Below are 243793 nucleotides of genomic sequence, written 5' to 3'. Positions count from 1 at the left end.
GAATATTTCAGGAACAAACTACTGTTAGCCTTACAGATTGAGATCACGTAGTGCCTTCTGCCAGAGAATAGTGTTCACCAGTATATTACTTTTGAAAACGGCTACATACCGCGGATACAAGCCTGTATCAAGCCTCCCCATGTATCAATGCTCCCTAGTCTCCCCTAAGGTTCAAGGAGTTAAGGTCAAGGAAAAAGATATTATAATCAGTACCCTGCTGTACTTGAAGTTTGTATCCTCACCCTATCTTGACTAAAAAAACCTCCTGCATTTTTACCGCATCCTCAGTGAACACACTGTACTTATTCCAAGACTTCTTGCAATTGTTTCGAGTTTGTTTAATCAACAACCGCAAATTTTCACATTTTCTTTCACCGTCTCGGTTTTCTCGCCTCATCAGTTTCCGAGATTCGTAGATGTCGAGTTTCTTGAACCTACCGGAATCGACGAAAAAAAAAGTTGGGTCTGCGTTGAAGTGAATTCATTATGCACCAACCTATGAAATAACTGTCACGGCCGATTGAATACATACAATCATTTTTGCTCCAATGATTCCTGTTTTTAAGAAATATAGCGGCTTGTGACGAAGGAATAAACTCTCTTTTCGTTAGATTTCGTCCGTGTCACTTTTTGGTGGGATTGGTCTGTATAAAATGTAAACGCTCTGGAGCGCTGGTGATTTTTGACGTTATATTTGTGATCGAAACATGTTTCCTAGAAAAATATTACCGAAGGTTAGTATTTGTTCGATTGGTTTTCGAAAAACTATTCTAAAATATCAGTTCACCTTTGCCCACCTGAAGATGTCACTGTGGTCGCGAAACACGTCTGGTTTAATAATGCATATTGGCGAAATCATATAATTCAGTTTCCTAAGATCGAGTAGATCGGAAATGATATTTTTTTCCGTGAAAGATTGAGAAACATTGTGTTTAACACATCATCTGATTGAATTAGTTTTTCTGGGAATTACAGTGGCTGCTCGTGGGGATTTCAACCGAGGAGGCTAAAATCTTAATCTCTTTGCTTCTGAAATTTTCCATTAACCCCTCTAGATAATACGAAGTAGAGTAAAATATCTTTTCGTTTGGTACCAATTAATTCAGTGTGAATTACCCATCTGAAGATGTTACTGTGATAGTAGCGAAACACGTGCCTCATGTTAGTGTGATCCAGCTTTCGGTTAAATTATTGATTCTCTTCAAACAATGGCCATATCAACTCAATATGTTATCATTCTTATTTTCGTTTCACTAACCAACTGCCTACTCTTTCTCATCTATTGATTTCTAATAAATTCTGACCATAACCTTAAAATCAGCAGCCATTTTGGAGCAACCCGTTTTAGCACTTTTGTTTTTTCAGATACACTTTCTCTGTGTGTTAGCTCTCGTCAGGTCTCAGAATTATGAATACAGTTCGGATGAGGGGGACACTGAAAGTGATATCGAAGGTGACAGCCATCCTGACTATTCCAAATACTATTCTGTGACACCCAAAGACGCAGGTATTGCTCTGGCACCCTTCGTTCAACCTCCACAATTCGGTTTTGGGTTCGGACCGTTCGAAGCAGGTGAGAAATACAACTGAACCAATCCACCAATGCCAGAAATTCAACAAATGTATTTTTTTTTCAGCGTTTGGGGCGTCAAGTCAAGAAAAACAGAAGTTGACCCCCACGCAAGCTTTCGCGCCAGTCCAAGTGAAACCTGTGTCAGAACAACCAGATGGTTTCTCCGATTTCTTCAACAAACATCTCTTTGGCGGCGTCAATCAACCCGCCGACTATTTTGAGCAGTCTCAAACTCGTCAGAAGGAAGAGAGTCGTGAAGAACCCTCAGAGGATATTTCAGAAGACAATGAGGAGGAGAGCGAAGAAGTAGAAGAAAAATCTGATGAGTACAACCAGTCTGGACCACGCTACATCTCCCAAGATGTATCAGCGAAAATACCTCATCAAGTAGAAACAGTGAAAGTAGAAGCAGGAGGTCTCAATCTGATACCTACCCCCTCCAAGGGAGACTTGAGGGATTACAAGGACCATTACAAGTATCTCCCCAACATTCAACAGCCAAGTCCACCCCAGATCTATCCACTAGCAGCTGGATATCAGAACATCCCTCAACAACCAACCATACCCACCATAACACCCTATCAAAAATATAGTTTCCAACCAGTGGCAGACTACCAAAACAGACACCTTGATAACCCGAATTCCGAATCGAATATAAAACCTAACTATAGACCGAAATTCGCAAGATTCAACCCGTACACCCCACAAGAATCTAAGATTGTTCCTAGAGCAGCTGAACGGAAAAACTGCAGGAAATTGAAGAGAGATTCCGGCAGCGAAAAAATCGGTGATCTCACTTGTTACGTCTGCGAAAACGAAGAAACAAATTCGAAAGTTACGGAATGCTCTTACCAATCTGAACCTGCCAGCACAGACCTCCATAAGGGAAGCTCAGAAAGGTACTCTGTACCAGCCAAAAAACCGGATGGATTCAGATACAGGAGGGACACATCTGATGAGGACTCTGACCCTTACGAATACGTTAAAAACAGATCTCTACGCGCAGAAAACGAGAAGGAAGAGGGAGATCAGTATGAATACGAAGGCTACGATGCTTCTCAACCCGAGAAGAGCTACTCTGAAGTACAATCCGAGGAGATATTGAAAGACCCGAAGAAATGTACCAACGTGGAAAGAGACGGGATGTCTTGTAGGGTGTGCAAGGACCCTGCCTCTGGCGGTAATTATGAATCCTGCTCTTTTAGTAGTGCTCCAGAACCTGAGAAATACGCCTACGTATCTGAGAAAAACTACAATAGCAACGATGATCCAGACTATGCTCCTAAAGGTGATGAATCGAAGAATATACCAAAAAATACTAAAGCTAACGATGATGAATCTTCAGAAGATGACACAACGCCTAAGAAAGGAAAAAAGCACTCCAAAAAGAGTGAATATAAACGGCCTAAAGGTTCAAAATCCGAGTACTCAAATGATGAACATCCGAAGAACTTCGAAAGAAATAACTACAGAGACTATTCCAAGTCCAAGGGAGAGAAATCTTCTTACCCCAAATACGCAGCTGAAACTCGTCAACAATCTGACCAGGCTGAAAACGAAAAGGAAGAAGATGACACCAAATCCAACAGCGAATCATCTGAAGATGCATCCCCTTATAAGGACATAGGAGAATACAAGTTCAAATATTTCCCTGAGTTTTCCAGCGAAGAATCTAGAATCAAGGAAGAACCACTAGATTACGCTGGTACAAATAAGAAAGAAGTGGAGGATGTACTAGCGGATTTCAAGAAGAAGGATAGGTCTCAATGCAAACAGGTCAAAAAGAACGGCATGACGTGTTTCTTGTGTATCGACGAGAACAAGGTTAAAAACGAGGAATGTATGTTCATTTCCGAATCAAGACCAAGAGGAACTTATGCTAAATACACGAAAACAGATGAGGTAGGAGATTCTTCCGAAATTAAACCTGTTTTAAAAAAAATCGCAATTACCAGAACGAAGCGATCTGGGAGGAAAGACAACGAGATTAACGTGGCAGATAGCAGCAAGATTGAGAGGGTGGTAGCAGCGCCTGAAACAAACCAGAAAGTACCTGAAGATGCAGAGTTGAAAGCAAGCGCGTCAGCTCAAGATGCACAAAGAATTGAGGAGAAAGATGACGAGCCAAAACTGGAAACTCCTCAAGAGTTTGACACCACTGATGAGGGTGGAGCATATAGTGCAGAGACCAAGCCAGTGTACAGCAAAACGCTGGGTATGACCTTGCCCAAGTATATGTTGGACAAATCAGAGTTTGAAAAAGAGTTTGATGCCATTTTGGAGCATCATTGAGATTTCATGTTGTTTCTGTTATTGTTAAGTGTTGTTGATTTTTCAGTTATATTTCGTTTTTGAATGTTTGTTCCACTGATTTTTGTACAAATTGAATTGTTTTCGAATAAAATGTTTCTTTTGATGTTTGTGTTCGGATTTGAATTTAAAATGCACCCATCAGGGTGTTTCAAAATACGTTTTAATATGGAAAGAGGTAAATTCTTTGGCCTATTAGAACAAGTTTAATTTAGGGTTCATTGATATGTAAAATAATTTCGGAGTTATACAAGTTGAAAATACTGATAGAAGGTAATTCTCTAGAGAGATCGACAGAAAAAACCTTGTCATTTGCAACTCATTCACTGCTTCGTGCTAATATCTTCTCTACAGGATGTCCCAATGAAGAGTAGCCACCAGTGATGTATTTCATAGTTTAATGATTAGCAAAATTAAATGGAATATGTTCTTCAATGTTCTTAGGGGGGCACATTTTGTCTTATTCGAAGACTAAAAAACGCAACACCTTACGAAGGGGTGCCACAACCCCAAGAGTTTGAATAGAGAATAGGGGTCAGGTGACACAGCTCATTTTGACAGCAAAAATATCTTACTCGACTCTAAAGTCAGACCTGTTTGATATGAAAACAGGTATTCCATATATCAGAAAGATTGTGAATGAAAAAGGGTAAGACAGAGACAACCTGTCTCTGAGGAATGATGAGGATGACAAAGAATTTCCTACTATTGGGAGACCCAAACAGTTGGTGACATTTGAGGACTTTATTTTTAGAAAAGAACTGATACAACAGCCATAAATATGAGCCAGTTGTTTTCTCGATTCTTAATTTTAGTGAAATTTTTGTTAAAAGTTTAAAGGTGAAGTTCCACTTGCCTTAGAACTAACTCTCTTTAAGTATTTTGATTTCTATTATTCCAATATTATTTTTGTTGAAGAACTCAATATTCTGGTAAACATTGTGATAAAATACGTATTTACTGAGACTTTCACGGAGAATGTACAGGGTGGGCAAAATTGGTGATACCTGCATTACAACTTTTTCAACCCAAAGGGATAGAGGAAAATGCATGGCACATTACGGTCTTCTTTTTTCGAGAAACTAATAATGGCATCAACTGCATTACTCTGTCTTCTTTTGTTTTCGAGTTATGGGTCAAAATTTAAATTTCAACTTTGGTCATTATCTCCGTTTCTGTTTGATCTAGGATGTTGAAATGAAAACATTATACAGACACTTTTTTGATAGCAATCCAGTGGCGTACTATGATTTTTTCCAACAGGTATATTTGCTGAGCTATAACATAAAGATGTAAGTTTTCTTATGACAACAGTAGTTTAAAATGACTTAGAAAGGCTAAGGGCGATGTATGATATTTTACTAAAACGGCAAAAAAATGGGGTTCCTTCTAAGTGATTTTAAACTAAGAAAAAACACAACTTTATGTTATAGCTCAGCAAATAAACCTGTAGGAACAAATAATAGTACGCCTCTGGATTGCTATCAAAAAAGTGTCTGTATAATGTCTTAATTTCAACATCCTAGCACAAACAGAAACGGAGATAATGACCAAAGTTGAAATCGCCCAAATTAAGCCAATAATTTTGGCTTATAGCTCAGAAACAAAAGAAGATAGAGGAATGCAGTTGATGGTATTATTAGTTTCTCAAAAAAAGACGACATGAATGGTACATTCATTTTCCTCTATCTCGTTGGGTTAAAAAGTTGTAGTTCAGGTTTCACCAATTTTGCCCACCCTGTACAATATAGCGCTCAATCAAAACCAAAAAATGTTTTGACAAGACTAATAACCTAAAATTTTCCTGAGAAATAAGTCAAATTTCCTTGGCCAACCGAGTGCTTTTATGAAAGTGAATGGAGTATACTGATCTGAGGAAAGGAAATTCAAAGACCTTTAAAATGAGGTGTAACTCAACCCATGTTGCTTGTTTCAATTATTGGGGTTTTAGCACCCCAAGGAGGTTGCATATTTTTAGGAATTTTGAATACCGCATTTGGTCTCCAACTAGATGAACGACGTTTATATCGCTAATCGTTATAATAAAATTAGGGAACTATCAAGGATGCTTTAGCGATATATATCTATATATCTATATATATATCGTTGCATAAAATCCAATTTAAAAAAAAAACAAATGAAGGTATGATGTTTTTCAATAAAAAGCTGTTTTCGAGATAAAAGTGAACTAACAACCTGCTCGTATTATGGTAATTTTATTCCAATGCCTCTCGCATTTTCATATTTCAATTTCCGGTTAAAACTCACCTCCACAGATGCATTCGAAGCATCCAATTGAAAGTTACCCAAAATTCAAACGCAATTTTATCTGGAATTTTGGTGGTTTCACAATATCAAGTCGCTTCTAGTGTTTTCTACGACTTGATTAAAATCAGGTTATGCAAGGAAAATATGCGAAGGTTCTAAATCAATAGGCATGAATAAATAGTCAATAATTAATTTATTTCTCTAAATATAAACGATCTACAACTATGAGTGAATGTGACAGGGAGGTTTTTGGGCAAGAAGGGCCTGATTTCTGAGGGCCTATCACATTTTACAATACAATACTTATAATACCATGACGACTTTGATAAGGTTGCCATCTCTTTGGTGATACTATTACACATTTCACAAAATAAAATAAATAATTTCATATCAGGGCATTTTCAGGAATTTTCATTCCGATCAACAGTCAACCAAAAACTTCGTTTAGTCTTCAGTATGAATTAAACGCACGATTTTTCTTAGATAGAAATTCAACATAGGAAAACTTATCGGGAAATTGCACAAAAACATTTTCAAGATATTTCCCCTAATAAAAATTTAACATTGTGCATTTAATTCATGATGTATTATATTCAGAGAACACAAAAATATATGAGTACGTTCTTCTCTGACTAGTTACGGAGTTATTTATTACATCTGTACAACAATCATAATTTGTAAGGAATATTTATCAATTTGTACATTATTATTCATTGCAAATTATGTTAATGATATGACAAGAAAGTGCACATGTTTTAACATAAAACTTAATTCTTTGGTGTGTTTCAGTTGAAAGTATAAAATATATTAAAGTTATATAAAATTTGTTCTATATAATACAGTTCAGTATAAACAATGAGGGGTTCTTCGCTTTTCAGAATCAAGATAAACATTGCCGATAAAATCGGAACCTGCTCAATTGCAGTTCCCTCGATTCTGAAAGCGAAATTGTTCATTATGGTGAAACAAATTATTCATTCCGTCATGTCAGTTAACTTTCGTTGCAAACCCACTAAATTTACATTCACTTCGGTCCATCCTGGGAGGATTTCGGGTTTTCTGGACATCCTTACATCAGATTCAGCTCGTTCGAGAACATTTCGGTCTTCAGACAGGCGCTGCCGCTATCTGTCGGCGAATTGGCGGAGGCCAGGGAGTTCGCGCGGGTCGCCGCTAGAGGGCTCCGGCTACTCTGCTCCGCGTTCAGGGAACCGTTCAGGGCTCCCGAAGCAGGGTTTTGGGAATGGAGGTCGTTGTTCGTATAAAAATATGCCGAGTCTGGAAAAAAATACAGATTTGAAGACACGGAAACGACGAACGTTCTCTACAGAGTGTGCATGTTTTCGACTTTCAAAATAGTGATCTGCTTCGATTTATTTCCACATTCGAGATTACAATACTCACTGTTTACTTACTGAGTAACCCGCTGGTGGTGCTGCCGTAGCCGTAGGTGCCATACGTAGGGCCATACTGGCTGTACGAGGGGGAGTACGCATAATCGCCGCCGGGAACTACAGGAGTACTTGCTGTAAAGAAAAAGAAAAATTAGATGCGATTTTAATGACGAAAGTGAGAAGATTTCAAAATTGTTCAGAACGCTTTGTTTTAGACCATACCACCAGGTGCTATGGACAATTGTGAGGAAATTCAATGAAATTAACAATTGAATCAATGTTTTCACTATGCTAGAAGAAACACATACAATGCTCAAAAATTGGAGTCGATACTTGAGAAAAACAAGCGTACTTAAAAGAACGTGGACTCGATAACGTAAAAGTGGGGATGGAAGAGCAAGAGCTACAACCGTCGCACAAGATCGGCTACTGCACGACGAAATCCCTTCTTCATAGCATTCCGAATTAATAACTCATTCCAGCAAGCTACTGTTGCATACAAATTGTCAATAAAGTTTTTTGAATTCCTTTCTCGTTTTTTAAATTTTTTACTGAATAACCACTGGTATATCTATGGGAGATGATTCCCCAACATAGGGGCTCTGTAGCATTCCTCGAACAACTGAAGAACAGAAGAATCATCACTTGTAAGACTGGACCTGGTGGAAAGACCCTCCCAGTCAAAAGCAAGATTTGGCTGTTATTAATTTACTACTGAAGGCATTTCTAACGACGAGGGTGATCCTCCAGCAAGATCAGCAGAAGGTTTTTGACGCAGAGATGATATTCCTCCCAGTGCAATTGAAGGACAAGTTATGTACCTACAATTATTTATTTTTTTCTTCATTCATCATCAAGTTTTCGAATAAGTTTTGATGAAAGCTTTATTATTCACTTTTTTCCTCGTTTTCTGCTCTGTTTCTTTGTTTCAGATATTATTTCGAAATGGAAAGAAGATAAAGAAACTTTTATATCAATGGAAAAGAAGCCCTTCAGTATCAAAAGCTTATTCTGTAAAAAAATTTGTCATCACTACACTATTCACTGGGTTTTTTTACTGAGGTTTTTCCCTAAGCTCTTGTATCATACTCCAAATTGTATGATACCCCATTACACTAACCTTTGCTAAAACCCATACATATGCTATATTGTTTGATAACCAAAAATGTATTGCTTACATTCAAAATAATATATACTGTATACTGTTGGGTAGTTTTTGGTCAAATAATCTGGAATAGGTTGCATAGACATACACGTGACACATTTCCGAGCTCTTTTTCAGAGAAACACAGAATGATGAAAACCGTAGCCTCCTATGATTCTTCGTTTTAGAGTTATTAGCAAAAAATAAAATTTTGACGATTTCGAAAAGTTCTCATAACTTTTTTGTCTTCGAAGTTACAGATCTGAAACTTGAACCTTCTTAGGCACTTTTATATGTAGAATCTGTTGACAAAAAAATTCTTTTCAATTCAAAAACAACAAATTCAATAAAAGTTTGCCTTTAAAAAAACGAAAGTTCGCCTAATGATTCGAAAAGAAAGAATATTTTGATCTCGTCGGTGGATTCTACATGAAAAGTGCCCGTAAAAGGTTCAAGTTTTAGATCTGTAACTACAAAGATGAAAAAGTTATGAGAACTTTTCGAAATCGTCAAAATATAATTTTTTACTAATAACTCAAAAACGAAGAATCGTAGGAGGCTACGGTTTTCACCATTCTTTGTTTCTCTTAAAAAGAGCTAGAAAATATGTCGTCTCTTTTCTTCTAGCTCTTATGGTTCCCGAGATCCCCTCAGTAAACAACGAATTTTGCCCACCCTGTATAATGAAAATATGCCATTTTGGAGTTGTGGCTGTGGCCCTTCAAATCCCTACCAGGAAGTGCAGTGTAACTATTTACCACGAAGAGAAATAATCAAATAATGCTCGCTTTACATTGCTCGCATAATGAGGCCAAGAATTAATTATTCTCCTCAGTGAAAGTGATACGGATATTCACTTAAACGCCCGCTACCTCAAGATAGACTTCAAAAAACCGTAACTAACAAAAATAATAATGCTAGTGCTACTTTCTTCGATTCAGTACCAGCGGAATAGTGAAAAAAACCAGAAACCCGTTTTGCCGTAGAAAATTAAAAATAATAAAATAAACAGTGAACCTTAAAGATTCGTAGATATACATCGCTCTGTAAAAAAATAAGAAAAAACAAACCTGTCGTATATCCGAAGCTAGGCAACATGGAATAGTGTTGTGTGGAATTGTTGTTAGATGGCTGTAGAACTGTTAATCCTGCGGGGTCAGGTGACCCCGCGTGCGACGCTGGCTGGCTGCCTGGGGGGTCTGGGGGCGGCAAAGCCAGTGGCAGCCCAGGGGAGGCGCCGTCAACCATCCCTATCACACCACTGTACGGCGAACTAGTCTCTGCTACATCATGCCAAACAACACAAAGTTAGCAAAACTCAAAAACATTCCAAAAGCATAAACTTAACTATAAAGAGCCGAAATTTGATCGAGTAATCCAATTTTACAGGAAAAAATATGGCAGGAATGAAATTTAATTCGTAATGAAATTTAAAGGCATTGAAGCAAATAGCAAGAACGGTTAAATAACTAAATAACATGCTACATGCAAGAGGAAAACAGGTAAAGAAAAAATAAAGTGGAAATAAAGAAAAAGTTTAAGTAATCATTAAAGGTTATTGTGATACCAATAAACGAAATGAAACACATAACACCTGCTAACAAAAAATAAGTATGTAGTTGTTTAAATTATTGTAATTCGATACAAAAAAAATGGACTTAGTTTTACAACAGGATCTATTTAAATTTGACCATAATGCAAAATTTGAAGCGATTTCCTTCAAATTGATTGCACTGCAATTCCCTCAATCGATGATCATGATTCATACGAATCTAATTCTCGATTTTTCCGTAGAATATGTATAAATCCTATGTCCTAGTCAAGGCGTTGAATTCCAAACCGCAACACCGATAATATAAGGCCAATTATAACGAAGGTAATGGCCACACTCGTTCAACTATTGTACTGATGCCATGGGAAGGAAACATGTAAATTTCTAACACAGAATAGGATGGATCAATTAGCCGAGTCAATGTCAAATGATGCAATGAGAAATTGAAAAACACACAATAACTTCCCAGAGACATGCAAGAACAAAACTACCAACTAACAAGCCGTATGAGTGTCATGTAAATGCGCAGATATCTTTTATGGTCCATTCTATACATAACTTTGTTGTGTGTTTATTTTATAGCCATATTGAATTACACCTTCCAGATTGAATTCAGAATATTCAGGTTGAGGTAGTGCAGTTTGCTCCATAGGGAGAATAGAAAATTTCATTCTGGTTAAGGCGTGGAATGTCCATTTTTGTAGACCCAAATGGTGCAGTTGGAAGTCAGATAAAAAGAGAAGTTGAGAAATGAATAATGATTCTGTCCACAACTTTCTAGTTAGATTTCTCAATACAAGGAAAATGAATAGGTTAAATGGAAATGAATGAATTTGAAAAACTGATATAGATACTGCATTTTCTTCAAATCTGCAACAGTTCAGTCATACAAAACAACAAATATAGAAAAAAAAATCATGCATTTAATCTACATACACATAAGTCATGCGTCGTGCAATAAAGAGCTAATTCAATGTACAGTGGTGAAGGTAGGGTTAGTTGAAATAAAATGAGTCACCTATCAAGATTTTCAGGGTCGACCAAAGAAGAAGAAGAATCAAGTAGGCACCTGAGCAACCAAAACGAAACATTCGCCATGATTTTGATGAAGTATCTTCTTTTTTTAGTCGCTCTTTTTTTACTGGTACCTACCTGAATTATAGGGTGATAAGGGGTGTTCTGTAAGTCTACCCGTCTCTATTTTCATTTCGTGCAGTGCGATTGGGGTTAGGGGCGTAAGTGAACCGGTACCTATAGATCCAAAATGTTCATGCTTTACCATAGGAAGATTTAAGTGCCTTATGTAGAGTATTTCGAGTTATAAAACTATCAGCTTTATGCAGAGAACAGGGTCGATTTCAGATTTGAAGCTCCCCATATCATCATGAGTGATTGGGAAAATGTCTGAATTATCAAGATTCAGTAAAAGTATTTTCCCATGAAAATAACGACGACAAAATTTCAAATCGTTGCCACAAACAGAAGGAAATTTCTAATTGAAGATTTTTGGAATCTCAGATTCATCACTTTCCAGATACCAATGATTTTTTGATGATATACAGGCTGTCCCTGAATTGATGCAACAAAATTTGGTTCCAGATTTTCGAGTCTTATTTTTGATTTTTGCAAGAAGACACCATCTTCCGAAGTTAGAGACCCCTGAATTTATTGTTAATCATAATCACACTTTAAGATTTCTCTCAAAAGAGTTTCAAATAAAACTTTCCTCTTTTTAAGAAGAGGATCTCCCAAAATTATTTAGAACTATACAAAGTGTTTCGTTTTTTCTGCACAGCTATCAACTTCGTTATTTTAAATGAAACACCCTATATATTTTTACATTTTTGAATTCCTTGTTAAATTTGAATATGAGTTTGATAACACAACTATGTCCGAATTCTCAACGGTTTTCGATAAATTTGACTTTTTATCAATATTTTGACAGTTTGAGGTACTTACATGAAGGACTATAGCTCCGTCCCTATTCCATGTACATGTAATTGATTCAAATTTGGACTGTACCTAGTCAGTAAAGGAAACACTAAATTTTTTTTGCAAATAACCATAATATATACAGGGTCCACGAAAACGTTCATCCATTATCAAAACAGAAATTCATCAAAATTTCATTTTTTATAAATGGCAACCCATTTTTTTTTCTGTTCATTATTTGAACATGTCTTGTTCGATTTCAGTTGTTTTAAATGATGAACAGAAAAAATATGGGTTGCCATTAAAAAAAAATGAATATTTTGATGAATTTCTGTTTTCATAATGGATCTACGTATTCGTGGACCCTGTATATAATATGGATGTATATAATATCCTTTGTAAATACAAAGGATATCTTTAGTGTATCATTTATTGAATAGACACAGTCCAAATTTGAATCAATTACATAGAATAGGGACGGAGCTATAGTCCTTTATGTAAGTACTTCAAACTGTCAAAATATTAATAAAAAGTCAAATTTCTCGAAAACCGTTGAGAATTCAGACATAGTTGTTTCATCAAACTCATACTCAAATTTAACAAGGAATTCGAAAATGTAAAAATATATAGGGTGTTCCATTTAAAATAACGAAGTTGATAGCTGTGCAGAAGAAACGGAACACTTTGTATAGTTCTAAATAATTTTAGGAGATGCTCTACTTAAAAAGGAGAAAGTTTTATTTGAAAGTCTTCTTTGTAATGTTTATAGAATTAGAGTAATCGACCCCATGGCACGGGTACCTTGTATAAGAGAGAATCCGTGACCAAATGTTACTTCTCTGATTTCGGGACACCTGTATTATGATTACGAGATTCAAAATATGGAATCGATCCTCTTCGAAACTTCGAGTGGCCAATAGAATGCGTTAGGTAGGTAGATAGATACTCGAAAGACCCTGTATATCGCGAAATTTGTTTGAACTCGAAATAACATGAAGACCTTAGTTTTTCAATACAAAAAGTGAAAATGAAAACATGAAGTCCTTAGAATAGTTAGAATTGTTTGAAAAAGTCCCTTAAATCATTAAATATTTCATGGTGAAAAAAACAGGATGAGTTATCCTATCATATTTAATATGTTCTATATTTCAAAAGCTACAGAAAAATTAAACTTTCCAAAATAAACTGCTTCTTTCTGTTTAAATAGTTAGGATCAGAATATTGTAGAGATGTTGAATGTTGATTATTTGTATAACATTTCAGCCCATTCTAGTTACTTCAGGGTTGGAAAATAAAACCATTTCGGATTAAACCAGTGGAAAACTCACCTAGTGTTCCTGCCAAGGACGGCGCGTAAAGGTTCTGTGGGGAGGACTGGCTAATTGTATTGATGGATTCGTAAAGGTCAGAGGCGGAGGTCGGTGTGAATCCAGCGTGGGCGTCGTAGTATGCCTGGCCAGAACCAGGCGCACCGCCAGAGCCAAGTTCCGAAAGCAGCTTGTGCTCGTCCTTTATGTTCCACTTGCTGGACCAGAGCTGAAAAGAACAAAAAACTCATAGAGAAAATCGAAATGCAGAAACGACCCAGTACTATACAGGGTGAGTCTTTGACTCGTACAAATATTTTTTCAGTACATTCTTAAGGTCAAAAGAAACACTTTTTTCCTTTACCATTTTTTCTGAATCAACTCGGTTTAGAAGATACAGGCTGTTGAAAACCCATAAAAAATGTTCTTTCAGTTCTATCTATTAAAAACTCAGAAATTTTTTGCTTGAAATCCCAACTCCAAGAGTCTACTAAACCAAAGATATTGAGTTTGATTGTAACATTTTACTAAAATTCTTCGAAAAATCAGATATTGTCCCTGATGGTCCAAATATGTGAGCTGTTTTGTATTCCTAATTTGAGAGATGCTAAATCGATGAGATGTTCAATTTGAAGGCAACTCTTGTTAAAATTAACGTGAAAGTCAAATATCACCACGTATTTCATGTTTGGCTCTCGTGATGCAGAATCGACCATCAAACATCCAACGTTGCTAATGGGTTTTAATTACGATCTATAAACATCAAATTACCACAAAAAAAGCAATACTCACATTGGAATAGAGCTGGTCGCCATTATATTGCGTTCTCTGTCTTTTCAGGTCATCATCCGGATGTCCGTTCAAATCTCTGTTTTCATCTGTAATGAAATAAAAAATAGATCAGATAATGTTATGCAGAATAATCGCATAATGTTGGTTGGACAATGGGGGGCATGTTTATGCGCACACTGTAGAGATTTTGATTCCCGAAATCAGGATTTTAATCTTGGTATAATGTCTCATTTTTTGAAATATTTTTCTCTGACTTTTCATGCAATAATCCGACTGAGTCCCACTCAATTGGTTGAATCGATATGTAAAAGATTGAGTGAAAAATGTTGAAAAGGATGTATATAAACTGTGTGAACGGAGTGTAGATGCATCTCTGCAATAATATCAGAGTTGTAGGAGACTTTCACCTTCATGTGCCTCAGTCCAACATATCATGAAGGTGGACTTCGCGTATATAGAAATTACGAGATACTATCTTAAGTATGGGCTTCAAATTATGTCCTATTTTTGCGGAAAGATAGCAATCTACTCCGCTTTCTAAAGCTTGAAACGCTGTTGTTCCTTCAAAAAGCGTCGTATAATAGATACGACATTCTCCAACTGGGAATTTTTCTGGAGAAAAGGTCGCACAGATTTCAGATAACACATGCAAAACAGTTGCGAAATTGTTATTTGATATATTGGAGAAAAAATTCTATTTTGTTTTATTATTTCTTCCGAGCCATTTCCTTTCAATTCATTACGCCGAAATTCCGATTTTATTTTGAGATTCAACCCATAGAACTATAAATATAGATATAGAAAATATAGTTATTATGTGGTTTTACCCATAGACTCCATGTCTATGGTTTTATCCGATATCTCCCGAAAATCACAGAGAACGAAAGAGTATTTCAAAGTGGGAGAGGCAAGGGGGGAAAATCAATCTATCAATCTATGCAAAACGACAGACGAATAACCGGAGGATAAGCACCTACTACTCTCGATTCGTAAAAAATATCGGAAATAAGAAAGAAAAGCTACAGAAATTCGATGTCAGTTGACATGACATGACTGACAGAAGTGAGGTTAGCATCGATCACAGACAGGGATGGGTACGACCGATTCAAGTTATCGATAGCGGAGAATAGTGTTTTTGGCCTTGAGTGTTTATGAAATTCAATTCATTATGTTAGGTATCAGTCGATAAAAACTGAAACTAGGGAGCTGAATTGAGATTTCAATGATTTATCTTCAGTATTTTTTGACAATGTGCTCATGTTAAACAATTCCATAGTACAATGGGAATATTTAATGTTTGAGCACCGAGAATTTCTATTATATCATTACATAACCTATCCTAAATATGAGCAAAAACCTCTTCTTATTTGAATACGGGGACACTCCTTCCGAGCGACTATAGAAAATGGGTCGTCAGAAGAAAGTTTCGATTTCCGGCCGAAAAACCATAGAGTTCGACGTCGTTTCCATAGAAATGGCCGTAACCGAAACCGTTGAATGCGATCTCATTAGCCGAACAATGCCGGGAAAGAAACGATTCAATAAAAGGTAATCTCCGTACGGATCGGAAATGTCTATCGGTGCGGATTAAACGATCAATGATCTTGCGTTTTCGACCGACTGCGACATCCTGTTTGTGCCCGCGGATCAAATCGACCCGGCCCGTTACTTTGTTATTGCATTGCGGCGGCCCGATTTTCGGAAAAAAAGGAATGACAATCGTGCTTGGACGGAGTCGGGAGTGACGGCCGTTTCAGAGAAGAAAAATCGCGGACGAATTTTCTATGGTCGGAGTGGAACGTAGACTGTCAATCCTTGATTGGAGGTTAAGGTATTTGTTATTGTCCGAAGATGTCACTTATTCGATATGAATAAGGTGTCTAAAACACTGGTGTGTGCACTTGTCACTTTTTGCAAGCATCAACATTTCAGAAAATCGGGGATATGGGATCAGTTTCGTGGCGGCGACACCATGTCATTTGCTTCGTTCTGTCCTTGTTCTACCAAAGGAAGTCCAATGATACTCTCTCGTTTTATTTTGTTTTGCTTGATATCGAATGTCGATGAACGAGTGAAAAAAATGAACTGGCCCATTTTGTCAGCTGTTAAGGATTATTTGTGATTTAGAGTTAAATTTTCGTTGTAAAAACAAATCTGTCAATATTTCAACACTATCGAATAAGGGTTCGAATGAGGATTTACTGTTCTTCTTCAAGATAATTTCCTTTTGACAACTTGAATTCGTGAGGGGGATAACTCAATATGATTTCAATAAAACACAGTTGATTGGTCAAATATCCAATAGATTCAGTTGACGGAAAGGAAATTTTCACTATATCTACTCAGGAAGAATATTTGAAGTAACAGACTCGAATAGATTTATGTATTTCTGATTCTCAATACATGCTCACAATTCACATTACGTATTTCCAATACAGTTTCTTTGAAATATTGCTGAAGTTTCCATAAAACTTAGCTATATCGGTCCCGAATGTTCGTTCTTCGTTCTGATTTGGTTCTGCTTCAAATTCCAACAACACCGAATTCTTAGCTGTAGCTCTTGATTGTCCATATGGAAAACTGAACTTACTGAACGACATGTTGAATAAATGAATGTTCTACACCCCTTTCTCGAAACTAATACATTTTCACACACCAATAATCGCTTATAAATACAACATATTCGTACGTCGTAGGAAATTATTTTCAAATATCAAATGACAATGCTCTGTCAAATTCTAAACAGCGCTACCTACAGTGGAAAAAACGAAACTTATCCCATATCCCCACGAAATTAAAAACAAAATCGAATCAGTGAATACACCAGAGTTTTAGACATCTTAGATATGAAGCATAGATTAATGTTAATAATCTATCGTATGACGTTCCTTTGAAATAGAAGTGGATATTTGAAAGAAAACTTACTTTTTGTGGTTGAATAAAATTTTCAGTATTGCTGTACAGATTCCCTTTATACAGAGTGAGTCTTCGACTCATTCAAATATTTTAACAGTAGATTGTTGAGGTCAACACTTTTTTCCGTGCCATTTTTTCCGATAAAAAGATATAGCCATTTTAAGTTTTTGAGCTGTCCCACCCCTGGAAAACCAGATTTACCTTACGAACATAGACATATAAACATATCTCTATGTCTATGCTTACGAATAACAAGCTACATCTGTGACCAAATTTTTCAAATGTCACTGAAACTTTTTAATTTTTGTACATCAGATTACTCGAAAACGGCGCATTACACGAGAAAATATGAAGAATACTTTTATTTTACAGAAGGTTCAAATATTCATTAGATGGCGTCCAACTTAGTTTTAAGAGTTGGGTTCTTTGAGTTTTTTGTATTTTTATGGTACGTAATGGTCATAATGGGAAAACTGGAAGACTTGGGTGATATCTTGTATTCGGAAAAGATTAATCAAATAAATGCAAAGCTATATTTCGAAATTCATTCCATTCGATAAAACTGTTTGTGAGATAGAACTAAAAATAACATTTTTTATGGGGTTTTTCAACAGCCTGTATCTCTTAAACCGTGCCGATTCGGAAAAAATGGTAAGGGAAAAAAGTGTTTCTTTTGACCCCAAGAGTCCACTTTTGAGTCAAAGACTCTCCCTGTAAATTATTACATACATATAACGGTCGATGAACCGAAGTATAGAATGAGGTTGAGTTCTCCCTTCAGCACGGTCCTCATCAGATTTTTTTAACGTCATGGTCGAAAAGCCGAAACCGCCCAATAGGAGAATAGTCCAGGATGCAAATCCCCCCCTCGAACGTCCGTGAAACCTAAAGACAATAAAGTGACTCCCCATTTCAACCCTTACGAATCCCAAGGAACAGCCAGTCCCCGTTCTGACGTCCTTAAGATTAGGCAGACAACGGACCAGTCGAGACAAGGGACAACTTCTCGTCCGATTCCGGTTAGCTGGAATATCCGGTCAGACCTAACTCACTCTAATCTTACCCGCTTCCGGACCTCTCTCCATTTATCAAGAAATTCTCCTAGGATAATAAGAAAATGTAAGGAAACGCTAGGAGCTGAGGGTTATAATTCAGTCGTGAATTTCCGTGAAGGCGTATGGAGAAAAGACGTCTGTGGTGTGGGTGGGTTCTTTCTAAGGCATAATCACCTGTCGATGAGTAATTTCCATGCATTCTTATACAGGGTGTGTTTGAAGGTGAGGCTTTTTTTCAACAGAAGGTAGAACTGGTAAAAATGAAGTGTTTCACCAAAAATCACCTAAAAAAAACTTTCAAAATGACAAAGTTGAACAAAAATTTAAAATGATTACTGAAATAGATCCTAATACGACCCTAGACCGTTTATTAGCTGAATTATGGTAGAGCAGTAGGAAAAACTTATCTCCTGATTCGACCATGTGGTTTCGTTTAGGATATTGGCTCGTTCGATATTTACGTGGTAATTAAAATAGAAACTTAGGATTGCCGAATTGTTCTCAATATTTTTTAGTACCTTAGACGATTTTATGAAATGGCTCATTTCGATACCAACTGACAGAAGATACTTAAGGCACAAGTGTAAAAAATAAAATAATACTTCAAAATCTCACCAATAAAATTCGTCTAAATTATTCACGAATTTTTTCATAATTGGCATCACAATCTTCTTGTTCTAACATTCCAACAATCATCGTAAAAATAATATGAAATGGGGAAACATCATAGCACTTTTTCAACATAACTAACATAAGCACTTTCAAGAAACTGCCTCGATTTCTACATTTTTTTTTTCACCCTAAATTGCACGATACAACAATTATGATTCTCTCAAAAGTGTCCCGATGCATCTAATCCGATGAACTTGGTACTGAACCATTCATTGTCCAGCCGTATGTTTATGTTTTGTTTCGATTTTGTGATGCCGGTGTCACTTTCCACAGTCCCGTACTTGAAATTCAATGAAATTTTGTCGAACTTCTAGGGGTTGTATCTCAGCCATGTTGAATATTTTATATAGACAATTTTTGGTTGAAGGACTTATTTTGATGAGCTTTACCTTCAGTCAAAAAAAAAGCCCCACCTTTGAGGACACCCTGTATATATAACTATTCAAATAGTAAAGATTCAGAGAGTGAGTAAAAAGCAACGTATATAATACGAAATTCAAATCTTTGGTGTTCACTCTTGTATCACACGTCGAATTGTATAGTACCCCCTTACACTAACCTCTGTATATGTATATGCTATATTGTTTTATAACTATAAAATAAATGTAGGTATTATTTTTTTCGAGTCGGCCCTGATAAACAGATATAGCAATTTTAAGTTTTCATAATGAACTGTGCAAATCCTGGCAAAACAAAATTCCCTTCAAAATATTATAACAAGATGAATCTTTGACATTACACATCTATGGGTCTTTCAAAAAGTGTTGTATTTAGTCAAAATACCCAATTTTCCGAATTTCACAGATACTTTTTGCTTTCTGAACATCAAATGTCTTGAAAACGGCGTATTACACGAGAAAATATAAAGAATATATTATTTTACAAAACGTTCAAATATTCATTGGATAGCGTCCAACATAGTTTCAAGAGTTGGGTTCTTTGAATTTTTGGTATTTTTATGGTACGTAATGGTTGTAATGAGAAAACTGGAAGGCGTAGTTGATATTTTAAAAAAAAAGATTCATCAAATAAATGAACAACTATATTCCGAAATTCATTAGATTCGATAAAACCGTTTGTGAGAGAACTAAAAATAAAATTTTTTCATGGTTTTTCAAGAGCCTGTTTCTTTTAAACCAAGCCGATTCGAAAAAAAATGGTATAGGAAAAAAGAGTTTCTTTCGACCTCAAGAATCTACTGTTGAAATATTTGTACTTCAGATACTCACCCTATATGCAGGGCGAGTCTTTGATTCGGAAATGTCATAAAGATATAGATACGCAATAAAAGGTTGAATGGATTATTTTCGAATCTGGTAACTCTTGTAGGAAAAGCAATAAACAACGACAATACCTAAATGATGAATATTTTTTGTTTGTAAGCTTAGTTCGTCAAAATTATCTAAAATGAGATAGAAATCAAGAAAAGAATATTCAATATTTATCACCAAGGAAATTGCTGTGACTCATTTATTGTATTATAAATAGTACTTCGTGTACAAAATAGAAAGAAAAAAGTGAATTTATGCTTGTTTTTTCAATATAGTAGCTAATTGCCAAGGTCAAAATGGTATATTTATGCTTGGAAAAATTTTGGTGCCAGATTTCCCAAGATGGCATAGATGATTATGAAAAATGACTATATCTTTTTACATATTGTAATCTTCTATCCGCTGATAGGCTCAATATTTTTCTGATGAAACCCAATCCCGCGACAGTCCAACTGGAAATAATGACGATAAATAACCCCCCGATGCGTAATGCGAAATTGTCAAAATGTAAATTTATAAATCTCACGGTATATGCGCGCGGGGACATGGGGGGTTACACCACCCCACGAGGATGCTCACCATGCGTGAAGGCCCATATTATAATGGCAACGTGTTCACAAGTTGTACGGTAGCTATTAGAAGATCTTCTGGTATTGGATGTCGTCCAGCATGAAAAAACAGCAGATGAGAACATAATAGAGGTTTTCGTTTTATTCGCGAGCTTTGTCACCCGAGTAGGTGCTGTCTAGGGTATCAAATATAAAGGAGATGATGGAGTCATCGTTTTTAATTAGGGTGTTCCAGATGAAGTTGATTGGAATGAACTGATGAGTCAAATCCGTTAGATTTTGATGAAACTCTGGAGATTCAAATTTGGCGCCATTTTTATAAATCATATTGACAGTGTGTCAAACTATTGAGAAGATTTGACGTAAGAGTTTTCGTTGTGTCAAACCTAATTGAAGTTGAGAAATAATTGAAAGATTCTGAATCAAATTTGTTTTTCTACAAGATATTCACTGTCATTGGTACCTATGGTCCCTCTGAGATCATTAAACTTGTCGTTCAACCAGGAATCACGTGAAAAATGAAAGATAATCGCCCTAAGAGGCCTTCGCGAAGCCTTCCACCATACATCAACGACCTTCTGTTACTCCAACCACTCGAGGATCAACATCGTCTTCAGCGCGGTAAAAATGTCAAGTACCAACCTGACGAACGCGCCTCATGGTGAGTAATCAGGAAGTTGCCCCGGCCGATACACGTTGCTGAATAACTCAAAGACTGTCAGTTTTAATAACCATAATATCGTATAAATGACAGGCAGAGTGACACGGATGCGATTCCGATTCGGAATGCCATAACTCATAGACAATCCATTCGAGATTCTGCACGTCTGATGGCTGGACGTACGTAGAGTGGTTCCGCTTGGAGCGAGCACCTGGAGCCGTATGAAAAATCGACGGAGGTACAGTGCTGGATGAGAAAGGAGCAAAGATTCTATCAACCCTATTCAATTAGCTGAGAATTTTTCATTTTTGACACGTCTCACTGATCCTCTATGTCGCTAACCTTAGACATTTGAGGTTAGGACCAAAGAAAACACTGTGATCTGAACCTAAATAAAAAATTATGGACATACGCGACATGAAGATGAGCTTTAGGTATCGGAAATTTTCCAATTCATTTGTGCGACTGAAATAATTCATTCGACTGGGTAATGTTCAAGGTGATCATGGCGGAATTACCAAACGGTTCCTTTTTTTAATAATTTCACGATACGGAAATGCCTGTTATAATATTTATGATGAGGTAATTTATTCGGGTTAGGCTGTTTGATGTACGAAACTTCAAGGGCGCAGGATAGATACTGGGCTCTGTTTAGCATATTATCATCAGATATGGTAATTTGGCCTTCAGTGGAAATGTGGAAATTTTCAAGATCACCTTTGACGTGAAATTCGGTTATGTCTGTTTACTATCTTTTTTCTACCAAGAGAAAAATTCTCTATGCGTTATTTTGGGTAAAATTAATTAATGTTTTCTGTTCAGTTTTAGTTTTAATGAATTCTGCCATTAGTCAACAGCAATGCCCATTTTGAATTCAGTACTTCTGTTCTAAATTATCAGAAAGCAACGTTTACTTTTGATCGGATAAGTGTCAATCAACATCTGTTATCTGTGATCAACATTTGACAACAGATAAATGAGCAGCCAGGAAGTGAAAATTGGCAGGAATGGACGAGTTCAGGAACGTTTGCCAACCTTGTAAATAATAGAAAAAACTCTTTCAATGGAAATGTATTTTTTTTTAAATTATATTTGTGCCTTTCGGTTGCTTTCATCATTTTACAATCCTTGGAATGTCCCTGGCTCTCAAATCAAAGTGATATAAAAGAAAATTTATATTGAATTTTCAAGATGAGTTTTGACATTATTCAGGCGTTTTTTTTGGTGTTTCTTGCATTATATTTATGGTTTCATCCATAGACTAATAATTTATTTATTATCAGACTATGGTTTCATCACAGAACACATTAGTAGTTGAGGCGTTCTGTGAGAGAACCATAGTCTGATACATAGACATATAGACCTGGAGTCTCTATGTCTATGGTCTGATAATAAATAAATTATTAGTCTATAGATGAAACCATAAATATAATGCACGAAACACGACAAAAACGCCTGAATAATGTCAAAACTCACCTAGAAAATTCAATATAAATTTTCTTTTATATCACTTGGATTTGAGAGCCGGGGACATTCCAAGGAAAGTAAAATGATAAAAGCAACCGAAAGGCACAAATATAATTAAAAAAAATACGTTTCCATTGAAAGAGTTTTTTCTAGTATTTACAAGGTTGACAAACGTTCCTGAACTCGTCCATTCAATCGACATAATGTCTATGTCACTGAATAATATCTGCTTAGCTGTTTTCTGTGAGACCACGAACGCCATAACGCGATTACTTCATGAAATGGTTAACAATGAGGAAAAATATGAATTATTTTAATCCATTCAAGTATTTGTGAACTGTGAATATATCTCACACAAATAAAAAATGAAATGGTATAATAGTTCAAAAGTTGTGGGGAAACACTCTTTCTGTGGAAATTTTCATAGAAGAAAAGTTATCTACTTCTGTGATCATGACATCTTAACATTAGATGACAGAACTGAAATATCTTGAACGAACGTCATTTTCAAGATCTGAACAAAATGATCAGAAATAGGTGTTGATTTTGCTGCTATGTTTCACACATTTATGGACAAATCAATTTTTCTCGTACTGAACATATTCGGTGCCATAAAAAGCTAGGAAACTTTAGGGTCAGTTGGCTTTTCATTTAAAAGCCTGGTGTGTAATAGAACCACCGATTTCAAAATTGCTTGAGCATCTGCGCCTCAATCCTGGAATAAGTAACCGTGATTTTTCAACCGCAGCTTGGACAATCGAGCCACCAGCAATCAATCGCTAAATATTCCATAAAGATGTTAATCCGTGCGATTCCCACCCTCTCCGGGTCCTCAAATAGAGATATTAATGCGAAAAACGCAGGGGTGTAATTTAATGGCCACTTGGCAGTTCTAACGTTTTCACGTACGGCAAATAAAATTGAATCGGCTTTTAAGGGACCAGAAATGGGCAACGGCAGCATCACAATGGCCCGACTGACTCCGCCGCTACACTACAACGGCAGTCGATTTATTCCGAATGCACCCTCTGCCCCAACTCCCTTCAGACCAGTCAATATAATCGCAATAACAACGTCCTGCCGGGCAATCGCCCAGATGAATCGAGGAGGGGACAGCATCCCCTCTGGGGTCGATCAGCGGGGAGGAAACCCTACGATGGCAACCACCAACTTTTTCGAAATTTGATGCAGTCGAAAAGCTCGAAAACGGCTCAAGAATAGCGATGTTGAAAGATGTCATGAGGTGACAGCTGTCACGACGTGACAGCTGTCACTTTTCACTTCAGAAGCTAATTCGAGACTTTTCGCAAAACCTCCTACCCATCTGTTGCGAGATCCTCAGAAAACTTCTAGATTAACAATGTGTCTTTCCTGTATATTTTCTGGAAACCAATAATTAAACAGAAGCGACGCGCAAATCTCGAAAGAATCAATTGTTTATCTCGTCAGTAATCTGATTATTTCTCGGCGGATGTCTATCATCATATTAACCCCTGCCACTTGAAAAATCACCTTTTCATTCCCTACCCTGTCATGTAATATGCCTCTCGAAAATTCAAAGGGATTGTCACCTATACAAAACTCTTTATTGTCGATGGGGAGTGGGAATCAAGTCCAATATTTGGTTGTACGGTAGGATTACCCGATAGCTTTAGGCGAATTAGGGTTGTAGTAAACATCAGGGACAGAAAGATCATCATCCAAATGTCACCGGCTATAACGACAGTCGATCCCTCTGTTTGTTTCATGAAGTTTGCAAGCCTAATAATAATTTGACTGATTCTTGAGTTAATTTATGTTTCTTCAGAGCTAGGTATTTGGTTATGAGGGATTAAATACGTTAAGAAGTACTTCCTGGTCAACGTTTCGCTAATTTAAATTCAAAAAAATATTTCCGATTCGTATTCCAATCAGTGGTTTCGTTATGAAACAATTTTGACAGCTGTCATATTGGGGACTGTCGATTTTTGACAGCTGACATCTGAAAACTATGCCTTTAATGAAAGTGCAATTCGTCAATGCATCGAAACTTGTGGGCAACCATTATTATTTCTCGATCTCGTTTTGTGTTTAATTCACGAAATATTCTTGTAATTCGAAAGTAATCCGCATTGTGGGAAAAGGATGTCGAGTTTGTTGTGCATGAAAATCATAACAATTATCGAAAGAACTTGATTAAAATAAACCCATTCCGTGATTTAGATTCGCTTCCGGTCATTACCAAACCAATTTACTACGCAGCTTACCGGTTTCGGCGAGGACAACAATAACTTCACGAAAACAGTGGCGTACGCGATCGGTTTCCAGGGGATCGATATCAGTTTGAGCGACGTATATCCAAAGATCACCCCATAGTCGACGAATAGTAATGCTATAACAACAGTTGATTCCTCTTTTGTGGGAATACTGGTGGAAATTAAATATAAGACTGGGCACATAACCTTTTGTTGAGCCCATAAACCCGAAGGAATCTTGCTGAAAGAAGAAAAAGAAAGGACATAGGGGGAAAATCATAGAATCGATACCTACATAATACAGAGTTCAGTGCACACATTTCTATAGGCGATCGCCATCGAAGCCATCAAAGAAATCGTACTACTTTTCAGAGGAATATGAATCAAGTTCAGTCCCAGAACTTCATAATAATCGTTTCTCAAATTCCACGTGATCTTACGCCTGTCAGAACGGTGTTACGCCGCTGTGCATAGAGACAAAGAACCGAATCATAGAGCACGGCGGCATCCGTTGGTAGAGCTAGTGGCGGCCGGACATGGCTCTCTCGATTAACTCAACACCGGCTATTTAATTTAGCCCGCCATTCTACTCGGTCCGTGTTTCCATGTTGCGGCCATACAAACCGGCAGCTTAATGAGAAAACCTCACTGTTTTGGCGACCAGAGACGGACGGCGGGAGTCGTTTCTTTCAATGACAAACGTCAAAAACATCGGTCATAGAAAATTATCAGAATGAATAGGTACGTGTTGCCAACCCAAGTTTTGTGACTTACCATCACCGAAGAAAGGAATTTTTGAGATGAATTTATAAAGATAAGATTGGCGTTATTTTTAAATATTGGTATATTGCGCCTAAACATTTCCCTACAGACTGATTGGCTTTGAGCTGGAAGAGATAACATAGATAAAAGATAAAACACAAGAAACACCAGGTTCCGACATAACCTAACCGAAACTAATGGACGAGCTTATTATGATTTCGTCACAGAACACAACTAAGGTATCCTGTGGTAGTATCTAAGATTATTCAAACACTGAATGTGAAGTTGGAATGTTTTTAACATAGACATAGAGACTCTCTATGACACATATAGTAGTTCTGTGACGATATCATAGATGTTGTGCACAAAACACAGAATAAATCCCACATTATATCAAAATACTTTGAGAACAATATGAATTTTCTATCCTATCATTTGGATTCGATAGTCGGCAAAATTGCTATGATTGCAAAATGATTGAAGCAACTGAAAAGCACAAATATAATTTGAAAATAACGATTCGATTGTAAGATTTTTTAATGCAGAAAGCCTTAAAAAACGAGGTTGCCAAGCTTTTTTTAAAATCCCCCTTTTCAAATTTGACAGATGTCAAGAGATCTATGGTCAAGAGAATATTGACGTAAGCCATATTTTCGCGATTAAGACGCGTGAAGCGTCTTTAAGCGGTGCTATTCGAGCGAATAAGTCATGACGTCAGTCTTTAAGACGCTTTAAGCGGAACCTGGCGGTCTGTGGAGAGCGCCTGTGTCATAGAGTCATCTTGTCTCTGGCCTGTGTCGTCTTAAGCGGAAAGAGAATATGTTGTTTATATCGATTTTGATTTGAATTCCTACTAGGGAAGAGTGCTATTATTGCCAATAATGCAGTTTCTGCATTATCATTTAGAATAAATAAATATTTTTCAAATAATAGCCAAAGAACAGAAATTGAAAAATTCACAATTCGATTCGCTGTCTAATGACAACTACAGATGACTCAACCATCAGCGATATTCTATTTTTGCGACAACAAAATTAATGACGTCACGCTTAAAGACGCTTTAAGACATCGATTAAGACGCTTGATCGCCAAAATATGGCTGTAGTGAAAGTACTGTTGAGTGACACACAGAGTATTATCTGTTCACTCTATTGAATGGCCATCATAAAACTGCAGAGAAAAAAAAACAGTCCGTATCTGCGCCAAATCCCAGCGAATGGGAAGAGATCAATTAAAATAGTGGCACGAGCTAGATGTTATTTACTTGGTCATTCCGAAACAATATGCCATTGTCTCCCGACAAGAATTTCAATGCGACGCAATAATTAAAATTAATAGAGAAATCCCATTCGGATTGATTATGTCGCCTGGACCCCTTTTGTGTTCGTCGATGAATGCGCATTCACTGCGGCAGCCATCATATATCTATTGATTGGCCAATACGTATTTATTGATCATTTTTTATGTTGCGACCAGATTCGCGATATTCAATGCCAATAATCAATTCCTGATGAGTTTTCCATTATGTCATTAGCGGATTGCGGACTATATCGGACTGTTGGCAGCATTGAGGTTGGATTCAGAGCACAGAAAGGGTTTAGGTATCTACAAAAATCAATTTACCTCTATTTTTTCGATTTAAACATGAGGGACTAAAATAGGTATTTCGATGATGTTGAATATAGACTTTAGTTCACCGATTTCAAACACATATTGATTCGGTGCATAAAGCGGAACAAATTAATTCATAATTCTATGACAAATTATGGTAGTTCAAAAATTTGTGCATAGAAATAATATTTTTCATACTGTGCCTCACTAAAGAGTAAAATGATATGTAAATCAATCTGTGGTTGCTGTCACGAAAACGATACCGTTGTTGTTGGTGAAGAGGCATCTTTATCACAATGAAATGTTCTTCAATATCTCGAAAAGCCTGTCTATTATATATATTATATATCTCTGTAAACGATAACTAAATTCCGTCTTCATTCTCCATCGCTTTTTGCTGCCTTTCCGAGTCCTGCCCGACGTCGCTCCTGAAGTAAATGAAATCATAGAATCTAATAACCAATTAATCAATGATGTCACATTGGATGAGCGATTGCTAATCACCGAGCAGACATCCATTGTAATGAGAAGCTGACACGGTTCCACTGAACCGTGTCAGCTTCTTCAGTGATTCTGTGCGATGACGACAGGCTGATCGCCCTCCTTCGGCCGGTATTGTGCTAATGGTGCCTTTGGATCATTTGATTGATATCCAGACAACTTGAATGACTGGGCGAGACCCAAGTTTGCGATACTTTTCGGCCGTTTTAGAATTCGGACGCGCCGCAAAATGGCGAATGCGCCGGTTTAAATTAGCGGATGCAATTTTGACAGGATAACTGCCCCTCAAGGTTCTTCAACCATTTCGAAGTAAGGCCCTTTCGTGTACAATGGAACCACAATGCTGAGATTATATATCGAAAAGTACGTTTCATTCTAAAGTGTGAGTAAAATAAACGAACAAAATTCATATCTTCGGTATTCCTTATTCGGATTCCACAACTTCAATCGGAACATGAGACGAGGTATACAGGGTGTGCCTTTGACTCGTACAAATATTTTAACAGTAGATTCTTGAGGTCAAAAGAAACACTTTTTTCCTTTAGCGTTTTTGCCGAATCGGCTCGGTTTAAAAGATAGATGTTGTTGAAAAACCATGAAAAAAATGTTAGATATTTTTAGTTCTATCTCACAAACGGTTTCATCAAATAAAATGAGTTTCAGAATATGTTTTTTCATTTATTTGATGAATCTTTTTCGAATACAAGATATCACCCACGTCTTCCAGTTTTCTCGTTATGATCATAACGTATCATAAGAATACAAAAAATTCAAAGAACTTAACTTTGACACTAAGTTGGATGCTATCTAATGAATATTTGAACGTTTTGTGGAATGAAAGTATTCTGTATATTTTCTCGTTCAATGCACCGTTTTCGAGTAATTTGATGTTGAAAAATTTAAGAGTATCTGTGAAATTTGAAAATTGGGTACTTTGGCTGAATACAACTCTGTTTGAAGGATGTGTAGTGTCACAGATTTAGCTAGTTATTCTGAAGGTAATTTTGTTTTTCCAGGGGTGGCACATTTCATTATGAAAACTTAAAATGACTATATCTTTTTATTAGGGCCGAATCGGAAAAAGTGGTATATGAAAAAAGTGTTTCCTTTGACATCAAGAATCTTAATACTTGTTAGAGTCAAATACTCACCCTGTGTAGTCCATCCACTTTTATGAAAGCAGTCGGTTGGGCTTGGAAATTTGACTCATTCCACTCTGTATGGGAAATGGTTGGTTCTGACCATAGACTAATTGAGTTTATCTAGGATTACGACGTTTGTCAAAACATTTTTGCATTTTAAATCAGCCCTATGTTTTCCGTTATACATAAAGGTCTCAGTTTAGTAATAACGTATTTCTCAAAATGTGAGTTTACTCCGGAAGATAAATGAATTCGAAAAGGTATATACTTTGGCTGAATGCAACTCTGTAAAAGATCCACAGAATGAATTATTGAAACATAACATATTACAGATATGTAGTGTCATAGATTTAGCTTGTTAATCTGAAGGGAATTTTGTTGTCAATATAGTGTTCTGTGTTTGTCAACTTGATGATTAATTTCTAGTTTTATAACCAAAAGCCACTTTAAGCTTAAAGCTTCCTCTACTGTCATTTTACGTCCAGTTTCATAATCAAATTAAAATCACTTTAAACTTAAACCTTCCTTTATATACTTTCATTTACAGTTACAGTTACAGTAGGGTTACAGGAAGCTTTAAAATTGAAAGGACTTTAGGTTTGATTATGAAACCGACCGTTATTCAATTATTTGAAGATGAAAAGTTATATGGGTTTTGTCTGAATCTGGTAACTCTTGAACGTAATGAAATAAACAACTATTATAAATGATTATTGACATTGGAGAATAATAATATCACAGCTTATTTCGGTGGTTGCAAGCAGAATTAGTTATAAATGTCGAAAATGAAATAGAAATCAAGAGAAGGATATTCACTATTTATCACCAACGAAATTGCGATAGGTAACTGCTCTTTTGTTTTATAAATACTACTTCATTCACCAATTGGAATGGAAAAGGTGTGCTTAATACTAGATAGCTGATTTCCAAGGTTAAAATGGTATATCTAAAGCTTAGAAAAACTTCAGTGTCAGGTTTCCAGAGCGGCATAGCTCATAATGATAATTTAAAATGGCTGAATTTTCTTAACCTGGAAGATGAAGAAAAAATAGTAAATACAAGGTAATTATTGACACATAATATGTAGAAAAGACTCAGGATTTGTCAAATGATTGTGGCAACGTTGTTTTGACATTAACAACAAGACATTTCATATATCGATTGAAATTTATTCTGGGAGGATTCTGCATCTCTTCATAAACTTTTTAGGGTTTTCACTCCCAATCTCTGAAACAAAATCAATTAAAAATGAAATCAACGATTTGCTCCTGCGTAAATACTTGCACTAATTTGTCAGGAGCAAATTAACTAGAAAAAATTGTTGTCTGACAATGAACTCAAAATAAATAACGTTGAAATTATAATTCAATTGACAATTAATGTAAAACAAAAGCCACAATTCAGAAGATTTTCAAAAATAGATTTTTTCGTCTGATGAAGGAGTCTGATATAGACTCCGAAACGTTACAACTTAGAATTATAATTTCAACGTTATTTATTTTGAGTTCATTGTCAGGCAACAATTTTTTCTAGTTAATTTGCTCCTGACAAATTAGTGCAAGAATTTATGCAGGAGCAAATCGTTGATTTCATTTTTAATTGATTTTGTTTCAGAGATTGGGATTGAAAACCCTAAAAAGTTTATGACGACATTTCATGTGTGCCAACTTTACCTTTACTCCGTTCTAGCAGCAGAAACTTAAGAAAATATTTCCAAGGCCAACCGACTGCTTTTATCGAAGTGAAGGGAATATATGTATTACTGGAACAATCGCAAAGTTAAACAGGACCAAAACCACCCTGAGACCGAACATACCCACACACCCTTACCGCCACGGCGGAACGTGGCAAAAACGCCGACGAAAAGGAAAAAATAATCAGTAGCGCCTACTCGAGTGACGCGAAATTCGCATCGCCGTGAAACGACCGTCCCCCCCGGCCACCCCCGGGAGGCCCGTTGCCCCACGGCCGCCATGACCAATCAGCACCCGCGACGGATTATAAAGACATCATACGCGTTGCTACGCGACCGTGGCTCCCTAGCATTTACCGCCGAAAACCACTTCCATATTCCTTGTCTTCCAGGCCGTGAAGGAGAGGCTTTGTTTAAGGACAATCGTTCCGATCGTTTGTGTACAAGTTGTAGTCGGGACTCGAATTTCTGATCCCGGTTGTCGATCTGGTAATCCGCGTCTTGTATGTACGTCGATCGGTGTACAAGGTTTTGTGGTCGATGTTGGGCAACTTGGGAAATTCCTTCTACAGGATTTGAGGCTTCAAGGGCCATTGACACAGAGCACAGAACCTGAATGGGTCGGATTGAAGTCACGCTGAGGGGCAGACATACCATCTATGACATTTATGATCACAAAATTTCAAACTGTCAATCTTCTTTATCCATATCATAGATACAAAGACATGGACTGTGCCTTCCCTTTCTATCTATGCATGAAATACGGTCAAAAAAGTGACAGAGAGAAACTGAAGATCGGGCATGCAGTTGTCTTTTTCTAGAATTTTGATTGGTCACCTCTATGTGAACAAAAAAGAGACAGGTAAATGCCTGACGATAATTTCTCTCTTTCTATAAAAAAGCCAATTTCATGCTGACATTGCTCAGTCCATGTCTCTACGTCTATGGTCGGATTAAAGTCACGCTGAGGGGCAGACATACCATCTATGACATTTATGATCACAAAATTTCAAACTGTCAATCTATGTAAATAAAAATGAATCTATGGATATTATTTAAGCACATCACATTCAAACGATTGCACCAAATTGGATAATTCTTATTTTGCTGTGATCGTTATTGCAGGACGAGGTTCATCCAACGGAATGGCTTCCTTTTGTCTCCGATGCATCCAGCAATCATAGAGTATATTTTATGAGTATTTTGACGGAATTTTGAGAATTGCGAGAACTGATTCTTAACACATATTTGACCAGCCTGGAAGGTTGAAAATAATAATGGAGCCCTGTTTTGTGTTGTCATGGCTTGACGTGAAAACGGCTGAACCGATTTTATTCATTATTTCTTTGAAACCTTCCTCATACATTAGAAAAAGTTTCAACGGAAGAAAAGTTCGGAAAAATTGCCTGGTAAACTGGGAGAATCAAGAAAACTAGTAATTCAAATTTCGCGCGCAAGTGTATATTGGCTAGTCTACTATCCACGGAAAACTGATTGACACTTGCTGACGATTGACAGTTCTCAATGTTCAGTATTTTGGTAATCAGTTAATTGATCCAGGTTAGTCCGTCAAAAAGCCTTCAAACAGATATCAGCCTGGAGGATGAAACTCTAGAACAGGTCGAGCAGTTCAAATACTTGGGAAGCTTCATAAATACTAGGGTTAACCTAGACACGGAAATACAAAACCGTATCAATTCGGCATCACGAGCATTCTGGAAGCTGAAGGACAGAGTGTTTCAAAATCACGACCTCAATCTGAAGACCTAGACAGCTGTTTACAAAGCAGTCGTCTTCCCAACGCTTCTTTACGGAAGCGAAAGCTGGACGCCCTACAGGCGACATGTTAAACAGCTCGAACAAACGCAACGTCATCTGAGACAAATAATGCACATCAGATGGTTCCACAAAGTTTCAAATGCAGAAGTCTTGCAGCGCGCGAGTTGTGTAACAATTGAGACTCAAATAACGAGGCCCGACTCAGATGGAGAGGCCATATTTTGAGATGCAAGACACAAGACTCCCCAAAATAGCTCTGTAGGGCGTATTCACAAAGGGAGCTCGGAAACCAGAAGGCTAGTTCAAGGATATACTGCATCAATCCCTAAAATCAGTCAATGCCAATCATAACTGGGAACAACTAGCGTTAGACAGATCACAGTGGAGGTCTTTGGTCCACAGTTATAATGGAAACTCGAGAAGAATACAGCGGCGGCCAGATCTGGTTGGTGACTATCCATGCCCGGAGTGTAGAAGGATCTGTAAGTCATGGTTGGGTCTCTTCAGTGACAGGAGGGCACACAGTCGCAAGTAGCCCTAAGTAATTATAACTTTGATCGCACCGATAGGAGATAGTTTTGTTTGTCTTTTTGTAGATTTATTCTTGGATACAGCAGCAATGAATGAGTAGTGTGAGTCTGAGCGATAAATGATACTGATCACCAAGTTCGGCTTGTGGAAGTGTATGGTGATAATCCTATCCAACTAAGAAATCATTTAGGTTAGGAATGCTTTCGACGTTTCAAGAATCGTAAAGTGTCTAGACAGCCAAGAAAAATTTCAAAAAAAGAATTAGAGGAATTTTTTCGTTTTTCGAGAGTGAATTCGAAAATTGCCTAAGAAATTGTAAAAAGTATCAGACAGCGATGGAGAAAACTCTGAATATTGAATAATGATGTTCATTCATTCTGTTCAGATATAAATCCATTTTTGACGCCTCATTCAACGTTCCCAAAAAAGACATCATTTACGAAGAGAATCATCGGACGACCTGCACGTAAACAGGGGCGAAAACATCACCCCAAAAACCACTTCCATATTCCGTGTCCTTTCCGTAGCACGGCTTATCCAGTTTGGAGAAGTCGGGTGCATATGCTCGGTATGCTTTTGCATAATGTGTTATACGCCCTGGAGGCACAGAGGCAGCTTTTCTCGCTAATATTATTAGATTTCCTTCATTTTGCTTTCTCGAGTAGGGGGAGAATGAGTGAGGGATGATGATGTTGTGGTTAATATTCTCCGCTACAATTTCAGACTCGTCTATGTCGAATTTGGAGGAGAAAAGAGCAGGATATACGAAGTCTTGTGAGATATGTCTCCATTTTTTGTGAGAGTAATCATACGTCATGTCTGAGTGTCTGTCTGGTTTATGGATATCGTTTGATGAACGAGCTCGTTTTTGAAGCAATGCAAATCTAGTGTAGGTACAAAAAAAATATAGAAAGTGTAGGTATACATACATATGATGTCACAACTATATCTAGAAAATTTTTCCTTCGTATTTTGCCAAGGTTCTGATTTCTGATATTATATCTAGGTAAGAAAACTTACCGTGGTCCTCTATCCTCTTCCTCTTGATGCTGTTGCCGTTGGGGTCGTGCTGGAGTCCCAAAATCCCGTTAATACTGTACGCCCCTGATCTGGGCTCAGGTAATTGTGTACTAGGCGCATGCGCGATCACAGACACTGGTCCTCCCGACGATCCAACCGACGAGCCGCCGCTGGTCGCCACCTGGTGCGCGTGTTTGGCCTTTTCCGCCGCTTTGTTCCTTACAATCCTGCAAAAGAAAATTTCAATAGTGTTGGCATCATGATGAAAATGATGGTAGCTTGCTAGACTTCGCCTGGAAAAATGCACATCAACCTTCTGCCTAAAATGAGGGTAATTACACGAAATGACTTGAGCTAAGTATCTGATCGAGTTTTCCATTAGAAAATATGATTCTGGTCTCTTCTGACAGAGCCACTGACTTCTAACCACGAGACATTTCGAGTTATTCAAACTACTGCCAGATTATGAGAAGACAATCTTCAAAATGCATGTCAACATAAAGGTCTAACACTCATATATTTCAGGATATAGGTTGATATGTACAAGATTTCAACTTGGTGTTACATTTTTGGAGACACCTGGAAGGGTGATATCCCAATAAATGAGTTTAAAGAAGCACCCAAAAGATGGAAATGGATGAAGTGATTGTAAATGTCTCACTCAGAGCTGACCGTTAGAAATTCAGACAAAATTGAACGTCTACTATCTACACATTTCAGTACATCTTCTAACTATCTCCTTAACATGATTGACCAAATTTATCCCACAGGTTGAAAATTGTAAGGGGTTTGCATCGCACTGCAACCTAAAGATCTATTGTGCCTATCAGAGCTGTTTTAATGAGTTTTAATGAGCTCCAGTATCTGGAATGGCTTAAAGGGTTTACAAGTTTCTCTTTCATTCTGTCACCAGGTGTTCTGGAGTTTCTTAAACCTCACCCCATAATCTGCACTGGCCAGTTTCTGCAGACCCATTCTTCTCCAGTTGGGAGATGCAGCATATGCTTGCAAAGATCCAGATACTTTTTGAAATGATCCAGTCTCCGAATATTCGACCAGAGTGTTTCATTTCGTCGTTTTTCCTTCTTCCGAAACTCTTTCTTGTGAAAAGGATTTCTTTCTCCTTTTTCAGCAAGTGTATTGACGTCAAGGACTGGAAATTCAGAATAGAGACACCTTGCTATTCTTGCCTATGTCGTTGATGATCTATTGGGCAATCCTATACCATCTTAACAACCTCACTGTCAGAATTTATCGTTATATCAAATTTTTGATAGTGTCTTTCTAGGTTCATTTCTGCACATGTTTCGGTTGCAAATATTTCTGCCTGGGCAGAGTCCTAGCAATAGGGAGCTTTTTATATAGCTGCATCTCATGTTACATCCTGAGCAGCCCCTTTGTGTCCAGGTTCAGTGTGTTGACTCAAAAACTTTCATTCACATCTTTCAAAACCATTTCCAGGAAAAGATTCAAAATATATCCTTAGTAGCAAGATGCAATCGTTAAAAATGCCCCAACGAATCGATCGCCATTAAAAAAAATAAAATAAGAAACGATCCTTACATAATCAACACTGGCGCAAACAAAGCGTCCCATAATCGAAACCACACTCGTGACTAATTTCAAAATCTCCTTGATTCCTTCCGCGTTCGACCCTTCACCGAAATATATTGCAGGATTATTTTAATACTTGGCGAACGAAGTGTTAGGCCACAACACGTGACTGTATGTCGGAGCGACGGACGTCTGGGCACGCGACCTGCGCTCGCATCACTTTAGGAACACCCCATATAGAGCGATTTTTAATATACATCGTCGGCGGTCGAAATTGAGCCACTCATCCGATATAAATCAAGTGTCAGACAATTATTTCCATTTATTTATGTTTTCAATTCGAAAATGAGATTGAGAGGGGTGGCGCGAGGGTCTTTTTAGGGGGTGGATTGTTTCGATGGGGATTTTAAGTGCGCCTAATTCGTTACGCGTCTTCTTGGTTATGGATACGTTCGATGGAAACGTTTGCAGGAAGATGATGGATTCTTGATACGTTTGTGAGATCTAAAAATAACATTTTTTTTATGATTTTTCAACAGCCTGTATCTTTTAAACCGAGCCGATTCAGAAAAAATTGTAAAGGAGAAAAGTGTTCCGTTTAACCCCAAGAATCTACTGCTGAAATATTTGTTCGAGTCAAAGACTCACCCTGTATACTCCATTCAAGAAATATATTGGAATCTCTGGCGTCTATGTAAAATCGAATTTTAAGTTGGTAATTGTCCATTGAGTAAGATTTTGACTTGAGGAACTCAGATTGGTATTACACTGATTCATAGACCATAGACCAATGAAATAAAGGATGTGTCTTTGACTTGTACATATATTTCAACAGTAGATTCTTCAGGTCAGAAGAACCACTTTTTTCCTTTTTTCAGATTCGGCCTAAATAAAAAGAAAACACAGACGAGAGTGTTCATTTTTGTCTCAAAATTAAAGATACCTGACAGAACGATTACTCGTCGTTTCTAGGAAAAACCGTTCAAAAAAATCGAATAATCCATTCATTGTCACACTCCACCATCGCAATGCCCTCCTAGTCAAATCGCAAGGGTGTGTCCGAGTTGCATAAATCAGACACGCAAAATTGCCTCTACGGTACCCTTGATATGCACAATTGAGTTCATCATTTTCTGCTTTACAAAATTTAAATGATGTTATTGTTGTCACGTATATGGGTGCTGTATTATTTTCGACGTTCAAACAGTCGTTAAAAGTCAACTAGGGGAGTATCTATTGTGAGACTCGCCGTGTATGGTAGCTTTTACCTTCAGATGAATCTCCCAGGTAACATATACTGACGAGTGGCTTCTATAGATCTATAGATGCATGGATATGAGAGGGGAGGTGCGTCTAGAGTGTGAATTGTCTTCTGTGATGAATATTGTAGGTACAGAAATGAGTTTCTCGTGAGATTTTCAATTTTTATGATGAAACTTTGGGATCGATCGAGGTTGTTGAAATATCTTTCTATTAATTTTCATTTCCTAACGTTATAAGTTAGCTTGATTAACTCTTTTTCTTTGTACGGGTGACTGACGCTTCAGTTGCTGTATTTTTTGTTAATATCTCACGTAAAATGATGATGGCTCTTCAATTCCAACAATCTAGTTCATCTTTCCGGTAAAAAAATGATTTCTGACATTTATTGAAATGACATCTGACATTTAAGGAAATGACAGCTGACATTTAATGAAATGACAGCTGACATTTAATGAAATGACAGCCGACATCTCATGAGTTGACAACTGACAAGCTTCCTAACCTACAAACCTTTCCATCCAAGTTTCCCGAATTGAGATCGACATATACCTTTCTTCTTCTTCAATTGCTTCTCGCAGCTACACGATAAACCGCATCGAATGCGACCGCGCAATCGCGTTTTTTCTTCTCGCGTCCACTTCCTCAAACGATAAACACAAATCAACGGAACCGGCGGCAAAAAGCGCCTTGGCAATCCTGTTCTTTCCCATCGAGGGTGCCGGGTATTGTTGCTCGGGATCTCGGCCGCACCGAGAGTCCCGTCTGGCTAAATTACCTCGAACCGCAAACTCCGAGCGAGACGTAAAGTGGGGCCCGAAAAAAGGTTCTGCCATTTAGTCAATAATAAGTGAGATAATGACATTTGCGAGTCTGTACGACCGCGAGATATGGATCGAGAGCGGTGGTAAAAACGCGGCAGACTGTTCTTTTCGATTCCGCTGAGAAACGACAGGCAAGTTTACGCGCAATTGTCTCGAAGTTCACTAAGGGTTGCTTCCAGAGGGTGAAATACCTTTTGAACAATGTTTTTTTTGGGAAATACGTATCGAACTTTCTTTGACAGACACTACATAATTATTGGTACATATTCTATGACCCTCAGGAGGTCTGAAGCTCTGAAGCAAAATATCTGGGAGTTCTTCAAGGTAGTAAACACCTCTGGAGTTGCCTACTGTGATATGGTGCTCATTCATTCATTGTCATATCCCGTTACCGAGAATAAACCTACAAAAAGGTTGAAAAAAAGAAAAAAAATCGGTGCTATCAAACCCTAATTTCTTAGGGCTACTTGCGACTGTGTGCTCTCTTGTGACTAAAGAGACCCAACCGTTCTACAGATCCATCCACATTCTTGGCATGGACAGTCACCAACCAAATCTGGCCGCCGATGTATTCTTCTCGAGCCTCCATTATAACTGAGGACCAAAGACCTCCACTGTGACCTGTCTAATGCTAGTTGTTCCCAGTTATGATTGGCATTAACTGATTTTAGGGATTGATCTAGTATATCCTTGAACCTCTTATAATGTGGTTTGTCTCTCTTATAATGGCCTCCTGGTTTCCGAGGTCCCTCTGTGAATTCGCCATACAGAGTTACTTTGGGGAGTAATGTGTCTTGCATCCTCAGAATGTGTCCGCTCCATCTGAGTCTGCTATGAAAGCGTTGAGGGCCTTGATGGGTTGCTGAAATTTGGCAGATAAAAGTGGAATGTCACCGAAAACACTGTGTTGGATGTATGTCATGATTGTGAGACCCATTGGGCAATTATCTGGCATGACAAAACAAGAACAGTACGATGAAAACCCTCGATTCAATGCAGATGGTAGCTGGAGCTAAAGAACGAGCCCAACTAGGGTACTGAAGATCAACACAGATCTCAAACCTCTTCATGTGGTGTTAACGGGTTTTCTAATAAGAGGTTTCATTTTGATACTTAAAAGAGAGCATTTTTCAAGGCAAATCTATGGATGTTTATTTAATTGTAAAGAGGCAGGTATGCCATTAAAAATAGAAAACGAAATCAGCCAAATGGCCTCCACAGCTTCACTTGCAGCACCATATCCTTTCCATGAAATTTTCCATGACCAATAAGCACATTTGCGGCTGTATGTCCTCGATAACTTCACGAATTCCATCTTTAAGGTCTTGAATCTATTGTGGAGCATTGGCGAAGACCCTATCTTTCCCGTAGCCCCAAAGAAAAAGTCTAATGGTGTTAAATCACAAGATTTCGTTGGCCAATTGTGATCACCTCTTCGAGAAATAACATGGTCAGGAACTTTTCTTGCAAAATTGCGATGGTTTCGCTGCTTGTGTGGCACGTAGCGCCGTCTTGTTGAAAATCAACATCGTCTACATCAATATCTTCCAATTCTGGCCATGAAAAATCATTAATCATAGCTTGGTAGCGCAATCCATTCACCGTAACAGTTGCACCAGCCTCATTTTCGAATAAGTAAGGTCCAATCATACAGCCAGCCCAAAAACCACAACAAACAGTGATACGTTGAGGATAGAGAGGCTCTTCAACAATCATTCTTGGATTTTCCGAGTCCCAAATTCGAAAATTCTGCTTATTAACGTAGCCTCCAAGGTGAAAATGGGCCTTATCACTGAAGATGATTTTTACTACAGCAGTAATATTCTCAGTTGTTCTTGAGCGACGCACACGATTACGATTCCTCACATCACTAACAGCTCCCAACAGCTCAAATTTTTCCACCAGTTTCCCTATTGAAGGTGCTCCACGACATCCCAGAAGTGCTTTAGTTTTGCGAACCGTCCCTGCAAAATTTTCACCATTTTTGTTGTTAATTTTGATTATTTCAATGCGTTGTTGACGCGTGTATCGTTCCATCTTCAGTAATGGCTTACCTTTCACTTGTCAAATGTCGCAAAATGACAGCTTCAAAAGTGACAGGTGCCCAAATTGCAGGCCATTCAAAATGAAACGTCTTATTCTTTATAAGACCCTCACTAATGAGAATTTGGTGGACAAGAATCGTATATTTTGAGTTAAATCTGCGCATCAACAGTTCCAAATCTAAAAAACAACCTCCACTACCACCAAACGAGCTTTCGGGAAAACGTAATCTTTATGAAGGAAACCGCAATCAAGGACACCTCGTTAAATCCTTATAAATTTCCCGGAATTATAACTGCCCAATCCACCGGGAATGAATGGTCCCAAAAAAAAACTGGAAAGATAAATAATAACTCCAAAGCTGGGGAGTAGGAAAGGCGGAAAGGGGAGGTATGGTGCTTAGGCGGAAGCGGACATGACGCCATGCTGAGTAGAAATAGCGGAAGACTACTCCAAACAATGGCGATGTTTTTGTGTAGTCGCAATTAAAGGGACGTCGGAGATTCTGGGAGCTTGTGTTTTTGTCCCATAAATCGGGGACTACGTTTATGTTGTCCTGCTGTTGGACCCTTGATTAGTGCGGATACATAAGCTTCAGATTCTCCTGGCAGAAAAATAACCTTATGCTTATGCTTCTTTGAAAATTCGGACTTACTAAGGGTAGTCATCAAGAGGCGAGTAGACCTTTTTTGTATCTATTTTTTGTTACCAGATTATTCAGCCGCTTTTCCTTGATATCATACAAAAATTGACCAGCAATCTATATCTATAATCTATCTAAAGGGTTTTCCAATGAGACGTTTCATTCTTAATAGCCCACTATTTGGGCAGCTGTCATTTTTTGACATTTGACAAGTAAAAAATGAGCCATTACTAAAAATGGAACGGTACAAGCTTCAACAACGCATTGGAATTGTTAAAATCCATTACAAAAATGGTGAAAATTTTGCAGTCACGGTTCGTAAAACTAAAGCACTTTTGGGACGTCGTGAAGCACCTTCTCGGCCGGCAATAGAGAAACTGGTGGAAAAATTTGAGCTGTTGGGAGAAGTTAGTGATGTGAGAAATCGTAACGTTTGTGTCGCTCAAGAACAACAGAGAATATTACTGCTGTAGCTCGTAGTGTTGACGAAAACCCAGGTTTGTCGATTCCTCGTCGATCTTTGGAATTAGGCTAATGTGCTTATTGGTCATAAAAATTTTCATGAAGTAGATATGGTGCTACAAAGATAGCCGTGACGGCCATTTGACTATTTGGCTACTCCACACAAACTTCGAGAACTCTGACGGCTTTTGCCCTTACTCTGAGGAGAAAGCTACTTCAACAATCTGATCCTAACGTACTAGATTCAATTATACATAAATTTCGGTCCCATCATTTCGGAATGAAACGGAACCCTACAAAAATCCAATATCCGAGTCCCATATTCCTTTCCAGGAAACGTCCTTCCTGATTCGTATGTGGGACCCCATGCGGACCCATTGAAATCCTTCGAGTAGGTATCGCATAAACATTTTAATGAAGTATGCCACTCCTGACAATTCACAAAGTCGCATTTAATAGACATAACATAGAGTGGCTGCCATTGTCCGGAAAACACCAAAAGGCAAAGACGTTCGAGCAGCTGCCCCGGGCAGACGAAGAGGGCAGATAGGGCTCCATACGTGACCGACAGGGACGGCGATAGGTCGTAGTAGCAAAATATTTGCCGCATTGAAGTGTCAACTATTGTTCGTCGTGTATTGTGTTGCTGTTAGATTTGTTAGAGGCCCAAGCCGTATGAAACTGTTCCCTGGGATTATTTAAAGCTGGTGTAGTCTGATGATTGGACCTATGTTCCGTTGTTGGTTTAGGGTTTGATATAAATATGTTCCTAAAGGAATACACCGTAATCCTGTTAAGTGGTGGTGTAGAGGAGGAATTAATTCTTCTATTCGGAACGGTTCGTTTTTTTGGTTCATTACCGAATGAACGGCCTCTGAATGCCTGCGATTTTTCACGCTTGGCATTTATTGTACACACTTTCTACAGGTACCTAGTAATTACAAGGAATTAACGGACATAATGTAATATTGAATACTTCCAATTAAATGTACAATTCTAGGAATGTTCTTGATAGGATGTTCTTATCCTTATCTGTCGAAGGGAATTCATTTTTTTGTATGATCTAAGCCAGTCTAAGCTCTTCCATTTTGATGTTGAATATAACAACAACTCAAAGCGCCTCATGTGTATGATAGAAAATCGTTTTGACAAGTACTTTCCTTGCAGCAACCTCATTTATAATGTTATCCAGCACTTCTGGGTTAGCTACAGCTTGGAAGATTTCTAAAAAACAAAAATTGATAGACATCTTCGAAGAGCTCTAGTTCACAAGCTCAAGAATTTTTTACGATTTCTCATTTCCTGATCCTTTCATAGGTTCCTATTCACATCTTCATATTTGGATGCCTGAAACTTCAGTTTGGTGGTGGTTCTTTTGAAGAATTGGTGAACAATGACCAAAGTAAACCTTTCATATTGAAACTGTGGAATTTTCATAACATTTGTCCTATATAAGCTCATTGCAAACCAAGTCGAGTGCTAGGTAAACTCATCAAAACAACAGAAGTGCGGATTGCCCAATATCTATTCGATTTGTAGATAATGACTGTGCACTAGGTTGGTTTCCGTGATATGAAAATAATTGCAGCCATAAGTCATGTCTGATTCTAAATCCATAGGTACGAGTTTGGCCTCAGTACCATTGGTTTCCAGTTGAATGGAATTCTAGGTTCTTTTTTGTTATACATACTTATGATATTCTTCCTTCGATTTCAATGCATTCAATCCTCGAATTGACATGACAATCAAATCAACTCCTCGTCCATAACAATATTAATAATCAATTTTCTAAAGAGATTGAGGGCACCAATTTAAACAACAATTGAGACTTTGCAGACGTTTGGTCTATACAGGGTGACATATTTGACAGTAGATTCTTGAGGTTAAAAGAAACAATTTTGTTCTTTACCATTTTTTTTCCGAATCGGCTCGGTTTTATCGAATGAAACTAATTTCGAAATATAGTTTTTCATTTATTTCATGAATCTTTTTCGAACACAAGATATCACCCAGCCTTGACAACTCTTGAAACTTAGACGCTATCTAATGAATATTTGAATGTTTTGTAAAATGAAAGTATTCTTCATATTTTCTCGAACAATGCGCCGTTTTCGAGTAATTTGATGTTCAAAAATTGAAAACTATCTGTGAAATTCGAAAAATTGGGTACTGCAACTTCGTTTAAAAAATCCATAAATGTGTAGTGGTATAGTTCTAGCTTGCAATGGGAAATTCTCCTCAATTTGGGTTATCACAGCATATGCAAATTTAAACTGAATTATTATGAGTTTCATTCATGAATTTTTCAAATGCACCGCGGAAACTATTCAAAATCATTCTTCAAATATGTGGTTTTAAAATTCAAGTTGCTTCGTTTCTAGTTCACAATTTGGCAACAGCGCCTACTAAAAAATAAAAAAAACAATGGGTTGTTTATAAAATACCAGCTGTTTATTTACAGTCCTCATAAGGCGCCTACTCACTGGTGAACCCCAACAGCAAACGGCCATAAAAATCCCATAAAATTTTACGACCTTCCTCGTTCGTCGCAGACTTCATAGACAGCCATCTTTGTCTATCTCATCAAGATAGTGTATTTGTTGTCCTTCATTATCAACGCATATTTCAGTCGATGTTGCCAACTTGTGCAATAGAAACGAAATTTTAAATACCCATTTTTATTTTTCATTTTTAAGTACTTAAAATTATTTTTTTGGTAAACGGTTGAAATGGTTATCTCAAAATGTGACGTTTCAACGATATTTCATAAAAAATACATCATTTTCGTCAAAAGGAGTATTCCCTATTTTCAAGGAAATTTTATTTCTCCGGGGGTGGCATAGTTTATTATTAAAACTTAAAATGTCTCTTCATAAGGCCGAATCGGAAAGATGGTCTGGGAAAAAAGTGTTTCTTTTGAACTCAAGAATCTACGGTTAAAATATTTGTACGAGTCAAAGACTCAGCTTGTATATTTAAACTGTATCAGGAACAATATTCTTTTCGAATTTTATTACTCTCTATATCGGTTAAAATCGATCAAATGCAAATTCCAAAAGTCACTGATTCAGTATTATTATTATTATATTATTTTATCTTATAAATTCAAAATAGAGGAACTACCGAGCATATGAGCATATTATTTTTAATTTTCTGATCAATTTTTAATGTGATGATTTCAATTCTGTATATTGAAATAAGCTTTTGCTCATATTATTATTGATATTAGGTACTTCATTTAAAGCAGCCAACTGAGAATCATTCAGAATCAAGAAATTTCGTTGGTATAAAATTAATGCAATATAGAAAAGTCCTTCACATTTTTTATTTCATTTGTTGCACTGATGGAAACTAGAATATGATCAATTCTGTTGAGAAATTGTTCGTCTTAGTTTTTCTGATTGGAATGAACACTTTCTCATTGTAGAACTGGAGCACACGGTATTCCTTCGTCAAGCGCGGAGATATCTGGTTGAGATGTGTAACACTGCACTGCACAAATGAGGGACAATAATAACCAGTCTATAGTTTGTGTTTATATGTTTCAACCTCTCTAGGAATTCCTGCGTTGATTCATGACTAGCTCGTGTTAATGGAACAATAATTCTGAATTTTCGTCTCCATTTGTAGACTTGCTCATTTTAATTTTAGTTTATAATGAAGAGTTGCTCATTTTAATTATTCTTGTTTTGTATATTTCATTTCTTCTGTAATAGTGAGCACTACATTTTGAATTTGTTCTTATAATGAGTACTTATTTAAATAATTTGAATGAGCAATTACTCATTTCAATTTTACGACAAACGGATAACAAAAGAGGGTGGTTTCAGTTGACGATCTCCCATTTTCGCGAAACCGAACAGAAAATGGCGCCCACAACCCCACCCCGAAACACACCGTCGCAAGAACATCAAACACACGTCGATCCGCAACACTCAAAAGCCAACCCCGCTCAAAGGTACCCTGATCAAAGGCGGCGGCGTATAATTAGAATAACCGTATTTACTTTGCGGCGAGCGTGTAGTCCCATCCGCAAATATAATTTGCGGAATAATTATGCCGGCATAGAGAAAGCCGCAGCTAAGTGGCCGTACAGGCCATCCGGCCGGGCGTTTCGGCGACGCCCGGCGTCGCTCCCGAACGCGAGGAACGAGCTGGGCGGCTGGGCTCTCCGCCGACGGATTAGAGTGCCACAAAGCTCGGGCCGCCGAAATCTAATTTGCAATGAGACTTATTAGTTAAATGGGGGCGTTGAATTTGCCCATTAAGCGACTTCTATCGGTATCATTTTTAGTGAGGGTTAGAGCGAGGATTCGCGGGTGAATAATTGAAGGCGGCACACGGGGGATTTCGACGGGGAATTGTTCGACACGGAGTTGGCGGAGTGCTTTACTTTGGGTGCTCTTGGAGGGCCATTTGTTGCCGCCAACCAAAAACCATTCGAAAAATGAACAAGTACCCATTATAACACAAAAATTACAAAGCAAATGCTCATTATAACAAGAAAATTAAAAAAAATCAATTGATCATTATAACAAGAGAAAGAATCAAGATCTCATTATGCCTCAAAATAAAAATGAGCAAGTAACAAATTTAAAATGAGCTTGTGTTCAGTAAGACAATAAGAATTGAAATGAACAAGTGCTCATTATAAAATAGATTACTATATGAGTGCCTGTTATAACAAGAAAATCGATATAAATATAAGCATGTACTCAATATAAGAAGAGAAAGGAGCAAGATCTCCTCATGCCTCAAACTGAAAATGAGCAAGTGAATATTATAATTACGATTTCAAAATGAGCTAGTGTTTAATAAGACAATAAGAATTGAAACGAACCATTGCTCATTATAACATAAATACCCTAAATACCCATTATAACAAAAGAAAGGAGCAAGATCTCATCATGCCCCAAACTGAAAATGAGCAAGTGATCATTATAAATACGAATTTAAAATGAGCTAGTGTTCATTAAGACAATAGGAATTGAAATATTGAAATGAACAAGAGCTCATTATAACATAAATTACGATATGAGTACTCATTATGACAATAAAATTTAAATGAGCATGTGCTCATTATAACAAGAGAATTAAGCAAGATCTCTTTATACCTAGAACTGAAAATCAGGAAGTTATCATAATAAGTACGAATTTGAAATGAACTAGTGTTCATTCAAACAATAAGAAATAAAGTGACCAAGTACTCATTGTAACATAAATTACAATCTAGGTGCTCATTATAACAAGAAAATCGATATGAGCATGTACTCATTATAAGAAGAGAAAGGAGCAAGATCTCCTCATGCCTCGAACTGAAAATGAGCAAGTGAATATTATAATTACGATTTCAAAATGAGCTAGTGTTTAATAAGACAATAAGAATTGAAACGAATCATTGCTCATTATAACATAAATACCCTAAATACCCATTATAACAAAAGAAAGGAGCAAGATCTCATCATGCCCCAAACTGAAAATGAGCAAGTGATCATTATAAATACGAATTTAAAATGAGCTAGTGTTCATTAAGACAATAGGAATTGAAATATTGAAATGAACAAGAGCTCATTATAACATAAATTTCAATATGAGTACTCATTATGAAAATAAAATTTAAATGAGCATGTGCTCATTATAACAAGAGAATGAAGCAAGATCTCTTTATACCTAGAACTGAAAATCAGGAAGTTATCATAATAAGTACGAATTTGAAATGAACTAGTGTTCATTTAAACAATAAGAAATAAAGTGAACAAGTACTCATTATAACATAAATTACAATCTAGGTGCTCATTATAACAAGAAAATCGATATGAGCATGTACTCATTATAACAAGAGAAAGAAGCAAGATCTCATTATGCCTCAAAGTGAAAATGAGCAGGTGATCATTATAAATACGAATTCAAAATGAGCTAGTGTTCAGTGAGACAATAAGAATGAACCATTGCTCATTATAACATAAATTATAATATAAATGCCCATTATAACGAAAGAAAGGAGCAAGATCACATTATGCCTCAAACTGAAAATGAGCAAGTGATCATTATAAATACGAATTTAAAATGAGCTAGGGTTCATTAGGACAATAGGAATTGAAATGTTGAAATGAACAAGAGGTCATTATAACATAAAAATCAATATGGGTGCTCATTATGACAATAAAATTTAAATGAGCATGTGCTCATTATATCAAGAGAATGAAGCAAGATCTCTTTATACCTAGAACTGAAAATCAGGAAGTTATCATAATAAGTACGAATTTGAAATGAACTAGTGTTCATTTAAACAATAAGAAATAAAGTGAACAAGTACTCATTATAACATAAATTACAATCTAGGTGCTCATTATAACAAGGAAATCGATATGAGCATGTACTCATTATAAGAAGAGAATGAAGCAAGATCTCATTATGTCTCAAAGTGAAAATGAGCAAGTGATCATTATAAATACGAATTCAAAATGAGCTAGTGTTCAGTGAGACAATGAGAATTGAAACGAACCATTGCTCATTATAACATAAATTATAATATAAATGCCCATTATAACGAAAGAAAGGAGCAAGATCACATTATGCCTCAAACTGAAAATGAGCAAGTGATCATTATAAATACGAATTTAAAATGAGCTAGGGTTCATTAGGACAATAGGAATTGAAATGTTGAAATGAACAAGAGGTCATTATAACATAAAAATCAATATGAGTGCTCATTATGACAATAAAATTTAAATGAGCATGTGCTCATTATAACAAGAGAATGAAGCAAGATCTCTTTATACCTAGAACTGAAAATCAGGAAGTTATCATAATAAGTACGAATTTGAAATGAACTAGTGTTCATTTAAACAATAAGAAATAAAGTGAACAAGTACTCATTATAACTAAATTACAATCTAGGTGCTCATTATAACAAGAAAATCGATATGAGCATGTACTCATTATAACAAGAGAATGAAGCAAGATCTCATTATGCCTCAAAGTGAAAATGAGCAGGTGATCATTATAAATACGAATTCAAAATGAGCTAGTGTTCAGTGAGACAATAAGAATTGAAACGAACCATTGCTCATTATAACATAAATTATAATATAAATGCCCATTATAACGAAAGAAAGGAGCAAGATCACATTATGCCTCAAACTGAAAATGAGCAAGTGATCATTATAAATATAATTTAAAAGGAGCTAGGGTTCATTAGGACAATAGGAATTGAAATGTTGGAATGAACAAGAGGTCATTATAACATAAAAATCAATATGAGTGGTCATTATGACAATAAAATTTAAATGAGCATGTGCTCATTATATCAAGAGAATGAAACAAGATCTCTTTATACGTAGAACTGAAAATCAGGAAGTTATCATAATAAATACGAATTTGAAATGAACTAGTGTTCATTGTTCATTTAAACAATAGGAAATAAAGTGAACAAGTACTCATCATAACATGAATTACAATCTAAGTGCTCATTATAACAAGAGAAAGGAGAAAATGATCATTATAACAAGAGAAAGGAGGAAGCTCTCATTATGCCGCAAACTAAAAATGAGAAATTTAAAATGAACGAGTGTTCATCATAACAATAATTATCAGAATGAACAAGTGATCATTAGAGAGAAAGAAGCATGTACCCATTATACTTCAAACTAAAAATGAGAAATTTAAAATGAACTAGTGTTCATTATAACAATAAGAAATAAAATGTTCATTGTAAAATGCTCATTGTAACAAGAAAATAAATTATCATGTGCTCATTATAACAAGAGAAAGAAGTACCTAAGTGCTCGTTATATCATGAAATCAAAATAAACCTGTGTTCATTGTCACCTTCGTCAAAGGTGATAAGCATGTGTATACTGCCTCGAAAAAAGGAACAATCGTCAGTTTGGGTCTGTAAGCATGAGTCGGATTCAACAAAGGTTCGGCAGCTTTATGAACAAGGCATTTTCCTACTGTACTTCTGAAAGATAGACGTACTTGTAATTTAGAATGAAAAACTATACTTTGTTGACCCTAAGAACTACTCAAACTACAGCTTCAGCATATGAGTATTTGAATGAAATTTGAACATTAAATTTCTCGAGAATGGTGCATCATACGAGAAAATATGAAGAAGACTTATTTTACAAAACGTTCAAATGTTCATTAAAAAGAGTCTACCTTAGTTTTAAGAGTTGGTTTCCTTGAATTTTTGGTATTCTTATGGTACGTCATGGTCATAATGATGAAACAGGAAGAAGTGGGTGATATCTTATGTTCGAAAAAGACTCATCAAATAAATGAAAAACTATATACCGAAATTCATTTCATTCGATAAATCCGTTTGTGAGAACTAAAAATGACATTTTTTTTATAGCTTTTTAACAACCTGTATCTTTTAAACCGAGCCGAGTCGGAAAAAATGGTAAGGGAAAAAAGTGTTTTCTTTGACCTCAAGAATCTATTGTTAAAATATTTGTACGAGTCAAAGACTAAACCTGTATTTAGGATTGATCAAAATTACGACAAAACCAAAATGCTTAATGCCTAAGGCTCTCTTTCACTCGACTCAGCTCTGTTTCGTAGTACCAGGACTGACAGGGACGTACTTCCAACAGAGCCGTAATGGGAAAAAATTAAAGAAATCCTTCGAAATGGAAAACCCGCTGTTGGGGTGAACGTAGGTAGGTATATATCGCAAATTCGAGCCGTCTGATCTCGGATAGGGCCGGGAATCGAGCCACCCCTTCCCTGCCTTCCCCGACGTAAAAGTCAAGTGTGCGGGAGTGAGGAGAAACTCCAATAAACCCGTTATTGCTCCCGTTCGGTAAGATGGCCGCTCGTAAAGGGGGCGCATAAAGTGCACCGATGTCGGTCGGCGGCGCGGGCCCTATAGGGCCCGGAGCCATAATCCGGAGCTCAATGAACGGGCCCTTAATGCGCCGTTCGCTCTACTGCGCCGAGCTTTCAAGCATCGCGTCCGACGCCGTCCCTTTGTAGCCCACCGCAACGACTCTTCTGATAATAACCCACTACTACGGTTTCTCGGCTCTTGTTTATGCCCTTTTTGTCCGCAGTTTTTTCATGCGATTGCCCCAATTCCTCCCCTGCCTCTGCGCCCTCGCCCCCTCGGCGCGATACGGAGGGAACAAGAAATTTTCCGCTTGCCTCTGTCGCGGCGGATCGGAAATCTGGACTGTTTGGGGATTTTTCGATATGCATAACGATTCTCTCCATTTAACCCTTTTATTCTTCAATATCGCCCTTCAAAGGACGAAAAACTGTCTGTTACAGTCGAGCCTGCAAATTGATAGCCGAGGCGTAGCCGTGGATATCAAGCAGGTGAGACAATATAGACAGTTTTTCCCGTCGACCTCACATACCTTTATGAAAGTAAAAAGTTACCCTTCTTATGGCCTCATCTAGGTGTCCTTAATTGCCAATGGAGGAGTTCCCTACATGTTGGCCAACCTAGAAAGAGGTCTAAAAGGTCTACCAACGGGGAATGATTGCTTTCTAACGAAACCTACTTCATTCTTTCCGCAATGATCAAATATATTTATGAAATTCTACTGAGCTTTCTAGAGTTTACTGTTAAAGAGAAAAAAAGATTTTCATAACTTCGATGGCTGATTGGTTGAAATTTATGTTGGCATTACTACTTCTTGTGACAATTGACATATTTCATTGGCAAATGTCATTTTTACTGATATATATAATATTAATATTGTCAATGTGCTGTATAGCTTACAAAATACAAGAAAACAAGAATGCGTTCAAGCAAAGATTGTGCACATAACCAAAACTTTGCCCATAACCTAACAGATTACTTTTTCCTTCTTGACATTTGCCAACGAAACATGTCAATTGTCACAAGAAGTAGTAATACCAACATAATTGTCAACCAATCAGCAATTGAGGTTATGAAAATCTTTTTTTCTCTTTAACAGTAAACTCTAGAAAGTAGGTTTCGTTAGGAAGCAATCATTCCCCGTTGGTAGACCTTTTAGACCTTTTTCTAGGTTGGCCAACATGTAGGGAACTCCTCCATTCCCTGAGCTCTAGTGAAGTGTTACCATTATCCATATCGCTATCACTATCCCTTCTTGATTATAACATTATAACACTAACATCCAGACTACCTACCTAAATCACTGGTGAAATGTAGCCGATTTCGTAAAGAGTTAATTTGACAACATCAAATGACAGTTATTGTCACAGGCACTTATGTCTTCATCAAATTCTGTATTCACAAAATTGATTCTATCGCTCCAGGATCTAATATATTGCCTAGTGACGAAGAGCCGGACGAAAAGTGAATCAGGACGAAAAGTACTCGCCTTAAAAAATAGTCCACTGTTGGTTCGGAAATTAGTACGTAAAATGTCATTTTTTGTTCAGGTCGACGAAAAACGTTTTTTTCGTGCTTGTTCAAATCCATAACTAGACCTGTCACATATTCAGGTATTATCTACGGCCATTAGTTTATTGAGTGTTCCTTCAAAATTTTAGAGAGCCTGATTGAATCGACTCTAGAAGATGCTTTCCAAAATTGTGTCAAGTGGGTTTCAGGATAAGTAGAAATTGTTGTGATCAGGTTCTTAGCTTCACCACTTTCAATGAAGAAGGTTTCAATGATAAGCTAAAAACAGGAACATCACTTGACGATTTATCTGCAGCATATGACACAGTAAAAAACGTGTCAGATGGAAGGTTTCGTATTTTTTTTATGATAATAGTGTTATTTTCAAAACTTTGAATGACAGTCTTCCACAAGGATCAGTTCCAGCACCTCTTCTATTCAATTTATACCTGTGTGATATCCCTACTACTTCTTCTGACAATACGCTGATGAGATCCCTCACATTCCGCTATTCTGATTTAAGATTTACAGAGGATAATCTATCTACAGATAGATATAGAAATTTTGAGGAATTACTTTTTCGAATGGCGTTTGCGTTCTAACAATAATCATTTTAAAAGATTGAAAATTGAGAGTTGTTTTCGGTAATTTTTTTTTTGGGACATTACTTCGATCCAAAATATCTAGAAATTAAGCTTTATTCCTCGCTGAATTTCAAAGCGAATTTGAAACTAGGAATAAATCTTGCACAAACTAGCTGGTACTTTATGGGGTGCTGATGCAACTACTCTTCGAACGGCAGCCCTAGCTTTGGTTTTTTCGACTGCTGAATATTGTTGCCCCGTTTGGATTAAAAGTGCTCATGTGCAAAAAATTTATGCAGAGCTAAATCTTCCTATGAAAATTACTACTGGAACTATCAGATCTTCACCTATTCAATGGTTATCAGTTCTTTCAAGCATTGTACCGCCCCATATTCGTAGACAGAAAGCAGTTAAATTCTTGAAATCAATTTCACTCCTTTCCCATTTCATTTCTAATTCTGTCCTATATTCCACAAGATACGATTCCAAGACTGTCGCGTAAACCCTTAAGGTCCAACTCTTTCCTTAATTCGAATGTAAGGGACAAAGACATTTGGCAGTCTGAATGGAATATGTGCACTATTTTCAACTATAAGAAGTAGTTAGTGATCCCTTGTATAGCTGATTTTGTAAACAGTTTCATCTCTTACAATCCATCACACTCACCAGAGGAAAGGGTTTTTTACTAGGGTTTTTTCCCTAAGCTCTTGCTGGTATCATACACAAAATTGTATAGTACACCCTTCAAAATCCAGAATCTGAGGCTGTGACGCAACCATAAATGAATAACAGGAAGAATAAACTGTCAAATAATGTCAAAACTTTCCTTGAAAACACAATATAAATTTTCTCTCATCACTTGGATTTGATGGCCCTTTACAATTCCAAATGATAAACGCAACAGAAGAGAACAAATAGAATTCCAACAGAATACGTTTCCATATCATAAGAATTTTTTCTAATATGTATTTATATTATACAAGGTTGACAAGCTTTTCAGTACTCGTTTATTATCTGTGAACCGTCGACATAAGTACCCCGGGTTTCTTCTTTTTTCTGTGTCCTGATCATCTTCCCTGTTCAAAAGAAACACAGAAATATCAACTATCAAAATTATCTAGCTTTTTTTTATGAATATCGCTGACTGTCTGTCATATTTCCAGCTTTCTGCATAGACAAACACTAGCGTTGTCCATAGACAAACCATAGCATTGTGTGCGTTGAGTATTTCATATTTTATGGTTGTGTGACACCAGTTTTCGCAGAAATTCGCAGTCGTTCCAGCGACGAGGCGGTGTCCGAGGGCGAAAGACGTCGGTCTTGCGGAGGGACGCCGAAGACGACGCGTTACGGTGGCGCGGGCGACACGGAGAGAAGAAGGAAAATCAATAAGGGAAGAAAGTCGGTTCCGGAACGGTTGGCTGACTCTCAGATTCGTGAAATCGAGCTCGAACCGATATCCGCTCCGCTCGGCGTAGCCGGAAAACGCGGGGACTTTTTACTCCGGGATTTGCATAAAACGATCCCGAATCTATCTGTCGAACCTGTGCGCCAACTTTGAATACTCCCTTTTTTTATCTAGGATTCACTTTCCATTTTCTTCCCTTTTTCCGAGGCGAATGATTAACTGCGACGACAGACCTGACGGTTTTCCGGGGAAAATCTCGGCCTGCCGGCGGGAAATGGCGTTGGCTTCGAAAACAGTGATTTCCGAGGAAATAAGAGGATTACTATTCTGTGGACTGTATACCGTGGTCTGTAGGGACACAGAATAACCGATCATTATAGTCATTTCTATTCCGTGGTTGAAGTTATCGAAGGGTCATAGATATAACTTCAAATTTCCACTTTTTCACGACGAACGATTTCAAAAACTCGTTTAATTTTGTATATACATACACGACACACCCTCTTGTTGCGCCTTTCGGTTGATTTAATCATTAAACAATCTTTTAGAAGTATTTTTCAAATAAAATTTAAGTTCTTGTCAAAGAACACCATAGTAATCAAACTGTTCTGTGATAAAACCACAAAATTAATACATAAATCACGAAAAAATTCCTTGAGAGTGTCAAAGTTCTTCTTCTTTTTCTTCTGGATGTTATCTGATGCATTGCGGACAAGTTTTTAAAATGAGTGTTAGAACTTAATATTAACCTTCTCAGTTTTTTAGTGGAAGAAAATGGCATTTACTATTCTCACTTTTTTTTATATTCTTTTCTGCAGATGTCAGACAATCCTTTCACTTTTGGAATTCTATGAAAAAACTTCGATAAGTGTGATTTCTCACAAACATTTTTTCTTTGTTGGATTTTATGAATTCCTGAAGCTCAAATTGATCGAATCAGTTTGATTTTCTGTGTTTTAATTTGGCGCTTAACAACATTTTCATCCTAGCTTAAATTTGTCATCAAGCTGTAGCATAATTTTGGAGACAAATCAGTATTTTCGGAAAAAAATTCAGATACCAGTAGATTTTTGCTCAATCAGAAACACTAAAATAGTCAGAACCTTTGCTGATTTGCTACACAAGCACATGTAAATTTGAAGCGAATCAACAAAAAGTTTGAAGTTAAATTACTTGAAAACCAGTTGGGCTAGACTTGAATGATGAAAAATATTGTACCTAACTCAAGTGGAAAGTGCCTTTTCTACACTGCGGAAAAGTATCACTTTCCACACTAACTTATACGTTTCCTTTTCAAATTTTCATTCTAGATTTTTGCACCCAATTTCAAGGAGTTACTCTAAGTAGTTGAGTGAATTAAATGTTCATTATTCTTCAATCAAACGTAATGAATATCCCACAAACGTCTGTTTATAACTAGTTTGAATAAAAAAATCGATTTCTCAATAGCGTCCGACTAGCACTGCAATCGGATTGACAAAGCTGCGTCATAAAGTGCAATCCTTTATCCGGATAAAACACCCCCAAAACACCTCCCCAAAACAAGCGCGAATAAATGACCGACAATCCATTAATTTAATCGCAACAGCAACAGACAGAGGGCACTCAGCATAATCCATTCGAAACAATCGAAGAGCAATCATGACCACCCCTGATCGGGGGTGAGATAGCAGCTCCCACAGGGGCGCTATTTGACACATCTAGATTTGACTGGTCCATCCCCCATGCGAATAGGACGCCGTTCTTCTATTGATAAAATAACAGATGTCTCTTAGTTTAATGGGCCCGATGTTGAAACCGCTAATTTGAAAAATTTATACTTACACGACCAAGTGGAGCTTGATTTACCGTCTGTTTTCTGCTGAGCGCAATACGGTAAAGGAACTACAGGGTTTTCAAATAAGGGGTTTCTTTTTTATATCAAAAAAACGAGTATTTTTTAAGAGAAATCAATGGATGTTCATTTCTTTGTAAAGAGATATCAGCTAAGTGGCCGCCACGGCTACGCTTGTAGTACCATATTCTTTCTATGAAATGGAGAAGGTGCTTCACGACCGACGTCCCAAAAAGTTCTTTAGTTTTGCGAACTGTGACTGCAAAATTTTCACCATTCTGTAATGAATTTTAACAATTTCAATACGTTGTTGAAGCGTGTAACTTTCCATTCTTAAAAATGGCGTAATTTTTACTTGTCAAATGTCAAAAATGACAGCTCAAAAAGTGATAGATGTCCAAATAGCAAGCTATTCAAAATGAAACGTCTTATGGAAAACCCTTTACTACAGTGTTGTCGAATTGATAACAACGGATACTTTCGTTCAAAAAAATGGCACAGTTCGTCATTCTCAGTGTTCATCGCTTTGACAACTGTAAAATATGCGATTAATGATCTGATTAACAAAAACACTTATTCCATCGGGCGCCTTCCTCCAATATGTCGTCTGCTAGCCGATTTAACGTAATCATCACATTTCACTTAACGCGCAAGGGTGTAGGACCATCTGAAAATACCGTATGTCACTTCTACTACGGGCTGAAAAGAAGCGACCAACTGGTATAATCGGGATCCTGAGGGAACAACGGGAAAGACCGAATTAATGCCAGTCCGATGGTAGCTACATAATTGCTCATTTAATTTGGGTACCTACCCTTTGTCCTTTTCTCCAAATCTATTCTATTTGGCCGGTCCCTGAGGAGAGGTAATACGGCGAAATCGACCTTTGCCAGATTGAATTGGACCGGGGTTATGATGAAGAGTTTTGGCACGAAAGAAAACGTTGTGTAATGACGGTTCTGTGGGCCGAGTTTTTTACATTGGTTCATAATTCGTCCATAGCAGGTTATCGACGTTTTCTCTTCCACGAGACGACAGAAAAGTAGATATTGTAGAAAAACTGATCGTTCCTGACGAATAAATTCATAGAAATTCTCTTCAATAAATTCATTATTAGTGAGTGCTCTGTTTTCTATGTCACTTCGTTGACGTTCCTTTTTAAAAGAAGGAACACAGACAGGGATTACGAAATTTCATTGAATTTTTCATTTGTTGCAGAAGATTACTCTCAAAAGTCTTTTTAATTAATGTCAATCCGTTGGAAAACTATTCAATGTCCACATTTTTGACCTCGTCGTTTCAAAATCGAATTAATGTTGGTTTAACACGAATCAGATTCCATAGCAAAACGTATATTATACCTATGGGCAAAACCTGTACGCGAACCGAGGTATATAAATACACACGGTATACGCTATCATAATAGGTGTCAGTGATTGTGCTCTTCCAGAACCAGCCAATTAATTGGACATTATTGAGGCATATTTATGATGCATATTTCAAATAAATGGAAATTAATCAATTAATATACGTGAATTTATAACAAGGAATACGATACAGAAATATATATACTTGTCACAGCGTTCATGAACGCGTCTGTGATATTTTACCAAAAACTGAATTATACAGGGTGAGTCTTTGATTCGTAGAGATATTTCAACAGAAGATTCTTGGGGTCAAAAGAATCACTTTTTTCCATTACCGTTTTTTTCCGAATCAGCTCGGTTTAAAAGATACAGGCTGTTGGAAAATCATAAAATTTTTTATTTTTAGCTCTATTTTAAAAGCGGTTTTATCGAATGAAATGAATTTCGGAATATAGTGTAGATTCTTGAGGTCTTTTTTTCCTTTACCGTTTTTTCCCAATCAGCTCGGTTTAAAAGATACAGGCTGTTGAATAACCATGAAAAATTTTTGTTTTTAGTTCTATCTCACAAAGGAATGAATATATATTATAATTATAAAGGGAACCTTCATAAATATTTAGTAAGGTTACGATGAAAATTTGGCGTTTGGTAAGAAAAAGGCGTCAGTGACATGCAATGCAGTGACATCGGATAACCTTGTGTGGGGAGAGACAAACTTCGTTGTGTTGAAAATTACAATAATGAAGTCATCAAAAATTAACCATTTCGAAGTTGATTTTTCTTGATGAATTCTATCAACCATAGAAGCAGCCTCCTACGAGTTCTACGATTGGTGATTTCAATAATATCCCGCATGAAAACCACCGGCTGAATTAACAGTGTCGCGCGTAAACAAACTGAGCGTGGTATAAATGAAAAGATTTATATTCAAGAGTAACGTGCTATATAAACATGGGATAATCGATGCAAATCTGGGAAAATGTATCGTCCAATATTTTCTAATAGACCTGTATCGTATATTAGGCCGTGTATAGGTGAACAGTGCTTCCGTTTGAAGTAAGCCGATAATGGAATAGCGATTGCACTAATTGTTTGAGCCGGGCAAAAAAGACGAACAGGTTGATCACAAGTTTCTTCATAGGAATTATTATCCATAATTCAGATCAGTTTTTGATGAATAGCGACCGGCTAATTTGTCTGGCGGCAATTTTCCTTTGATGTCCAGGGATTTTATACGCAGAGCCGACTTTTCTTTTTTGGTAATTTCAGCACTTTTTCGTTTCCTGGAAATATGTACAGTTATACTCACCTATTTATTGATGAGACACTAGGTACATTATCTTGGGAGCAGATGCCTTCTGCTAACAGTCTATCTCTGATTTCCCATGCGAACATGGTCGGATTTTCTCTCTTATAATTTGCTATTGCGTCTACTACTGGTGGTGTTGCTACTTTTGGTTTTGAGCCTCCTATTACTCCCGCTTTGAAGCTACCCGTTTCATAATACCTGGAAAAAATTGAATAATGTAGACTCATATACAATTTGCCAAGTAATTTTTATCAAATATTTAGTAAGCTGCAACATGGAGCTCCCAGGAAGTATTTTTGGACATTTTATATTCGAAATTCTGTAAGGTGTTTGTTGATATAAAATAGATATATCTGTACGATTGTAATATAAACTATATGTTTGTAGGAGAACTACTTTGAAACTTATTCTTATTTGAAGGGGGAAATGAAGGTCAACTTTTGACTTTTCGTAGATGTAAATGTGATACATATTCTGAAAGAGGCAACTCTTCTAGTAATAAGTCTGAAAATTTCATCCATGTCGGCGCAACCGTTCGGTCTTGAACAATTTTCAACTGAACCCATCTTTTTCAGGATTTTTCGAAGGTCAGCTTCTGAGTAGCTTTTCTTCCAGGATAATTATCGTAGATCTTAATGTGATACATATTCTGAAAGAGCAACTATTCTAGTAATAAATTTGGATATTTCATCCATCTCGGCGCAACCGTTCGGTCTTGACGAATTTTTAACTGAACCCATCTTTTTCGGGATTTTTCGATGGTCAGCTTTCGAGTCTTTTATCTCTGAATAAAAGTAACCGTAGATAGAAATGTGATATATATTCTGAAAGAGCAACTCTTGTAGTGATAAATCTGAGAATTTCATCCATCTCGGCGCAACCGTTCGGTCTTGACGAATTTTTAACTGAACCCACATTTTCATGATTTTTCGAAGGTCAGCTTTCGAGTCGTTTATCTCTCAATAAAAGTAACCCTAGATGGAAATGTGATACATATTCTGAAACAGTAACTCTTGTAGTAATAAATCTGAGAATTTCATCCATCTAGGTGCAACCGTTTGGTATTGACGAATTTTTAATTAAACCCATCTTTTTCAGGATTTTTCGAAGGTCAGCTTTCGAGTCGTTTATCTCTCAATAAAAGTAACCGTAGATGGAAATGTGATACATATTCTGAAAGAGCAACTTCTCTACTTATAAATCTGAGAATTTCATCGAGCTAGTTGTAATGGCGGTTTCAGGAGTGATGTTGATGTGGGGGCATAATTTTATATTTGAAATTCCGATTATTTGTGCTATGTAGCTTGATTATTAGCATTCGTCCCAGATAGATTAGGCTTCGTAACAGAACAAAGCCAAATTAACCCCTGTCAAGCCTCAAAAACCGTACGGATCATTCGATTAAAAACCGCAGCCCTCAACTTAATCTCATAATCTCTCTCATTCGCACTAATACAACTTTGATCCAGTGACGCAATACCAGATTTCGTCATGCCAGGCCCACATCATTCCCTGAATCGAATTACGCCGAAAATAATTCAGTTATAGCCCTGCATTAGCGCAAATAACGGGGACTTTATTGAGAGACTGTATGCGACAGGGGTGGCAAAGGGGTTTGAAGATATCCCCGGGGACTCTTGCACTTTCAAACGCACCCTGGTTGATCTTTTTGCGTCCCTTTTTCCAATCAAATCACAACGGCAGGACATGTAGATTGGAAGGAGTGTAATGGGCCTACGGAAGGACTCAGGATTTGACCTTTCATCGGTGTGATTCATAGGACCGACCTTTGAATCATTCGTAGGTCCAGGTGGTTTTAGCTAGCTCGAAATGAGCTGCAACTAACCGTAAGTTATATTGGAAAGAAAACACCCTGTATCTATCAGCATAACTCGACAGTTTCGGGCATATTGATTAAGAGAAAACCCAATGGATTTTTATCTCCCTATGTGTGAAAAATCACCTCCTATTGCAGGGAGAATCTTGTATATTTGAATTCTTCTCCAAATAACACACAAAATAATTTTTCAGGGGAAAATATACTCCATTCACATTTATTTTAGCAGTCGGTTGGCCATGAAATGATTTTCTCAAGTTTTTGTAACTAGAACGGAGTAAGATTGGCACTCATGAAATGTCGTTAATGTCATAACGCCGTTGCCACAACTAATATCAATTTTCATTACGAAAATGCCGAAAGTGATTGAAAAAAGAGACGGGGTTGGAAGTGCTACTTAGAATTCAGATACGCTCATTCAAATAGTTATACCCTAATATTCTGAAATCCACAATACGTCAGACGGTAGCGAACATATTCAATGTAACAGAATTTATATAATGGTCATCTGAATCTAAACGACTTATATTTCAACTGAATATTTCTACAATCAGAAAGATTGTGAATGAAGAGGGTGAGAAAGAATTTCCTTCTATTGGGAGATCCAAAACAGTGGTGGCATTTGAGAATTTTATGTTTGAGTGAATTAATGCGAAAAGTTTACTACAGGATTTTCGATGAATGTCATCGTAGTATAAGTTCCCGAAAATTTAGTTTTCCATTTTTCCTTTGACTTGTCCTATACATTGTAAATGTCTTAAGGTACCAAAAAATACCTAATTATTATTATTATTTCAATGTATTAAGATGAACAGCAACAAATACTAGCCAGTTGTCCTGTTAATTGTTTATTCATGTGAAATTTTTGTTCAAAGGTGAAGTTTCAAGTCAAGACTTGAAACTTCCTTTAATTCCTTTCACTTATATTGATGCAAGATGATTTTTGTTGAAGAATTTAACATTCTTGTAATTATCTGTTAATTCCTTCAGGAGATACCCATTCCCAACCACTGCATCATATGCATTTAATCTTCGGGTTAATATTTTTGAAGTCTACAACTGATGTAACGTATTCAAACTTTAGCCAAAGAAAATAACGAACATTAGATAACTCTCCTCAAGCTAGTGCATATAAGGATATTATACTGATCTCTTGTATTTTCCATGCAAATAACTGGATTTGATATACCTTCAATCAGTTTGTATATACTTCAATTATGTTCGTCACATATTTTCCGAAAAAATTCGAAACTTACGTAGAACGGGCAACATAGCGTTGATTTAAAACCCAAAAATGTTTTGACAAGCTTCATAATCCCACATTTTCGTACTATACAGAGTGAAATGTGTCAAATTTCCATGGCCAACCTAGTGCTAAAATAAAAGTGAATGGAGTATACACGCCTTCGGAACGCTCGATGAACACAAAAAACATTTTAATATCCGATAATATGACTTCCCATTAAACTTATTCGTAATCTATCGATTCTCATTGTGTCGCAAGCATAATGAAACGTTACCCACGAAAATCCATCACACAAATGAAACGACTCTTCCTGAATCAACATCGATTGCGGGGCTGTAAATAGCAAAAAAATAACATATAATCAAAACCACTCAGACTTATTGAGTTGAATACAATTTTGCCCGGACACGTGCCGTCGAGAAAAAACATCAGAAGTGCATATTACAACCCCCGTACTGGCTCCATAACTCGATATTGTGTTGACAACTTATGACATTTAGGGTGACATTCAGAAAAGGGGAAACGTTGACTGTTGTTTAAGTTCTATGGACAGTTTCGGGGTCGGCACTTATTGAAGCGAAGTGAACTCCTATATGGGTACTCGATGAAAATGGGATTAATGATGAAGTGGTCGAGAAACAGGAGAGAGATGTAGAAACTGGAGGATCGATTGTTTTGTGTTCTTCAACGACCTCTTCCTTCATCAATTGATAATTGACTATAACATAGCCAAATGCTATGTTAACGTTAACAGAAAAGGTTTTTTTACTTATTATAGATCTCTGTCAATCTTTGTAGTTGGGGAGCCAACGATGCTAAAACAGGATTCACTCGAGCGTCGTGAAGACCTAGTGGATTTTGAAGATTAGATGGTAGAAACAAAAAAAAGATTCTATAATGTATGCACTTTCAGCGGTGGGGAAAGCGTCTGTAGGTTTTCAAAGATGTAAGAAAATATCGTCAGGTGTACATACTCGAGCGTGTCAGATTAAGATACTGCATATGCCCTACGTGTCTCTGATAATAAATTCATGTTAATCTGACAGTTTGCGTGGTGGGGCTGGCTGTACGGAAGAGTTGAAAATGGTAAAAAAAAAAAATTTTCGGACTAGTCACATTTTTAGAGCATATGTTTATTGGACCCAAAGGGAGCTACTTTTCAAGAGACTGACACAAGGTCACAGCGGTCCTTTGAAAATGCAAAAAAAATCGTTAAATATACATACTCGATCTTGTAAGATTTTCATACAGATGGTTAATCTCGGTGTTGCGGACGTGTTGACCCAATAATCTGACACTAATCAGGGGTGGTTTTCTTAATCTGACAGTTTGAAGATGACAACATGGCATTTTTTTTAAATATCTCCCTTCCTGTACCTCTAATCGTTTCTGTATTCATCATGAAAGTTGTAGATAATAAAATTCTATACAACTTTTGTCTGAAGCAATTTTTAATACCTTCATCCGTTTTCGAGCTAGAGGGTGATAAGAACGAGGAGCTTAGCCACACATGCGAAAGGCCAAGGTCAATGTAGAAACCCAGTCTAATGTTCATTCATCGCCATATATCTCAAAAACGTTCAAACGTAGAAAAAATTGCTTCGGACAAAATTTGTAGATAATTTTATGCTCTACAACTTTTATAATGAATGCGAAAACAATTTGAAGCCAAGGAGAGGAGATAATTCGAAAAAACTAATTTTTGTGACCTCAATGGCCAATTTTTATTGTTTCAGCTTGCTGAAACTGTCAGATTATATTTTTTCCGTTATTCTTGAATCATTAGATTCAATATTAGGATCAAACTGAAAGAATTGTTCAGTTATAAAAAAGGAACCTAAAAGAGATGACGCGAAAGAAGTGGCTGTTTTATATCATGTGAACTCAGAACTTGTCCATAATGTACCTGGTAAATCGCGTACGTTTGTAATTGACAATTGTTGCTAAATAATCCAGTTTTCAGTGACCAAACCATAAAATCCCTCAAGAATTTAAAGCTTCGGCTTAGAGAATCCACACACACATCGAATGACACATTGAATGGCCACCAAGGTAACCTAATACGAATCAACTGGACTATTTGTTATAGGTTTAGATAAATTTGAGGTTTGTGCTCTCCAGACGTAATAACTGGATGATTTTTGAACGACAATAACTAATTTTTAGTTTAGAGCCTCCATTTTAATTTGACATTTGTCTTAGTTTAGTCTTTTAGTGGGTTCCAAGGTAGTTTATGGAGGTTTTGAAGAAGCTTCCAATTGACAGTTTGATTCTGGAATTATCCTGCAGGATGTTTTGTTCGTTTTCGTTGAGACAATGATAACAGTAGAAATTTTTTAATTGCTCTTATGGTTTTCGTTGCTCCTCTTGTTATATCATATTCGTCAGATGTTCGAAACAAATAATCTCATAATTACAAATATGTCCATCCCTTGACTAGAGCACAAAACAAAGCGAGCCCAAACCAACCCCGCAAACCACAGAAGATAAGTCACGCAGCAGGAGGCCTTGTTCATGACTTCTCCCAAATTGAATTCATGCGCCAACTTGGCTTTTATCATTTTTATATCCCTACAACATAATTGCGGGCATAAGCCACTCACCCTCCCGCGCGGGGATGATAAATGCCCGGCCGCATGCGGTCTTCGGACGCACAGAATAAAGTTCTTCTTTTTTTCGGGAAGCGGGCACTAAAAAACGGGAAAACATTACCAGCAGGTTATGTGATCGTGTTAGCTTCGCCCGATGACTATCCCGGAAGCTGGGGGGGAACGCCGGCTTTCGCAGGGGTTGCGCCGGGGGGTTGAACAGGGCGCCCCATCGAGAGAGGACGATGTAGATCTGTATAAACTATTGCGTGGATTTGATGAGATTGTCGGAAGTGCTGTGAAATTCGGATATAAAGAAAGAGAGAGAGAGAGAGGGTGTGTGGTGCATTGGATTTTACTGATAGGGAGGTTTTGAGGGGGTGCGGCAGGTTTGAGCTTGGCGATGTTATATGTTTTCAAGGATAGGAGATCAATTTTCGGTTTATCATCTCCAACGATGATACTGCAGGAGCGATTCTCGTAATAAAAGATTCCGACGAACAAATACAGGGTGATTCAACGCCTATAAGACGTTTATGGAGAACTACATTGCAATTTCGACAATGAATTCTCCCACTGAAATATTTTCAGGCCTCTGCAACTTCCCCTATTATCAGAAAAAGAATAATACTTTCTTATTTCAAATGGCTGATATGGGGTTGACGAAGGAAACACAATGAAATAGGCAAGAACAACAAGATCTCTTCAGTCTGGGTTCCAGGTCTCCCTGGAAACGAGGAAGCCAAAACACTAGCCAGAAAGAGAGCACAAATGCCACCTACTGGCACAAAGCCTTTCTTTGGTGTAGGAAAACGCACCTATAGGCTAACCTGGATACGGAAATACACAACTGTATCAATTCGGCATCACTGGCATTCTGGAAGCTAAAGGACAGAGCGTTTCAAAATCACGACCTCAATCTGAAGACCTAGACAGCTGTTTACAAAGCAGTCGTCTTCCCAACGCTTCTTTACGGAAGCGAAAGCTGAACGCCCTACAGGCGACATATCTAACGGCTTTAACAAACGCAACAACGTCATGTAAGACAAATAATGCACATCAGATGGTTCCACAAAGTTTCGAATGCAGAAGTCTTGCAGCGCGCGAGTTGTATAACAATTGAGACTCAAGTAACGAGGATCGGACTCAGATGGAGCGGCCACATTCTGAGGATGCAAGACACAAGACTCCCCAAAATAGCTCTGTATGACGAATTAACAGAGGGAGCTCAGAAACCAGCAGGCCAGCATAAGTGGTTTAAGGATATACTGCATCAACTCCTAAAATCAGTTAATGCCAATCATAACTGGGAACAACTAGCGTCAGATAGATCACAGTCGAGGTCTTTGGTCTACAGTTATAATGGAGGCTCGAGAAGAATACAGCGGCGGCCAGATCCGGTCGGTGACTATCCATGCCCGGAGTGTGGAAGGATCTGTAGGTCACGGTTGGGTCTCTTCAGTCACAGGAGGGCACACAGTCGTAAGAAGCCCTAAGAAATTATAAGCTTGATTACACTGATAGTTTTGTTTTTGTGTCTGTGTGACTTGAAACCCCAAAAAGGAACAAAAATCTATATTCCGTCAAATGTTTTTGACATTTCATGAAGGAACATCGAACTTCAGTTTCTCTTTGTCATTGTCAGACTAATCAAGAGCAGTTGAAAATTACTGTTTGCCTTTATTTCAAGTTTATCCTCTGAATGTTTCTATTTAAGGCGCATGGTTTATTGTACGTAAAATCGACTGAAATAAAAAATCATGCGTCTCTTCCTGAAGATCTTCAATGTCTTCCAACGACAAGATCTGGCAGGTCCCCAAAACTCCCAATAAGAAACGATATTGGAGTTCTGAAAAACGACACACAACATATTCTCCTACTAACCGAGAGCCGCCTTCGGTCACGTGGCCATTAATCAATTTTACAAGATCGATTATCACCATTCTGTCGCAATTAATTTTTCCACTGTTTGCGTTCGACCATACAACCGGCTCAGATGTCAAGCGGACCTGGTCTTCTATGATTTATAAACCGCGCAGGCTATTGATATAGAAAGCTGCCTCAAGAAAATGATTTGTCAATTGCGGCCGGATTCGCCTCACATATTAATCATTATCACTTCAGTATAGGAAGTGATCTACCTAAAACAGACCATAGAATTCACCCGACGTTGACAAATGATAATTAAACTTGTCAAAATGACATTGACGTTCACCAGCATTTCTATGATTCAAATGTCGTTTTATCGGAAATTCCGGAGAGGAAGGACATCAAACTTGCCGCCAAGTCACGAGTAGATTCGTCCTTGTCAGCTTCTGGCTAGCCGAACGGAATGCCAGGACTTTCGGGTGTGAAACCATAATTTATCGTAGCGTTTATGACTGAAATTTCTTGCACACTTCTTCCACCTCAGCGCGTTTGTCCCACGTGTCATTCACAGATCAAGGCGGCTGTAGAGTAGTAAATTTTACACATTCTGTGCTGCATACTGCGAACATGTGTGCGTTCCGCGTATAATAGGTGGTATTGAGGTGTATTTTCGGTGAGAATGTATCTCCCGACAAGCCGCAAGGAGGTAAATGGGTGCCATCATAACTCTGCGATTTGTTCCGATGGTTTTGGTCGTAAATCAACGGATATGGATTGGTTGCATCCCACTCTAGTGAGAGAAAGAGCAGAAGCTTCTTCAAGGGATGTCTCATCATTGATTTCGAAGATTGAATCACTATAATCAAAATTTGATAAGGCTTAAAGTTCGCACATTGGTTTCTGAATATCCCTTCTCAACTTAAAGAAGTTTGAAAAAATATCTCACCGGCAAACTTTTCATCTCCATTTTCACACTTCATCAGTATTGAAGAGGAGACGAATATACCATGAAACAGTTAGTAAAAGTAGCACAAAAATCAGACAACTTAAGACAGTTTATCCCTCGAAGAATTATTCTGAATTTTAATGAGCAGGTATCTGTGGAGCAACGGAAGCTATTTCATTTACAAGGGCAACACTTTGGCAACAATAGTTTCAAAATAATATTGCAGCAGTTAGATATCTAAAAATAAAATCAATTACTGTAACTGCATTACCGTTTCAATTTCATACTTCCATGATTTCATTTGGATTGGAGTCAAAGAACATCTCTTTACTGAGGAATTTGCAATATTCATCTTTGAAAATAAATATCACTTAATTTATAGGAAAAATTCTATGATATGATCACCACAACAATAATTCATCAGATTAGGCTGGTCATTCGCAAATGATGGACATATTTGCAAGAATCTGATGGACCCAATTATAACATGTATTATTTCTTATAAATGCTGATAAAGTTGTCCAAACGAATAAACCAAATCGAATCATTTTGTTACAGTTGAGACTTTGACTCGTATAAATATTTTAAAAGTAGATTCTTTGGATCAAAATAAACACTTTTTTCCTATACAATTTTTTCTGATTCGGCCCTGATAAAAATTTATAGCCATTTTAAGTTTTCATAATGAGCTGTGCCACCTCTGGAAAAACAAAATTACCTTCAGAATAATTAGCTAAATCTGTGACACTACATATCTGTGGATCTTTTAAACAGAGTTGTATCCAGACAAAGTGTCCAATTTTTCAAATTTCACGGATACTTTTCAATTTTTGAACATCAAATAACTGAAAAAATGATAAAGGAAAAAAGTCTTTCTTTTGACTTCAAGAATCTATTGTTTTGATATTTTTACGAGTCAAAGACTCACTCTATATATTTGAACGATTTTCCAAAATTATAGTTTCAGTAAATATGAAGCTCTTCAATGAAAGAGACAATATGTAAAAATGAAAATTGACCACTTACCTAGAGAGAATTTTTGATACGCAGCCGTGAGAAACTCGAAGCTGTCTTGAAATATCACAGGGTCGGACTCCATTGTGAGCCAGTTCGACTATCCTTTGTCTAACTACGTCTGGAAGGGGCCTTCCGTTCACAAAAACACCTCCTAATTGATTAACACCACCGTGACCTGTAAGAAAACAAGATCGGTCAAACGAAACTCCATCGATGAAACGGACCATACTGAATTTATCAAAGACAATCCAGAAGATCTTAATCGGTCAGTTATGAGGATGTAATCAAGAACTGCTGAAGTCATTGTTTAAAATTGATCCGGAATTTGATATCGGTATAGTTGAAAAGGTAAGAGAGCATTTTGATCGCTAGAACTTGTGGTTATTGCATATTTGATTGCTTGTATAAAATCGACCACCCAGTCTAACCTACTCTAACATACTTTGATCATGAAAATATTTTATTTATCAATATTTAAGAAAAAAGTAGAGCTATTGGAAACCTTTACTACTCCTGCTTATTTCTGTTTAAATTATTATGCGAATGTGTGAACTTTTAAGGGGTGATTCATAGCCAAAAATACTGTATTTTATGTAGGTATTTGTTTTTAGCAGCCCTTTGCTTAGATGCATGCATAATTCGAAGATAATTCCAGCCTATACTACTCAAGCTACGTACCTGTAACGGTGTAAACCGTTTCTTTTAGCGATAAATTACAAGAGACATATACACTGCGCAAAAAAAATTAACGCATATTATGGAAATCTCAAATTTATTCTACAACTGAAGGTGTTCTCAATGATAATTATTTTTATCAGAATTATGCATGCATATGTTATTCACTTTCAACGGTTTTCTTCAATACAGATATTTTTTCCCAGCAGGAATAAAAAAAGATGACATAATCAGATTTTGAATGATTGGCTCCATTTCAAAATCAGTTGTTCTCGATCAATTCTAGTGATCAATAGTTTTTCTTTCGTTTGATTTTCTACACTCGATCGCTATGCAACGCGAAACACGCAATTTGACCCAAGAGGAATGTGCCCAAGCGGTAGTTTTGCAAGAAGAATGGTGGACATACACAAGAATTGCAGAAAGGTTTGGAGTTTCCCATACAAGTGGTCCAGAATGTTGCAGCGATTCAGGGAGACAGGTATGAATGTCCGAAGACCAGGACAGGGTAGACCACAGGTAACAACTGCCATTCAAGAACGTTACTTGAGAATTTCTTCGTTGAGACAACGGTTTACAATCGCCCGCCTCCTTCAAATTCAGCTTGATCAGACTCATGAGGTGCAAATTAGCACTCAGACAATAAGAAATCGCCTCAGAGAATATGATTTAAGGCCTCGTGTCGCGGCAAGAGGCCCAGCTCTTACCCCAGCCCATCGAAGGGCGCGTTTGGATTTTGCGAGAGAGCATATCCATTGGGAAGAGGCCGATTGGGAAAGAGTTCTCTTCAAAGATGAGTCTAGATTCTGCCTCTACCATTGTGATCGACGTTCCCTTGTATACAGACGTCCACATAAAAGATATGCTCAGTGCAATTTCCTGAATATGGGGTGGAATATTTTTGACCGCTAGCACAGACCTAGTGGTCGTTGATAATGGAGCTATGAATGCTGATAAGTATATAAGGAACATTCTTGAAGAGCATGTAGTGCCATTTGCCCCATACATTGGTGAAAATTTCATTTTTATGGACAATAATGCCAGACCCCATCCTGCGCGCATCGTTCAGGATTACCTTGAAGAGGTTGAAGTCTCTCGAATGGAATGGCCAGCAAGAAGTCCAGATCTCAATCTGATTGAGCAGGTTTGGAACAACCTCAATAGAAGGCTGAGAAGTTCAGAAAATCATCCAGCTACTCTTAAAGACTTAGGAATCCAACTCGGAGAAATCTGGGAAGGATTAGAGCAGAACATTTTAAGATCACTCATTTTGAGTATGAACCGTCGTTGCCGAGCTGTAATTAACGCAAGGGGTGGAAATACCAAGTATTAAACCACTTATCAGCATTTCAGTATTTTGAAAATTGTTCATTTCTTTTCTTTCACATAAGATTCGGTGAAATCCTGAATTTTTCTTCCATTTAATGTGTCTTGTTTCGTTCAAAACCTTCCCGAGAGAACATAAAAAATGAGTTATAAAGTAAAGGTAGAGTTAACTTTCATTAAAATTGAGATTTTCAGAATGTGCGGTAATTTTTTTGCGCAGTGTATATGAATAAGGGAAAAGTTTCTTGTGTAACAAATTTTATAAGTGACTTTTTCTACCCCTCGTAATTATAGAGGAACATCACTTAAATATTGGTTGCCTTCTGCCTCTTATAGAATGTCTGCTCAATTTTATTACTATCTACTAGTTTTCAACATATTCGAAAACGCAAAAATTTTTTAGCATTTCCAGGAGGAAATAACACTGAGCTACTTCTTCCTTAGACAGGACCCCAAATTCATGAATTCAGGATAAAATTTCAGTTGAGCATCTCGTAGTTTTCAGGAGAGCTTTCAACACTTGGGAATTTTTTCTGTGTTTGAACCTTTTCGAAGTTTTTGATCGACTCCATTATTGCAGTACCAGCTGAATGATCACAAACAACGAAGTGGTAATTATCAAACCGAGTTAACAACATTTGAGCGTTTTATAGGATGAATTGAATACCGTGAGATGCATGTTAAGTACGCTTATATATCATCGCAGATTGCGTGCCTCGTAGAACATTCATTTACAAAGTTCCGTTTCAATCTGCTATAATATGCACATGGTATCAAAAGATAGATCGCTATCACAGCAAGACGACATACTTCTGGCTTGAAAAGCACCACACTTTATCCTTGTTGAAACTGAAAGTAGGCAGCAATTTTCTTATCCAGCATTTTTCTCATTTTCATAGCGCTGGAACTTTCGTGCTCCCGGCGAGGCTATATCCTAGAAATTCCAGGTCAGGTTTTATATCGAATAAGGTGCCCAATAAATCAGGGTTATTGTTGGTACCACTCGAGATTTGTTACACTTTTGAGGTTCATGGGTTCCGTAGGAAAGTGCATTACGTATGCATGGCAGTAAAAGCTGATTGTGTGTGGGTGATTTTCTAACTTTATACGGTTGGTACCTGGTATATTATTGATTAATGTAGGATATGACGGCCATTTCCAGTTGTGATTAGCGTGGTTACATTGGAGAGGTTATTATCGATGAATGCGATGAATTTACGACGCAAAAATTATGGAAGAAATTTGAAACTTTCCTCTTTTTACTGCTGTCAAAATCTCATGTTGTTTGTGAACTTTCTGAAGGAAAGATGTCCCTATATACTGTGGAAAACTATTACATAGTATTTTAATTATACGTTAGTCGAACTTTCAGACTTCGAGTACTATACAACGAGTGAGGTCTATAGTGGCTCAAAAACAAGCTATACAGGGTGAGTCTTTGACTCGTATACATATTTTAACTGTAGATTCTTGAGGTCAAAAGAAACACTTTTTTCCTTTACCATTTTTTCCGATTCGACTCGGTTTAAAAGATACAGGCTGTTGAAGAACCATAAAAAAATGTTATTTTTAGTTCTATCTCACAAACGCTTTTGTCGAATGAAATGAATTTCGAACTAAGGTTTTCCATTTATTTGATGAATCTTTTTTGGACACAAGATATCACCCACGTCTTCCAGTTTTCTCATTATGACCATTACGTAAAAATATCAAAAATTCAAAGAACCCAACTCTTGAAACTAAGTTGGACGTCATCTAATGAATATTTGAACGTTTTGCAATTTAAAAGTATTCTTCATATTTTCGCGTATAATGCGCCGTTTTCGAGTAATTTGATGTTCAAAAATAAAAAATATCTGTGAAATTTGAAAAATTGGGTACTTTGGCTGAATATAACTCTGTTTAGAAGATCCACAGATCTGTAGTGTCACAGATTAAGCTTGTTATTCTGAAGGTTATTTTGTTTTTCCAGGGGTGGCACAGCTCATTTTGAAAACTTAAGATGGCTATATCTTTTTATCAGGTCCGAATCGGAAAAAATGGTATAGAAAAAAGTGTTTCTTTTGACCTCAAGAATCTACTGTTTAAATATTTGTATGAGAGGAGATCTTTCCTCTTCATAGAGAGAAGTATAGACAGTCAATTTCACTGCATCTATTTGTGCTGATTCAATGAAGGAAAACAATGGTGAAACAACCCATATTCAGGTCAAGTTGCAAAAGATAATTTTCAAATAAAATTTTAAGAATGAAATGTGTCTTAATGCTTTATGTTTCGGGTGCTTATCTCCCCTGTATCGGATCCAAAATATCCATTGCGGTATTCGACCTGTGCACAATCAAAACAAGGTACTGAGAGGAAGTTGACCTAACTGCTGGTACAGTTAGTCTCATTTAATTAAGCAGTAGGTACTGACCGAACAATCTCGGACATCGGGCTTAATGACAATCATCATGAAGTACCGCCAACGGTCCAACTAAAAATGTCATTAGGGACAGAATATCGTGAGAGGAAAAAATTTGTCATTCATTATACGAGGTCCGGACGTTATGAAATCTGTTTTCTTGGTCGAGCGGGCCACCAGAAAAAATTATGATTATGATTAGAGCTTTCAATCGAGTTTAAGAAATATCGATTTAATGAGTTTATGTGAAAAAAGCTGTTGGAGTGTGAGAAAGTGTAGTGTAGAATTTGAAATTTCATCAGATTCCCATGCCTTAGGGCCCGATTTCATAAGCATAAAGCACCATATCTGCGATTTCTTCTTGTCCTACACATTATGAATGTCTTGAGGAATCAATAAATATATATTATATTAAAGTATTGAAACATGAACAGCCATAATTCCTTAGAGAGATACCCATTCCCTACCACTGCTTCAGATGCACTTCATCTTTGAGTTGATTTTTCTTATTTAATCACTGTTGTGAAGTCTTCAACCCTTAGCCAAAGGTAATAACCAACACTAACTCTTCTCAAGCGACTGCATATTATATGTCAATAATTCAATTTTCTCCCATAGAAAAAATAAATATATATTTAAAAATTGATCTCTCGTTCTTTGCATGCAAATAACTACCTATACTCCATTCACATTTATTTAAGCAGTCGGTTGGCCATGAAACAATTTTCTCAAGTTTTTGTAACTAGAACGGAGTAAGGTTGGCACTCATGAGAAGTCGTTGATGTCATATAACGCCGTTGCCACAACTAATATCCATTAATATTACAAAAATGTCGAAAAGTGATTGAAAAAGAGAAAAGACAGGGTTTCAGGAAGTGCTTTTTGAAATTCAGGTCCGCTCATTCAAATACATAGTTATACCCGACTTATAGATATTTCAGCTGAATATTTCCACAGTTATAAGGATTGTGAATGAAGAGGATGACAAAGAATTTCCTTCTATTGGGAGACCCAAAAAAATGGTGGCATTTGAGAATTTTATGTTTGAGTGAATTAATGCGAAAAGTTCAATACAGGATTTTCGATGAATGTCATCGTAGAATAAGTTCCCGAAAATTGATTTTTCTATTTTTCATTCGACTTGTCCTATACATTGTAAATGTCTTAAGGTACCAATAAAAACCTAATTATTATTATTTTATTATATCAATGCATTAAGATGAACAGCCATAAATACGCGCCAGTTGTCCTGCTAATTGTTTATTCATATGAAATTTTTGTTCAAAGGTGAAGTTCATCTTAACTGAAACTTCCTTCAATTCCTTTTATGTACTTATATTGATGCAAGATGATTTTTGTTGAAGAATTTAACATTTTTGTAATTATCTGTTAATTCCTTCGGGAGATACCCATTGCCAACCACTGCAACATATGCATTTCATCTTCGGGTTAATATTTTTGAAGTCTACAACTGATGTAACGTATTCAAACTTTAGCCAAAGAAGATAACGAACATTAACTCTCCTCAAGCTAGTGCATATTATGATATTATACTGATCTCTTGTATTTTCCATGCAAATAACTGGATTTGGTATGCCTTTAATCAGTTTGTATAAACTTCAATTATGTTCGTCACATATTTTCCGAAGAGATTCGACATTGTGATGAAATACGTAATAACAAAAACTTTCACGTAGAACGGGCAACTAGCGTTGATTTAAAACCGAAAAATGTTTTGACAAGCGTCATAACCCCAGATTTTCGTACTATACAGAGTGAAATGTGTCAAATTTCCATGGCCAACCGACTGCTAAAATAAAAGTAAATGAAGTATATACAGCGTTGAATATCAAATTCCCATGGCCAACCGCGTGCTTTTACTTTTGAAACGTCTTTTCGCAAAAGTGATGAAAACTGCACTGTATAAAAGGTCCGAGGCGTTTTTTCAAGTATAGCAGTAGAATTACACAACCTTCTCCACTTGACCGATTTTATGTTAAACCTAAACTCGATAAAGAACGCTTACATCAAAACGTTTCATCAAAACGCAGTGACAACAAAAACACGTGCATATAAGAGGCTTCACAATATCTTGGCGTTAGGATTTCGATGACAATCATGATAAATCCCAAAATTAATCGTGTAACGATGATGAAATCGTCTAATCATCGTATATATTTTCATACTCTTTCCCATCCCCTTGTTTTCGCACTCTGTTCAGCACGTTCTTCGGCTCTTGAAGTGGTAAATAATCAGATAAGCAGATAAGTATCACAACATGTGTTCGATGATTTGGGGAGGGAATGGAGACACCGATAAAGTGATGAATTAGAACAGAAGTGTAGGGGTAGCTGCGTTATTAGGCGATTGTATATCAATTGTGCAGGCCCAAATTGGCTTATATATCAATAAAGATTAGAGTGTTGGTTCGAGATGAGGACTGGAGAGCACTGGTAGAATCCTATGGGACCTGCAACTGGATTCCGTGAGATCGACAAGGAGATAAGAAAATTTGCTCTATAGCTTTATCGATTCCCCGTTCTCGAGGATAAATCACCAATTTCTCATTCGAATCTAAGATTTGGATCAAGAAAATAAGCAACGATTCATTCGATGAAAACACTCGTCAGTGTGAAGTGGAGACCATCACCTCTATGAGAGAAAAAAGAAATTAAAAATATATTTTGCTAGTGTTCTCTACTATACTCCATTCACTTTTATTTTAGCACTCGGTTGGCCATAGAAATTTGAAATATTTCACTCAGTATAGTACGGAAATGTGGGGGTTATGAAGCTTGTCAAAACATTTTTGGGTTTTAAATCAACGCTATGTTGCCCGTTCTACGTAAAAGTTTCTGTTACGTGTTTCATCATAATGTCGAATCTCTTCTGAAAATATGTGACTAACATAATTGAAGTTTATACAAACTGATTGAAGGCATACCAAATCCAGTTATTTGCATGGAGAATACAAGAGATCAGTATAATATCATAATATGCACTAGCTTGAGGAGAGATAATGTTCGTTATCTTCTTTGGCTGAAGTTTGAATACGTTACATCAGTTGTAGATTTCAAAAATATTAACCCGAAGATGAAATGCATATGATGCAGTGGTAGGGAATGGGTATCTCCCGAAGGAATTAACAGATAATTACAAGAATGTTAAATTCTTCCCATCTTGCATCAATATAATAAAAGAAAGTTTCAAGTCAAGACGAACTTCACCTTTGAACAAAAATTTCACTTGAATAAACAAAACAGGACAACTGGCGCGTATTTGTGGCTGTTCATCTTAATACATTGATATAAAAATAATAACTACGTATGTATTGGTACCTTAGGACATTTACAATGTATAGGACAAGTCAAATGAAAAATAGAAAAATCAATTTTCGGGAACTCATTCTACGATGACATTAATCGAAAATCCTGTAGTAAACTTTTCGCATAAATTCACTCAAACATAAAATTCTCAAATGCCACCCACCACTTTTTTGGGTCTCCCAACAGAAGGAAATTCTTTGTCATCCTCTTCATTCACAATCTTTCTGATTGTGGAAATATTCAGCTGAAATATAGCCGTTTAGATTCAGATGAAACATTATATAAATTCTCTAACATTGAATATGCTCGCTACCGTCTGACGTATTGTGGATTTTAGAATATCAGGGTATAAATATTTGAATGAGCGGATCTGAATTCTAAATAGCACTTCCTGAAACCCTGTCTCTTTTTTCACTTTCGGCATTTTCGTAATAAAATTGATATTAGTTGTGGCAACGGCGTTATGACATTAACGACGTTTTCAGTGCCAACCTTACTCCGTTCTAGTTACAAAAACTTGAGAAAATTATTTCATGGCCAACCGACTGCTAAAATAAATGTGAATAGAGTATACTAGTATTGAAAAGGCTAACTCTTAAATATTTTTCACAAGAAATTTTTTCTCTGCTATTATACCATTGAATTGAAAAATTTCCGATATATAAACCTTAATATACACTTATCTCCGTAGGACGACCACACAACCTGAAATATTAGCATGTCATTAACTGTCTATAATATACTATAATGCTTGGTCCTTATGATATTCCTGTCGTAAAATGATGCAGTACCCATAAGTCGAAAGTTTTCAAGCCTTATTTCAATATCCCGGCATGGTTGTCATAAGAACAACGATAAATTCCTCTGATAATAGAATTGCTGTCGAAAATAATCAAACAGATAACTGTTAACTTCTTATACAAATAGCTTCACCTTCATTGCATCCTCTGCAAAATTCCTGTTCTTCATCAATCTTCGCTCAATCACGACTTGTGGTACCTAGTTGCCACAAAAGTTCCGCGTTTATACAGCTACCAGTAATTTATGAACTAATGATCTTTCAATATTCAGAATTCCTACCTATTTGCACAGACTCATTCAGTTAGTCATTCGCTCGTCGTTCAACCTAGAAAATTCACCACAAATCTAGGTAATAAGGGAGGCAGTGGTGAAAATACTGTTAGATCGGTCCGAAATGTTTGATGAAGATTGGTAATTTAACCGTTAGAACAATTCGATAGAAATTGCATAAGGGGATTGATGAAATAATGTAACAATTCGAATACCAGCTAGAGTGATTGATTTTAAATGTTTCCCACTGCCACTGTGTAGGAAAATAGGTAAAAATTTCATGTAAAAACACACTACAGTATCAAACGAAAAAACAACTTAAAAATTGCTGCAAAATTCAGATATGAAAACAATTTAAACATTTGTAACATATGGGCAAAATAAGGGGTATGACATATGACTTTCCACAGACTCAAAATTAGGTGTAAAATAATCTGTTTTGTTCATTTTACAAGGTATACTCCATTCACTTTTATTTTAGCACTCGGTCGGCCATGGAAATTTGACACATTTCACTCTGTATAGTACGAAAATGTGGGGTTATGAAGCTTGTCAATACATTTTTGGGTTTTAAATCAACGCTATGTTGCCCGATCTACGTAAAAGTTTCTGTTACGTGTTTCATCACAATGTCGAATCTCTTCTGAAAATATGTGACGAACATAATTGAAGTTTATACAAAATGATTGAAGGCATACCAAATCCAGTTATTTGCATGGAAAATACAAGAGATCAGTATAATATCATAATATGCACTAGCTTGAGGAGAGTTAATGTTCGTTATCTTCTTTGGCTAAAGTTTGAATACGTTACATGAGTTGTAGATTTCACTAAGAAGTTACAAGTCTGTTCGAATTTTTTTTTTTTTTTTTTTTCTTCTTCTTTTTGTAGATTCATTCCCGGTAACGGGATACAGCAATGAATGAATGAGATTTCAAAAATATTATCCCGAAGATTAAATGCATATGTTGCAGTGGTTGGGAATGGGTATCTCCCGAAGGAATTAACAGATAATTACAAGAATGTTAAATTTTTCAACAAAAATCATCTTGCATCAATATAAGTAAAAGGAAAATGAAGTTTCAGGTCAAGATGAACTTCACCTTTGAACAAAAATTTCACATGAATAAACTGTTAACAGGACAACTGGCGCGTATTTGTGGCCGTTCATCTTAATACGTTGATATAATAATAATAATTAGGTATATTGGTAGACATGTACAATGTATAGGACAAGTCAAATGAAAAATAGAAGAATCAATTTTCGGGAACTTATTCTACGATGACATTCATCGAAAATCTTGTAGTAAACTTTTCGCATCAATTCACTAAAACATAAAATTCTCAAATGCCACCACTTTTTTGAGTCTCCCAATAGAAGGAAATTCTTTGTCATCCTCTTCATTCACAATCTTTCTGATTATGGAACTGATTGATATGAGTTTTGTCAACGGCGTTATGACATTAACGACATTTCATGAGTGCCAACCTCACTCCGTTCTAGTTACAAAAACTTGAGAAAATTATTTCATGCCCAACCCACTGCTAAAATAAATGTGAATGTAGTATATTTAAGAATTCAAAAATTTTGATATGTATTCTACCAAAGATGCGTCCCAAATGTTTAGAATAAGGAAAAATATTCAAGCTGCATAAATATTAAAAAAATAATATCACTCCGAGTCTTATTTCACGTGGTGGAAAGGGTTAAACCAATTTCATCACGGAATTTTCAATAAACCATTAAAAAAAACACTTTGGTAATAGCCGAGCTAAAATCCTCTCATTTCAGGAATGATGAAAATTGTATTAAATTCTATTTTCTATTATGTCCATCGAGATACATAATTTCCACGTTTGTTGAACCATTTGGTCGCGCATAGGACTTTTTTTATGAACTAATTCACAATTACATATTAAGATTTCGGAAACAAACATGATTTTTATTGAAATATCTTAGAAACTATGTGTTGGTGAAGCTTTTTATATAATGACATCTTGACTTAAAAATAAATTCACCACTTCATAATATTGCTTAAGAGTAACTGTGATATTTTCAAATGAATCTATCAAATTAATAGAAGGAAGATTGATTTAGAATCATGAAAGTCCTGATACATTTTCATAATTATTCGAAAGATTTGTGAAAATAAACGTGCTCTGTTTTTGATTTTTCTTATTTGAATTTCTAGTCTTTTCTTTTATTTGTTTTGGGTGTAAATGGAAATGGATTTCTTATATGCTGATAAAACATTTTCGGTAATTTATTTGTTGTTTTCACGAAGAAAATACGAAATATAAATGTAAAAACTAATAAAATCTACTGTTTTCTTCTTGAAATAGCTATCATTCTGGTTTAATCACTTGTCCTTTTGAATCAATCATGAAGATTGTTGTTGTAGATGATTCTTCTATCTACTTGAGATCTGCGAGAGGCGAAGTTTGTTTTCATTGAAATATCGTTGAAATCACAAAGTGACAACAAAAGGACGAAGATGAAATAATAAAGATTACTCTCATAATAAGTGAAACAGAGGTGACCAACAGCTTGTTAATAATAGTTCCAGACGAAAAGCAGTGTTCGTTATCATTTTTGGTATATAGCTCCCTACAACTAGGAGGGCGCCAAATTCACTGGATATTCTGGCATAAAACTGATCCTTACATGTGTAATATTCCATCATATTCTGATTGTATCTATAGGCCGTGGTCAAGTCCATTGCTGTTCTCGTTCTCAAAGAAAGCAAAGACGCCGCGAACGTTGATGAATCCAGCTTGACTGAAACTCGGACCGCACTTATACAGAGTGTCTCACAAAACTCTCCCAAACATAACACCGAGTCACACCATGGCGCACTTCATCTCACGTTCGAAACCCGTCGAAAATTTCCGAAAACCAGGTGACTCAGTTTATGGTCGCGGCGATCGCCTTATCTGCGTGGGCGAAGACGTACCAATAGGGCCGAAACGTTTAATTGGCGGTTAGGAAGACTGGATGACTAGATTGAGCTTTCGTCGAGCGACGGGATGGATCGAGCCAGTTTCTCCTGACGCGAGCGCGGTACAATCAGGGACTAGGCTGGATAGAGAGAGAGTCCTTTCCGAGATCGTAGGGCGGGGTTTGGATTTGTCATTCTGGGATGTCATAAAGTTATGCTGGCATACCTAAAGGGTAACCAATCCGAAGGTGTACCGGCGTTTCCCTTTCCACATTATCTGCCATGTCACCTAAGATATGGTTGAATTTACATATATTGGATTACGTTTCTGTTACTTCCACCGCTGCATTCTTTGTCGGTCACGGTGGGTATCGTATGTACGGGCATTTGATTCAGGCTGTGATTCTCGTTTTACCATGTCATTGAGGAAAAATTTCGGAAAGGGGGGCGGATTTGCGTCTTCCTGCAAATCCGGTAGGGGGTATCGCCGTGGGGTTTCGCCTCAAAAGGGAGAATTTAGAGATATTAGATTTCATGAGGTATTTGTAAGGAAGAACGAAGGTAGCTTAACAAAATTTCTGAGAAAAAAAATGCAGAGAAAAGTTTGATATAAAAAAAAATTAATTCAATTCAATCATTTCAGAACAAATTCCAATTAAAACCTCCTTTTGATCCATCAGTATCATCTATTTAAAAGCTGACAAAATTCATCCAAATCGATTTGCGGAATATTGCTTTCGTCATTAGCATAGAAGCTTTCAAACTCTCCCATTGGGTAATCCCTTGGTGAATGAGCTACAATTGACCAATGCAAGGCTCGAGACATGTGACGAAATCCATAAACTGACCGCGGTAGTTTTAAAACGGTTCCTCACCGTTTTTATCAATATCGATACTTACTCAAAAAGTTGTGTGCTGCTTCAAATTTGGAGCAAATAAAGTTTCGAAATGAAAATCTGTTTATCCAGGATCTATGCATAAAGTGAAAAAAGTGATCATTATCTATGACTCGAGTATTATTATATTCATAAATGATTAGTGATTAATGACCCATTATTCACTGATTGTCTATCAATTATCCATTAATCACTAGTTATTTATGAGCCGTTATTAACTTGAATATCAAACTTCAAGTTCGCGCCACAGACGAAGGCACTGAGCATACCAATATTGCTTTATAGTAATACTGAAATGTAAGAAGTGAGTGAATTTGGAAATAATCTTTACACTATAGTGTATAAAGTAAAGTATTCTACTAGCATATTATGTTCACATCAGGGAATTAGTCTAGCCATTTTTCAGTTTTTCGAGATTTTGGTTTTTATCATTTTTTAAAATTATATTTGTACCTTTCGGTTGCTTTCATCATTTTACAATCCTTGGAATGCCCCAGGCTCTGAAATTCAAGTGATAAAAAGAAAATTTATATTGAATATAAATGAATATTGAAGGTTAGTTTTGACATAACTGAGGCGTTTTTTTCGTGTTTCGAGCATTATATTTATGGTTTCATCCATAGACTCATAATTTATTCATTATTAGACTATGATATGATCACAGAACACATTAGTAGTTGAGGCGTTCTGTGATGTAACCACAGTCTAATAATAAATAAATTATTAGTCTATGGATGAAACCATAAATATTATGCAAGAAACACGAAAAAAACGCCGGAATAATGTCAAAACAAACCTTCAAAATTCAATATAAATTTTCTTCTATATCACTTGGATTTGAGAGCCGGGGACATTCCAAGGGTTGTAAAATGACGAAAGCAACCGAAAGGCACAAATATAATTGAAAAAAAAAAACGTTTCCATTGTAAGAGTGTTGTCTATTATTTACAAGGTTGGCAAACGTTCCTGAACTCGTCCATTGAAGTATCGTAGGATGAATAATCTAGTTTTCAAGAAGAATCAAGCTGAAAAATATTGTTTCGGATATGTTCACCCTTAATGTTGTCAATAATGTATACTGAAGTCTTTCGTTGTGCTTATAAAATGTAATACCTGAGCTTTCCGTGTTTCTCCGCGTAGGCACCCCCTAGACGTCTCGCAGATCTGTCGGGTACACGTCGGAGGGTGGCTGGGGAGCATTAGGGGTGGTTTTTGGGGCGCAGGCGTCCCTTGGCCACCCCCCGTTCGAGCTATTGGCCGATCGGGGATTAGTCAACGCCTGCGTTGGCGAAGTTTATCGAAAGAGGGAATGCAGAGATGAACTGTGTCCCCTTTGGACAGCTTCCCAGGTCCAGGCTGCTGCTCGGATTTGGCTTATGCGGGAGCGCGCCGTATAAATTTCAGATTCGATTCATGAGAGTTGTTCGGTGGAGTTTGGAAACTTTTCGACGAAGTTTGCGATTCGGGTTTTTTTACCTTTAGGTCGTAGAAATTGATCGGAATGAATGCGGGGACTATTTTTTTCTTGAGAGCTTTCGAATGGGAAGTCCCATGAGAGACTATCATCAGTCTATTCATCTTTAATTATTACCTAACAGAACTTCATCAGCCATGGTATGATCTAGGAACTCATTTTGTTCAATCGGTGCGTCAATTCTTAGATGAAAGAAGAAGAAGGGGACATATTGAGGCCACCTAAGTTACCTGATTTGGCTCCACTAGACTTTTTTCTATGGGGTCACCTGAAATCCAAGATTAACGCTACTCAACCTGAGCCACTGGATGATTTGCGAATATGCGAACTCGGATCCTTAATGAATACCGTCAAATTACACCAGGAAACTTGAGTAATGTTTTCAGCAAAACATAATATACAGGGTGTATTTGAAGGTGAGGCTTTTTTTCAACAGAAGATAGATGTGGTGAAAATGAAGCGTTTCACCAAAAATGACTTATAGGTACAAAACTTCCAAAATGACGAAGTTGAAAAAAAATTAAAAATAATTTCTGAAATAGATCCTAATACGACCCTAAAACGTTTGTTAGCTGAATTATGGCAAAGCAGTGAGAAAAAAATCATCTCCTGATTCGACCATGTGATTTCGTTTAGGATATTGGCTCGTTCGATATTTACGTGGTAATGAAAATGGAAACTTAGGATTGCCGAATTGTTCTCATTATTTTTTAGTAACTTACACGATTTTATGAAATGGCTAATTTCGATACCAACTGACAGAAGAGACTTAGGACACAAGTGTAAAAAATAGAATAAAACTTCAAAATCTCACCTATAAAATTCGTCTAAATTATTCACGAATTTTTTCACAATGGGCATCACAATCTTCTTGTTCGAACATTCCAACAATCGTCGTAAAAATGGGATGAAATGGGGAAACATCATAGCACTTTTTCAACATAACTATTATAACATAAGCACTTTCAAGAAACTGCCTCGATTTTTTACATTTTATTCTCACCCTAAATTGCAGGATACAACAATTATGATTCTCTCAAAAGTGACCTGATGCATCTAATCTGATGAACTTGGTACTGAACCATTCATTGTCCAGCCATATGTTTATTTTTGTTTCGTTTTTGCGCTGCCTGAGTCACCTTAAACAGTCCCATACTTGAAATTCAACGAAATTTTGTCGAACTTCTAGGGGTTGAACAGGAAAATCTCGTTCCAATTAATAATTACAGTTGGGAAATATCGGTCCAAGGAACAAACACAAGAAACTATTCTTTCACGACGTTTCGGCACTTTATTGTGCCTTCTTCAGGCTAAAAAATGGAAAAATTATGTTATAAACAGTGACATAGATAATATAAAAATATGATGGCATAATATTCATATAAATTACTAAAATTATCGATCTAATACATTACAAATACAGAATAGAATATAAAAAAATATAAAAACACCGAAAACAACATTAAACATCAAAGCAGACTGAGCAAGACAACTGTATAGCAAGACAGGCCAAGGAAAAAAGGAAAAATACTCACTGTCAGAATATTAAAAAAAAATTTCAATATTTTCATGTACAGAAAATCGTCATAAAAATGAAAATAAAACGGGAAAACGAGTTCTACCGGATCTAGGCATCGATGTATGTTTGCTTTTTGGGTCATGACACATCAAACGCAGAATTCAAATGAATGGAAGAAAAACGATCTACAAACACAACGGAAACACGAGAGACAACATGACACTTGCACAGTGGCGTAACGAAACGACCAAATATGCTTTAAGGAGATGATTTATATAAAAAAGTTCCCAAACACAGTTAATGCACGTACGGACGTTAGTACGTTGAGTGTGGCATATTCCAACTTGATTCCAAAATGTTGAAAGCCCAGTTAAATATTTGGTCGTTTCGTTACGCCACTGTGCAAGTGTCATGTTGTCTCTCGTGTTTCCGTTGTGTTTGTAGATCGTTTTTCTTCCATTCATTTGAATTCTGCGTTTGATGTGTCATGACCCAAAAAGCAAACATACATCGATGCCTAGATCCGGTAGAACTCGTTTTCCCGTTTTATTTTCATTTTTATGACGATTTTCTGTACATGAAAATATTGAAATTTTTTTTTTAATATTCTGACAGTGAGTATTTTTCCTTTTTTCCTTGGCCTGTCTTGCTATACAGTTGTCTTGCTCAGTCTGCTTTGATGTTTAATGTTGTTTTCGGTGTTTTTATATTTTTTATATTCTATTCTGTATTTGTAATGTATTAGATCGATAATTTTAGTAATTTATATGAATATTATGCCATCATATTTTTATATTATCTATGTCACTGTTTATAACATAATTTTCCATTTTTTAGCCTGAAGAAGGCACAATAAAGTGCCGAAACGTCGTGAAAGAATAGTTTCTTGTGTTTGTTCCTTGGACCGATATTTCCCAACTGTAATTCTAGGGGTTGTATCTCAGTCTTCTGGGATATTTTATAAAGACAATTTTTGGTTAGACTACTTATTTTGATGAGTTTTATCTGCTGTCAAAAAAACATCTTTGAAAACACCCTGTATTACTGCATGGAAGTGAATTTCCAGTATTTAATAAACTAATCACAAAAGTAAGTACTCTTTCACTATTGTACCTGTCATTTCGTTATCGATCGAAATTTTGAAACGAAATTTCAGGATCAGATAGCACTCTATAAAATCTTCAACATGAGGTATCGCAACACCCCTCATCCCTATTCAAAATCAAGGGGTTGTGCTCACCCCCATTAGGGGGTTGCAGTTACGAGGATGCAAAGAACAGAAAAGTTGTTTCCCTTGGAATCAGAAATTGACAGGTCCGAGCGATTTTCAACATTTTCATTTTAAAGCCGGAAAATCGAGGTGTTAAGTTTACGTTGGACCACACTGTATAATATATTAACGTTTCTATCGGATAAGCTGTGCAATTTACACTTCTGATGAACTGATGAATGTTCGGCACATTTCCAAACATAGTAAATACAAATAACGAGTGATCCAAAACCAGAAAAACTGCCATATCAGCATGGCGAGATCGAATACAAATACAAGAGGAAACGCATTTTTTTTTCGTTATCGACACCGAAGCGTATACTACCTCAGTCGGCCGGTACTATTACAGAAAACGTGTTATTCAAAACTGGACCCCATTCATAAACCCGGCTCGGAATAAAATTAATACAGTCAACAAGTCGACAACGTGTAACTTGTAGATCTCGTTCACGTGATCTGTTGAATACGGAGTCTCCCAGATGTAATCGACACCCGCGCCTGTAATTCCGATACCCCTGTATCAGGTAGTGGGAAATTTTTCAGCCGGCCGTCTCGACGCAAGGATCTCAAGGTAACGAATGTATGGTTTTGTGTGCGAGTTCGTGTGTTTATTTCTCGATTGTAATGAGGGATTTCCTTGGTATGTGCTGTAAGGTGGGAATGCGGTTTGGTATCGTCGGAACGAGGAATTTAAACAGGGCGATTGGTGGGATTTTGAAGTTTACAAGTTCCCCATGTCACTAGCTGATTGACTGTCGTGTTGTCGACTATGATATTTGATTTTTTTCGATATTACAAGGATTCGAAATCAGTTTTCACCAGTCGAGAAAAGATGGCTTCACCAGAGGGTTGTGGTGAAATTGACAGATTTGAGAAGTCTATCCAAAGTCACATGAATAAGATAAAAATTACAGCACAAATGTATACAGGGTGAGTCCTTGACTCGTACAGATATTTTAACAGTAGATTGTTGCGGTCCGAAGAAACAATTTTTTCTTTTACCATTTTTTCCGAATCAGCAGGATTAAAAAGATACAGGCTGTTGAAAAATCATAAAAAAATATTATTTTTAGTTTTATCTCACAAACGGTTTTATCGAGTGATATGAATTGCGGAATATAGTTTTTCATTCAATTGATAAATCTTTTTCAGACACAAGATTTCACCTTCATTTCACAGTTTCCTTATTATGACCGTTTCGTACCATAAAAAACACCAAAAATTCAAAGAACCCAACTCTTGTAACTGAATATTTGAACGTTTTGTGAAATAAAAGTTTTCTTCATATTTTTTTCATATCCTGCGTTGTTTTCGTGTGATTTGATGTAAAAAAAAAGTATCTGTGTAATTCGAAAAATTGGTACTTTGACCGAATGCAACTCTTTTCAAAAGATCCACATATGTATTGTGTCAAAGATTTAGCTAGTTATTCTGAGGGTAATTTTGGTTTTCCAAGGGTGGCACAGCTCATTATGAAAATTTAAAATGGCCATATCTTATTATCAGGGCCGAATCGGAAAAAATGGTATAGGAAAAAAGTTTTTCTTTTGAAGTTAAGAATCTAGTGTTAAAATATTTGTACAAGTCAAAGACTCACCCTGTTTATTCGGTATGCGCAACTTTTCACGTACAGTTTGTCGCAAATTAGATGCCCACTGAGAGCATTTCGGGAACTATAAGACTCAGAGAAAAAATATTTAAGGTGTCCCCTGTCAATAATGAAATTGAAAAACTCATTATCTTTGAAACAAGTGACATTTTGAGAAATGTGTTGAAAAATATAGGATGTCGCATTCAAAAAACACCGACTCTTTTCTTTAACTGTGAAATGGTAATTGATTTCTATGATCCCTTACGAGTATCACAAAAAAAAAATGATTCGAAATTTTTCGAATATCTCGAAAATGATTCAAATATTTGAAACGGTCATTTTTCAGAAACCCCCTGTAACTCGAGAATGAATCAAGACATCTAAGTATGATGTGCTTTCTTTCTACTTCTTTCACTTATTCGAAAAAAGAGATCGGGTTTCTTGAAGGTTTTGCCTCTATGTTTTATGGTTCTCGAGATGGTATCAGTGAGCTTCGAATTTGGCACCCCCTGTACTTTGCATATACAGGGTGTATTTGAAGTTTTTTCTCAACAGAAGGTAGAACTGGTCAAAATGAAGCGTTTTAACAAAAATCACCTATAAAAAATTTAAAACTAGACAAAGTTAAAAAAAAATTGAAAATGATTACTGAAATAGATCCTAATACGACCCTAGACCGTTTGTTAACTGAATTATCGCAAAGCAGTGGTAAAAAACTTATCTTCTGATTCGACCATGTGGTTTCGTTCAGGATATTGGCACGTTCGATACTTACGTGGTAATGAAAATGGAAACTTAGGATTACCGAACTTTTCTCATTATTTTAAGTGTGAAAAATAGAATACTCCTTCAAAATCTCACCAATAAAATTCGTCTAAATTATTCACGAATTTTTTCACAATGGGCATCAAAATCTTCCAAATTCCAACAATCGTCGTAAAAGTGGGATGAAATGGGGAAACATCATAGAACTTTTCAACATATCTAACATAAGCACTTTCGAAAAACTGCCTCGATTTTCTACATTTGTTTTTCAACCTAAATTGCACGATACAACAATTATGATTCTCTCAAAAGTGACCTGATGCATCTAATCAAATGAACTTGGTAAAGAACCATTCATTGTCCAGCCACATGTATATGTTTTGTTACGTTTTTGAGATGCCGGAGTCACCTTCCACAGTCCCGTATTTGAAATTCAATGAAATTTTATCGAACTTCTAGGGGTTGTATCTCAGCCATCTTGGATATTTCATATAGACAATTCTTGGTAAGACGACTTATTTTGATGAGTTCTACCCTCTGTCAAAAAGCCTCACCTTTGAAAACACCCTGTATAGTACAGCTTCGACCCGCATGTATGTATCTTTAACCGAAATATACTACAGCTAAACCAGCGTAATCTGGAACATCAGTCTACTTCCGAATGTTTCGAAGGAATTATCAATAAGGCTAAACTATCGTTGACAGATTCGCTGCACAGCCATATGCAAATATGACGTAGCGTAATCATCGTCGGGATTTTCTATAGTCCCAGTTGAACGCCGAGCGATCAAGGGACAAATTCGACTGGAAATTCATCCCGACAGGACCATTTATCACACGAGGCGACCGATCTACTTATAATTATGCAGACAAATGAAGGGAAATGGGGGTTTGAAAGTGGAGAGATCTTTTTGTGAGTACACCTAGAGGCATACCTTGTGGACATTCGAAAGAGGTAATTATAAGATGAGTTTTGTCGAAACCTGATATACAGGGTGAGTCTTTGACTCATACGAATATTTTAACAGTAGATTGTTCAGGTCAAAAGAAACACTTTTTTACTATACCATTTTTTCTGATTCAGCTTTGATAAAAAGATATTGCCATTTTAAGTTTTCATAATGAGCTTTGGACCACCCCTGGAGAAACAAACTTCCCTTAAAAATAACAAGCTAAATCTATGACACTATATATCTGTGGATCTCTTAAACAGCACGAAAATTTCCCGATATCACAGATATTTTTTATTTTTGAACATCAAATTACTCGAAAACGGTGCAATATACTAGAAAACATGAAGATTACCTTTATTTTGCAAAAGTTCATCATTTTGATGGGAGTAAGATTGGTGCATCACAACAACCATAAAACTAATTGCTGTCAAGAAAAAATAATTGAAATACTCAGATAAGTTTATCGAAAATGCATACTTGACCTGTCCCAGAATTTTTACAACAAAATGACCTTTTCTGAATTAACGAACAGATTTTGAGATACAGAATTTCCGTACAAATAGGTGTTCTGTCGGATATAACTATACTCCATTCACTTTTATTTTAGCACTCGGTTGGCCATGGAAATTTGACACATTTCACTCCGTATAGTACGAAAATGTGGGGTTATGACGCTTGTCAATACATTTTTGTGTTTTACATCAACGCTATGTTGCCCGTTCTACGTAAAAGTTTCTGTTATTACGTATTTTATCACAATGTCGAATCTCTTCGGAAAATATGTGACGAACATAATTGAAGTTCATACAAACTTATTGAAAGCATACCAAATCCAATTATTTGCATGGAAAATACAAGAGATCAGTATAATATCATAATATGCACAAGCTTGCGGAGAGTTAATGTTCGTTATCTTCTTTGTCCAAAGTTTGAATACGTTACATCCTTTGTAGATTTCAAAAATATTAACCCGAATATGAAATGCATATGATGCAGTGGTTGGGAATGGGTATCTCCCGAAGGAATTAACAGATAATTCCAAAGATGTTGAATTCTTCAACAAAAATCATCTTGCATCAATATAAGTAAAAGGAATTAAAGGAAGTTTCAAGTCAAGATGAACTTCAGTTTTGAACAAACATGAATAAACAATTAACAGGACAACTGGCGCGTATTTGTGGCTGTTCATCTTGATACATTGATGATTGAGGCATTTACAATGTATAGGACAAGTCAAATGGAAAATAGAAAAATCATTTTTCGGGAACTTATTCTACGATGACATTCATCGAAAATCCTGTAGTAAACTTTTCGCCTTAATTCACTAAAACAAAAAATTCTCAAATGCCACCACTTTTTTGGGTCTCCCAAGAGAAGGAAATTCTTTATCATCCTCTTAATTCACAATCTTTCTGATTGTGGAAATATTCAGCTGAAATATAAGTCGTTTAGATTCAGATGAAACATTATATAAATTCTCCTACATTGAATATGTTCGCTACCATATGACGTATTGTGAATTTTGGAATATCATCAGGCAATAAAACTATTTGAATGAGCGGGCCTGAATTCTAAATAGCACTTCCTGAAACCCTGTCTCTTTTTTCAATCACTTTCGGCATTTTCGTAATAAAAATTGAAATTAGTTGTGGCAACGGCGTTATGGCATTAACGACATTTCATGAGTGCCAACTTTACTCCATTCCAGTCACAAAAACTTGAGAAAATTATTTCATGGCCAACCGACTGCTAAAATAAATGTGAATGCAGTATAGAATAATGAAGAGATTTATGATTCCCTCCACGTCGCAGTATTTGAAAAATTACCTCGTCAATATATTAATGTATGCTTTATCACCTTCAGGGTTTAACGCCAACGCAAACATGAAATTCTCCACGCTATTCACATCCTCCTCCTCCAACGTCCCAGATTCGAAATCGAAAAAGTGCCTCATTTCGACAGCTCCAAAAAAATGGCGAACAAACAGACGCCAACACCGATGAAACAGTCGATAAATCATTCGGAGAAGTAGAACTTATGATTAGGAAGAGATTGTGTTAACAAACTGACCCAGATTAAGGTACGGCAATCGTTGTATAAAAGAACTCATTGCATAGTTGCGGTCGACAGAAAAATTGTTGAAAATTTAATGGGCACATAAAAATGGGAACTTCGTCTGATTATACTCGAATCGAGTTTGAGGTTTTTGCCGGGTTGATTGGAAGCCATTGGCGTAGATGGAATATTCGAGGAGTAGGTGCAGAGTTGAATGAAATTCAATAATACGAGGATGTATTGATATCTAGTTAGCCTAGACCAGTTCCATGCATAGAAAAATATTGCGTTATCATAGCAACGAACAATAACTCCACCGAAATTGTGAAAATCGAAAAATTGGAGTATCGAGCCATCTTCAAGTATCTGTATTTAAAAGGGTTAAGAGGTGAGCAGATTTACGAAGATATGCTTAATACCCTTGGTGATCAATGTTCTTCGCATGCGACGGTGAAAAATTGGACTGCAAAAAGAGGTAAATTTTCCAATGAAGATGATGACCGATCGGGAAGGTCAGTTTCTGTGTCAGTCCCTGAAAATATCGATGCAGTTTATGACATGATTTTATCAGACCGACGAATTGGGCTAAAACGGATATCTGAAGCACTGAATATTTTATACGAACGCGTTCATCATATAGTTCACGTCAATTTGGACATGAAAAAAATTGCTGCAAAATGGATCCCCAAATGCTTGAATGTTGACGAAAAGCGTGCAAGGGTAGAAGTATCGCGTTCGATCTGTGCTCGATTGAAAACGATGTAGACTTCTAAAACCGAATTGTTACTATGGATGAGACTTGGTTACATTTCTACGATCCAGAAACAAAGCAAAAATCCATGGAATGGCGACACTCTGGTTCTCCAAGACCTAAGAAGTTTCGTCTCCAAAAATTTGCTGGAAAAGTTCTTGGTTCAGTTTTTTGGGATTGCCATGGAGTAATCATGATTGATTTTCTGGATAATTGTAGAACAATAACCGGAGATTCGACATTACTGACCACTCTACGGGAAAATATTAAAGAGAAAAGACGCGGAAAGCTATCCAAAGGTGCTTTGTTTTTTCAGGACAACACCTCTGCCCAAAAATCTCATGGTGCCATCTAAAAAATTCGTGATTTAGGGTTTGAATTACTAGAACTCCCCTTATTCACCAGATTTGGCTCCATCCGACTATCATCTCTTTCCTCAACTGAAAAAAAGTTTAAAAGGTCGTAAATTTTCTTCCAACGAGGAGGTAATAAAAGCTGTGGAGGTCTGGTTTGCAGAGCAAGAAGAAACATTTTTTTTAAAGGTCTAGAGATGTTGCAGGTTCGCTGTAATAAATGTATCAAATTAAGAGGAGAATAAGTTGAGTAATAAAATATTTTGACATTGAAATTTTGTTTGGTTTTATAGTAGGCTTTTCAATATATCCTCGTAAACATACTTAAATTTGTTTTCCTTCACAATATGGGAGCCAGGTGAGGCAGACCTCACCTGCTGGGCTGTAGTGGTGATAGCTTATATCACAAATTCGTATCCCGCTTGGGAGACTCAGGAGTTCCACCTGTTATATAAAAAATAAGGAAATTTCTCCTGAAAAGGCCAATTTCCAGTGAAGAATAACGAGTATTCCGAGTCTGTGGCGCGGCAGTCGAAGCTTTGGCTGAGTTAGTTGTGTCATACATCATCCGGTGACGTGTCATAATAGTATGATAATATGTACATGACTTTGGGAGCGTAAGTCTGGGGTCAGGCTTTGCGGAGAAGATTACAGTATCAATCTTTTCGGGGGGCGAGAATTCAGTGCGGGGTGTTCTCTGGGGAGCACGAACACAGAGTGGGATATAGAGACGAATTGGTTGATATTTAGTCCCGTTTTTACGTTCGGGGAGTGCTGAAATGAATTGGGGCGTCTCTTGGGAGGGAGCAACTAATTAATTTGTTTAAAATATATGTTGGGGGTAAGAAGAAATAGATATACACGTCATAATGAGTCAAATTGAAACGTAATTTTAATCGTCAATTACACTGCGCAAAAAACTCAACGCACATTCTGAAAATCTCAATTTTTATGAAAGTTAACTTTACATTAACTTTATAACTTATTTTTTATGTTCTCTCGGGAAGGTTTTGAACGAAACAAGACACATTAAATGGAAGATAAATTCAGGATTTCACCAAATCTTATGTGAAAGAAGTGAAATGAACAATTTTCAAAATACTGAAATGCTGATAAGTGATTTAATACTTGGTATTTCCATCCCTTGCGTTAATTACAGCTCGGCAACGACGGTTCATACTCAAAATGAGTGATCTTAAAATGTTCTGATCCTCCCAGATTTCTCCGAGTTGGATTCCTAAGTCATTAAGAGTAGCTGGATGATTTTCTGAACTTCTCAGCCTTCTATTTAGGTTGTCCCAAACCTGCTCAATCGGATTAAGATCTGGACTTCTTGCTGGCCATTCCATTCGAGAGATTTCAACCTCTTCAAGGTACTCCTGAACGATGCGCGCACGATGGGGTCTGGCATTATCGTCCATAAAAATGAAATTTTCACCAATGTATGGGGCAAATGGCACTACATGCTCTTCAAGTATGTTCCTTTTACTGCCACTTTCGCAGCTATGGTTTCAGATTCAGATTTATCATTTTCACTCGCATTAGTCGAAGTCGCTTTAGTTTCACTGATAATTTTATATTTTTACCCAAACTTACGTTTCCCTCTATTGCTTGCTAGTGAATATTCTCAGTCAGAATTTGAGCCAAATGGCTCAGGAAACGTTCTGTTTACTGAAGTGTCAATGTCACTTATGGTAAAATAAGACTTCCACTTAGTGATAATCAAGAGTAGGTATAGAAAGAAGTTGCAATGAACCATAGTTAATATTTGGTGGCGAATTCAAAAAAGGTTTGAAATTTAGGGTGTACCATTTGAAATAACAAAGTTTGGCACATCTTGCGGAATAGTCTGAGGTACCACCAAGACGAGATCATTTCACTTGAATAGCTCCCACCCATTCATTAGGATCCACACATTTTCAGAAAAAAAATTTTAAAAGGTGCTCTGGAAACAAACTCTTTAACTCGTACAAAAATTTTAACAGTAAATTCTTGAGGTAAAAAGAAACGCTTTTATCCTTTACCTTTTTTTCCGAATCGGTTCGGTTTAAAAGATACAGACTGTTGAAAAACCATAAAAGATCTTATTTTTATCTTATGAAATGAATTTCGGAATATAGTTTTTCATTTATTTGATGAATCTTTTTCGAACACAAGATATCACCCACGTCTTCCAGTTTTCTCATTATGACCATTTCGTACCATAAAAATAGCAAAAATTCAAGTTGGACGCTACCTCATGAATATTTGACCGTTTTGTAAAATAGAAGTATTCTTCATATTTTCTCGTATATGCTCCATTTTCGAGTAATTTGATGATAAAAAATATCTGTGAAATTCGAAAAATTTGGCATTTTGACCAAATGCAACTCTCTTCAAAAGATCCACAGATGTGTAGTGTAACAGATTTAGCTGGTTATTCTGAAGGTAAATTTGTTTTTCCAAGGGTGGCACAGCTCCTTGTGACAACTTGAAATGGCTACATATTTTTATCAGAGCTGAATCGGAAAAAATGGTATAGGAAAAAGTGTTTCTTTTGATCTCAAGAATCTACTGTTAAAATATTTATACGAGTCAAAGACTCATCCTCTATGAGTTATAAAAAAACATGGGTACCATTCGAATTTATTGAGTTTTCGTATTTTAAATTCGTTTGAATATTTTTGTAGTTAGGTTTTCAATCTAAAATTCATAGATCTACTCCTGAGAATGACCAGAGCTCTAGATTTTGTGCATGAAAAAATTAATCACTCTTTCCCAATAATTCTATTGGGTTGATATTCTATAAATTTCTATTTTCTTCGCACATCTCCCCGATCTATTTTCTGACATTCCGCGTTATTCATAATCCAGGAAACCCGGGTAATAGGCTGTATTTCCCGAACAATCTGTTACGTACCGTTTGGGCGACTGGATGAATGCAGCATCTCACTAGATGTGCGTGTGGTCCAGGCTGCTCGGAGTCTGGAGGATGCCAAGGGGCATCGGGGTGTGACCTGTTTCGTTCTGAGCCAGTGAATGAATTTAACACTAGCTGCTTAGGATGTCTCGTTGACTCATTGCCTGAAAAATAGCCCGAGAACTGTCATGCCGCTGCTGGCACACGAGGTGTAGCTTACAGGGCGTCCTATTTCGTTATTTTCGGAGGTTTTTCCACCATTTGAAGGCAGATAGAGGTATTGTCGAGTTAAATTCGTCAAGGATTATAATCAACCCGATCATTTCGTATACTCCCTTCAAATTTATTTGGCCATGAAATAATTTTCTCAGTTTTTGTAACTAAAATCGGGTAAGGTTGGCACTCATGAAATGTCGTTAATGCCCATTGAACTTTCTTTAGTTCAATGTTAATGCCATAACGCCGTTGCCGCAACTAATATCAATTTTTATTACGAAAATGCCGAAAGTGATTGAAAAAAGAGACAGGGTTTCAGGAAGTGCTATTTAGAATTCAGGTACGCTCATTCAAATAGTTATACCCTGATATTCTAAAATCAACAATACGTCAGACGGTAGCGAACATATTCAATGTATATAAGAGAATTTATATAATGAGGGAGACCCAAAAAAGTGGTGGCATTTGAGAATTTTATGTTTGAGTGAATTAATGCGAAAAGCTTAATACACAATTTTCGATGAATGTCATCGTAGAATAAGTTCCCGAAAATTGATTTTTCTAATTGTCATTTGACTTGTCCTATACATTGTAAATGTCTTAAGGTACCAATAAATACCTAATTATAATTATTATATCAATGTATTAAGATGAATAGCCACAAATACGCGCCAGTTGTCCTTTTAATTGTTTATTCATGTGAAATTTTTGTTCAAAGGTGAAGTTCATCTTTACTTGAAACTTCCTTCAATTCCTTTCACCTTTATTGATGCAAGATGATTTTTGTTGAAGAATTTAACATTGTTGTAATTATCTGTTAATCCCTTCGGGAGATACCCATTCCCAACCACTGCATCATATGCATTTCATCTTCGGTCTTCGGGTTGATATTTTTGAAATCTACAACTGATGTAACGTATTCAAACTTTAGCCAAAGAAGAACGCGAACATTAACTCTCCTCAAGCTAGTGCATCTTCTAATATATAAAATTCTCGTGTCACAGTTTTCGTTGCCATACTCCTCCGAAACGGCTTGACCGATTTTGATGAAATTTTTTGTGCTTATCCGGTATCTATGAGAATCGGCCAACATCTATTTTTCATCCCCCTAAATGTTAGGGGTAGTCCACCCCTAAAGTTTTTTTTATTTTTTAGACAAAATTTGTAATTTCTATTTTTTTACAAAAATACATACAATCCTCAATTTTCACCCTTCTACGATCAACCCTTATTTTTTAATAGCCATTTTAGTAATTTAATCATTTTTTTTTAGAAATTACTAGGAAATTATTTATATGGCAAAACAACGTTTGCCGGGTCAGCTAGTATTATGATATTATACTGATCTCTTGTATTTTCTATGCAAATAACTGGATTTGGTATGCCTTCGATCAGTTTGTATAAACTTCAATTATGTTCGTCACATATTTTCTGAAGAGATTCGACATTGGGATAAAATACGTAATAACAGAAACTTTTACGTAGAACGGGCAACATAGCGTTGATTTAAAACCCAAAAATGTTTTGACAAGCGTCATAACCCCACGCATTTTCGTACTATACAGAGTTAAATGTGTCGAATTTCCATGGCCAACCGACTGCTAAAATAGAAGTGAATGGAGTATAGTTATATTCGACAGAACACCTATCTGTACGAAAGTTCTGTAACTCAAAATCTATTCGACAGATGTCTATAACATTTTGCACAAACCTTCAAAACGTTTTTTCCCAATCTAATACTGTTTTTCAATTTGATCGGATCAGTATTCAGGAAAATATTGAGAGAATAAAAAAGTTCGTGTATCCAAGCAGGGTTCAGGTAGGTCAATACATGGATGGTGGACCACCCTGGTTATCAATTTGTACGATCTCGTAAAAACTCCAGGTTTCACGTAAGTCCTCAATATCTCTCTTTTCTTCCGGAATATGAACAAAACAAGAAAGGAATAATACATTCGTTGAAAGAAAAAAAAAAAAAAAAAACAGTAAAAACACGCGGGAATCAAAGAAATACCACCTGGTATAACAGCTGAATAACATGACCAGAACGCCGATGTAAATCTAATCGAAAAATCCGTCTCCATCCTTTCCGCATTTATGAAAAACAATGACCGCTCCAGGTACTTTGGCAAAAACAGCCTAGTCGTTCGTATCAATTCAAAATTGGGTCTCGTAGCAAGCTGACTCCTGACTTTATATAGCCATCACGTTGAGTGATGCAGCGGCACATCCAGAGGAATCCGACTGATGAACTCGTCCGACCACTTCTATTTTCATTTATGTCAATACGAATTAATTTGTACTTTGTATGCTGCCGACTCTAGATTTACTATCGCGTTTCATAACGTCATTTTTTACGTCATCAGGTGTTTTCCGGTTCGATGAAAAACGGAGGCTTATTGATGTCGGTTCTTTTTCTGCAGGATCTGGAATTGGTCGACGTTTTTCTGCTGGATGTCAAATTGAGTGTTTCGCAGAAAATTTCCTGGGGAAATTCAATTATATTGAGGGAAATTAGGTTCAGTTGCATCTAATCCTGGAAATTTTAAGGGTCAATCTTCGACTCCTACAAATGTTTTAACAGTATATCCTTGAGATCAAAGTAAACAATTTTTTTTCCTATACCATTCTTTCCGATTCGACCATGATAAAAAGATATAGCCATTTTAAGTTTTCAGAATGAGCTGTGCCACCCCTGGAAAAGCAAAATTATCTTCAGAATAAGCAGCTAAAGCTGTGATACTACACATCTGTGGATCTTAAACAGAGTTGTATTCAGCCAAAATACCTAATTTTTCAAATTTTGCAGATTCTTCTCAATTTTTTAATATCAAATTACTCGAAAACGGCTCATTATACGAGAAAAGTTGAAGAATAGTTTTATTTTAAAAAACGTTCGAATAGTCATTAGATAGAGTACAACTTAGTTTCAAGAGTTGGGTTCTTTGAATTTTTGGTATTTTTATGGTACGTAATGGTCATAATGAGAAAAGTGCAAGACTAAAAATAATTTTTTTTAATGAATTTTCAACAGCCTGTATCTTTGAAACCGAGCCGATTCGGAAAAAAATGGTAAAGGAGAAAAGTGTTTCTTTTGACCTTAAGAATCTACTGTTAAAATATTCGAACGAGTCAAAGACAGCCTGTAGATTGATTTCTTGCGAATATTTTGATTTACATATATTAATTCATTTCCTATAATGATGCTTCAAAGTTTTCATAGCTTAAGTCTCTAGAAAAGGAAGAAAACTGAAAAATAATTGGGTTGAGGTTACTTTGTAAAAAATTTTCGTAACGCCATACTTATCGACCAGCCTGTATATCAGGACGCGCGTTCGAAGCACTTTTATACGACTGCCGCGAGAATTCCGTTTCGATTTCTACGCCCCTGTTTTGAATACAGTGCCCAATACGGGTGAGAGGCAACTAATTGAAATTAAGTTCAACTGTGTTGTTGTCGTAGGTGTATAGCAAAAAGTTGATATACGACCGTGCTGGCTGCTTCCTCCTTCGCTGTCCGTATATTATGCATTCAATGGACAGTTTGAGCGCTAGAAAGTGTAAATCTGTTCGCAGATAACTTAATTTATGTACCTATACTCCGCTAGGTCCATCACGAAACGAAGTTTGAACTGTTTATCCTTGAGAAACTGTTTCGATATAATTATGGAGTGCTGGATCGTAAAATGTAACTGTTAAGGTTCCTTCTTTCAGAATTTCCAGTATCAGGATAAGATATTCAGCTACGAGAGCGCTGGATACTTTTTTCACTAAAACGATCACCATGAACCAAAGAAAGAGAAAGTTCATCAACAGAGCCCTTGAAGTTCTCCAGTGAGAGGGAGTTTGGATGCTCAAGAACAAAAATGCGGTCGCATCGAGCCGTTCTAGATGTCTGTACACCGAGTTTTTTTGATAGGTTGCATGAGTTTACAGTTCTGTGAGGTATATCAGAGCTGTTTTCTCCCCTATGTCATAATGAGCTGTGCCAGCCCTGGAAAAAACAGGATTACCTTCAGAATAACTAGATAAATCTGTTACACTACACAAATGTGGATCTTTTAAAAAGAGATGCATTCGGTCAAAGTACTCAATTTACTGAAATCCAGAGATTTTTTTATTTTTGAACATCAAATTACTCAAAAACGGCGTATCATATGATATGAGAAATACTTTTATTTTACAAAACGTTCAAATATTCATTAGTTAGCCTCAATCTTAGTTTCAAGAGTTGGGTTTTCTGAATTTTTGGTATTTTTATGGTAAGTAATGGTCATAATGATAAAACTGGAAGACGTGGGTAATATCTTGTGTTCGATAAAGATTCATCAAATGAATGAAAAACTATATCCCGAAATTCATTTAATTCGAAGAAACCGTTTGTGAGATAGAACTAAAAATAACATTTTTTATGGGTTTTCAACAGCCTGTACCTTTAAAACAGAGGCGATTCGGAAAAACTGGTGAAGAAAGAAAGTGTTTTCTTTGACTTCAAGAAACTATTGTTGAAATATTTGTATGAGTCAAAGACTCACCCTGCATAAAACATTGAAAGATCTGCCACAGCTCACCAATACTATGGATGGAGGAACCAAATGCTTGGTAAAGTTGAGGTCACGTCTCAGACTAGGTACTTAGAATCCCAGTTCCCAGTTCGTTATGATGTTGCTTAAGTGTTCGGGAATGGAGACTTGTCAAACGAAATTCTGGGACTGTACCTTCTGCTGAGCAATTTTTCAATGAAAACTTTGTGACCAAACTATCAAATAAAGGAAATAGCAATTGTCTCGTTGTTATTGCATGTGAAAATTTAATTTATTCCTGTTGTTTTCATAGATTTATTCTTAACTTTTATTTTGTATCAATAATAATAAAATTTGACAATCTTCATGCCCTAGGCTTAGAAGCAGCCATAGCAAATTCTCTACCAAGACACTCTTAACAATCTTAGTGTCGCCTTGTTTGATCATTCTATACAAAAGTTGAAATGAATGAAATGAAAAACCCAATGAAAAAGCCACGAAGATATGACAAGCAGATTGTTCGTTTATCTAATCACCATGTAAAATTGGAGAATACAAACTGACAGTCACAGATTACACTGCTCTAACTCTACGCTCCATTTTTGGTCATTCGGTTCAGTTTAGAATAGTGTGATAAATTTGTGTAAATTAAAATATCTTTGCACATTCCTGAGCCTCGGTCGTTACTATAGTCGCTGCTAGATGGGCACTCAAGATTACATTCCTACAATAGTGCCACTTGCAATGGTTGCATGTAGACATTCAGAGAAAAGTATGCGACTTAACCTCAAATTGACACGAGTCCTTCTATGAGTCCATCGTTTGACAGAACGCGGCCATTACCGCTCTGCAAGATCGAGATCCAGGAATCGAATTTATTCGACGTGTCCCCACCATTAAAACGTATTTCCAGCAATTAATACCTAAGAACGTTATCTGCGATGCCACAGTGATTAATTGGCTTAATATTTGCTAATTGAGATATTTCAAGTTTCCACTTTATGGACGCGGAGCTCTTGACTGCAATACGACATACGCCATGAAATTTACTCTGACATATCTGGTCATAAAATGAGCTGGTAGCATTAAGTCGGACTGATGAAGATATGGGTAATACGTGGTTTGAAATAGGATCTGTTTATTCTGGTGATATTGTGGTGCACACTTATCGCGGGAATGTCTTCATTTTGAGGATTTATAGGGAGATCGCTGGCTGAATCACGTGGTACGTGGACTGGACTGCAGTGGTTTTCCCTTCTATAGACGCGAATTCAAGACTTCATTAATTTTTCCCTATTTTTCGGATTTTTTTTTGACACTTGTATAAAATGCATCGATACTTGGTGTTTTGTTTTCTATGTCGCTTACGTCCAGTTGTAGGAAAGTCCGTTAAAATTTAATACTCCATCAAAATGTTAATCTTGCATTTTCCCTTCAAAAATGACATGAAATTATTGAGAACATTGAGAGTCTATGATCTATATGTCATTGACATATAGTCTATGTCTATGATCCTAATGGACTTTTCTGTAAATATAGACGTTAGTATATCTGTTATGACCATAGACAGAGAGATTTAGATTGTGCCTTCCCTTTCTATATATGCATGGAATACGGTCGAAAAAGTCTTTTTCTAGAATTTTGATTGGTCCACACTCAACTCTATGTGAACAAAAAAGAGACAGGTAAATGCCCGACGATCATTTCTCTCTTTTTATAAATTAGCCAATTTCATGCTGGCATTGCTCAGTCCATGTCTTTATGTCTATGGTTATCACAGATAAACTAACCCCTCATAAACAGTTCCTCGCCAAAATTAAGGATGAAATACCGTTAAGTATGTACTTAAATACAATAAAGAATGTTGACAACTGTCCTTTGTAGCCATTACTGTTCACATGCCATATTGGATGTAAGTATAATATTAATATTTCAGAATACCTTTGTTTTCTTCCAAAAGATTTTATACAGCGTCTTTATACGTGATTGTAAATAGCAGTAAGCTGTAAGCAACAATTCTGAAGTTCTATGATATTTAGTTCAAAACTCTCAAGTGAGAAGCAGCACAGGATATGTACCTTAAAGCCAACTGCTATGTTACAATAATATATAAATACCCCATATACCATTATCAATAGTGAGACGGATACATCTGAAGTATTCCAAATCTAGACACTTACTTTTGTCAGCGGACAATTTACTTTCGTCCTTGGACTCACCTGAAACAAAAGAAATCTGTTAAAATGGCAATGATCAGGCACAGAAACCGAGGTGTTTTGGTACCTCGTCAACAAGATGCGGTTGTTTGCCGAATTTAGAACCGCGTTTTCAATGAAAAAAAACTAATTCCGGTTTCGTTATAGCGATTATATGAACTTAGGATTAGGAAATTGGGTCGTTTTTTGCATTACAACAGTCGATTTCAAGGAGTCGAAGAACGTTATGAAATTGTTCGGGTTTATTTTCACGGATGAGAGGACTCTTCAGGGATGGACTGGTTATAGGATTTTAGGGATTACAGGGGATGGGATATCAAAATCTGTTTATTCATTAGCAGTGGTAGGTCACAGGAGATTTATAACTGGGACTATTAGATCTTCACCTATTCAATGGTTACCAGTTCTTTCAAACATTGACCGCTCGATATTTGCAGACAGAGACTGCAATGATAAATTCTTGGAATGAACTTCACTCCTTTCCAGACTCATTTCTAATTCTGTCCTATATTCCACAAAATACGCGTAAACTGTCGCGTAAACCCAAATCTTTCTTTAATTTGAATATAAGGACAAGGACATTTGGCAGTCTGATTGGAATAGGTGCACTATTTTCAACCCAGAATTAGTTAGTGAAACCTCGAATTGAGTTCCTGGTTTTGATCTTCCCAGGAAAATATGGTGTATTCTGAATCGTATAAGAACAGGTCACGGACGTTGCAATAGTATGCTTTTCAGGTGAAATTCAGCTGAGAGCCCTAGTTGTGAATGCGGGGAACCAGAAGAAACCATAAATCATCTGGTTAATCATTGTTCGATTTATAAATTTCAGGATGGTTTTAGAGCTATACATGCAGTTTCCGAATTTTTCTTGAATTGGGTTGTCAATTTTAGGTCAATCTGACATATTGAATCTAATTTTATTATTCAATCTTTTTCTGATTTTGTTTTCTCTCTATTTCAGATAAAATTTTTTGGTATCTTGGATAAGACTTTCTGGATTTTCCTTTTTGTAGGAGAAAGAATCAATTTTTGCAGTGCGTGATGCCCTTCAATATGGAATATTTCAGCTTATTTCGTGAACAATTACAATTCACTACATTCACGGGGAGAAAGGGTTGTTTTACTGAGGTTTTTCCCTAAGCTCTTGTATTATACACCAATTTGTATGGTACCCCGTTAACGCTAACCTCTGCTAAAACTGTATCTCATACACATGCTAAAATTATTGTCTGCTGTTAAAGATTGTAATGCTCTGTATCAAAAGAATATATATGCAGAGGGAGCTCGGAAACCAGGAGGCCAGTATAAGCGATTCAAGGATATACTGCATCAATCTCTAAAATCAGTTAATGCCAATCATAACTAGGAACAACTTGAGTTAGACAGGTCACAGTGGAGGTCTTTGGTCCACAGCTATAATGAAGACTCGAGAAGAATACAGCGGCGGCCAGATCTGGTTGGTGACTATCTATGCCCAGAGTGTGGCAGGATCTGTAGGTTACGGTTGGGTCTCTTCAGTCTTCAGTACAGGAAGGCACACAGTCGCAAGTAGCCCTAAGAAATTATATGTTTGATCGCACCGATGGTCTGGTTTTTTAGTCTTTTTGTAGATTTACTCTCGGTAACAAGATTCAGCAATGAATGAATAAATGGATTATACACATGCTATAGGTAATTATTGTTCAAGGTTAAAAATTGTAATGCTCTATATCAGAAGAATAAACAGGGTGTTTCTGAATTGATGCGAATGATTTCAATGGGTGATTCTTAAGCGAAAATCGCAAGCATATAACTTTTTGTTCAACACCCTTTTCCCTTCATGTTACAGCCTTTTGAAATTAGGTTTTTCTTCAATAAATCCACTTTGGAAAAATTTAGAAGAATGAAATTTGGCAGATAATTGATGCTAATAAAATGGCAGTTTTTGAGTAATTTTGTTACCCTGAAATGTGATCACAAGGGGCTTAAAAAACAACCCCTATAATATTCTGCATCAGAACTTTTCAATTCGCCTATATTTTCCTTTTAAAAAAAATTGATTCACAAAGACAGACTCAATCTGCAACTTTTTCATATCTTGACTTTTTATCATAAAGTAGTTAGTTTGATCACGAAAAAAATAAAATACTGCTCAGACACTTTTACCCATAGACATAGAGACATGGACTGAGCAATGCCAACATGAAATTGGCTATTTATTAGAAAGAGAGAAAAGCTCGTCGGGACATTACCTTTCTCTTTTTTGTTCACATAGAGGTGAGTGTAGACCAATCAAAATTCTAGAAAAAGACAACTGCATTCCCGACGTGTTTTTCTCTCTGTCACTTTTTTTTGACCGTATTTCATGCATAGATATAAAGGGAAGGCACAGTCCATGTCTCTATGTCTATGCTTTTACCATAAGTTCAGAGAGAGGTTATCATTCATTAAAAAAATCAAATAGGCTGCTGTCAAATGAAGTCGTATGACAAATAGTTTTATTGTCCTGATTTTCTCAATCTCAATTTTCAATGTGGAAATATTAAGTAAAAACAATTTGTTTTTAATTAATTTTAAAGGGCTGTAACTTGGAGGGAAAAGGGTGTTGAACAAAAAGTTATATGAAAGACCCCCCTTAATTTTTGCTAAAGAATCACCCATTGAAATCTTTCGCATCAATTCAGAAACACCTTGTATTTTAACGCTTTGCAATCATTATGTTATATTAGATGCTGTTGAGAGTGTTGAGATGAATTCACCACAGTATAGCAAAACCAAATCCCTTACTAATTAGGAATTCTCGCCGACAATGAATTTATTAAATGCGATTGGTTTATTAGTCGACAATATTAGTCTCTTCACAAACCTTTTAGGGCTTTCACTCCCAATCTCTGAAACAAAATCAATTAAAAATGAAATCAACGATTTGCTCCTGCGTCTGATATAGACTCCGAAACGTTACGAAGAATTATAGTTTCAACGATATTTATTTTGAGTTCATTGTCAGGCAACAATTTTTTCTAGTTAATTTGCTCCTGACAAATTAGTGCAAGAATTCACGCAGGAGCAAATCGTTGATTTCATTTTTAATTGATTTTGTTTCAGAGATTGGGAGTGAAAGCCCTAAAAGGTTTGTGAAGAGATGCAAAATCCTCCCAAAATAAATTTCAATCGATATCTGACAATATTAGTGCTGGCGGTCAAAGTGTTGAATGACAATCCCCAGCACTGTTCGACTGTGTACTTGCTATTGGAACCTATATACTGTACATAAGCATCTTTTAGGAGTATTATATTTCTTTCCATCTTGGTTAGTTCAGGTTTGATATTCATTGAGAGTATAGATCGACCTCCGTTAAATCGACTGAATCAATATTACAGATTGTTTCACAAAGTGCGTTTCATTGAAGAAAAATTCATCCTAAACCAACCTAATTTCCAACAGATGCAATTTAAGTGAGATTTGCTTCCGCGACTCCTCAAGTTGTACATTTCATCGCCACATCCTAAATTACAACCCCTCTAAGTACGAGATCCACATGTAATCCCGCGATTTTCCAGCAGGTGAAACTGGGTCTTCGCCCCCACATCCTCGGCACCTCAAGGTCATACACCTGTGCCCACCGCCGCCGTCGATTCCCATACAGCCGTGGAATCCCAGTCGTATCGACACCTGTTCGCCGAAAAAAAAGGCGATGCCGAAGCAGAGCAGCGAACCGCAATCGGCGCCACGATCGCAGTTTACAAGGTGTAAACGAGCCTTGGCCGGCCGGCGATCGCGTGTCAGATGGCGTTGCGGGGGCGTGGACCGGGTCAGGGGTCGCGGGAGAGGCTCGGGCACGTACCCGGGAACCGTTGGTCGCCGGGTACCTGGGGCCGAGCGGCCCGCGGTGCGGAGATTCAAAAGTGGAAGCGGCGGACGCTCGGCGGCGGCTCTCGGCCGAGGTGTCATAATTGCTGGTTCTGGCCGAGCCGAAACGGTACCCAGAGGACCGAAGATTGAGCGTAAAGTCGGTTCTGGGGAATTGAGGCGAAAGCGGTAAATGCTCTTCAAACGCTCGGACCGTTCAATCTAGGAGTTCTAACTAGGCATTTCTGAAGATTCGAAGATGAATGAGTTGCTGGTGAGATTTCACTTGAACCATATGACCTCTTATTCCTGAATTGTCGTATGACTTATGGTTGTATTTAAAGGTGAGGTTTTTTTTTTACAGAAGGTAGAACTGGTAGAGATAGAGTATTTCTCTAAGGAATTAACGGATGATTAGGGAAAAGTCGGATAGTACCGGACAGCGAGTATCATTGGACATTGGATTTATCATTTTACTCCCTCCTTTGAATGGCGAAACGAATTGATTCTATGCAAGCACACTTGCATAGTTGCAGCACACTTCAGTTGACCTGGATATTTTCAGCCCTTTAGGAAATAAACGTTAAATTGTGATTTTTTGTGATTGACACATGGACAGAATAAACTTTGAAGTCTCTCTTCTTTTGATTGGTAGGTGTTCAGATGGTCTCCTAGGCATAGTCCAAGCATTAATGAGTAGTGAGAATGAAAACGTGTACAAATACCCTGCATTTTGAATATCTCCCCAGTAAATGCCTAATTGATTTCAAGGTGCATATCGGGTGTCACCGGACACAAGCATGTCGGACAAAAATAATTTCAATATTTTGTTATAAAAATGCCGAAGTCATTAGGTTCTAGAAAATCTCCTGAAAACCAAATTATTCCAACAGAGATCAACGAACGAAATACTTCATGCTCAGCACGAATTCATAAAAAAAATTTTTGTGATAATCTCCAAAAAATTTTGCCAGTTTCGAATGCTGCAGAACACAGAATAGTTAAAAAAAATACTTGAAAAAAGTGCTCACTTGCACTCCATTATAAATTACTTGGAAGAGGAATATGAAAATGAGGCTAAAGGAGTAAAAAAAAATTGAACGAAAGTTTAAATCAAAATATTTCGAAAGTAGTTGAAAAAAAAAAACAGAAACTAAAATTTTCATCCAAACGAAAGAACACGAGAGCAGGAAACTTATTTTTTCATTTGCCATGAATGTTTCGACGAAGACTGGATCCAGTGTTGTGAGCAGAGACAACCCAAGGTTGTCTCTGGTTGTGAGTGTAATGGATTGGTCTATGAGGGATGCTCTGACGTAGAAAAGGGTCATACGTATTATAGGTGTGATAATTGTCGAACAAAATGTTCACTTTATTTTGTTTGAACGATGTATGTTTATTTTATGAAGTGTATGTTTTTAACTTTTCAGGACATGTGAAGTACTTATATGTGGAATAATCATTTCAAACTAAGTTTTTTGGGAAATTCGAGAATAAATTTATGTTTTACTATTTTTTCGTATTACGTCCGGTACTACCGGACTTTCCCCTATACAAAATGTTAAATTCTTCAACCAAAACCATCTTACATCAATGGACATCAAAATAATTAAAAGAATTTATAAGGCAAGAGGAACTTCACCATCAGACCAGAATTTCACATAAATTAAAGATTGATAGGACAACTTTCTGATATTTATGGCTGTTTATTTTTCAATTCCTCAATATAATATGCAGGGTGTATTTTAAGGTCAGCCTTTTTTTTCAACAGAAGGTAAAACTGGTGAAAATGAAGCGTTTCACCAGAAATCACCTATACAAAACTTTCAAAATGACAAAGTTGAAAAAAAAATTGAAACTGATTTCTGAAATAGATCTTAATACGACCCTAGACTGTTTGTTAGCTGAATTATCGCAAAGCAGTGGGAAAAAACTCATCCCCTGATTCGACCATGTGGTTTCGTTTAGGATATTGACTTGTTCGATATTTACGTGGTGGTGAAAATGGAAACTTAGGATTGCCAAATTGTTCTCATTATTTTTCATTAACGTTCACGGTTTTATAAAATGGCTTATTTCGATACCAACTGACAGAAGGGACTTAGGACACAAGTGTAAAAAATAGAATAATACTTCAAAATCTCACCAATAAAATTCGTCCAAATTATTCACGAATTTTTTCACAATGGGCATCACAATCTTCTTGTTAGAACATTCCAAGAATCGTCGTAAAATGGGTTGAAATAGGGAAACATCATAGAACTTTTTCAACATAATTAACATAAGCACTTTCAAAAAACTGCCTCGATTTACTATATTTTTTTTAATCACTCTAAATTGCACGATACAACAATCATGATTCTCTCAAAAGTGACCTGATGCATCTAATCCGATTAACTTGGTACTGAACCATTCATTGTCCTGTCATATGTTTATGTTTTGTTTCGTTTTTGCGATGCCGGAGTCACCTTCCACAGTGCCGTACTTGAAATTCAATGAAATTTTGTCGAACTTCTAGGGGTTCTATCTCAGCCATCTTGGATATTTTATATAAAAAATTTTTGGTGAAACGACTTATTTTGATGAGTTCTACCTTCTGTCAAAAAAAAGCCTGACCTTTGAAAACACTCTGTATAGTTCATAGGGCAAAATTCGTTGTCTACTGAGGGAATCTCGAGAACCATAAGTGCTAGAATAAAATGGATGAAACATTCCCGAGCTCTTTTCAGGAAAACAAAGAATGGTGAAATCTATAGCCTCCTACGATTCTTCGTTTTCGAGTTATTAACAAAAAATTACATTTTGACGGTTTCGGAAAGTTCACATAACTTTTTCGCTTCGAAGTTATGGATCCGAAACTTGAACCTTCTTAGGCACTTTTATGCCTAGAATATACTGACGAAAGATTTTTTCCAATTGAAAAATAACAGATTCAAAAAAGTTTGCATATAAATAAACGAAAGTCCACCTAATGATTCGAAATGAAAAAATATTTTGAGCTCATCAGTGTATTCTACGAAAAAAAGTGGCTGCCTCTTATAAAACAACGAAGTTTGTAGTATTTTTTCGTGTTAACGACAACGTCGCAACATTGAAAATTTTTTATTGAGACAAATCAGAATCTTGAACCCTAGCTCCCAAATTGTCAGAACAATCCCTATGATCAGTTCTCCATTAACGGCCACCCATCGTGAGACACCCTGTATATTCTTGTGAATGTCAGCAATATGTGATTCATTACCATATACATATGTGTGGATAACCATTTGCATAAAATCAAGATAGGAACAATTAATAACATCCTAGCAACAACATACTCGAACAACTTCCGCTATAGGCATTTCAAATTCCATTATATTGCTCATTGCCAAAACTATTTCGACAGAATAGAAAAAAAACTCTCAGTGCCATATATTCCTCGAACAATCCAATATCGTAGTTTCAAAAAATGTACGTTTCGTTACCATATATTGAGACTTCAAATTAGTTCGATCCTTTTTTTATGGCACAGATTCAGATTTCAAAGTGTTGCCTTAAGATCTATTGCTCATCAGAGCTGTTTCAATAAACTCCAGTATCTGGAATGGCTTCAAGGATCACTGATTCATTTACATATATGATTCATTACCAAATGCATAAATGTGTAGATAAGTGTTTGCTTAGAGTCGAAAAGAAACCATTTGTGGTATTTATGGCCATAATTCTCAAACCACGCAACACTCAGTATGTTACAGTATATGTGGTGCATATACTGCATGTATTGGATTCACAGCCTTATTACCCCAAACACCCAATCTTGAAACCTTAGCTATATTATGGTTTATTGTTCATCACCAACATATATGTATGTATTTCTCAAGTCACAAAATATTTCCTCTGTAAAATTCAACATTTGGACCAGTAGGGGAGACTGGGGAGGGTTGATACGTTTTTTGGAATTTTTATTCTGGAAACTGAATTATATGAAGAAACAGGACTTTTCTTATATTATATAATTCTTCAATTAATCGTTCAACAAAATAAATATAGAAGTCTCAAAACATAACCATCTTATTCTACACAGAACGTTGAACACAAAAACATGCAAACTGTCTCAAGCCTCCCCACATATGGGAGGATTGATACGATGTACTGGGAGAGTAATCGAGAGGATTATTAAGCTCAGTAGGTAGGTCAGCAATGATACTGGCTTGCTTTGGTCCCATAGGTGTAGAAAAATCATGAACTGGTCGGTTAGTCACTTCCGCACAAGAAAAGTCGTCCTCGTTAAATACATGGGGATTGTACGGATAAATTCCAGTTGTTAAAAATCCTTTTGATATGTTGGATGGTGAAAACGCCTTCATGTAGGCCTATCCAACTAGCTACGGAATATTTTTTTGAAGATGATTCATGTATCAGGCCTCCCAACGACAAATGTCTCAAACCTCCCCGAAAGCAATTTTTAAAGTGATTCATGTTTTCATCTTATTCTCATATATTTTGAAAACCGAATAAAACTGTAAATTGAGTAGTTTTATGCATATTTCCCAGTGAAATGTTTGTTTATGCCGAAGAATTAATGCATGATCATAAAACCCTTAGGTAACTTGAGTAAAAACTTACAATTTCTCACCTCGAAACAATCTTCGTTGAATATTTCACAAACAAACTACTGTAAGCCTTACAGATTAACGTCACGCAATGCCCTCTGCCAAAGAATAGTGTTCACTAGTATAAAACTTTTGAAAACGGCTACAGATCGCGGATATAAGCCTGTATCAAGCCTCCCCATGTATCAATGCTCCCTAGTCTCCCCTAAATGCAACGGTTTATAAATATAATATCATCAGTCAGAGAAGACTGATGAGGAAAGATATATTTGGGACCCAAAATTCAGAGGAGGTTATAGAGGGGCATCACATCCTGGTTCTAAACTACAATCTTCCATCATCCCGGAGTTTCACTAGGAAACACGAGCAGTTATTTCATAAACTAACTGGATAATTTCATTCTCGACCATCGCGATCTTTTCCTCTATATACTGCGTGTTTCTAATTACCGGCCTTTATTTATTACTGATATAATGATGTTAATTAATAACACCAGTAAAAATCGCTAATTGAATGCGATTCGTTGCGTGCATTTCAAGCATTCTTGTACCAATCCGACAAGCACTGTTATAATGGGAATATCACAGTATCGTAATTTGTCACCACGTTGTGGAATGATGTTAATGACCCTTTGAAAAACGTTTTTGAATTTCTGCAATTGCTCGATACGATTCTTCACATTATACTCTTTGAATATGGTGGGCTGATTCATTTTTGGAGTGTTGGAACTTGATTTCAGTTCGCCCTATTGGTTACTTCATACTTCACCCAATACATAAAACACGAGCTGTGACCAAGAAGCGAAATAGAATTGGGCAAAAAAGGTTTGTACTCCATTCTCTACATCTATTGATCTTTATGTAGTTGGAGATGGTTTGATTCAGACTTGATGAGGCCCTAAGCTATACGAGGATGAATTGATATTAGCCTAGACCAGTTCCATGCATAAAAAAATATTGCGTTACCATAGCAACGAACAATAACTCATTAGAAGTGTCAGTGTGAGGTTTGAGGTCAAAAAAGTAAACCAGAGTTACGCAATAAATTGAAAGAAAGGAGATGTTTACTGAAATTGTGAAAATCGAAAAATTGGAGTATCGAGTCATCATCCAGTATTTAAAGGGGTTAACAGGTAAGCAGATTTACGAAGATATGCTTAATATCCTTGGTGATCAATGTCCTTCGTATGCGACCGTGAAAAATTGGACTGCAAGCTTCAAAAGAGGTAAATTTTCCATTGAAGATGTGCAAGGGTAGAAGCATCGCGTTCGATCTGTGCTCGATTTGAAAACGATATAGACCTTTTAAACCGAATTGTTACTATGGATGAGACTTGGGTACATTTCTACGATCCAGAAACAAAGCAACAATCGATGGAATGGCGACACTCTGGTTCTCCAAGACCTAAGAAGTTTCGTGTCCAAAAATCAGCTGGAAAAGTTCTTGCTTCAGTATTTTGGGATTGCCATGGAGTTATTCTGATTGATTTCTTAGATAAAGGTAGAACAATAACTATTCGACATTACTGACCACTCTACGGAAAAAAATTGAAGAGAAAAGACCTGGAAAGCTATCCAAAGGTATTTTGTTTTTGCAGGATAACGCCCCTGCACACAAATCTCATGTTGCCATGCAAAACATTCGTGATTTAGGGTTTGAATCACTAGAACCCCCCCTTATTCACCAAATTTGGCTCCATCCGACTATCTTCGCTTTCCTCAACTGAAAAAAATTTTAAAATGTCATAAATTTTCTTCCAACGAGGAGGTAATAAAAGCTGTGGAGGTCTGGTTTGCAGAGCAAGAAGAAACATTTTTTTTAAAGGTCTAGAGACGTCGCAAATTCGCTGTAATAAAGGTATCCAATTAAGAGGAGAATATGTTGAGTAATGAAATATTTTGACATTGAAATTTTGTTTGGTTGTATAGTAGGCTAAGAATTTTTTAATATACGTATGTGATATCAGGATTTTCATATACATGGAAGAGGATTAAACTGAAATAGAATCAAGAACTATTGTAAGAAATCCACTTTATAGGCTCCAGTAAGGATCAGAAGAATGTTACTCCTCGACCAGCTTGTTCAAGAACGTAAAAGGAGGTAGCAAGCAATAAATAAATTCACGAGCTAACAAACATCAACAATCAGTGCTCCTTTTTTTTTGAAAAAAAAAATTACAATCAAGAACATAACTAAACTATCACCACACGGTAATACAATGCTAAACCCGTTAAGTCCTGCTGTCTGACGTTGCTCTTCATCCAAACATCAAAAAACGTAAATCCTTCAACCAATTCGAAACCACGATGTGGTAATGGAGAACTCAAACATGGGGCGATAATAATTATATGTCCATTATATATGTATATGGATAGAAAGTAACGATGCAGCCACGTACTGAACTACCGAAGGAACGATTATCTGATTCAAAACGGTTGTTTATTCAAATAAAGAGTTGCTATAACGTGCCTATATTAATGGGCTGGAATATACTGAGCATGAATCTATTTTCTCGGTATGTAGGACATAAGTTCCTTAATTAAATCGTCAGATCTCTTGCTAGAGGGCACCAATCCATATTATCCAGAGCTGATTTGGATCAGGTGTGATGTCTTATACGGCTCTGTCCATATTTTGAGGTCTCTGTCCATATTTTGAGGTCTAAGGGTTTTCCTCCCCCATTTATGAGTTTGGTATCGAAATATTGATTTTTGAGTTAATTTGTAATGTAATTGTTATGAGGAAGTCTTAACTGAACCCAACTTTTTGGGAATTTTTCGAAGGTAATCTTTAGAGTGGTTTATCTTCCAGGAAAATTATCGTAGATCTAAACGTGATACATGTTCTGAAAGAGCAGCTCTTCTAGTAGAAAATTTGAGAACTTTATCCATTTCGGCACAACAGTTCGGTCTTGAGGAAGTTTTAACTGAACCCAACTTTTTGGGAATTTTCGAAGGTCATCTTTAGGGTAATTTATCTTCCAGGAAAATTATCTTAGATCTAAATGTGAGACATATTCTGAAAGAGCAATACTTCTAGTGAAAAATCTGAGAGCTTAATCCATTTCGGCACAACCGTTCGGTCTCGAGGAAGTTTTAACTGAACCCAACTTTTTGGGAATTTTCGAAGGTCATCTTTAGAGTAATTTATTTTCCAGGAAAATCATCGTAGATCTGAACGTGATACATATTCTGAATGTTCAGCTATTCTAGTGAAAAATCTGAGAACTTCATCCATTTCGGCACAACCGTTCGGTCTTGAGGAAGTTTTAACTGAACCCAACTTTTTGGGAATTTTCGAAGGTCATCTTTAGAGTAATTTATTTTCCAGGAAAATCATCGTAGATCTGAACGTGATACATATTCTGAATGTTCAGCTATTCTAGTGAAAAATCTGAGAACTTCATCCATTTCGGCACAACCGTTCGGTCTTGAGGAAGTTTTAACTGAACCCAACTTTTTGGGAATTTTCGAAGGTCATCTTTAGAGTAATTTATTTTCCAGGAAAATCATCGTAGATCTGAACGTGATACATATTCTGAATGTTCAGCTATTCTAGTGAAAAATCTGAGAACTTCATCCATTTCGGCACAACCGTTCGGTCTTGAGGAAGTTTTAACAGAACCCAACTTTTTGGGAATTTTGGAAGGTCATCTTTAGAGTAATTTATTTTCCAGGAAAATCATCGTAGATCTGAACGTGATAAAGATTCTGAATGTTCAGCTATTCTAGTGAAAAATCTGCGAACTTCATCCATTTCGGCACAACCGTTCGGTCTTGAGGAAGTTTTAACTGAACCCAACTTTTTGGGAATTTTCGAAGGTCATCTTTAGAGTAATTTATTTTCCAGGAAAATCATCGTAGATCTGAACGTGATACATATTCTGAATGTTCAGCTATTCTAGTGAAAAATCTGAGAACTTCATCCATTTCGGCACAACCGTTCGGTCTTGAGGAAGTTTTAATTGAACCCAACTTTTTGGGAATTTTCAAAGGTCATCTTTAGAGTACTTTATCTTTCAGGAAAATTCTCGTAGATTCAAACATGATACATATTCTGAAAGAGCAAATCTAGAGATTTCATCCATCTCGGCGCAACAGTTCGGTCTTGACGAATTCTCTAGTGAAATTTGCAATTTTTGAAAAAGGCCATTTGCAAGCTGAAAATCTGAACGGAAGGAGATAGGCTTTCGAAATTGCTCTCAATAGATTCAGCCTATTCGAGAACCTATATTTTCATACTAAAATTCCAAATAGCTGGCTCAGTTTAGAACAAAATAATTTTTTTTGTTTTTCCACTTTTCATTTTCGAGTTGACGTCGAAGAGCTCTCTGGAGTGCAATACTCTATTGAATCATCAACTGTTTGGTTTTTTAGAATCTTCAAAACAACTTCAATGAACTCCATATCCGAGGACAATAATAGAACATCCTGATTTTCAAACAGAGTAGCAAATAGGTCATTTTAGGGGCGTCTAACCGCTTGCTCATTTTTGACCCAAAAATTAGAGATTTTCGAAATTAAGTTTTTGTGCTAGGGTGGAAGCCTAAGTAACGCTGATTATAAAACCGGAAATCTCAATAGGATCAGATGAATATAACAGGAGATATCGCAGATTGAAATTTGAAATTTTCGAAAGATGCTATTTCAGCGGTGAAGCTTTTTCTTGCCACTGTTTTTGACCTCACCATATACAAAGACGAGCTGAGACAGATCCAGATTTGGACAATTTAATAGAATTATTTTAGATCAAATCACCCTCTGTATCATCAAATCTGATTCCCCAATTTTGGATTTAAACGATACCCGGTAGCTCTAACACATTGTTCTCGTGCAAACTGAATGACATCAGCTCATTAAGAGACCGAGAACGAGTCGATTCTGTCTCGTTCTTCCTGTTGAATCATCGAACGACTCCCATTCAACAGAAAATGAAAACAGAGAGGAAGAGAACCTGATCGAACGATAAAAATATAATTTGCCCCCAAGGTTACCTCATTGTGGTATAAAAAACAAAGGATGCAGAAAAAACTGATTAACATGTGAAAACTTTTGATTTTATAGTGGCAGAGCAATGGGAAATATTCACCTTAACCTTATATCTCAGTTCACATGCACACAATAGACGAAAATTATCTCATCAATCCGCAATAGAAAATGTAGGTTTGTTAGAGCTGGTAGATTACAGCGGATTCTTGGTTTTTAAGTTACAGTCATCACTCAGTGGTGTTAACTGGGCAATTTGTGAGGGATACACAGGGATCTTTTATATCAATTTGTCTACAGTAGTTATTTTTTCGGATTTTTGGGAAGGATGAATGATATTTGCATCCTGATCATCCTCGCTGAAACTGAAAGGTGGGAACGTTACCTACTGTTACTTTGAAATATTTCTTCGTTACGGAACCATGATCGGACCACATAGACATTTCTCGAGGTCTATTTCTGCACTCTATTCTCATTAATATTCGAGAGAGGAACGAACCCGAGCAAAATAACACTGTGAGCTGCCAGCATGTAATTGAAAATGGCCAATTAAATCACAAATATTTAATAATTGAATTTCTCCCATATAATGAATAATTTAACTACCCGCGGAGTCAATTGCTGTTTCGCCCGTTCAATGGTAATAATTATTACTTTTAGAGGAGGCTACGAGAGAGTTTATTAATGGTATCACTTTTTGTCTACCTTCCATTAGGACTTGAAGTTTGGAGATGTGAAGTATTGGAGAGACTGCCAGAAAGGATGAATCACAATGAGAACTCTCATTTAAGAAGATATATTGAGAAATTCTTAGCCTAGTATAGAAGCAAACAAAATTTCAATGTCAAAATATTTTATTACTCAACATATTCCCCTCTTAATTGGATACATTTATTACAGCGAACCTTCAACGTCTCTAGACCTTTCAAAAAATGTTTCTTCTTGCTCTGCAAACCAGACCCCACAGCTTTTATGACCTCCTCGTTGGAAAAAAATTCACGACCTTTTAAACTTTTTTTTGGTTAAGGAAAGAGATGATAGTCGGATGAAGCCAAATCTGGTAATAAGGGGGGTGTTCTAGTAATTTAAACTCTAAATCACGAATTTTTTGCATGGCAACATGAGATTTGTGTGCAGGGGCGTTGTCTTGCAAAAACAAAACACCTTTGGATAGCTTTCCGCGTCTTTTCTCTTCAATTTTTTCCCGTAGAGTGGTCAGTAATATCGAATAGTAATCTCTGGTTATTGTTCTACCCTTATCCAAAAAATTAATCATGATTTCTCCATGGCAATCCCAAAAAACCGAAGCAAGAATTTTTCCAGCAGATTTTTGGACACGAAACTTCTTAGGTCTTGGAGAACCAGAGTGTCGCCATTCCATCGATTGTTGCTTTGTTTCTGGATCGTAGAAATGTACCCAAGTCTCATCCATAGCAACAAATCGGTTTATGCAGTCTACATTGTTTTCAAATCGAGCACAGATCGAACGCGATGCTTCTACCCTTGCACGATTTTGGTCAACATTCAAACATTTTGGATAAATTTTTCAGCAATTTCTCTCAGGTCCAAATTGACGTGAACTATATGATGAGCGCGTTCGTATGAAATATTCAGTGCTTCAGATATCCGTTTTAGCCCAATTCGACTGTCTGATAAAATCATGTCATGAACTGCATCGATATTTTCGGGGACTGACACATAGAAACTGGCCTTCCCGATCGGTCATAATCTTCAATGGAAAATTTTTCTCTTTTGAAGCTTGCAATCCAATTTTTCACGGTCGCATACGAAGGACATGATCACCAAGGGTATTAAGCATATCTTCGTAAATCTGCTTACCTCTTAACCCTTTTAAATACAGGTACTCGATGATGTCTCGCTACTCCAATTTTTCGATTTTCACAATTTCGGTGGACATCTTCTTTCTTTTAATTTTTGCGTAACTTTGGTTTAGCTTTTTGTTCTCAAACTTCACACTGACACTTCTAATGAGTTATTGTACGTTGCTATGGCAACGAAAATGTTTTTTTATGCATGGAACTGGTCTAGGCTAACTAGATACCAATACATCCTCGTATATTTTATCAGAGCCGAATCGGAAAGAATGGTATAGGAAAAAAGTGTTTTTTCATGACTCAAAGACTCACCCTGTATACGAATATGGTAATGTACTCGAATATCTAGCAGCTGAAGAAACGTTTCCATTTTCCTCAGTTACGTCGCCCTTGATGGTTCGATCATTCGTTATAATTTCAATAATGCTTCCCCACCTATATAATTAATAAATGTCATTTCCGGTAACGATTCCTCGCCTTTTCATCGTTTCCTTTCGCCTGTCTTCTATATCAACAAAGAAATAACAATAGCAATTAAATGTCTGGTATTTTCTGAGCAGGTCCGGCTGCCCCAAGATTATGATCATTAAAGGGAGGAAAACATGGATGGAAGGGCAGATGTTGAGAGATCTCTTTTGGTATATCGATCTAGATAGTGGCGACAGTTAGGTATTTTCGGTAATAATCCTGCAATTAGTGTCATGGGACTCGTTTTACATCTTCATTTACATTAAAATGGAATCTTATAGGAAATATTAGTCTTCATGAGGAGAACTGGTACAGAAAGAAATGAGTGAATTTGTAAGAACTTCCCATCACTTGCTGAATTTAGGTTTTACACCTTCATGCAACCTTAAAATAGTCAACCACTAGTGGACTAAGAATAGAAGCTTAAAACTCAGAAAAGAGTCTGACAATAGTAAATTAGTAACAGTTGCTGTGGAGCATTCATCATGCAGCATTCTTTAGAACTGGGATATAAGATTAGAACTTAGGTTTTAACCTAAAACTGCTGTGGCGTTCAGACAGTTACTCTAGGCTAAGGATCATATCGTGGTTTGGTACAAGGTTCCTAAGAACTACGAAAGAAACCAACCTAATTGGCAGATGGTGGTCACGTGTGTGTTATCTGACGATTAGATTGGTTCGTTTCCAAGGAGAGAGTTCTTAGGAACTTCGCTTAAAGTCACCATATTATGATCCTTAGCCCAGGCAGACTTAGCATCTTTTCATCAAACAATTGCTGAGATCTTAAACCGCGTTTATGTCGTAGAATGGAATTTCTAATTAATAAATGTGTTTCAAGAATCCAATCATTGTCAAATAAACTGTGCCAACGGTTAATGTCCATTAGGTCTTAGGTTTTAAGAACTCATCATTACACAATTTTCTCTTAAGACTAGAACACGAGAATCATAACTCAAATAAGTACGAGATAAACACGAATCTTAAACCGCTCTTATGTCATAGAATGGAATTCCTAATTAATAAATGTGTTTCAAGAATGCAATCATTGTCAAATAAACTGTGCCAACGGTTAATGTCCATTAGGTCTTAGGGTTTAAGAACTCATCAATACACAACCTTCTCTTAAGACTAGAACTCAAGAATCATAACTTGAATAATTACGAGATAATCACGAACGAATCATTATCGAACGATACAATATTTTTATAAGCAAATTGTGACTTTATGCAGCCTTCCTAAGAACCAAAACCTAAGATCTGTAGGAACTGAGGAATCATATCGACAACCTTAGGTCTTAGGTCTTAGCTCTGAAGAATCACTATAAATGTGCCTTCACACTGAAATATTGACGTATTTCACTGTTAAATGTCATTCATGATAATATTCTTCCTATTAAAGATCCTCTGTGGTTCGTGACTTAAGAATAGGACCCAAGGTGACTACGTTCTTAGGAAATGCTGCATAAACTCATCATTACCATTACATCTTGACCGATACACCAATTGAGCTTACTGAAATAATGTGATTCATGAGCCTGACGAAAGTATATAGGATGGCACAATGAAAACGAGTGAATAAACGTTTTAGATCTCACTGAAATCGACAACTCAATAAATTCCACTAAATACAGCCCTGCTTTTATATCATCCTCCAACCTCTAATTACTCAGGTCTGAAACATCGTAATGAAATGACTGGACACATGGGAAACTCTCGCACCGCAGTCCAAACAGGGTCCCAAGCGCCTTATCTGTTAAAAAGCGTACCTATTACCTTTTTTTTTATCCGTATACCTACTTCCACCCGCCACCCATGATTTAAGATCGCGTTTTTGTTCAGTAAGGCAGTGTAATGCGGACTGTCTCACGGACTACAATGGCCTCTTCTTCCCATCATTACACTTGATCTGCATGTAACGAACATCCGTTCACGGAATCGGCTTGTTCACTCTTCTCAGGACGGTTTCAATGTCATTCGGCGTGGTCGGTTCACAGACGGACAGAGTGCATGGATGTAAACAAATGGGAGAGAGATATCCGAGAAGTTATCTCAACAGCCTGAAATCACCTCCGATCGCTCAATATACTACAAAAACCAAGAAAAAACCAATGACGATAAATCTGGAAATTTTGAGGGCCATCCGATGAAATCCTAGCAATCTTACTTCATGCTAAGGTGATTCAACTGAAGAATGGTCCCCTTAGATATCCATGTTTCACACCAGTGTAGGAACATTTGAAATTAGTTTCCAAATGTGCAAACCTCTGTTCTTACAATGAGAGTTCAACACTTTAGGCGTTTTTTGCTTCTATTGTGAATAGGTCAGGTAGACTTTTTATATGTTTCGCCATATTCTTCAATTAGGTACTTCAATCTCCTTTGAACCGTATGATACGAGTGTAAGGCATATTAAATTGATACCTGCTTTAATTAATTGTTTGATTTATTGATCTTAATTCAAGAGTAAGACACCTGGTGGTATAATTGAACTGAGAACATTGCATATTGATTATTAATGAATACTGATTTTGCGAGACAAATGTGTACCTGACATCTGTCTCCTTATGGCTGCTCTATGAATTGGAAAAGGAGTGGATATCTGTTGTTGATTTGTCTTCGCTGATTCTTGTAGTATTGTAAGATTAACAAAATAAGAAAAACATCTTTCTCTCAGATGAATTGCCATACTGACTAGGAAGAGTAGAATCAGTGAGGTTTGATACTCAATGGTAGATGATCGAGAAGGGTTGGGAATTATTTTTCTGAATTATATACAATAAAATACAATTCACATTATAAAAGGAAATAAGTAATCAGCTTTATTCATTTATAATAAATTTTAACATCAATGAAATTCAAAAGAAACAACTGATCAAAAAATGATGCCAATGATATATCATTGTTTATTGAAAACAGGATTTGTTACATGGTTTAAGGTAATCTTCAAAATTGTATACATTCGCAGTGAGGAGTAGAACATATCAAGACAACAAAATGTAGCAATCTCAGATTCATCACATATTAGAGTAGTTTCTGTTTCCAATATTTCACCATGATCATATGTTGTGCTCTTATCAAAGATCGACAACAATAATATTCTAATCATCTGTCACCAGGAAGACAGTTCACTCAGCCAACTTCAACTAGTTTAAATCAAACTACCTATACTTCATTCACTTTTATTTTAGCACTCGGTTGGCCATGGAAATTTGACACATTTCACTTTGTATAGTACGGAAATGTGGGGTTATGGAGCTCGTCAAAACATTTTTGGGTTTTAAATCAACGCTATGTTGCCGTTCTACGTGAAAGTTTCTGTTATTACGTATTTTATCACAACGTCGAATCTCTTCGGAAAATATGTGACAAACATAATTGAAGTTTCTACAACTGATTGAAGGCATACCATATCCAGTTATTTGCATGGAAAATACAATAGATGAGTATAATATCATAACATGTACTAGCTTGAGGAGAGTTAATGTTCGTTATCTTCTTTCATTTGAATAAGTTACATCAGTTGTAGATTTCAAAAATATCAACCAGAAGATGAAATGCATATGATGCAGTGGTTGGGGATGGGTATCTCCCGAAGGAATTAACAGATAATTACAAGAATGTTAAATTCTTCATCAAAAATTATCTTGCATCAATATAAGTATAAGGAATCAAAGTCAAGATGAAGTTCACCTTTGAACAAAAATTTCACGTGAATAAACAATTAACAGGACAACTGGCGTGTATTTGTGGCTGTTCATCTTAATACATTGATATACTAATAATAATTAGGTATTTATTGGTACCTTAAGACATTTACAATGTATAGGACAAGTCAACCAATTTTTGGGGAACTTATTCTACGATGACATTAATCGAAAATCCTGTAGAACCTAAACTATTCGCATTAATTCACTCAAACATAAAATTCTCAAATGCCACCACTTTTTTGGATCTCCCTATAGAAGGAAATTCTTTGTCATCCTCTTCATTCGCAATATTTCTGATTGTGGAAATATTCAGTTGAAATAAAAGTCGTTTAGATTCAGATGAAACATTATATGAATTCTCTTACATTGAATATTTTCACTACCGTCTGACGTATTGTGGATTTTAGAATATCAGGGTATAACTATTTGAATGAGCGGACCTGAATTCCAAATAGCACTTCCTGAAACCCTGTCTCTTTTTTGAATCACTTTCGGCATTTTCGTAATAAAAATTGATATTAGTTGTGGCAACGGCGTTATGAAATTAACGACATTTCATGAGTGCCAACCTTACTCCGTTCTAGTTACAAAAACTTGAGAAAACTATTTCATGGCCAACCGACTGCTAAAATAAATGTGAATGGAGTAAATTGGTACATTTTTTAGGGTCAAATTATCTGTGGTCTCAAAGCAGCGATTGTTCTCCTTCTCTCTACTCTCCATACACTAGATATCAACCATCCCTGATCACAGATGAAATACTGAACAGTGGAAGGTCGTAGTACAAAAAGGTCAAAAACAATTCGCCGCAATCCTAATGAAGTGAATCGCTGATCATTTCTCAATAATCCGATTTTTTCGCTAATCCGCGAATCACGTAATATTGAAACCTTTCGATGTCTGCCACTTATATGAGTAATCAGGATTTCGAAAGAAGGATAATAATAAGAATTACCCGGTCCCGATCATCGGCCGGTAGTCCAGCTCATTAACATACGTGCATTGACCACCGCTGTTAAGTAACAATCGAAGGTTCGATTGAAATGGTACACATTTGCATGTTGCGTACGATACGAGCGTGTGTGTTTGTCTGTTGGAGACATTCGAGGGTAATGATAGAGAACGCTGAGCATGGGCGTACGCACGCGCCCAATTCCCTAAAATGGTCATAGGGTGAAACGACTATACTGCATTCACGTTTATTTTAGCAGTCGGTTGGCCATGAAATAATTTTCTCAAGTTTTTGTAACTAGAACGGAGTAAGGTTGGCACTCATGAAATGTCGGTAATGTCATAACGCCGTTGCCACAACTTATATCAATTTTTATTACGAAAATGCTGAAAGTGATTGAAAACAGAGACAGGGTTTCAGGAAGTGCTATTTAGGGTCCACTCATTCAAATCAGTCATACCCTGATTTTCTTAAATCCACAATACGTCAGACGGTAGCGAACATATTCAATGAAAGAGAATTTATATAATGTTTCATCTGAATCTAAACGACTTATATTTCAGCTGAATATTTTCACAATCAGAAAGATTCTGAATGAAGTGGATGACAAAGAATTTCCTTCTATTGGGAGACCCAAAAAAGTGGTGCCATTTGAGAATTTCATGTTGGAGTGAATTAATGCGAAAAGTTTACTACAGGATTTTCGATAAATGTCATCGTAGAAAAAGTTCCCGAAAATTGATTTTTCTATTTTTCATTTGACTCGTCCTATACATTTTACATGTCTTAAGGTACCAATAAACACGTAATCATTATCATTATATCAATGCATTAAGATGAGCAGCCACAAATACGCGCCAGTTGTCCTGCTAATTGTTCATTCATGTGAAATTTTTGTTCAAAGGTTGACTTGAAACTTCCTTTAATTCCTTTTACTTATATTGATGCAAGATGATTTCTGTTGAAGAATTTAACATTCTTGTAATTATTTGTTAATTCCTTCGGAAGATATCCATTCTCAAACAGTGCATCATATGCATTTCATCTTCGGGTTGATATTTTTGAAATCTACAACTGATGTAACGTATTCAAACTTTAGCCAAGGAAGATAACGAACATTAACTCTCCTCAAGCTAATGCATATTATGATATTATAATGATCTCTTGTATTTTCCATGCAAATAACTGGGTTTGGTATGCCTTCAATCAGTTTGTATATAAACTTCAATTGTGTTCGTCACATATTTTCCGAAGAGATTCGACATTATGATAAAATACGTATGTAATTCCAGAAACTTTTACGTAGAACGGGCAACATAGCGTTGATTTAAAACCCAAAAATGTTTTGACAAGCGTCATAACCCCACATTTTCGTACCATACAGAGTGAAATGTGTCAAATTTCCATGGCCAACCGACTGCTAAAATAAAAGTGAATGGGGTATATGTTTTTTCGGAGAAGACCGAGCTCTATGAAGTTCTGGGACTCACCACAAGAAGATCTGCTGATGCAGAATATGCACCACATTTAGATCTACGATGATTTTTCTGAGAGATACGCCTGTCGAAAATTGTCCTTCAAAAAATCCCAAAAAAGATGAGGTCGGCTAAAAATTCGTCAGAACCTTATGCTTGTACCGACGTCGATGAAATTTCTAAATGTATTACTAGCAGAGTTGCTCTTTGAAAATATGTATGACATTTAGATCTACGATAATTTTTCTTGGAGATTCGCATATCTAATGTTGACCCTCGAAAAATTCCCAAAAAGAAGAGTTGAAGAATCGTCACGAAGGCTGCTTGGTGCAACCATTTTCTTCTCTTTCAGGAGAGGGAGAAATGCTATGAATTATAGAAGTTTCAATTAAGCAACGATCAAGTTGTTTCAAGAGCTACGTTGCAGATCTAACATTTCCTCCCTGCGTGCTGACCCATTGTGGTCCACCGACCATAAAAACAGAACCACGCAAGTGGCAGCTATTGGCGAGAATCCACTCCTTTACCCTCAAGTGGAGCTCATCCATTAGAGCGATTTACGTCAGCTAGAGATCCATTGAAGCGCCGCCTATGCATCCGCGAACAGAATCACATACTAACACACACACATTCCGAGGCATTCTTTCAGTTTGCCTTCCACGCGGGCGAACCATAACTCTTTACCAATTGAATTCCTGGCAGATCGTGCAAAGAACCAGAATTGTAGGTGTATGCAGCGAGAAGAATGAGTAGAACACCGAGCTCGGTGATGTGTGCGTGATCAGATGGTGCGCTGCGCACCAGCGGCGGTTCTGGTGACCTGCACCGACCCTGCCCTACCCCATTATGTAAGCACTGCACTCTGTGTCTAAGGATTTTTCGGCAACTTGGCTCATTGGGTGTGAGATGAAGCAGTTATAGCTGCTCGATTCTTCATCATGAATGATATGTTGCATTCTTCCATACAATTTGATATAGGATAGGTACAGAACTATACGAATACCTATTCTTATGGAGGAAGCAGAAGGAAAATTCCTAGTCACAAAGGATATTCCCAGCCAAATCAATATATGGCACCCATGGCTTGGCAACATCGAATACGAATACGAGGATGTATTGATATCTAGTTAGCCTAGACCAGTTCCATGCATAAAAAAAATATTGCGTTACCATATCAACGAACACTAACTCATTAGAAGTGTCAGTGTGAAGTTTTAGGTCAAAAAAGTAAACCAGAGTTACGCAATAAATTAAAAGAAAGAAGATGTCCACCGAAATTGTGAAAAAATCATCGAGTACCTGTATTTAAAAGGGTTAAGAGGAGTAAGCAGATTTACGAAGATATGCTTGATACCCTTAGTGATCAATGTCCTTCGTATGCGACCGTGAAAAATTGGACTGCAAGCTACAAAAGAGGTAAATTTTCCATTGAAGATGATGACCGATCGGGAAGGCCAGTTTCTGTGTCAGTTCCAAAAAATACCGGTGCATTTCATGACATGATTTTGTCAGACCGTCGAATTGAGCTAAAACGAATATCTGAAGCTCTGAATATTTCATACGAACGCATTCATCATATAGTTCACGTCAATTTGGACATGAGAAAAATTGCTGCAAAATGGATCCCCAAATGTTTGATTGTTGACCAAAAGCGTGCAAGGGTTGAAGCATCGCGTTCGATCTGTGCTCGATTTGAAAACGATGTAGACTTCTTAAACCGAATTGTTACTATGGATGAGACTTGGGTACATTTCTAAGATCCAGGAACAAAGCAACAATCGATGGAATGGCGACACTCTGTTTCTCCAAGACTTAAGAAGTTTCGTGTCCAAAAATCTGCTGGATAAGTTCTTGTGTCAGTTTTTTGAGATTGCCATGGAGTAATCATGATTGATTTTTGGTATAAGGGTAGAACAATATCCGGAGATGACTATTCAACATTACTGACCATTCTACGGGAAAAAATTGAAGAGAAAAGACGCGGAAAGCTATTCAAAATTCTTTGTTTTTGCAGGACAACGCCTCTGCACACGAATCTCATGTTGCCATGCAAAAAATTTAGGATTTGAATTACTAGAAAACCAGATTTGGCTCCATCCGACTAGGGTTGCTCGACCATCCTAACACATGCTTTAACTTTAACATTTGAACGGTTTGTGATCCGATCTACTCTTATTTTGAATTAATCTCTTCATTATTTTAAAGATATTGTTCAATAATGATGACACGTTGCCGCCTCATTCTTATTAACCCTAAACTGTCAGCTGTCAAATTGTTTTTTCAAGGTTGCCAACATTCACTGCACAAATGGCGCCTAATTTAAATCTAACGTTTTTGTGGAACCACCTTCACAAGCAAAAGTTTCACTTTTGCGAGATATCTTCAAGTTCGACTTACGTCTTCAACTGATAGCATCGCTCCCGTCCCAAATGCCTATAATCGCCTTCCAGCTAATTACCATATTCTTCGATCCCCGACTCTGATTGATTGCCAGCTCAGTAGGCAACGTACAACTATAGGATTTGTCGTGACATTTCCATTCATTTGCCAATTTAGCAGAATGAGGATCAACACGCGTTTTTGCCACTTTCAGAGACGTTCCGAAGCAAATATCATAGCACTCTTTGAATGAGAAAATGCCTTTTACAGGCATCAATTTGATGACGAAATGCAACAAAGAACGTGTATTATGTACCATTCGAGATCTTCCACATTCTCTCTTTGCTCCTTCGAACACCGATCACGACTCATGACATCGATCTCGTTGATCGATTCACTTCATCGTTGAATTGGTCATTGTTATAGGCGGTTTAGACCTTTAAACGGACAATTGAGACATGATTCCTATCACAGATATACTCATTCATGTTGTTTTGGAATTCAATTCAATGTTCCCAACTATCTGTTCGAAAATTCACTAAAAGTCCTGAATTTACAGTGATCTGTAAGGAAAAGTGTTGCCAACAGTATGACAGCTGACATTTAGGGGTATCTGCTCGAGGAAACAACGATTTTTCATTGTTGAACAATATTTTGCCAATCTTGTATAGAATATCTATCAATTGGATATTTTAATTGACTCCATTTCTTCTAAATGGTTATTTGAAGTCATACAAAATCATGTTAGACCTCCAGATGCCAGTGATTGTCACAATAGCCAAAAAATACTAGACAAATTCTTCTAAAACACGAAATAACTATTATTATACAGGGTGAGCTTTTGACTGGTACAAATATTTTAACATTAGATTCTTGAAGTCAAAAGACACACTCTTTTCCCATACCATTTTTTCTGACTGGGCTCTGATAAAAAGGTATAGAAATTTCAAGTTTTTATAATGCCACCCCTGGAAAAAAAAATGCCCTTCAGAATAACCAGCTAAATCTATGACACCTCACATCTGTGGATCATTCAAACAGAGTTGTATTCAGTCAAAGTACCCATCAATATATCACAGATATTCTTTATTTTTAAACATCAAATTACTCGAAAACAGCGCATTATAAGAGAAAATATGAAGGATACTTTTATTTCAAAAAACGTTCAAATATTCATTAGATAGCGTCCAACCCAGTTTCAAGAGTTGGGTTCCCTGAATTTTTGGTATTTTTATACTACGTAATGGTCATAATGAAAAAACTGGAAGACGTGGGTGATATCTTGTGTTCGACAAAGATTAATCAAGTAAATGAAAAGCTATATTCCGAAATTCATTTCATTCGATAAAACCGTTTGATAGTGTGAGATAGAACTGAAAATAACATTTTTTATGGTTTTTCAACAGCCTGTATCTTTTAAACCGAGCCGATTCGGAAAAAATGATAAAGAAGAAAGGTGTTTCTTTTGACCTCAAGAATCGACTGTTAAAATATTTGTACGAGTCAAATACTCACCCTGAATATTAATTCCATTATTTAGCGATGGCATAAACTTCCTTTCTCTCTGTTAAAAAAATCAGGTTTTGAAAGGATGCATTATTCCAAATAAATCAACGCATTAAACTTTCTTATTCATATAGGAGTCATTCCCCTTCGTCTTGGAACAATTCATAATATCTTTTCATTAAACTGTACAGATTAAAGCTAATTTTCACGCTGAAAAAACAAGGAGGTAAACAATAATGAAACAAAGTAAGAAATGATAAACTTCATGTTCTGATAAACGCGGCCTGTTCATCACCTACAGAGAAATTACGGGTTTACACATTGATGATAATGTTCAGGTTGAGCTTTCTCAGGTAATTAGGCATTACAATCGTGGTATCAATTAGCAAATGAGCTCAGAGTGGATACTTGACGAATTTTTAGCGAAAGATGCATATCGTCGAATGCTAGTTGATGATGAGAATGTTAATTTCGCAGTTGGTCTCAAAGAACGAGGATTTTTTTTCATCGGTTGAGCAAGGATTCAATAGTTTCAACTAACGATACACTCTACCTAGACTGGATTTGATTTACTGCTTTTTTGTGGATAACTGAACGTGATAGGATATTGAGAAGCGATGAATAAATTGAGGTAATCGAAATTGAACCAAATAGATCATGGCTGAGAATGATTTGGTTCCCTTTCGATAAAGAGAAAGTTTTATATTGATCCGATGGTAAATTTCACCACAAATGAAAAAGTTCTTAACGATTTTATGGATTGTACGATACACTATCGGATTTATATTCGAAGAGCAATTGGGACTCAATAAAATTCAATTAATTTCACGTTCAATTCACATTTTTTCGAGTAAATAATAATAATTGGAATGCAATATCTGCAACATCCCAAATCATACTTTTCTGGTGCAAAAAAAAATATAAAGAAATAATGACATCGCTGACAATTCAGTCTAGCGAGAATGAAAACTTCTATATTAACTTGGACTTAATATAGCAAATTCCAACATACTCGATATCTAATTTGGATGTAAAGCTCATATCTTTTCCTATTCGTTTTCCAATTAACTCCCTAGGATTAAATCATTAATATATTTGAATTAAAATAAAACCTCGATGAAATTTTCAATTCGCTATTCCACATCTCAGCGATATTATTAGGTTTCTTATGCAGTCCCTCACTTAACGAATGTTTATAGCGTATAACAGTCAAGTACGGATATTCATGTAGGTGCTCAAGTGCCACCAAGAATATGTGGAAAATATCTACCTTCATGGTGTTCCAGTGTAGTTAGTTCATTGGATATCGCAGTGTACGGAAATGGCTCTACTAGGTTTCGAATAATGCTTCCTTTACAAAAGACAAAATAGACCTCAGGCTGCTGAGACTCAGATCTACAAGTCGGAATTCTGAAATGAAGTCAGAATTCTGAGTATCTAGTCGGAATTTTGAGATACTAGGTAGAATTCTGACTTGCTATTCGGAATTGTGAGATGCAAGACAAAACTCTGACTTGCAGCTTAAAATTTTCTGATATGGATGTCAGAATTGTGAGAATTCCGAGTACAAGTCTCAATTCTCACTTGCATGTCGGAATTCTGAGATACAAGACAGAATTTTGATATGCAAGTTGGAATTGTGAGATGCAGGCAGAACTCTGATTTGCAATGTTTTGAGAAACAAGTCAGAATTCCTAGTTTTAAGTCAGAATTCTGAGATAGAAGGCAGAATTCTGATATGCATGTCAGAATTGTGAGATACGAGGCAGAACTGTGAATTTTAAGTCAGAATTCTGAGATATAAGTTATAATTCTCACTTGTAAGTCGAAACTCTGATATACAAGACATAATTCTGATATGCAACTCGGAATTGGGAGATATGCAAGTCGAAATTCAGACATACAATTCGGCGTTTTGAGATACAAGTCAGAATTCCTAGTTGCAAGTCGGATTTCTGAGATACAAGGCTGAATTTTGATATGCAAATCTGAATTGTGAGATGCAAGGCAAGACTCTGACTTGCAATATTTTGAGAAACAAGTCAGAATTCCTAGTGTCAAGTCAGAATTCAGAGATACAAGGCAGAATTCTGATATGCATGTCAGAATTCAGAGATACAAGGCAGAATTCTGATATGAATGCCAGAATTGTGAGATACGAGGCAGAACTGTGAGTTTTAAGTCAGAATTCTGAGATATAAGTTATAATTCTCACTTGCAAGTCGGAATTCTGAGATACAAGAGATAATTCTGATATGCAACTCGGAATTGGGAGATATGAAAGCAAAAATTCAGACATACAATTCGGCGTTTTGAGATACAAGTCAGAATTCCTGGTTGCAAGTCGGATTTCTGAGATACAAGGCTGAATTCTGATATGCATGTCACAATTGTGGGATACGAGGCAGAACTGCAAGTTTCAAGTCAGAATTCTGAGATATAATTCATAATAGTCACTTGCAAGTCGGAACTCTGAGCTAAAAGACAAAATTCTGACATGCAAGTCGGAATTGTGAGATGCAAGGTAGAACTATGACAGGAAATTCGGCGTTTTGAGATACAAGTCTGAATTCTCACTTGCAAGTGAAATTCTGAGATACAAGGCAGAATTTTGATATGCAAATCGGAATTGTGAGATGCAAGGCAGAACTCTGACTTGCAATGTTTTGCGAAACAAGTCAGAATTCCTAGTTTCAAGTCAGAATTCTGAGATACTAGGCAGAATTCTGATATACATGTCAGAATTGTGAGATACGTGGCAGAACTGTGAGTTTTAAGTCAGAATACTGAGATATAAGTTATAATTCTCACTTTTAAGTCGGAATTCTGAGATACAAGACATAATTCTGATATGCAACTCGGAATAGGGAGATATGCAAGTCGAAATTCAGACATACAATTCGGCGTTTTGAGATACAAGTCGGAATTCCTAGTTGCAAATCGGATTTCTGAGATACAAGGCTGAATTCTGATATGCATGTCACAATTGTGGGATACGAGGCAGAACTGCAAGTTTCAAGTCAGAATTCTGAGATATAATTCATAATAGTCACTTGCAAGTCGGAACTCTGAGATATGCAAGGTAAAACTATGACAGGCAATTCGGCGTTTTGAGATACAAGTCTGAATTCTCACTTGCAAGTCGAAATTCTGAGATACAAGACAGAATTCTGACATGCAAGTCGGAATTGTGAGATATGCAACGTAGAACTATGACAGGCAATTCGGCTTTTTGAGATACAAGTCTGAATTCTCACTTGCAAGTCGGATTTCTGAGATACAAGGCAGAATTCTGATATGCATGTCAGAATTGAGAGATGCGAAGAGAAACTGCGAGTTTCAAGTCAGAATTCTGACATATAAGTCATAATTGTCACTTGCAAGTCTGAATTCTGAGATACAAGACAGAATTCTGACATGCAATTCGGAATTGTGAGATATGCAAGGTAGAACTGTGAAATGCAATTCGGCGTTTTGAGATACAAGTCAGAATTTCTAGTTGCAAATCGGATTTCTGAGATACAAGGCAAAATTTTGATATGCATGTCACAATTGTGAGATACGAGGTAGAACCGCACGTTTTAAGTCAGAATTCTGACATATAAGTCATAATTCTCACTTGCGAGTAGGAATTCTGACATGCAAGTTGGAATTCTGAGCTAAAAGACAGGAGTTTGAGATTGAATTTTGAGATGTAAAATGATTCGAATGACATTTGTTTCGTTCCATTGCAGTATGTTGTTGGAGAATGTTGACCAGTCGGCCGTCGTCGGTCCCATGTCGGCTGTCGTCGGTACCAGTCGGCCGCAGTGGCGTCCGTATGCGTTTTTTACCGCTGAAACATTCCAACAATTTCTCGTCACGCCTGCTATTTGAATCCAAGATCAACAATCTTTGGAACCTTCGCAATTCTCCTAGATTCTCCCTTACTCCCAAGCCCAACAGCGGCAGAACGGACTGGACAAACCGACATAGCGGCAGGCATCGGCCGCAGCTGGGAATTTACAACGCAAGACTCGCGTTGCGGAGTGGACACATGTAATGGCATTGCGGACAAGGTGTTTACTTATAAATGTTGACATGCAAATTATTTACGAACCGCCACCAGACTCATTTGTTTCTTTCGTCGGTGCTGAATTGATTTCTCAATTGGTCGACGATCGGTGGCACACAAAATGGCTACGCCTAAACGAATCAGATTTCGATTAGCGTTTGTCACACGCCAATATATGGTGAGAGCGAATCCGGCACATCTAGGTGTGACGATTACAGAGGATTTCTATAACGATGTTCTCGATATGATTGCACTGACTTGAGTAAACATAGAACACCTTCTTGTGATAAAAAACGATACGTGCTTTCAAAAATTTCGTCGAGTGAGCTATGGAATTTTGAAGATCGCTGTTCTGTGTTAGAAGGCAAATTTTTTATGGTTGTTACATGGAAATTATCAGCAAATTATAAAGATGGCTTTTAACGACGTGCAAATAGGATTTAATCATTGAATCTTACTGGAGAAATGGTCAGAAAATAGGAGAGCGAAGTTATTCATGCTATTCATGCATGGTTCAGCGACTTGAGGATCAAGTATCCCAATGTTGCTGTAGCTTATGAATCTTTCAAAAGTACTGGTTCGCGAGGTTTTAGCGTTCTTTATGAAACTGGTATGTTCAAAGACAAGAAGGAAGTAGTCGACAAAAGAAAAGAACACCCAAGTTATTCAAAAATATTGAAGATGCGATGGCAGAAGCTCCATGAACCTCTGTTAGGGTTTTATCTCAACTGGCTGGAGCCTCTGTTGGAATGATTCGGAAAGAATGATTAAGGAAAAAATTGCTTCAATTGACCTCGAGAATCTACTGATAAAATATTTGTACGAGTCAAAAACTCACCCTGTATACAGGATGTATTTTCAGGTGAGGCTTTTCTTTCAATAGAAGGTAGAACTGATCAAAATGAAGAGTTTCACGAAAAATTACCTATACAAAACTTTCAAAATGACAAAGTTGGAAAAAATATTGAAAATGATAGATCCTAATATAATCCTAGACCGTTTTTTAGCTGAATTATCGCAAAGCAGTGGGAAAAAACTTATCTCCTGATTAGACCATGTGGTTTCGTTTAGGATATTGGCTCGTTCGATATTTATGTGGTAATGAAAATGGAAACTTAGGATTGCCGAATTGTTCTCATCATTTTTTAGTAACTTACACGATTTTATGAAATGGCTCATTTCTATACCAACTGACAGAAAAGACTTAGGACACAAGTGTAAAAATAGAATAAAACTTCAAAATCTAACCAGTAAAATTCGTCTAAATTATTCACTCATTTTTCCACAATGTGCATCACCATCTTCTTTTTCGAACATTCCAACAATAGTCGTAAAAATGGCATGAAATGGGGAAACATCATAGCACTATTTCAAGATAACTCACATAAGCACTTTCAAGAAACTGCTTCGATTTTCGACATTTTTTTCACCCTAAATGGCACGATACAGCAATTATGATCCTCTCAAAAGTGACCTGATGCATCTGATCCGATGAACTTGGTACTGAGCCATTCATTATCCAGCCGAATGTTTATGTTTTGTTTCGTTTCTGCGATGCCGGAGTCACCTTCTATAGTCCGGAACTTGAAATTCAACTTAAAATTTTGTTGTATCTCAGCCATCTTGGATATTTTATATGAAATTTTTTTTGCGAAACGACTTATTTTAATGAGTTCTACCTTTTGTTGAAAAAAGCCTCACATTTGAAAACTGCCAGTGACTTTGTTTTGATAATATCGAAACTAAGGGTACTTTACTCTACATCCGGATTGCAATTGTTTAGAATTTCGGCAAGCCGAATGCGAGTTTTCTGCAATGTACCAATTTCCATCAGGATCGAAATTTCCGGACAAATGGATAAGTAAAGAGCGTCTTATACTGTGGACACTTTCCAAACTCACTGTATAGGGTGGGCAAAATTCGTTGTCTACTGAGAAGATCTCAAGAACTATAGCAGCTAGAAGAAAACGGATGATACATTTCCAAGCTCTTTTTCGAAGAAACAAAGAATGGTGAAAACCGCAGCCTCCTACGATACTTCTTTTTTGAGATTGACAATTTCCTAAAGTTTTCATAACTTTTTTGTCTTTGAAGTTACAAGTCTGAAACTTGAACCTTCTACAGGCACTTTTTTACGTATAATCCACTGATGAGCTCAAGAATTTTCTTCATTTTTTATCATTAGGTGATTTTTTATTCTTTTAAATTCAAACTTTTATTGAATTTGTTATTTTTGAATTGAAAAAAAATCTTTTGTCAGAAGATTCAACGTATGAAAGTGCCTGAGAAGGTTCAAGTTTCAGATCTGTAACTTCAAAGACAAAAAAGTTATGAGAACTTTTCGAAATCGTCAAAATCTCAATTTTGTTTATAACTCGAAATCTGAAAATGATAGGCCGATTCTGTTTTCAGATTTGGATTAGTCACGAAAAAAGAGCTCGAGAATGTGTCATCCGTTTTCTTTTAGATGCTATATTTCTCGAGATCCCCCCAGTAGACAACGAATTTTGCCCACCCTGTATAGTTTTTCGTTCTGCAGCCCAGATGGATTCGATTCCAATCCGAATTCTCGAACGAAACGCACAAAAAGACCATCGCAGCAGCAGCAGCACCTATAATAACAATAATACCCCATATAATTAAAATCGAATGAAGCAGCCCGCGAAGAACTCATTTTCATCGCACTCGAATCCTGGGCAGCTATTTGGGTCGGAATCCGAGCAATTACAATCCGACCTTACGATTTTTCGGTTTTTTAGACCGACTGCCCGCTCCGACGCGCGGCTTTTACATTTGTTTTCATAATTGGCAATATCCTGTTAGAATTGAATCCATAGGCGATTATTATTAATAGCGGCAGTGAACGTTGCTTGGGTGACGTCACACCCACACAGAACGGCCAGCAGGAAGAGCATGGAAGCTTTTATCGTGGCTCCGTTACCGTTAAATAATCGGTAAGGGAGCCTCGAAATGAATTAATTAATATTATCGTGGCTAACGAGATGAAATGACCGAGTTGTTGTAAAAGTACGACTAGTAGGAGGTTTCAGACCGGGTATGAACTGCACTAAGTGCAGTTTCAACGCTGAAACGGACAGACAGTGTGGAGACCCCAACGTTGGGTTAGGCGAGGAACACTTTTGACGTAATTATTTTCTGTTTATGTGGCTGAATTTGGGGTTAAAGTCTTTTTTTTCTTAAACGATCCAAGAGGGTAAGGTTAGGTTAGGTTAGTCCGGGTTATCGAACGAAATGCTGTGGGGATCCCAAGGGTAAAACAACATTTTTTGTTGTACAACAAGCAGAAGATATCCTTCGACAGCTATTTTTATTCTTGGTGTGGTAAAGTAGTTTGAGATCCACTTGATCATTGGGGAGAGCAGCATGATCGAAAGCCCTAGCTATGTCTAGTACAACCATTTATCAAAAACACGTGCGTATACAGGGTGAGTGTTTGACTCGTACAAATATTTTAACAGTAGATTCTTCAGGTCAAAATAAACACTTTTTTCTTTTACCATTTTTCCGAATCGATTTTGTTTAAAAGATACACGATGTTGAAAAATCATAAAAATATTATTTCTTGCTTTATCTCACAAACGTTTTCATCGAATGAAATGAATTTTTTAATGTAGTTTTTCATTTATTTGGTGAATCTTTTTCGAACACAAGATATCACTCAAGTCTTCCAGTTTTCTCACTATGACCAAAACGTACCATAAAAATACCAAAAATTCAAAGAACCCAACACTTGAAACCAAGTTAGACGCTATCTAATGTATATTTGAACGTTTTGTAAAATAAATATATTCTTCATATTTTCTCGTACAATGCACCGAGTAATTTGATGTTATAATCAGATAAAAAGTATCTGTAAAATTTTAAAAATTGACTGAATACAACTCTGTGTAAAAGATCAACAAGAGTGTAGTGTCGCAGATTCAGGTTGTTATTCTAAAGAGAAGTTTGTTTTTCTAAGGGTGGCACAGCTCATTATGAAAACTTAAAATGGCTATATCTTTTTATCAGAGCCGAATCGGAAAAAATGATATAGAAAGAAGGTATTTCTTTTGACCTCAAGAATCTATTGTTAAAATATTTGTACTAGTCAATAACTCACCCTGATTTAAGCTAATATAGCCATTTATATTTTTCATAATGAGCTGTGACAGCCCTGGAAAAACAGAACTACCATCAGAACTAACTAAATCTGTGACACTACACATCTTTCAAACAGAGTTGTTTTAAGCCAAAGTACCCAATTTTTCAAATTTCACAGATATTTTTTATCGGCGCACTACAGAAAACATAACATGTTTTATATGTTTTTATAACAAAATAAAAGTATTCCTCATATTTTCTCGTATAGTCCTCCGTTCTCGAATAATTTGATGTTCAAAAATTAAAAAATATCTGTTAAAATTTGAAAAATTGGGTACTTTGGCGGGATACAACTCTGTTTAAAAGATCACAGATGTGTGGAGTCACAGATTTAGCTAGTTTTTCCAGGATAAACTATCTATTTTATATGACCCACACCACTTAAATTATTTCGCAACCATTATTCTATTATAAAATTGAATGAGTATTTCCCCTTCAATTCAAAATCCTCAGATTATTAAAGAGAATGGTGGAGACAAAACAATTAATAACATACTCAAACTCCACTTATGCAGTGAAGAAAATTATCTGTAGGAAGTAACACGTAGAAACATTCCACACAGTCTCCCACCTCAACATTTCAATTTATCAACCATGAAATGATTTTTCCCTCGTCTAAACGTCCAATGGGCATTCATAAAGCAACCAATTTCAACTGAATTGGATCGATTTATCGCTCCCGCTTATCGATAAATATCAATTAAGGCAGTAACTTCCATCGGCCGAGCTCCTAATGCGATGAAAATGCAGAAACAGTCGAAAATTAACATTTAAAGTGATGTTCGAAGTTGCGATATCTGCGAATAACACAAGATTAGATCGCCCACCTACTTATATGCTGGTGCTCTTGCCTCCGAAGACTTATGATCATGTGACGCTCTTCAACATCGGAGTTTCTACACTTCAGGATACGTTCAAATGGATATATTTGTAGTGTTTAAGGCTGGAAGAATCCCGCTGCGAGAAGAATGTTCTAAACGTTGAATACAATGGAATTCAACGCGTTTCCTAGGAGGAAAAATGATACAGTTGAAACCAAACGTATTTGGAATCACCCTGTGTTTTATTATGAAAAGATTCAACCATAAGAATTCTTTGGCTTGCAAAAATAAAACCATTATGTATTTGCATCACCTAGTGCTTATGTTATAATTTAGAATTTAGACTTAGAGAGTAGCATCAGATTTGTATAAAGAGCTACTTCCTGGTTAAGTTTTTGACTGGTCTTTTCATACATTTATTGAAAGCCATTTGGGCCTTCTTTGAAGAGAAGTGGAACTGTTATACAGAGTGAAAATGACAGACCGGCGAAACCGAATTTTATAAAAACACTCGAGCGATTTTAATTCTAACGGACAACTTCTGAGAACCCCAACCCCTATACAGGAAGAGTCTTTGACTCGTAAAAATATTTTAACAGTAGATTCTCGAGGTAAAAAGAAATATTTTTTTAAGTTATCAAAATGAGCTGTGCCACCCCTGGAAAAGCAAATTACCCTCAGAATAATTAGCTAAATCTGTGACACTACACATCTGTGGATCTTTTAAACTAAGTTGCCAAAGTACCCAATTTTTCAAATTTCACAGATAATTTTTGGAAGTCAAATTATTCAATAACGGCGCATTATTTGAGAAAATATGAAGAATACTTTTATTTCAAAAAACATTTGAATATTCTTTGGATAGAGTCCAACCTAGTTTCAAGAGTTGGATTCTTTGAATTTCTGGTATTTTTATGGTACGTAATGGTCACAATGAAAAAAACTGGAAGACCTGGCTGATATCTTGTGTTCGAAAAAGATTCATCGAATAAATCAAAAACTATATTCCGAAATTAATTTCATTCGATAAAACCGTGTGTGACATAGAACTAAAAGTAACATTTTTCATGATTTTTCAATATCCTGTATCTTTTAGACCGAGCCGATTCGAAAAAATGGTTAAGGAAAAAATTGTTTCCTTGGACCTCAAGAATCTACTGTTAAAATATTTGTACTAGTTAAAGACTCGCCCTGTATTTTGAATAGGGAAGATGGGTTAAGTGATACGCCTTTCTATTCCGAGTTCAGCATATTTAATATTTCTTCTTCAATGCATTCGATTTTGAGATATCCACATTTAAATTTTATACAGATAGATGAGGCATTATTTTGAGATGGAACTCACAAATTGCCTGAGAGGTGGATAAAAATAGGAAGGGGAATACCAGTGATCTGTTCATTCGTTTTTTTCTGACATGAAAGCATACTTCTCAACTCGAAACCCTTCCTCAATAAACACTTTTTTTTCGTTGTCAACTCCAAATAAAACATTAACTATTGATCTGCACACCTTCAACCAAGAAATCTTGCGTGTCACGAGCAATATTCAAATCCTGTTCCACATAAAACACTTATCTAACATCCGTTAAACGTTGACGTGCATTACAACACTGACAGAAATATAAAGACACCATACCGAACATTCGAAAAATATACGGTTATGATTCAATCCTAACTATAAACATTCAGCTTTTTAGGCATCCACACCAACATAAAACCGTCCAATAAATCCGGTATAATTACCATGCGAGACAGTTTGCAAAGCTGAAGGGTTAAATGACATGCATCTCGACAGAAAAGAGATGCCGTGGCTATAATTCCAAGTAGGCCGAGTAATCAATGAACTTATTAGTGTGGGACTGGATGAATTCTCTATGGCTGATGAGGAATGGTACACGATCTGGTAACTTGCTCATTTACGCTGCAAAAACCTTGGAAATACTGGTCGATGCGAGGATCTGCACCTGGGCCCAGCAGGGGCAGACTATTGGGAGGTATATATCGCAGATTTTCCTGGTTTTTAAGTTCCGATCTTGTAATCGTTATATTTCATGTAATCGAGGAATTAGAGTTAATTTTACACGAAGCTCAGTGAGTGGTCATGCCGACCAGGGAAATTCTATGGAATGATTTAGGTCATAGATATAGAGAAATGAACTGAGCAATACCAGTATGAAATTTGCTATTTTATATAAAGAGATAATTTATCGTCAGGCCAATACCTGTCTATTCACATAGACGTGAGTGGGGACAAATCAAAATTTTAAATGGCCTGATATTGAGAATTCACATGAAGATTACAGCGATATGGTGATGACAGTTCGAACTAAAAAGTTAAGGCAGTCATTGTCATTTTTGAAGAGGATTTTGAGATTTTGGTCAAATTAATCCTTTTCTCTCAGTTTATAGCTGTTTTTTCTCAATTTTGAAGATTGGTTGTCGAAACTGGATTCAAGTGTGTTAATTATTATCAATTTTAGGTCCTTAAATTTCATGTGTTAATATTAATGAAGAAATTCCTTCTGAATCAGCAGATAAAAGCGAGCAATTTTTTTGAATCAGTCATAATGGGAGAAAATTGATTATATGCAGAGCCACAACTGTGATATCTTGCCTTCTCCATTATATACCATTTCTAAAATTGCAACATTGATGTTAAAAAAACTTGTCCAAGTTGAACTGAAAATTAAAAATGATTTTCTGATTGAAATTCATATGTATATCAACTTACTAGGTGGAAACAGTCTTCTCTGGAGGAAACAAATTTGTTTTTGGGTAAATCCTTTCATTTTGAGGTTATATGTTCAGGTTAGTTAATTCAACTTTTATTCTTCGTAACCAATTTGAAATGTACAAAAACTTTTCGATGCTATAAGGACGAGATACATATGGGGGTTCAGAACTGAAGTGAACCAAGTCCATTCAGCCTAATTTTGAGATGAATGGACTTTTGGAATGGAATTTTAAAATCTAAAGAAGTCACTTTTGAATTAATGGGTGATAAACAACTTCTAAGCCATTCATCTCAAAACTAGGCTGATTGGACTTGGTTCACTTCAGCTCTGAACCCCTCATATGTCCTTAAACATTGACAAAACATTAATTTCATCCTGTAAAATAGTAAAAACTGACACACTTCACAAGAAAGTCGTAATCAAAGATTTGATCAAAGGATGCAAATTATGAAAACTTCACTGAACTTTTCTCATTGTCACGAGATAAATTAAGATATTTTCAACAGATTCAGATATATTTTTATGGAAACTCTTATTGAAACGCCAAAATATTCTCCGTTCCTCGATGTAAACAAACAAAAGTGCATTAACTTTTTATTCACAAAAATTGACAATGGCGTATCGCTTGTTCAGAATTCTCATGTTTTCATGCACAGATGAAAAGGGAATGCTCAGTCCATTACTCTGCTATGTCTATGGCTTAGGTATATCATAGCATTTTATGATTCACATTCAGATTCAACATAGACACTTACAAATTTACAATTCAATAGTATAGAAAGAAATCATTTTGACGATTGGGTATTTACATAATGGAAATAATTTCGAAATATTGTTTTGCAATGTCTCAAAATGTGTTCTATGGAACAAGTATCATCAAAAGAAGCAGAATATTTTTTCTGTGGGCCTGGCAAAGTAGGGAAAGAAGAGTAATGAATTTGAAGCTTCCGACTACACTTCATTCTGTTTGGTCCAATCTTCGTCTGGAGAGTTTATGGTTGGGAATTTTCGAAGGCTTTGGAATCAAAGAAAATACGAACTCATTTCTTGCGTCGAGAAACAAGAGCCAAGAGGTCGGGGTCATAGAATTCGCGTTACTCGAGATCTCAATTAAATTCCACTTGTCTGAAATAATAGTGTGGATATTTCGCAATCTGCACTATTGGACGAGATGGTATATTTGATAAATAAACAATCCAGCCTCGGTGCATATTCCGCAGTATCAGATCGGGCGGTTCATATTCTCCAGACCTTCTAATCTGAATTCTGGTTCTGAATTTACGTCGCTTTCCCCATTTTTCACCAGGCGATATTAAAGTTGAGCATTGTAACGTATGACTTAATTTTACCTTCACGATTATGCCGCCTACACGTTTCGCAATATATTTAGTTTATCGTTGTCGGGTATAAAATAAATGAAATAGTTGCGAACGCTCCAAAGCTGCCTCGGCCTGTCGTAAGAGTTGCAAAATTTTTCCCTGACATTCATATTTTCAGACAGTTCGCGGTTTAATTGATAGGATTATTATGGATATTTGTAAATAGTGATTGTGAGGTAAAAATCGGTTTTCTAGATTATTAGATACCCATTGGTGATTAGCGGATTTGGGTTAAGGAAGCTTTTTTGTGGAAATGGCGATCTGCGGTTTTCGATTGGTTATGGTAATTCGGTTTGCTGGCCGAATTCTCGGTAACGACATCATGACCGATATAACCAAGGAGAAAGGGAGCACGAACACGAATACGACAAAAATATTCCATGTGACATGGAAATCAGAACACCCATAGTATTGATGAATTTATTTCAACAATTTTTTGTAGACATATGTCTTAAGATAAGGTGAGTATTCTATCAAAATTCAGGAAAATCCAACTGTAGGAAAATGTGCAAGATTAATAATGTGGTGGACCTCCACATGCACTCAAAGATACGTCAGGGTATACTTCTGATAAAACGGCCAATTTTCTCGACCCTCATTCATGACAGTCAACTTGTACCTCATGTTGAAAAGCTGCTAGATTCTTTGGATAATGGGTTAACTTGAAAAGGTACCACCCTTAATATCTCGACCCTCATGAAAAATCAGGAAAAATGCAAAAGAAGGTATACTCTGGTTCCTAGGCAAACATTTCATACGGTTTATTCCAATAAATTTGTATCAACCCTCTGGCGAGATGACAGCAACCCCTAATTTTTAAAGGTTATTCCATTGTCCTCTCAATAATGCCATATACTTGAAATTTCTTCCTAGTTCTCTTGAAAAATAAAAAAAAGAATAGAATATTCACGATAATAAACTTTTCTACTTATAGTCGAACAATTGAAAGTAAGAAATACGCACAACATAGCATGCCGATGAAATTTTTCTACTTGAAAAGACCAAGTGTATGACATTTTTGAAAAGACAATCGAATCACCTTCAAAACAAGGTATCTCTCAACCCCCCTTCCCCCTAAGGATTTTAGGGGTTGCTGTCATCACAAATCAAATATTCAACTTTTCAAATTGACACACTATGCAGGATGATCCTTAGACTCGTAAAAATATTTCAACAGTAGATTTTCGAGGTCAAAAGAAACAATTTTTTTCATTACCGTTTTTCCCGAATCAGCTCGGTTTTGAAGATACAGGCTGTTAAAAAACTATAAAAAATGTTATTTTTCTCATAAACGGTTTTATCGAATGAAATGAATTTCGGAAAATAAATCATTCATTCGATTAATCTTTTTCGAATACAAGAAAGATATCACCCACGTCTTTCAGTTTTCACATTATGACCATTATGTACCATAAATATACCAAAAATTCAAAGAGCCAACTCTTGAAACTTAGATGGACGCTATCTAATGAAAATTTTAACATATATATTTTTATATGTTAAATATATAACAAATATCAGATAGCGTCCAACTTAGTTTCAAGAGTTAGGTTCTTTGAGTTCTTAGTATTTTATGGTACGCAATGGTCATATTGAAAAACTTGAAGACGTGGGTGATATCTTGTATTCGAAAAAGTTTCATAAAATAAACGAGAAACTTTATTTCGAAATTCATTACATTCGATAAGACCGTTTGTGAAATAGAACTAAAAATAACATTTTTTTATGGTTTTTCAACAGCCTGTATCTTTTAAACCGAGCCCATTCGGAAAAAATCGTAAAGGAAAAAAGTATTTCTTTCGACCTCAAAAATCTAATGTTAAAATATTTGTGCTAATCGAAGACTCGCCCTGTACAACAAACCTGCAGCAGCAATATAAATAGGTACTTATTCGAAATGACATTTTTTCAATGTTTGGACAATATCCAAATTTCATCCCCCGTGTAACCAACACTCATATTTTCAATAACGCTTAAAATTCCAATAAATTATACCACCATATTCGCACAGGCCGTTTATTCAGATCCAATGAAAAACTCCAATTTCATGCCCAGAGCTCGGGAGATAAAAGCTTTATCATTGTTCATTCCATAATTGAAAGCTAGTTCGACCCATTGAAATATATTGTTGAAAATATGATGCAACGTGGTGGTCGTAAGTCACTGCGATGCCGTTCAGAAACGTTGGGCAACAATCGAAATGGTTCAAGACCATTGTGGATGAATGCCCTTCACGCTCACCTGGTTCTCTGCTGAATAAGACGGTCCAAGGCTTGAAAAACTTGGCTACTGTTTAGATATTGCAATGAAAGGATTGTTGTCTCAAAAAGGACAAAAGTATCGAATAAAGGGTCCTTATATACATTTTTTCTCGAATGGCCACCACATTTTCCCGATTTGTCATCGATGTTTTTTTTTCGTGGTGAATCGTTGGATATCGTTGATTTGTGTCAAACAGTCAAGTTGCAAACTGGACTGAGCCGGATAGCGCATAGAATTCATTATGGCGAGGAAGGAATGCTGCCATAATTGATAGATTGATAAAATTGTTGCTACCTGTAGCTCGGCATTATCTGGAGAGCGAATTGATTGAAATGGAGCCGCGATGTACGATACACTAAAAAAATCGGGCATCTCGGTTTCTTAATGGCTTCATACGATTGAAAACACGAGGAAAGTGATAAAAAATTTATTTATACGCGGTAATATCGTTCGGTTCTCTTCAGTCAGCTTAAAGTGCTCATATTTAACGAGTTATCTGACTGCCGAATGAAATGGAATCTCCGGCGGGGTAATGGTTTATTAAGTGTGTGAAAAGATAGAGATTTATTGTAATTAAACGATCCTGGTTATGCGTTTTTGATTTTACATTCTTGGCGTGTTGTTTTATGTGATAAATTATCCTTTATATCCCATAGAAATGATCTGGACCTGATTAGAATCCAGTCAGGTTTTTTCGATGATCGATATTCCCCTGATTATATTTCATCCAATTGAGTGCAAGGCTAATTTGAAAGGAAATGAACGATAGTTGAAACTATTTCAATACTTAGCCATAAAATCCTTCCCTCACTTTAGATTTTTAGATTAGGCTATAGCGATGATCCTGATGCCAGTGTTATACAGAGAGCAGCACTTTCGAAGGGTCATTTCTCGGGTTGTGGTGGGCAGGTAAGTGCGAAGGGGTCTTTTTGTTCCTTAGGGTCTGAAGTTTTTAGCCGGCACAGTGATTTGAAATGGAATGCTTCAGGGTTTTGCCATTCGTCATTCCTGCCAACGTTTCTATCTCCTATGCAAACACAATCAAAACTTGGGCAAGCCACCTTGAGGAAACAGGAAGTAGAAGACGAGGACATGGACTTTTGGCTCATTGGAAACCATCCCATAGCCTGAATTTGAAAAACTTGTTGAAAAACACAATTTGGGTGTCATCTAGTTACAACAGGATTGGGCTACTGCCCACACAGCTCGAAATACATAAGCTGTTTTGGGTCAGATGTATCCAGGGTAACCTACTTCGTCAGCTTCGTAGCTGCATATAGCTGACCTCGTGGTCAGCCACATTTCTTAATGATTCGAAAAAATATAACAGTTTTCCTGCAACTTGAGCCATTTTTTATAGCCCTTTGAAACTCATCAATCGATTCTGTCCAAATTGGTACTTCCCTACATCACGCAAACAAATGGTTGAAATTAAGAGGAATAATGAAGATGGTATGAAGTGCACAAAACGTCCACAGCATATGTATTTTGAGATAAATGGTATTCATATGTTCCCTGGACTTCCTTGGTTCTGAGTGCAGTGTTGATCTTCTCGTTCTGTGGTTCAACGATCACCTAGTCTTGTGGTTCATGAATTTTGGTAGTAGGCTCGTTAAGCATGACCACAATATTCCGAGTATTGTGGATCCTCCGGCAATTTCTTTGGAAAATAATCCCATGCTTGCCATAAACCCTTTATTCCACCTCAGCTCGAGGATTTGATGTAAATTTGGATGTCATCTTGCTCAAATTTTAGCGTTCCAATTTCAACTCAAGAACTGTCCTGGTTTTGAAGCCAGAAAGAGCTCGAAGGAACATTCTGCAAAAGGCACCTATCACAAAAATGTGTGAGAACTTCAATTCATTTTGTGTTGGCCAAGATATATTCTGCTCATCAAAGGGAAATTTGATCAAGGCAGCAATTTATTATTTTTCAGGGAATGTATCATAGATCATATAAAATTTTTGTTTATTTTGTTTTTGTTTCTATGCTATCTTTTGTTATTTTTTGTATTTTATATTCGCATTGTCCTGTAAATGGGTTAAACTGTTGGACAATAAAGCTATTATTATTATTAATCAGCTTTCTACTTTCACTTCACGACAAAAATTGGTCCTTGGTAGGCAAAATGTTGCACCTATGAGAGTTTCTGGAGAAATAATTTGGGATGTGAGTAAGAATGAGTTACATCTTCTCACCAGCTTCCTCACAGGACATTTTAGCCCTAGAAAGCATGTGATGAGAATGGGCTCATCAGAAACTGACGAGTGTAGACTCTGTAGGAAAGAGGAAATATCTCTCCATCACAGAAATATTTTTAGACCACTGCAACTTCCGGTAATACCAGAAAAAGCGTAATACTTTCTTATTTCAAATGGCTGTCATGGGGTGCCGAAGAAAACTCAATGTAATAGACAAGAACAACAAGGTTCCTTTGGTCTAGGTTCCAGGTCCCTCTAGCATCAGAGGAAATGAAAAAGCCAACACTGACCAGAAAGGGATCACAAACTTCACTTACTGGCCCAGAGCCTTCCTATGGTATAGGAAAATGCACCTATAGGAGTTTCTGAAGAGGAAATAAACCAAAAGACAAACACTCTGGAGGAATGTTCTAGAAATGGATCAATCCTAAAACTTGCTTAGGGATTTTCAAACTGCATAATCCAAGAAGTAGTTGGATCTCAGTAAGAATAACTTAAGCCACCTCAAAAGCTTCCTCAAAGGACATTGTCGCCTTGGGATACAAATAATGAGAATGGGCTCTTCAGAAAGTGACAAGTGTAGAGGAGGAAACTCCTGTTTACCTTCGCCCTTGCGAACCTTTTCAAGGAATGTCTTGGACGAGAACATCATAGGAGGAATGAGGACTTGACCTTCTTGAAGCCCTCTCAGATAATGGAGTTCATTGAAGCTTTGGAGCTGGAGGACAAGCTGTAGATGTGATAACAGCTCAATAGACCTTTAGGTCTCAGTGGATTGTAACTAAACAAAACGTTAGTTTAACATTCTATAATCGTTCTACAAAAGTGTATGAAGGTATAGCCATTTCAGATTAGAACATCGAATGAAATACAATAATGAAACCTTCCTGAGAACCAATAAGTCAGATAAATCTGCTGAAAACCGAACGGGGCACTTCAAGCTCCGCACGAACAAGTTCTCGCGCCAACCCAGCGATCATCTCTTGCATCTCAACTGCCTACCACGAACTGCAAACAATTATCTTTACGACAATGGAATGAAATATGAAGTATTCAACTACAATCTCCATCCGAGTGGAATGAGCAAGCTCGACCAGAAAAAAAAAGGTTAATACTAACGGAATCCGAGGTGTCGTACCGATGAGTGGCTGTGATGGTGGCCGACACGACGGTCAGATCTCTCCGATCGCTGGAAGGTTGGCGGACAGTCGTGCATTATCATTCACGTATGATTTATCTTCGGAGATGGTCGCGCAGCTGCGGGCCATTCTTTCCTTCATTCTCCGCCGATCCTCTTTCGGTGCTTGGGTTCGATACTTTATTAATCGGTTTCCAACTAGGTCCATCCATCAGATTACGCCCGGTTGTACTGCGCGCCCGACAGAGCTGTGCGCGTTTTTACGCGGGCTAAATTGCCGCGGCGCAATCGGTATGGTCACCTCGGCTTTGACGGCTTCGGCGACGACAAGGAGTGGAATCCCCAGCTTGGATGTCTTCATCCGTCTTTATGGGTCTTCTCTCGGATGAATATTAATCTGTTAGGCTGTGTAGTGATCTCTTATACACTGCGCAAAAAAATTAACGCATATTATGGAAATCTCAAATTTAGTCTACAGCTGAAGGTGTCTCAATGATGATTATTTTTATCAGAATTATGCATGCATATGCAGGAATAAAAAAAGATGATATTATCAGATTTTGAATGTATTGGCTCCATTCTAAAAACAGTTGTTCTCCATCAATTCTAGTGATCAATAGATTTTCTTTCGTTGGATTTTCTACACTCGATCGCTATGCAACGCGAAACACGCAATTTGACCCAAGAGGAATGTGCCCAAGCGGTAGTTTTGCGAGAAGAAGGGTGGACATACACAAGAATTGCAGAAAGGTTTGGAGTTTCCCATACAAGTGTGTCCAGAATGTTGCAGCGATTCAGGGAGACAGGTATGAATGTCCGAAGACCAGGACAGGGTAGACCACGGGTAACAACTGCCACTCAAGAACGTTACTTGAGAGTTTCTTCGTTGAGACGCTCGCCTCCTTCAAATTCAGCTTGAGCAAACTCATGAGGTGCAAATTAGCACTCAGATAATAAGAAATCGCCTCAGAGAATATGATTTAAGGCCTCGTATCGCGGCAAGAGGCCATCGAAGGGCGCGTTTGGATTTTGCGAGAGAGCATATCCTTTGGGAAGAGGCCGATTGGGAAAGAGTTCTCTTCACAGATGAGTCTAGATTCTGGCTCTACCATTGTGATCGACGTTCCCTTGTATACAGACGTCCACATGAAAGATATGCTCAGTGCAATTTCCTGAATACTACTGGTTTCGGGGGAGGATCGATTATGGTATGGGGTGGAATATCTTTGACTGCTCGCACAGACCTAATGGTCGTTGATAATGGAGGTATGAATACTGATAAGTATATAAGTAACATTCTTGAAGAGCATGTAGTGCCATTTGCCCCATACATTGGTGAAAATTTCATTTTTATGGACGATAATGCCAAACCCCATCGTGCGCGCATCGTTCAGGAGTACCTTGAAGAGGTTGAAGTCTCTCGAATGGAATGGCTAGCAAGAAGTCCAGATCTCTATCCGATTGAGCAGGTTTAGGACAACCTCAATAGAAGGCTGAGAAGTTCAGAAAATCATTCAGCTTCTCTTAATGACTTAGGAATCCAACTCGGAGAAATCTGGGAAGGATTAGATCAGAACATTTTAAGATCACTCATTTTGAGTATGAACCGTCTTTGCCAAGTTGTAATCAACGCAATGGGTGGAAATACCAAGTATTAAATCACTTATCAGCATTTAGGTATTTTGAATATTTCACATAAGATTCGGTGAAATCCTGAATTTTTCTTCCATTTAATGTGTCTTGTTTCGTTCAAAACCTTATTAAAATTCAGATTTTCAGAATGTGCGTTATTTTTTTGCGCAGTGTACTTAGCGACATGGAAATACCTAAGACTGTGAGATGTTTTCGACCAAAACTCACAGATACGTAGCACACGATTTGCATGTATCGAATTATGATGGGTTGGTTACAGTTACTTGAGCGTTTCAAACAACTTTTCATGAGATGTGTTTCGATATCCTTCAGTCCCCTGAACTTTTCCAAAAAGGCCGCTCCTGACTTTGGCCATTTGTGAAAAACTTGAAGAAACACTCCAGGGGACTTATGTGAGTGTGAACTGGGCGATAATCACTTTTGTCAGTTGCTTGGTGGCCCAGGAGAGTTCAGTGAGAAGATGAGGATGAGAACTGCCCTTTCCAGGAGAGCCAACTTGATTGACATGGTCGTAATTGCGTTGCAAGGAAAGATTCTTACCGTCCAACTATGGGCTCGGCAGCTTTTTGAAAGGAAGTATGGAAAGTCCATAAAATCCTCACGGTTAGTCAAGCTGCCATCAGTGCCATCAGATATTTACCAGCTGACGAATGAGACTCTATTCAAATGTAGATCTGCTCTGTCTCTCAATCAAACCAGTTCAATAGACTACTACTCATTCGGTTCCTGGACTCAAGTTGCTTCAGGAGCAACGAAATATGCTACTGCAAGCCAGGGACAAGTGGAGAGCAGATGGAGTTCCAGACTCTCTGGATCACAGCGATATATGGACATTCAGGATTCGTTGTCACTCGGAGTAGGTTATCTATGACTCTGAGATGCGTCACTTTGGCAGGACTATTCCTTGATTGTTCATATACACCAATTTTTGGCAAGAATTCTCCGGAACCAACTTGAGATCTTTTTTAGCTTCTCGGGACACTGCAGACACAGACCACACCTACACAAACTTCGCATCTTCGAAGAAACCCTGTGTAGATTTTGTCTAGAGGTAGACAAGCCTACAGAGCGCATACTTTGCAAATACTTTCGGCAGAAGGGGTTAGACCAGATGCGTTTGGTACACTCAAGATGACTCTAGAGAAGCTCAGAAAGTAGATACTCATCTTCTTGTAGAGTATGGGACTGAGAATTATGGAAACCCAAAAGCATATCATTTTCAAGTTTTTCTGATTTCTCTCGTAAAATGATGCAACAGTGCGAAGGTTGAAAACTCATACCACAATGTTGCAACTTTTCCTCCGTAAAACGATCAATTATCTTGAATAGCGTAGCAGATCCAATTGGACAGCATTTCAATCCTCTTCGTCAAAAAACGCAAGCCCTCATTCCACATAATTGCTCCATGAAATACCTCTCTTCTCAATCTGAGAAAAATCTTGCTGACTGATGATACAAGCTCGAGATCTGTCTCATCAATCAGTCTTTCCTCGATGATGAAAAATCACGAGTAGCCTCCACCGTCATTTCACGTATCATCAGCATCAACTAATGAAGACATAAGTCGATTCCATTCTTCATTCGTTCTTCTCTTTTCCCCAGTGCTCTAAAAACAAAACCCTTACGTGTCCATGATTAATCACATCACCGATCCAGGAGTGCATGAGCCTGTATCATTATTATTATTATTCCATTATTCAACTCGACCGAATACTTCCTTATACCAATTAATAACGAGAAGAGAAAAGTGGAGGTACCTTTCGTGATGCCCACAATGAAGAGATGGATACTCTGATTGAACCAGTGGCAGCGGGCTTAACCACTGTAATTAGGCTGATTGAGGTGTTGAATTGAAGATCGAGGCTGCTGAGTGATTTTTGTGCTCAGGATTGATACGAATTATGTGGAGTTGTATCAATCTCTTTATCTATAAACTTTTCAGTTTCTTGTTGGTTCCACATACGAGCTCAAGATAGGTAAAGAACTCCCAAGGGGATTTTAAGCATGAAGTTTTATAGTTGTAGATTATATTTCTCAGCGTATTTAACAAGCTTTGATTAAGAATCAAGGCCGAAGAAAACTCAACGAATTAGGCAGTCATGACTAGGTCTTCTCAGTTTGGCCAATATACTTGCCAAAAAATGGGCATAAACTACTTTCATTCTGTGGTATAGGTAAATGTACTTACAAAAAAGAGTTTCTGGAAGACAACTTTCATCGAAACTTTAATATTGAGAGACTCAAAAAGTATCTAGATATTGGCAAGAATATGCTACACCTCCTCAGTGGATTTCTTACAGGGCATTGGCTGCTCAGCAAGTACCCCATGGGACTGGGTCTAGCAGTTAAGACGAGTGCAGATTCAGTGGAGAATAGTACAATAAAACCGACATTAAATCTACAAGAATTACGGCTTTCTTGAGTTCTTAAGTTCTACTTGATCGCATAGAAACTGAATATTTTATAGATCAAAGTCATGTAAAGTTACTGAGAGCCCCTAATTCTTGAACAACATAGGTTGTTGCCTTTGAAATTTTGTTACTTCGAGCTGTCTGGAACCAAATGGAGAACAACTAGCCTAATAAACAAAAGGGTCGCCTAAGCGGGCGCATCGCAAGAATGAAATATTAATGGAAACAACAATTCCGAAGGAATTGTCGTTCCAATAATGTGAGTTAGTCATGAACTATCATAGGAAGTCCCAGAGAAGTCGAAAAATTCAAGTGCAACTGTAGACCGGTTTTGGGATCATTTTCCCTCGTCAGTACAGTATAGCACTGAATCTTCCGAGCGGAGGATGGTAGTCTTATGCGATCTTGGGACGTCGCTTTGAGATACCTCATCACGATACGCCACCTGTCACGCAAAGACTGAACCAAACCTCACTTTCTCTGCAGACTCCTACAATGATCCCGAAACCGGTCTACAGTTGCACTTGAATTTTTCGACTTCTCTGGGACTTCCTATGATAGTTCATGACTAACTCACATTATTGGAACGACAATTCCTTCGGAATTGTTGTTTCCATTAATATTACAACTAGCCTAACTTCGTCCTTAAGTTGTAGCTTTCGCAAAGGCTTAGGGCTTAGACACGAAAAACCAGCAGATGCAATGTTTGAATAACTCTCTTCTGAGAAGCATGGAGTTCTGTTCAGAAAACCTATCCTTTGCTGATTCACCTAAGCATTTTTTCTTTTTGTAGATGACAATAATGGGCTATGTTAACCAACCGAGCTATTGTCAAAACAGATTTGACATTTGACAAGTTTAATTGACGTTTCCGCCATCTGCGAAAAGTTATCGAGAAGGCTGGTATCGCCAAATTTGTTCGAGATTCCAGAGATATGTGTGGATGCAATCAACAGGATCGATATGCATTGTATTTATTCAAGCCAAGGTGGCATTTCCTCGTCACATTCTCTGTTAGCACTTGTCCCCCGGTTCTACGGCCCTGGGCATCACTATGCCCCGACGATCACCGATTCCAGCTATCTAATGAACGTTTACAGCTAATTCCACAGGAGAGACTCGGTTTTTTCAGAACGAGGCCACTTATCGCAACAGCACGCATATTATCCTAACTATGAGTCGTGATCTGCTGCCGTTCAAAAATCGTTACAAACGGCATGCTACCACGAATGTAATGAAACCTTCGACAAAAAAAGCGGCGATCTGCGTTTCTGCCAAGCAGGCCTTGCCGGGTTTCGCGCTAATTGTGAACGATGCAGAGTGCACCGGGCACAATCGAATAATCAGAGGGAACAATGTCCGTGGCCGTTATCTGTAGGAATGGATCTGCTGTTTGCTGGAAACGTATCCAATTGCTCGATGACCAAGTCGGCAGAAAATGTTAGGTTGCCCGTCACCTCTGGGCGAATTGTTGAAATCCATTTGCATTCGAGGAATTGGCGATGAAACAGCTCATAGAAAAATCCAACGTCCAATCGGGAAGCACAGAATATTCAAAGCCCTCCATGTTCTACGCATCTTGTGACAGTTATTTAAAGATTGACGTAAACGTCATAGAAATGGGCGAACGTAATGAAAATAACCAGAGAATATGATCGCGGAGTCTTGTCGGAATTCGAATCAACGGGAGTGCATTGCAAGGATTATGGTATTTACAAAACATAAACTACGATCCTTATCCGTGGAAAATTGCAACTGACGGACGCAGTACACCTTCTATTATCCGCGAACCGAGAGCCTCATTCAGCATCTCCGTGTTATTTGTGTCTCGCGTCTACACACACAAAAGATAATTTTCTATAATTTTCAATTTCATTTGCACCTACATCTCGGCCACAATCGAGGTCGGAATGAACGTTCCAGTGAAGACTGCCCCGGGTGGTTCTCTTCCGGCACCGGGTACCTGGCAATCTGCACGGGTACCGCGAAAAAAAGGGCTTATCAATCAACCTTATTTCGAGTGCCTGGGGGGCGTGTTCATTACATGAAGTTTATTATGATGTCAAGTTTTTCTCTATGCTCCCAGGTTTGAATCGTTTCTAGTTATCTAGCCGAAATAACAGTTTATTTTCTTCTGTGTCTCTGACAATAACGACTCAACTCGTGGTCGTTAATTTAGTGGTTCTGAGAAAAATCGCACTTCACCAATGGCATGACATTTGCCGTGTAAAAATTCGCCTTCATCCTTACAATAGAAACGCTTTTAAAAAAATTATATTAATTCCTTTCGGTTCCTTTGAGTATTTTACAATCCTTGGAATGTCGCCAGCTCTCAAATCCAAGTGATAGAAAGAAAATTGTATTTTCCAGGGAAGTTTTGACATTATTCAGTCGTTTTCTTCGTGTTTCGTGCATTATATTTATGGTTTCATCCACAGACCAATAATTCATTTATTATTAGACAGTAGTTTCATCACAGAACGCCCCAACTGCTAATGTGTTCTGTGATGAAACCATAGTATTTTTTATTCTATGTTTTTGCCCTATCACAAAACGTCAAAGCTCAAAATTCCATAATCTTGGCAAATTTCCTGAACTCTCCTCATACAGTTCATCATTTCGATTCGTGGACTTCAACACGTGAGCATTGCAGCTTTGTTTTTCAATGTTCCCACCATTAAATTCAGCCAATTTCCCTTTCAGCTAGTCTAGTCGAGAAGACCTACTATAACAAAGATTTTCTTGCTGCTACTCGAAGAAGTTAACCTTCAAGGTCGCGTATTTCATCTCATTTCTATAATAACTCCGACCGTGGGATCCACTCTGTTAGGTAATGTATTTTGGGAACGTCCTTTATAGTGTCGGTCGTGTGAAATATGCTAATGGTGCTCCCTTTGTTCCTTGAGCTAGACGTAGATGATCCGTTGATAGTTCTTGTGTTTTTGCTATCGACTAGCGTAGTTATTTCAATTATCACTCATCGCGTTTGTAATTTTCAAGGTTATAACGAGAGTATTTGACCATTTTGGAAAATAAAATAATTTTTTATATTATTTTCTCTTAAAATTAACCGTTTTCGGGTAATTTGATATTAAAAAATGAAAATGCTTAAACATCCACAGATGTGTAGTGTCACAGATTTAGCTGACACATTACAGTCAAAATTGTAGTTTATTTTCATTGTCATAGAGACTATGTCTAGAGTCTCTATGTCTAGAGTCTCTATGTCTAGAGTCTCTATGTCTATGTTTATTTTATATCAGAAAATACATCGATAATACGATAGGTACATCAATCGTTTTATTGATCGTTCTTTTATATAACGATGTTATGAATCCCATGATAAAAATGACTTTTTTATTTTAGAGCACAGCTCTATTTTATGGAACTTATTCCTCTATGAACACAGAGGTGAACGTCACGAAACGCAAAAGAAGAAAAAGAATGAAAATCGTTACGTAAAGAGTCAGTGGGTCGATCACAATAGCGAAATAAACTACGACGGATCGAATCGATATCGAGGCACGCTGGAAAGCGTTACAGACGTACGTACTATTTATTCCTCGCTGTCCGTTATTCCGCTACGCAGTAGATTTAACGCCGATCCGTTCGAAAATTTTAAAATTGGGAATTTGAATTGCTAATCTCCGGTTCTCAGAGCACATTTACCTTTTTTTTTTCTCGTTCCCCATCTGTACTTTATCAAACTGCACCGGCCGTACTGGATGCAGAATTGCGTTCGCACTACTTTCTATTTATAAATTCCAATACGGCTAATTACATACTAAGCCTCCTACGCTTTTGAGGATAAATTATTCACTTTATTCGCCGCGGCCAACTACCGCAATATATTTCACGAGATCGTTCATTTCGCTTTGCTGCGCGCTGACCAATGGGAGCGATCCAAAAGGCGTCGTGGAATATTGACAAGCGCTAGTTAAACACGGATACGATTCTATGTTTACGAGTGTCACATCGTGGGTTCTCTGGCCGAGTCAACCATCATCGCGCCACTAGTGAACTCTGAGGATGCCTCAACGAATCCGAAACCCTGGTGTGAAATTTAGTAAGATTTTGATGTAACCTTGGATCGCCTAGTGATGGTTTAGATTTAATATCTTGATATGATATTCTTGATATGTGTTCCATAGAGAGTTTCGAGAACAGCTTTGATTGGGGCCACAATAGACTTTAAGGTCGCAGTGAACTGTAACCCCCTTACCAAACTATTGACATTGACATTGACATTGACTGAAAAGTTAATGCAGTCATTATCATTTTTGAATGGGATTTTGTGATTTTCATCAAATAAATCCTTTTTCATCAGTTTATAGTTGTTTGTCCTCAATTTTGAAGATTGGTTGTCGGTTGGATTCAAGTGTGTTAATTATTATCAATGTTAGGTCAATAAATGTCATGAAGTATTAGTATTTATGACAAAAATTCCGACTATATTCTGAATCAGTTGATAAAAGAGAGCAACATTTTTTCAATCCGAACTTCTTGGCTCTTTTCACGATCATAATAGAAAGAAACTGATTATATGGAAAGCCACAACTATGTCTTGCCTTCTCCATTATAAACAATGGCTAAAATTGCAACATTGATACTAAAACTTGTACAAGTGGAACAGGAAATCAGAAATGATTTTCTAAATGAAATTTGTGTGATTTTTATCGAAATTCATATGTATATCAACTTACTAGGAGGAAAAAGTCCTATCTGGGGGAAAAAGATTTGTTTTTGGTGTGAATCCTTTCATTTTGAGGTTTTATATTATCTAAGTTAGGTTAATTCCTTCTATTTTTCGTATTTGATTTGAAATGTACAAAAACTTTAGATGCTTATAGGAGCACGAAAGGCATATGTCCAAACATTGACTAAAAACTGGTTTCATCGTGAAAAATTTGCTCAAAGGATGCAAATTATGAAAATTTCACTAAGCTTTGCCCATTATCATGAGATACATGAATATATTTTCAACAGATTGATATACCAAAATATTCTCCGTTCTTCGATGTAAACAAACAAAAGTGCATTAACTTTTCATTTACAAAAATTGACACCAGAGGGCGTATCGCTTGTTTGGAATTGCCAATAGAGAGTAAACAGGAGTCCATTTCTAGCATCATTGTTCCCTTTTTCGAACTGGAAAAGTTTGGAAACCCCTACATATGTTAATGAAAGTGATACACTGATACAAGGTGTTTTTAAAAGTTATTCCATTTTCAATTCTCTTGAAAAGCAGGAATTTTCTTCCTATTTCGTTTAAAAGTCAGTTAAGAGGCATAGCTAGTATGGAGTTTTTGCCCTTGAAGAATCAACTTCCAACGAATAAACTGCTTCTTGAAGTGTTTTAAAATGTTGACAATGATTACGCAGTGAAGTATCAAGTGCGAAACGTCTACATTATAATTCCGTAGACTTCTTGAGTAACAATATACTCGTTACCAGAAAATTCAGTCGAACCACTATCAAGTTTTCTGGGCTTCCACTTCCTTCTTCAAATTGAAGAGAACTAAGTATTACCCAAGTTAACTCTTCTCGAACATCAAGAATTATTGCACCAATAGATTAACGAAGAGATGAAAAAGTGCGTTTCGCTGAATATTTCCAGGTATTTTTGTCAGAGGAATGAAATCAACGAGATCGCACACTTCAGAAAACAATTTATAGATTCGTGAAGCAACCCCAATTAGTCTGTTGAGGAACGTATCAAATTAACGACGCAACCAGTATTTTAATTGGGAGTGGAAGCGTTGTGGATTAACAAACATTCCTCGAGGAAATGGATTAGATAACAACAGTTTTCCCAATCTATTTCCACCCAACCAATCAAGCATGGATACACGGTTCTTCGAACCTATCCCATCAAAAATTAAATATGAGAAGCCAATCGGCATACCTCTCTAACTTTCTTTTCCCCATAATAAATTGATTATTACCAACGACCAAGCGCAGCTAGCAGTATTGCATACTGCATAGTTGTTTTGATATATGAGGCTATCCGGGAAAAAATCCCATACAGTTCTAGATTCTAAAGCGTTGGATTCTGATTGGCTGTCGGGTTATCAAAAATGAAAACTTGTTATCGTTACGGTGCGCCCACACGATAAAGAGAGAATAGAAGGGTGTGCTATAGACACTCTTTGGTCCACATTATGGTTCTATGATATATCGGTGTTTCACATTGATTATCTACTTGTTTTTGTCATTCAGGGAGATAAAGTGAACCCATTCGTAAATGCGGATATGCTGAATTGGAACTCGAGGCTGTTATCCTTCGAAGATACGGTCTTCCTACAGCTGCACTGAGTAACAAAGAGGTTATGGGTGTACTCACCATCGCTCGATGAAGATCCCACGTGAGAGCCATCTCCTAGGAAGAAAAGTCAGAGTTATTCGTTTCAGTGGTCAAAGTCACGGAGGAAAAAACTTCAATTTATTCGGGGTTTCTATAAATTTTTGATAATTATTCTATGGCCAATAGGAAAATCTTAATTACATACTTATTTTTATGGTTATTTGTTAGCCAATAAGTGATGGAAATGAACAAGTAGTTTATGGTAACTCTCACAGTGAAGAACAGTGAGCTGTGAATCATTTTACTTGACGCCTCTTGGAATTTTGAACACAGACAGGATTAAATTTTGAGTGAATCGGAAAGCATAACGTAGCATTCTCCCAACATGCAATCATTGTTATATTTCGTCCAGTGCATTACGTTTAACGCTACCAAAATCTGTCATGTGTACAAGTGCTACAACTTCCGGTCCTTGTAGTTGTTTGGTGAAGTATGGGTTTTGGGTCGCCGGTATATTGGATGATACAAGGATAATAATGGGAAAAAGTTATGAAAACCGGTAATTTCGTCGGTCGGTGATTAATAAAGGGCGATACTGACACGTAACGTGTACGTATTTTGATGGGATGAAATTAACACCAAATTTCTCGGAAGTTTAGGTTTCATTTTGGGTGGATAATGAATCTTATATTGAAGGAATATAGAGGGTGAGTCTTTACCTCGTATAGATATCCTAACAGTAGATTCTTGAGATCAAAAGAAACACTTTTTTTCTTTACCATTTTTTCCGATTCGGCTCGGTTTAAAAGATACAGATTGTTGAAAAACCATGAAAAAATGTCATTCTTGGGCCTGGTAATTTCACGTGCGAATAACTAAATTTATTCGATAGATATAAGTCTTATTCTTAGGATAAGTAAAAATTCAGTCTTTTCAGTTTCAGATATGTAGTGTTATTCATCGAATAAATCTGTCATTGAAACTCATAGACATAGAGTCTATGTTGAAACTTAATTAAAAGAGTTTATTTGTCATAGATCGAATGTCGGTACGTCATTATTGGTCGAATTTTTTAGATTCTTGATATATGGTTATTCTTTGTGTGATTTTCACGAAATATTGGCTTTCTAGTTAAAATTATGACAATTTCTACAATGCGGTGTCTTATTTTACATCAATCAGTGAAAAGTAGTATACCGTGTTTTCATAGAATTGTTATTCGTCAAATAATTTCATCTGAAAGCACCGAAATAAGGTATCCTTCAGATAAGAAATTATTTGACAGATACTTATTGACAGTGAATAAAATTTATTCGAAGGTGAAAGTACCGGGCCTTAGTTCTATCTCAAAAACGGTTTTATCGAATGAAATGAATTTCGGAATATAGTTTTTAATTTTGTTGATGAATTTTTTTCGAACACAAGATATAACGTACGTCTTCCAGGTTTCTTATCACCATTAGGTTAGGTTAGGTTAGGTTAGGTTAGGTTAGGTTAGGTTAGGTTAGGTTCCAGGTTTCTGTCATTATCACCATTAGGTACCCTAAAAATACCAAAAATTCAAAAGTTGGACACTATCTGATGAATATTTGAACGTTTTGTGAAATAAAAGTATCCTTCATATTTTCTCATATAATGCGCCGTTTTAGAGTAATTTGATATTCAAAAATTAAAAATTATCAATTTGAAAAATTGTTTGGATACTTTGGCTGAATACAACTCTGTTTAAAAGATCTAAGATGTCTAGTATCACAGATTTAGCTAGTTATTCTGAAGATAATTTTGTTTTTCCAGGGGTGGCACAGCTCATTATGAAAACTCAAAATCTTCATATCAGGACCGAATCGGAAGAAATGGCATGGAAAAGGTGTTTCTTTTGACCTTAAGAATCTACTGTTAAAATATTTGTACGAGTCAAAGGCTCACCCTGTACAGGGTGTCCTGGTAGTAATGTACATAGTTTCTCCATAGATAGAGTAGGACTTGGTGAGTACAGATTGACTATAAAAAATTAACATCTGGCTTTTCCCAGAAAGCTATAGGGTGATTTTCGAAATTCATGGAAAAACTGAAACCATCATCAAATCCGAACTAATTGACGGTATTTATTGATATTTTGGTTGGTTATTGACACATACTGGGATCTAGTCAAAGAATTATCAATTATTTAAATATTCCAGGGCCAGACTTATGAATCCTCATTCAAAGTGCTGAGGGTCAAAACATCACTTTGTATTTCGAATTTGAAATATTTGCTTCGGTTTTTAGAGTTGACTTTTATTGAGCTCCAATACGTCACATCTACAATTCTTTTTTTTATGAATTTTTGAAATTGGACAATATTAAAAAAGTTGAATTTATTCACATAAACTGGACTGAGATATCTGAAAATATTCGTGAAAACGAAAGAAGACAGTGAAAGAGTTATTTTGGTGATGAAATTCGGTGTTTCTGTGATTCATTCACAACTCTATGGTCTTGGTATTCGGAACCCATCCCGGACACGTTCGACATGCGCGAATGCATAGGGACAGAGCTACTCAAAGGAGTCACGAGGAAATTTTCGCTTCGATTCCATCTAATGACCGCGTAAATCTGAAATCCCCGGCTAATTTGGGTTACTGGGTTTCGCCAGAGCACGGAGAACAAATTATGGACGTGTTGTTGCAGCCTTAACGTGCGCTAATGATTATGCAAATGGCGCGAAAACAATGAGTTTCTATCGACGAGAAGAAGTCAGATGCAGCTCGGAGATCTCGGCCGCAAATGGGTATTTCTTCTTGGCCATAGAGATTGATACGCCATTTGAAAAGCACTCCGGAAGCACAGAAAGTATCAGGATATGAAAAATCTTGAGTATACCGTGGTTTGCGTCAAATTCGGGTTCTCCTATCGTCGCCAGCGCTTCTATTGGGTAAAAGATGAACTAGCTATTGGTACATATCTTAGGAGACAAATAATCTGTGGTCTGCAAGCAGCGATCGTTTTTCTACTTTCTACTCTTCATAAACTAAGCTATGGAGTTTTGAAGGTGAATATTCTGTTGCAATTTTAAAATATGTAATATACAGGGTGAGGCTTTTTTGTCCACAGAAGGTAGAACTCGTCAAAATGAAGCGTTTCACCAAAAATCACCTGTACAAAACTTTCAAAAGGATAAAGTTGAAAACAAATTAAAAACGATTACTGAAATAGATCCTGATACGACCCTAGACCGTTTGTTAGCTGAATTATCGTAAAGCAGTGGGAAAAAATTTATCTCCTGATTCGACCATGTGGTTTCGTTTAGGATATTGGCTCGTTCGATATTTACGTGGTAATAAAAATGGAAACTTAGTATTGCCGAATTGTTCTCAATAGTTTTTGGTAACTTACACGATTTTATGAAATGGCTCATTTCGATACCAACTGACAGAAGAGACTTAGGTCACAAGTGTAAAAAATAGAATAATACTTCAAAATCTCACCACTAAAATTCGTCTCAATTATTCAGGAATTTTTTCACAATGGGCATCACAATCTTCTTGTTCGAACATTCCAACAATCGTCGTAAAAATGGGATGAATTGGGGAAACATCAAAGCACTTTATCAACATAACTAACATAAGCACTTTCAAGAAACTACCTCGATTTTCAAAATTTTTTTTTACCCTAAATTGCTCGATACAACAATATGATTCTCTAAAAAGTGACCTGATGCATCTTATCCGATGAACTTGGTACTGAACCATTCATTGTCCAGCCATATGTTTATATTTTGTTTCGTTTTTGCGATGCCGGAGTCACCTTCCACAGTCCCGTACTTGAAATTCAATGAAATTTTGTCGAATTTCTAGGCGTTGTATCTCAGCCATCTTGGATATTTTATACAGAGTGGGCCATTGAAAACGAAACAGACGAGATTACAGACGAAATAAATTTTTTCGATAGAAATGCTCGGACAGGTCAATTTCTGTTTCGAGGGGGACAACTTAAGATGTAGGTTACGGACGCATAGCGCTTCAACCCTTGCTACTACAACCCTCACCCCCAATTTTTGAATAGGGAAGATGGGGTGAGTGATACCTCATTTGAAGGGTATTTTTATACTGATTTCAGCAAAGTAATTGTTTTTTCATTTTATGCATTAGTTCTCGAAATATTCTTAACTAAGTATTTGAAAATGAAGTGGTGTTTTCATGGCACTTGTAGTGTTTTTTTGTGAAAAATCGACATTCTGAGCTTCAAAACCACCACGACTGTGGCTTCCTTCCTCCAATCCACTGACATAGAAATCTTCAATCAAGATGTCGAACAAACAAAGCGTATTGTGAAGGAGCTCAATCTTGCTGAAACTTAATCTAAATTATCTTCGATATAATTTGCAGTATTTCCAATAACATGCGGTAACACTTGATCGATAGAAATCTCCAAAAAGTCCAAATACGTACATATCTCTAATCAGATTACCAGGTAAGAAAATCAAATCATTAATGATGCCACAGAAATATTCCAGTCCCAATTCGTGAAACGATTTCCGACTTAATTATGAAGTGTTTTCTCAGTTGGCTTCAATAATGTTTTCATTTTGTTGATTAACTGAGAAAACACTTCATAATTGAGTTGGAAATCGTTTCACGAATTGGGACTGGAATATTTCTGTGGCATCATTAATGATTTGATTTTCTTACCTGGTAATCTGATTAGAGATATGTACGTATTTGGACTTTTTGGAGATTTCTATCGATCATGTTACTGCATGTTATTGGAAATACTGCAAATTATATCGAAGATAATTTAGATTGAGTTTCAGCAAGATTGAGCTCCTTCGCAATACGCTTTGTTTGTTCGACATCTTGATTAAAGATTTCTATGTCAGTGGATTGGAGGAAGGAAGCCACAGTCATGGTTGTTTTGAAGCTCAAAATGTCGATTTTTCACAAAATAACACTATAAGTGCCATGAAAACACCACTTCATTTTCAAATACTTCGTTAAGAATATTTCGAGAACTAATGCATGAAATGAAAAAACAATTACTATGCGGAAATCAGTATAAAAATACCTTTCAAATGAGGTATCACTCACCCCATCTTCCCTATTCAAAAATTGGGGGTGAGGGTTGTAGTAGCAAGGGTTGAAGCGTTATGCGTCCGTAACCTACATCTTAAGTTGTCCCCCTCGAAACAGAAATCGACCTGTCCGAGCATTTCTATCGAAAAAATTTATTTCGTCTGTAATCTCGTTTCGTTTTCAATGGCCCACTCTGTATACACAATTTTGGTGAAACGACTTATTTTGATGAGTTCTACCTTCTGTCAAAAAAAAACCGCATCTTTGAAAACATTCTGTATACTTGTTTTCAAAAAATCTGATGAGAAAACCACAAAATGGTATAGTTACGCCTTGGAACATCAATACATGTATCTATGTTCCAAGAGTAGAGTAAAACATTCAAGCACAGAATCTAAATTCTTTGGCTTATTTGACAGAGGTTATTTCTATGCATGTTCTTCAAAGGGGAACTTTCATAAGTATTTTGAACTCAAAAAGAGTCATCTAAACTCTTTGCGGACTATTAAGTCTTGGATATGATCTGCATCCATAAAAATTTCAAATACCGCCCTCAAACAGAGCCTGTACACATAACTGAAGATGATTCCGGAATGCAAACGATAAAACGTCGATTTTCACGACTGCAACAAAACAACCGCCGCATCTATCCCATTTCTATTTCCGAGAACATCTATACACCACCAAAGTCCCTCTTTATTATTATAACGACATGAAATATCGATGAGTCGACTTATGTAATTCCACTACACGTGGACCGAGCACGGAAAAAGAAGAACAACAAAAACTGCCAACTCACTCTTCTTCTTGTGGTCTTGCTCTCCGCCGATCTGATGCATCGACCCTCCGGACGGATCTAGAATCATGGAGTGTCCCAGGTGACCTCCGTGACCTCCCGGCTGGCAGTCCATCGTGATCATACTCTCCACTGTGCGTTTTTACACTGAAATGAAATGGAACGTCAGAAATGTTGGGGATCATGAGGAATTATGATTGGGATAGACGAGATAGATATGCGATATACTCTTGTCAAGTGAGTCGGTGCTTCCAGTAATATTCGAATCACGACGACGACGGTACGTTTCTCAGGAGATGAGGGGTGACCAGAAGGCGAGATATATTTTACGTTGAGTTCTATGGTTTCAGTTGCAGTTTATATGTTGTGAAGGAAACCAAGGAGTTAGGTTAGGTTAGATAAGCTTAGTTTTGGTAAGGTAAGGTAATGTTAGGTCAGATGAGGTGAAATTAGGTTAGGTAAGGTATGCTGAGGTTAGGTCAAGAAGATATAGAAGGAAGGAGCCATTCAAAACAGCTCCTGTTGGAAGGGTGATGACATATTAGCTGGCAAAGTCAAGCATAATTGACAGAACTGGGTTCTTTTGCAATGGCCAGCATATAGCATAGAAATAGTAATATTCGAATCACGACGGTACGGTTTCTCAGGAGATGAGGGGTGACCAGAAGGCGGGATATATATTACGTTGAATTCTATGGTTTCAGTTGCTGTTTATATGTTGTGCAGGAAACCATAGAGTTAGGTTAGGTTAGACAAGCTTAGTTTTGGTAAGGTATGGTAATGTTAGATTAGATGAGGTTAAATTAGGTTAGGTAAGGTATGCTAAGGTTAGGTCAAGAAGATATAGAAGGAAGAAACAATTCAATGCAGCTCCTGTTGGAAGGGTGATGCATATATTAGCTGGCAAAGTCAAGCATAATTGACAGAACTGGGTTCTTTTGCAATGGCCAGCATATAGCATAGAAATAGTAATATTCGAATCTCACCGGACGTTTCTTATGAGATGAGGGGTAACCAGAAGGCGAGATATATATTACGTTCTATGGTTTCAGTTGCTGTTTATATGTTGTGCAGGAAACCATAGAGTTAGGTTAGGTTAGACAAGCTTAGTTTTGGTAAGGTATGGTAATGTTAGATTAGATGAGGTTAAATTAGGTTAGGTAAGGTATGCTGAGGTTAGGTCAAGAAGATATAGAAGGAAGGAGCCATTCAAAACAGCTCCTGTTGGAAGGGTGATGACATATTAGCTGGCAAAGTCAAGCATAATTGACAGAACTGGGTTCTTTTGCAATGGCCAGCATATAGCATAGAAATAGTAATATTCGAATCACGACGGTACGGTTTCTCAGGAGATGAGGGGTGACCAGAAGGCGGGATATATATTACGTTGAATTCTATGGTTTCAGTTGCTGTTTATATGTTGTGCAGGAAACCATAGAGTTAGGTTAGGTTAGACAAGCTTAGTTTTGGTAAGGTATGGTAATGTTAGATTAGATGAGGTTAAATTAGGTTAGGTAAGGTATGCTAAGGTTAGGTCAAGAAGATATAGAAGGAAGAAACAATTCAATGCAGCTCCTGTTGGAAGGGTGATGCATATATTAGCTGGCAAAGTCAAGCATAATTGACAGAACTGGGTTCTTTTGCAATGGCCAGCATATAGCATAGAAATAGTAATATTCGAATCTCACCGGACGTTTCTTATGAGATGAGGGGTAACCAGAAGGCGAGATATATATTACGTTCTATGGTTTCAGTTGCTGTTTATATGTTGTGCAGGAAACCATAGAGTTAGGTTAGGTTAGACAAGCTTAGTTTTGGTAAGGTATGGTAATGTTAGATTAGATGAGGTTAAATTAGGTTAGGTAAGGTATGCTAAGGTTAGGTCAAGAAGATATAGAAGGAAGAAACAATTCAATGCAGCTCCTGTTGGAAGGGTGATGATATATTAGCTGGCAAAGTCAAGCATAATTGACAGAACTGGGTTCTTTGCAATGGCGCAGTATATAGCATAGAAATTGTAATATTCGAATCACGACGGTACGTTTCTCATGAGATGAGGGGTGACCAGAAGGCGAGATATATATTACGTTGAATTCTATGGTTTCAGTTGCTGTTTATATGTTGTGCAGGAAACCATAGAGTTGGGTTAGGTTAGATAAGCTAAGTTTTGGTAAGGTAATGTTAGGTCAGATGAAATTAGGTTAGGTGAGGTAATCTAAGGGTAGGTAAAAAAGTTGCCTAAAATAATTTTCGAAAATGTTCAATTTTGACGATTGTAGTCGTTTTCACGAAAGGTGCAAAACGTTCTGGAATAGACAGATCGCACGAAGCCATTTATTGGACCGAGGACGGGCTATGTTGTGTCACGAAGGACCAAATTAAGTCTCAAATATACTCTTGCACACTTTTACAGCTCCCAAATAACCGAAAATTGCGTAAGAAAAAGGTGGAATTTTGACAATACCACAGAATTAATTCCTGACAGTTGTACATATTCTAAAAGAGATCTTGTTATAAATCTCGAAATTTCATGCACCTCAGCGCAATCCTTTGATCTCGACTTTTCGTTAAGTGACCTCATCTTTTTCGGAATTTTTCGAAGGTCAACTTTTGACCCGCGTATCTCCCAGAAAAATCATCGTAGAGCCGAAAGCGATACATATTCTGAAAGTGCAAGGAAAAAAAAATTCGCAACACCCGAGTGACCCCGATCTATACAGGGTGTTCCTAAATTGAACGAACAAACGAAAAGGGGAGATTCCTTATGTGAGTTTAAGAAAAAAAAGTCCCATAAACATGAGGTCGCAAACGTTTCGTTTTCGAGATACAGAGTGTTGATGTTTGAATTTTTTCCAAGTTTTTTTCTCATAGTATCTACACTTGACAAGATATTCACCTGAAATTTGGCATAGATATTACATTTTAGAGTTCTCACCACGTGACATGGCAATTTCGATAGAAGATCTACAGGATGATATTTTTTCTGGAACACTGCCACCTGTTCTTCTGCAGAACTTTTTTTTGGTGAGCAACTGTTAATTTGAAAAAATGTAAAAAGAAGCTTTGTTCTTATACTAAACTTTTCGGTCTCTTGTACTTTTGTCGTATCTACCAACGATTTCGAGAAAAAAAATTTTGAACGATTCTCTCGAAATTCTCGTAACTATGATAGGAAGGCCAGAAAAAATATCACCCTGTTGATCTTCTATCGAAATTGCCATGTCACGTGGTGAGAACTCTAAAATGTAATATCTATGCCAAATTTCAGTTGAATATCTTGTGAAGTGTAGATACTATGAGAAAAAAACTTGAAAAAAATTCAAACTTCAACACTCTGTATCTCGAAAACGAAACGTTTGCGGCCCCATGTTCATGGGACTTTTTTTTCTTAAACTCACTTAAGGAATCTCCCCTTTTCATTTGTACGTTCAATTTAGGAACACCCTGTATACATTTATATTACATTAGAGGAGGTAATATTAACTTGGGTTAAGGCTATGTTAGGTTAGGTAAGTAAGTAGAAAGATAAGTTTACCGCAGCCGCATCAGCTGGTGAGAGGTATCTACTACCATCTTTATACACATTAGGCGCTCATAAGTGTTAGTAGACAATGAAGAACTGGACGAAATTTTGACAATCGAATAAAAGTTTTCCGAAATGCACCCTGTCAAACGAGACCAAAAGATAGATGAAAAAAAAGGAATTTGCCAAACTCACTGTGTCTGAGAACTCTTATTTCGATTCCGTGCGGATTCCGGAAAGTACGGGCTTCCGAAATTTCCAGTTGGACGAAAAACAATCGCCGACAATACGGCTTAACGAAATGAGCGTCTTTAGCGGCGTCACGGCCACGCATGATTGCCTCCGTATTGCTTTCTCACACCTCCGTGTATCGAACCGATAGACTCAGCATGATCAAGGCGTAAAAGACTTTTTACCCACTTCTTTTTCTCGCTTATTAGACCGGGGATAAGGTTTCGCGTTCGTTTTGTATTTGTACCGACATCCGATTGAAAATCTCCAATTGAAATTAGAACGACTAACTGTTATTCGTTGTTTGTAATTGCGTTCGGTAAAAACGGAACGTTATTTGAATAATTCTGTTTGGGAAAAACGGAATCTTTATGACTGGTCGAGAGAAATGGATTGTAGATCTGGTTTAATGAATTTTAATAAAAATAGGATAAATTGTAGTATCATTTCAGAGTTCGCACGTTTTTTTTTCTTCTTTTGTTTTTCTTTTCTTTTTCTTTTTTCCCGTTTTTGGTCTTTTTGTAGATCCATTCCTGGCAACGGGATACAGCAATGAATTAATGAATGAATGAATGAATTGCAGGGTGATTGGGCTGATGTAGGTTTAAGTAGATACGAGGATGTATTGATATCTAGTTAGCCTAGACCAGTTCCATGCATAAAAAAATATTGCGTTACCATAGTAACGAACAATAACTCGTTAGAAGTGTCAGTGTGAAGTTTGAGGTCAAAAAAGTAAACCAGAGTTACGCAATAAATTAAAAGAAAGAAGTCCACCGAAATTGTGAAAATCGAAAAATTGCAGTATCAAGCCATCATCAAGTGCCCGTATTTAAAAGGGTAAGAGGTAAACAGATTTACGAAGATATGCTTAATACCCTTGGTGATCAATGTCCTTCGATACGACCATGAAAAATTGGACTGCAAGCTTCAAAAGAGGTGAATTTTCCATTGAAGATGATGACCGATCGGGAAGGCCAGTTTCTGTGTCAGTCCCCGAAAATATCGATGCAGTTCACGACATGATTTTATCAGACCGTCGAATTGGGCTAAAACGGATATCTGAAGCACTGAATATTTCATACGAACGCGTTCATCATATAGTTCACGTCAATTTGGACATGAGAAAAATTACTGCAAAATGGATCCCCAAATGTATGAATGTTGACCAAAAGCGTGCAAGGGTGGAAGCATCGCGTTCAATCTGTGCTCGATTTGAAAACGATGTAGACTTCTTAAACCGAATTGTTACTACGGATGAGACTTGGGTACATTTCTACGATCCAGAAACAAAGCAACAATCGATGGAATGGCGACACTCTGGTTTTCCAAGACCTCAGAAGTTTCGTGTCCGAAAATCTGCTGGAAAAGTTCTTGCTTCAGTTTTTTGGGATTGCCATGGAATAATCATGATTGATTTTTTGGATAAGGGTAGAAAAATAACCGCAGAATACTATTCGACATTACTGACCACTCTACGGGAAAAAATTTATGAGAAAAGTCGCGGAAAGCTATCCAAAGGTGTTTTGTTTTTGCATGACAACGCCCCTGCACACAAATCTCATGTTGCCATGCAAAAAATTCGTGATTTAGGGTTTGAATTACTAGAACACCCTCCTTATTTACCAGATTTGGCTGCATCATCTCTTTCATCAACTGAAAAAAAGTTTAAAGCGTCGTAAATTTCACTTCCAACGGGGAGGTAATAAAAGCTGTGGAGGTCTGGTTTGCAGAGCAAGAAGAAACATTTTTTTTTGAAAGGTCTAGAGACGTTGCAGGTTCGCTGTAATAAATGCATTCAATTAAGCGGAGAATATGTTGAGTAATAAAATATTTTGACATTAAAATTCTGTTTGGTTCTATAGGCTAGGAATTTTTCAATATATCCTCGTAGGTTTGTAACTTTCTCAGCTTGAAACTGTCGATGTAAACCCGTCGAAAGGGAAGTGAAAAACCGAACGCAAGGCGCAAAGCATAAATTCCTGAAATATCCTTTCCGTGATGCTCAATCTCATAATTCCAGGTCTTAATTAATTTTTTGCCGTATCCCTGTCAATTAGAGAGCAGCACCGACTGACACATTATCCCGAAACATAATAATAACTCGAAAATCGAAGAGCGGAGAGCGAACGGACAGAGAGAACAACAGCGGAGCCAGGCATAACTGCAAATCAGCCGTACGATATTTATAGATACGATCGCAAAAAGTTAACGGTCGAGCTTTGCAATAATTTTCAGGTATGTAACATTGGCGTATCTGTCGGTTGTTTTACCCTTATTATTCCATAGTTTGCACTTCGTTCCCACATGCACCTGTGCGTAAGATCGATCTCTTGGCAGAGCGGGTAAGGCTGTATCGGCTAGACAATTCTGACACTGATTCTACGTAGCCGGCATGCCGGATTGGGAGTTTGATTTCCTTTCGATCGAATGCTCTTCAGGATCAATGATGGTTTTGATTTATTATGTTTCACTTAATCTCATTCTGACATGTTCTCGTTCAATCATTGACAATAGAGGTTTTTGTGAGACTTACCTTGGAAAAGCGCGGTTGTGTGCTGGACGCGCAGCCGAGGAATGAAGACACAACATAGGCATATTCTTTATCCCAGGGCCCAAAGGGAAATTACCGGAAGATCTCAAGAAAATTCTCAATTTTGAGTTTTATGAAAAATGGAGTGACATTTCCCAAAAATAAAATAATTTCTGACAGACATCGATGATCAAAGAACTTGCGCTTTGACAATAAATGCCAGGATCGACGTCAAATGGTGGTATATACGAGGATATATTGTAAAATTCTTAACCTATTATAGAACCAAATAAAATTTCGATCACAAAATATTTTGTTACTCAACATATTCTGCTCTTGATTGGAAACATTCATTACAGCGAACCTGCAACGTCTCTAGACCTTTCAAAAAAATGTTTCTTCTTGCTCTGCAAACTAGATCTCCACAGCTTCTTATTACCTCCTCGTTGGAAGAAAATTTACGACCTTTTAAACTTTTTTTCAGTTGATAGATAGAGATGATAGTTAGATGGAGCCAAATCTGATGAATAAGGGGGGTGTTCTAGTAATTCAAATCCTAAATCACGAATTTTTTGCATGGCAACATGAGATTTGTGTGCAGAGGCGTTGTCCTGCAAAAACAAAACACCTTTGGATAGCTTTCCGAGTCTTTTCTCTTCAATTTTTTCCCGTAGAGTGGTCAGTAATTTCGAATAGTAATCTCCGGTTATTGTTCTACCCTTATCCAAAAAATCGATCATGATTACTCCATGGCAATCTCAAAAAACTGAAGCAAGAACTTTTCCAGCAGATTTTTGGACACGAAACTTTTTAGGTCTTGAAGAACCAGAGTGTCGCCATTTCATCGATTGTTGCTTTGTTTCTGGATCGTAGAAATGTGTCTCATCCATAGTAACTATTCGGTTTAAGAAGTCTACATCGTTTTCAAATCGAGCACAGATCGAACGCGATGCTTCTACCCTTACACGCTTTTAGTCAACATTCAAACATTTGGGGATCCATTTTTCAACAATTTTTCTCATTTCCAAATTGACGTGAACCGTGAACTATATGATGAACACGTTCGTATGAAATATTCAGTGCTTCAGATATCCATTTTAGCAGAATTCGACGGTCTGATAAAATCATGTCATGAACTGCATCGATATCGGGGACTGACACAGAAACTGACCTTCCCGATCGGTCATCATCTTCAATGTAAAATTTACCTCTTTTGAAGCTTGCAATCCAATTTTTCACGGTCGCATACGAAGGACATTGATCACCAAGGTGATTAAGCATTTCTTCGTAAATCTGCTTACCTCTTAACCCATTTAGATACAGGTACTTGATGATGGCTCGATACCCCAATTTTTCGATTTTCACATCTTCTTTCTTTTAATTTATGGCGTGACTCTGGTTTACTGTTTTTGACCTCAAACTTCACACTGACACTTCTAATGAGTTATTGATCATTGCTATGGTAACGCAATATTTTTTTATGCATGGAACAGGTCTAGGCTAACTATATATCAATACATCCTCGTAGGCATAGAAATAGAGACATGAACTGTGCCTTCCTTTTGTATCTATGCATGAAATACGGTCAAAAAAAGTAACAGAGAGAAACTGAACATCAGGTTACCTAGTTGTCTTTTTCTAGAATTTTGATCGGTCCTCACTCACCTCTATGTGAACACAAAAGAGACAGGTAATGGCCCGCCGATCATTTCTTTCCATAAAAGAGCCAATTTCATTCTGGCATTGCTCAGTCCATGTCTCTATGTCTATGTATATAGGTTAACGTCAGTTTTGACAGATCAGAAGGATGATAGGGACTTCGTTGTCAACATATTCTCTACGATATATACATGATAAGACTAAAATACCGCAACGAAATTGATGTCAGTTCTAAAATGGCGCTAAAATAACCAATGTAGTTGGAAAAACTGGATTGCAACAATTATTCACAACATTTCCTATAAATAATGACAACCATCGCAATAATAGGTTTATAAAATATAAATGACCGCTAGAACCACGTCTGTGTCATAATGGGAATGATTTATCATAGGTGCGCTTACAAGAGAAGACTATTTGTCTCTGTATTCTTGCATCGAATCACTGACCCAATGTTATCAAAAGAATTGGGACTATTTTTGAAGGCAAGTAGTTTTCGTCCGTATACACTTTTCTTCCTCAAACTCCATTCGTTTGGCTACCAATATATACCAATAATACGATGTCGTGATTAATGCACACTAGAGGTTGTTTTCAGGACGTATTTCTGCTGAAAATGAGGCACTACTTTCCGCATTCCTGGTCAAATGCTCGCCATGGGCTGGGTCCCTTTCTGCTGACCGCAACGAAATGGTTAATGGGTTAACGTCGGGTCGATTGTAATGATTGAGTTTTTGAGCTTTATCTCCGGCCTGCGTGAGTGGATAAAGTGATGTTGATTGGGCAGTTTACGGTAAAGCCAGAGATAATATATTGTTAATTGTGAGTTTAATGAAAATCGCTTACATGCACGTAGAAGGTGTGTTTCTCCAACATGGTTGTAATTATATTTTAGAGTTAACTATTACGAGGAGGAGGAGTAGAGTGCTTGCCCTCAATATGATCGTGTACGGGATTTTTTTTGCGTTTGCCAGTAATCATCTTATCAGTACTGCCCGATTAATCTATTAGTTCGTAAGGAATTGCGCATTTTCTGGAAATACTTGTTCGTGTGTTCATGCAGTGAACAGGGTGCTTCTGTTCCTCAGAAGCGAAAACGATTTGAATGAGACTTCTATCTATAATTGGAAAATATTGGTAACCAAACGAAAAGAGTTTGCGGAAGATAAGTGTATGCGGACGAAAAGTACTCATATATATACTTTTCATATTGAGCAGAAAACCCACTGGATATACATCTCGGTCAATTATACTCGGCTTCCTATTCGTTCTTCGTCTTAATTCTTTTTGATAACATCGGGTCAGTGATTCGATGCAAGAACATAAATAAATAATCTTCTCTTGTAAGCGCACCTATAATAAATCATTCCTATTATGACACAGACGTGGTTCCAGCGGTCATTTATCTAATATATAAAATTCTCGTGTCATAGTATTCGTTACCGTACTCCTCCGAAAGGCTTGACCGATTTTGATGAAATTTTTTGTGCTTATCCGGTATCTATGAGAATCGGCCAACATCTATTTTTCATCCCCCTAAATGTTAGGGGTAGTCCACCCCTAAATTTTTTTTTGTATTTTTTAGACAAAATTTTTAATTTCTATTTTTTTATGATACAACATACAAAAATACATACAATCCTCAATTTTCACCCTTCTACGATCAACCCTTATTTTTTAATAGCCATTTTAGTAATTTAATCATTAGGAAATTATTTATATGGCAAAACAACGTTTGCCGGGTTAGCTATCTATGAGAATCGGCCAACATCTATTTTTCATCCCCCTAAATGTTAGGGGTAGTCCACTCCTAAATTTTTTTTTTATTTTTTAGACAAAATTTTTAATTTCTATTTTTTTACTAGAAATTACTAGGAAATTATTTATATGGCAAAACAACGTTTGCCGGGTCAGCTATCTATGAGAATCGGCCAACATCTATTTTTCATCCCCCTAAATGTTAGGGGTAGTCCACCCCTAAATTTTTTTTTATTTTTTAGACAAAATTTTTAATTTCTATTTTTTTATGATACAACATGGAAATTATTTATATGGCAAAACAACGTTTGCCGGGTCAGCTGGTATTTTATAAACCTATTATAATAATTGTAAATAATTAATTAGTAATAATTGTCATTATTTATAGGGAATGTTCTGAATACTTGTTGCAATCCAGTTTTTCTAACTATATTGCTTATTTTAGCGCCATTTTAGAACTGACATCAATTTCGTTGGGGTAGTTTAGTCTTATATCATGTACAGAGTGGGTAAAATTCGTTGCCCACTGAAGGGATCTCGAGAACTATAAGAGCTAGAAGAAAACGAATGACAGATATCCTAGCTTTTTTTCAGAAAAACAAAAATGGTGAAAACCTTAGTCTCCTACGATTCTTTGTTTTTAAGTTATTGAAAAATGAGGTTTTGACAATTTCGAAAAGTTCTCATAACTTTTTTGTCTTTGAGGTTACAGATCTGAAACTTGAACCTTCTACAGGCATTTTTTTACGTAGAATCCTCTGACGAGCTCAAAATATTTTTTCATTCAGAATCATTAGGCGAACTCTCGTTTCTTTTTAATGCAAACTTTTATTGAATTTGTTATTTTTTAATTGGAAAAGAATCTTTTGTCCGTAGATTCTACGTATAAAAGTGCCTAAGAAGGTTTAATTTTCAACTTCAATAAGAAAGACGTTATGAGAACTTTTCGAAATCGTCATAATCTCATTTTTTGCTAATAACTCAAAAACGAAGAATCGTAGGAGGCTACGGTTTTTACCATTCTTCGTTTCTCTGAAAGAGAGCTTGGAAATGTGCCATTCTTTTTCTTCTAGCTCTTATAGTTCTCGAGATCCCCATGAGCTGAAAACTCTCAATCCATAGAAATTTGACTTTTTTTTCATTTAGGAGCATGATACATCATTAGATGCGTCGAGAGATGCGTATTTTGATTTCCTCTGGAAATATCAAATAAAAAGTAGGGTTTTCTATTCGAAAAAATCAACTTTGCAGTTTTTGTATCGAGTGACAAGACGAAGGATTTTCGAATACCATGTATAATATACAAACCAAGTTTTTTCTACACGACTACACGAAACTCATTTTCAAGATCTCAGTGACCTATTCTCAAAATTTCAGCTTCCTGAAATATGAAATGCCTTTTCTGTACCTACTTTATTGAAACCATGTTTTTGGCAATTTTTGTGGAAAATCTTTAATATCTCCGAAAGTATCAGGAATAGGGATAGGGATGTAAGAGACAAAAATACTCAATTGGGGATAGAGAAGCGAAAACAGTTATGATAAATGGGGTGTTCCATATAAAATAAAGAAGTTTGGAGTAGTTTTTTGAATAAACAGCAACGTCGTAAAATTAAAAATATTCTAGATCAAGAGAGTCAACTGTAGTATTCAGAACAATCCTATGATCCGTTCGCCGTAAACATCCAAAGGACCACCCACCTTGGGAAACCCTGTATATCACCTCTTAGATATCGAGTATTTTCATCTTTCAGTCTTCCAGCAAGAGAAAATTATTCGTGAGTCAGTAATTGGATCTCATCCAATTCCTCCGTCAGATCCCAATGAATAAATTCCATTTGTCGTTTCCCAGGAACCTCTTCAACAAGTGGCATAAAAAACCAATTGAAAATCGATACGGGATACGTCCTCTCAACCTGCGATACTCGCCCAACATCGATTTTCTAACACTTGTACAAATAACCGCGTGTAAACCAACATTCTCATAATGACTCGAGTGAACCCCCATAGGGCGGCAACAAATCCCTATAATTCCGCGAGTCGTATTAAATCCAGCTTTAATTTCATCCACAATGGGGCCCTATCAATAACGATACAACCGTGAACCGCGTATCTCTTCTTGGATGTGCCGCTGCTGGTAGCAGCGCTGCTGCTACCACCGGATGTGGACGAGGCTCTGCTCGCTGGTCTATGCCGTCTGGTCGTTTTGAGGTTTTCGAAACCGGTAGGCGTTTTTTGTCCACTTTCGCGAGTACTTATTGTTGGATGTCGAAGTACAGTTACCAAACGTTACGACAAATAATTTTGACACCCGAGGGACTTGTTAGTTTTTAACTTCTGGCGGGTAAAATCTGTGCGAACAGCATGTAAATTACACGTTATGAGTGTAATAATATCAAACGGGCGGTCTATTATGAAAGTGCCTCTGGCGGATTCATATTTCGTGTTGTTGGTTCGATCTATGCGTCAGTTTTTGTGGTTCGGAAGCTAGAAGGAAATGTCAACGGTGGGATTGATTAGATTCTGTGATTCGAAGAACGGGTGCATTTCTTGGGAGGTGTTAGAGGTGAATTGATAACTTGCATGTTGAGGTTTTCGACCCTAAAATACTTTCAGACCTCTGCAACCAGAAACAGACTACTACTTTCGTATTTCAAATGGCAATCTCAGTAAATCTTCACATCCATAGATACCTAGTTGAGTTGGTTGCAATTTCAATGCCAAAGGTTGCGTAAAAACTCTACACTTTTTGGAATATTTTTGCTGGGGAGGTTTTCTTAGGAAAAATCTTGACCATTATTTTTATGTAGTATTATAAGACTGTTTGCTGTTCGAACCAAAAATGTACAGGATGTGAAGATCGTCAAGTTGGACATCGAATTCATGGAAACTCAAGATTTTTTACAACCTGATAGTTGGGGAGCCCATGAGGGAAATTCGGGATTTACTCGAGCGTGCCAGATGAATATAAGATACTTTGAACCCTGTAGAGTACCTTTAGTAAAAATTAGACCTGTATATAGGAGGAATTGTCTAGAACAGCCAGCCAGAATAGTAAAAAAAAACATCAAGTGTACAAGGTGGGCAAAATCGGTGATACCTGAATCTCAACTTTTTCAACCCAACGAGATAGAGGAAAATGCATGGCACATTACGGTCTTTTTTTTTCGAGAAACTAATAATGCCATCAACTGCATTACTCTGTCTTCTTTTGTTTTCGAGTTATAGGTCAAAATTAAAATTTCAACTTTGGTCATTATCTCTATTTCTGTTTAAGATAGGATGTTGAAATGAAAACATTATACAGACACTTTTTTGATAGCAATCCAGTGGCTTACTATGATTTTTTCCAACAGGTATATTTGCTGAGCTATAACATAGAGATGTTTTTTTTCTTATGAATTCAGTAGTTTGGAATGACTTAGAAAGACTAAGGGCCATGCATGATATATTTCTGGAAAGGTAAAAAAATGACGATTCTTTCTTAGTCATTTTAAACTACTGTTTTCATAAGAAAAAACACAACTTTATGTTATAGCTCAGCAAATAAACCTGTAGGAAAAAATCATAGTACGCCACTGGATTGCTATCAAAAAAGTGTCTGTATAATGTCTTCATTTCAACATCCGAGCACAAACAGAAACGGAGATAATGACCAAAGTTGAAATCGCCCAAATTTGAATTTTGGCCTATAACTTAAAAACAAAAGAAGATAGAGGAATTCAGTTGATGGCATTATTAGTTTCTCGAAAAAAGACGACATGAATGGTTCATTCATTTTCCTCTATCTCGTTGGGTTAAAAAGTTGTAGTTCAGGTATTACCAATTTTGCCCACCCTGTACATTCTCGAGAGCGGTGGTTTTTTTTCCTTAATTTGACGCTAATTATTCAACAATAACGGAGAAAATATAATCCGACACTTTCAGCAAGCCGAAACAATAAAAATTGGCCATAAAGGTCACAAAAATCAGTTTTTTTTTAATTTTCTCCTCTCCTGGGCTACAAATTGTTTTCGCATTCATTGTGAAGTTGTAGAGCATAACATTTTCTAAAAATTTTGTCCGAAGCAATTTTTTCTACTTTGGAACGTTTTTGATATATATGGCGATGAATGTACATTACACTAAGTTTCTACATTGACCTTGGCATTTCGCATGTGTGGCTAAGCTCCACGCTCTTATCGCCCTCTAACTCGAAAACGGTTTAGAGTCTTTAAAATTGCTCCAGACGAAAGTTGTATAGAATTTTATTATCTACAACTTTCATTATAAACACAGAAACGATTTAAGGTACAGGAAAGGGGATATTTGAAAAAATTCATAGTTATCATCTTCAAAGTGTCAGATTAAGAAAACCCCTCCTGATTAGTGTCAGAATCAGTCAAAATCGTCAGATTGTGAGAATCGTGAGAAACAGAGAAACACTTGTTAAACTGTTGAAATGACTGGTTGGATTGTAGAGTGCTTGGTGTTTGTGTTTGCGTGCCCTCGTATGGGCTTAATAAAGGCCATTTTTACCCCCTACTCGACGCGCGTTCCGTTTCATTTAATTTTGTTGTTGTTGCGTTTTTGGTGCTTTTTTGCATTATGAGTCAGCATGGTTTTCTGAAGAGTTTGATCTCTTCCTTAGTATATTTTTAAACAAGGATGTGTATTTAGTTTAATAAGTGAATTTTTTGTTTATATTTAAGTATATTCATCTACCCATGGGCCACACAACACAGGTTATTCTGTGCATCGGTTTCTAAATCGTTTTGTGGTCCTTTTTATCTGTTTATGATACTGTCAACCTGTTATTGTAAAAAAAAATTTGAGACAAATAAACAAATGATGATGATGATGATGATGATTAGTTTCCAATAAACTTCTAATAGGGCCATCACAGTGAACCGTCCTTTATATCAAATGTGTAATCCTATATCCAGCAATCCTCTAATCTGCATTTATCATCTCATTAATTGTTGCCCATCAGCAATTTCTAGTTTCAGACAAATTGAACATCTTCCATATCATCAGATTTTTTTCTGCATTAACCACCAAAGCCAGGTCATCCTCTATGAAATTTGCCCATTTCAGCACTCGGTACCTATTCCGCACTATGTCTCCTAATAAAAAAATATCGCACCAGCCTCCGTGAACGCGAATCGAACCTTTGTTCTACGAGAATAATATCCATGAATATAAATTCCCGAACGGACATCGTCGATAAAACATCCTTCGACAATGGCCCGCCGCGTTACGACCGCTAGAATAATGAACAAATTCATTATTACAACATGAGTTGTAAGCTGTGAATCACATCAGGAACGTGAAATTTATTCGTTTTGCCACTTTTTAAAGCTTCCAGATCGTTCGGGTCTGTCATATTGATTCGATTCGGTGATATTCTTGGCTGGTTAGTTAGACGAAGCGGTTTTTTGTTGGGGCTGTTGGCCCTTTTGATCCATTTTCGAAGGTGAACCAGAGTAATGCGATGATCTCAGAAATGAATTCTTCCATAGTATGTTCTATAATCGATTGAGAAGAAATAAAAGGAAACACACTATACAGGGCTGTCCCAAAACTAGTGAATCAAACGTCACACCACAAAAGAGTGGATCAAATACTATCGAATGACACCACCATTAGTTGAGAGAAAATGTACCGTTTCTGATAAAACCTAACCGAAAGTTGCGATTTTCGAACTATTTTTTCAATCACAAGGCCAATTTGTGATTAAGGACTGCGTTTTTATCCCATATTATCACCCCTATAGGGTTTATTCTCAGTAATAAAAATCATGTAGGAAAAACAATTGTTTTAATTTACATTTACTGAGGTTATCGATGAACTATGTATATTTGTTTTTCCTATGGAAAATTATCGACACATAATATGCAGTAGCTTGAGGAGAGTAAATGTTGGTTATCTTATTTGACCAAGGGTCGAAGACGTTACATCAGTTGTAGATTTCAAAAAAATACTGACCCGAAGATGAAAGACATCTGATGCAGTGGTAGGGAATGGGTATCTCTCGAAGGAATGCAAGAAAAAAATCCCCAATAAAGAATAAGAACTCAAACAAGAGGCGTAAAGCGTTGAGTTTGACGTGTAACAATTTTTTGCAGATTCGTTCACGACTTCAAAGTTTGAAATCCGCTAATAGCTTTGTTTGATTTTCATCAGACCTGCCTGTGTGTAACAACTTGAGCACGAGAAGCACTCAACATATCATAAAAAATCCTTGGTGACAGAATAACGTAAACAGCATTTCATGTAGATCTATAATGCGTTGCTACATTGGTTTCTCATTCGAAAACATAAACCTCGATCATGAATGAGAGACAGATCAAGAACAATAGCAAGAAAACTGCACCATACGAGATAGTGTCGCCTTATCTAAGAGAGAACTTACAGTGATTACCAATTCCACAAATTTGCGTATTAAAGTGACCATTCGAATAACATGGCACTCGAGTGTTTTATTACGGCACATTCAAACGTCCGAATTGATTGGTTTTCCATTAAACTATCAACAAAACCATGTGGTAAGCGTACCATATTTACAACTGAAAAATGCCGTAAAATAGCTCATTAGACCAATTTATGTTGATCGGATTCAATTTACTGAATTCCCATTCCGCATGTAGGTACCGGAGAAGAAATCAAAACAGTGGAATTGTTTATTGCAGAGTAAAAGTTTACTGAGGTACATTGGGTATTTACGAGTCGGGTACAATTCTTTATCATTTCATTTCATCTGTATGGAGCATCGATAAAACGCTCATGACTTTTGAGTTTCTCTAAATGACAGACGAATGGAGAAACTGCCTCTGGAATATGCTGAACAGATATTGATCAGCTGAAATCTTGTGGAACTTTGATAATATGACTTTATATGCCAAGAAATTTAACCTGAGGAACTTGGATTACCTCTAGGTAGTCTATCTTGTTTTCAAAAAAGGTGATGCGTATTCATTTCATGAAATTTTCCCAAACCATTTATCGTCCCTCTATCTTCAGTCATTGCCCAATGAAAACTTATTCGGAAATTGTATGTAAAGCTCTGAAACCATCCTGAAATTTATAAATGGGACAATTATTAACCAGATGATTTATTGTTCCTTCTGCTTTTCCACATTCACAATTAGAACTGTTAACTGAAATCCATCTGAAAGACAAACTATTGCAACGTCCATGAAATTTTCTTGTACTACACTGCGCAAAAAAATTAACGCACATTATGGAAATCTCAAATTTATTCTACAACTGAAGGTGTTCTCAATGATAATTATTTTTATCAGAATTATGCATGCACCGTTGAAAGTGGATAAAATAATCCACTTGAAAGTGGATAAAATAATCCACTTCCAACGGTTTTCTTCAATAGAGATGTTTTTTCCCAGCAGGAATAAAAAAAGATGATAATATCAGATTTTAATGTATTGGCTCCATTCTAAAATCAGTTGTTCTCGATCAATTCTAGTGATCAATAGTTTTTCTTTCGTTTGATTTTCTACACTCGATCGCTATGCAACGCGAAACACGCAATTTGACCCAAGAGGAATGTGCCCAAGCGGTAGTTTAGCGAGAAAAAGGATGGACATACACAAGAATTGCAGAAAGGTTTGGAGTTTCCCATACAAGTGTGTCCAGAATGTTGCAGCGATTCAGGGAGACAGGTGTGAATGTCCGAAGACCAGGACAGGGTAGACCACGGGTAACAACTGCCGTTCAAGAACGTTACTTGAGAGTTTCTTCGTTGAGACAACGGTTTGCAACCGCTCGCCTCCTTCAAATTCAGCTTGAGCAAACTCATGAGGTGCAAATTAGCACTCAGACAATAAGAAATCGCCTCAGAAAATATGATTCAAGGCCTCGTGTTGCGGCAAGAGGCCCAGCCCATCGAAGGGCGCGTTTGGATTTTGCGAGAGAGCATATCCATTGGGAAGAGGCCGATTGGGAAAGAGTTCTCTTCACAGATGAGTCTAGATTCTGCCTCTACCATTGTGATCGACGTTCCCTTGTATACAGACGTCCACATGAAAGATATGCTCAGTGCGATTTCCTGAATACTACTGGTTTCGGGGGAGGATCGATTATGGTATGGGGTGGAATATCTTTGACTGCTCGCACAGACCTAGTGGTCGTTGATAATGAAGCTATGAATGCTGATAAGTATATAAGGAACATTCTTGAAGAGCATGTAGTGCCATTTGCCCCATACATTGGTGAAAATTTCATTTTTATGGACGATAATGCCAGACCCCATCGTGCGCGCATCGTTCAGGAGTACCTTGAAGAGGTTGAAGTCTCTCGAATGGAATGGCCAGCAAGAAGTCCTGATCTATATCCGATTGAGCAGGTTTGGGACAACCTCAATAGAAGGCTGAGAAGTTCAGAAAACCATCCAGCCACTCTTAATGACTTAGGAATCGAACTCGGAGAAATCTGGGAAGGATTAGATCAGAACATTTTAAGATCACTCATTTCGAGTATGAACCGTCGTTGTCGAGCTGTAATTAACGCAAGGGGTGGAAATACCAAGTATTAAATCACTTATCAGCATTTCAGTATTTTGAAAATTGTTCATTTCTCTTCTTTCACATAAGATTCGGTGAAATCCTGAATTTTTCTTCCATTTAATGTGTCTTGTTTCATTCAAAACCTCCTCGAGAGAACATAAAAAATAAGTTATAAAGTCAATGTAGAGTTAACTTTCATTAAAATTGAGATTTTCAGAATGTTCGTTAATTTTTTTTTTTGCGCAGTGTATTTATCAGGGCCGAATCACATTTTGTTGCCTCTTCTTAAAATTGCAAGCGATTATGTTCCAGGCAAGATGAAAACCATATGCTATCAATTCGCATTTCAACAAAATCGCCAAATTTTCTTCATCCACATCACAATCCCCTGTTGATTGATTATAAAACTCCGAGATTAATGACATATCATCCTCTACCTTTGTAGCGAACCTTTGAAAACGCAGAGGTATCACTCACGCTTCAGATTTTTAATTGAGGTTGAAATGAACATTTGTCACGTGCCCTAGCAGACAATAACCATATGCTTGGCGGCAGCAGGAGCATCGGAGAGAATGATCTCTTAACGGCCGAAGACAGATGGAGTTCATCCTTCATGTACCCAGATAACTTGTTGAAATGTGTCAAGTGGAAGTTGATATAACAACAGAAACAATCTACTCCGGCAGAGATGCTGGTCAATCGGTAGAGGCAGGTCTTTGTTCACGAAAAAATTATCGTGGAGGAAGGGAATGTATTGGACGAATGGCTTTAAACGCTGAATATTAAAAATGAAATTTGACTTGAGAATTTATTATTGATGTGATTCGTTTCACAGCAATCTGTAGTCGAATGTTTTTTTTCAATTATGAAAATGGTTTCACCACTTGTAGGGGAGACTAGGGAGCATTGATACATGGGGAGGCTTGATACAGGCTTATATCCGCGATCTGTAGCCGTTTTCAAAAGTATTATACTAGTGAACACTATTCTTTGGCAGAGGGCATTGCGTGACGTTAATATGTAAGGCTAACAGTAGTTTGTTTGTGAAATATTCAACGAAGAGTGTTTCGAGGTGAGAAATTGTAAGTTTTTACTCAAGTTACCTAAGGGTTTTATGATCATGCATTAATTCTTCGGCATAAACAAACATTTCACTGGGAAATATGCATAAAACAACTCAATTTACAGTTTTATTCGCTTTTCAAAATATATGGGTATAAGATGAAAACATAAATCACTTTAAAAATTGCTTTCAGGGAGGTTTGAGATATTTGTCGTGGGGAGGCCTGATACATGTATAATCTTCAAAAAATATTCCGTAGCTAGTTGGATAGGCCTACATGAAGGCGTCTTCACCATCCAACATATCAAAGGGATTTTTACAAACCGTACAATCCCCATGTATTTAACGAGGTCGACTTTTCTTGTGTGGAAGTGACTAACTGACAATTTCCTGATTTTTCTACACCTATAGGACCAAAGCAAGCCAGTATCATTGCTGACCTACCTACTGAGCTGAATAATCCTCTCGATTACTCTCCCAGTACATCGTATCAATCCTCCCATATGTGGGGAGGCTTGAGACAGTTTGCATGTTTTTGTGTTCAACGTTCTGTACAGAATAAGATGTTTATGTTTTGAGACTTCTATATTTATTTTGTTGAACGATTAATTGAAGAATTATATAATATAAGAAAAGTCCTGCTTCTTCATATAATTCCGTTTCCAGAATAAAAATTCCGAAAAACGTATCAACCCTCCCCAGTCTCCCCTACTGCACATTATATGAATTCAATTAATTTGTTATTCCTTTATAGCATATTGTCCTATTCGAGTCCTTCCTTCTATGATAATATTATTCCTCTTTTTTGTTGTGACAGAGGGTTGCCATCTGGTTTTTAGGAATAGCGGATGCGTACTTCAATGTCACTTAATTTACCTTCCCTATTTTACACATTGTTCATTCCAATTTGATTTATTTTGAATCGTATTTCACTTTGGTCGAGAATGTTTGTTTATACAGGATGAGTCTTTGACTCTTACAAATATTTCAACAGAAGATTCTTGAGGTCAGAAGAAACACTTTTTTCCCTTACCATTTTTTCCGAATCGGCTCGGTTTAAAAGATACAGGCTGTTGAAAAACCATAAAAAAAATTATTTTCAGTTCTATCTCACAAATGGTTTTATCGAATGAAATGTTCGTCACATATTTTCGGAAGAGATTCGACATTGTGATGAAATACGTAATAAGAGAAACTTTTACGTAGAACGGGCAACATAGCGTTGATTTAAAACCCAAAAATGTTTTGAGAAGCGTCATAACCCAACATTTTCGTAATGTACAGAGTGGAATGTGTCAAATTTCCATAGCCAACCGAGTGCTTAAATAAAAGTGAATGGAGTAGGTATAAATAGTTTTACGATTTTTCGTTGAAAAGTACCTAATCACATATTCATAATTATTAGGTAGGATGGCAAAGCGGCCAATCCATTTGCCAGATCCGCGCAAATATTTGCAAATAACCGAATGATTTGTCGCATAATGATGTCGAACTTTTTGCATGTGTACATAACCAAGATTTATAACCAGACAATCCATAAATCAAGTCACATATTTATTAAGACCGTATAGCAAATGGGTAATTTATCGACTGCCTCTTCCTAATTATATCCACATCAGAGATAAATAATTAAATGCGTCGTTAATCAAATGACGACAAAAATTCGTACCATAAGAATTATGGGAGAGTAACATAATCAGTATTGAATGGGTTTGTTAGACGTTTGATGAATTCCCAACGGACAATTCCAATTTAGTCTTGATTTATACGGTCGATGCGATCTGGAAATAAGTTCGGAATTGAAATATTACGTAGATATGTACATCAGAAACGTACAGAACTCTCAGTTTCACCTCAAACTCGCCTCTAAGATTCAACAGCACAGCAACCAGTTTCATCTTCTTTTTCACAGACCCTTTATCAATGAATTTCTCCTGAGCCTCATGTCAAGCAGAGAACTATGGGGAGTACAGAGAAGGAGAACGATCGCTGCTTTGAGACCACAGATTATTGGTCCCCTAAAATATGTACAACAGGTAGTTCATGATTTTGCCAATAGGCGCGCTGGCGATCACAGGATGACGAAGTTTTGATTTAAACTAGTTGAAGTTGGCTGAGTGGACTGTCTTCCTCGTGACAGATGATTAGAATATTATTATTTTCGATTTTTGATAAGAGAACAACGTATGACCATGGCGAAATTTTGAAGCTTGCGCTAGTATAAGAGTGGTTTGTCGGTTTGTCATCGGAAAGAAAAGGAGAAGAAATAAAATTTCAGAGTGCATTCTTGAGAGAGAATTGGAAAAAATCTTACCTCAAGATTCGACTCGGAATCAATTCGTGTGTCAAGAGCACTTTTGCGATGAAGATATCGAAAAAGATGATGGATTTATATAAACGAAATCGAAATTGTCATCCCTCATGAGATGTTGACTCTTCTGAATAAGAATATCTAACCAATAAAACTACATGGTTCAGAAGTGGATACTCTTGAAGAATTTTGTTGGCTTAACATAATATATGGTTTATAACGGTTCTCAGCTGAATATTGGAAACAGAATTTACTCTAATAAGTGATAAAGCTGAGATTGCTACCTTTTGTTGTCTTGATATGTTCTACTCCTCACTGCGAATGTATATAATTTTGAAGATTACAGTAAACCAACTAACATACCTGTTTTCAATGAACAATGATGAACAAACGTAGGTACAATTTTTTTGATCAGTGATTTCTTTTGAATTTAATTGATTTCGTCATTTATTATCAATGAATAAAGATGATTACTTAGTCCCTTTTATAATGTGACTTGTATTTTATTGCATATAATTCAGAGAACTCATATTTAATATAGATTTGAACAAACGTATTCGAAAAGTCCTCAGAAAAAACTACGATGACACATAACCTGAAATAAAATTAAGGCTGTTCATTTTAAATTGATGCTTGAATCTCCACCCTTCATCGATCAACCTAGCGATCGCAGCGACTCCTGTATTACCCATTTTTGGAGACACATTTTTAGTACGTTGATTTTTCTTCTTCTCCCTACTCTCCATACATAGTATTGTAAAGATATAGGTATAGAATTATGTGATGTCATGTATTATCATAGACATAGAGTCTATATGTCTATGTCTATATGTCTATGTGTATTATATAACAGTGACAGAACGACCACAGAACCCTGATGCGTCAGGCTTAGCCAAGAAGATATAGCAATAACTTCTTCATAGTTTCACCCATGCCCACCCTGAACGAGTCCCACGAAGCCCTTCTGTTCAAATACTGCACGGTTATCGAATTAACGCTCGTTGTGATTTCCTCTCGAAATTGCTTCATTGGTATCGAATTGATTCGGCGGTTTTGTTATTTCCTCTTGTGGTTTCGACATCTATGTGAGAGGTACGCCTAATGATACGAAAATAGTGGGTACCCTGTCGTTTTTTGTTTACACTTTTCGGGCAATTAAAATTAATTGAAATCGTCGGTCAGGAAGAGAAATTTGGAAGGTAACAGCGATCGAGGTACCGATAAGTTTTGAAGTCGTACAGGTACAAATAATCGGCTCGTGTGAAGGTTTACCAACCAACTAGATGAAGAGTGATAATAAAGTTATTTTGTTGGGGGAACCGTGTATATAGTTGGAACTGTACAACAATTCATTGTCTCGTTAAAAACTTCATGATATTAAATCGTTCAACTTGGAAAATATGCAATAAGCAAAACTTCTTAACCCATCAAAGACCTATAAAAAGAGTTAGTTGAGGTCTCAGAAATGTTTCGTCAATATTCAAGAGGATGGGAAGAATTGCATGCCTTCATAGGGCCGGTAGCATTTATCGAGAAGTAGTTTATTAACCTACTCTGCGCTGCATGTAATTCTGCAACATTTTCTTTTGAGAGAAGTTAAGAAAATTTTGAAATTTTTTCTGTGCATATTGGCTCCTGGATCACTATTTTCAATCATGGAGTTTCAGGAGCCAGCACGAGTCAAATAAGTATTATGATTTTCCCAATCTTTTTAGCTGGATATCAAAATGTTTAGCAGTTTTTCAGCAAAGCAGATACAGGCTATACAGGGTGAGTCTTTGCCTATTACAAATATTTTAACAGTAGATTTTTGAGTTCAAAAGAAACATTTTTTTCTATGCGGCCTTGATAAAAAGATAAAGCCATTTTAAGTTTTCATGATAAGTTGTGCCACCACTGGTAAAACAAAATTACCGTCGGAATAACCAGCTTTATGTACCTAACACTGCACATTTGTGAATCTTTTACACAGAGTTGTATTCAGCCAAAGTACCCAATTTTTCAAATTTCACAGAAACTTTTTAATTTTTGAACATCAAATTACTCGAAAACGGTGCATTATACGATAAAATATGAAGAATACTTTTGTCTCACAAAACGTTCAAATACTCATTAGATAGCGTCCAGCTTAGTTTCAAAAGTTGGGTTCTTTGTATTTTTGGTATTTTTATGGTACATAATGGTCATAATGAGAAAACTGGAAGACGTGGGTTATATCAAAGAAAATATTCATCAAATAATTGAAAAACTATATTCCGAAATTCATTTCATTAAATAAAACCGTTTGTGAGATTGAACTAAAAAAAAAAAATTATGCTTTCTCAACAGCCTGTACCTTTTAAACTGAGCATATTCGGAAAAAATGGTTAGAATAGGTATGTACAGGATGGGCAAAATTCGTTGTCTACTGAGGGGATCTCGAGAACTATAAGAGATAGAGGGTAACGGATGACGCATTTCTCATTTTAGCTCTTTTTATTAGAAACAAAGAATGGTGAAAACCGTAGCCTCCTACGATTCTTCGTTTTTGAGTTATTAGCAAAAAATGAGATTTTGACGATTTCGAAAAGTTCTCATAATTTTTTTGTCTTTGAAGTTAGAGATTTGAAACTTGAACTTTCTTAGGCACTTCTATACGTAGAATAAAGATTTTTTGTTAATGCAAACATAGAAAATTCCGATGAAAATTCAATAAAACTCTGAAAAAAACGAAAATTCAACAAATAATTCGAATTGAATAAATATTTTTGTATAGTCACTGGATTCTACGTGAAAAAATGCCTGTAGAACATTCAAGTTTTAGATCTGTAACTTCAAAGACAGAAAAGTTATGAGAACTTTTCGAAATCATCAAAATTAAATCTTTTGCTAATAACTCAAAAACGAAAAATCGTAGGAGGCTACGGTTTTCACCATTCTTTGTTTCTATGAAAGAAGCTCGTAAATGTGTCATCCGTTCTCTTCTAGCTCTTATAGTTCTCGAGATCCCTTCAGGAGACAACGAATTTTGGCCACCCTGTACAGTTATTCCTGGGACACCCTGTTTATCACACCTGATTCAGTTCAAACTTGCCTATAGTTTGGAAGGTAATTAATTAATTAATTTTCTCTTAATATTGTCATTATCACATGGATTTTTCGACGTTTTTGTATGGAAACCATAGAGTAGTTTTCGGTGAAGAATTCGAAGTGTTCTTCTTCAACGCTATCGTCGGCTCTATGCTCCTCAAATCAAACGATCTATCACGACAAGGCGATGTACCATCGCCGGTAAAGTACGATACGAGATCGCAGAAAGACCCCGACCTACCAGACACCAATTATAATTCTGCCTTCTTCTTCTTCTTCTCCTCCAACGGGCCGAGATATGATCAGAAACACGTGTAAGATTCCCCGCAATATTTTAATGCCGTGTAACTCATCGAAATTACTGAAATCGTAGACATTCCGATAAATCAGCGCCGGCAATTATTGATGATGTCGGAATAATTACAACTCTAATGCTCAATTTAACAACATTTAACCTGCACCAAGATCACAGGTGCATGTGGGAACGAGGTGATAACTGGGCAGTTCGCACCTTGGGAACTTCTGGAGTTATTCGATAGCCACGGTGTGGATGTCGTTCCGCGGGAGGTGTTTGCCGTCGCTTCTTGCGCCCCAGGAAATTCGAGATGATGCGGTGTGATTATCAGACGGATTTCTGCGATTTGGCGTTGTGAGACTCGGATCTCCAAGCGGTTAGATGAAAACGCTGCTAATTTTACCCGAAAGTCGATATCCCACCTTTTTCGACTGAGAATTGAATGAAAAATTCACACCCCAGCGAGCTTCGAACCCAGGACTTAAACATTCGTGCTGTCGGTACTCCTGAGCTAGCCTTAAAATTGAAACGAGGATGTATTGGTATCTAGTCAGCCTAGACCAGTTCCATGCATAACAAGAATATTGCGTTACCATAGCAACGAACAATAAATCATTAGAAGTGTCAGTGTGAAGTTTGAGGTTAAAAAATTAAACCAGAGTTACGCAATAAATTAAAAGAAAGAAGACGTCCACCGAAATAGTGAAAATCGAAAAATTGGAGTATCGAGCCATCATAAGTACCAGGATTTAAAAGGGTTAAGAGATGAGCAGATTTACAAAGATATGCTTAATACACTTGGTGATTAATGTCCTTTGTATGAGACCGTGAAAAATTGGACTGCAAGCTTCAAAAGAGGTAAATTTTCCATTGAAGATGATGACCGATAGGGAAGGCCAGATTCTGTGTCAGTCCCCGAAAATATCGATGCAGTTCATGACATGATTTTATCAGACAGTCGAATTGGGCTAAAACGGATATATGAAGTACTGAATATTTCACACGAACGAGTTCATCATATAGTTCACGTCAATTTGGATATGAGAAAAATTGGTGCAAAATGGATCCCCAAATGTTTGAATGTTGACCAAAAGCGTGAAAGGGTAGAAGCATCGCGTTCGATTTGTGCTCGATTGGAAAACGATGTAGACTCCTTAAACCGAATTGTTACTATGGATGCAACTTGGGTACATTTCTACGATCCAGAAACAAAGCAACAATCGATGGCGACACTCTGGTTCTCCAAGATCTAAGAAGTTTCGTGTCCAAAAATCTGCTGGAACAGTTCTTGCTTCAGTTTTTTGGGATTGCCATGGAGTAGTCATGATTGATTTTTTAGATAAAGGTAGAACAATAACCGGACATTACTATTCGACATTACTAACCACTCTACAGGAAAAAATTAAAGAAAAAAAAACGCGGAAAGCTATCCAAAGGTGTTTTGTTTTTGCCAGACAACGCTCCTGCACACAAATCTCATGTTGCCATGCAAGAAATTTGTGATTTAGGGTTTGAATTACTAGAATACCCTTCCTAGAGTCTAGAGACGTTGCGGGTTCGCTGTAATGAATGCATCCAATAAAGAGGAGAATGTAATAATAATAATAGTAATAAAATATTTTTACAATGAAATTTTGTTTGGTTCTATATAGTAGGCTAAGAATTTTTCAATATATCCTCGTATTCTCATCACTTGAGGACTAATCAGTCAATCAATACAGGGTGAGTCTTTGACTTGTACAAATATTTCAACAGTAGATTCCTGAGCTCAAAAGAAACACTTTTTACACCATACCATTTCTTCAAAAATTTCTTATCAAATGCCATCTCAGGGGGGAGCTGTAAGGGGATCTGTATTTGAGCAGGGGCTGCTAAACATAAAATTACATTACCTAGAAAATTTTTTGACAAGGAAGAACCCATCAAATTTTTCAAGCAACAATTCATTTCTGAACATTTCGAATATTTTCCGATTTAGAAACTTCACACTAATTCAAACTGTTTAAATATAATTTTCTGAGAAATAATTCCTTCTGGCAAATAATTCTTCTTACGCAGAATCAAATCCACAAACAATAGTTCTTGCTTTCTACTCCTTACATCATGTGGGACCTTACTATAAAGTTGTATAAAATATAATCACCCTTTCATTATATTCTAATCATCCTCACTTCGAAACGAAGAATTTTTTTTTCGGAGCTGCCACCCTGAACGTCTACAAAATGACGTTATAATTCCGGCATTGTATAAAGACCACTGGTCTTTATACAATGATTCCGGGTTATAATTAGAGCCAGCGACGTCATCCAAGTGACAGGAGCCTACCATATGTTCTCGGCTCAACAACAATTAAGATAAAATTGAAAACAACCTCCCTTTGTTACCTAATCATCCCTTGATGAAAGATCCTAAATCCCCCTGAAGAACTAGACTATTCACGTTCTGAAAGCGCTGCAAATTTGCTGGTATTTTGGCTGAATTCTTCCATTACCGATGGTCAATGCCACTGTTACCGGATAAGACCGATGTACGTACCCATGTTTGCATTTCATTACGGTTTTTATCTCCCCCACAGCTTTGTTTGGTGAAATGAAAGGTTTAGCGGCATGCAGACAGGAATTGAATTCTGAAAAAAGTACCACCCAGAGCAGGATTCGAACCTACGCCCCCTGATTACCGGTCAGGTACTCTCCCAACTGAGCTACCCGGGCTGACGTGAGGATCCATCTGCATTGTCTGGCTACCACTATCCTCAGAATTCACATGTTAGTATTATCACTTTCGAACTCCGGCGTTCGGAAGCGATTGGAAATGTTAAAGGTGGAGGGGATACACATTCGCTTTCAATGATCTTCGGGATTCAACATATCCATTTCCCGGTGCGTCGTCGACATATAGCGATATCAGCGGGGATCGGATGCGAACCTCCGATCATTGAACAAATTAAGCCGAAAATATCAATTGTGATGATAGTTTAGTGTCTGAAAATATAATGAAATGAAAGGTTTAGCGGCATGCAGACAGGAATTGAATTCTGAAAAAAGTACCACCCAGAGCAGGATTCGAACCTACGCCCCCTGATTACCGGTCAGGTACTCTCCCAACTGAGCTACCCGGGCTGACGTGAGGATCCATCTGCATTGTCTGGCTACCACTATCCTCAGAATTCACATGTTAGTATTATCACTTTCGAACTCCGGCGTTCGGAAGCGATTGGAAATGTTAAAGGTGGAGGGGATACACATTCGCTTTCAATGATCTTCGGGATTCAACATATCCATTTCCCGGTGCGTCGTCGACATATAGCGATATCAGCGGGGATCGGATGCGAACCTCCGATCATTGAACAAATTAAGCCGAAAATATCAATTGTGATGATAGTTTAGTGTCTGAAAATATAATGAAATGAAAGGTTTAGCGGCATGCAGACAGGAATTGAATTCTGAAAAAAGTACCACCCAGAGCAGGATTCGAACCTACGCCCCCTGATTACCGGTCAGGTACTCTCCCAACTGAGCTACCCGGGCTGACGTGAGGATCCATCTGCATTGTCTGGCTACCACTATCCTCAGAATTCACATGTTAGTATTATCACTTTCGAACTCCGGCGTTCGGAAGCGATTGGAAATGTTAAAGGTGGAGGGGATACACATTCGCTTTCAATGATCTTCGGGATTCAACATATCCATTTCCCGGTGCGTCGTCGACATATAGCGATATCAGCGGGGATCGGATGCGAACCTCCGATCATTGAACAAATTAAGCCGAAAATATCAATTGTGATGATAGTTTAGTGTCTGAAAATATAATGAAATGAAAGGTTTAGCGGCATGCAGACAGGAATTGAATTCTGAAAAAAGTACCACCCAGAGCAGGATTCGAACCTACGCCCCCTGATTACCGGTCAGGTACTCTCCCAACTGAGCTACCCGGGCTGACGTGAGGATCCATCTGCATTGTCTGGCTACCACTATCCTCAGAATTCACATGTTAGTATTATCACTTTCGAACTCCGGCGTTCGGAAGCGATTGGAAATGTTAAAGGTGGAGGGGATACACATTCGCTTTCAATGATCTTCGGGATTCAACATATCCATTTCCCGGTGCGTCGTCGACATATAGCGATATCAGCGGGGATCGGATGCGAACCTCCGATCATTGAACAAATTAAGCCGAAAATATCAATTGTGATGATAGTTTAGTGTCTGAAAATATAATGAAATGAAAGGTTTAGCGGCATGCAGACAGGAATTGAATTCTGAAAAAAGTACCACCCAGAGCAGGATTCGAACCTACGCCCCCTGATTACCGGTCAGGTACTCTCCCAACTGAGCTACCCGGGCTGACGTGAGGATCCATCTGCATTGTCTGGCTACCACTATCCTCAGAATTCACATGTTAGTATTATCACTTTCGAACTCCGGCGTTCGGAAGCGATTGGAAATGTTAAAGGTGGAGGGGATACACATTCGCTTTCAATGATCTTCGGGATTCAACATATCCATTTCCCGGTGCGTCGTCGACATATAGCGATATCAGCGGGGATCGGATGCGAACCTCCGATCATTGAACAAATTAAGCCGAAAATATCAATTGTGATGATAGTTTAGTGTCTGAAAATATAATGAAATGAAAGGTTTAGCGGCATGCAGACAGGATCCGATCCCCGCTGATATCGCTATATGTCGACGACGCACCGGGAAATGGATATGTTGAATCCCGAAGATCATTGAAAGCGAATGTGTATCCCCTCCACCTTTAACATTTCCAATCGCTTCCGAACGCCGGAGTTCGAAAGTGATAATACTAACATGTGAATTCTGAGGATAGTGGTAGCCAGACAATGCAGATGGATCCTCACGTCAGCCCGGGTAGCTCAGTTGGGAGAGTACCTGACCGGTAATCAGGGGGCGTAGGTTCGAATCCTGCTCTGGGTGGTACTTTTTTCAGAATTCAATTCCTGTCTGCATGCCGCTAAACCTTTCATTTCATTATATTTTCAGACACTAAACTATCATCACAATTGATATTTTCGGCTTTGTTTGGTGGCGATCGCCAAGTTTTTATCTAATGCCGAGATAATTCTAGAATTTATTCGACTTCTGGCAAGGTTGAAGTTAATTCGATTCGTTTTGGAACTGGCAACCTTGAAAATGCGAACGGAGGATTTTCGTACTGCCCGACTTATGAATTGAGGAAAAAAACATCTAGAGAATCGAATTTTCACACTAATTAAAAAATATTCTCAGAACTCAGTAATTTTTCTGATGATTCAGTCATGTTGAAGTTTATGTTACGATTTCCTATTAACCTATGTCCTGCCAAAACATAGATACAATTTAATCTATAAGAGATATAAGGATTTAGGTATATTTTAAGATATACAGTATACAGTAGAGTGTTTTCAAAGGTGAGGCTTTTTTGACAGAAGTTAGAACTTCAAAATAGATCGTTTAACCAAGAATTGTCTTTATAAAATATCCAAGATGGCTGAGATACAACCCTTAGAAGTTTGACGAAATTTTATTGAATTTCAAGTACGGTGCTGTGGAAGGTGACTCCGGCATTGCAAAAACGAAACAAAACATAAATATATGGCTGGATAATGAATGGTTCAGTACCAAGTTCATCGGATTAGATGCATCAGGTCACTTTTGAGAGAATCATAATTGTTGTATCGTGCAATTTAGGGTGAAAAAAATGTAGAAAATCGAGGCAGTTTCTTGAAAGTGCTTATGTTAGTTATTTTGAAAAAATGCTTTGATGTTCCCCCATTTTATCCCATTTTTACGACAATTGTTGGAATGTTCGAACAAGAAGTTTGTGATGCCCATTGTGAAAAAATTCATGAATAATTTAGACGAGTTTCATTGGTGAGATTTTGAAGTATTATTCTATTTTCTACACTTGTGTCCTAAGTCTCTTCTGTCAGTTGGTATCGAAATGAGCCATTTCACAAAATCGTGTAAGTTACTAAAAAATAATGAGAACAATTCGGCAATCCTAAGTTTCCATTTTCATTACCACGTAAATATCGAACGAGCCAATATCCTAAACGAAACCACATGTTCGAATCAGGAGATAAGTTTTTTCTCGTTACTTTTTCGATCATTCAGCTAACAAACGGTCTAGAGTCGTATAAAGAACTATTTTTTTCAACTTTGTCATTTTGAAAATTTTCTATAGGTGATTTTTGGTGAAACGCTTCGAGTTGACCAATTCTACCCTCTGTTGAAAAAAAAAAGCCTCACCTTCGAATACACCCTGTATTTGGAACGAGGAATACTGAAAGTCAAACTGGCAGAAATAATATTTTTTTTATTTTTTAAATTCAGTGGAATGAAAGGGTCAGAAACAAAAATTCATGATGAATCAATGGGGCAAGGTTCAAATTTTATCAAGTTTAAAGACACATAATATATGGATCTATCAATTTCATTTCTAGTGAGTTTTTGGAGGTCATTCAAACACATATATCAATTGGCTTTCAAAATTCAAGAAATAAAGAAAATTTCATACCAGATTAATAATTTATTCATCCCTGCAAATGATCTACTCCGATGCCTCTCACAGTATGAATTCTGCGCTTATAAACTGTGCTCCAGATGACTCAATTTTCCGCTTTTTCAAATTGCCCTCCCCATTAAACCCAGCTCTGATGTACTACCTCCCATTACGGGAAAATTTTTTCCTTGCCACTTATGGAAAGTTCTTCATTTCGCGAAAGGGAGCAAATAATTCCGTAGAAATTATACTGCCGCTAGCTACATGCAAGCTATAATTTTGAGTTACGTAATTGTTGTTATTTATAAGCCATAACAGTTTGATATACGTCTATTACCCTATGTACACTTATAAGCGGATTTTTCGTGCAACAAACTTTTGTTTGAGCACCGCGTAGGTCTCCTGTTATCTCGGAGATTTTTGGTGCTGAAACCCTGGCTGAATTTATGATTATCCGACAGTAATATTTTAATCGTTGGATGATTTATTGCCGAGGTTGGGGCATAATTCAGTCAGTCGAAAGAAGATTGAAATTTCAGTACCCAAGTTGAGTATGCGTTAGAAATTGAAAAAATTCTATTCAATGTTATACCAGGAAAATAATTTCCATTTTATGTCGGTATATACTAGAATCTTCTTCATATACATTTGCTAAAATCAAAAATATCAGTCCCAATCTGCTTTTGTGATAGGGAAAAACGTGTGATGTCAATATCAAAACATATAAGTTTGAGGTTTTGACAGGTCAATAGGAACCAAATGCTTTTTATTGGAATTGTGTCAGTAGGTTAGAGTTTTAGCATTGAATTTGGAATTTCTCAGAAGAAATTATGAATAGAGTACGGTGCTACATAAGGCCCTCTAGATTCCAATTGCAACATACGATATGACAAATTGAACCTATGTTCATGAATATTAGGTCACATTTATGGAAATAACAGTATTTTTTCATAGTGAAAAGTTTATTCACTTCATATGAACAAAATAAATATTGTTTGAAATAAATAGTAGTTTCCAATTTCATACCCTTTCACCAATCTCAATAAGGATAGATTTTGTAAAAAACGAAAGAATATTTTGTACCTAAGTGATAGATTGCGACATATAGTGGAAAACTATTAATTAATTGTTCAAATCACTTTTTTGGTCCAATCGAATCGATCTGTACATTATTCATTATAAGGTAATTCTTAATTTTCAAAGAGTTTTACAAAATTGAGAATCTTGAGCGATATTGATGATAATATAAGTATCGGAAAATATCGATGTAGAGAATTTTATGTTCCTTTTCTGATTAAAACTAGTGATAGATCAGGTCATGACATAAAATCAGTAAAATTTTCACCGTTTGCCAGATAATGGGCATTTTTTCAATTTCTGTTGAGTGATGAACTACTTTCAAACATACACAACATTTTTCAAAGAATAAAACCATGTAGATGTGGCTAAGTATGGCAAGAAAATAAGCATTTTTATCCAAAATAGTTGAAAATCTGGCATTTCATCTCTATTTCTTGAAGAAATGTATAGATTTTTGAGAATCTTTTTTTTTAACCTTGACAAGAAGAGATATTTGAACTTTAGTGTTCATTGGTATATGAGGTGAAGTAGCAATTCTGCAGAAATTTAAAAATTTCCCAGTATCTCGAGAACCTTGGTAATAATGCTCAGGTGACATTTTGTTACAATGAACGTTCAAGACCTGGTTTATCAACAGTTTCAATATTGTACAAAGCTGCCAAAAAAATTCACTTTTATCTATACCTTACTTTATGTTGGTATAAAGTTGAGAAACTAGTATTTCAATTGCCATAAAAACATCGAAATACTATACCTATAGTTGTACAAGAAGTAAGACAAATTCCTGACTTTTTGTATGATCAAAGATTAGATGAAATAAAACCTTTCTGAATGAATTCACTATTTTAGGTAGGACTGTGTTCCAATATAAAACTTGTTGATGAAAATATTCAAATTTTTCTATAGATTCTCCTGAATTGAACTCAAGATGAAGCTAAGAGTTTCGTTGCCCTGAAAATATCTAAATACTGCCTATACCGGCCTAACTTCTTGTTTTTTCACAAATTAGTTCATTTTAATAATAGAATTGCATGAATAAGCATTAAAATGGATAGTTTACCTCATTTTACTTCGAAATAATAGAAAAGAATAAATTATTTCGTTTCATATCGATTTTCCTTGTTTTTTCTCAAGTAGCAATCATCACAGGATAAAAAATTTAAGTTGTACGTAACCAAAACATCTCATTTTTTGGCATAAATGAAGCCAAATCGCAGTTTGAAATCGAACAAGAGCGGTATTTTCATTTTTAAGGTCGGAGATCTCAACGTGCGATCAAGCGCGAAACTCCGACAATATTGTAATAAAGGCCCGGATTTGAGAAACTCTACACGTCTTATATTTGAGTTTTTGGTGGATTTAGTTATAAGAAAACCCAAGGTTGAGGAAAAAATGCCAATTTTTTCGTCCACAGAAATATTTATGGAAAATATTGATTAGTGTTTTCGAGTTTGAGGATCATAACATTTTTTTTTCGTCTTTTCGTAACTGTGATTAGTTTTGGGTAACTTGTAGAAGTCCTACTGTTGTCTTCGATGGAATAATCAATTTTGTAGACCGGGAGACCCAAATTTCAGGTTATTTCGTGAATGGTTTTGATTTTTACAATTCAACTCTCGAGTAGATTTTTTTTTACTGAGGTTTTTCCTGATCCTGAATGTATCTGATTTCATCAAAAATATATAGTTTTCTATTTCTAACACTCACCTCGCGAAAAATGAGGAGAATCCAATGGGAACCACAAACACTGTAACTCGAAATAACTCAAGTCAAAATTCACTGTTTTTTTCTCATGTCAAGTTTTCGCTCTCATCGCAAATCCTACGAATAGCACATCACTCAATCCTCTTTCGACCACAGTAAAAAATCAACCCTTTTTCGTAAAGAAATCCTGCGGCGTCAACGTACAGTTTCACGACGTCCGACAGTACCCCGCGGTTATCGGGATTCCCAGCACGGATTTTGGTACTTTCCCGATCAGAAACCTCGCAATCCAATTCTTCAGGCTAGCGCGCGTGGTTAATCTTCCAGAGAACAAACACAACCAACATCTACGCTTAGACTGTGCCGGACGAGTGACTGGCTATCGCATGGTTATGCTTCAAGAACCGCATACACCTGTTTTCGTGGAGGGGGAAGGAAAAATTATCCCCCTTCTTTAAAAAGTAGCACTGTTTTACGGACATTTCAGTAACAGGGGGGTTGAATCCGACAAGTTGAGAGGAAGTGAACGACTCCAACGGTCTATATACATGCAATTAAAATTATCATAGATACATATCGATATTGCACCTGATTGCCGGGCAATTCTGAAGGAAATTGGGCCAGTACCTCGGGAAGGAAGAACAGATGTGTGGACGAGATTGTAACCGTCTGAAAGTCTACTTGGTCCTCATACGAAGGGTGTCTATAGGGAGGGATGATGAAATACCTGAAAACAGTGAAACGCCGAAGACTTACAGGCATTAATTGACATTTGACTGCTTCTGTGATGCAAAGCAGTCTTGTTTAAGTGCTTGTGATTAAGGGCCTATATACTTGCCAGAAGAAAAGGCACACAAACTTCATTCATTGGACTGAAACACTTGTAGAGTGCAGAGCTTCAGGAGAAGGAAAAAGTCAGAGAGAAACACTCTGGCTGTTTTTTTCATAGATGGATGAAGGTTCTTTGATGAGGAGGATGAACCAGATGAATCCAGATCACCTGATGTCAGAATTTTAACCATTGCAAGCCAATGTAAAAAATGGTTAAGACGAGAAACTTGAAGATAACTTTCTTGAAGCCATACCTGATACAGTTCATTAGAACTCTGGAAATAGAGTTCTAGCTGTATAGAAGTCAAAGCGCTAAAAAGAGCTCTTATGGGAGGAAAAATAAACCTTTAGGACGCGGTTCAACACAACCTTCCTTATTGACATTTAGTTCTTATCGAGCAAATAACTTCTTTCTGCTTCTGTGATGAAAAACTTGGACTGAATTTTCTATTGAGGTTCCTATTGTAGAAATCAATAAATTAATAAATGAACTGTCTTGTTTGAGTGTTTCTGGTAAAGGTGCTGATATACTTGCAAGCAGGTAAGAGACACAAACTCCATTCATTGGACGGAAACACTTGTAGGTACCTACAGAATTTCAGGAGAAGGAAAAATCTCAAAGAGAAACACTCTGGCAGTTTCTTTCATGAATGGATCAAGTTTTTGTGAGGATGAGGATGAAACAGATGAATCCAGATCACCTGGTGACAGAATGGCTGACCATTGCAAGCCAACGAAAAATGGATTAGACGGCAAGGAGATAACTTCCTTGAAGCCATTTCAGTTACTGAAGTTCATTAGAACTATCATACACCAATTTGTATGGTACCCCGTTACGCTAACCTCTGCTAAAACTGTATCTCATACACATGCTATAATTATTGTTTGGTGTTCAAGATTGTAATGCTCTATATCAAAAGAATATATATATATATATTAGAACTATAAAGGGTTACTCTGGGACTCGTACAGATATTTTAGCAGTAGTTTCTTGAAGTCCAAAGGAAACACTTTTTTCCTTGACCATTTTTTTCGAATAGGTTTGAAAGATACAGGCTGTTGAAAAACCATAAAAAAAATTAAATTTTAGTTCTATCTCACAAACGGTTTTATCCAATAAAATGAAATTCGGCATATAGTTTTTCATTTATTTGATTGATCTTTTTCGAATACAAGATAACACCCACGTCTTCCAGTTTCCTCATTGTGACCATTAACAATAGCAAAAATTCAAAGAACCCAACTCTTGAAACCAAGCTGGCCGCTATCTAAAGAATATTTGAAGGTTTTGTAAAATGAGTATTCCTCATATTTTTTCGTAGAATGCGCCGTTTTCGAGTAATTTGATGTTGAAAAATCAAAAAGTATCTGCGAAATTTGAAAAATTGGGTACTCTGGCTGAATACAACTGTGTTTAAAAGATCCACAGATGTGTAGTGTTACAGATTTAGCTAGTTATTCTGAAGGTAATTTTGTTTTTTCAGGGGTGGCACAGCCCATTATGAAAACTTGAAATAGCTATATCTTTTTATCAGGGCCGAATCTGGAAAAATGGTATAAGAAAAAGAGTTTATTTTGACCTCAAGAATCTACTGTTGAAATATTTGTACGAGTCAAAGACTCACCCTGCAGGCATATAACTTTAGACACTTCTTATGGGAGGAAAAATATATAAAAAATATATAAGCCGGACTACAACATAATCCTCAGTAAAATCCATAGACATCGGGGTAATAAGTCTATGGTAAAATCTGTTATCTATTACTGTTGGTATATCATTTTGAAAGTTTTTCAATTCTATTCATGCTAATGCTGAGATATTTTTGTTTGCCTTTCGTTTCGGTGTCAGAACTCTTTCAAATTGATAGGTGAAGTGATCCAGTTTATGAACGAAGCTAGCCCAAAAATCACACCAAAGTGGACGGAGGTTCTCCAATGATCATCTTTTGGATTTTGAGCTCCAAATGCAGCAATTCTGTCAATTAACGAATCATCCAAGGTTAAAAAAATGTACTTCTTTGTGCATAATGATTTTTTGGTGATATTCGACTTCAATTTAATGCATTCTAATCAGCCAATTGGCAAAGACATGAAATATTGATGGTCGGCAAGATTGCTTCTTTGTATCAACTGAACGCTTTTCTTGCACAATCCGGTTTAGGATAGTTTGCGAAAAGTCTAAAGTCAAAGCAAGTAGTTAAATTAACAAACTGTGAGGTACAGAAACAATATTCGCTGGTGTCTTTGCATGGAGGGCACTAGTTCGATTATCTACATCAATGAGTTGTCCCAAGATCCTCAAATTTTCGCGCAATAACTGGCCAAGAATGTGCTTAACGATTTAAAACCAAACTTTCCACTCCACGAACTGTTTCAGCAGATTTTCAAACCTGTGTTTACCGAATTTTGACAACTACGGGCAAATTTGATCCTTGTCATCTGTCAAAAAATGACAGCTGTCAACTGTCAAAAATGACAGCTGTCAACTGTCAAAAAATGACAGCTGTCAACTGGCAAAATGTATAGTAGACCTAGTCTCTGTATTTTATAGAGTAATGCGAGTAAAGACATTTTATATTGTTTTTATTATAAAATACCAGGTTTCTCGAGAAATCGAACCCGTTTATGGTAGAACTGCCGTCGTGAAGCTCGTTAGGTGTAATCGACGAAAAAACCATTACTTTTCGACGAAAAAACCGAGATGGTACCAGATCAACACAAAACGTAGTACCCGACTCGTCACGAACTCAACTCGAGCGGGGAGTACGTCACAGATCGTCACCGGGTCCCATTGGTAGATCACAAAAGCAGTCAAGGCTTGATGCTAATGCTTTCCATTAAAGAACAAATAATAATTTCATCATTATGACTAATACGGTACGTCACGCCTCGCGTTACATCTAGGAACCCGATTGGTCGTGCACTTTTACACACCGCCTCTGTTTGAGGAACAATGAGTGAGGTTGGGAGAAGGCTACCTGTTGGTACCAGAGAGATTCTGGCGGTACCGGTGGTACCTGCCGCGGGCGCTGAACTGTTATGAATGGACGCATATGGACTGGTACCTTGAATTAGGAGGCGATATGTGGCGCGTGCCAGACAAGACGTTATAAATTATTGATATATGCCGGACTGGTAGCTAGGTCCGTGGCAGGTTGAACTTTCAATTAAAAATGATGTATTGGATTTTTTACACGGGGATTTGACTTGCAAATGCTTACATTTCCGGTTGGATCTTGGACGGTTTCGATATTTTTTGGAGAATGGAGATGAAACAACACCTCTTGGACTAATTTGGTCGAATGATGAAAATCTAACCCTTTCTCCTTTGACAACTTCTTCGATTTATGTTTAGAAAATGTATGCACGTTCTTATTTCTGTAGGATTTTCCAAGGAGACGTTTCATTTTGATTAGTCCGCTATTTGCGCAGCTGTCACTTTTGACGCTGTCATTGTTGACATTTGACAAGTAACAGCTACGCCATTACGCCATTGAACGATACATGCTACAAAAACGCATTGAAAATATTGAAATTCACTAGAAAATGGTGAAAATTTTGCAATCACGGTTCGAAAAACAGAAGCACTTTGGGGTCGTCGTGAAGCACCTTCTCGGCCGGCAATACTGAAACTGGTGGGAAAATTCGAGCTGTTGGGACAAGTTAGTGATGTGAAGAATCGACATCGTGTTCGTCGCTCAAGAACAATTAAGAATATTGCTGCTGTAGCTCGTAGTGTTGACGAAAACTCAAGTTTGTCGATTCCTCGTCGATCTTTGGAATTAGGCATTCCACAAACGACATTACACCGTGTTTTGCATAAAGGCTTAGGTCTTAAGGCTTTCGAAGTTCAGTTAACACAAGAACTCAAGCTGCTCGATCATCAGCAACTTCGTATTTTCGCTGATCGAGTCCTAGAAATGCATCAAAATGATTCAGATTTCCATTGAAAAATGATCTTCAGTGATGAGGCCTATTTTCACCTCGGAGGCTACGTTAATAAGGAGAATTGTGGAATTTAGGACTCGGAAAATCCAAGAATGATTGTTGAAGAGCCTATCTATCCTCAACGTATCACTGTTTGTTGTGGTTTTTGGCATGGCTGTGTGATTGGACCTTACTTACTCGAAAATGAGGCTGGTGAAACTGTAACGGTGAATGGATTGCGCTACCGAGCTATGATTAATGATTTTTTATGGCCGGAATTGGAAGATATTGATGTGGACGACGTTTATTTCCAACAAGTCGGCGCTACGTGCCACACAAGCAATGAAACCATCGTAATTTGGCTGACCGTGTTATTTCTCGAAGAAGTGATCACAATTGGCCACCGAGATCTTGTGATTTAACACCTTTAGACTTTTTCTTTGGGGCTACGTGAAATATGAGGTCTATGCCAATGCTCCACAATCGATTCAAGACCTCCAAGATGGAATTCGTGAAATTATCGAGGACATACAGCCGCAAATGTGCGATTTGTTCATGATAATTCAAAAAATCGAAATGAAACCTCTTATTGTAAAATCCGTTATTACTTATAATGACAAAAAAATTTATTTTTTCGGCACAATGCTGGAACTGTTTTTCAGAAAATTTCATATGCAATACTAGAACCGAACACAAAAGTCCATTCACTTCATTGCTTCATTGTGACTATTATACCGTAAAAATACCGGAAATTCAAAGAACCCAACTTTCAAAAGTAGATTGAACGCTCACTAATGAATGTTTGACAATTTTTGGAAAGAAATTGTCTTGTATAATGCGCTGTTTTCGAGTAATTTGATATACAAAATGAAAAATATATGTGTAATTCGAAAAATTGAGTACTTTGCCTGAATGCCACTGTGTTTAAAAGATATACAGATTTTAGCGTCAAATATCATGATTCATGAATTAGGCTCGTAATTTTGAAAAGAATTTTGTTTTTCCAGAGATTACAAAATTATAAAATGGCTTTATCTTTTAATCTACGCCAAATCAGAAAAAATTTTGTGGAAAAAAAGTGCTGCTTTTGATCCCAAAAATTTACTGCTCAAATATATAGTCCCTGGCCATATTATTAGACGCATTGATTCGATGCAAAATCTCAATTAAACACGCTTTGAAATTGGTTATTAGGTTATTGGTTTTTGAATATTGAATTATTAAATTGAATGTATATGTTATATATACTTCATCAGTAAATGGTTTTCACATATAATATATCATATTCAATAAAAAAAATCGATTTATTGATGATTCAACATAAAATTCTAATATTTTGCTGAGCCACCTTGTGTAGCTATGAGAGCTTCATACTATCAATGCAGATTTGTTCGGTTTGCTGCATTCGAGGATGATGATTTCATATGCGGATTATCGAAATAACCTTCTAAACCTGCAGCATGCAAGACGTCCACTGGAAGACATAGTACTGATTCATACCTTAGTACTAATATTACAACATCAAAAATAAATGCCAAATAGTACAATTTAATGAGAGTCGTAGATAAAACTGACATGCTGTAGCATGTTCTTGTGGGCATGAAATTCAAATATTCTGCTTTTTCCTCGGGCAATACCAGTAAATATAAAAAAATCCTTAGTGCGTCTAATAAACTGGCCAGGGACTGTATGTACCTACAAGTCATTAAGTTAAAGACTCACCCTGTATGAAAGACTGAACTGTCCATTCTGTAATGATGTAGATACATACCGACAATAATCCAACTCCCTCATCAAATATTATCCTGTAACGACACTGCCTCGTTTGTGACAACTTTAATTTAATGGAATGGGAGAGTAACGCCCACTACCATAATAACAGTTTTGCTAACTGATATTTTGCTAAGACACATGGGAAAATCTTGACCAGTCTTTTCGCATGATCTAAACTGATTACCTGACATTGCCAGCAAGGTTAACTAGCAAACCCTTAAAAAAATAATTCGACGTAATAAGTATCTAAGATCTTTTTTTATTTTATTTTCTGCCCTTTTTGTTTCTTGTTATTCAATTTATTATTATTTTTTTCTCTACAAAATTTTAATTCATTTTGCTGGTATGTAATAACAAATAATATTGGTCTAATTTTTAAGATTAAAAATTTATTTCGGAACAAAATGAATTCGAGTTTTTTGGCTGTTCAGAAACAGGTTTGTGTCCAACGCTGAAATCAATTCGAAAGCAATCTCTACAATACTCTACATGATTTTTCAGTTGGAGCACAGTCACAATCATCTTCCACAAGCATTGGATGTATTTCATCTGCACTTTTCTTTCGAGTAAAGCGTCCCTCAACTACTGTTCAGTTAACACATAAAGTGACCCATCAAACACAGTCAGAAACAAGGTTATTTTATAAAATTCAAAGCGATATGAACTGATGTATATCCTTTGTGAATTGTGGAACCAACAAAATCAGCTGCCATTATTATAATAAAAGTAGAATCCATGACATGAACGGAGAAATATTCTGAACTTACAATTAGGGTTTTATAGAAAGTTTTTCTTCTTTTCATACCAGATCAAGCAGAATTAAAAAAATTACTTTCGTCCTTGCTGCTTGTTGGTCATCCTGACCTCGCATCTTCCAGAGTTAAGTGTGATCTCTTGTTACATACCGGCCGACACTCTCAGAGAGAAGATGTTGAAGCATTTGGCGAATTTTTACGCATTTCCAGTGAGATTATCTCATGCTGTGAACGCAATTAGCATCACTCTTGAATCTGGTCGCCTTATTCACATCGTCAGTAGCGTGATGTTGGAGTTTCGCATCTTTCTTGGCTCTCCGACCCTACTCCTTCGTAAAATAATTTATTGATAAATTATTTCACTCGAAAAATGCATACCCTCATTTTGGATGCAAATTAAGGACCAAAATAAAGACACAAAAACGAACTGGAATCATGGAATCACTCAGTATTTGCCAAAAATATTTGTTCACTGGAAAATTACTTGCACATAGAACAATACGATGTTTATTGACAAGTTTCTACACTATCTGCATTCAGAAGTAACCTGCGTGTATCGTTTCAGTTAAAAAAGCGCAACAGTGGAAAAACTGAGATGAGATTCCATGTCAGAAAAAAAAAAAAGATCATCGTTAATTTAATGAATATTTTCAATGGTTCTAGTCTTCAGTTGTTCCAAATCAGAAATAGGTATTCGAAAAGTAGAATTCTTCAAATGAAACCATAAGAACACATCACATGGTGCAAGATAACAGTGATCACATGATCTTTCACGAAATTCATCCTGAAAAATATTCGTGTAGCTAAGGTTTCTGCAGCTCTAGTTGCATCTTGTATCGAATTTTTTAACCAACGTTATCATCTACCTACGCTCATAAAACTAATCAGTCAGCACTGTAAGGTGTAGGTTTCTTGCTCAATACTTCCTCCGCCCCTGACTCTTCCATATCTAAGAGGTTATTGGAGTAAACCCTTGTTTCTTGCTTTTTCTATATCAGTTAATGAACTCTGTGGGATATGACGTATTATACATGATTCCCGATTTACTGCTCTACGAAAGGTTACACTATTTAGCCTCTATTCTTGGACGATGAAGTGTGATTGACTTTAAATACGCTATCTTGGCCACGAATACAAATAAATCTGATGGTATCGCAGGCCGCTCCGTATCTAGTCGAGTCTTGGAACTGGATTTTAATGTTCATAAAGGGATTTGTGAGTTTGCTCCATTGCGTGCTCAATTCGATATCGAATAATAGGAATGCTTTGTATGGATTCGAATGGAATATGGGGACAGAGACTCAGTCACATCGCATTTTTTAAATTTGTCCATAGCTGCATGATCGACACTGTGGTATGGTCAGCATATCAAGTCTTCCTTGATGAGACTCCCTCAGTTATGTTGGTTAGCTAGTTCGATGCATGAAAATCTAAGTGCATTTAAGTATCATTATTTTATTATTGAATTTTGTTTTCTATTCACTATGTAAAATGAGTTTGAATTATCTTTGACGAATATACTAAATGTTTGTAATAAACTATTTACGAACAAATACTCATAAGAAGTGTCAGTGTGAAGTTTGAGGTCAAAAAAGTAAACCAGAGTCACGCAATAAATTAAAAGAAAGAAGATGTCCACCGAAAATGTGAAAATCGAAAAATTGGAGTATCGAGACATCATCAAGTACCTGTATTTGAAAGGGTTAAGAGGTAAGCAGATTTACGAAGATATGCTTAATACCCTTGGTGATCAATGTCCTTCGTATGTGACCGTGAAAAATTGGACTGCAAGATTCAAAAGAGGTAAATTTTCCATTGAAGATGATGACCGATCGGAAAGACCAGTTTCTATGTCAGTCCCCGAAAATATCGATGCAGTTCATGACATGATTTTATCAGACCGTCGAATTGGGCTAAAACGGATATCTGAAGCAAATTGACACACGTCAATTTGGATATGAGAAAAATTGGTGCAAAATGTATGTAAATGGATCCCCAAATGTTTAAATGTTGGCCAAAAGCGTGCAAGGGTAGAAGCATAGCGTTCGATCTGTGCTCGATTTGAAAACGATGTAGACTTCTCAAACCGAATTGTTACTATGGGTGAGACTTGGATACATTTCTACGATCCAGAAACAAAGCAACAATCGATGGAATGGCGATACTCTGGTTCTCAAAGACCTAAGAAGTTTCGTGTCCAAAAATCTACTGGAAAAGTTCTTGCTTCAGTTTTTTGGGATTGCCATGGAGTAATCATGATTGTTTTTTGGATAAGGGTAGGACAATAACCTGAGATTACTATTCGAAATTACTGACCACTCTACGGGAAAAAATTAAAGAGAAAAGACGTTGAAAGCTATCCAAAGGTGTTTTGCTTTTGCCTGCACATAAATCTCATGTTGCCATGCAAAAAATTTGTGATTTAAGGTTTGAATTATTAGAACACCCCCCTTATTCACCAGATTTGGCTGCATCCGACTATCATCTTTTTCGTCAACTGAAAAAAAGTTTGAAAGGTCGTAAATTTTCTTCCAACTAGGAGGTAATAAAAGCTGTGGAGCTCTGGTTTGCAGACCAAGAAGAAAAATTTTTGTTGAATGGTCTAGAGACGTTGCATGTTCGCTGTAATAAATGTATCCATCCAAGAGGAGTTGAGTAATAAAATATTCTGACATTGAAATTTTGATTCTATAGTAGGCTAAGAATTTTTCAATATATCCTCGTAGTTTAATCAAAAAATTTAAAAAAAGCAATCTTTTCCACACCACCTCTGAGGTAGATTGCCAGGTGCGTTTTATTTTTACATGGTATCCCCTGTAGGCCTAATCCATGTTCTTTTAGGGCGTGTTTGGTGAAGGTGACAAATTTTGCCAACATTTACTTCACGGACACACAGTCAATACAGTATCACAAATTGAGATATGCCGCGGTATTGCATAATTTGTGACAATCGTTAACCGCTTTAACCCCAGAACCACCTCACGAACCATTTCCAACTACAATTATTGTAGTTGAATATGAAGTAACTAAGAAGTGGTCCCGCTGGGTTTCGAACCCAGTGAGCGCAAGGGAGAAAGTAGTGCCACTAATTGATGCCACCAGACTACCCCTGCGCCTGGTTACAGCTGTGTATTTTATGGCATATACCATGGGTGGCCAATCGGCCGATCGTATAGCACGTATAACACTTGTTTCCTTTACCATTTTTTTCGAATCGAATGATATTATACAGATCTCTTGTATTTTCCATGAATAAATTGGTTACTGCATTTGGTATGCCTTCAATCAGTTAGTATAAACTTTAATTATGTTCGTCACATATTTTCCGAAGAGTGATAAAATACGTAATAATAGAAACTTTTACGTAGAACGGGCAACATAGCGTTGATTTAAAACCCAAAAATGTTTTGACAAGCGTCATAACCCCACATTTTCGTACTATACAGAGTGAAATGTGTCAAATTTCCATGGCCAACCGACTGCTAAAATAAAAGTGAATGGAGTATATATATATAATTATAATTTCAAAGATTTTTTTTCAGTTCATTGTCAGGCAAGGCAACAATATTTTCTACTTGATTTGCTCCTGACAGATTAGTGCAAGAATTTACTCAGGGGCAAATCGGTTATTTCAATTTTTTAATTGATTGTGTTCCAGAGATTGGGAGTGAAAACCCTAAAGTTTCAGAAAATGCCGATTCCTCCCAGATTTGATCGATATCTGAATTTTGTACAGGGTGGGCAAATTTCGATGATTTAGCACTACAGCTTTTAAACCAGAGGAGATAGATAAAATCTGATACCCCATTCACGTTCTCTTTTTCTGAGGAACTTACAATAGTAGTAGTGATTTTTGGCCACTTTCTTTTGTTTTCGAGTTATAAGCAAAAATTGGAAAAATGGCGATATCGAAATAAATTTATATCTCGGCTAATACTGATGATAGAGCTCTGAAATTGTAACATTATACAGGCACTTTTTTACGTAGAATCCAGTGGCGTGCTCGCCTTTTTAGCAGGATTTTTAATTACGACGCTATGACCCAAAGTTATATTTTTTTAAATGAGAACACTAGTTTTCTGTGCAATTTTTTGAAAGCTTAATTTTTACGGATTTCAAAAATATATTACATCATATGGTTTGTATCAATATAAATAATAGAAAATGGTCAAAAACCTTTTTTCTCAATATTTCTATGGTTTCAACTTTTGACGAGCACAGAAAAATAGAGTTTCCTATAACAAAAGCAGTCTCCTTCCGGCAATGTCATTCTTTCTATGCATTTTACCGATTTTCACAAAATTTGAATCAAGATATATTTAATAAATTTTCATAATAATGAAAAGACTTATAGAAGGAGACAGTGGTAATCATATGATGCTATATGTTTCTGCGCTCATCAAATGTTGAAACCATAGAAATATTGAGAAAAAAGGTTTTTGACCAATTTCTATCATTTATATTGATACGAACCATATGATGTTATATATTTTTGAAATCAGTAAAAATTAAGCTTTCAGAAAATTGCACAGAAATCTAGTGTTCCCATTTAAAAAAACATAACTTTGGGTAATAGCTTCGTAATTAAAAATCCTGCTAAAAAGGCGAGCACGCCACTGGATTCTACGTACAAAAGTGCCTGTATAATGTTTTAATTTCAGAGCTCTATCATCAGTATTAGCGGAGATATAAATTTATTTCGAAATCGCCATTTTTCCAATTTTTGCTTATAACTCGAAAACAAAAGAAAGTGGCCAAAAATGACTACTACAATTGTAACTTGTTAGTTTCTCAGAAAAAGAGAACGAGAATGCCGTATCAGATTTCGTCTATTTCCCCTGGTTTAAAAGCTGTAGTGCTAAAACATCGAAATTTGCCCACCCTGTACAGCACAGGCTGTATTCAGCCTCAATTCGAGAAACGATCCTTTCAATTCGTCATCCGATCCAAAAGTAGAACACCATCAAACGGTCTAGTTTGACTGAAAAACCACTAGAGACCGCGGTTTTTCCCAATAATCCGGCAAAAAGCGATTAGATACCGATCGGAAAAAAACGCGCCATTCATCAGTCGAATATTACAGAGCAAATAGTATCGGCGAATCCGAATAAAATAAAAATCAAGTTACGATTGAAGCGTCGGAATCTGGGTTCGAGCGTGGCGCTCGGACACGACTCGGGTCGCATTGAAACTGCCGGGGAGATAGGAAATTTCTCATCGTTTACAGTTCCGTTGTAAATTAGACGGGATGACTGGGCGAATATCGTGAAAAGGATAACTATTTTTATAATAGCCGAACAGGAACGTTTGCCATGGATTTTTTCGGTAGCTTCTCGGTCGGTTAGGAAACTGTCGCTTGTGGACGACGGTGGTTTGAGACAAAGAGGCGGACGGTGGGGGCGGGTCGGCCGTTGATTGAAACTTTTTTATGGGTGTAGAAATTTTGATGATGATGGAGAAAGCGGATATGTTGGCATGGACTTGAATCGTTATGACTATATCTTATTGGGAATTTCGTCGACGTTCTAGCCAAGATTTACATATAGGAAACATGAATTATTCGAATAGTTATTTGTGCAGAAATTGGGAAAAGCATTGTAATGAGTGCAATGCCCTGAATCAAGAACTGATTTTTTTTTCTGTACTCTACAAAACAACATCTATGCACTACATATCCTAGGACAGTAGTAGGACACCTTGATTTTATACAGAGGAGCAAATAGGAAGTTTCAACTGACCCCATCTTTTTGGGAATTTTTCGATGGTCAACTTGCGAGTAGTTTTTCTTCCAGGAAAATTATCGTAGATCTGAATATGGCACATATTCTGAAAGAGCATCTCATCTAGTAATGAATCTGAGAATTTCATCCATTTCGGCACAACCGTTCGGTCTTGTGGAAGTATCAACTGACTTTATCTTTTTTTCGATGGTCGACTTGCGAGTAGTTTTTCTGACAGGAAAATCATCCTAGTAATAAATATGATACATATTATGAATGAGCAACTCATCAAGTATTAAATCTAAGAATTTCATCTTTTTCGGCACAACCGTTCGGTCTTGACGAATTCTCAAGTGAAATTTGTACTTTTTGGAAAATGTCATTTCCGGGATGAAAATCTAAACGAAAGGAGATAGGCTTACGAAATTGCTGGCAATAGATTCAGCGTGTTCGAAAACCCATATTTTTATACCAAAATTTCAAATATCTGGCCCTGTTTAGGAGAAAATAATTTGTTTTGTTTTTCCATTTTTCATTTTCGAGTTGACTTCGAAAAGCTCTCTGGAGTGCAATTCTCTATTGAATCATCAACTGTTTGGTGCAGTGGATACAACAAAATAGGTATTATACACTCCATATCCTAGGACAGTATTAGGACACCCTGATTTTCAGGCAGAGGAGCAAATAGCTCATTTTAGGAGGACAAACCACTTGCACATTTTTTACCCAAAAAATCGAGATTTTCGAAACTGGGTTCTTGTGCTAGGATAAAAGCCTTATCAACGTTGATTACGAAACCGATCGGTTCAGGAGAAAACAATTTTTTTTGTTTTTGCACTTTTCATTTTCGAGTTGACTTCAAAAAGCTCTCTGGAGTGCAGCTCTCTATTGAATAATCAACTGTTTGGTTTTCTAGAATTTCTAGAATGTTTAAGACAGTGATAGAACATCCTGATTTTCAGATAGAGTAGCAAATATGTAATTTTAAGGGGGTCTAACCTCTTGCTCATTTTTATCCCAAAAAAATCGAAATTTTCGAAATCGAGTTTTTGTGCTTGGGTGGAAGCCTTGGCAATGCTGATTATGAAACCGGAAATCCCAATTCGATCAGGCGAATCTAACTGGAGATATGGCAGATTTTGCAATTTTTGAAAAATGCCATTTCCGAGATGACAATCTAAAACGAAGAGAGATAGGCTCTCGAAATTGCTCGCAATTGATTCAGCGTGTTCGAAAACCTATATTTTCATATCGATATTTTTAACACCTGACTCTGTCCACAAGAATTTGTTTTTTGGTTTTTCCAGTTTTCATTTTCGAATTCCGTTTGAAGGGATCTCTGGTAATAATAATAATAATATATTTCGTGCTAGGGAAAAATACATATTTCTTGCACATGTCAAAAGGAATAATATAAAACAACACAATTTGTACACAATGTAGGTATAATACAAAATACATATACAAAAATACAATAGAATACAAAAAAATACAATTGGTGTGCATTTCTCAGTGGTAGTCTTGGCCACCCTAGGCCTCTGGTCATGTAGAATGTTGAATTCGGTTAAATAATTTCCACTCATTCTGTATAGGTACTTGGAATTATTTTTTTGTATCATCAGGGAATTTTCGTCACAATTGGACACAAGGCAAATCCGGCAGTTAACTTTTCATGTATAATTGAAAAGTGTATCATGCACCTTGTTAAACTAAAAGAAGATTTAGATTAAATAGACCGTAAAGTTAATTATGGAACTATACTTCAATCACTTTTATTTAAGCAGTCGGTTGGCCATGGAAATTTGACACATTTCACTCTGTATAGTACGAAAATGTGGGGTTATGAAGCTTGTCAAAACATTTTTGGGTTTTAAATCAACGCTATGTTACCCGTTCTACGTAAAAGTTTCTGTTATTACGTATTTTATCACAATGTCGAATCTCTTCGGAAAATATGTGACGAACATAATTGAGGTTTATACAAACTGATTGAAGGCATAACAAATCCAGTTATTTGCATGGAAAATACAAGAGATAGTATAATATCATAATATCCACTAGCTTGAGGAGAGTTAATGTTCGTTATCTTCTTTGGCTTACATCATTTGTAGATTTCAAAAATATTAACCCGAAGATGAAACGCATATGATGCAGTGGTTATCCCGAAGGAATTAACAGATAATTACAAGAATGTTAAATTCTTCAACAAAAATCATCTTGCATCAATATAAGTAAAAGGAATTGAAGGATGTTTCAAGTTAAGATGAACTTCACCTTTGAACAAAAATTTCACATGAATAAACGAGTAACAGGGCAACTCGCGCGTATTTGTGGCTATTCGTCTTGTATGTAATAATTGATGTAATAATAATAATTAGGTATTTATCAGTACCTTGAGACATTTACATTGTATAGGACATGTCAAATGAAAAATAGAAAAATCCATTTTAGGGAACTTATTCTCCGATGACATTTATCGAAAATCCTGTAGTAAACTTTTCGCATTAATTCACTCAAACATAAAATTCTCAAATGCCACCACTTTTTTGGGTCTCCCAATAGAAGGAAATTCTTTGTCATCCTCAACATTCACAATCTTTTTGACTGTGGAAATATTCAGCTGAAATATAAGTCGTTTAGATTCAGATGATACATTATATAAATTCTCTTACATGAATATGTTCGCTACCTTCTGAGGTATTGTGGATTTTAGAATATCAGGTCAGGGTATAACTATTCGAATGAGCGTAACTGAATTCTAAATAGCACTTCTTGAAACCCTGTCTCTTTTTTCAATCACTTTCGGCATTTTCGTAATAAAAATTGATATTAGTTGTGGCAACGGCGTTATGACATTAACGACGTTTCATGAGTGCCAACCTCACTCCGTTCTAGTTACAAAAACTTGAGAAAATTATTTCATGGCCAACCGCCTGCTAAAATAAATTTGAATGAAGTATAGCTGATACAAACATAAATGAACATTTACCCAATAATTTAATTTACTCAAATTTCATGGAAATTTAGGGGTGGAACTGAAATCTCAGATAACCATCATGAAAATTTCTCATGGACATCAACGCCCTCGATACAGATCTAAGCGAAGCAGCGACAACAAAATAAATAAAAAAATAAGAACAATCAACCTGTCCCATCATCTGTGGGAACTGTTCCTCGACAAGAAGTAATTCATTTGGTTCCTACATCGACGAAGTTGGAGGATGTGGTCTGAGTCGGCCTCAGACCGGATGTAAAATCAGGTAGCCTGATCGACCGCACAGAGACGTGCGAAGGAGCAGAGAGGACTTAACGGGCCCCAGAGCAGGGAAAGGTGTTGATTACCATTGATGGATCTCACCGGGAGTCATTAAATTATGTTATTATTATTGCGATTGGTAACGATCATCTTGTGGGGAAAACAAGAAACGCGGAGGTTTGTTTTCGATCTTCGAAATTGATGGTTTGGTGTTTTTTGCGGCATGTAGCTTACGGGGGGTATTTTGCGATATTTATGCCCGTTTTCACCAACGATCCCTAAACAAGCCTCTATCTAAGTATTCCTTAGCTTTAGGGAGTACCTAACTCTGCCCTTAATATAAATTCGTTTTCACCGTACAAAGGTACACTTTGTTAAGGAATACTTATCTAGGAAATGGATAGGAGCTCGCAGCTACGAAATTTGGCTACGAGGGTACAGACATAGAGTCATTCGGGGCAACTGTGCGCACTTTTGCCTTTCAAGCCATACCCTGTTTCAAATGTTGAAGCTAGGAAAATTAAAACATATTCATGAGATGGAGAATTTTCTAATCTATAAATAAAACATCAAAAAGCAAACAAACAAAAACGTTTTCTTTCCGCAAAAAAGAATTTAGTAGAGAAAGTCGGATTGCGTTCACATGCCCCGTATTGCGGGTAAGTGTGCGCACCCTCACGGGGTAAGTGAACGTAGTGCTTTGTAAACCACACAATCAAAACAAATTACAAAATAATGTCATCAAAATGTTACAATATTAGAGAAATGCTGTTTATTGTCAATACAGAAGCGCCTTTTTACAAGCAGTGCATTATTGTTCGTACCACAATTCTTGATACATTGGTGGCTCTTCATATTTTTCCGAACAAATAGGACAATATTGATCGAGTCTTAACCAAGAAAATCAACAATGGCATAATTTATTCCTCATTGAAATAATGCCCATATAATGAATCTATGCGCACACTTACCCGCGCACTTTCCCCAGTAAGCCAAAATTTGAATTGACGTTCTTATAGAGTTAAGCAGCTAAGAGAACCCAAATTTTTTCATTATATATTTAGATTAATATGAGCACGATAGAATAAAAAATTGTTTAACACTGAGGAACTCGGAACTTGGACCTGGCAGAATTTGCAGAGATGCTAAAAATTAACAAGAAAACTAGTGAATTTAATTGATTGCAAATAAAAAGTTAAAGAAACGTGGCACGGCGCACTCCTATGAAAAACTAATATGGCGATTCTGCGCCCTTGCTTCACCCAAATGAACCCCTCTTTCATACATTGCATAGTCGAGATATACGCACTGCGCACACTTACCCACTGCGCTCAGTTACCCCGAATGACTCTAATGGTTCACCGAATCGCACGATTTTTTATGTCTTGCAAACAGATTTACGTTTATATTCTCCTGAAATATTCCTATGCCCTATATTCATTGTTTCCCTGTAATAAATTAAAAATAAATGTATTTCGTATCAAATTTCAACAGTATTTCGAAAACATAAGGATCAGTGCTCGTGACATTGACCTGTCGTTGTAGTTTGACGTTAAAAATATTAATTTTTTTGAGAGAAATTACGCAAGTATCTGGCTTTTAAATCCGAATAATCATGAAAAGAGAAAATACAAGTGAGCTTTTATAGAATACATAGTACTCTGCTCTACACATACACGCCTACATAACACTGGATTATGTGATCTATCTAAAAACAGAAAGTGGAAGAGGATATCTTCGAAAAATGATTCAAATTCATTTCATAATAAAGTCCAGTACACACCAAGTTCTTGGCAGAATCTTGACAAAGATCAAAAAAGGAGTTACCTCGGGAGTTACCTATATGAAATATTCCAAATGGAAAGATTCATGAGCAGAAAAGATGTATTTCAGAATGTGCGCATGTTTTTAGATAATGTGAAGATTGAAAGATGAGAATAGAACAAAGTGGTATATTTTTTCTTTGATTGAATGCTATATTGAGAAACACTTTTGAAGCATATTTCAACAACAGTTGAAGTGTTTTTATGTGAAGTGTTTATGTCGATTACACAACTTTCAGTACTCTGCTCAAGCATATCAATAAAAAATTCTGATTTCTATATATCGTTCAATATTTTTTCCAAATATTCAATTTCCTATTGATAATAATTCACTCAACTTCATTTCTATAGGAAGAAATATTCATCTAAATAAAATAGTTCCGTATTAGTTTTTTTTTATTAATACACATAAAGACAGAAACATAAATCCAATATTCCCTTTGCGTTGATATCCATTGTATATGATCAGAATTTTTCACACAATTTCAACACAACTGCTTCTATTTATTCCTAAGAACAAGCTCTGCTTTATGGTATTCGAGCGATTTCGACTCTTGAAAGCTCTCAAATATTATTGTTCATTTGCTAGAAATTGGTGTTTAGAAGTTATCACTGTGAAGCGGTTTTTAGTTCCATCACTTCCCAAACAACCGTGTCTCCAAATAAATACACAAATCTCGAACCAACCCCTCAAAATTTGATGATTGGGATTTCGAAGAGCGATCATTTCCACAAATTCACAACTAACATATATCCATTTCTCAAAAAAAAAAATTTTTGCGTATCGTAGACATGTCAAAATCCGCTGTCACTTTATTAGGGATTCGATCGACTTTCGGGCATTTATAATTTAGGGTGTCCCCTAGCACTTAAGAGTTACCTAAACGTTGGTGAAAACGAAATTGTAGCTAAGAGTCTCCTAAATGGGCTTAGGTATTCCTTAAAATTTAGGGATCGTTGGTGAAAACGGGCATTAATCATTTATGGAGTATCAGGGTTTCTGATATCAGACTCTCAAAGATGAAAATGAAAAAACTAACACATAACGGCTGCTAAAACGTTTTCTGCATATGTGACATATAGTTTTTCGCTTACATTCCAGGAAATACGATTCCAAGACTGAATTCGCGTAAACCTTTATGGTCCAACTCTTTTCTTAATTCGGATATAAGGTTGAATTTTCAACAGCCTGTATCTTCTAAAACGAGCCGATTCAGAAAAAATGATAAAGGAAACAAGTGTTCCTTTCGACCCAAAGAATCTACTGTTAAAATATTTGTACTAGTCAAAGTCTCACCCAACATATTCAAAGGCTCCTTCGTTGTACGCTCATTAAAAAAAAATAGATAAATAGACTGAAAATATAATTCACAAAAATTAAAATACCATACAAACAATCCCTTCCTATTAAGGAGTGATTGTAATTATACAATCACTGCCGCCTATACAATCGGTCGATTGGTCACCCATGGTACATGGCATAAAATAGACAGCTGTAACCAGGCGCAGGGGTAGTCTGGTGGCATTTAGCAGTGTCAGTACTTTCTCCCTTGCGCTCACTGGGTTCGAAACCCAGCCTGGACCACTTGTTGAAAAACTCATGTTCAACTCAATATGTATTTGTAGTTGGAAATGGTTGGTGAGGTGGTTCTGGGGTTAAAGCGGTTAACGATTATCACAAATTATGCAATACCGCGGCATATCTCGATTTGTGATACTATATTTGCCACAGTGTGTCCGTGAAGTAAATGATGGCAATATTTGTCACCTTCACCAAACACGCCCTAAAAGAACATGGATTAGGCCTACAGGGGATACCATGTAAAAATAAAACGCACCTGGCAATCTACCTCAGAGGTGGTGTGGAAAAGATTGCTTTTTGAATTTTTTGATTGAACTACGAGGATATATTGAAAAATTCTTAGCATACTATAGAACCAAACAAAATATCAATGTCAAAATATTTTATTACTCAACATATTCTCCACTTAATTGGATAGATTTATTAAAGCGAACCTGCAACGTCTCTAGCTAGACCTTTCAAAAAAATGTTTCTTCTTGCTCTGCAAACCAGACCTCCACAGCTTTCATTACCTCCTCGTTGGAAGAAAATTTACGACCTTTTTGAATGTAAAAAGAGATGTTAGTCGGATGGAGCCAAATCTTGTGAATAAGAGGTGTTTTTTAGTCATTCAAACCCTAAATCACGAATTTTTTCCATGGCAAAATGAGATTTGTATGCAGGGGCGTTGTACTGCAAAAACAAAACAAAGTGACACAAGAACTTTTCCAGCAGATTTTTGGACACGAAACTTCTTAGGTCTTGGAGAACCAGAGTGTCGCCATTCCATCGATTGTTGCTTTGTTTCTGGATCGTAGAAATGTACCCAAGTCTCATCCATAGTAACAATTCGGTTTAAGAAGTCTACATCGTTCTCAAATCGAGCACAGATCGAACGCGATGCTTCTACCCTTGCAAGCTTTTGGTCAACATTCAGACATTTGGGGATCCATTTTGCAGCAATTTTTCTCATGTCCAAATTGACGTGAATTATATGATGAACTCGTTCGTATGAAATATTCAATGCTTCAGATATCCGTTTTAGCCCAATTCGACGGTCTGATAAAATCATGTCATGAACTGCATCGATATTTTCGGGGACTGACACAGAAACTGGCCTTCCCGATCGGTTATCATCTTCAATGGAAAATTTACCTCTTTAGAAGCTTGCAGTCTAATTTTTCACCGTCGGATACGAAGGACATTGATCACCAAGGGTATTAAGCATATCTTCGTAAATCTGCTCACCTCTTAACCCTTTTAAATACAGGTACTTGATGATGGCTCGATAATCCAATTTTTCGATTTTCACATTTTTGGTGTACATTTTCATTCTTTTAATTTACTGCGTAACTCTGGTTTACTTATTGACCTAAAACTGCACACTGACACTTCTAATCAAAGATTATAGAGTAGAAAGATAGGAAACGCCCTCATATCGCTAGTACTAAAAACCGACTACATTTTGGCCAGTGAAAACACATTTGACAATGAGATGGCGCTGAAAACGTATTATCAATACAGAAAAACTGTTTAATAACAGTTTTCTCTTTTATAATTGAGGGGCGCGAAATTCGAATTCTATTCCTTGTATTCAATTTCAATATTGACCTTGTTGAGACCAGAAAACAAACATCCTGAGCGACAAAACAAAAGGATGGTTTTGTTTTGTGACCAGGATGTTAGTTTTCATCTGAACATTGTTTGGAATCGATTGGTATCAATGAAATACGCTGTTGGATGTGATAAATTTTTATTTGCAATCTATAAAAAATTTACAAAAATTTGAAATTATGGACAACGAATAGAGCTTTGACTAGGAGACAAGAGTACATGGTTATCTGCTATAGTTACGTGAAAGGTGTTTTTCTGTGAAAAAGTTTCGAATTAATGAACTGAGTTGAATTTTTACAATTTATATCAGAAATTGATATGAACCAATATCCAATTTACCGTCAGAGGATACATATTTCCGTTACTTACATATTATTTACAAAATTTTCAGAACCACAATTGAAAAAAACCTTACAGAGGTATACAAGCCTTGTATTCAAGTCCGTCAGTATAATTTCTTCATGCTTTTTCATGATTTCTTCATAGTATGGTCACGACACAATATACAAATTGATTGACGAATGAACACTCACAGAAGGTTTCATAAAACAAACAACAATTTGACAGTCACCCGATTCCCAAATCGAAATCCATAAAATTTTGCATTTCTGAATATATTGCAGGCAATATTGAGAATCTTTGAATGGAAGGTAAGGTTAATTGGTGTAAAAGTCATAATTTTCCCTAAATGAGCCCTTCATGTAAGGGATGCTTCCTGCATACAACAATTCACGTGGATAAACAGTTCTCAATCGACTTGCAGTAAAATGTTCATTGCACATGGTGTAGTCAGTAGTGTTTGCAGGCCTTTACGCCCTGAAAATTTTATCCACTTCGTAGCACTGAAAACAAAAATCAATGAATGACCGAGTCACATGTTACCAGTTAATACTTACATTCCCATTTTCCTTAGTAAAATTCGTTTTATTTGATCCACAGTTCTTCACCATACAATAATTTTCGAACGATATTCTGCGGTTTTCGCCAAGAAATTAGACAAAAATTTCAATAATCAGCAACTAGAACGGGCTCGGAAAACAAAAGGCGATACGAGGTTGTCTATGGATACGAGAATCAAAACATTCAAAACCGGTTTGATCAAAATGGCCATTTGACTCTGACATCTCGCAAAATTTCATATGTCCCTCGAATTAAAATTTTAACCAGTCTTAGGGCCTTAAAAACACATTTGAAACACAGATGGCGCTCACATCACTCTAGTCGCTCCGTTTCCTATCTTTCTACTCTATAATCTTTGCTTCTAATGAGTTATTCTTCTTTGCTATGGCAACGCAATATTTCTTTATGCATGGAACTGGTCTAGGCTCACTAAATCAATACATCCTCGTAGAGTTATTCAATTGAAATATCAATTATGTACAATACATATTGTAATGAGGTTTAACTAAACTTTCCCACTGACTGAGTAATATCCACATAATATTGGTCCGCATATCTTCTCATTTCGATCTGAGATTTGGCAGCCCTATGTAGAATAATGTTTAAACGCATTGGAATTTCCATTATTTCGAAAGGAACTCTCATGCATAAACATTTTCCTGAATGAATAGTTTCCTGAACTGCCGTTGACCAGTCCTTGATAGCATGGGAAAATGGAAACAACCAATTAACGACATAAGGGGTAGATCGCTAATGAATGCACCCCTGAGAATGATTGAATTTCATCAACAGTTGGTTGGTACGAAATGAATTTGTTATGATCGGCATTGAAAAAGTCCAGTGAGAGACTTTAGAAGTAGGGGAAATGGTTGCTTTTAAAACATCGCAATTTTCAATTTTTAAGGGTTGAAGTTTGTGTTTCTTAAATGACAAACCATCATTAAGTACATGAAATGAAAAAAATGTGCATTGCATACAATATTACCCTTCATTTCACTACTTAGGCCTGGTTGTACGGAGTGGGCAAAATTCGTTGTCCACTGAGGTGATCTCGAGAACTGTGAGAGCTAGAAGAAAACGGATGACAGATTCCCGAGGTCTTCTTCAGAGAAACAAAGAATGGTCAAAACCGTAGCCTCCTTCGATTCTTCGTTTTTGAGTAATCAGCAAAAAATGAGATTTTGACGATTTCGAAAAGATCTGATAACTTTTTTTGTCTTTGAAGCTACAGATCTGAAACTTGAACCTTCTGCAGGCATTTTTTACGTAGAATCTACTGATGAGCTTAAAATATTTTTTCATTTCTCATCATTGGCAAACTGCCTTTTTTTTTAAAATGCAAACTGTTATTGAATTTGTTATTTTTGAATTGGAAAAACGAAAAACCTTTCGTCAGTAGATTCTACGAATAAAAGTGCCTATGGAGGTTCAAGTTTCAGATCTGTAGCTTCAGAGACAAAAAAGTTATGGGAACTTTTCGAAATCGTCAAAATCTCATTTTTTGCTAATAACTCAAAAACGAAGAATCGTGGGAGGCTACGGTTTTCATCATTCTTTGTTTCTCTGAAAAAGAGCTAGGAAATGTGTCATCCGTTCTTTTCTAGCTCTTATAGTTCTCGGGATCCATTCAGCGGACAGAATTTTGCCCATCCTGTATTGTTCAACATTGAACCTAGTTCAACTTGAACCGTAAAACTGGGCTGTAGTGGATAACATATACTCCATTCACTTTTATTTTAGCAGTCAGTTGGCCATGGAAATTTGACATATTTCACTCTGCATAGTACGAAAATGTGGGGTTATGACGCTTGTCAAAACATTTTTGGGTTTTAAATCAACGCTATGTTGCCCGTTCTACGTAAAAGTTTCTGTTATTACGTATTTTATCACAATGTCGAATCTCTTCGGAAAATATGTGACGAAAATAATTGAAGTTTATACAAACTGAATGAAGGGATACCAAATCCAGTTATTTGCATGGAAATGGAAAATACAAGAAATCAGCATAATATCATAATATGCACTAGCTTGAGGAGAGTTAATGTTTGTTATCTTCTTTGGCTAAAGTTTGAATACGTTACATCAGTTGTAGATTTCAAAAATATTAACCCGAAGATGAAATGCATATGTTGCGGTGATTGGGAATGGGTATCTCCCGAAGAAATTAACAGATAATTACAAGAATGTTAAATTCTTCAACAAAAATCATCTTGCATCAGTATAAGTAAAAGGAATTAAAGGAAGTTTCAAGTCAAGATGAACAAAACCTTTGAACTAAAATTTCACATGAATTAACAATTAACAGGACAACTGGCGTGTATCTGTGGCTGTTCATTTTAATACATTGATATAATATTAATAAATAGGTATTTATTGGTACCTTAAGACATTTACAATGTACAGGACAAGTCAAATGAATAATAGAAAAATCAATTTTCGTGGACTTATTCTACGATGACATTAATCGAAAATCTTGTAGTAAACTTTTTGTATTAATTCACTCAAACATAAAATTCTCAAATGCCACCACTTTTTTGGGTCTCCCAATAGAAGGAAATTCTTTGTCATCTTCTTCATTCACAATCTTTCTGATTGTGGAAATATTCAGCTGAAATATAAGTCGTTTAGATTCAGATGAAACATTATATAAATTCTCTTGCATTGAATATGTTCGCTACCGTCTGACGTATTGTGGATTTTGGAATATAAGGGTATAACTATTTGAATGAGCGGACCTGAATTCTAAATAGCACCTGAAACTCTGCCTCTTTTTTCAATCACTTTCGGCATTTTCGTAATAAAAATTGATATTAGTTGTGACAACGTCATTATAACACTAAGTACATTTCATGAGTGCCAACCTTACTCCGTTCTAGTTACAAAAACTTGAGAAAATTATTTCATGGCCAACCGACTGCTAAAATAAATGTGAATGGAGTATAGTTCAACTAGAACTGTAAAACTGGGCTGTAGTGGATAACATACAAACCTATTCTGTTCTACTGAAGGATTTTTCAATACACTTTCTTCGCAAGGCAATGAATGAGTCGTTTGTATCAAACCAGTTCTTCGGATTCATATTGGTTTTTTCCCGTCTTTATATAGTCAACACAGTGGCTAAATCGATTTCGCCTTTCATCGAGATAATGGCTCGGCAAGTTCAAAGCGAAGGGGTACGAAAATTCGTCATAGTAATAATCTCCCTCTGATCCTCTATACTACGGTTATTTTGTGGTTTACCTTTCGGAACATCACAAAGCCTTCAAAATGACGAAAAGTTTTTTGTCGATATGGGCCATATTGATGCTTGAAGATTAGTGGATTTCGTAGAAAAAACACTTTGAATGTATAAATGGAAGGTTTGGTCATGAAATTTGTAATTTCATTCATGTTATTTTGCTTATATATTTGAACAGGGTTGCTATTACAAAAGGCATACTCTATTTTAAACCATATCTTTTATTTTTCGAAGTCGATGACGGATAGAAAATTCTAGAATTTCATACTGAAATGCAGAAAAAGATTTAAAAAGTGCAATCTCTTCCACACCACCTATGAGGTAGATTGCTAAGTGCGTTTTATTTTTACATGGTGTCCCCTGTAGGCCTTTTGGAATTCACTGGGTATTGCTCAGTCCATTTCTCTATATCTATGATATTTGAATTGTTGAATCATTAATCAAAGGTTTCATGAATCCCAAATGCTCAACGAATCGGAGAAAGTGAAGGAAGCTCTATGCATCCATTTGCTCAAACTCATTTTAGTAGGGGTATGAGTTGTGTTGTTCTGACGAGGTCAAATGAGACAGAAACCATGGTCATCATCTACTCTTTCTCGACGAAATGGTATTTCGGTTAATACACTGCGCAAAAAAATTATAACGCACATTATGGAAATCTCAAATTTATTTTACAATTGAAGGTGTTCTCAATGATAATTATTTTTATCAGAATTATGCATGCATATGTTATCCACTTTCAACGGTTTTCTTCAATACAGATGTTTTTTCCCAGCAGGAATAAGAAAAGATGATATTATCAGATTTTGAATGTATTGGCTCCATTCTCAAAATCAGTTCTAGTGATAAATAGTTTTTCTTTCGTTTGATTTTCTACACTCGATCGCTATGCAACGCGAAACACGCGATTTGACCCAAGAGGAATGTGCCCAAGCGGTAGTTTTGCGAGAAGAAGGGTGGACATACACAAGAATTGCAGAAAGGTTTGGAGTTTCCCATACAAGTGTGTCCAGAAAGTTGCAGAGATTCAGGGAGACAGGTATGAATGTCCGAAGACCAGGACAGGGTAGACCACGGGTAACAACTGCTATTCAAGAATGTTACTTGAGAGTTTCTTCGTTGAGACAATGGTTTGTAACCGCTCGCCTCCTTCAAATTCAGCTTGAGCAAACTCATGAGGTGCAAATTAGCACTGTGACAATAAGAAATCGCCTCAGAGAATATGATTTAAGGCCTCGTGTCGCGGCAAGAGGCCCAGCTCTTACCCCAGCCCATCGAAGGGCGCGTTTGGATTCTGCGAGAGAGCATATCCATTGGGAAATAGCCGATTGGGAAAGAGTTCTCTTCACATATGAGTCTAGATTCTGCCTCTACCATTGTGATTGACGTTCCCTTGTATACAGACGTCCACATGAAAGATATGCTCACTGCAATTTCCTGAATACTACTGGTTTCGGGGAGGATCGATTATGGTATGGTGTGGAATATTTTTGACTGCTCGCACAGACCTAATGGTCGTTGATAATATAGCTATGAATGGTGATAAGTATATAAGGAACATTCTTGAAGAGCATGTAGTGCCATTTGCCCCATACATTGGTGAAAATTTCATTTTTATGGACGATAATGCCAGCCCCCAGCGTGCGCGCATCGTTCAAGAGTACCTTGAAGAGGTTGAAGTCTCTCGAATGGAATGGCCAGCAAGAAGTCCAGATCTAAATCCGATTGAGCAGGTTTGGGACAACCTCAACAGAAGGCTGAGAAGTTCCGAAAATCATCCAGCTACTCTTAATGACTTAGGAATCCAACTCGGAGAAATCTGGGAAGGATTAGATCAGAAGATAACTCATTTTGAGTATGAACCGTCGTTGCCGAGCTGTAATTAACGCAAGGGGTGGAAATACCAAGTATTAAATCACTTATCAGCATTTCAGTATTTTGAAAATTGTTCATTTCTCTTCTTTCACATAAGATTCGGTGAAATCCTGAATTTTTCTTCCATTTAATGTGTCTTGTTTCGTTCAAAACCTTCCCTTTTCAGAATTTGCGTTAATTTTTTTGCGCAGTGTACTTTGTTGGTAACTTGACCACTAAACCAAATCTAGATACATCCACAAATCATAGAGATTTTCTCTAATCTGCGTATAAATCCCGTAGCAATGATCAAGAACAAATGCACATTTCGAACAGAAACACGAGCACGAAGCGATAAATTCGCGGACAAATCTGCGAAACCGCTAAAACAGTAATAAACAACCGGGTCTGCGACTCCCCTTCTCAACGAAATGAAAAAGACATAAGAGAGGCATGACCGGTATATATTATTTCAACCTTCTATTTCTATATTTTAATTTGACATTGTTTATAACACCATTGTTCCTATTTCTTTTTGCCCGTCGGTCTATGTGGCCTATAAAATATTCAGCGTCTTTGTTTTCTTTTCGTGCTGAAAATATTTGTTCTTTATCGATGAACGCGACACAATGGTTTTGTGGCGAGTTGGTCGGATGGAATGCGAGGAAACGGGGGTTTTTTGAGCTTTCCGCGAGGAAATTCCCCATTCACAGAAGCGTGAACCGTTTGATATGAACCGTTCAGTCTATTCGCATGGAATATAGGAGTTTTTGAAACATTCAGAGCGATTTTGATCAGCCTGAAATTGGTTGTTGAGACTCTTCAAGTCAAAAAGTTGTTCTTCATACTTTCACTCCGGTAAAATCACCAATATTTTCATTATTCATACAACAAGTGAGTTAAATGAATACATATTTATAACTCACGTGTTGTATACAAAATTTGATTTCATTTTGATTTCGTTTCGAATGATAATACTTTTCAGAGAATTATCTTATTTATGGACTGTCATAAAAGGTATGGCTTTTATTAATTGTCCCTAGGCTCTAGGGTATTCTTCAATCAAATCAACAAGAGCAAGATGACGTTTTTTTACTCAAGTTCATGATATTTTATTTCTTTTGTGAGTTAAAGAATTTTTAATTCACTGAGCTGATAAACCTCAGCTCACCCTTGTTGCTATGGGTTGAATACCCATTCGGGTGATTTGGGACAGTCCTGTAACTTGGGACAATTACCCCTCCTTCCAGATTTCTTTGTTTCTTACCAAGGGACAGACTTATAAGATTGTGTAGCGTCTTCGGTTAGTTTAACAATTAAACCAGATCGTTTTGATTGACAGGTAAAAGCGCATTTTTTTATGGTCCTTATACTTTCTAGTGTCCTGTACATGTGTTTCACTTTGTGCATGTGTAATTTTTTTTCTGGATACGTGGGATATTGGGATCTTGGAATATTAGATATGTAATGAAACAATGTTGTTTACAAATCAAACGGCAACAAGGATCTCATTTATTTATTTTGTTGTTTGATAGGGTGACTTGGGACAATGCTGGCGCATTGGCAGCAGGAAATATGCCGATTTTTTGCACGATATTACGTTATTTCCACAAACAAATCACCAAAGAATGAACGAAATCAAAGTTTCCTTGTTTTGTTTAGATTTTTTTGAGTTGCAATATTTTTACTTTTATCATTTAACTTCCTTACCGAATTTCAACTATATTATCACAAATTCTAATTTTTCAAAACTATACACCGTCACAAGTCACCAATTTCATTTCAGAGTTCGAGAAATCAATGGATTTTAACCTGTGTACGAAGCCTTCCAACTTTGTGGGTGATTTGGGACAAGTATATTTTATTTTTTTCAAAATTTAGATCCGAATTCTGAAGCACGGTATATTGGGAATTCAAATTTAGATTGCGACATTGTGATGACAGTTCGAAGTAAAAAGTTGATGCAGTAATTGTCATTTTTGAAGAGGATTTTGAGACTTTAGTAAATCAAATCCGTTTTCTCAGTTTTTAGTTGTTTTTTTCCAATTTTAAGGATTGGTTGTCGAAACAAGATTCAAGTGGGTTAATTATTATAAATTTCAGGTCAATAAATGTCTTGAAGTATTAGTATTTATGAAAAAAATTCCGTATTCTGAATAGGCTGATAAAATGGAGCAATATTTTTTTAATCCGAACTTCTTGACTCTTTACACGATCATAATGGAAGGAAATATATCATATGGAGAGCCACAACTATGATATCTTGCCTTCTCCATTACATACAATGGCTAGAATTGCAACATTGATGCTAAAAAAACTTGTCCAAGTTGAACTGGGAATCAGAAAAGATTTGCTGAATGAATTTTGTGTGAATGTTATCGAAATTCATATGTATATCCACTTACTAGGTGGAAAAAGTCTTCTCTGGGGGAAACAGATTTGTTTTTTGTGTGAATCCTTTCATTTTGAGGTTATGTATCCAGGTTAGCTAATTCACATTTTATTCTTTGGAACCAATTTGAAATGTACAAAAACTTTACCATGCTATAAGGACGAGATACATATGTCCTTAAACATTGACTAAACGTTCATTTCATGGTGGAAAATAGTAAAAACTGACATCTTAACAAGAAAGTCGTAATCGAAGATTTGCTCAAAGAATGCAAAAGATGAAAACTTCACTAAGCTTTCCCCATTGTCACGAGATAGATTAAGATATTTTCAACAGATTAAGATATATATTTAATGAAAACTCTTATCGAAACACCAAAATATTCTCCGTTCCACAATGTAAACAAACAAAAGTGCATTAATTATTATTTATCTGCTTGGAATTCCCAATGCCACACGATTTCTCGACCAAAAAGAGGAGAAAACATATCCCCGGGCCTTTAGATAAGTAAGCATTCAGAGTAATATTTGAAAACTCGACGAAAAAAAATGAAAACTGGAAAAATGGAATAGTCACAAAATTCCTCAACTTTTGTGGAGCAGTAAACTTATTAAGTTTCAAAAGCCCCTGAATGGCATTCGGCGGAAGAAGGAATTTTATTTAATGTAGGTATTCAGGAGATGTATATTTCCTTCATGTACAGGGTGGGCAAATTTCGATGTTTTAGCACTACAGCTTTTAAACCAGAGGAGATAGACAAAATCTGATACCCCATTCTCTTTCTCTTTTTCTGAGAAACTAACAATAGTAGTAGTGATTTTTGGCCACTTTCTTTTGTTTTCGAGTTATAAGCAAAAATTGGAATTATGGCGATTTCGAAATAAATTTATATCTCCGCTAATACTGATGAGAGACCTCTGAAATTAAAACATTATACAGGCACTTTTTTAAGTGGAATCTAGTGGCGTGCTTGCCTTTTTAGCAGGATTCTTAATTACGAAGTTATGACCCAAAATTATGATTTTTTTTATGGGAACAGGAGATTTCTGTGCAATTTTTTGAATGCTTAATTTTTACTGATTTCAAAAATATATAACATCATATGGTTTGTATCAATATAAATAATAGAAAATGGTCAAAAACCTTTTTTCTCAATATTTCTATGGTTTCTAATTTTGATGAGAATAGAAAAATGTAGCATCTTATGAATACCATAGTTTCCTTCTATTAGTCCTTTCATTTCTATGCTTCTTACTCAATTTCTCCAAGAATCAAATTTTGTGAAAATTGGTAAAAAGCATAGAAAGAATGACATTGCCGGAAGGAGACTGCTCTTGTTATAGGAAGCTCTATTTTTCTGTGCTCGTCAGAAGTTGAAACCATAGAAATATTGAGAAAAAAGGTTTTTGACCATTTTCTATTATTTATATTGATACAAAACATATGATGTTATATATTTTTGAAATCAGTAAAAATTAAGCTTTCAAAAAATTGAACAGAAATCTAGTGTTCCTTTAAAAAAAAACCTAACTTTGGGTCATAGCGTCGTAATTAAAAACCCTGCTAAAAAGGCAAGCACGCAAATGGATTCCACTTAGAAAAGTGCCTGTATAATGTTTTAATTTCAGAGCTCTATCATCAGTATTAGCGGAGATATAAATTTATTTCGAAATCGAAAATATTGCCAATTTTCGCTTATAACTCGAAAACAAAAGAAGGTGTCCAAAAATGACTACTACTCTTGTTAGTTTCTCAGAAAAAGAGAACGAGAATGGAGTGTCAGATTTTGTCTATCTCCACTGTTTTAAAAGTTGTAGTGCTAAAACATCGAAATTTGCCCACCCTGTACAGTTCTACAGGTCAATCGTTGCATACGCTGAACCAAAACTAGAATAACTTCTAATGTGAGCATAAGCAGCATCTCATCGAAGTTACAAACCGAGAGTAGGATGAAATCAACTGCCAAATCAATTACTTTCGATCTCCGATCGCGATCATTATCGCCGATGAGGCGGACCAAACCCATTCCTTCTACCTGTTGTAGGCCTACCTCAAAATCACATTCGGAGCCGCAGCGCCTTCCATAATCACTGCAATAAGCTACCGTACACCTCAAACCGCACAAAATTACATCCACACCCTCCGTGTGGCGCTTTTTAGGGCAATTTCTCAAAACGGTCCGCGTGAAAAAATCGAACTGGTCCAGCCCATCGGCTTGCACTTTGCGGTCCGGGGAAGGCCAGCTGTCAATTACGTGATCCTTCCATAGTTCACTGGTTTGAAATCCAATCATGTCGCTTTTTGCTCATTTCACATGGACATTTATGTCGATAGCCGACAAATTAAAGGTACACCTGCTTATGGCTTCGGCTATTTGCTTAATCTCATCGGCATCGATTCGAACGAGCAACGCATCGTTAAGCAAATAGATTATTTTATGGGCCGGGGAGTTTGAACGAATGTGAAGAGTGCCTAAGTGACCAGATATCATTTTCTCGGACGAAGTAACCGTAAAACAGAGTAATCCCTATAATATGGTAAGATAAGGATATACAGAACTCCACAAATAAAACGATATAATGAAAAATTCTTAGCCTACTATAGAACCAAACAAAATTTCAATGTCAAAATTTTTCATTACTCAACATATTCTCCTTTAATTGGATACATTTATTACAGCGAACCTGCAACATCTCTAGACCTTTCAAAACAAATATTTCTTCTTGCTCTGCAAACCAGACCTCCACAGCTTTTATTGCCTCCTCGTTGGAAGACAATTTACGACCTTTTAAACTTTTTTTACGTTGAGGAAAGAGATGATAGTCGGAAGGAGCCAAATCTGGTGAATAAGGAGAGTGTTCTAGTAATTCAAACCATGAATCACGATTTTTTTGCAAGGAAACTTGAGATATGTGTTCAGGGGAGTTGTCCTGCAAAAACAAAACACCTCTGGATAGCTGTCCCCAGTCTTTTCTCTTTAATTTTTTCCCGTAGTGTGGTCAGTAATGTCGAATAGTAATCTCCGGTTATTGTTCTACCCTTATACTAAAAATCAATCATGATTACTCCATGGCAATCCCAAAAAACTGAACCAAGAACTTTTCCAGCAGATTTTTGGACACGAAACTTCTTAGGTCTTGGAGAACCAGACTGTCGCCAATCCATCGATTGTTGCTTTGTTTCTGGATCGTAGAAATGTATCCAAGTCTCATCCATAGTAACAATTCGGTTTAAAAAGTCAACATCGTTTTCAAATCTACCACAGATCGAATGCTTCTACCCTTGCACGCTTTTGGTCAACATTCAAACATTTGGGGATCCATTTTGCAACAATTTTTCTCATGTCCAAATTGACGTTAACTATAATATGATGAACGCGTTCGGATGACATATTCAGTGCTTCAGATATCCGTTTTAGCCCAATTCGAGGGTCTGATAAAATCATGTCATAAGCTGCATCGATATTTTCGAGGACTGACACAGAAACTGTCCTTCCCGATCGGTCATCATCTTCAATGGAAAATTTACCTCTTTTGAAGCTTGCAGTCCAATTTTTCACGGTCACATACGAGGACATTGATCACCAAGGGTATTAAGCATATCTTCGTAAATCTGCTCACCTCTTAACCCTTCTAAATACAGGTACTTGATGATGGCTCGATATTCCAATTTTTCGATTTTCACAATTTCGATGGACATCTACTTTCCTTTAATTTATTGCGTAACTCTGGTTTACTTTTTTGACCTCAAACTTCACACTGACATTTCTAATGAGATATTGTTCGTTGCTATGGTAATGCAATAATCTTTTTATGCATAACAGCTCTGTGCTCGAAGGGGCTGGTGCCCTCCACTGGCTGGCGCTCGGTGCAGCCTACCCCCCCTTAATCCGTCACTGATCCAAAACTTCCGAGATGCAGGGGAAAAATTTAGACAAAATACCTCTCTCAATTTTTAGACCGACCAAACCAAGTTATCAATGGACCAAACTTCTTACTCTTTTCCAACCGTCAACCAGAGAGTTTACGTCTCTCGCCCATCAGGGATGGCGAACCTTCCATCGACTGTCAAAGGATGGCCAAGTAGTGGTCGACGGCTAAGTAGCGCTTCCTTGAGACGGTGGCCGAATTTTTAACGTAAAAAGATGAAAAAAAAAACTTCTTATTATCTATTCCAAATAACATTCTACTAGATTTCTGGATAGACCCCCAGAAAAAATATCAAAATAGTCAGATCTTGAAGTACAAATGACAGTGGAAACTGAAAGCTATTAAAACCATGCCATCTGTCATTTCTGTTACTCTGATAACCAAGAAAACTTGAGTTAATTTTTTTTTTTCGTCATTCAAAACAGAAATACGTTTTCGATCTATTTCCATAGTCTATCCACATTCTAGTTTCTGGGCATTTTTCCCCAACATTTTCGTCATTATCGACTGAGATAGCAGCACACAACCAGTAAAGTTCGAATCCAGACCTAACTGTACCGCTAAGCATGTGATTACTGTAAAGTACTGTGATCATAATTATTTAATAGCAGCAACGCTCTGTATTATATTCGCTCTATCAGTCATTTGTTTCGAAGCATGACGCCACGAGCCTGAGTTTAGTAGTTCACCTGCCCCGGGCTCCCAAGAATAATACGCTCTAATATTTGATTTATCGGAGAATCAAGAAGCGGACTTCTTGACATTTGCTGCAGTCTTGTCTGTGGGTTATACAGGCTGTAGCACTGAAAGCTTCAGATTATCTAAATAAACACTCTGATTATGGAATATTACAGTTCATTGGCTTAAAATATGTGTCCATGTCTTTAACGAAAAAATATGTAGATTTTCATCATAGAGACTCATATCCATTTGACAGGTATCTAAGACGGCAAGTGCAGCCTAGGTAATACTTTTGGACAAAAGGAGGCGCACCGGTCTACTTCATCATTTTCAGACAAATTTGATGATGAATGCATATTTTTTGAATGAAAATTGAAATCCGAAGGCTGAAATTGGTGAAATTGTAAAGGCATATGTCGTTTCTTTTTAATTTTACTTTTTTATACTTGGACGAAGAATGAAAGAAGAAATAGATCAAAAAATCTCTTGTTTATACTGACTAATTTCAGTGTTTTAATGAGGAGAACAATACTACAATCCATAATTTATCCATGTGAATATACCTGAATCATTAAGTTGGTACAAATAACAAAAAAAAGTTAAAGTATATATCTGATAGCAACTGCGGATTGATTATGACAACGATAATATATTAAAATGAGTATAGCTCTGCATTTTTTTGATTTATTCTCAATCTGAATGTAATAAATGAAGTGAAAATCCATCACTAAGAGGCAGCATCTGAAATAATGTCGAAGTTATAGCCTATTAACTTTTGCCAATATTTTATCTGTTCCACTACATTTGCCACGTATTTTATTTCAATTAGAATTCAACCTAGAGATTTTTCACGAAAAACTGCTTCTTCGAGTGCGAGATTATATTTTGTCCATTTAAGTCAGTAGAAATAATTCCAGGAATAACATTTCTTTTTCTTATTGTAGTATGGATTTTCAAATAGTTTTCACGGAAAGCTAAGAAATTTATGAAGCTCTACTGTTCGGATACTTTAGAAGCTCCTATAATCTAACAAATAGATTATGACCGTTGTACCTCAGATGTAACGATGTAGCTACACAACACTTCGGAAGTAGGTGTATTTATTCCTGTTCACTTAACAATAAAGGAAGATTCATGGGGACCACACAGTGCTGTACTTCATTGACTTCCCCGCGTGATACCTTTCATTTGGCGTTATTCGCCGCCAGACTCCATAGTATAGTATACAGTACATTTCTCGTATCTACAGGCCGAGTAAGTCGAGGACGGACAAACAGATTCGTACTAGGCACATTCGACTTGCTTCCCATACGCGAATTAAATTGACAGCCAAGATGTCAAACCATTGACAGGTGAATAAAAGATAGTAGTAAACTCCATTCATTTTTATATTAGCACTCGGTTGGCCATGGAAATTTGACACATTCCACTCTGTAAAGTACGAAAATGTGGGGTTATGACGCTTGTCAAAACATTTTTAGGTTTTGAATCAGCGCTATGTTGTCCTTTCTACGTAAAAGTCTCAGTAATTACGTATTTTATGACAGTCGAATCAGTTCCGAAAATATGAAGTCGAAAATATGTGACGAACATAATTGACGTTTATAAAAACTGATTAAAGGCATACCAAATCTAGTTATTAGCATGGAAAATACAAGAGATCAGTTTTTAAATACTATATTCATTTTTGCTAAGGCTCTAACACCGAAAGAGCAGGCATCCTGTCTTTATGTTGTCTCCAGAATCTGAAAGAGAATAAACCGTTTGTTGCATTAATTTTTGGACACCCTGTTATGGCTCAGAATCGTTTTGTTGGTAAAATACACTTGATGCCTCTTCGCTCTGATTATTTTTATTCAGCTGTGAATCACAGTCGACTTCTCTTCTATCGACCACAAGATCCTAATTGGAGGCCATGTTGGTTTAACTAACTGAATACTTCGACGAGTTTCAGGGCTGAAAATATTATACGTTATTATGATCATCATCATGGTAATTTCCATCATCAGATGAACTTGCGAATTGTGCTTTGTAATTTGAGGAATATGCTTGATAGTCTTGAGGATGAAAATTTGTCATTAGATGCTAAAAATCTAGGACAATGAGAATGTTAAAAAAGTTATAATGAGGAGAAGAACATTGAGTAGCTTTTCATTACAAATCTGATAGCCTTCATCTGTAATATTTTTCGAACAACGGAGAATAACTCAGAAATAAAAAAAATCAACATTGAATTTGAAGCTTCATGGAAATGTTGAAATATACAAGATGTTTGATTTGAGAAACTGAAATTTAGGTTAATATTAGATAGAAGCGGCAGTGTTTTAAAGCTGAAAATGATTTAGGTCAATAAAACAATTCCAACTACCTATATTACCCAATATTCAGAATAATCGTAAGTTGCGTTTTTCAAAAACGTTTCATAGGGCATCCACCGTGGGACATCCTGTATCCTGTATGTATATGGAATAGACTGTAGTGTCCTTTCAATTAAGTACCACCAGAATCTTTTTCGATAGGGCAATGTATTCAAAGAACGAAATTTGATAGACTTTGAACGAATTAAAATTCATTATTTTTTGAACAATCGCCAACTTGGTCAATATCAAATATACAGGGTGAGTCTTCGACTCGTACAAATATTTCAACAGTAGATTCGTGAGTTCAAAAGAAACACTTTTTTCCTATACCAATTTTTCTGATTCGGCCCTGATGGAAAGATATGGCTTTTTTAAGTTTTCATAATGAGCTGTGCCACCCTTTGAAAAGCAAAATTACCCTCAGAATAACTAGCTAAATCTGTGACACTATGGATCTCGTAAATGGCGTATTATACGAAAAAATATGAAGAATGACTTTATTTTAGTTTGATAACTATTAAGAGGGTCCTTATTCATCTGGGTTTTTTACAAAATGCCGACATTTCGATTCATTTAAAATCGTCTTCAGGGCTCTACAATAGATGGTACAATATTAAAAAATCCTTTGAAGAAGGTGGCATTACAAATCAACAAGAAAAATATCACAACAATTTGGAAGAAAACACATATAAAAGGTTTTTGTATATGAACAATCTACTAAAGCAACAATAATGAATAATGAATGAATAAAGGGCAAAGGAAACAGAGATCGAACAAATTAACGACTTGTTTCCTTTGCCCTTCATTCATGTTTGTTGCTTTAGTAGATTGTTCATATACAAAAACCTTTTATATGTGTTTTCTTCCAAATTGTTGTGATATTTTTCTTGTTGATTTATAATGCCACCTTCTTTAAATATCGTTTTAATGTTGTACCATATACAGGGTGTTCCTAAATTGAACGTACAAACGAAAAAGGGAGATTCCTCAAGTGAGTTAAAAAAAAAAGTCCCATAAACATGGGGTCGCAAACGTTTCGTTTTCGAGATACAGAGTGTTGAAGTTTGAATTTTTTCCAAGTTTTTTTCTCATAGTATCTACACTTCACAAGATATTCACCTGAAATTTGGCATAGACATTACATTTAAGAATTCTCACCACGTGACAAGGCAATTTCGATAGAAGATCTACAGGGTGATATTTTTTTTGGAACGAAGAATCGTTCAAAATTTTTTTTCTCGAAATCGTTGGTAGATACGACAAAACTACAAGAGACCGAGAAGTACAGTATAAGAACTAAGCTTCTTTTTACATTTTTTCAAATTAACAGTTGCTCACCAAAAAAAAAGTTCTGCAGAAGAACAGGTGGCAGTGTTCCAGAGAAAATATCACCCTGTAGATCTTCTATCGAAATTGCCATGTCACGTGGTGAGAACTCTAAAATGTAATATCTATGCCAAATTTCAGTTGAATATCTTGTGAAGTGTAGATACTATGAGAAAAAAACTTGAAAAAAATTCAAACTTCAACACTCTGTATCTCGAAAACGAAACGTTTGCGACCCCATGTTTATGGGACTTTTTTTCTTAAACTCACTTAAGGAATCTCCCTTTTCGTTTGTACGTTCAATTTAGGAACACCCTGTATATGGTACAACATTAAAACGATATTTAAAGAAAGTGGCATTATAAATCAACAAGAAAAATATCACAACAATTTGGAAGAAAACACATATAAAAGGTTTTTGTATATGAACAATCTACTAAAGCAACAAACATGAATGAAGGGCAAAGGAAACAAGTCGTTAATTTGTTCGATCTTTGTTTCCTTTGCCCTTTATTCATTCATTATTCATTATTGTTGCTTTAGTAGATTGTTCATATACAAAAACTTTTTATATGTTCTTCCAAATTTTTGTGATATTTTTCTTGTTGATTTGTAATGCCACCTTCTTCAAAGGATATTTTAATATTGTACCATCTATTGTAGAGCCCTGAAGACGATTTTAAATGAATCGAAATGTCGGCATTTTGTTAAAAACCCAGACCAATAAGGAACCTCTCAATAGTTATCGAAATAAAACTGAATGGAGTTTGCAATAGGTTGTCCTATGGCCTACACCCATCAAAGTTCCCCATGATAATAGGGCAAATCCAAGAATTGCCGACAATCATATTCTCATAAGGAGCGCACTGAGGCGTTTTACAACAACACTTAAAAACTCCGACCGTTTTCCCTCCGACGTCAATTCTGTAACTCGCAAACCGTGAACGATTCGTTGTATAATCACCCGGATTTCTCTATTAATTAATGACGTAAGGTAATATGGCGTGTGCTGCCGTCTCTTGTCTTAAATCTATCTGGATAATGATTGGGATCTGTGGAAGGTGCACACAGAGATCGCGTTTTTTTTCCCGGTTATCCAACCTGAATCTGAAAAGTGGAAAATTATCGCCGCTCGTGTTGTGAATCTTGTTTTTCCGCGTTGAAAGACGAGGAAGCAACTTTGTTCTGACGTTACCGGTGTATATCGACGCCTTTCGATGATTATCATATGAATTTTCTTGGTTTGAAACAATGAATATGATTCGTTGAGTTCCATGGGGTTATTGTTACCACCAGTGCGAAACTGCTGGCACCCAATATAATATGGAAATATTGCCTAATACGAATCAACACTTCCTACTTTTTTCAGAAACTGTACAACTTGGATTGTTACACATCCATCGTTTTTACCTCATATGTCCAACAATCCAGCCTATCGTGTATATTTTATGTGGAAACTTTTCTGTTGAAATAAATTACTAAATAGGTAATAAGTAGTCAGCAGAGCCTCGAATGTTGGGCCCTAGAGTTGGAGGGTAAGCTGTAGAGGGCGCAGTATGAGAAACAGACCTGATAGGAGTGGTGACCTGTAAACCCCTTCTCTCTGAACTAAACTATGTTAAGCATAGGGTGAGTCTTTGGCTCATACAAATATTTCAACAGTTGATTCTTGAGGTCGAAATAAACACTTTCTTCCTGTACCATTTTATCCGATTCGACCATGATAAAAATATAAAACCATTTTTAAATGGCCTAGATAAATCACATCTGTGGATCTTTTGAGCAGAGTTGTATTCAGCCAAAGTACCCAATTTTTCAAATTTCATAGATAGTTTTTATTTAAACCTTAAATTACTAGAAAATGGTGCATTATACTAGAAAATATGAGGAATCCTTTTATTTTACCTAAGGTTCAAATATTCATAAAATAGCGTCCAACTTAGTTTCCAGAGTTGGATTCATCGAATTTTTGGTATTTTTATGGTACGTAATGGTCATAATGAAAAAACTGGAAAACGTGGTGACATCTTCCACTTGTGTTCGAAAAAGATTCAGCAAATGAACTACTATATGACTAAATTCATATCATTTGATAAGACCGTATGTGAGATGAACTAAAAATAACATTTTTTATGGTTTTTCAAAAGGTCTTTAATTTTTTAAACCGAGCCGATTCGGAAAAAATGATAAAATAAAAAAAAAATTCTTTCGACCTCAAGAATCTACTGTTAACATATTTGTACGAGTCAAACACCCACCCTGTATATTCAAAGACTCCTTCTGTGACGTTTATTGAAAAAATATAGAGTAAAAGGCTAACAATATAATTCACAATAATAAAAATACCATACAAGCAATCTCTTGCGCGTATTAATAACAATCACTGCCACCTGGTATATGGCACAACCAGATACCAGGCTATACCTAGTGTAACCAGGCGCTGGGGTAGAGCGGTGGCAAGAGACAGAGTCTCTCTAGTGTCACCCCCTGCGCTCACTGGGTTCGAAACCCAGCCGGACCACTTCAAAAACTTATTCAGCTACAATTGTTGTCGGATTGGTGATTGAGGGTAGTCTGGGGATCAGTGGTAGTATCTACCGCTATGGATCGATCACAAAGTATGCGATACCGCAGCATGCTGTAATTTGTGATAAAAACTTGGCGATAGTGTGTGTAAGTCAATCAACTTCACCACACGCGCCCTAAAAGAACCAAACTAACACCATGGACTAGGCCTACGGGGGAAAACCATGTAAAAATAAAACGCACCTAGCGATCTACCTCATGGGTGGTGTGGAAAAGATTGCACTTTTTAATCCTTTTTGAATTTCAATATGAAATTCAAGAATTTTTTATCCGTCATCGACTTCAACTAAAAGATATGGTTTAGAATAGAGAATGCCATGACTTTCTATTTCGGGGTTGTTATTTATGTATTGAAAACTGCAAACACTGGTATTGCTAGGTGAAATCTGCCATCGCAATCTTGCAGTTTGACATTTTATAGAGTTTACGTATAGTTCGGAGGTATAAGCTTGTTTACAATTCGATTACGATTACGATTCGGATGGAATGGTGAAGGAAAAGAGTGTTTCTTTTGACCTCGAAAATCTACTGTTAAAATATTTGTACGAGTCAAAGACCCACCCAGTATATTCAAAGACTCATTCTGTGTATGTTTATTGAAAGAATATAGAGAAATAGACTAAGAATATAATTTACAAAAATAAAAATACCATACAAAAAGTCTCTTGCGCGTATTAATAACAATCACTGCCACCTGGTATATGGCACAACCAGATACCAGGCTCTACCTAGTGTAACCAGGCGCGGGGGTAGAGCGGTGGCAAGAAACAGAGTCTCTGTAGTGTCACCCCCTGCGCTCACTGGGTTCGAAACCCAGCCGGACCATTTCAAAAACTTATTCAGCTACAATTGTTGTCGGATTGGTGATTGAGGGTGGTCTGGGGATCAGTGGTAGTATCTACCGCTATGGATCGATCACAAAGTATGCGATACCGCAGCATGCTGTAATTTGTGATAAAAACCTGGCGATAGTGTGTGTAAGTCAATCAACTTTACCACACCCGCCCTAAAAGAACCAAACTATCACCATGGACTAGGCCTACAGGGGAAAACCATGTAAAAATAAAACGCACCTAGCAATCTACCTCATAGGTTGTGTGGAAAAGATTGCACTTTTTTAATTTTTTTTTTAATTTCAATATGAAATTCAAGAATTTTCTATCCGTCATCGACTTCGAAAAATAAAAGATATGGTTTAGAATAGAGAATGCCATGACTTTCTATTTCGGGGTTGTTATTTATGTATTGAAAAATGCAAACACTGGTATGGCTAGGTGAAACTTGCCATTTCAATCTTGCAGTTTGACATTTTTTAGAGTTAACATATATTTCTGACGTAGAAGCTTGTTTACAATTCGATTACGATTCGGAAAAAATGGTAGAGGAAAAAAGGGGTTCTTTGACCTCAAAAATCTACTGCTAAAATATTTATATGTCAAAGACTAATCCGATAAGATATCCGATGAATAGGAGTAATTTATTGGTGAGACAGTTTCTCATCTACCTCATTGAATGAGCTGACTCTACCTCAATCATTTATGATCGTATGATCGTCCCAAATTTTGAAATCGCTGAAACTTGTCCAATACCCCATGTACTTGCCAGCACTTATAATATAATAACGAGAATGGCGGACGAGAGTGACGATGTCTCGGAAGCGGGCTCTCAAAAGTATAATTCTGTTGATAATAATGGACTTAAAATCGAAAAAAGTTATTCATGCTGCTCAAAACGATGTAGTGTTGTGATTTGTGTATTCTGCGATAAAATAATGCATAAATCTTGTGTCAAGAGAATGGAAAATGTAAAATTCATTGATGATTTTCATATGAACTGCTGCCAGTCAAGCGAAATTACACCAAAAAACGCTGATAAATCGACTGTGTATACATCAGATATTGCCGATCGAAGAATACTGGAAATGAAAGTTCAGTACTTAACCCAGTTATTGGAATCATCAAGGGAAAATAATGAAGTCCTGAAATTGAATAATTCACTTCTACTGAGGAGAATAAATGATATCGAGAGTAAACAAGATCCGTTAAATAAAAAGGTACATAAATACAAACCTTCAACCGATTATCATGAACATATGTCTCACGGCATAGGCGTAGCCAGGGTTGAGTTTCGAGGGGGGGTTTTAAATACAAATTTTCTGATTTTGACATATAAATTGGGACTCCTTGAAACTAATATTATGTACCTATATTATTTCGGGGGGGGTTTGAACCCCCAAAACCCCCCCACTGGCTACGCCCGTGACTCACGGTTCAATACCGGTCATCAAAATCGACGAAATAAATGAAATTCCTCCCGAAGCTGTAACTAATGATCCTAATAACACGATGAGAATGGAAGTTGTTTCTCCATCCCTCCCTGTAACTGGTGATCTTATCAGGAGTACCTCTAAGTCTAAGGGTCTCCAATCATTTAAAACTGTCCGACCTACCAACAATGAACAGGAAAATATTAGAAATATGCAAACGTCAAATGCTAACACGTCACGACAAAGTGAATTTCAATGGACCACGGTGGTAAAGAAAAAACAGACAAACCGAAAACCTTCCATAAGTTGTATAGGGTCAAAACAGATCACACCTGAATCCAAGATCAAGGGTGCACCAAGAAAGAAATGGTTATACGTCGGCAGAATTTGTGGTAAGGATGTGAGTGAGAACGATATAATGGATTTTCTTCAGGATTCCACTGAATGCAGGGAGTTCGAGGTAAAAAAACTCATCACTAAGGGTTGCAATTCCGCCTTTAGCGTGGGGATACCTTCTGATGATTTGTTCTCTGAGTTGTCCAAACCGGAAGCATGGCCTACCGGAGTTGTACTGCGGGAGTTCAATTTCAAAAATTTTTTTCGGAGGGGAACACCTCCCCTAAACACAATAAAGTAAAAAAGAAAGAATCCCAACTATGTTTGCTGCATCAGAATATTCAGTCAATCAATACGTCGTTTTTCAAATTACAACATGTTTTGTCCAGCCATAATGTAAACATTCTATGTCTAACCGAACACTGGCAATCCGAAGAGGAACTATCAGTATACACTCCTCCAGGTTACGTCCTGGCTTCCTTCCACTGCAGAGATAAGGGTCTACATGGTGGTTGCGCCATTTTTTTGGAAAGGGGTACGAAGTTCAATGATAGGAAAGATTTCAAGCAACTTAATGTAACTGGTTCTTTTGAATGCTGTGCAACACAAGCTATTTTTGGCTCAGAAAAATATTTGATTATTTGTGTTTATAGGCCGAATACTTTTCCTGCTAGTCGTGTTGATATTTTCTTTGAAAGTTTTACGATGATACTTGATAAATGTCAAACTGAAAATGTGAAATTTATTATTGCTGGAGATTTTAATGTGAACTTATTATCTGTACACCGTGATTCGAAAATGTTTTTCTCAATTTTGGAGACATATGACTTGGCCGTGTCCACTCTTGAACCCACTAGAATAACGCCAAATAGCGCAACTTGTGTTGATAATATTATTTCAAATATAGACGGAATTACTGATGTTATTGAGGAACACTTGGCTGACCACTCCGGCCAAAAATTTACATTTTCTCGTGGAAGCTATCTCAAGATACCCTGTCGAAAGAAGAATTTTAGGCAATATGGTGGAGATAATCATCAACTATTCGAGAAGTTACTTGTTGGTGTGGACTGGTCTGACCTATATAAAATACCGGTACACAATGTGAATGAAATGTGGGAGTTTTTTACAGAAAAGTTTGCCACCTGTTTCCAAATGGCATTTTCCATGAAATCTATTGATTTCTCCAGAAAAAAGAAAATTCGGCCCTCCCCAAAATCGGAATCATTGAAAAAACAACTTGATGTACTGTTTGTTATCTCCAGATACAAACCAGAACTTGAAAAAAATTATAAAATAGTGAAGCGCCTTTATGAGGCTTCTTTGACAGCCGACAAAAGGAGTTTTAATTCGTCTCTCATAGATAAGGCTGATAAAAAATCTAAAACGGCGTGGAAGGTTGTTGGGGAAGTTACTAATAGGAATAAATCAGATCATAGTTCAGTACTTCCTGATGGTGATCTCAATATGCTAGCAGATCAATTCAACGACTTCTTTATTAATATGTCGAGTGCTACTTCAAGTGATACCGGACACAACATTAGGACTTGTAGTAAACCTAGAACTGCCAACTCTTTTTGTCTATTTGAAGTTCTAGAAATCGAAATCTTATCTGTTGTCAGAACGATGAAAAACAAAAAATCATTTGGGTATGATGAAGTCCCAATGACGGTGGTAAAGAAACACATTTCATTAATAGTCAAGCCTCTCTGTTTCATGCTGAATTGTGCATTCAAGTCTGGAATCTTTCCAGATGCTTTAAAAAAGTCTATTGTCAGACCTTGCCACAAGAAAGGGAATTTGAATGATCTCTCCAATTACAGGCCGATTAGTCTTATAACATCATTTGCCAAGATTTTTGAAAAAATTCTGGTGAATCGTCTGCTGAACTTCTTCAAGAAGTTTAATGTTCTATCCAAGAAGCAACATGGCTTCACTCGAGGCAGAAGCACGGAGACAGCCATTTTCGAATTCATCCAAAATATAATTGTCTCCCTGGAAGGTGGTCAGTTTCCTGGTGGACTTTTTATTGATTTCTCTAAGGCCTTTGACAGTGTTAACCATCAGATCTTACTCTCTAAACTTGAGGTCTGTGGAGTCAGGGGTGTGGCACTCGATCTGTTCGAGAGCTACTTGACAAATAGAGTTCAAGTCGTGATGTTGCACGATGGGGGTGGTTGTCGTGTGTCGTCTGAGGGTACCTTATCTAAGGGTGTACCTCAAGGTACGATGCTGGGACCCATTCTTTTCGTGGTATATATTGATGACCTACCGGAGATCTTCCGGCTGAAGAATGAAATTGCGCTAGAGCTACCCATGAATCAGATTGATTCGAGATCCGGTCTGCATTATGAGAAACAACCCTGCTCGGCTGACGTAATAGGTGTCTCTGGGAAGATCATCTCTGGCCAACCTAGCACCTCTTCGGACAATGATGTAGCTGTAACAATAGAAGAATATCTCTATGCCGATGATACGAATATTCTGGTGTCCTCTAGAACTGTTGAGGGTACATCATTTCATTTAACTGAAGCAATGTCATTGATTGAGGGCTGGAGCAGAGAAAATCGCCTTGTTCTCAATAGTGAGAAAACTAATGTAGTAATGTTTTCTAGTAATCGTTCTAACTTGACTTGCCCTGAGAATATTGGTTTCAGTAATGGTGTGGTGCAGGTTGGCTCGAGTACGAAACTTTTGGGAGTTCACATCGATAGTTATTTAAGTTGGTCAGTTCAGTGTGAATCACTAACAAGCAGATTAAACTCAACAATATATATGTTGAGAGTTTTACGAAACCAAGTTGACAGTATCACTCTTAAGGTTGTTTATTTCGCAAATTTCCAGTCAGTTATGTCTTACGGAATAATTTTTTGGGTGGGAAGCTCCTCAGCAGAACAAGTCTTCGTCACGCAGAAACTTGCTATAAGAACTATTTTCAATATGAAATTTAGAGAATCATGTAGAGGTACATTTAAGAGGAATCGAATTTTGACGCTGCCTGGTCTATATGTTTATAGAGTTTTACTCTTTCTTCATAAGAACAGACATTATTTCCAGGATTGTAAAAATGTGAATTCTACAAGAAGAATGCATGAATATTTTTTTCCTAGACACAAACTTTCTCTAACTGAGCGAAATGTATTTTATATGTGTATGAAGATATTTAATTATTTACCCAGTATGATAAGGAATATTGGTGTTTATAACAATTTCAGAAAACGAATATTTTCATTAATAGTTGAGTGTGAACCTTATACGATACTTGAGTTTAAGGATTTCTGTAATAGATTATAGTTTTCGGGGCTTTGGGTTGAACTTGACTTGTTTCAATTTGTTAATTTTAGCAATTATGGAAATAAAATCATATTATTATTATTATTATTATTAATATTTCCCCTTGGAGTGGATCGTTTTCAGGAGTCATCGGCCGAAGGCAAGATCCCAGAGCTAACGGATGCAGTAGAGCAGGCCGAATATCGCACGGGTGGGTGCCTTCATGGGCTGCTCTCCGGCAAATCCATTCAGCACGAGCCCTCCTCACCTTACTCCGCTGCACACCGTAATCGACGAAGATCTACAAATTTACTAGAAACGTCATTACGCCGACGGCGACGATGTTCATATTGTTCCGACGTAATTCATCATTGTAATTTCGATTGTTCATTATTTCGTTTGTTTTCAGTTAAATTGGCGACAAACAGGAAAAGACGTATTATGGGGTATTACTCTTTCTACGTCGATGATGGCCTGATGGCCTGGCTTATTAGGAAATTTTGGGGTTTCTACATTTCGTTCAGAATATGAGTATTTTCGAAGAAAGGGAAACGGATTATAAATGTTGCAGTAGGTAACGCACAAAATTCATATCTTTGACACTGTGTTCAAAATTGGTGATACCTGAACTACAACGAGATAGTGATAAATGAATGTGCCATTCATGTCGTCTTTTTTCGAGAAACTAATAGTCCCCTCAACTGCATTCCTCTATCTTCTTTTGTTTTTGAGTTAAAGACCAAAATTTGAATTTGACCGAATTCAATTTTGGTCATTATCTTCGTTTCTATTGGAGCTAGTATGTTGGAATAAAAACGTAATGGAGAAACTTTTTTGATAGCAATCAAGTGGCGTACTATGATTTTTTCCTAAAAGTTTATTTGCTGAGTTATAACATAAAGTTGTGTTTTTTCTCATGAAAACAGTAGTTTAAAATGACTTAGAAAGAATCGCCAATTTTTTACCGTTTCAGAAATATATCATACATCGCCCTCTGTCTTTGTAATTCATTTTAAACTACTGTTTTCATAAGAAAAACACATCTTTATGTTATAGCTCAGCAAATATACCTGTTGAAAAAATCATAGTACCCGAATGGATTGCTATCAAAAAGTGTCTGTAAGATGTTTTCATTTCAATATCCTAGCACAAAACACACACAAACGAAAACGGATATAATGACCAAAGTTGAAATTTTAATTTTGGCCTTTAACTCGAAAACAGAAGAAGATAGAGTAATGCAGTTGATGGCATTATTAAAAAAAAATGATGACCGTAATGTACTATGCATTTTCCTCTATCTCGTTGGGTTGAAAAAATTGTAGTTCAGGTATCACCAATTTTGCTCATCCTGTACAAATATTTTAACACTAGATTCTCGAAATCGAAATAAACATTTTTTTTCGTTACCAAAAGAATTTAGATAAGTGAGTTAATATTTAGATATATTCAAGATATTGGTGAAAAAAACTGGAAACTTTTGACACATTCTCAAAATGGCAATACAGTGTTCGCAGTTTTCGATACATAAATAACAATACCCGAAATAGAAAGTCAAGGCATACTCTATTCTATCCATATCTTTTATTTTTCGAAGTCGATGACGGATAGAAAATTCTTGAATTTCATATTGAAATTCAAAAAGAATTAAAAAAGTGCAATCTTTTCCACACCACCTATGAGGTAGATTGCTAGGTGCGTTTTATTTTTACATGGTTTTCCCCTGTAGGCCTAGTCCATGGTGTTTGTTTGGTTCTTTTAGGGCGCGTGTGGTGAAGTTGATTGACTTACACACACTATCGCCAGGTTTTTATCCCAAATTACAGCATGCTGCGGTATCGCATACTTTGTGATCAATCCACAGCGGTAGATACTACCTCTGATCCCCAGACCACCCTCAATCACCAATCCGACAACAATTGTAGCTGAATAAGTTTTTGAGGTGG

The 243793-nt window shown here is 36.7% G+C and overlaps 2 protein-coding genes and 1 long non-coding RNA gene across 6 annotated transcripts; 2 read left to right on the top strand and 1 right to left on the bottom strand.

Annotated features, from left to right (window-relative positions):
• Positions 1-563: 563 nt before the first annotated feature.
• Positions 564-3865, top strand: LOC123307511. The gene is made up of 3 exons (XM_044889859.1): positions 564-734; positions 1366-1573; positions 1638-3865. The coding sequence occupies exons 1-3, from the start codon at positions 708-710 to the stop codon at positions 3863-3865; spliced, it is 2463 nt and encodes an 820-aa protein (XP_044745794.1). The 5' UTR covers positions 564-707.
• Positions 3866-6325: 2460 nt separating this feature from the next.
• LOC123322730 (paired box protein Pax-5) lies at positions 6326-195803 on the bottom strand. 4 transcript variants are annotated; one of them, XM_044910722.1, is made up of 13 exons: positions 195450-195803; positions 161216-161359; positions 155405-155440; positions 100480-100518; positions 67302-67467; positions 57790-57987; positions 34157-34383; positions 14273-14358; positions 13502-13709; positions 11394-11492; positions 9760-9972; positions 7567-7677; positions 6326-7429 (listed from the first exon to the last, which is right to left on the bottom strand). In XM_044910722.1, exons 2-13 carry the CDS (start codon positions 161334-161336, stop codon positions 7221-7223), a joined length of 1713 nt encoding a protein of 570 aa, XP_044766657.1. In that variant the 5' UTR covers positions 161337-161359; positions 195450-195803; the 3' UTR covers positions 6326-7220. The 4 variants fall into 4 exon arrangements, with proteins under 4 accessions (XP_044766657.1, XP_044766659.1, XP_044766658.1 ...); XM_044910724.1 differs by lacking the exon at positions 11394-11492; XM_044910723.1 differs by lacking the exon at positions 100480-100518.
• LOC123322732 lies at positions 151612-155400 on the top strand. The gene is made up of 3 exons (XR_006539209.1): positions 151612-151701; positions 151765-151891; positions 155281-155400. It is a non-coding gene; the product is annotated as an uncharacterized LOC123322732 (long non-coding RNA).
• Positions 195804-243793: the final 47990 nt, after the last annotated feature.

The sequence above is a fragment of the Coccinella septempunctata genome, chromosome 1 (assembly GCF_907165205.1).
Source record: "Coccinella septempunctata chromosome 1, icCocSept1.1, whole genome shotgun sequence".
Lineage (NCBI taxonomy): Eukaryota > Metazoa > Arthropoda > Insecta > Coleoptera > Coccinellidae > Coccinella > Coccinella septempunctata.
Note: the sequence above shows the minus strand (reverse complement) of the source record. Positions and strands in the feature narration are given on the sequence as shown.

Coding starts and splice junctions, on each gene's coding strand:
- LOC123322730 (XM_044910722.1), bottom strand. CDS start 161,336: ATGATCACGATGGACTGCCAGCCGGGAGGTCACGGAGGTCACCTGGGA. Junction 155,441..161,215: donor GCAAGACCACAAGAAGAAGA/GTGAGTTGGCAG, acceptor TTTTCTTCCTAG/GAGATGGCTCTCACGTGGGA. Junction 100,519..155,404: donor GGGATCTTCATCGAGCGATG/GTGAGTACACCC, acceptor CTTTTGTTTCAG/GTGAGTCCAAGGACGAAAGT.
- LOC123307511 (XM_044889859.1), top strand. CDS start 708: ATGTTTCCTAGAAAAATATTACCGAAG. Junction 735..1,365: donor CTAGAAAAATATTACCGAAG/GTTAGTATTTGT, acceptor TTGTTTTTTCAG/ATACACTTTCTCTGTGTGTT. Junction 1,574..1,637: donor GTTCGGACCGTTCGAAGCAG/GTGAGAAATACA, acceptor TTTTTTTTTCAG/CGTTTGGGGCGTCAAGTCAA.